Consider the following 288,358-nt stretch of genomic DNA (forward strand, 5'->3'; position numbering starts at 1 on the left):
CAGCCTTGCAACTGCTAAATAAGCCACCTGATTGTCGCAATCAACTTGTCTGCGATATGAACGAAATATTTTCAAGTGCGGTGCGCGAAGGACATGAAATTTTCCTTCAGTGGATACCAGGGCATTCTGGTATAACGGGCAACAAGATCTCCGATGCGGTCGCCAGAGAAGCCCACGACCTCAACTTCACCGTTGGAATCCCGTTTTCAAACGACGATAGCAAAGCAGCTGCAATCGACCTAGGATGGCAACTCCAGCTGCCGGCTTGGCAGGATCCTCTGAGCAGTTATGCGCCTCTTCATGCTATAGACCCTCAGTGCAATTTTCCGTATCCACGGGGTCTGCCAAAGCGCACTGAAGGCGTGTTACACCGGCTGCGACTCAATGTTGCATACACCCGAAGCTTCTTGTTTAAGCTGGGCTGGGTAGAGTCGCCATTGTGCACAGTATGCTCTACTACCGACAACAACAGGCACATTTTAAGCCACTGCTCGCGATATGCCAATCAGCGGGCAACAGCGTCGAAAGCGCTTGTGCGACTACGACGCGGATGTCCTCTGAAACTCTCACACTTTCTTGGACCCTGGCGAAATCGTGAGGAAGCAGTGCTGGCTACAAAAACACTGCTTACTTTTCTTGCGGAAACAGGGCTAGAAGAGGTTCTGTGAACTCTCTGAGCGTGTACATTCTGTATATGTGTGCATTTGCCCTCTTACTCCCCTTTCTTTCTTTCCTTTTCTTTTTCTCTCTATTTTTCGCTGTCACCTCACTCTATTCACCCCATCTGGAGTAGCAAGCCCTATCGTTAGTGGGGCTGACGTCTTCAGCTTTCATTAAAGGCGTTCTCTCTCTCTCTCTGAATGATCGATTGATTGATCGTTGGATTAAACACGCTCAAGCTACACAGGCTAGAAGTCGTGCCGTAGTGCAGAGCTCAGGATTCATTTTGACCCCCTGGGGATCTTTACTGTGCGCCGATATCTCGACCCACGGGTATTTTTGTTTTTTGCCTCCGTCAGAAATGTGGCCGCCGCGGCCGGCAATCGAACCCGCGTCATTTTCATTTCTGCCAAATGATGAGGCCCTTTTTTTCGCTTTTTCGCAAGAAGCAATAATGTGATACTCTCCGAGAGAAAATATGTGTGCACCTGCGCTTGTTTTTTCCTCGAATCGTCGCCATTCTTTATTATTCATTATGCAGAACAGATAAACTAACCGCCGTAGAGATTGAGTGGGTTGCGCCTAATCGTCGCTCGGGCTGTCTAATGCAGTTCAGAAAATATAAAACCCCAAAGATAAAAAATAAAAATAAAATATTCTACGCAATTAAACACCGTTTATATAAAAAAAGTACACACACACACACACCTATATATATATATATATATATATATGTGAATCTTGCCGGTTTCTTTCGATCGCTCTTTTTAGTGCCTAGTGTGGAAGTCGCATTTTTCATCGTTAAGCTACTTACGCTAAGCTCTCGAATGGGTGGTTACCGCAATTACGCGCAATTTACGGAGTAATCGCAGGTCTCAGCGAATTTACACTGTTTTCTTCGCCACGGTAGTAGTATGTATACTTCTTTTCTTACCGTTTGGCGTAGCTGCGAATTCGCATTTTGTTGCTGTCCCGCGCGTCGGAGTGAAGTCGGCTGTGAAACAATAGCCCACGCCCTCTCCCAAGAAAATGCTGGTCAGAGTGTGTGCCCTCCAACACTTTCGAATTTTGCGACAGTTTTTGGCCGGACGGAATTCCCAGCAATATGCTGGAAAATTAGATTCTGACCTGCTCGAAAAAGGAAAGTTTTATTTGCGCGAAGACATAACAAAAGACGCCACGCCACATGCGGCATACACGGCTTTTATTACTCAAGTCGATGACGACGGCGATCATAGCACATTGCAATGAAGCTCCCGAGCGAAAACACGGAAATTCATTTGGTCACCCATCTTTGTTAGATGAGCTTGGAGAAAAGCAGGATGTATACGTCTCTCCCAGTGTGTACGCATTCAAGGCGCCGCTATGCGCCAAGAAGCTCACTGTTGCTGACGTCGTAATGTAGGCGCCTCAATAAGTTTCACGAGTGGGCCGCTTGTTCTTGTACAAGCGCACGTAAAGAGAGTATAGGATTGGTCAGCATATTGCAAATCTCCTTGCCGAAAAATCTGCCCTGGATAAGAAAAGCCAGCTTTTCTGCTAACGCAAACGCAAGATTGTATGTTCGCTGCTCAAGCTTTAGCGGGTTTGCTCTGCCTATAGTCATGAGCAGTGAACCACCCCTATATCATCCTCAAACACGGGAAGCCCGTGCTGTTGCGCGCCAGTTTGAAAACGCGGACATTTGTCTGGCGAGAATGTGCGCTACGGTATTTTTGTCCACAACTCAATTCTGGCGTTTTGCTATGACACCCCCTCTTCCCCCAATCAGTAATTAATAGAAATTTCACCCGATTTCAGCTATCGTTGTTTAATTTACGAGTGTGAAGGACAACCTACGCAAAGAGCGTTCCTCTTGATATGCGAACGCATGGATATTGCTGGTGGGAGGCAAATACGCCTGAAAAAGAAAAAAAAAACTGTAGGGGCATCTCGCACGTACGCATGGCTACACGCGCCAAAACGTCCACGGGATATCTATGAAAAGTAGTTGCTCAGAGTTGGCTTATTGGAGACCCTTTGTAAACCAACACACGTTTCATGTGCAGGCCCAAGAAAACGTTCATCATGTGAAACATTACTCCACACGCACCTGGACATTGCGCAGGGCCCTGAATAGTGCATCAAAACACAGACATATATATATATATATATATATATATATATATATATATATATATATATATATATATATATATATATATATATATATATATATATATATATATATATATATATATATATATATATATATATATATATATATATATGACCCTGCCTTTATGCAGCCATGGGTACCGTGGTACTCAGCGGAGATGGTCGTAGTCACACGTTGAGACCCCGTTGTCTTGTATTCTAACAGAACGGCATGCTGTTTGGATAACTCGGCTTTTATTCCCGAATAAAGGAAAAAAAAAAGCCATTCGAAAAGGCAATGAAGATAGAAAACCATAGCAGTGCCATTGTCGCTTGTCTTGTGCCTGTTAGTCTGCGCCGCTTTTGCCCGCCCTGCATCTCTTTTCAGTTCCGTACACGCTTGTGCCATCTTTTTTTAGCGCCTTGTCATCTTTTAGCGCAGTTTTTCTCCAACGATTTATTTACAGAGGTAGTGTCCTGCGAACTTCACTCATGCACCACCACGATCAAAAATAGCACAAGTAAATTGCAAACAAAGACAAATCACTTTATTTCACATCGTGATCTCTGACAAATCATGTATTTCAGTTTCCTATCATCGATTCCATAATTATGACTCTTCAACTTCTGAACACTGTTTATTCGTAGAATCTGTCGTGCGATGTTTGATTATTTTTAGGACGAATGCCAACAACTGGAACCAACCGAGTCTAACACCTCTGACTGACAATTGTGAAAATAAAGCCTACCTAATAATTTCATTGGTTTAAATTTTCACAGCTAGTGACTGCACTGAATGGGAGCGGCGACTGAAATGTTTGGTCCCCACTCGCTGATTTTTGTTCACTTTCTTTTTGTGTGCCACTTGTTAGGGGAAGCTTCAGCTTGCACCTGCAGGGTGCACCATGGGCCATGGTTTACTTCGAAACACACAGCGTCAGAACATTGTTCTCCAGAGCTCAGAGAAAAGCAGTAATCTTTAAAAAGAGAAATACCCTCGAGACAAGATATAGTTACTGTGCTACAACAGACCCTGTGTTGCGAGAAAGAGAAGCGCCACGGAGAAACGGAGCGGCACGAGTGGCCTCATCGCTCTGTAGGCACCATGTACAAAAGTACCAGCTGTACAGCTGTCGAGCGACGCATTCGCATTGTGCAGAACAACACAAGCAAGGTCTGTAGGCGCGTTTAATTTCGACAAGACAAGCAACACTCAACCATCAGCATCCCTTTCAAGCTTGTGTACATTGCACGACTATACATCTATATCTCTGTACATTAGAATGAAAGCTGCGGACCCAAGATATATGCAACGCAATCCATGTGCGCTTCAACGATAAAGCGTCAAAATAGTAGTACCTTCATTGTCATTGTCTGCTGCCCACTATCGGTAACCCACCGCTTGTCATGCCCACATGTATGTACGCCTGGTCGCGTCTGTACTGAAACGCCCTGATTTCATGTGCTCTTATCGGACAACGACGCCCTTTTGTTGTGCCTTGGCTCACAGAACGCAACAATGCACCCGTGGAGCTCAACAGACAAACTTAAGGTGGCCAGAAGGAGCATTTTTTTCTGTGGTACCAATTAGTTGCTGACCGTTGTTTCAGTTTAATTAGTCTACTTGAAACCATAGCGTTGATACTATAACAAACTTCGCACAGGACGACAGATACAATACGCCCCAGAGACATTTGTCGGTTCGTCGCTGGACTGGTTATCACACTCGTTTTCCTCTTGGGCGGGCACTCCCTTTTTTCTTGCAGGGAAAGACGAAAGAACGCCGATCGTAGCAGGCTTTAGGGAGCTAAGGCGCGGCAATATGGTGGCTGTCTCTTTTTGTACGTCTGCGGAAGTGATTATCGTGCACAGCCTAACGTGTTGCGCCACAGTTCCGCATATCCTTTTTTTTTTTTTTGAAGGCCTGAAATATTAACGCTGAGGCCTATCACCATAGCCAGTTAAATGAGAAAGCACCATTTTTGTTGTTGCGGTGGTAATTTTGATACGCACACGTTCTCCAAAGCTGAGGCAAGTTTATACGTCAGTGGCGTCATCTTTTTCGGGAATGCACTGTTTTTTTTTTCCCCGCTCTGAGATTACTTCACATGCATGAGCTCGCACTTCACGAGCCATTCAAAAATCAGGATGTTCAGCATTGGGGTCAATTAATAACAGGGCTGCGTTCGGCGAGCTGTACCCACTAGAGCTCCCTAATCTTTTGTATACAGCGACATCTTTGCCTGTCGGTTTAGGTTTACTCGCCGTTTCACTGGTAGCTTCAGTGATAGATTCACTGGTAGATTCGCTGGAAAGTTCAGGAATACGTTTGCTGACAGCTTCACTGGTAGCCCTTATTGGCAGATTCACTGACAGGATCACCGGTAGCTTTATTGACAGCTTCACTGTCAGCTTCACTGAAAGCTTCGCAGGCAGTTTCACAGGCAGCTTCACTGCAAGCGTCATCAGCAGCTGGGTGCTTCAATTTCATACTTCTAAGAAATTGCAACTTTGAGCCCCAGCATCGCATTTTCTACTTTCGTTGATGTACTCTCGTAATGTTTTCGGTGTTTGTTTTTTAAACAGAAGCCGGCCTTCGGTTCACATTACTCTTTTTTATTTAAAAATAAAAGCGCAACCAATATTTTGGTCGCAGCCAGTGTTGCCAAAAGTGGTGAAGTTGGAGTTTCGAAACCCTTGTTCGTACACATCTGGGAAGGCGGCAAAGCTTCACTTAACGGCCGGTTCAGAAGATCGGGCAGGTATTCTAAACGTAAATAGGAGACCTCTGCTCGGAGATCATTTATGCCACATCCTTCTGCACACGCGCACTCATCGAACTCCTCAGTATTAAGCTGCTTCCCGACGGCACTAGGCCATGCCTGCCGAACGCCCCACATCCACTCAGAGAATGAAGGGGACGCGGGCTTTCCGATTCTGCGGTTGTTGGCGCCACGAGCGAAATGATTGATGAGGAGGAGGGTTTGCTCGCATCGGCAGGCAGCGGGGGGCGGCCACCTCGCAGGGCTCACGATGACAAGAAACATTAACGTTGTTCTTCCCCCAAGCTCCCGCCCTCCTACCCTAATCCCTTTGTTCCTGTTGATGGCGTCCTACGGGTGGCACGCGTGCAGAAACTTTTCTCATTAGACGGGCGAAAGCTAGGCTCGAAGGGAAAGCAAAAGTTTTCGCCCCCGAAGCGAGTTCTCCTCGTGTTGTTCTCGTTTTTGTTCCTCACATGTTACCTCGGCTCAACGAGGTCGCGGTGCTCTGTTTAGTATCAAATATAGAGAACGGCGCGGCCTCGAAAGAGTCGCGCGGCGCTTAACAAATGTATGTACATGCGAGGCCTGCAGTCGCCACGACACCAGATGAAGGGGGAGGGCCTAGTCTACTGCGTGACTTACATACACGCGTTCGTACAGTAATGCAGTACATCCCGTCGTGTTTCGCTTTTTTTTCCCTCGCACCTCGTATGCGTGTGTAGCACCCCTTAGCAGCAGCATGCAGGCACTTGCAAAAATCAGCTTTGCACTCTTTGCCGACGGCCAACGACGCTAAATAGCTGCGGCGTCGGTCGGTCGGCCATGTGCGCGTACGTCAAAATAGAGAACTTTTCTGGAAGCAACACTCCAACGGGAAATTCTGTGTCGCCGGTGTTATGTATACGCGAGGGAAGGAGGTAGCAGAGACGCCACGGAAAGCGATAACGTGCTAGCTTATGCAGACACTGGCTGCAGCGCACATTCATCTGGAAACGCGACGGTATATAGAGCAATCAAGAGGAAGCGTGCAACAACGCGAGCCGAAAGCGTATAAGCCTGAATACACGGCAGGGACGTAACATGATGAAAGGCGGCAGCTCTATATATGCGGCTGCAGGGACAGGCGTTGCGTGCTTTGATATATGTTCTTAGCTGGGGACTGAGAACTCCACACCCGGGCGAGTACACGGATGCGCTTCTCTTCGACGGTAGTACTTTACCCAAACTTCGTAAGGCTCGCGGCGAATAGGAAACAAGGCAAGTCGAAGCCTGTGAAGAGGCCAATGAAAGAAAAAAAGCCCAGAATGGACTGGGTGCGTGCGCGTGCTTCAGGTGCAAGTCTGCCGAGTCAATGCGCGCCTCGTCGGCGCGTCGAACATACAGAGTAGTGAAAGCCAAAAACGTCACATACACTGTTACAGGTAAGAGCATTCTTTTGATCGCGAAGTGTGTCTGCACGATATTGGGACACTAAAATAAGCTCCCCGATCTATAGCTACGCGTACATCGCTGCCTGCTCACGTTCTTTGACACTCCCAAGTTACAACTTTGTTCAAGATGTGCCCCTAGTTCAATATTGCCACAGCTGTGATCGACAAGCAAGCACACATCGTAGCAGTCGTCTTCCGTTTTGGCACTAGGCAACGAATTCTCCTCTTTGTGTTTGTGTCCTACTCTACGACTGTATGGTCCCCATAAGCTCGAGTTAGTCTGATACAGATAACAAATCATGGCACCAGTACGATACACGAAGATACAAAAGTATTCACAGCGAGCGTCCCCGAACTGGATCGGCCCGAATCCATTGTTCCGTGCGCCCGTGTCAACCAAAAACTCTTGGGACTTGCGCACGTGGGTTACTCAGAGGTTGCTCGAAGCTTCTTCTGACATCACGGTGTAGTCGCTCATTAGTGACATCGACTGTGTAACAGTCCATTGAACCGAACAACAGCGAATAACACAACACAGTAGCACATAAGGTCTAAAGTACAAGCACCGTTGGCAAGGCTCCAACAATGAACAACGAACCGGCGAGGGCGAGCACTTGCCGGTAAAATGTTTTCTCACTTTTCACGCAGAACAGGGGCGTGGCTGGACTCGAAGCACAGTAAGCACGTATCATTTCACGAGCGAGGTTTCAAATGTTCAGCAACAGCGCATAAACAACGGCAGGTTCGACCAAGCAGCGCTTAGAGGAAAAACTAAGCCGTCGTTTAGCGGTGAACGATGCATGCGAGCTCCTTGTCATACTTCCATACTGTTAGCGAGCTCAATATTTCGGCGCCTGCTTGGTGTACAGACACAAGATTCCCTCCGCGCCACCAGAGCGGTGAAGATTTTGGGGCTGCAGTAAAACCGGAAGCATTGCGTCAAGCAGGCTTCCGGAATCATGCCTGCGCCGCAAGCAAGGTATACCTGATCTGAGGCTGCTGCCTCTGGCGAACAATGGATTGGCTAGGCGAGAAGCTATTTTCTTTTGGCAAGCAAGAAGTGTTTGTTTGATTCTTCAGGAATGTCGAATGTGGTTCGGTTTCTTTCTTTTGTTTGTTTTCTTCTGGGAACGTCAGCCCGAACACGATACACCCGTAAGTGCGTGACAATCAATGACGGCATGCCGAGTGCAGTCAACAATGACCGATGCAAATGCAACCCAGTCGTCGCGGCTTTCGCGTTGTGAACTCAGCCAGCGCTTTGCTTAAACCGAAGTGGCAAGACCAGCAGAATCATTAGATGTCGCTCGAAGGAAAAAGAAAAGCGTGTCTCGAAGTCGACACGTAACAAAAAGGTGACAAGTGGGACCAGCTTTCGTGCAACGCACGACCGGGGGGTCTCACAGAAAATGCACTTCTGGACAAGTCACTGCGGACGCGTGGCAGCCGCTCTTCAAGGAGGGCGGCTGCGCTGATTGGCCTGGTCGCGTAGGTGGTGGCCAGCTCGTCTCATTCGCTGTTCGCGCTGACCGCGGCGATTCTGCGGACGAGGTCGGGCTCGTACGGCGAGCTGCCGCTGCTCGGAGAGAAGCTCTCCGGCGGGCTGTCACCGCCCAGGACGTCCACGGACCCGCCGGGGCTACACTCCAGCGGACCTTGCAGGATGGCGGCCGCCGCGGTGGTGTGTGCCGACGACTCGGCGATGACCTTCTCGAGGTCGGTCGCGGACACGAGCTTGGCGGCGGCGCTGGACGACGTCGTCGCCGCCTCGTCGGGAGGGTACGGATCCACTGGTGACTCGGCCGGCCGCGGATGCATCAGAAGGAACGGCACGAAGCACGCCATCTCGCCCCGCCTGCGACAATTGATAACACATAAAGCATTCATAACTTGCTTCTTTTGCAATGACACAGAGCTAACGCCTCTCGGTGGCTTATGAAACTGATTCTATTATCGGCGGTTTACGTTATAACATCACAAAAAAGACAAGTGGCCTGGTTGTGCCCTTTACGGACTGTGCCCTTGTGCCCTTTGTGCCCTTTACAGATTCTGCCCTTTACGGACTTCTGGGGCAGCTGTCCTGATTGAAAACTGGTGCGCATGGCACATTATGTACCCGCGTGATGTTTGAAGGATTGTTAGGTGGACGGTTTTGATTCCCACAGAGGCTTATAAAACATCACTCTGGGGCACAATAAATACTTTACTTAAATGGGCCATGAAGACCAAATGCAAGTTTGGTTCATTCAAAAGATTGCCTCGTTAGAATCATGCTTACACCCCTTTTAACGTAAATTTCTCTGAAATAAGCTGTATATTTAGGAAAAAAGGGAATGGCCATGTGACCCACTAGCTCATTTCCCACAACAGAAGCTACGATGTCATATCAGCCAGCTCTGCGATTGGCGGAAGCCGGAAAAAGTAAACGCAAATTAGGCAGAACTTATGAGCTTGCCGAACGAGCTATTTGCGCTTAAACTTAAGGCCCATTCTTTTTATATCAGTAAGAATGGTGGGACAAACAGTGGTAGTTACGAAAGCACACGTAAACAAAGAAGTACCGATGCGTACTGCTGTTGGCACTGCGCGCACTATGCTTCGTTTAGATGCACAGCACTGCGGGGCTTTGGGGTTGTCTCAGACGACACTGTCCGATTGACGCAAGCGAAGGTGTCTTACGTGACCATATTTGTCGAGCGAGCCCCATGTTCCACGGAACGATTATTTTTTCTATGACAAAATAAGCCAGGTTTAAATACGGTCACAAACAAACCATAGAGTTAATACTACTGACGAAACAAACCAAAGGTAGAAAACGGCTTGCCGCGGTGTGGTGGCGCCATCTACGTTGGCTAACAGTAAGAAAGTCTCCGCTCCACACCAAGTTTAGCAAAGATCTGTTCTTATGATGTCATTGCAAACATCGTTCAAACACACGTTTTGGCGCGAGAATCAAAATTTTAGCTTAAATTGATTAATTTCGCAGTGAATAACGCATTGTTTGCTTCCGGACAAGCGCTGGGGGCACTATAGAACATGAAATCTCTCGAATAAAACAAACTTGTATTTTGTCTTCATGGCCCCTGTAAGTCATTCTTCGTTCTCCAATCGGATGCCACGAAGAAGTAAATCACAGGCGCATTTTTTAGTGCCTGCCTGCCTTAACACATAAAAATTCGTTCTCAATCCGCCAATTGTTCATTTATCTTACTTTTCTTTTCAGGGCTATAAATGCTAGAGCTGAAACATTATTTATAAAAGCCGTGCAATTCTCTTTCCAATTACCATCATCATCATCGTCGTCGCCACACTTCTCAACTACCACAAGTACTAGTACTGCAATCGATCCGGCATTTCAACATGGTAGTTAATAAAGACGCCTGAGCAAGTTAGAGCTGTCAGATAATTCTCTTACTAACTTAACCTGACACTTGAAGCACTTCCATCGGCTAACTGGTAGCCGGTATTGTAAACGTTATGATCCAGCAGTTGCAACGCTGCAACCATTCCTTTTCTTTAATTCACTGAAGCCAGCCAAGGCTTCTCGTGATCTTTTCCCTTACCGCCACCTGATGAGTGCTCCCGTAGATATAAGTGGGCCTTGTCTCGTCCAAAGAATGAAATCTTTGTTTTTACACCTTCGTTAGGCCCTGCCTGTTCACTCGCGCGTACAAACTTCCGCATCTAATTTTCTTTTCTTTTAACGCCTCGCATGCCTGAACCTCATCAGACGACCGAGAGGCGGTCTTGGCTGTTAAAGTCCCTGTGGCTTAATTAGCCACGCACTGTTGAATGTCGTAACGATGGCAGGGGTGACGCCGCAACCATTAATTAGTCGCAGTGCTTTGCCAATTGCACGTATTTCTCTGCTGTGTCTGGTGCGGAATGGAACAGCGCGACAGCGAGAACGGGGCCGACGACTTGAGGAAAAACAAAGAACAAGTAAACAGATCCAAGTTGTTCGCGCGGTTCGGGAATGGTTGTTGCCCAAAGTAAAAAATAACTATGGCAAATTTATCTTACTTTTCTTTGCTATTTCTTTCCAGATCTAACGATCCCCAACTGGAAATAGAAGAAGCTAGTTCCTATCAGCCATTCAAAAGGGAATTAAAAACGTTCTTAGCAGCTAACCAACAACTTCCAGAAATATGAATGTATTACTTGTGTGACATTTTCTTTTTTTATAATTTTTTTCTGTCGTAAAAAGAATCACATTTTTTTACATGTCCCACGCTATATTGTATTGTCTATTGCGTCCTTTTGTTCAATGATTTTTCATAACGCCTATAATGCACGTACTGGTTCTTTAGTGCACTCGCTACTTGTTAGCTGCGAAAAACTAGCTTAGGAGGTCCGGCAGGCGGCTTGGAACATTGGGACCTTCTTCTGTACACTCTAGCCAGTTTATGCATAAATTTGAATTGAAATTTGAATTTGAATTTGAATTTGAACTTCACTCACCCGGAGAGCGAGCTGAGCGTCCCGAGGTACACCTTCACTTTGGCCTCGTACGAAACGACGATGCCGAAGAGGTTCTTCCTGGCCTGCTCCGAGATGCTGCGAAGAAAGGAGGGCGAACCATCAGTTAGAGAAGAAAATGTAACCGCCGCTCGCCTCGCATCTCTGCTGGCACGCGATGTAATCCACGCACGAGATTGATGGGGAGCTTGTGATGCGTTCGCGTGCGTGGGCTTCGTGAAGCGGGAAAACGTTGCAGGCGAGGCCTTCGCGCCTCGGAAACGAAACAAGTGCCTAGAGTATTTGTTGCGTTTCCCGAGACGTGCTCAAATGAGGCGGCACAACTTGAACCGCGGCAGAAGCAACCGAGACTAGGGCGAAAGAAACAAGAACGAACAAACCGCTGGCTTACAACTTATTTTCTTCAGAAGCGCACATATATAAGCAGCACCAGTGTTGTACACGTTCCTATAAAATAGGAACAAAAGCTCGTTCCTCGTTCCTTCCCAATTTTGAAACGAGTGTCCGTTACAAGTTCCTTAATTGCGAAAGGAACGCGTTCCAGTTCCTCTTCGAAAATTGAAACGTGTCGTTACATTAACGTTACAATTAGGTTTTTAAATTAAAATATAGCGTCGGACAATACTGGGGCGAAATTAAGTGAGAAATGTAAAACTCGCACCGAAATACGTATATTATACGAATATTAACACCGCCGGCACCAGATTATCTGGAGATAAAAATAATCAAAAGAAAGTCTCCTAGGCGAATTTTTTCAGGCAGCACCGGACAAACTCCAGACGGCTCTAGGACATTTCGGTGCAGGATGTTTCGGGGCGGAAATTTCGGTGTACGGGCATATCGGTGTACGGGCGTTTCGGTGCATGGACATTTCGGTGTACGGACATTTCGGCGCGCAAACTTTTCGGCGACCAAATTATCCGGTGCTTGCCTGTTTGCGACAGCTGTTATATTGTTATTTCAGGTTAACGTGGGTTATGGACAACAATCTGAAGCAGTGAAGTGAGTTTTTGATTTTTTCTAGAAATTCTACATTTATATATTTTTGTTTAATACCCATTCCTGGGGACAGTTGTTATGCAGCCGATTAAATTCTTTAGCACATGTTTTTTTTTATTTACGACAGGTTGTTAATTTATATTCGCTCTTTTTTAGCTAAGACAATTATTTAACCGGTGTTTACGATAGTGCGACGACTTTTTTGTAATTTTTTAATTACACAACATCAAATTACATAAATTACATGCACACTCTCAATATCCAAAACGTAACAAACATTAGCTAGCCCCCCAGAATGTAGAAAACCTTATGAAGGGTAGCACGTAGGCTGGGCTGCCTTGCTAAAATGAATTTGCGAACACTGGTCTAGGATATTTTCGTGGAGGAAGAACGGGCCTTTTTCAAAACAGCCGCATCTTCTAATGTCCTAAATGTTGATTAAGCGCTTACGGGTTCTGCATACAAATTGCACCCATCCTGTTCGGGAAAACCAACCTTCGTTTTCTGTTTACATACCTACATTCACCACATTTTAATTCTTTGTCCTAGCCCCCCCCCCCCTCCCCCCCCCCGCCTGCACGCTCGAATCTCGACCAGATTTCTTTTTCAGTCATATTATTTTCGGTTTACCCTGAAAATTCTACAGGCGTGGCGGAGTTCACGGTCTCCGAAGCCTCACCGCAGTGATACAGGAAAAGGCTTTACATTCACCAGGAGCTCACGAAACCTCTATAGTGTGCAACGAAAAGCCACCGAAAAAGCCGCTGGGAACACAATGGCCACTGTCGTTTGCTGGCTACGCCTTTCCGCGCGTCGCGGTCATACCGATGGCGCCCCACTCCAGGAATCGCTCTTCCTTCGCCTTCAGTCTCCCCATTGGGAATTAACTCTTCAAGTCGCGCATATCATGGACACCCCAGGCATACATTGCTTTCTCCCATTATAAGGAGCAAAAAAACTGAATAGGCTAGTGTGAAGAGAGCGGCAACAGTCGTCTGCAAGTTTTCGAAGTCCAGTTGACGCAATGGTGAACCACAAGTGACACCCCTCTCTCTCTACCAAGGGGGCTGGTATAGCCGGCGGGCTCAGCCTTCCCCTCCCCTAAGTGACGCCACCGTAAGTGTGCGACCGTAGGTTGGTTAGTTTTAAGTGGAACCGACACCGAATGCAACGAATACGAGATTGATTGAGAAAATAATTAACATGGAATGCAAACGCTCTTAATCTACCTCGTTTTTCTGTTTTTTTCGCAGATGTTTTGCTGGGGGAGGGGGGGGGGGGGGGGTAGGATGGACTAAAAGCAGCAGCGTCGCGCACCGTTGGGTGAAGTGAAAGCAAAGCGCTTTGGTAACACTTACAGTAGTAGAGTTGTTCACATGAATGTTAAAAAAAAAAGGTTGAACGGATGAGAATTAACAATGTTAATTTTTACCATCTACTACGGAAATTAGGTTTTACGTGGCAATGCTCTGTCAGGGTTTAGCGTCCGTTTCCACACACGGCGGTGCAAGCACAAGTCTCAAACGTAAAATCATATCAAGTCACAAAATTACAATATTAAAGCTAAAAAGTTCCAATAATGCCTGGGACCTCCCGTGACTCAAAATGTCTGGGCCAAGACGTGGTGCACCAAAATGTCCGTGCATAGAAATGTCCGCACCGAAACGTCCTGCACCTAAATGTCCTACACCGAAATCCAAGGATCCCGTATTAGACAATCTTTCCCCGCCAGGGACTAATTCTATCGGCCAGACGCGCGTCCTGGCCTCCCCAGGCAAACGATGAAAGGTGAAAAGCATTCTCGCGGCTCGGCCAGACGCGCGTCCTGGCCTCCCCAGGCAAACGATGAAAGGTGAAAAGCATTCTCGCGGCTACGCTGTTCACCTGTCGAATTCCGCGTAAGTTCAACCAGCATGAAAGCAAGCACAAGCTGCGGCCTGCTGTGTGGTTATTCTTCCGCCTTTGACCTTCGAGGAAGCACTTACGGCTGAAGGGCGGGCAAACTGACCAGCTTATAGGAAGAGAAACGAAGTAGCGACTTGTGGATTTTGTACTCGAGCCTTGGCATCAAAAACAGCCAAATCCTAGCGATGTAACGGCAGGAACGCCGTTCCTGCCGTTCTTTCAAAAACGTAACGAGTTACCGTTACAGTTCCACCGACCCTTAATGGAACGGTGGCGTTCCTCCGTTCCTCCAAATAGGAACTAGTTCCAGGAACGCCGTTCCTTGTAAAGCCGTTCTGTACAACACTGAGCAGCACCAAAGATGAGAATACAAAAAAAAAAAGGGGGCATAAACAAGACATGAAAGGGAAGCCTCACCACTACCCCTTATCGGCAGTTTTTTCGTTGTGAGAACAATCAATATCGCCGTGTTCCCTCAAACGGTCATTAAGACGTCTCCCAGTTTGCCAGATATTCCGCTTACCGCAAGGTTAACTGCACGTCGTACAGCACGTCTTCGATGCAATCAACGAAGGCGTGGTGTACGACCCCTCCTTAACTTGCGGGGCATTAGATATATCGAGCGACTAAGGGACAAGTCTTAATGACCGTTTGACGGAACACGGTGATAATGTAAGACAGGAGATGGGCATGTTGCAATCCACTGCGGCGAATAAACTTGCGAAACTCAGTTTGATTGTCGCCGTGTTCCCTATGTGCGGCAGATGTTCGGACACGCTCGCTCGTGAAATAATCGAGGCTATCGCGATTTGCTTGTTTTTTTTTTTTAAATTTCCGTCCTCAGTGCCGCCTGTATATGTGCGTTTCTGGAGGAAATGAATCAGTGGTACGTCAGCGCTCTGTTCGCCCGTCTTTCTTTCATCTTCGTCTCGGTTGTTTGCGCTTTGGTTCAGTATGAATCACTAAATTCCCCAAATTTCCGCATTGCGAGGGAGAAGCCAGGCTAGGGCACTGTCGTGTCGTTTGGGAAGAGCGAATAGATGAACCGAGTGGTGGCAGCAACATTAGGAATCGCGAGTGCCACGTGCTGGCCAAGTGAGGTTTTTAAGTTTTCTTTATATAACGTGAGAGATTTGATCTAGCATGCATTGTCGGCACCAACAGCCTACGAGATATGCCAGGCGCCGACCTCCACGCACCATCGCGCCACCTGCCGGTGCCAATCAGATGTCGAGGGACCAGTTTAGTGCGCTGTTCGTGCTTCTATAGTGTCTGGAGCAGGGAGCTCCGTGATATACGTAGGGTGAACGTGAGTGGAGAGAAACTGAAGGTAATTAATCTCTCTAAGAATTGGATGCAGCAGTATCGCACTAAGCCTAGATGATGCATCAGTTCCCATACGTAGCTGAGCAAAGGAGCAGTGCTCACATCGTAGAAGACGCGAGGCAGTGCACATCGTCGCCCCTGTAGCTCTCGACGAACACGCCGTACTTCTGCCGGTTTTCCTCCAGAGAGGGCACCACCGACACCCGACGCTCCACCGTCGAACCCGGAAGCACGGGACAGTCGTCCTTACTGCGGACGAAATTCGGACGAGAGCGCAGCAGTATTAGCGGAATAATGAAGAAATACAACGGCGAAGCCCAATTACAAGTGCATTTATGCGTGGTAATTTCGGCAGTTCACTTGCCCGATACGTGTTTAGTAACGTAAGCACTAAAGACGCCAAAGTGCGACAGCCAGCTTAAAACTGCTGTTTACCTCACGCAGACAAGTGAAATCGGGCACTCCAAGTGCTGCACTATTTTACGTGCACAGATATATTCTGCCGTGCGAACATTGTAGCGTAGTATCCTATGGTTTTACTCTTGCCATCTTTTTTAGCCTTAGCAGGAGCCGTTAGATTTGTAGAACGTAGAAGTAATTCGCTAGAGCAAGTCATCTAGATAGACTCCTCGGAATCGAACAATCGACAAATAAGAACTACACTTCTAAATTCTTGGGAATTTGAATTGTTATTGTTCCCGCTAAGGTGGTATTACCAATTATCAATATGGTTTTGCTTTGCGCCACCAATACTGAGGGAAACCGAAAAGTTTGTATCGATGGCCTTGTCATTGTACGTGCACGACATACAATACGACATCCTCAAGATTAACGATTTGTTGTTCTCAACGCTGTGCCGAATGAAAATACAGAAATAGCGTTGACGTTTCCTTACCTGCCGTTAGCCGTGGCAATGCAAACCTTCCACCTGCCCGTGGAAAACATGCAGATGTCCACGACTTGGAGAACTGCGCAAAAGGACACGCGGTTTTACAATGACATCGGTGTTGCGCCTCTTGTGTTTTCAAGACGATGGCACAACGTCGGAAAACCGGCGCTTTCTTTCAAGCAACAATTTCCGGCGTGCCTTAGAGCTGTGTTTTTTCGTTTCGTTAGGAACAAACGCGCTGACAAAAGCAACCAACCACAACAACGACAAAAAAAAAAAAAGAACAGGGGCGAGAAAAAACACCGATACACATGAATTAACTAAAAAGAGTGGGATTTTAGCAGAAGCTGTAGAGATAGAAGTGCCCCTTCACATTATAGGTTTCAGTATACGCGAGATATAATTTGCTGCACTGCATCCGGTGACCGCGGGTCTTGCCATCCGTTGTCCATGGACATTTTCCAGCAGCAATTGCCTGAATTAAACTAAAATAATGCTGTTTGGGTTTTTTGAAGTTTTCGAACACGCTGTCCAAAGTGTTCCGCGGAACCGCTTAACCGATAACCCAGGAGATCTATGCAGGAGGTTCAGATAAAGTACGTGCTAGAGCTCTTGTAGCTACTTCGTATGTAACTAAGATTGATTTTGAGGTTTAGCGCTCCGGTGCTACACAGGCGATGAGGTGCGCCGTAGTGGAGGCCTCCGGAATAGTTCTGCCCACCCGGGGATCTTTAACATGCCCCAAAATCTGGAACACACGGGCGTTTTCGCTTTTCGCTTTTCGCTTTCAGAAAAGCGGCCGCCGCGGCCGGGAATCGAACCCGCGTCCTTCGGCTCAGCAGCCTAACCCCTTAACCACTTAGCTACCGCGGCGGGCCGTATATAACTAAGGCGCATACATTAGCACACTCACTCACTTGAAACTTTGATGTGCTTGACCGTCTTTTGGGAGAGGTTCTGGACATTCACTTTGACCACGATCTCTTCGCCGTGCAGGTACAACTGAAAAATAATTATAAAAAAAACCAACAGAATTAAATTTGAGGAGTGCGTAGAAGAGGAAGCATACGCTCGCGCATGCCCGCATCATCACATGGTTTTTCTCGTTGGGCTTTCGCAATAATTTCGTCTTAGTGTTTGTTTTCAAGAAAAGAAAATACGCAGTTTCGATCGTGCGGTTGCACAATCGTACTTTTGGTATTATTTGTCCTAATATTCAGTTAAAAAAAAAAAAATAACGAGGTCACGCTTCAAGGATTTCGAAACAGAAGTAGTGTTCAATCGACAATGGTGAGCCACTGTAACTCGAAAGTGAGCGCATTTGAAACAAGGCTTGTGCTGTCTCAGGGATGACGTATTTCCTGCAGTTATGGTTTATGCGTGCGTTGAGCACGTTCAAAACCGGCATGCGCTGCGACGGCGTGTGTTTGACAGCTGTTGGAGCTGGTATGGCACCCTCTAAAAGCTATGGACACAAAAGGTTATGCTGCTGCTTGGATGGGAAGGACGTTGCTATTGGAGGCTTAATTCTTAGTCATAAGAACTAGTTTCTTTTTTCAGGGTAGTCCCACGAAATAAGCCACCTGAGTACTCTGGTCGCCGTCCCATAAGCTCCGGTGTAGGGCCAAGCAGGCCCCATCGACGTGGGACTACCCACCGGTGATACACCAAAACACCAGAAGCTATGCGTTGGAACCTCCAACAACCCATGGGGCAGTGGGGTGACGGGGCGAAGTTTCATTTCAGTCCTCCCGTAGCCTTCACACGTATACGAACGCACACAATATCTGAACCTTGTAGTGACCAGCCCTACAAGTTTCCATCGTCCGCATCATGCACGTTCGCGTGCATCTGTCGCGTGCATGTGTTTTCACGCATTACGTATAATAATTCGCTGCGCCGCGTACCTCTGATCTTAGCTGGTACTGCCAAGCCACTCAACGGCGCAGTACAGAGCTTTGCTTACTAGTTCGTGCCGGTTCTCAGGGATTTTTTCAGGCACACCTGATAAGGAGCGGAGTGGCTACCACTTGTGCTGAACAAGAGCCACGGACGGGCCCCGCCGCTTGCGATTCTTCTGGGGCGGTATTCTCGTGTTTGTCCGTGTTATTGTGACGTACTTCCAGTTGTAGGCGGGCTTTGGGTTGACGTTTGCGAAACTGTTCTTGTAAACACATTTTTAACGACTAAACCTGTTTTAAACTATCTTTTATGAGTTTATTGTTCCTCCAGCGAACCAACTACAAGGCGACGAAAAATTGTCTGCTCCAAAGCGTCTGCTCCGAGAAGCCGCGGCTCAACGCAGTAGCTCGGCCGCGCTTGCATGGCGTCCCAACTGGTTGTTCGCTTTTAGCCAATCAAAGCTTGCTTAAAACGGACACTGTGTTGAAACGGACACAAAATGGACAAAACACGAGATTACCGCCCCTGCAAGGACCCCCAGGTCTTAGAGGAACGCCTGTGGCACTGGTCTTCAGTCACAATGCCTGAGCTGTCGTGAGCAGTGAGTGAAATGTTTCGTAGAACCCATGGTTCCAGCGTACCCTTGTTTCGGCGTGTGCTCACGGACGGTAGCAGCAAGGCAACCTGCTACAACCTGCATCACTCAGCATTTGATGTAGCTTTCAAGCTTATGAAAATGCATGACCAGTGTGAAAGCCAAAATTGAACAGTAGGCGTTCGCTGGTCTTGTTCTTTAGGTGTCTACTGCACAGTTCCCTCAAATCGCCGCCATTTTCTTTTTATTATTGCGTGAGCAAACGGGAAAATGTTCTCCGGCGCTGTGTTCATTTCCGCGTCACTTTGTGGCCGTAGGGATTGGTAAAGGAGCAGAGAACGAACATGTGAACATGACGCGCGAATAGCCCTCGAAACGCTGGCAACGTTGCCATGGGGACAAGTAGAAGCTCGGAGCGCCAACTACCGCTGCCTCGACGGGTCTCGCGACTCTCGCGACCGCTCGTACGCGTTCAAAGCCGGGTCTGCAGCCAGTGCGGGCGGCAAAGGGGGAGTAATGGCATTGACGGTGACTAAAGGCAGATATTGGTAGGCAACAAAAGGAACGGCGGGAAGCCCATGCCGCTGTGAAAGCGACAAAACGTGACATTTAGGTGGTTAGTGGACTAAGCAGGGTTCGCACGGTGTACGATCGATGGGAGAGAAACGTCGCGTTGGGGTCTTCTGAAGTCGGGCAAGATGAGTGCATTGAGCGTAACCTCAAGTTCGTGAGGGTTGATTGATTGATTGTAGGGTTTAACGCGCCGACGCAACGCAGGCGATGAGGCGCGCCGTAGTGGCGGGCTCCGGATTAATTTTGACCACCTGGGGATCTTTAACGTGCGCCGAAATCTCGTACACACGGGCGTTTTTGATTTCCGCCTCCATCAGAAAAGCGGCCGCCGCGGCCGGGAATCGAACCCGCGACCTCGTGCTCAGCAAAGTTCGTGAGGGTGACGGACGAGATGTTCGCACATTCTTAAAGGTCCATCAATGGATGTACAAACAATTTTTATTACTCGTCTACGGGGAGAAATGTGGGAAGGCCACAAACGTTACAGTCAAAACTCGATCTAACAAAACCCAATCTTGCGAATTTCCCGATATAGCGAACAAATTCGTCTCATAACGGGAAGCAAGTGGGCTGGTTGGTGCATGTTAAAAACAGGGAAAACTGCGCGAATTAACGGGACGCTGTCTTCTTCTCTGTGTCCGCTTAATTCGCGCTGTTTTTCACGTTTTTGAGCAAATTCGGATTGTCCCGCAGGTGCCTATACGGCTCAATGCTTTTATAAACCTGAACTAACCAAATAAATTCGGTGCCATTCTCCATTTAGCGAAAAATTTAAAGAAACAGACACGGAAAAGAAGAAGAAATTCCGCCCAGTTACTGGAACAGCTTCGTAGGCTTAACGAGGTGCAAGCAGATTTGAGCTTCCACGACTACCTGAGCGCCAACGCAGGCGCACACGCCGGTACGACGGAACTTTTGAACGATGAAGAAATCGTACAGTTAGTTTAAGAGGTGCCAGAGGATGATGACGACCCAGAAACTGCTGAATCTCCTGTGCACGCTCCAGGCCAGGTGATGGGCACTTCTGACTTGCTCGGGCGCTTCGCTGGGGCTCACGATGGGACCGAGGGCGCTTTCAACGTCCTTGCGTGCTACGAAAAGTGTCGGCCCAATGCTAACGAAGCGCACGCAGGCAAAAATCACGGCCTTTTTTTTTTCGGGAAATAAATCCGTTTCCCCCAGTACTCCTAGCGTTTTATTGTTATTGTTTTCACCACAGAATTTTGGCGTATTGCTAAACTATTCTAGGATTGCTTGCTAACATGTCAGCTTTGCGCCGTGTGAGATGGGCAAGTCACTTTTCCTGCTTTCCGAGCAAGTGCAGTGGCATGGGTCCTACAGATGCCCTTCACCTCTGAAGCAGACTTCATCGCAAAGACGCCGCTAATTACCACGCTTTCACTGCTGATCAGTCACTAGGAGCTGTCTCGCGGCAACAAACTATCAGCCTCCCTTTCGCAAGAGGGCGTCCGAATAGCGCGAACGAACAGCCACGTTTTTATCAGGCTTTTGCGAAGATAAAGGAAGGTTAATGACGCCAACGGGTCTGGTTAGGCGACGCTTTGATGTGCAAATGAGGGATGACTAGGCGTCGAGTGGGCGTTGCAAACGCGAGTTCGGGAACGAAGAATTCCCGAAATAAAAAAGATATCACAGCGGGAAGTCAATGACCGGACTAAGCAAGCGAAAGAAGGAAACGGCAGAGTGTCCTCCCATTCGTTTTCTCTCGGCCGATGTCTGGCGAAAAAAGAGTCACCGGACAGTTTCTGAAACAGCCGCTATAAATAAGGACGGTCCATTTGGGCGCCTACAGGTGCAGGGACGGCTGAACGTATTCATTTCAATCTGCTAGCATCCGCGGCCAATAGCCGCGGCTCCTGGGCACGCACCGTTATTCCTCCCAGGTGCCGATAATCGAGTCAGAAGCGCCGGCGTCCACGTCCCCCGCAATCAAGGCAGTCTTTCTTTCCCTAAACGAGACGACGCACGCGGGAGACCCTGCACCGCGTAGCAACGCCATTTCCATTCCACTCCTGCTTCTCCTTTTTTCCCCGTCTCTGCAAGCTAAGCCATGCGTGTAGGCGCGTGCGCGTGGGCGTGTGTAATTTGTGCTTAAGCCACGACAATCAGGGCGCATTCTTAGACGTTTGTAGCATGCTTCAGGGTCCACGTCTGTGTACCTGCCTTGACGACAAAGTACGGACTCGTCACGGATTACGCGGACACGACATAAGCGGCCACGACTTCACGTCCTCACGCCGTGTTTACTTTGTTTCTCCGAAGCTAAAGTGAGGACACCACTTTTCGGGACGAACTAGGCAGGTGGAAGCAACCCCGGGGGACTATGTAGCTGCTTTCGTGAAGCAAAATCCACTTAGGTGGGAAACGCGCTGTCCTGCGTTAAAGGTCAAGGTTTCCTTGGGATTGCCATATAAGTCACTGGAAGAGCATAGGGCAGCGAGCAGTTGATGGACACTGGGTATTACCGTATTTCCACGATTCTAACCGCACCATTTCGTGTTAAAAATATCCTTCAGACTTGTGTGCGTGTGACAATCTGGCTCAAAAGCGAAATCCTCTTGAAAGCAACCAGCAGCATTTCAATGGACATTAACTGCTACCAAAATCCAACTCAATCCAATCCGAAAGAATTCATCAATATTATGTATGTAAACTTTGATGCACCCATTCCTGACTGGGCATAGTAAGGTTTTGCACATATTTCTGCTGCTGCAATGAGCCCCTTGTTTCAGTCGTCATGGCTTCGAAAAGGTACCTCTCTAACGCGCCCATGAAGCGCCAGCTTATTTTACTTGCTGACAGCGAGGGGAAAAGAGCAGCATCATGCAAGCTGGGCGTCCCAGAAAGATGAGTGCGCAATTGACGCAAACAAAGTAGAGCCATATTTTTATGCAACCCTCAACCAGCACGGGCCACGGACATTTTCTAGAACATGAAGACTCCCACATGGAATTCGTGAACTGACGGCTCCTCACGTGTAAAATTATGAAGCTGAAGGCACTTGAAATCGCAAAAACTTTCAATGTTCGCCGATCCAGTTTTAATGTCATGTAGATATAGATCAGCAAGTTCATAAAGCACAAGGAATATTTGCTGACACACATGCGTGAATAAAAAAAAAACATTCTCCTTCCCGGTACGGGATTCCATGTCTTTTACACGTGCGAGGTCGAATCGGCGTCAAATTATTCTTTTCAATTTTTCTACGTAAACTTACCTGCGCGTTAAAATCGGAGGCGCGTTAGAATCGTGCGCTAACCCTGGGCTAGATAAAGGCCTACCTTCCAAAGACAGCCGCTAATTACAGCTACCTCAAAGTTGTCGTTTTTCGAACTATACCAACCTCAACGCGGATACGTTATTTCAAAAAAGAAACGAGGAAATGTTTCAGATCAATTGACCACTTCGAGGCTTTTCCGTACAAACTACTGAGAATTTGAGCAGCTGAACATTTATGCTGGAAATGAGTCTTTTATGGGCGACACAGCTAATGCAGATCTTTCCCAACAGATCTTATGTAAAAACCGGAAGTGACAGGATTTTAGTTATTGAGAATTATGCCTTCCTTGGTTATTATGTCACAAGACTCACAACATACTACCCGTGTCGACAGTGTAGTGCAGTAAATAGGATATCCCGGGGCGAAGAAGGAAGAACAGAAACAAATGGGAAACGAGTGGAGAAAATTGATGACTAAGCCAACACAGCAAGCACATTCGTTAGTATTTGAGTTTGCACGAAGTAGGGACGTCTCAAAACTATTTTTTTTTGCCTGGCGCACTTTAACTACGGCTGCACGTTTCGAGGCGGGATGCCCAGCACCCTGGACCACAGAGGTCGGTCGTGGCGCCGATATCGGAGCGGTGGGAGGTTCTGCTGACCAGCAAGGTCTTGGAAAACCAGCGCGGCCTGGTGACCCGCGCCGTTCGAGCTGGACATGGCATCCCGGACTAGGGACTCCACCCACCATGGATGACCGGCAACAATCCCTCCGCCCTCCTTTCTTCCTATCATGGGAACAATAAACGTTTCTTTTCCTACTCCATGTTAGTGTTGTAACGAGGGCGGAAAAAGTGATGTGAGCTCAGCCCTTCGAAGTCTTTAGCTGTCCCAGTATACCTGCCTGTCATTCCCGGTGCCCGTTTCTGCTCTCCGCTCACCTCTTTATCGAGGCTTGCCTCGACCACCAGTTTGCCCGCGTTGAGCGGGAAGTCTTTGGTCAGCGACGCCGTCCGGGGACCGACGCTGATGGGGCGCGGCGTGGTGGCAAACTGCACCTTGCGGATGCTGATGTTCACGCAGCTTCTGCGATGCAAAAAGGTGGCAAGGGGAAAGGGAGGAAGAGATTATTCAGACACACCTTTTGTGGCGTTCGCGTAAATGGAAGAAAACGGAACGACAAGGCGGGCGCAGAGTAAAGAAAAAGAAGAAAAGGAGCTGAATGGTTCCGATTTATGATTGGCTTTACACATTTTCTTCTGCCTCGGCGGAAAGCCACGCGTGGCTTTTCTAAACGCGTGTCTTGACCGTTTCGCCAATAATAATTTTTTGCAATGTGCGGGGGATAATAATAATAATATACGGTGATTTAGACGTGTCCTAATTAACTAACTGTCCAACAAACTCCCTCCCTCCCTCCCTCCCTTCCTCACTCACTCACTCACTCACTCACTCACTCACTCACTCACTCACTCACTCACTCACTCACTCACTCACTCACTCACTCACTCACTCACTCACTCACTCACTCACTCACTCACTCACTCACTCACTCACTCACTCACTCACTCACTCACTCACTCACTCACTCACTCACTCACTCACTCACTCACTCACTCACTCACTCACTCACTCATTGTGTTTACATCGAAGCTGTTAGTGGCATGTTTGTTGAAGTCCTGCATGACGCCGGCGCCGTATAGTCGCTGTACATCAAACAGAAAAAAAAAAAATCACCCAACCCTACAGCCCGTGAGGAGCGGGGAACACGGCCCTTTCCAAATGGACTGGAAAATGCTCGACAGCGCACACATAACAAAAACAAAGAAAAGAAAATCAAGCAGGCTTGGGATTCGAAACGGGATCCTACAGAACGCATGTCTAACGCGTATTTCCTGCACCATGCAGAGCTTCGGTTTTAGCAATCAAAAGGGGGGACCTAGCGAAGGTCCTTGAATCGACGAAGAATAAGGAGGAGGAATAAAAAATGAAGAAGGAAACAGTCCCCCTCCGAGGGAACGCGCCATTACGCTAAATGAGAAGGGAAAATAGAACAAAACAGAAATAGAAATCGACGCAAAGGGAAGAGGACTCTTATCTGCGCATTCAGGAACTGATTATTCCTCTCCAGGATCTTCAAGTGAAAATCCCCTACGGACAACCTCTCCCTTCTGCTGTTCCCCAATCTACCCCTTGCGGCCCCTGGGTCATCCTTGCATGTGTTAATAAAAGACTTTCACTCACTCACCCCGAAGATGGTAATAAGGAAGGGCACAATGGCACCGCTGCACACCTACAAGGAGTCTTTTGAGCTTGCTAATTACGGAAGTGCCAAAGCGTGTTTATGCCAAGCTTTTCAGTCATATTAAGGGAGAATAAAATGATGACGCAACGGGAAAAGGATGATGAGCATGATAATAGGAGGAAACAATCACAGCACTGGAGTCCTACATGAGTAATTTGAGCATGCTAATTACGATAGTAGCAAAGAACGTGTACCATAATAGCACATATGTGTCGCTAAAAATGGCGATTGTCCGAGCCTTTTCGTCATAGCATAAACACAGAGAATAAAATGACGCAGTCGGATGACGGTAATGAAGATGGTAATGAAAAGACAATCGCAACACTGCACACGTTTCGGTATGGCTGTGCGCTCTCTACTGCGACGAACTCCTGAAGCGTCGTCCTCATCGGCAGCTGTGAAACGCGGTCGCGTACAGAAGTAGGCCTCAGGAGAAGATGCAAGGGAACACGAAAATGCCGCACGGCGAGCAAACAGGCACGCGCCCCCTGCAGCTACGGCCGCGTGCACCAGCCTGCACACCCTCAGCCGTTCTTGGGGAAGATCACACGCCAGGCATACGTCCCACTCGTTACGTACATAATCACGAGAGACCCACGATTAGAACATCTTGAAATAAAATTCAATTCTTTCGCAGTCTCACACGTACGCAGTTTTAACTGACTTTTTAACACGAAATTGTATTATGCCGGGATGCAGCAAGATTTCACTGACGGAAATGACGCTAGTACAATGAACACAGCAGAAACCGCAAGTTTTTTTTGGTACGGCTGGTGCCGCAGAAGAGGTGAAGCGGAGTAGTGCGTCATGACGCTAACGAGCGCCGACAGTTGGCGCCTCGATCGGACAGCATAAGCTGTGCCGTTTCTGATAGCGATGACCCCGTAAACGCGCCGCAAAAAGGCAACGACGCCGACGGGCGAATGCCGCGAACGTGCCTTAGAGGGAAGCGGAACGCATTTGCGCGTTCACGGTTCAAACTATAGAACTCTGTCTCTCGCGTTCCACAAGCTGAGCTCGTCGCAACGCAACCATCTGCCGTGCACGCGACGGAGCAGGACCGAAGTGGTCGCATCTTTGCCGAAACGACCCGCCAGCAGGACGCTGCTCGCCAAGCACACCCACAAGACAGCCGCCGACCTGCAAATCATGCTCTTTCACTGCAGATTTCGCTGCACATTCCCCTTTTGTGTTTTACCGATTCATACGAGAGAGGAATCAACCACAATTTTTTATATTTGTTTCTAGAATTTGTACATTGAAAACCTAAAAAAAAACAAATAAGCCACAGATGCTCCTAAAGAATGTTATTTGTGTGCCCTAGTTATTCGTGTTTCCCTAGTTAACAGTGACAGCGACACCGATGCTCCGATGTTCAAGGCAACACTTCTTTTCACTAGTGAATGCGGGGGTCTGCAAAAATACACGTGTTTCTAGGCTCTCCGGCACTACTGCAGGTGTGTTTAAAAGGCAGTCGAACGAAAAACAAAATGACAGCTTAAGAACGGGCTTATTTACACAAATGAAGCGCAGGTGCAGCCAATTCCCGAGGGCCGCTAATCTCTAAATGAGCTTTAGGGGCTCAGACAAAGTAAAAAAATAAGTGTTCGTGTGCGCACGTGGGGGGAAATGAACGCAGAGGAGTAAAGAAGATTCAGTTTGCATGCCTGCCTAGTATGCTGACAAAAAGGCTGCTAACTAGAACCTACAGAACTGTTGCTTGTTTTTATCACTTTGCGTTCAGCCTAATTTGAATAACGAGATTCCGGCGGAGAATAAGACGCGCTCATCGACTGTCAAAGCGTTTTTTTTTTCGTTTTTAGAATTTTCTTCTTATTTCTGAGCCTCTCTTTCAGTTCTTCGTTTCGAGAGCCTCGTTTCAGGCTTATGGCAGCTGTCACTGTTCCTGACAGAAAAACTGACGTGTTAGACAAGAGTAGAGCTGAGTCCATTTTTTCCTTTACTTTAAAATAACGGCATGTGTATCCTCGCTAGAACGTGCAGAAACAAATTCAGCGTCTTCGACAATAACCTGCCGGTGGCACTTAACCCAAGAACGCTTAAGTTCAGAGAAAGCCTGAAAGCAAAATCCGAGGGTTACCCCAACCGGATTCTTACTCTAGGTAGCGCGGGGCTAGCTTAAAAATTATGGTTGATTCCCCTGTCATAGGAATCGGTAAAATACAAAAACGAAATGTGCAGTGAAATCTGCAGCTGAGCATGATTTGCGGGTCGGGGGCTGTCTTGTGGGTGTCTTGGGCGAGCGACGTCCTACTGGCGGGTCACTTCGGCAAGGGTGTACTGGCGTCATTTCCGTGACGGACATGACGTCAGTAAAATCTGGGTGTATCCCGGCATAAAACCCTTTCGTGCTAAAATATAAAACCCGAAAACGAACAACCCACAGTATAACGTACTATTTGGTTCTAAAGGTTGCTTCCCCGCAAGAAGACCCTGCGTGCAGGGGTACACCCTTTACAGGCCGCTCGCTTTGTTCTACTGGCATCAATTCCATCACGGATGTGACGTAAATGAAATCGTTGTGAATCCTGGAATAAAACACTTTCCTGTTAAAAAAACACATGACGTAGAGGTGACACAAAGTTCGGGGGAAAGGTATAAGCAGTTTTATTTCTCGCGAAATTTGCTGGCGCTCATCACAAGAAAGACATATACATTAACGCAAATACCTTCATTGACTTCAGTGATCTTGAAAATGATACCTATCGATAGTTAACCTACTCAAGACGAATATGAAAATGATGAGATGTATAAGATTCAGGTCCAAATCATCTTCTGAACGGCGTGCGACTTCGGTGGTGGCCGCATGCTAAAAGCACACACACCGAGAAGTTCTTTTTGCAACGTTTCGCGCTTCAAAGGCACGTGGCGCTTCGGGAGTTTTGTTCTAGAACAGAGCAAAAACACGAAACCCTAGCCAGATAAGCTTCTCTTTAGAGAAAATGCATAGCGGTGGAGCCGCGCTGCTTGCATTCTGCCTTTTTTTTTTTGTGGGGTTAACAGAGCGTCAGGAAATAACTCTCGTGTCCCGTTTGAAATGCTCTTTCTGCCAGAATGAGACAAGGAGAGCGTGAGTTTACACCCTCTCAAACAACTTGCAGTTGCCTTTAAAACTGCGCACCCTGAAGCTACGCACTGGCAGACTTCGGTTTGACAAGCACTTTCCCCAACCCAGTTACCCCGGTCCTAATTTTCACGCCCTTAAAAACAGGAAAAAAAAAGAGAGAGGTATATAGAAACGTCAGCTTGATTCATTTTAGGGTGAGGTGTAGAGGACGTTCTTACTTGCTCTGCGCCGGCGCCTCTTCTTCGTCGAGCAGCGTGTAGCAGCGCACCAGGTAGCGCACTCCACACGTGTCCCCGGACTCCGGGGTCAACCGCTGCATCACCGTCGACACCGGGGCATCGCGGGGAAACTGCGCGACAGGCAGAAGAGCGAAAGAAAACTCAACTCGCCATTCCGACCCTGCGAAAGTGGATGAGCAGCGAAGCACCTGAAACAAAGCCTTTCTCAGTGGGACTGAGGGCGTCCTGACAAAAGACTAATCCATTTGCCCATTGACCGGTTGGTCGACCGAAAAGCTCAGGGGCGGTATTCTCGAGTTTTGTCCCTTTTGCGTCCCTTTCAAAAGTGTCCCTTTTGGCGAATCCTGATTGGCTAAAAGCCAACCACCGGAAGTGACGTAACGCAAGCGTGGCAAACCTACTGCCAACCTTCCTCCATGCTGCCAACGTTCACGTCTTAACCGGAAGTTACGTCACGATGAAAGGGACGCAAAAGGGACGTTTTCAAAAGGGACAGTTACGAGAATACCGCCCCTGATAAGCTCTATGGACACACGGCGCGTGCGTGACACAGGGCTTTCATTGCGTCAAAACGTTTACTTGAAAATCGCGAAAAAATAACGTTTCTATATAAGACAATACACGCATCAATCATGAAGGAGAGTGCAATAGTACACCTTCATCTCATAAACCACGCATCGGTATACATTTAGATCGTTCGGAGATGTGTTTACTTACTTCGAAAGAAATCGTCGCATGAGTTCCTTCTTCGTTTGCGATTTCGGTCTGTGAAGGTTTGACGGTCGATTGAACGAACTTCTAGCGAACGTTACGACGCACTTTTGTCGCGGTTTTGATGCTAGAAACTAGCCTTAGCGCTTTTCTCGACTGTCTTTAGAATGGGGTGGCAATGTTTTTACCAGACGACGCAGAATGTAAGTGAAAAGTACGAGGAAATGTAATTTCTCTCGAGCGTTGACGGCGGTCGTCCCCGAGAAGTACACACACATACACACACAGATGCAAACACTTTTATTTTGACCCTACTGATCATGGAAATAGTGCCTATTTAGGATATCTGGACCTCTCCCAATGCGTATACAAGTGATAAGACGTATAAGCTCGAGGTCGATATCATGTTTTGAATGGTGTGCTATTCTTGGTCAACGCAAACTCCTCATTAACGTACGTGACGTCAACTACAAAGCCATGGCAAAAAAAAATGCTGGAAATAATTTTCTTCAGCGCAGCGTCTCAGCGGAAAAAGAGCAGCACATTCGGCGGTGTTGAGTCAGGTGCGCGGGAAAATTCTGTCCAGCAGACTACGGGGATGGCAGTTTCTCGCCACCAGCGATGAGGCGCCCCTGTGGTGAAATCGCGAGCACAACGTCGCCGCTAAGTGGGAGGTGCGGGTGCTTTAACCGGGTGCCGATTGGAGGAGTTAACTGAGACTTCTGTGTGGGAAGAATTCCAGCATTGTAACCTTATTCCACTTCGGCAACCAAAGCTTCGTAAGCTTGCAATAACCGGCTTATCTCGCAGGTGCAACCAACGTCTCGTCAATAAACCTTTCTCTCTCGCGCTGCTTTTACGAACGTCATGTGATTAGTTCCACCCAATGGCGAAACGGAAAGAAGAGTCATCGTTTCGCGAAAACCTTGATAGAGAAACAATATACATATTGTCACAATGCAGGCTGGTGGATAAGACTCGTAACCAACTTTTCGCTTGCGAAAGATGGTGTAATTTGTGCGAACAGACATTTTGTCGCTACTAGCACTCAGCCGCGGTTTGCTTGCAACAAGTGTTGTCTTCAATGTCACCTTCAACCCAAAAATACTCTAAGCATCTACGTCCCCTCTTTCCCACGCATATGATCACACCTGCGACTACTGAAATAGTTGTGACAATAAAAGAGCTTTCTATTTGATTTAAGGCCACCTCAGAATGCCAGCATTAATGAAACGATGCCGACCCGTACATGGCGGGCTATTTCTGGGCTCGACGAGGAGAACGTAAATCTGGTAGTTGCAGGAAAGCAAACCAACGGAAAGGAATACTGTGCATTCACCAGCTTCTTAAAACCAGTACGGCCTATTGCGAGATGCCAGTTTATGTGACTGCTCGGAATAACGTCATATAATATTACGAGTTTCTAGCAGACGCGCCCTGGGCGTTGAGAAAGTCCCCAACCGAGATATTTCGTTGCGTTCTCCCTTTACAATTTATTCTGTTTTTAGCGCGCAGGCCCTATTAGTTTGCCTAAGCCAATTTCGCGGATGTTGAAACCAGTCCGCCCTGTGAAGCCTCCCATCTTTAACGGCTTATAACCCGCCTTCGAAACGCTAATGCGCATGAGGGAGTGATGTCGGCATACGATGTCGAAGTTGGCTATAATGTCGCGCTTTCAGGCGTAGCGCTGTCAACCAGTACCTGAGGGTCGACGTATAAATAGTATGACCTTGCTTGGCACGTCTTGAGGATCAGCTTTAAGGTTGCCGAAGGTTAAGCCTGAACGTAGTACGTTAGGCCTGACGTCCCGCTTTAAAGGCCACCGTCCTTTTTCAGTGGACACCGGTTGACGACGTTGGCCTGTAAAAAGTGACCTCAGGCCAAACGTCGTCAACCGGTACCCACCGAAAAAAGGTCCTCATTTCCCATCAGACTGAGGGGCCGATTGACGCTGTAAGGTCTCTCTGAGCTGTGGGAGAACCTGACAACCAGCATTGAACTGGAGAGTCAGGTTCTTTTGGCGTCCAGAGCGGCAACCACCTGGTTGTCTCATGGATCCTTGGACTGAGGTGGGTGCACTCTCACAAAAAACAGCCCCATAAATGTTCCCTTCACCACCTCAAAGCGAAAAGTTATGCCTAAGCTATGGCGCATACCCGACATTTGCTGCTGTTATCCTCAGTGATGTTCCGTATCGGAAAGAAAAATTCCAATTTCTATGTTCAGAAATTCCCTTTTTCTAGCCCTTTTCCCCGCAGGTGTCTCAAGAATTCCCTGAAAACTTCCTTGCATTCTCTTTTTGCAGCTGATAGATATTTACGTGGATTCCTGTTCGGTTTTGGGCGTTACCCAGCGCCAGCTATTTCTACTTTACGTCGCCTTCCGGACGCAGACACTGTCCAGAGAATCCGAGTTTCAGCGTGAACCAAATCCCACTACATCTGCCGCTCAGCAGCGTTTGGCTATAAACAGCACGATTACTTTAAAGTCTATAGCACTAAGTTAAAACTACTCGCATGAAAAAGAACAATACATTGTTGGGTAATTGAGCATTTTTATTTACTTTTTTTCCCGTACTACGCAGGCGTAGTACCAAAATGAATCAGCTGTGCATTTAGCCCACTCGGGTGTTCTCTTTTGTGTGAAGAGCGATGTGCTTCGGCGTAACTTTGAAGCTCTTGCAGCAAATCCCTTTGGAGTTGAACCTGGCACGTACTACCATGGTGGAGCTGGAGTATCGCTAGCCAGCCTATTACGTTTACGCGTCTTCACGTCGCCAACCCACGATAAAATCTGCTCTGCATCTGCGTTTTATGCGAGGTCCGGTTTATTGACATTATTATTCTCTTTACTCCACCACTCCTAAAATTCCCTGCATTTATTAAAGATTCCCTTTTTCCCTTTGGGCCGAAATTACAGCCGAAAATTCCCACAAAAAAGGAAAATTCCCTGCAAGGGACATCACTGGTTATCCTAAAAAAGCAATACATAGACACATAGATATGTAAATTTCCACGGTGGTGTATCGAATTGTGTTTTAAAAGTAGGCGTATACGTTGCGGCAGCGCGTGTTGCTTGGAGCGCAAACACTGCAAGGCCTAATTGCCTATGCAAACAGTACGTGCCTGCACCCTGAATCACGCACGCGTGCTCTGAAGACTAGCAAAATCCTGCATGCCCACAGAGTATCTGTGGGGTAGGGGCGAAGACGGCAGGCCGCACCAACGAAGTCCTAGACTGAGGATTCCGCCCACTTACGAGCTCGAACTCACTGTCAAATAAAGTTTTCTCCTCCTCCTAGACAAAGCTTTGTAACATCGTAAGTAGCACTTGAAACGGGACGACAGAAGAGAAGACACGCACATACCGTCTTTCGTCCCGTTTCAAGCGCTACTTACGATGCATCAACACCAACTAGCCCAACTGTCACTTTTACTGGAAGCTTTGTAAGCAGGATTTTATGCTGATTTCGCGCAATATTCTTTGATTGCCGCAGCACAACCACTTGTAAGTTTTTTTCTTCCATTGTGCTATGAGGGTGTAGAGGGAATTCAAGCAGGAATGACGACTCCGTACGGGGCTGCGGCTAACCGAGGACTAAGCTCGACGTCAACCACTCTGAAGGCGCAGCTCCGACAAATCGTTTTGTGATGAGTGCTAGTTTGTAAGGTGACGTTGTGCCCATCTTTCTTGTGACGCCGACTTCACACTAAAGGCGATGTCGGCGGCTACTTATTCGGGTGGCTATTTTACGCAAAACGAGGAAAGATGTGTCTATTTATTTGCTGTGTAGCACGCTATAGCACAAGGATGGACATCATCATCACCACCACCACCACCACCACCACCACCACCGCCGCCGCCATCACCACGACCATCATCATTATCACTATTATTATTATTATTATTCGTCACAGCAATGTAACTTCATTAGGCATTTGCGTGGAAACGTTTTGGACTTGTCTTTCACTAACATAGAACACGTTGAGGTGTCGCGTAGTTATATTGACCTCGTAAAACCTGACAGGTTTCACTCCCCCCATGCTCATTTCAATTTCTAACGTATCCCTTGCCCACCAGTCCTCCCGTCAACACACCAGGTGTCTGTGGTTACAACTTCGCTCATGGGGACTATTGTGGCTTGTTTCACTTCCTTGCTGAGACGGATTGGTCACCCTTGGACACCCTCAATGACGCTGACGAAATGACTGATTTTTTCACCGTAGTTCTTCACGATGGCTTAAGCAGATTTGTACTTAAAAAAATAAAAAAGTAGCAATTATCCGTACTGGTTTTCATCTGAACTAAGAAAGGCCCTTGGTAGGAAGAATAGAGCTCACAAACAAGCAAAAGAAAAAAAAACTGGCTAAGAGAGGTGGCAGAGCGAGTTCGGTTAACTCAGGTCGCATTGTAAAAATCTGCTTAAGCGCGATAGGTCCAGTTAGATTGCCGCGGTTGAAGCTGATGCGCCACGCAATGCTAAAGCCTTCTGGGGCCATGTCCGTGCATAAACTTCCATAAACAACCCAGGAGATATTAACCTCATTGACAAGAGGGGTGACAGCATTCCTGACGTTCCTAATGCTTTTGCTCAACAATTCAGTTCAGTATTCGGCAAGGAAAGTGCAGCCTGCCCCCCTCAAGTGTTTCCGGGGTACGATAAAAGCTCATAATGTTTTATTTCGGAAAGTCTTGTATCAAGAACTCTAAAGTGAGTAAAGCTGTCATTTTCGTGTGGCACTGATGGCATTCCTTCGGTAGTACTGAAGGCGTTTGGGGATCTTCTTGTTCCGGCCTTGGCGCGTATATTTCGAACGTCACTCAATACCGGTAAGTTCCCCACTCGTTGGAAGATTGCGCGGGTTGTTCCTATATTTAAGTCAGGGTCAAAGTTGGGCCCCCCCAAACTACTGCCCGATTTCAATTCTCTGCGCTGCTTCAAAACTCTTCGAGACTGCACTACATACACTACTCACTTTCAGCGTAAAAACTATATTATTACCTCAGCAACACAGCTTTCTCGCTGGGAGATCGACCACCACTAATCTTGTAAATTTTATGCTGCATGCTTCCGAAGCTGTGCAGGGAAGAGGACAACTCGATGTCGTCTAATTCGATTTGAGCAAGGCTTTTGATGTCGTCTGCCATGATATATTATTTAGAAAGCTGTGTCAACTCAATTTACAACCATCCATCACGTCCCTTTTACGTAATTATTTATCGGACAGGTCATGATTCATGCATGCAAACGGGCAGTTTTCCCTTTCCTACGAGGCCACAAGTGGTGTCCCTCAGGGATCTGTTCTGGGGCCACTTCTTTTTTCAGTTTTCATAAATGATGTTTCCTGAGTAATTCATGATTGTCACTTTCTCTTATATGTTGCTGATGTCAAAATATTTAAGGCTGTTTCAAACACCGTGAGCTGTTCCGCTCTCCAGCGAGCGATCACGTCTTTTTCAGATTGGTGCTCGCGCAACAAACTCCTTATTAATACACCGAAAACTAAGGTAATGACCTACACTAGAAAAACTGACAGCACATTGTTCTCATATAACATTAGCGGTGAAGCACTACCACGTGTTGGGGAGGTTAAGGATCTTGGTGTTAATTTCGACAGTAAATTGAGCTTCTCCCCGCACATCCGGGAGGTCACTCGGCGGGCCCTCCGATCTCTTGGCGTTATATATCGCCTATCAAAGGAGTTCAAGGAGCCGGGCTCTTTTCTCAAGCTGTACACGACTATTTGTCGTCCGCAGCTCGAGTATGCTTCTGTGGTATGGAATAGCGAATGCAAAATACTTTGTATGCATATTGAAAGTGTCCAGAAAAAAGTTTATCATCGCTTTGCTAGCCATAACAATTTTGGGCCATTCTCTGTACCGAAGCTAGAGTGCTTAAACTCCAGACGTAATAAGGATGATCTTCTTTTCCTGTTCAAAACCATTCCCGGCACAGTGTCTTGTGGTGAAATGCTGCAACATGTTACACTCGATGTGCCGCAAAAAAACCACCAAAAGACACGACCCATTTTTTAATCCGAGCTGTCTGCGTGGCTTGTGCCCCATGTTTCGCCTCCAGTGTACGTACAATCATTACAACGAATATTTAGACATATTTAATAATTCCTCGACACAGTTCCGCAAACATGTCTGTGAGCTTGTCATGTAAGTGACCTTTTTTATTCTCTGTTCACATGCGGACACTTGAGCATGAAGTGATTACAACACAAGACTTTCTTTTTTACATATTCCCCTTATTCCATGTCTGATTTTCTTTACATGTACATTCCTTCCATGCTCCTTTTCCTACATTTAAGCTATCTTGATTCACTCCGTTTCCATGCAGCTAAACTTTGTTAACATTTATGTATATTTTTGAAATTATCTGTATATGACGACCACTGGCGTGATGTCACATGCCTTACTGCAAGGCACTGTACTTGTTTTTGTGTGTATGTGTGTGTTTGTGTCTTCTGTGGGTGCATGTATATTCTGGTGTACGACAGCGTGTAATTTTTGTGTGCGTCTGTCAGTATCGCTGTCCTTCAATTGCATTACTTTTGAGGTGTGGGCATCTTACATTGCCTGTTTTTTTTTTCTTCGTGCGCCAGCACAAAGGCCCTCCGGCTGTTCCTGGGCACGTTAATAAACGATTGATTATTATTATTATTATTATTATTATTATTATTATTATTATTATTATTATTATTATTATTATTATTATTATTTTTTTTTTTATTGCTGAAATTTGGTTTCTCTGTGGTTCTGTTTAACCACTATAGTTGCCTGTTTTTGAAACTGTTTACTTATCATGGTTGTCTTATCATTTGTATCTATACTTTGTCATTGTTCTTGTCGTCTTACTGTTAAACTTTGTTCTCTGCTTGTTGTGTATTCATTACAATAAGCTGAGCCACAAAGGCATCTTCTTTTTCTTTTTTACCTGTACCCAGGCTCCGCCTGTGCTTTATTTCTGTAATTTTCGCTACTTCAATTTGTGTGTGTGTTGTCGCTTGTTTGCTTCTTTCAATATGTTTCTTGTATTTTGTTTTCATGTAACTATCCGTGCGCCAGCACCCAGGCCTCTGGCTGTTCCTGGGCACGTAAATAAACATGATTGATTGATTGATTGATTGATTGATTGATTATCTACTGTTTTCCTACAGTATAGAGGGAGCTCCTTTGCAAAGGGTTGAGGAGATTAGGGACCTCGGGGTTCTTTTCGACAGTACCTTCTCTTTTTCTTCTCATATTAAGCTCATCACCCGCCGAGCGCTCCGAAGTCTAGGAAATGTGTGTCGGATTACAAAGGAATTCTCTTCTCCAGATCCATTTCTAATGCTATACAATGCAATATGTATCCCCCAGTTAGAATATGCTTCTGTTGCCTGGAACGGCATCCCCAAATCTAGTAGTGAATTAATAGAACGTGTGCAGAAGAAGTTTTTATCCATATTTAAGCACCGTCATCACAATCACAGTTTTCATCCTGATTCTGACTTACCCATAGTTACTTCCATCCCTTCGTTGACCTGCAGACGTAGGCGTGCATACTATACATTTCTTCACAAAATTGTTCATGGTGACCTTTCTTGCGCGGACCTGCTTAACTGTTTAGAGTTTAGTGCTCCACAGAGGCCCACCAGGTCGCATCGCCCTTTCTTGACCGCTGCGCGCAACTCCAATCATTCTCCTGTGCGCAGAATACAGAATTGCTACAACCGCTTATCTGAACGCCTTGACATCTTTCAAAGCTCCTTTACAATTTACCGTACTGCGCTGTTGAACACAGTATGTTAAACATCTATGATATCTCTGTCGTTCGTTTTTCTTTTTTTTATATTGCTGAAATTTGGTTTCTCTGGGGTTGTGTTTAACCAATATAGTTGCCTGTTTTTGAAACTGTTTACTTATCATGCTTGTCTTATCATTTGTCTCTATACTCTTGTCATTGTCTTTGTCGTCTTACTGTCAGACTTTGTTCTCTACTTGTTGTGTATTCATTACAATAAGCTGAGCCACAAAGGCATCTTATTTTTTCTTTTTTACCTGTACCCAGGCTCCGCCTGTGCTTTATTTCTGTAATTTTCGCTACTTCAATTTGTGTGTGTCTTGTCGCTTGTTTGTTTCTTGCAATATGTTTCTTGCATTTTGTTTTCATGTAACTATCCGTGCCCCAGCACTCAGGCCTCTGGCTGTTCCTGGGCACGTAAATAAACATGATTGATTGATTGATTGATTGATTGATTGATTGATTATTATTATTTCACTGCGTGTGATTAAACGGCGGCAGTTTCGCCTTGTTTTTGCTGTAGTGACATTGAATACCTTCAATTCAGCCTTCGGCAACTTATATTCTAGTCCGATGGCTAGGTGGTAACATTGTGCTAGTGCAGTGAAATCGATCCGTCGGGTTGTGGTGTAAGACTGCAACGCACATTAAAACGGGCCAACTGGCTTCGCTAAAAAAAATTCAAATCAAGATTAACAACCCCTATTAAACAGACCTTTGTAAAAGCCTACGAACTAATTTAAATCCCCCGGGGATTGTTTATGTGCACCCAGATCCACACACACGAGAGATTTTGCTTTTCGCATCCACCAGGAAGGCAGTCAACAGGCCTTGGGCCTGTTATCTGGAATTAATTCATAACATGATGGCCGGGAGGACTATTGAAGGAGTGAATGAAAAAAAAAAATCAGCGGTGTAATGAGTTTGTCCTGATTGATATCACTTGCTGCAATTACGAGCCTGGAATGGTAGAATGAACTGCAATAGGGCGGATGCTGCGCAAGCTAATTCTCTCTCTCACACACAAAAAAGCAAGAACTATAGTTCCGGATTGCGTCTTTGGCAATACTCGTAAGGGCGAATGGTGGAGAAGTAGCAACGCGAACGCCCCGGGTTTTACGACACCGCAACATTACCGCTGTTGGCTTTTCTCTTCGGGAGGGAGTGGGCGGACCAAGGAAGGTGCTCATCTGCGCGGGGAGGAGTAGTCTGAGGAAAAGTGAGCCCTGAGGCTTTCCCCACACAGCTGGCACGAGGAAACTATAGACTCATTTTGTTTAGTGGCACTAGGGGAAACGACTTGCTTGAAACAACTCACTTTCTTAACCGCAAATTAAATGGACTTGCCGGGTATAAGCTTACTTATTTTCGAACAAATTTAGCCGTTAGTCTGGAGAAAAGCGATTGCGGAGAACTGAGTACACTCAGTATGTCGTAGCCAGCCGTTTATCTATACACCAGGAATCAGAAAACGCGGTTTTAGAATACGATTACTACGAATGTGTCGACACTGGGAAAAAACAGAGAACAAAATCAGACACCGCTTAGTCTAACGAGAACGATGGTTGTCGTAAGGGATTCTGTTCACAGAGTTTTGGTGACGGGATGGAATGAGACCACGAAAGCTTCGCTTTAAATCCAAACTGCTTCGACCCAAACAAATATACATATTGCTCGTTCCGTCTTGGAGTGCGCGTCTGATTCGGTGGACCCGGTGACCCCAACGCAAATCCGCCTCTTTCATTGCGGTGTGCTGCCACCTAGCGTGCCTAGCGGAAGTTGAAGCTGTAGGGTTTGCCGGCGTTTCCTCCAGCTGCGTTCTCGTTGTATGCACGGCAGTCCCGCATTACGGCGAGGAGCAGCCGAAGTTTTTCTTCTGTGTTGCTGTTATAACGCCTTAAGATGACAGCCCCTGGTCATCACATAATACCAGGCGGCTTCTTATCACTGAATGAGGGCTGGCAGAGAAATCTCTGTCAGATCCGTGTGCCGTCAGAGTAGCAGAGCGAGCAGTACTTGGAGTCGTCTGACATGAAGTGCGATCGCCAGCTCAACAAAGGCCGGCAGTTCGCAAAATGCCTTTAAGCGCTGGACACATGTACAGTGGGGTCCACTGTTAAAGGGAAACGACGAGCGCGTGGCCACTGAGCTCCGCGAAGCGCCGGCGCCGAGAAGTGGCGAGAATCGGAGACAACCGGCACATGCGCACTGACCGCACGAGGCGGCAGAAGCCGCTCTGTCGTCTGCTACGGCGCTCCGCTGCGTCGCTCAAGCTGAGGGATTAGACGTTGGTGGCCCTCGAGCGACAGAGGCCGAAAGCGCAGCCCTGCGAAGGGGCGGTGCGAGTAGGCAGCTGAAGCCGAGCGGCCCGCCAACGTGACGTTTAGGCCGCGTCACAACTTGCCGGAAATAAAGATGTTGTTTCTCTCTCTCTCTCGCACTCGAAGGATGTGAACGGCCGGGCGAAGCGCCGTAGCAGACGACACAGCGGCTTCTCCCGCCTCATGCGGCCAGTGCGCATGTGCCGGCTGTCTCCGATTCTCGCCACTTCTCGGCGCCGGCGCTTCGCGTAGCGCAGTGGCCACGCGCTCGCCGTTTCCCTTTAACAGTGGACCCCACTGTACGATTGGTACACGCGATTCGCATGCGACTGATCGTTACGACTGTCGCCACGACTAGTCGTACGCGTGAATTTGAGACGGCCCGATGCGCGCATGAGATGCGTCGTCGGCGTCGCTGCGCCCACTGTTTTTGCTCCATGGTCAACTACGATGATCGCTGAGCAGAATTTGTAGATTCTGCGCGTTTGTTCGCAAAAAAAATGGATAAAGCAAGCAATCGTGAAGCGTTTTCTGCCCTCGGAAACAGTCCGCGCACACGCCGGCCGCGCCTGCAGCTCGGCACACTCAGCGGCTCGAGCCGGCGCAGACCACGGTAGCAACCGCGCTTGTCGCTGCTCTTCTGAATCAATCTGATCGCTAAAAAGTTCCACATGCGAGAAAGTAGGTGTTCGTGTGGTGAAAAATTGTGCTAGGGATTGTTGTCAGGGCTTATTTTAAAAGCGGCGATCAGATATATCTGCCGCGATGCAAGCCTACGCTGACCGGTCGCCGCGGCGCGCGGTGCGCCGAACGGCCGAGAGATGGCGATACCTGCGCGGAAGCATCGAAACAGGCTGCGCAGATGTCTTGGTCACCGATCGCTCAAACGGAAGTTATAACTTCAATAGAGTTCCACATGCGAGAAAGGGGATGATAGTGTAGTGAAAAGTTGCGTTGCGGATAGTCATTCGCAGTTGCACAGATAGCAGCTATCAAATATCCGCCAGGATGCTAAGCCTAAAGTTCCCATCACCCGAGCCGACGCGAGAGACGCAAGCCGCCGTAGTCGATCGCGTGCGGCCGACGGGAAGCGATAGAAGCCGACACCGTTCCCTTTTCGGCACTCCGAGTTACAGCGGAACGCAGCACAAGTTATGGGCATTGTTCCGCGCACAACGGGCACACACAAAAAATAAAACGATGTAAATACAACCAGGACCCCTTCCCGCTTGTGCGGGAGCTGTGGTGAATGTCGTCTGCTGCCCCTACTGGACTGCTTAGGGACTTGGCCGCTAGGGGATTGCGCATGCGCAGTGGGGTTGTGAAAGAGGCGGATTGACCCCGCGAAAGCGTTTGATCGGGTCTCACGATTTCTTATTCGTATTTCTGGCAGCAGTCAACTTAGGCGATGTGTTGTATAATGGCATTAGGCTTTGCTATAACGAGTGAAGTACACAGCTTATCGTGAATCGTATTCTGCCTTAGCCGGTTGCGATCAAGTCGTCTGTCAGACAAGGTTGCCCCCTGTCACCTTTGCTGTTCGCATTGTACAACCTTTGTATCAGCATTAAGGAGAGTCAAGGAGTGAAATGTTTTTGCTTACACTCGTGCGAAGTTGAGGTGCTTGCTTATGCAGATGATATAGCGTATTTTTGCGCTGACAAAATGAGTGTCCAGGTAGCCCTTACAGTGACTAAGCAGTTCTGTGATGTGTCTGGAGCGGATGTTAATATGAAAAAAAAAACTAAGGGATTTCGGATCGGACAATGGGGGACGAAACCACCCAGATTCGCAGGTATTATTTGGGATAGCGCCCCACTTCAGTACCTCGGCATGCCTTTACACCGAATACGGATCACAGGGCCTCATTGGTCGTCAGCAATCACGCAAGTTAAGCGCGCATCACAGGCATGGAAAGGGCGAGACCTCTCTGTGTTTGCACGTGCCCAAGTATGTAATGTCTTTCTTGCTACAAAGCTGCTTTATGGGCTTCAAGGGCTTTACTATGCGCGATCAAAAGTTCAGGCTCTACATAGAGTTTTTGCTACATTTGTGTGGGGTTTTCAACGGGAGCCTATGCGCAGGGACAACTTGTTTTTCCTTTAAACGCTGGGGGTGCTTGGCTCAGGCATTTGTTTGTGCATCAACTTGTGTCTCGTTTTTCTTCTACAAATTGGTTGACCTCCCCCCCTCCCCTTTTACTAACTATTCTTCAGCAGTACACAAGTTTCAATTTGCCTTTTATGATTATATGTGCAAGTGAAGTTAACACGAAGCAGCCATGGGGATTCCTCAAGGAGGTTATGAAAACTGCTAACCTTCTTACCGCGAGGCATTCCTTAGAATATCTTAGAAAACTATGGCGAGAACTCTAATTGAAAGTCAATTTCGTGTGCCTATTTATCGCCAGCCTTAATTAGGCCACCACAAAAGTAATGTTTTAAAATGCGTAATAAGTATGTGTGTCCCACCAAATGCAAAAACGTTCTTCTTTAAGTTTCATTGTTCTACATTTCCAGCTAAGACATGGCTGCGATAAAAGGGAATGTCTATTCCTTGGTAAGACAATTGCCGCCCATGCAATCAACAAGAGACGACAGATCATGGTTTTGTGTTTTGCCGTGGCGCAGTGTTCTTCTTGGACGTTTTGCAGCGGACTTTCAAGAAATTCAAACTATTCCGTACACCATTTGGTTTCTGTCTTTTCTTGATGCTAATGGGTAGCTTATGACGTTTTTGTGGTGCTGGGTTTGTACAGCTTGTGGCAGTGCCGCATGACTGATCGGCAGGCACAACAACCCGGGGCAATTAAGTTCATTTTTCGTGAACGGGCCGCGTTGGTGGGGAGTGTTTATGCGGCACAGAATTTTTTATTGGTCTGGTTGGATCTTTTGGGGATGCGTGTCTTGATCGCCTGACTTTTGAAGGACGCAAACTGCAGCTTGATTCATGTGCCAGCTGCACATAAGTGCAGCTGCATCGATCAGTCAGGGAAAAAAAAGTTTCGCTTTAAAAGTACATTCTTGCACTACACTTTTTTTTTTTACCCCAGTTAACAGGTGTTTGCACGACGTGATCCACGACCGACTACAGCAACCCGCCGGGATCGAGGGGGCGCCGCACGCTATCTGAACATGCACTGGGACAAGGAGCATGCACAGGTTGGCACCAGGTTACCACGATAACAAGCGGCACTATGCTAAAGCGACTTCTCGTACCTTTTACCTGTGCTTCATATATACATGGCTTATCACTGGCTTATCACTGGCGGTTTTCTCAAGCCCTCTTTCGAGAAACTAGTTTTGAAAAGCCGCATCCATCTCTCTTTCAAGTAATCGTGCAGCGTCAAACACGTGAATTCGGATATCATGACTGAGAACACCAAAAATGCATCTCTGCAGTGACCCCGTTCCGGTCTACCCCTGTAGAATATGAGAATGACGGCGAAACGTTTCCCGCATGACCATGACTTTACATAGCGGGTTATTGCGTGACCGAATTCCTGTACGTTCCGTTAGATGGTGCCAGCTGCTTTATCATGCGCTCTCAGTAGCGCTACCAGCGCCAATTTGGCCTCATTCACGACCACCACCACGACGGTTCCTGCGCTCAATGCTCCGCGCAGCTCTGCTCTCCGCTTCGCGGCGGCCCAGCCGCAGCTTCAATCCCGCGTAGTGGTGGCGGTTGCGGCCAGCACCAATTACTGTCCCCAGAATGGCGTGGCTAAGGGTCGGCAATTACGTTAAGTCCCCCCGTGGGGATCGTCCGAATTAGCCTGTCCAAACTAACGAGCGTTTGGCGACATTAGGTAACACACGCGTTCACCTAGGACCGATCTACGAGTCCGGATAATCCGAATTTTTTTATTTATCGGGGGTCGAATCAACAAGCAAGCCCTTGCACCATATTCGAGCTCCGCGAACGCTAAAAAAAGTCGCATTTGAGGATCAGGGCACTCTCAGCGAGTAACCAGGAACGCAGTACTGTAAATTATAGCTTTGGTAAGGCGAAAGTATGGAACCACGACGAAGAAAAGCTGCCTCCCAAGTAGATTTTACGAGACAGCGCCTGCATTTTATGTCGCCAGACGCTTGCGAGGCTGTAGGATGCGAGGTGCAAGCTGAAGCTTTCTCCAAGGTAATAAAAAAGCCCGTATGAAAAAAAAGAACGATATCAGTTACTGTAGTCACTCACATCGCTTTTTTTGCATTCTCGCAAGGAGAAGCAGGGTCCGCGGCGCCAAGCTGCGTAATGGCTGTCTCGTATTTGGAGTAGAATCAAGCGAAACGTTGAACTACTTTTTCACGAACTTCCGCAGCATTTAACGACCGTCCCGTAGCGGGCGCAATAATAAGGACGACCTTACGAGTTTAATTAACGAGCTCTCGGGGAGTTTCGAAGCGGCACTTTCTTGGCAGCGCTGGCGTGAGCATTTATCACGCGTTTTTCCAAGCAAGCGTCTCGCGTACAGGAAACGTTCCTTCGCTTTGACGAAGGAAAGAGTTGGTGCGTGCGGAAACAGAGCGAGGATGCTAATATATGTGCGCAGCCCTCTTTGCCGCTGCTTTCTGCGCCCGGTCAGGATTTATAGACCGTTACATACATGCACGGCGTAATACAATTCTTGGAGCACTAAAATCAAGGGGAGCTGACCAGACAATAATATGTGTACGAAAACATTGTAGTAGGGCAGAAGCGAAATAAAAGAAAAAAAATTCGCCGATGAAGTATTTTAAAAGAAGTGCGGGTATACGAGAAGGCTGTTAATTTTTCTACCAACGCCGACATAGAAATGCTAACATTTTTTGTTTTTGTTAACGCATCCAGCCCAGCCGCACTGTAAAGCAAAACCCTGCTGCCTATCAAACGGGATTAAGCAAACCGTTATGAAACACGCCACACTTTGCGCCATGAGATGCCGGTAGACTACAACGCGGAAACGACAAAATGGGCGATCGATGGGGTACACGTGCGAATAAAGTTCATCAGCGAACTTTGCACGCTCACGTAATGTCGCTGCTCATACTCAGCAACTGCGGAAACTTGGGCTCTTTTCCGGAATCTGGCGGACCCATTTTATATAACCAACGTTTCACACACGGCCAGCTGTTGCCGTGCCTATCTAATTAGTCAAAGAACTTTGTTGCAATCTCTACAACTTTCGCGTAATTATTCATTGAAAGTTGGGGCTCATAAAGTGAGGCTGAGTAACGTCTATTTTCCCAGAACCTATTGCGGCCATCTCTGCTAAACGACATTTAAAAGCACAAAGCAACGTTTTTGCGTTCAATGCTAACTGCGTAATAAAACGTAGCAGGACGTTAAAGGGCTTCCCTGTAATCAATCGGAAATTAATGTCGTGTTCCTGAATGCCGGACGACCAATCGATGGACCGCGACCATATCTTCCCAGTCATGCGCTTCGATTTCTTTTTTCCGATATAGTGCCTTCCTTTCCGTGTTGGTCAATATAACTTCTGCGTCGCCCTCCCTGTTCGCAATATAGCAATCGCGTCGTCTCGCATCGCCTTTACTTCCTCCTTACGCAACTATAATTACGTTTCGTGGTGTGCGACAGGTGCATTCCACCCCGCGGGTAATAAATGCCCCATTACAAGCTGTTAGGAAGCTTCCTCTGTCGAAGTCCCAGCGGAATTCGGTGGAACAAGTTTCCCTGATGCCGGGTTCCATCAGTCTCCATTCTTTGTTTCTGGTTTCTTTTGAATTAATATATCGCGCCAATATCGACACTGGAGCTGCCTTCAGCTCCAGTGCCGATGTTAGCTGCGATGTTAGCTGCGGTTATGCTGCTGGCAGCACCGGGTCTGCTGCCAGCAGCATAATCGCAGCTAACATCTTTTGCAGATTCGTTGTCGTGTGAGTGGTACTTCCCCCGGCACCATAGCAAAAAAAGAAAAAAAAGAAAAAAAAAGAGAAAGACGCATTGCTGGCTGTCTTTCCTCAAAAGTTTGAACAGCGAGGTGGACGGGCACAACCAAGACAGGGCAGGAGGCCGAAAGACTGGACAAGCGCCTTTTCCAGTCTGTCCTGGGGATCCCCGCCTACATGTGCAGTTTAACCTTTCTAGGTGCCTTACCAACTGGACTCCCAAACCATCCTCCTGGTCTTACTGTTATGCATAAACACAAGACTTACACCATGCGGCCACAGCTGGGCAGTGAAGCACACCGTAGTGGATTCCTGTGAACCGTTTTAGACCACTTGGGTCCTACCGTTGGAATCCCGTGTGAATATAATTTTTCATAAGCGAAGCGTATCTTTGCATCCCCGGCAGATTTTCTGACGTGGAATTTTTTTTTGGAATCGCTTTATTGACGCTTATTTCTTGACTTTGATTGCTTGGCGTAGCTTTTCTGAACGCGACATCAGCTCGCAAGGACCGCACATTTTCAAAAAGCTGCTTAGTAACAGCAGTACCTATGAAGGAGAAAGGTTTATATATAGCAAACTAACTAGATGATCACCGGAGATCAAAATTAGCACCCTACGTGTGTATGGTGCTTTAACTTTCCCAACATGGGAGAACTTGTCTGTATACTTTGCTGTCCTCTATTGCTATAGATGGTATTCGTTCAAAAGTTTAGCGGTCAATTTCTTCGCTTGGCAACACTGGAAACGGCCAGACATGGCCGATGCGCCACGGACATGGACAAGTGTCGCCAACCCGCGGAGCCCGACGTAACGAGTGACGGCGCACTCACATGGTTGCATGGAGGAGAACATAGAGGAGGAGAGGGGTGCCTGATCTGGGGGCCGTGCGCGCAACGTCGCCTAGCAACAGACGCTTGGCCACAGATATGGCGGCGCACTCGCATGATTGCCTGCATACATTCCACGCCATTGAATACCGGCCATATATATAAAAAACACCCACCTCTCCGGCGCTCACATATGATAACCATATATTTTTTAAAGCACTGTTGTAAACACGTGCAAAAAACCACGAATTTTGAAAAAGCAATCGTAAACTGGTTTAAAAATACTCCCATTAAATTCTTCGTACTCAGAAGCACTCGTATTGCAGTCTCCAGTTTTCGCGCGCTACTAGCAAAGCACATGATCAGTAGCTCAAACTTAATCAAGAGTCTACTCTGCAAAAGAGAAAGTGAACAAAAAAAAAATCTACCGCATGAGTACATCACGTCTTCTCTTAGCATTTTTTTTTGCTTGATTTTACTGTGCGCGCACACCAGACTGTCGCTGGTCGTTTGTAGCCCGCGCAGCTGCGCTTTAAAACGCGCGCTGTTTGCAGCCGGCCAGATAAAAGCCTTCGCGATCCTCAGAGCGGCGCGAAGAGGAAACAAAGAGGACAGCGCGATTAAGCGATAAAAGCCCGCTTTTGTCTCCTCGAGCGAAAACGAGCAAGCAGCGAAAGTAATTAGCCCGCTCATGACACAGGCGGTGGCGCCTGCGAGAGTACAACGGAGTCCGATATGCCTCGGCGCTTTCTGTTTACGCCCGGCCGAACGGGAGGGCTCGCCAAGGCCGTACGCCGCCCGTACTCGCCGTACCCTGGATGGTCTATGCAACAGCTGAAGGTTAAATAATAATAATAATAATAACAACAACGAAGCTGTACTGTTATTTTGCGAGCCTGATTCTAAATGCCTATGTCCTAGAACCTCAGCGCCCTGCCGACTCGGAAACCCGTCACAGAGCAAGGACGCGCTAGGCCAAACTCTTCGCGCTAGGCCAAACTGACTCGCTTCGCCGACACGGCTGGCTGACGGAGGGAGTTTATTCCTACTGATTAAGCTGGTTTGGACGAGTTACGCCGTCTGACGGGACTTTTTTGGAGGGCTGCTGTTGTCGGTTGGTGCACTTCTCCCACGGAGATATGTACTTTTTTTCTGTGACGCGTTCTTTGGACTTTCAGAGAGCGGTGTTTTTGGGGCGGAGGCATTTAAAAGTGAGCGCGGAACCCAACAGAAAAGTTACGACATTGCGTGTAATTTTTTTTTTATACAGCGTGAATGGATAACTAAACAGCCAGTTGTACTAAACTAAATGAACTGAATGATTTGTACGGCAGGGCTTAGCGATCCGCTAAGCTGCATGCATAACCAGAGTTAAAAGTTATAGTTAATCTCGGGTAATTTTGATAACATTATGGACTTCCTGTAGGTGGAGTAAGCTTGTTGATTGATTGGACAATATCGACTGGTTTACTGACCCAAAACGGCCGGACTGATCATCTTAGTTACCCAGAACCTTACCTGACTGATTCCCACCGAGCAGAACGGTTTATTGAACACAGACCCAATTGGAGGCAATGCCAGAACACCCTGAGCACGATGCTGCTGCCTCGTCAAAATTTTCGAGGCTGTGAGCAGGGAATAAAGATCATGCGCTAGGAATACATCTTCAGCAGTCATCTATGAAGCTCGTTTCACTCCCAATTTTTCGTTTTCAAACTAGTGGTCAGTCTGAAGACCTGCGCTGTGGTTAGAGCGAATAATTAGATCCATGCGCTCATACGATTACCTTAATTCACTCGAATAATCTTGCAAGAGCACGCGCGTGGTTACTTGCTACAAGCTCCTACTGGGGCGGCTGGTAAACCGGGAGTGCGTTAACATCAAGGTAGCCTACAATGACAGAGCCTTCAAATACACGCCATTAAAACTGAACAGACGCTCCCACACTGCAAGTGGCTATCGGTCATTAATCTGTTCAATCAAGAGGTGCGCAACAACGTTTGCGTGTACAACACAACCGTGTGCGTCCGCTTTCTCACTTTTATCAATTCGCTACCAACCCCCCCCCCCCCCCCCCTATTGTTTTCAACCGCATTCCAGGGAGGTTAAAGGTACGTTTGAGGCGGGTTTTACATCTTATGTTTACATTGGTAGTGAAGTCTATAAATATGCGCAAGGTTGCGACACGTGACTGTATGTATGTAGCTTTGGCGTGGTATGAAAACTTTTCTTTCAATCCGAGAGCCAGATTGATTGATGTCAACTGGTTCAGAGGCTGTCCAAGAACTGGGTTCGCAGAGTGATCGGAAGATAAAAAACGCTTGTTTAAAAAAAAAATGTTTTTTTTTGGTTTAAGATCCATCATGTCCTTGCTTAAAGGGCAGGCATAACTGCTTAGAGCGGTGCAGAAAGTTGCCGGAGGGTGGCCTTGTGACCACCTCTTCATAGAAAAAATTGGACAGCGGCAAATGAAGCTCTCGGAGGCTTACTTTACCCCGAAGTAAAGGCATCAGGGGCTCAAAAAGGAAAACTCAGCTACTAAACTATGTATCGCTGATGGCGGGTGAGGAACATTTTGTCGCTGAAACTAAGCGGTTACGCAGTGGATTTATCATTGCGAAAAGAAAAAAAATTAACAGCTTTTAGATGCTAAAATGCGCGGAAGCTGGGGACATCGCTTAAGCTTTGGGAAAATGAGGAATATTGCGAGCGAGCTAGGAGAGCTATTCCACAATACCGCAAAGAGTGGAGGTAAAACAAGGGCTCCGAAAACAGGCACTTAAAATAAGCAGTGTTCCGTATTGTTTATTAAAGTTACAGATAGCGCTACAAAGCATGTCTTCGAAGAAAGTGCGCTACTCGTGCACGCAAAAGCGTAACTTTTTCTGATCGTTTGCCTTATTTGATGTCGTCGTTAGAGACAGCATTCTTTTTCTTGCACGGGTGAGCGCTCAGTGAAAATTATCGGTCGTTGCAGAACTTCTCGCGACAAGTTGTGACAAGTTGGCGAAAAAAAGACCATCACAGTAGAAGGTGGCAGCGCACCTACCTATACGCGCGTGTGAGTCTCTTCATTCGTGATCGCCTTTTTTTTCTTCTGCGCTAAGCAACGTGACGTCAAAGTGGCAGAGACTTGTCCGTATCATAGGGCTGACTGAGGAGGGTGGCTTAGTCACCGATACGTGCACCGAAAATGGCACGTGCGTTGAGAGCATTCCAGGTGAAAGGGTAGCGGAAGCTTCAGAGAACGGAGCTCAGAAGGGGCTTTGCCTTTACGGAAGAACTGCCAATAACCGCTGCTCGAGTTTCGCAACCAGCTCCCCGGGGAATTCTTTCGACGATGAAAATGTCAATAAGACCGCTGCGACGCAACACCGAGATGTACCCTATTGATCTGCTCGCAACGAAAGGAGTTTACGCTCGTTAGGCCAGCGCCAAAGGGCGTGCATGCACAGGCGTGGTGTGTGACGAAAACCCAATTTCCTTATAAAACTTCCAACGTGAAGTTTGCGCTCACATGACTGGAGCGCATCGTTAAAGAGAGTTTCGTAACGTGCGCAGAGGAGGAGATGTTCCGCTCCACTTTACGCAACGGCCTCAGCAAACACCGCGCTGGATACAGGAGTCTCGAGCGTTACACAAGTTGTCGGGCAAGAAGGGCCGCTGCACGTTGCATACGTTACCATGAGCCACATAATAAAGCGCTGAGGCTTGTGGATTAGCGGTGAATAACGAATGCATGTTCCCTAGCGCGCATACATTCAGTTCCACCGGATAGAATTATTACGCTGATAGAATTATGTTACGCGGCACAAAACATCTTCTTCCGCTAGCTTGTCGATGCAGAATGTGGGTGACATCGCTGCTCAGTATAAGTCCGGTTGTTCATTATGGCGGTATTACAGTTGCGAAAAGACGTTTCCTACGAAGCCGTGACTGTGAGAATCTTTCTGACTTGTTTCGAAAGAGGACAAGCTCAAGTATACCCCTTTCAGTCACGAATTACTATATTCACTGCACCATAATTCCGTACTTGGAGGTTTAGCAGTGTGAAGTGTCTAGAGGTATAAGAAAAAAAGTTAAGTCTCTCTATAATACTTATTACGCAAGTGGCATCGCGTCCTCATACGGAGACACCATTACTCAAACTTTCCCTATAAAAAATAATAAACATCCTGAGGCAGTTTCAAACAAGGAGGTGAAATAATAATCTCTGCACACGAAAGAGGTGTTTTTAGCCTTTATAACTGATTTACGCCGCAGTAAAAGAGAACTTAGGACGGCAGCACACCGGAGCTCCCACAAAACTTGGTGGCGTCCATTTTGAAACAATGTTTATGAGCGCGGTTCCGCCATTCCACATCACATGGCGCTACCTTTCACTTCCGTAGGTTTCGAACATCAGCCGCACCGCTCTGCAGCATGAACTCTTTTCTTTTTCACGAGGAAAACGACGAAGAAAGTCGCGTCTCCATATACAGACACGGTGGCTGAAAGGAATACACTCCGAAAAACTGGTTTCTATAACGCTCAAGCGGGGTGCTCCGGACTGCCCGGGAGACATCTAGTAATAACGCCTGGTTTGAGACCGGTAGAATGTAAGCATGCGTGACCCGGATCATTGCCCCTTCTGGCTTTGCTCGTCGCCTTGGCTTCCGCGCCTTCTTTGACCGTGATAAGCGCTGCATGCCTGCGCTGCCGGGCGGGAAACAAAATCGGAGATTGCCCGCCTTATATAGCGCCCGTTGTGCGAGCTTTCCGTCTGCATTAGCTTTTGGCGCACAGCTGTTCATTGCGTCATTGTTCGGCCAATACGCTGCCCGAGCACAGCGTGCCCCACTATCCGATTTCTGCGCTTGGCTTTGCAGGTCACTGCCGACGGGCTAACGCCACAATACACAATGCACTGTGCAAGCGGTCATGGACCGATATCTAGGCACTCTAAAACACTGGCAGTGATGCGTTTTCGACGATTGCTGTTTGTTTTTCTCGCATACAGAAAAAACTCCTGGCTAAATTGCGTAGGGGGCCGCGAAAATTAAATTAAGCGCTGCGCGTTATTAAACGCTGCCAACGCTGTGCTAACACCAAGGAAATTTTTTTAACCTCCTTGGCTAACACTCGCTAATCTCCACTCTTGTTTCCCGGCGCAGCAGCGCAGGCAGCGCTGCTAAAGAAGGTACGGAAACGAAGGCGACGGGCACAGCGACAAGGGAAACAGCCTTCGCGTTGATGCGGGTCGCGCATGCTCACATTCTACCGGTCTCAAACTAGGCGTTATCACTGTGTCTCCCGCGCAGTCCGGAGCACTCCGCTCGAGCGTTATAGACAAGCGTTTTGGAGACTGTACTCTACATAATTGTGTGCGAGAAGATGGATAGGTGTCTACAAGTACAATGTTCCGAAAAATTTACAAACGAGCGCCGGAAAGAGTAAATAAAGTACATAATCTATCACGGTACGTCTTGTAACGCAAGAATCATCAGTAGTCACCTGATGTCACTGCAAATTGTTGTGAAGTGATGTAAATTTGGCCAGCGCTTAATACCCGCCGGGCGATTAAAATAACGGCAAGCAAAAAAAATGAGGTGGAAAAAAGAAAGCCGGGAATGTGCGGTTGAGAGAAGAAAGCGCGTGCTCGGTTCAGTGGCTGACGCGTGTCGCTATATCAAGCACATGGCTGTTAATTCTACTACCTGCTGCGGCAGTCCCTTTTCTGTCAGAGGTTGGAAAACCAAAACTTCTGAGTGTACGAGTTTTTTGTGCAAGTGAAGTAATCCGAGGAGATTTAAATTCTTGTATAGCCGTTCACCACTGCGCGCTGAAATGTTTGTGTGGTCCGTGGAATCATGCCCAGTGGTAGTTCGTTATTCCTTTCAAGGCTGGCTCATTAAAGGCTGCCATTTATTTCGCTACGGCCCATTTTCTCGCGCTTCGCCAAAACACTGGTGACGCTAAGCGGGTTTTGCGTATCGCAAGTGTTGTGGGCGGACATAACACGCTGTACAAATTAATCTACACTCTGCTTCATTAGTTTGGTGGAGCGCTGCCCAAGCTGCGAGACGTGAAGACGCGCAGCCAACAATCCGCGCAATAAAGGGTTGCCAAGCTGCGTCATATTTGCTTTCTCCTAACGGCAGCAGAAGCAGCACCGTCTAGAAACAGGAAAGACCCGTGTGCTTCCTTCTCTCCGAACGACAGGCATCGCGCAGCAGGCAGGTTCCGCGCCGGCTGTAAATCATTGTCTCTAACAGCTGGTTTTATTTCGCAGGGTGACCAACAGTCGCATGTGCTTTCTCACTCTGCCCGATGGGGTTTTCATCATGTCGGTTCTGGCAGCAGCCTTGAGCATGTTTTTTAAAGGGGGGAGGGGGGGGGGGCAGGACACCGCAGAAGACCATCCCTGATGGTGAACTGAGTCTGCGGCACTCATCGGTTGGTGTCGCTGCGCACTCTCCCTACACGCTGGTTCCCTTTGTACCATCCGAACGCTGCCCAAAGTCCCTGAAATGGAGAAAGCTAGCTTAGTCCCTTTAGTGTCACGTACGACTGCAACCCTCCCTTCTCCCACGTAAAAAATCATACTACAAACAACCCACAAAAACAGCATCGATTAAACCAGGTGGTGCCTCGAACCGGCGTGGTGACGTTTTAACAGATGGGCTTCCTAATTAAGCTTGAGCTTGGTCCGGTCGCGTTAGCAAAAGAAAAACCAAGAAAACTGCGCCGCCTGTAAAGGGTGCACCACCGCAGATGGAGTAGTATAGCAGTGAAGCCGGATTTTGCGCCTGCTCGAGTGTGAGCACAAGGGGCATATGCGTGTGCGCACTTTCTTTCTTTCTTTCTTTCTTTCTTTCTTTCTTTCTTTCTTTCTTTCTTTCTTTCTTTCTTTCTTTCTTTCTTTCTTCTTTCTTTCTTTCTTTCTTTCTTTCTTTCTTTCTTTCTTTCTTTCTTTCTTTCTTTCTTTCTTTCTTTTAAGCAAAACTTTGCAAAACCGGATGATGCTAGGTCGACCACGGCTCCGCTGTTTCTCCTGCCTTGCACCAATAGTGCAAGCTGCGCCATTTTTTTTAAGTAACAAGACCTACCTAAAGGCGATACAGAAACCTTTCCAGACCAGACGCACGCAGTCTGTGCGAGCATACGGTAGGAATATGTGTAGTGGCGACGTGGTATAGGAGGAGCGCGTTGCTCACCTCGAAGCGGAAAGGCACAGCGGCTTCGCCGAGGGCGTCCATCAGCCTCCGGTGCACCGGCCCTAGCTGCATCGCGTACAGGGCGCGGCCGGGAGACCTGCAACCGAATGGGGCGGCAAATGTACACGAATGGGCAAGCGACAGCGGCTACCTTGAGGACGGCATAATCAATATGAAATGCTTTGTGCCAAGTGCACAGAACTCGGACTAAAATTAAAAGATTTGAACCACGTGTTTCACATAAATCAACAAGGCCAGGGGCTGAGGCACTGTTTCGCTAAGTTTTTGGTCAAGTAATAAGCGATAAGAGAAGTATACGCGGTTTCGTAGAGCCCCCTAAAGAAAATGGAACAAGTTATAGGAAAAATGGGTGTACCGGCAATGGGGCCTATAGCTGAGTCTTCAAGTCTGGCCCTGTACATCTACTTTGAATTCCTTCATACTGCTGCAAATAGTTGGTGCGAAACAGCAGCATTGTCTTTTAATAGGACAGTCGATACACGTCGAGTAATTTGCCGAGCATTATTCAAGACAGGCAACATCCTCTCCACGAACAACCACATGCCATAGGCCGAAAGCCAGCCCCCATCGCCGGCACTACAGAAATATTCGCTATTTATTGTCCTAGCCTAAAAGTACTTTTAGTAAGCGGTAAGAAATGAGGAAGTTTACATACAGTGTTCACGTATACCATCCCCTACCTAATAACGATTACGGGAGGCTCCAAGGTGGTGTAAACGTAAAGCCATCGATTATGCGAAGGTGCACAGCTTTATTGGACAGAATAATTAATTGATGCATTCAGGGTAGACAACGTCATTATCCTGCAAACCGGGAGCGCGAGAAACGAACAACTAGCTGATAAAAAGCAGGTCCACGTGACATCCCAAATCAATATATGGTGAAAAAGGTGAGCACGCCGAAGAAAGAGCGCTCCTCGCCGGAGGAGGAGGAGGAGGGCGACAGCAGTAGAGTAATTAGTATACCTCGGCGGTTCGGACGACGTGCTTCCGCCTGCGGCGGCGGCGGCGGGGTTCGGCGAGCTGGGCAGCGGCTCGTGGCAGAGCTGCGTGTGTCCCAGGTAGACCTCTCGGCAGAGCGTCATGCCCAGGATCTCGTCCTCCTCGCGGCCGTACCGAAAACGGCCCACCAGGGCCACCAGCAGCCGCTCGTTCGGCTGCAGCTGCTCGCCGTCCAGCACCACCACGCCCTCTGCAAGCGAGAGAAACAGAATTATTGCCGCCTATTATACGTACAGTAAAACCTAAGATTGACATCATCTAAGGGAAAATTCTGATCCCTCCCAGGTGTTGTCCCTGGGCTTCGATCGCGAAACAAATGGTGGAACAAACATTGTAAGGGCACTTAACGTGTTCTAATGATGTGTTAATGCGAAAGCATTAGCGTCCAACAGCCAAACAGGAATAGGCACCGCCGTAGCGCCTGGATCATCTTTAGTGAGTGCTGCGCCACAGGGTGAGGCAGCGGCGTGAGTTTGAAGTTCAGCAAGGCGCGTGCTGAAATCCCGTTTGTTCTCATATTCCTTGCAATCATTTCACCTTCGCATCTTTTTCCTTCTTCTGTTACTATGACTGAAAGACTTATCCAATCGCCAAAGTAGGTACGGTACGCCTTTGTGGAGGCTTCAAGTTGGGTAGCTGTAAACCACGTGTTAAGCACTCATTGTGCGTAAAGCAATGGGTGCCGTCTGACGACGTTAGAGCTCAAAGCGCAACGTCAATGGGGCCGCGAAGACAAAATAAAAGTTTGAAGACTGCTTTGTCCAGAAAGAAACGATGGCAGCCTTTCCGCAAACTTCACAGCAATAATTGAGATGTTAGGGAAAACAGATGCAGCAGTGGCGACTCACCTGCCACTCTCCGGCGATGTCTCTACGACATTACAGATTTACCTTCGTGCACGTGCGGCCGTAGACCTAAGCTACCGCTAAGAATGGACGGCGCTTCTAAGAGTGAGCCTCTAAAGGCCTCTAAGAGGGGTAGGCACTAAGAGTTCCGTTTGATCGTATACCTCGATTACAAACGTGCGGTTAAACCGCTAAGAACTATGTTTTAGTGTTCGCCCATATTACGTCACCCCTGCCCATAACATGTCACTGTAGAGCGAAATTTGAAAGTATTTCGATATTTCATGCGTTTTCTCATTATACAAACGCCTTTCGTGTCTGGGGTGGAGCTGAGTGAGTTACCTAAGGCTAGTTCTTTTAAATTGAACAAACTTCGTATTCTGTCTTCATAGCTCCTTTAAGCCTAACCCCAGGCCGGCACTTAATCCGTGTTCGTATCACCAAGCAAGGAAGACATTTAGCGTAAATGCACTTTCGCACTCGTCTAATTCGTTACTTTTGTAATCGGCGTGCTCAAATTACCCATGTGGCCCTTAGTCCATGTCCCTAACACCCGTTTAAGACGAAGGCCACAATGAATTCACCAGCTCCAACTTTCGTCGGCTAGAGTCATGGAGCCGTCGGAACGTTGGGGGTGAGTTCTCCTCTCGCATTCCACAGTTCCTCCCCAATCCCGATTACCATCCTAACACAAGCTTACCCAATTCTCTTTCGCACTTAATTGCTTTGCTTTTATTAACAGCGGAGTTGTTGCACAAGCCGTAAGTTCGCCGTTGCAGGAAAAAAAAATACAGGGAAAATGGCGAGCGCGTGCCTCGCGGCGACCACCGATAGTCGTCGGCATGCGCAGTTGTTTTAGCAAAAAAAAAAAAAAAAAAACCTTTGCGCTAAAGCTAAAGGCTAAAAGACACCCTGCTTGGGAGAGGTCACCGCGGCCGCCGCATTCTCTAGAAGCCATTATGGATAATTGGAGACATGGCTACGAGTGTGTACTCGTTCCCGAGACGACTTGCAGGTCTCGCCACCGCTGCCTCGAGTCGATGAAGAAGACCTGCTGGAAGTCTACAATGCTGGGGATGACCTTGCAGTCACCCCTTGCCGCGAAGAAGACGACGATCTTTTCGATGCATATGACGACGACTACTAGCATCGCAACTATGCAAATAAACAACGATATTGAAACCTAATTATGCTCACCTACAACAGCTCTGTCATTCAAGTCTTGCACGTGAGTGCAAGCATCCCTGAATTTTTCTCTTTGCGCCGCCACCATTTTGCTTTATATCTCTCTGTCGAGGCGCCGAATTTTCGATACGTGTGGAGCCAAGAAATGTCTGTACTGCGTTAAAGAACGAAACAGCACGAAAGAGATTTTGAACTGTGTGTTCGCAGTGGGCATGTCGTCAAGCGGCTCTCGGCGCTGCAGCCGTGCCGCATCACAGGGGGCCATTTGTTCCTGCCAGTGGCAGTGCTCATCTGGCCGCACTGACATTGAAAGAAACAAGGAAAACGAAACTGTGCGCCGGAGCCACCGTCGGCGCGTGCGGAATTCAATTCGAGAAAATCCCTACCGACGCCTCTTTCCCTGTGAAAAATATAGCCAGAGGCAGAGTTTTGAGAACTATCGTCTGCTGCTGCTGTCTTAGAGGTGGGATAGGAAGTGATGCTGGCCTCAGGGAAGTAGAAAAAAAAATGCCCCGTCGCAAGTGCCCGCGCGAGGGACACGAGTAAATGCAGAGCGTTGGGGGTGGTCACGTGGCGTAGGTTGTGGTAGTTGGCGGTGGTAGTTGTAGTTGTTGTTGTCGTACGGGTGCGTCGACGGCGCTTGAAGGCCAAGTACGACGAAATGCACGAGGCGTTGGAGCACGGGGAGTTTGCGAGCTTGGACGAGTTCCTGCGCGCCTTCAACGTGCGGTCCGGGGAGGAGTACTCGGAGATTCTGCGGGCTGGCGCATCGCGTCCGTGCGTGCTTCACGCGAGGACCCCCGCCGAGAAGCGCGTGAACGCGCTGAACCCGTGGATCGGAAGGGTTCTCGACTCCAACATGGACCTGCAGATCATCCTCGACCACTACGCGTGCGCGGCGTACGTCGTGGACTACGTCAACAAGGCCGACCGCGGCATCTCGTTCTCGTAACGCGGGGTCCGCCGCTCGGCGCTGACGTTTCGAAGCCGTGTCTCGCTCTCGATTCGATGGATCCGTAGCTCGACGCTGACGACTGGCGCCGGCCTCTCGTTCTCGACGCTCTGGATCGGCCGCTCGACGCTGACGCTTCGCCGCTGCCGTAGCGCGCGCAGTAGAGGGAGAGGAGGTAGCAGCTGCAGCTGCAGCTCTTCTTTCAGCGCCGGGGCACGCGCATGCGCGCCCGCACCTGTTGTTCAGAGCGGACAACGCCGAGGGACGACGGGTGACAGTGCGAGTTAAAGAAATGCTCTGCATTTAAAATAGCGTGAGGCTTGGAGGCGACAGAAACTTATGCCACGGTTCTTCCTCGGTGGTGACGGGATTTAGACCCCGCTCAATTCCGCAGTGCGTACCCGGCAGCATGCAAGACGCAGTACTTGCAACTTGTCAGCAAGGTGTTCGAGTAACCGAAGTGCAGTATGTCCGCCTGCTGGGCGCGCGGCGATAACGATATGCGCAGTGCCGCGAGGAAGTTAGAAACTGGGGTGCCAGTCGCCAAGGCCCTCACATTCGCAGATCCCAAAATGCTCACAAGAACTAATTATTAGAACGCCCGTGGAAGGTACTAAAGAGAGCCAAATTCTTCAATCGCTGCTATGCTGTAGGTTGCTACCTTGGTTGTTGTTATCGGACCAACAGTTGCTTCAAGCCACGGCCGGCTTCGCTCGCATTCAATGCATAAGATCCCTGATCAGGGATACCCCAGGAAAGACCTCATTACCGACGCTTGCTTGCTTATAGTATGCCGTGGTTGACTGGCTTCTGCTTCCCGTTGCTGTACAGGTGGGAGGTCACTTTTTCCCAAAACTCCGCGTTCGATGGGGTGTGCAGGGACTGCGATCCGAACCCTCGCCTCCAGAATCTTATTGCGCCTGTACGGGCCATTCCGGACTTCGTGGATCAATGTGAGATAAAACAGAATCCAAGATCGTGAGGGATGACGAAGTAACGCGCCTGATATACAGGCTATAACAGAGGGAGGAACACACGATGGCGCTCCTTAATTTTTAGAGTAGTGTACATCCTTCCCTGGTTTAGGTGTTCAGCTGTGGCTTCCGAATTCGTAGTGCTAAACAGCTACCTGAGGTTTTTGATAACATTGTATACGCTCAACGACTTTATAAACAGAGCTAAGCAGATTTCTCCTCTTGTTGTACCGGTTTCGGGAAGGTAGTGCTTACCCACGGGTTCCGTGCACGTTCCCAGGTCACAGAACTCCCTCTTTTCCATGTACAGCGTAACCTGCAAGAAGACCACAATGATGGTTAGCGGTATCACGTACGTGTTGGTAAAAAAGTCTTTTTTTGTCTTTTGGTGGATGATTGAATCTGAAGGTGGAATGAAGCGCACAAAGGTGAGTTTAAAAAAACAATGCTCTGTACGTAAAAACGAACTTTCAGCAGTTCTTCCATTGGGAAGAATTGGGCTTGCGACCTAAGTTTTTTGTCGGCATCGTATATCCGGCCGGACCGCGTCCACTGGCAGAAAAACAAACTTGTACGAGTTGACAACCCTTTCAAAACCCTTTGAACATCGGTGTCGCCTCACTACAAAGCTTGCGTCACACATTTAACAAATATAAGACACACCCCCTTCCCCCTATTTTTGTTTTTTTATGAAATACCAAACGACGAGAAAAAAATCTTCGCATCATTCGGTGTGATGAGTGCGAAAGGTCGTTATTTACTTCATAGCAAGACGTGCACCAAACCGTTCAAGCACAGGCGATGTAGTGTGAGAACATATAGACCCCACGCAGCACGCATTAAAACTGGTCCTCATTGCACTATACACTTGACAAAGCTGCCCCCGGAATGCTCAACGAAGTTTGCATTGTTCGCCCCGTGCCAAAGGGAAAAGACCCATTCCGGTTGAGTTGAGCGCAGATCGAAATCGATTTTGAACGCCTTTCGTAGATTCTGTGACAGAAAGAAAATAATAACAAAAAAAACAGCAAGAAAGACGTGGTAGCCTCGCATGCATATCTTCGACGACAGGTCCCCACCCACGGCAGGCGCGCTTGGAGTGAGTCACGACACGCGGGTGCTTCCGAGGGACACGAAAAACGTGTGCCGGAGTGTCGAGCGCAGACACGGGCTCGGCGTCTGCCACGTTTGCGTACGGCAGCTGCGAAGCCTGAATTCTGTTCTGGCCACCTTCCAATCTCCCATGTCTCTTAAAATCACTTCGCCACGCGCAGCTGCACGTGGCCTACGTTTTTTTTTTTTTTTTGGAATATCACCTTTAAAAAAAGTGGTGGCATTCACTAACAGAACACTAACCAGTTACTAGTCACAGCATGCCGTAAGCACTTAGTAACAGGAGGTAGTAAATGCGGCACTAGTAAGTTTACTAACTGAAGCAGGTAGCAAGCCCCATTGCCTTCAGCAGGAATGTCCTAGTGAATAACGCTCCCCTTACCTACGTGCTTTTACTAGCTAGCCGTGCATAACCTAGTAAAAAGCGCGACCTTAATCTAGTGTGTAAACACTGAACTTTTTTACACACGTTTTGCCCAAAAAGGGTGTACAAAACCTGCAGAGACATCCTAAGATGTAAGGCGCGATAGCGATACTTCGACTCCCACGGAGCGTTTCCGTACGCAGCTGCTGCATTTACGATCTATGCTTCACGAGCACGAAAGGTTACCGAAAACAGAAAGACTAGCAACCAGGGTTTTTAATCGCCCTGTCCCAGGAGAGACAGAGGCTCTCTGCGCTTCTTTGGCTTATAATGTGAGCGTGAAAGGTTGTACTTATGTATTAAGCGAGCTCGTGTCGTGCGCCGTTTGTTGAAAACCGGGTGCATATTTCGGGGTAGCGGGGCTACGCGGATGTGTTGCCGAATGTCTGCTGGGATTCAGAGCTTCTCATCTTGTCGTGGTGGGTTAGTGTAGACGGAGAAGTGTTGCTCTTCCCATGGGCGTGATCGGTAGTCGGCATATATGAGATGCGCGGTGGGTCTCTTGTATTTCTTCCCAGCTGTTGTGGACGCCTAGCTGGAAAGTTTCTTGCTTGCCGTACTGATTGGCAGCCCAATAGCGGTCTTGAAGGCCTGGCGTATAGTGGCGTCGAGTTTCCGTATTTCTTGTGGTCTGAGGGCCAAGTATGGCGTGCCATACGTTATCCTGCTGACGAGAATAGCTTGGACCATGCGTAGGGTGTCGTGTTCACGAGGTCCGAAGTGACTATTGGAGGCGCGGCGGATGATGTGCATGAGCTGGTTGAGTGTGCGCTGTAAGTGTGGTATGGCTTGTAAGCCAGATCCGTCTCTAGGTATTATGAGGCCCAATATCCGAAGGGGGGGGGGGGACATTAGGGACAGGGTGATTATTTATATATAATTCTGGTTCTGGTATTCCGTGAGCGGTATTGCGGGTAGTTCTCTTGCTGAGCGTAAATAAACCGGACTTTTCGGGGGCCCACTCCAGTCCTCTGGATTGAAGATATCGTTGGGCGGTGTCAATTGCCATTTGAAGTGCCTCTTCCTGATCTCCGATTGATTCAGTGAGTGTCCATAGCGAGGGGCCGTCCGCATAGTAAGCGTGTCGGAGATGCGGGATATCTTGGAGCAGGGGTGGGAGGTCTTTCATGGCAAGGTTAAAGAGTAGGGGTGAAATAACCGAGCCTTGAGGTGCTCCTTCGGGAATTGCTGAAACAGTGTCAGATCGCAGATGGCCGATGCACACAGTGGCGGTTTGGTTGTTAAGAAATGCCACGACGTAGTTGTGAAGTCCTTGCCCGCAGTTTGTAGTAGCTAGCCCTTGTAGGATGGCTTGGTGGGTGACATTGAGAATTATCTACTAATGCGCAGCATCCTTCATCCGCCTGTCTTGAGTGTGAGTTTTTTCCTGCCAATTTTTTTTTGTTTTTTCTAAATCCCGCCCGACCAATTATTTCGAATTACGCTATTATAACGATAAGTGAAACTTTCGCGAAATCTTCATTATTGTGGAAATGCAGGGCGTTGCACGGTTCGCCATTTTCCGCAATTATTTTTATTTTTCTGATTTTTTTTTGTTTCTCATAATTTCGTTCGGCTGATTATCTCCATTTACGCTATTATAACGATTATAGGTGAAACTTTCACGAAATTTGCATCATTGTGGAAACGCCATGCGCTATACGTTTTGATATTTTCCGTAGTTATTAATACTTTTCTTATTTTTTAGTTTTTCAAAATTTCGTCCGACCAATTATCTCTATTTACGTTATTACAATGATTGCATTTGGAACTTTCGCGAAATCTGCATTATTGCGGAAATGCAGGGCGTTATACTGTCCTGGCTGTGGGGGTACGCGGCAAAGAATGCTACGCATTAAAACTTCACCGCGCAAGCGCGGCACCTGCTGAAAACGCGTATCCTTTCGTTCGCATCCGACGTTGTATCATTGCCCTCTATCCCAAACTTCTGTTGCCGCAGCGCCACATTACAGGTTCATCGGAGCCTTCGAATCTTGCTGCCTTAGTCGTAGCTTCCGGGTGGCAGCGGTGACGTATTTGCGTGGACGCCTGATCAGCACGGCTGATAGCCGACGGCTAGGAGACACGGGGGAATCGAAAAGTGAGCCTAATAATGCTATCACGTTAATATCTTGTCCCATGGCACACACCTTTAAAAGGTGTTTTAACTAAAAAAAAGTGTGTAAGGCTGAAAAAAAGGGTGTGCCTGTGGACACTCTAAACTAAGGGCGTGGGCACCGCAGCTACGCGTCTACGCGTGACAATTTGGATCGGCTGAGCGCACAGCACGACATAGAGACACATTAAACGCGCATATATCACTCTTAGACCATAAATTTTAATTCACCAAGAAAACCAACGGGATGGACGGGGAAAGCGAGTAGAACGTAATTACCTTAGGAGTACATCTGCTCTTCTTGATTTAATAGCCAGCAGCGGAAATTCGTCTGATAGAGTCGGCGGGCTTGTCGCAAAAATCACATATTTTGAGATAATTTTGGAATTATGCGTTTTAATGTAACCGTATAAAAGTGAGCATGTGGATTTGCAAAAAAATTTTAACCGTGAGGTGGAGTGGTAAATTGCTGTAGTTATGTTCAGTTAGTCATTGATTTTTTGTTATTGTCAATGAATCTTAGCATGAAACAAACATCAGCTACTAAGTAACTAGTAACGAGAGCATTTAGGATCCATACTTCGCGGCAGAACCTATGTACCGTTCTGTGGGGTAGTAAAGTGTGTGAGGAGTTAGTAAATACAGCCTGGACTACCCTTCTACTAGCGTGTTTGTTAAGAGTGATCAGGGGTAGCCTGCGGGCGCGCATGTGTTAGATGCGACGCTGAGAGGAGCATCTCTTGCCGGCGGCCCTGTCCTGCGTGCGTCGGCGTCCGCGTCCGCACAGCTGCGCCTCTCCTCCGCTCACCTCCTCTGCCCTCTCCGATAACGAATACTCGCTCTCTCAACATCTGCGGGCGCATGGCGCAGCGCACTCTCACTCCGCCGTTGGGCGGTGCTGCGCGCTGTGCGCATGTGCAGTACTCTCTCTCCCGCGATCTCCTCTCCTTCGGGTGCGCTGCGCATATACGCGGAGTGCCGCGCTCTGGCCGGTCTCTCAGTCGACGGTCGTCCGCGTTTGCGCTTGCGCTTGCTCTCTTGACGTTCGCGACGATTGCTTGATGCGACGCCAATGGAACCCCCTTCAGCGTCGCATCACACCAGGGTTCCCGCGAGGGGAGGTGGGCGTAATTTTTTTCATTTCATTTCGTCAAGCGGCTGAGTTTGTGTGCTATAGCACGGCCCCTCGATCAAGCGCCCGCAAGGTGCGCTTGATCGAGGGGCCATGGATATAGTGTCAATTGTATGATACAGGTTGCCGCTACTACCACAAGTGTGATTACAACTGCTAGTAGACATAATATCTTCTTCATGCATATAGTGCCACATGAGCGAGATGCACCAAAAACCTACCCTCAGCGTGTTTCCGCCGTAGCTGCTTCTAAGAATGCTTTGGCAAGTTACAATGTACCCTGTACCTTTAAATTAGGCATTACATGCGATTTGTAACACCCAACCAATCATTGCACTTTTACCCACATAGTACGAGGCTGTGAAAAATCTACCTTAGACCCCAAAACTCTACCTTTCCAAAGAGCTTTGTGAGAGAGCCTTGTCCAGCATAGGCCTCGAAGAACAGCTGCGCTTAATCGGAAGGGCTGTCGGCACGAGCTCAAGGATTCCTGGAATAAGGACGCCTCTCTGAAGCCTTTCCTCAGTTTAGTTAAAGGCTTTTTAAAGACGATATTAAAGACGATAGTCTTCCTTGGGCTACTTAAACCCAGAAATTTTGGTCTGTCTGTCTGTCTGTCCATCTGTCTGTCCGTGACTCGATTCAGCCACCCGGCCAAAGCAAAACAATGCCTGCGCAATAGTCTTATATAGTCACAGCTAAATCTACCCATCTATGTCCGGTGTAATGTTCATACTTGTCAACATTGTTGAAGAAGAACACGACATTACGCAAATATGAGACAACAAATCAATACAGAAGTGATATTTGCAGTGTTTCTTTTAAAAAAATCAAACATGCTTGACTTTTGTGAAATTAAATACTTCATCAACTGCAGAAAAAGAATTCACTCCGCCGTCGCCTGCTGTCGCCCGCGCCACTATAGCTTCTGGCGCCATTTTAAGAAATCAACCGGCAACAGTTACGCAAGGTTCCACTAGATAGGTTCCACGTTCTGCTTGCAACGCACGTGGAATAGGGAAACGCGGTTCTATAAACGTTGAAGTAGGGCGCCTCGATTAACGCGCGTCTTCGCCGTACGGCAGCGTTCGCATCGAGACACCCGGTTTGGAGCAGTGGAACGCGGGAAATTTAAAATGATTTAAACAAACCTTTGGCGTCTTTACATTGGGAGGAGCGCGACGCAAGAGGAACAACATGAGAGGTGAGCGGGAAAACGAAGGGAGGCATTTACTTCGCAAAAGCGGATAGAGACTATCGTCTTTTGACGGCATTTGCAACGAAAGGAGCAGATACGCGGCCAATTTTTTTCTCCATCCATCCATCCATCCATCCATCCATCCATCCATCCATCCATCCATCCATCCATCCATCCATCCATCCATCCATCCATCCATCCATCCATCCATCCATCCATCCATCCATCCATCCCTCTATCTATCCATCCCTCTCTCTCGCTCGCGCTCTCATGCGTGCGTGCGTGCGTGCGTGCGTGCGTGCGTGCGTGAGTGTGCACGTTCGCGCTTCGAGCCCGTATATTGAAAATAAAATGTCGTTGCCAGTATACTGGCGATATACTTCTTTCGAAGCGGGCAGGATTAGCCGCGAGCATACTTGTTTTTATGGAAATACAGCTACCGGGTCTTACGTAGCTGTTTTATGGACTGTTTTGAGGTCCAGGTGCAGAAAATATAGCTCCGAGTGGTATTTAGATTCCGTATGAACTAGAAGCAATAGTCGAACAAAACAGACAGAATTGTGAGGGCCCATAAATTATATATATATACATAACGTCTCTCTAATGGTGGCAGAATGCGTCGTGCACATATCACTTCTCGATGAGTTGTTAAGTCGCCGTGTGACGTGGCTGAAATTAGTGTTACTAAATGTACGGTATTGTAAAACACATAATACGACAAACCGATCATATGCCGATCTTTTTATCATCACATCTTCTTGCTTGTGCGTCTTTTCCTAGTTATCCCCTTTACTTGCGCCAAGAGCCTGACTCAATCGCTTTACTTAGGCGTAATATGGAGGCTTAACATTGGGTAACCTTAATATTTAGTGGGGCCAAACAGACGGCCTTTACCCACTCAGGCGCCAGGAAAAGACCTGAGAGAAACTATACTGAGTGCTTAGGAAAAAGTAAAATATGTATTTATATATAAGAATGCGTTAAAAGTGGGCGCCTATGGAAACACTGGTGAGGAAGGTATAAACACCCTCCACCCTTTCTTCTTTGCATCTTTTGCTTGTTCTCTCCGCTGCTGCGACTAAAAGCCTTGGGTATGCTACGTAGTACTTTATCCAGGCTCAATGTTAGCCGAGCCTGTCGTTACGCAAGCCTTAACGACAAGCCAAACGACCTGCCTAATGACGCGCCGAACAACGTGAAACTCACTGTACGTGAGGCTGCGGGTACTAGTTGACGACCTTAGACCACTTAGCGTGACGTTAGGCGTAACGTCGGATATCTAGCGCACACCTGCGTTCACATTAAAAAGAACGTAGACCATTGCTGTGGGCGATCATTAGTTCGTCTGAAAAAAAAAAAAAGAACATTCTCCCTGGCCAAACCTTGCATTCGTCACTGCACAATCCCATTCCAGCTTAGCGGGTATGTGAAAACCTTTGTTGGTTGCGCTGACGTCGCGGCCAAATTGGAGTGGGTAAATCGGCTCACGAAAGCTCTCACGACAGCTATCTGTTACACATGGAGTATATGGAGCGAAACACATGAGCGGAGGACGCGCCTTCGCCCACACGTCTCTCGCTCCGAGAACCCTTTTGGCTCCTGCAAGATCCCCGGGTCGGCCGCTGCTGCTATTTTGCCGCACAACGTCGGAAACCGGATTTCTCATACGCACATGTGTCTGCCGCTTAAGGGGAGCAAAAAACAAAATGATATTGGTACGTTTCTGGACATAGACTCTGCAGAACAAAAAAACAACAACATTGAAGTTCCACTTTGAAGGCCGTCTTGTATAGCAACAATGTGTTGTTTTCTTCAGAGGATGCTTGAAATACATGCTGTTTCAGATCAAGTGCACCAGCAAGTTATCTGTGAATTCCAGAAGCTTTGTGCACGCCGGTCTTGTAAAGCGAATTCTGGCCGCCACCCTTACCCCTCTCCCTCCCCTCCATTTCGTTCACCATGGAAACATCCTGTGCTAATGTTGCGGAGCACGCAACATTCCCGACCCTTCGCAACAGGTCTACCAGTGTGACACATCATTTTTGTTATATTGGTAATACTGAAAAAAAAAAAAAGGTTACGGACTCTGCTAGTGTTCCACAAGTATACGGCTCCTCTACAGCGTCCCGATAGCCTATTGATCTTAATTTAAAGCCGTCTCGCTGTCCACCGCCGGTACTGACGACGTCCGCCGCTACATCGTCCATCACCCCACCGCCTTCCGCTCTACGGAAAACGATTAGACCTAGAGGAGATGGATGTTCCGTTTCGCTTTGCTACCATCCATGAAGTTGCTGCCTTTTGTCGAGTTAACGCTGCGACTAAGCCGCCCTTGAAGTTTTAATACATGAAATGTATTTGACACAACCATGACAGAACCAAGCCTTAATGTTTTTTTCCTGTATTAATTATGTCTACCCATCCGCAAAAATTGCACTGTATAGGCAGGCCTTGAAGAAGAAAGACCAGAACGCCGACAACAAGTTATTTCGAGTTTAAAAAGAAATTAACGTTTCGGCTTACACACGGAAGCCTTGGAGGATTGTGACCAAGGCTTTCGGGTGGAAGCCGAAGCGTTAATTTCTTTTAAACTCGAAATAACTTGTGGTCGGCGTCCTGGTCTTTCTTCTTCGAACTGCATCCCGACCAGACGGGCTTCCGTCATACCCTCGACTTCATAGATAGATCTTCGATCAAACTCTGCAGGCATGCTCATCCAAAGTTCACCTGTATACCTCTCCATTCAAAAAACGGTTATAATATTGGGATACGTTTTAAGCTCTTGCGAATGCGTAGTTAGGGCGGCCTGCCGTGTGCGCCAATTGTAGCACATCTTGAACGCTTCAATGACAAAGGGTGTGGGCTCACGACGGAGAGCCTAAAATGTTTTCGGTCCTGTCCAGGACGTCTGCAGTCTCAAATTCACTTCTTAAACTGGCCTTACAAGAAGCTTGTAATTAAAGAAAACATCGGCACCTTTTTTGCTTTTATTTGTTCCTACGATCTTTTCCGCCATCATTCATCCCTGCGTCATATCCTTACAGCGACTCTTCCGATTGCCTCTCATCCCAGCGCGCATCGCGCCAAACTGGCAGTCGCACCTCGTGTGACCTGGCCGCAGCCAGCCAGAATTGCCAGGCTTATATACTCTTTCGCGCGGGGTCATCGCACGTAGAGTAAAACTGGATGGCAAGACGGATCGAACGGGTCGCTGACCATCAAGGGGACGTCTTGCTTCAAAAAGCCATCAGTGTTTCGCCACGCGCGCCTATAGAGAAGAGCGGAAGCAACAGCTGAAGGCGGTTCCGGCGTCTCTTCCGAGCGGGTCGATCGTCGCGCGTAGTGTGCGAGCTTGGCCGTCTTTCTTTCGCGTCCCACCCGTCATGTCCCGATAGAGGAGGCCGGGGCGAAAGAGGAGGGCCGCGGACGGGCGTCAAAGGAAGCCGAGCTCCTCTTTTCCGCCGCCGCCGACACGTCAATACGCGGCCAGCCGATGAAGTGGCCACAGCACGTTCCGGGTCATGGAAGACGGATGACGCGCCGTCCCTTTCAATGCTGCATCCCCTCGCCGGGGACCCTTCTGCAATGGCTTTATTGCGTTTAGTTTTATTGCTCAGTTTAAACTTCCCGCCTGATTACTAAGTCTTCCCTGATTTTCTTCTCTTTTCTTGTTTTTTTTTTACGATGGCCTCGCCGATGCGCGGGCTTGACTCCTCGAGAGGAGCCAATCTAATGGCATTGCGAGCAGTTCCAATTTGGAATTCGGTAAACTACAAGTTTTTCCAGGCTCTCTGCTTCCTGCGCGTAAAAGCTGCAGAAAAGCTTGCACTGGTTATTTTAAGCAAGCGATGTCTTGACACTATATATATATATATATATATATATATATATATATATATATATATATATATATATATATATATATATATATATATATATATATATATATATATATATATATATATATATATATAGATATACTATTTTGCTAAGTGATTATGTCCATGTGGTTGGGTCATTGTGCCGACTAAAACATATCTGCAAATATTCGCACAAGTTGGTCTGCCACTCTAATTAAACTTGTTAATTGTATCTTCCGGGCAGACTACTAGATCCGGCTGTCTCGGCCTCGCAAAAATCCGGAAATAACTGAGCACCACTACAATGTAGAAGTTAAGATTTATTCAAGGCAAAGCTAATGAATGCGTCCATTCAGGCTTATGACCAATCCGTTTCGACTTGCGACGAATTCTCTTTGCCGCTTCAAGGCTAGCAGTTCCCAGGCGTATAAGAATGTTGCACACACGACGAATCCCTGGATACAACCTTTGATACGCGACAGCAATCATCGACGCCAAGCGGCGAATTTGCTTCGTAGGACCACGTCGCGCGAAAGGAGAACTGCTATTGCTTCACGAATGCGACGTACTGTTCAAAACAAGGTCACACACAAAATTCACATCGTTGACAGGCTTCAACGCGAAGAATTTAGCCGAACCTAAAGCGCCACTAAGAAATTTCGCATACGTGCAGAAGTCCATTTTGCCGCTTCATACCACGTTGAAACCGTCCAATCCCATCAACTGTTGGTCACGTCCCTTTGTTTGGAGAATCGCCTTCCATAATTTAAAGGTCCCGCCTCCATCCACCGCGGGCGGCCTTCTGCATCCACATGGCGTCCACCTCCGAGAGAAGAGAACGACGGTCTTTACTTGAAGAACAAGTAGTAGACGATGAGAATCAGGATGAGTCCAATGGCACCGACCACCACACAGGAGCGGGTGGTTTCCGGAAACTCGCTGAGGATGCAACCCCCTTGGGGAGGCCCAGCATGGTAGTGGGCATGGTGGAGATGGGAGTCATCATCGGAGTACGACGCCATCTCCGAGACGGCGGAGTCACTCTCACTCCGTGGAGGCTGGCCTGCAGGTCACATCAGGCGGAGCCCAAGCCCAGCAGCGTGGCTGCAAAGCTAATGCTGTTAAGATGACAACGATGACGGTGATGATAGTGAGGATGACTATGATGATGGTGATGACGATGTCGTCAGGTGATGATGTCGTTGTTGCTGCTGCTGTTTTTTGTTGTTGTTGTTGTCTTCAGGAAACCCGAAAGCCCACTGGCTGCACAGCTACGTCCTGCTGCTGACGACGACGGCGATGATGATGATGTCGTCAGTAGAAGTAGCGCGTATGAACGCAGGAAAATTGGTCAGAGCTTGGAATGGTTTCCGAGCTCTTCTGACTACCGGGATAAAAAGAGATAAAAATGTCGGGCTGGGGAAAAAAGCTGAGGCACGATCACCCTTGATGGCGGCATGTTTTAGTGCCCCACTTTCACGGAACCTCCGACTGCGCAAGCCCACAAGCCAGGAAGAAATGGTGATGATGATGATAGGAACATTTTATTTTGCCCAAAATGAGGGAGGAAAGGGGATAAAGGGGAGTGTTCGACGGTCCTTCCTTATCAGAAGGCGGCCAGGAACCCGTCAGCCTAGCGGCATCTTCGGCCAGTTGGACGAGGCTGCGTTGAATCTCTTGGTCGGAGCTGAACAGCACGGCCTCCCGTTGCTCTGACTCCATTATCACTATTGTCTGTGATGTGTCTTGGGGTTTCTGGGGACAGGCAGATACGATGTGCTGCAGGTTAGCTCGTTCAGAGCACCATCTACATTGCTTTTTGTAAAGGTTTGGGTGTAAGCGGCTATAGGCTACGAGGTTAGGAAAGTCGTTGGACCGCAAGAGTCGCCACGCCACAGATTGCCGCCTACTGAGGGAGGGATGCGCAAGGTATTTCAGGCGGCCTAAGCGATAGTGAGCGTTTATGTCAGGGCTATATGTTACAGGCCTGTCCCTGCCCCACGTATGTAGCCATTGCTCATCACGATCGAGGTGGTCCCGGTAGCTGAAACCTCGAGCCACTTCGTGAACATGGCAAGAGCGAATGTGCTGGCGTCCGTATAAGGAGGCCCTCGCAGAGTTCTAACCCAGTAAAGGGTTAAGAAGGCGCTGCGCTTGGGGTCAAATTCTATCCTTTTAAAAGTTTCTAATGGCTTTTTTCGAGTCAGTCACAATTATTTTTGCGGATGTGGAAGATATGGCAAGCGAGCGGGCAAACAAACAAGCCAACAAGCCGGCATTCTTTGCTTGTCGTGTGCAGGTCAAATGTGTGCAGGTGCAGGTCAAATACACCCCGTGCGGGTGCGTGTGTACATCGTAATTGGCCTGGGCAGAAGATAAAGTTTTCGGCGCCGCATCTAATGCGATTGAGCTCCACCAGTGGCGGCTGACGCACCAAAAATGACCTTAGTGCTTGTGCTGATTCCTAATTTTCTTATACGGCTTGCGATTCTGATGATAGTGATGATTATGATCCGTCAAACAATTGCCCATCCTCATTCAGTGGGGTTGCCCAATAAGGATTATTCAAGCGTGTACGTAGATACATCAAGCGGATACCGAAGGAAGGTGATAAAAATGTTCACAGTAAATAAATTAAAGCCGCAAAAAGGAAGTCCTTCGCACCTACGTTTGCTTTTGTTTCGGGTACTTGTAAATAGGACACGTGTGCACGTAGGGTACTTTCTGGCCGAGGCTTAGGGCGGGTGACTGCATCTAAGTGCGACCGAGCGCGCACTTTTAAAGTATACAATATATAATAAAACCAACTCAACAGTGAAATCGAGGGACAATGACAACCGTCCAAAAACGCTGTAAATGAACTTTTGCGTAAGCACATTGGAGCATTATCTGAAACGTGTGCAGTGGTTTATCCCGTTGAAAGAGAAAAACAATCGCACCCTTTTAGATTGCTTATTTCGGTTTATCTCACTGATACCGTTACCGCAGCAGGGCATTGGCCATGAGCGAAGCTAACGCGGAGTCTAGTTGAGCGCATTGTTAATTTTCTTGCTTAGTTGCTGCAAAAAGGCCAGATTGTCGGCGATGATGCGCTTTAAGAACATGATGACCCAGATTAAAAGTAGTAGCCTCCCATTTATGAATGCCAGGAACAGGACCCATTTATGAATGCCAGGAACAGGAACAACATACGAGCGTTCGAACGAGACAAACTTCCTTCGTACTGTTTCGTGCACTCGTCGAAAAATATTTTTACACATCGTTAAACTCTCAACCGAGTACAAATGAAAGAAGGAGGTGGATATGGGTGCTCGGAGGCAACGGCTGATCTCAGAGCGTGGCATGCTCAAGTTCTCCTTTGCATGCATGGAGAGAAGGCTGCCGCAGTTGACAATAACATGATTAACGATGTGTGGAGTGACGAGTAGGCCAACGGAAAAGCTATAGGCTTTCAACAAAGCGCCATTTCGATTGTAGGCGCCGAGTCAGTGCTGCAGACATAGAAAACCATAAACAAGGCGGCAACGGCACACTGCTAACCCGAGCTCGCTGTTGAAATCCGAATGCGGGTTTTTAAACCCCCCACGGCGGGGGCCCATAACGCGCGGTAGGCTGAGTCTAACAGGTTGGCGTGTCAAAGCACAGCAGCGGAATAAGCCGCATGCGTTCACCGCGTGTACGGAAACGAAAAGAATCGCAAACGTTGGCGATCGATGAGCGTAGCTCAACATCGACCCTACTCCCGTGCCGCCTGTTTTGCACATTGGCCCCTTTTAAAACTGTTTTCTCCCCCGATCAGGAATCGCATGCATATATGTATAGCTGGATGGAGTCCTGTCTCTCATTGCCTCTCGCCGCACCTAAACTGCGTTTTAAGAACGCGCCCGAACCCCGGAGCTGGGGGAGAAATATTTCACGACGACCCAGGGAAAGCGAGAAGCGGGAACGAAGGCTCCGGCTAAAATATTAAGACCTGCGGGGCGGGCTCGGAAAAGCGGCGATTATTTCCTCGCTTCTTACGCCTTCTTTATTAATCCGACACCGAGCTTCCGCGTTCGAGAACGGCCAATCTTCGTGCAATTTTTCTTTCTAAAATCATATAGCGCGCGAATATTCCCTCCCACTTCATACGCGTCTGCGAGCGAGCCCCGAGTTTCGGGCCACGCCTGATGAGCGTCGAGCGGCGGGAGAAATCGGCGGAGGCCGTTATCCCGCAAAGAGAGATGGTTCCCAGGAAAGACGGAAAATCGAGCCCCGCTCTACCGCTGTACTAACGCGAATTTCGAAATTCTTGGTAGTTTTTGCTCGGGGCTGGGTCAGCGAGTAAATTTTTTTTCGCAGGAAGAGGCCACATTTATTCTTGCACTATTTTTGACCCGCTCATTCCCGTTGCCACCGGGCTCATAGAGCAAGAAAACGCAATAAGAATAGAGCCGGTTCGGGAGCTTGAACCGGTTCGCGAACCGGTTCGATGAGTTGAATTATCACTGAAATTAGAAAAACCAATTTAGTAGTTTAAAACGACAGCCAAATCAAAATACAAACGAAAATTCAAAATGCTGCTGTTCCCCAAGGGCAGTGGCGCAATTGAAAGCAAATTTTAAACAATTACGAGGTATTAGAAAAACAGATGAAGTGGCGACGATTTACCACCTACTTTCTCGCCCAGACTTTATGTTGTCCTGGCGACTATTCATAAAGCCACCGCCAAGAGATATGACAGTGGGATATATTTTCTGCCCTTTCCTTTTTTGTTGAAATCGCAACCGTCGCTATGGAATCACCCATCACGCTAACCTTGAGGACTTAAATTTCGGCCTGCAAGCAAAAACGCCCGTGTGTACGAGATTTCGGCGCACGATAAAGATCCCCAGGTGGTCAAAATTAATCCGGAGCCCTCCACTACGGCGCGCCTCATCGCCTGCGTTGCGTCGGCGCGTTAAACCCCCCACAATCAATCAATCAATTAAATTTCGGCCTGCGTACTGGCGCGTTCAAATACCAGCGCTTAATACCAATGGCGCACATTTTTTTTTATATTTGTAACAAAACGGAAAAATCCTACAACAGGCACATAAATACTACCAATGAATTAGATTTTTGGGTCACCCTGAATAATTTGTTAGCTGTCACCTTATCGAATGTGTTAGCCACACTTTTCTTAAAAGTAAGCTTTAGTTAACGCTCAGCCACTGCATTATTGCTCTGACCACTGCAATTTCTTTTGCGATAGCTATGCCGGATGTGTGCATTACAATCAGTATATCATCGTACCGCCGGACCCCCGGCTATCGCACCGTGTGCTGCATTGCGGAATCTTATAACAGATTATGCTGTTACAAAATGAAAGGGAAATTTGACGCGCGGAGCATGAGATGGGGTTTTTTTGGATAGAAGCTCTTTAATTCGTCCACAGAAGTACTCCCCTCCGGAACGAGCAGCAGTAGAAGTAATGTAGCGAGTTGGGCAGTCAGTACAAGCGCACCTTCGAAAAAAAGCAGATCTGAAAGAGACAAAACTGCAGAACAAGCAGAAAAGATGATTGCTAGGCGAATGGGGCAGTGTGAGGTACCGGCCTGCTTTTCTGCACGTGTCATCTGCTTCATTACGGTTTCTGCTTCCAAGACAAGGTCGAGGGCTGCAGTTTCTTGCCAAGGGATTAAACGTGCACCTTAACAGTTTTCCCTGACATATCTTCTGTTATTTGTATCTGTAAAAAAACAGAACTTGTCCACTGTACTGTCCTCAAAAACTGACCACGGAACTCGCTTCCTTCGCATTGATGACACGTTTGGTTGTGAAAGGCAGGGAAAAGAAGTGTATACAGCATTATCCACGTTTTGGTGCTTTTTTAACTTATTCGGTTTTACTTACTTTTTGCGTAATATTTAAAACAACGTGATTCACCTTTTCTTTTTTTGTCGTTTTCCGTGTAAACATATTTCTTTATAAATCTGGCGCATTTGATGCCCCGTGCTATATCTCTGCTCCGAGGCGCAGCTTATGTTGCAGGCCGGCAGACTTATTTTAACCAGCTGGGGATATTAAATGTGGATCAAAATCACGATACACAGACGTTCTCAATTTCCATCTACTTCAGAAAAACGGTCGTGGGGAAGGGAGATCTAGGCCACTTGTGGTCAGCAGCAAACGGCTTAGCCACTGAGCAGCTCCTGCGGTCACACTTGTCAGGTATTAACAATTTGCAGGTGTCGGACCTTTTAAACAAATTATGAAATGCAAAAAGTTTGCACACATCGGGTGTGGGCTTTCGCTGTTGCGCAGTGGAGCACTCCTGCAGCCTGATTGCTCCAATAAAGTCGCAGCTAGGGAAGAGCAAAGTCGTTTTATGTCCCCTGCAAGCTGCCGAGAATGACATTTCGTTTGTTCAGCTTGCACTACGCTCGCGCGTCCAGCAGCAACATACCGTTGCTACGTTGGTGCTCATTCATTTCCCCTGTTGTTACATGTGGTCTGGCGGAGGTGATGGCGATGGCCTCGGCGTTGTAACCAAGTGAGCAGAGAAAGAAAGAAAACAGTGGAGGAAAGTGTGGCGAAAGGGTGAGGTGGAGGCCAGTATGCTGAGCATAGAGTTTCTCATCATGTACTCTAGAGAGGAATCTGGCGCTAGCGTCTATGCGGCTCACATGAAGGCCGTCTGTGTCGTCATTGGCCGCCATTATATCGTGCGCCCGTCTTAGTTTCATCATTGGCTTGGATTGAAACGTTTCATTGGTCATAAATCCAGACACAATGCCACAAAAACGCAAATAAGAATGTTCAACTACACAATTATAAAGTAAACACGCTGTTTTAATTCTGCCAGAACGGCTATATACTTTTCAGCAGACCAAGCTTGTAATTAACAATGATGTAAAATTTCGGGAGAAACTCATTAAAGACAGATTTTGCAAATATTTGAAAACACAAATTGCTTGAATAGCTCAGAAAGATTTTATGCGCGTGCCTATGAAAACGAGCACCTTGCCTTCGCCTGTGTTTTCGTTCGTAATTTCGTAATAGACTGTCTTCTACAACTTTCGCCGTGGCAAAGTACATATGGCCGAGTGCTATTAACATATGTACTGCTGCTGCAAAAAAGAACTGGGAAACGTACTCTCCATACAACAAACTAACGTGTCTACATTGTGGGCTTTTACTTATGTAAATATGCACTGATTGTCGCTTGCCGACACTAGTACTCTTACTTGCTTATAATGAAGCACAGCTGTCTTATTAAAAAGTAATGGAGGGAATTTCGAGTTTCCAAGCGAAGCGAGGGAAATGACTTGCATAGTGAAGAAAGAAAACCCATGAACACGCTTAGGAATCCGATAGACATGCCAAGCCATCAGCTGTGGCCTTCCCATAAGGCCAAAACCCCCCACGACGACATGTATTCCAAGGCGCAGTTTCCTCTCCGGTATACTAACTAAGAAACTCTCTGAAGCTGAGCCCGCACGAGACTCTCGTCGGAGCGTCTGGCGAAAGTGGGAAAAAAAGGGCGGTATGTGCTGCTATGGCACCATCTCTCTCACTGAATCCCCCTAACACTCTTTTAAATTTTAGCCGAACGGCTAAATCTGAAGCGTAGACAGACGGGCATACAGACCAACATTTTCGCGTTTAAGTAGACGAAGATAGACTATCGTCTATAAAACAACCAGGCGCAACGGTGCTTGCTGCCTTCTCCGTGATGACACGTTGGGGTAGGTGAAACGTTGGTCAAAGGAAGGGCTGTCTCGTAAAAAATCTATCTTTTGGTGTTTTGCTTATTCGATGACTGTAGGCAGCTAACAAGGGGAAAAATTACTCTTGTGGGCCCTCGGTGCGGAGTGATTTAAAACCACGTACTGAGTGTTTTCTTTTTTCTTTTCCACTGGCAACACACTTCTACAAAAATATTGGCGCATTTATGCCCCGAAGCCACTCCTGTGCTGAGAGGCACACCGTATATTGCAGGACGGCAGAGCAGTTAGACCAACTGGGAATCTTTATCGTGCGTCAAAATCCCGGCGCATGATTGTTTTCGTTTTTTGCATACGTCAGAAAAACGGCAGCTGAGTGCGGTTGTCAAACCCACATCGTTGGGGTCACCAGCCAACGGCTCAGGAGTCAGCCACCGAACAGTTCTTGAGGGACGCACTTGTCAAGCATTTACACTTTCCAGGAGTGCTACCTTTTTTTAAATCGAATTAAGATCTGCTACAAGCATGCACATTTCGGGTGCTGGCCTTCGCTGTTGCGCAGTGCAGCAGTCCTGCAGTCCGATTATCCCTAAACCGTCGCAGCAAGGAAAGGGCAAAGTCAATGCTTCACATCGCCTGCGGGCTGCCGAGAGGGTGACATTTTGTTTGCTCAGCCTTGCACTCTGCTCGGGCTACCAGCAGCATAGCATATAATGGTGCACACACGTTTCCTGTAACGACGAATATAGCGTTCATAGTGTTGTGACTGATATGAAAAGGAATATGCGTGGGAAGTTACGAAGTTGACGGTACCTGAAAGAGTAAAGCCCCGAATAGGGTTGACCGCACATCATACACAGCGTATGATCGAATCGTTTCGTCGTGAACCGGTAACAGGTATTTCTTTATTCGGTTCAGTTCCGGTACGGGTTCAGCGGGCTCAAAAAATAGCGGTTCGGGTTCAGTTCCAGAAAAAAAATACCGGTTCGGTTCCGGTTTTCGGTTCTGCTCGGTTCTGGTGCGACACCCTGACATATATATATATATATATATATATATATATATATATATATATATATATATATATATATATATATATATATATATATATATATATATATATATATATATATATATATATATGTATATAAAGTCAACATCCGACAGTTATATCCAACAGAAGCTCCCACTGCCTTTACAGGGGCTATGCTACTACTGGATAATTAGGGCTCTGGCCTACTTTTGTCATCGAGCGCCATCAGCGAGCAGGGGCTCATTTCAGTAGCGACTTCTTGCAGTATAGTCCCGTGCAGGGCTCTCTAACGGGTAGCGTGCAACAATGTACAAGGGACAGGATAGTGACCCCCCTTTCCTTCTCCCCCTCCATTCCCCATGGCGCATGTTTCGCGGACCCGAGGACACGCACGCAAAGGCACACTACGCCCCGCACGTCATTACTGGTAGTCATCAAAAGTGGGAGCAGAAAGAGAAAAAAAGAAACACTTAGTATTCGTGCCCACATCGGGCTAGGGAAAGCTCCAACATTTCGAGGGTGGGCAGCTAGCATTCTCCATCCACGGGATCGCCTTTGAGTGGCTTTTTTCCCTCCTTTTCCTTCTTTGCGGCTCCAAAGACGGAATTATGTTGACGGCATGAGGCAGCGAATCGATTACTTTGTATTGTTGCTCAATGGCGAAACTACATCCGCAAGAAGCATGACCTCTCACGCCGCCCTGGCTGTATCGAGCGAGTGTCCACATGAAAGATAAAATGAACAAAAGAAATCCTAATACCAAGCCTCCGTTATATATATATATATATATATATATATATATATATATATATATATATATATATATATATATATATATATATATGAGAGAGAGAGAGAGAGAGAGAGAGAGAGAGAGAGAGAGAGAGAGAGAGAGAGAGAGAGAGAGAGAGAGAGAGAGAAAGAAATAAGCTCCTCCTGGTGAATCAAGTCACGCACGCGCTTTTATTATTAGGGTAGGCTACACTCAGGCCCCCGCTGAGCCGTGGCCTTGGAAGGCCCGTACAAGCTACATTGATCTCGAAAGCGAAGGATGTTAGTGTGGGTGCCGCGGAGAAGTAAGCGCTTCACTTGCAGTTGATTGCGGGTTACAATCTGCCACCTTACACTCGTTCACTCTCTTAAACGTATAGCATGCAGGCGATAGGACAAAACCAATTTAGCTACCAAAACATATTCGCTTGGATGTGGTATATAGCTTGTATTCACTGGCGAGGCACGCATGCAGGCAATCATGTGACTGCGCCGTTACTGGTTACGTCGTTCTCCGCGGGAACGCGGTACTTGTCCGTTCTAAGCACATGATTTGTGTTGGACGTTCCAAACTCTACCCCACCGAACGCAAAGTAATGCCTTGAGTCCAATGTGAGTGCGTTTAATAACATCTCTGTTGACACCACCGTTGAGAATGGGGTTGAAACGGAGCAGACGACGCACGCCGGTGTTTTTTTTTTCTTATGCGCAGGGGCACAAGCCGCGCCATGTCCGTGGCCGTTTCCACTGTTGCTAAGCGAACAAATTACCAGTTAAACTTTTCAATGAATACCACCTACACTTCCCTCAAGGAAGAGTGGAGTATATATATTACGGATATTTTGGAACTGACAGTTTTCGTTTTCCTTTCGTCGAGGTCGGCAGCCATGTATACGTCCATCACGGTGGATAAAAATAAAAACGCCTGGGTGTCGAAATTTCAGAGCGCGTCAGTGATACCTCATGGCTCTAAATTAATCTGCATACCACCCCTATGGTGCGTCTCATAGCGCCGGTGTAGCTACAGCGCGTAGGGTCTACAGCGTAAGCTAATAGTGACCTTGCCAATGGAGAAGAAACGAGCAATTCATTCACTTGCGCGTTGTTAGGTGTGCCACAGGGAAGCGCCAACATTCCGTGTAAGACAGCGTTTTTTTTTTTCATTTTATTGCATTAATATTTATGAGTACTGCGATTATTGTGCGTAACTGGGTTAGAAAGAAGCCCGCAGAAGTCGCCCTAGCAGGCGAACACACAAACACACATGCACACGAAAAAGAAGAAAAATATACATAATGTCTGCAGTTGTTATTCAAAAGCCGCAAAACGGGATTTGGTTTGCCGCCTTTTTGGGCAAATTTTTCCAGTTAACAAGGGTTCTCGAGAAATAGGAGTACTTCAAACGGTTGTTGGGTGGATTAGGCAGTGTTAGATAAGTAATTTAAATAGTAGATGTGTCAGTATCAACTTGTGTAGCAAATCCTCACTGGAAATTATAATATTGTAATGTCCAGTTACAATTTGGTAGGAATACTGAAGGTGCTAGGTTCGGTTTCTTTCCGCTATGGCTGGAAAGTCGCTCATTCTGAAGAAGCGCGGTTATAGATGCAGGGAACCTGACCGCTCCCCTCTGAACTTTTTTCTTGTTCTTATATGTTACTTTCAGCGTATTGTATCTGCGCGAGGACGCCAATAGAAATGGGAGAGAACTTTAAAAGACCTGTTATAACTAAGAACTTCCAAAGTGCATTTGCGGAGGCTGTATTGACGTGCTTTGTCCAGTTGAGGTGATTAGAAATCCACAACCCCATATACTTGTAACGCTTCACTTCGGGTAGATAAATGTTTAAAGAAGTATAAGCGTATGAAGATGGCTTTATAGCTTGTTATTCTCGTGAAATCTGTTTTTTTTAATTAATTCTCGTTTTTCAGTGCTTATACAAGTGCTTACGAAATCACTATAAGGTGACGTAAAGTTTGAAGGCTTTGTGCGGGATAGGGAAAGAATAAGATTCTGTTGCAGACTTTTGAAGTACACCCTTTCGTAAATAAATTAGGCGTTCGACAGATATCATTTCAATACAACCAACTGGGGAGGGAGCAACCTCGCGCCAGCGGAGAAACTTAATTTCGCTCGCAAGAGTCCGCTCCTTTCCGCGCGTGTGTGCATGCAGCTTACCCTGACACGTTGCACGTGTCCTCGCATGAAGATGTACGATAGACAAACCTCCTTCCTATGAGGTAATGTGTTGCTGCCAAAATAGCCATGTTGCCTCCGCTGTCCTTTCCGTTTACGCATACTCTTAGCTCCAAGTGAACACCGCCGATTATTAGGCGCGGCCGTTTTATGAAGTCAATGCTAACAGTAGGATACGGCTGGCATCGCTACTTTCGCGCCTCCGAGGAGAACTGCCGTAGCACGAGTAACTTGCGTTGAGTGCTTAAATAGCGTTGGTTTGAACCCACCCGCAGCATTAGAGCATATCAAGATTTTTCGTTACCCTACGCCGGTGGTTCTCAAATGGGGGTCCGCGGACCCTAGGGGGTCCGCGAAGCCATTTCTAGGATCCGCAAAACCCTCACCCGCTTTTTTTTTTTCCAGACTTGCATACTTGAAAAGCAAATACCGAAACAGGTTGAATGTGGCTGCAGATATGCAACTCTGTTTAAGCGCGACTGTGCCACGTATTGATGAACTGTCCAAAATGAAGTGATGTGGCACGTTTGTTTGATGTTTTTGGTAGCAATAAAAGGCACCTGTTTCACGCTCCAGTTGTGTTAATTTACCTACGTACCCCCCCCCCCCCTCCCTCTCCTCCGCTGCAAGGGGTCCCCCATCACTTCCACCAGTCCACAAGGGGTCCCCGACACATCCATGGCTGAGAACCACTGCCCTACGCGATGGTCCAGGAGCCAAGACGGTGCCTTGACGAGCGTGAGCTCGCGGCGCCTGTTTTCCCGATATGAGCGAAAAATGAAAACAGCCGTGTAGCGAAACCTCGGTGCACGTGGAAATTTTGGCGCACCTATGGGTGGTATAAATTAATCCGCAGCCCTCCACCACCCGGCGAGCCTCATAGTGCAGGTGTAGCTTCGGCGCGGGAAACCCAGCTTTGAAGATATTTAATGAAAAAGCCGTACTTTTCTACGGTTTAAGTGGTGTGTCGAACCGAGAAAATATCATTTCGGCTACGGATCGGGTTCGAATAAGATCATTTTGTTCCGGTTCTTTTCCAGTTCGACTAAATCACAACCCGAACTGGTTCGCGAACCGGTTCGTTGAGTTATATTAGCGGTGAAGTCTCCCCCCCCCCCCCTTCCAAAAAAAAAAAAGTTTTACAGTTCAAAGCGACCACGAAAACTAAACACAATTTTGGTGCACTCAATATACTGCTTTTTCCCAACAAATGTGCACAATTTTAAGAGCAACAGTGGGCAATTAGGCCAGATTAAAAAAAAAAGACACATGAAGAACAGAAGATTTACCAGCCACTTTTCCGCCCAGCCCTTATGTTATCTTAGGGACTAGGTACTTAAAACCAACAATAAGATATCTGTGGGATACACTTTCTCCCAATTTCTTTTTTTTATTTGTCGAGATCACAATCTCCTTTCTGGAATAATTAATCGCCTAGAACTTTAAACCCTTATAGTTAGTCCCGGGTACCACCGAGTCCCCTCTGTAGATTAGCAGACGGCGTCTTTAAATCTCAGCGGTGTACCTTTTCATCACTTGTAGCGTAAGAAAAATAATCCTACAGCAGCCAGTAAAAGCTACCAATTAACTCGTCTGTTTGGCCACCTAGGATAATATGTTAGCAGTCCCTTCTCGAGGGTGCGAGACAGAATTTTGTTAAAAGTGAGCTGTAGTTAACGCTTAGTCACTCATTATTACTCTGATCACTGGGATACATTTTGAGATAGCTATTACGGATGTGGACGAGATGGGCCCGTGGAAACACACTTGTAAAATTATATTGGCGCGTTCGATTCCCCGAATAGAACACCCTGGTTCCGGTTCGACGCCCTGGTTTTAAGCACACGCGTTGTGAGGTACAGAAAATAGTTCGTCCAAAAAAAATTGAAGTTGCGCGCGCGCGCGCGCGCAAGAGAGAGAGAGAGAGAGAGAGAGAGAGAGAGAGAGAGAGAGAGAGAGAGAGAGAGAGAGAGAGAGAGAGAGAGAGAGAGAGAGAGAGAGAGAGAGAAACACGTTTTATTTCTGGCCAGGCATAGTACGGACGGTGGAGCCGCGGAAGCGCAGCTTTATAGGCCCGAGCCCTGTCGACCAGGGCGCACTGGGACTGGGCGTCCGAGCGCGCGAGGGCAGACAGCCAGGAGTCAGTGGGGGGGGGGGGGGGGGGGGGGGGGGGGGGGGGGGGGGGGGTTTGGCTAGTTGCGCGAGCTGTGAAGCGTTAGTCGGGGATCGCGAGCCAGGAAAGGGAAACAGCCGTGTAGGACGAAGGCAGGGGCGCTGTCCGCTCGAGACGCTCGAACACTTACTGTGCTCTTGCCGCAAGCACGACACCGCGAGGGCGGAACTCCGGGCCGCACTCCAGTGACTCGGTGTACCAAGCCACAAGCTGGAAGACTTCCTGTTCCCCACGGGATCAGACGCTTTACGACGGGAGGTCTTCCAGCACCTCCTCAACTTCCTAGTTGTGACCGGACTAGTGCAGCGTTTGTAGCCGTCGCGCCTTGGACGAAACGAACGCTACATAGACTGTGCCCCACTCTCCTCCTTCCTTCCTTTTTCACTCTTCCTAACCTTTGAAACCCCCCTTCCCTTCCTAGACTGGGTTGTATAAGGGTGAACTTCCCGACTGAGTTCAACAATATCCCCAGCTCTTTTCTTTTTTCCTTCTTTCTTAATAAATTACCACCACCCACCTGCAGGGCGCTGCCGCACGTGCAAAAGGAGCCGCATTGAGAGGTGGAGTTACCGACAGGGGCGGACAGGAGGCTACTGGCTATACTGTTGCGTTGATAGTGTAGTTAGAGTTGATGGAGACTACCGGTTATGTCTATAGCGAGCAGAACGAGCTACGGAGAGTGCTGTCCAGGCAGCTGGTGATGGGCGCGGCCGCAAAGTTCAACTAAATGTTCAAGAGTAGATTGGCAGAAGCTCAAATTAGGCTTTCACCTTCCCATTCGTAGAACGTCCTAAGCATCCACGGTAATTTTCTCGTTAAATAGCAAAACACCGGAATACTGAAACCACTTTCGATGAATCAACATGTGAAAAATATTTGCGTATGAAAGTGCTTCACGGGTGCCTGTCTAAAAAGCGTATTGTATTTCCTCTTTTTTATTAGTGCGCAATGTATTTAGGTGATTTCCCCTCCCTGCCTTCTTTGCGTTTTCTTTTCTTCTGTTTATTCTGTACGTGCCAATGCTAATGTAAACAGAGCGGCCGACGTGCGCAACGGCTCAATTTCTACGCACAACTGTAAACGACGTGTGTGGCGCCTTTCTCGTGCGGATGTTCGCCTGGCGAATTCCCTAGAGCAATCCAAACGTAACCCTCGTAAACTGCGCGAGCGAGCAGGGTGCACGAAGCGTTTTACGAAGAGCTATAAAAGACCGCTTTGATGCCCGACTAATGGCTGCTGAAAGCCGCCGCAAACGCGCGAGCTACATATATTTTTAAACAAGCAAGAGTAACGGCTACGTGCTTTTATCCCGTTTTGTGATTTACACTCGAACGGGCGTGTCGACAGCTGTCGCTTAAACGTGTTATTTTAACAACACGTTATATCTAACGCTGTTGAGTTTACGGCTTGAAAAGCGAACTTCGAAATACAGAGCTATTAAAGAGGTAATGCCTTGGCCATAACGCATAATCTTCCATTCGCATAAAAGCGTCGCCGAACGTTTTTATCGCTGAAGGTATATCGATGCCTTCAAGATGTTTAATGCATTGTTTGGGTCACTATCCTTCTTAGTGCTACAAGAAGTTAAACTCGTGACATAGGCGCATGTATATCAAGCGTTTGTAATAGCGTTACTACGAATGTGCTCCGAAGAGGGCAGATACTGGTCACCCTCACATGATTCTTAAGTCCCGGGCCTCCCCCATCCTGGTTCCGCCAACGCACGCTTAAGGTGCACTGTAATTTCTCAGCTAATTTCTCAGTTAAGACGCAATAATACGCCCCTAAATCTCAGTGTTCTTAAAAAGAACCTAAACGAAATCTCAGGAACGGCACGTGAATTTACTTGTTGTAATTAGTGTGCTGCGGGTACATCAGTTACACAGATACAATTAAGCGATCATGTTTTAAGAATAAGCGTTCACGGGCCAGTGCGAACCTTTTCACTGTATTCGTTTATGTAAAAAAATACATCACTTATTTGCTACAAGATATCTAATGTTGAAGAGTGCTGCGAAAATGAAGGTATGTTCATTTCAAAACTTTATCTCGCCTCCTCTTCTTCGAGCAATGCTGCTAATCTGTGAATAAGCAATAAAAAAACCGGAGTTCCTTTAGGCGCAAATACATGTTGCATTTCTCCTCACTAAGCACACCACAAAATATTTTTTTAGACAGCATGGAATTTCCGTTTCGCTGCTCAGGCCTGAATACAATGCTCCGTGCACACAGACACGCCCGTGGAGCCTAAAGTGGCCAACTGCTTAGCCAATAAGGTGCGGCCCTGAAAAATATTTCAATCCGTTTCGGCCCGCACCCGAGCCCTGGGGCATTACCGCGGAAATGACGCAGCCAGTGGAGAGCATCGGACACCCTTATCCCATCCCACATTCCAATACCACCGCCCTACCGGAACGCATCTGGCTCGTCTAATCGCCAACCCTTGCGCTTACAGGAACAGCCGGGCGCCGCAGAGAACCGATAGCCCGGTGGGGTAATCCTTTCAGGTGACTTAAACACACCTGCAAATGCCATTGCATGCAAAGCTGCACGACCCGAGTGCAGTGCGCCGCATACCCATTAGAGTGTGCGCGATTTGTGGCTGGCTCATTTTGTGACCGAGTACCAGGAGTCCCATGGTCCATTTCCTGCTTCGCAACGAACGGGATGGCCGCGGTTTGAATGTGATCAGGACCCTCCGCGTAGCGGTACGCTAAGTCCCGAGGAAAAATAGGCTCAATTAGTGTCGGGCCGACGCTGCCTGGCTCCACCCGCCCGACAAGAAGTGACCACAGCCTTCGGTGGGCACTTTATTGATGTGGCTACCAGGATTCTGTTCCCCCAGTGAGGGCTCGCTTATTGGAGTAGAGCGGGTAGTACCCACTCATGGCTGCTCTGCACGCGGTCTCGTTAATCGAACCCGCCTTACGTGCGCTTTCCGAGGTCCCCAACGAGCGCGCACCGTTCGGTTGCGGCAAATCGGGAAGACGTAAGGGGACGGAAGATCGTGGATTACAAGTAGGTTTCATCTACGCAAACGCGCAGGGAACAAACTGAGAGGAACGAGAGAGAAAGCGCTTTATTAGAGAAGAAAGCCGAGAGGTTTGCGAGAATCTCAACACCGATATGCTACTCGGCGGAGGAATGGGTAGGGGAGGATAAAAAAAGGCCCTACAGGTAACCGGGCAGAAGAAAGAGGAAAAAAGAAGTAAAAAAAGAACAGACATTATGGAGTTTTTTGGGAACAGTTCGATGAACATCACGATCTCCGTAGTCTGTCAATTGAATCAGTTCAGTGACACCGATCTCATCCAGGTATTCGAATAATGCCACTAGAGCTTTGCGTTGAGCTGAAGGGGAGGGCCATGGACCGAGGAGTACCTTGTCCTGGGCGTAGGTGCTCGATCTCCTGCACCAAACGGCACCTTGCGAGCATATAATCGGGGTGCCCTAGCAGTACGTGTTCCACGGTTTCCGGCGATCCGCAGTTATCACAGTAAGGATTAGAGGTTGCACCAAGTCGAAACAGGTATGTTTTCGTAAGTGCTGCGTTGAAGCGTAATCGGCGGTATAACGTTTCCAGTCGGCGCGGAAGTCGCTCTGGCAGCTTCATTCTGAGCTTGGGGTCTATGAAGCGCAAGAAGCCATAATGGTGCTCTGGAAGAGACCAGAGACGGTTCTGCTCCATTAAAACAATTGAAGCGCCTTCGTCATAGCTGAGGCATCATGCTTGATGAAGAAGACCTTCCTCATATTATGCATTTGAAGGCCCCTGTGAGCTGCTTCATCTGCTTTCTCGTTCCCTAGAACACCACCGTGGCCTGGAAGCCACTGAAATGTCACTTAGTGCCCAATATATTTGGCTAGGTGGTGCACGTATGCTATTTCCCGAGAGGATTGCCCGTGAAATAAGAAAAGTGTTTGTGGCTGACGCCTGCCTTTTTTACTCGAAAGTTCCAGGTGATGTAACAACGCAGCGTAATAAAGCAAGGAAGTGCTTTCAAAGTTTAAAAGTCAGTGTGCTGTATTATTGTCCTTCTATGTATTTACTGACGGGTGCTATATTAAGCACTGATACTAAAATGACCGCCATGCAACGTGCTTCTCGTATTTTTTTTTTTCAGAGAGGGAGTGGGTACGTACTGAATTCCCCCCCCCTCCCCCACACACACACTTTCCCGCTCACGTATTATTTGTCGCGAGAGCTGGGTAATTGCGCAGTCTCACGCACATGTGGTCGTACATCGAAGAGCTTGTCAGGCTGGTAAAAAAATACGACTCCATTTTTGCTACAAGTCTGCTCCGATGGTAACAAAGGTGGCTTCTTTTTCACAATGCAGCATTCGAAAAGGAAGCTTATGGTAGATATTTAACTTCGATGATGTGCACGAGCGAGCATTATGCCTAATGAGTGCCCATCAGAGGAAGATTATCAGAGATGGAAATTGGTAAGCATACTGAGTGCTGATCGTTTATTGTACGCCCGCTTGCACGCTAACAACATCCACTCTTTTCTCTGGATGCTGGCGGGACCAAACCATGCGAGCTCTGGGCGACGTCACCCCGTTAGGAAGATCGCGTACATAGCTTGGGCCCAGCGTTCTAGTACCCAGAATCAATCGGCTTTCGCCTCCCCTGCACCCAATTCCGTCTGCGATGCCCGACGTTTCTTCAAAGCGAACTTGCGCATTCGCATAAACTGAAGTAGCTGCTTCCTACTAATGGCAAAGGTCTGTCTCACTCGGCATCCACGGCGCGGCCCATAATTCTCCCTACCAGAGCGCGGGCCCACTCCGTTAGGCCCAGGTCGCCTGCAGGACGGGCGAGGAAATTTGATTTGCCCCGGAGGTAACTCGCCTCCCTCGGACTCGTCGGGTGATTTGAGGGCCGCAGCTGGGGAGCTATGAATATCAGGGCCCGATATACGACGGGGTCGATTGCAGAAGGCCGCCTGACAGGCCTGTCGAGGAAACGTCCAGCCGCCTTTATGGAGGCTGCAAGTCGCCTGCGTAGCGGGAGACTCTCAATGTCATATCGGACCGTGCCGTGCCGATGACGCACGTGTCAGAGCCCTTCCTCCCTCCCCCTCCCCCTCCCCCTCCTCTCTCTCTCTCTCTCTCTCTCTCTCTCTCTCTCTCTCTCTCTCTCTCTCTCTCTCCCCTCTCTCTCTCTCTCTCTCTCTCTCTCTCTCTGAGGGCTTCACATCAGACAGTCAATTTCGCAAGTTGGCCGTCCCAATGAGGAGGCACCCTTAAAGTGAGTAACACGTGATGCGCTCGGTAAGGTGGTGATCCTAGCGAATGCCCCAGCGCTCATGAGCTTTTTTTGCTCGTTGGAGAGAACTTTCATGATACCGTTCCTCATACGCCTGTTGTGTCTACTTCTAGCTGGGTCTCTTCACACTTCCGTTCTTAAATGTGGAAAACTTGCCAAATAATGTGCTTTGCTCAGAACCTGCGGGTAATGTAGTGCGAGAGTGCTACAAAGAAGAGCGAGAGTGGCAAACAAGAATTAATCGAAACTACTTTGGACACACACACACACACACACACACACACACACACACACACACACACACACACACACACACACACACACACACACACACACACACACACACACACACACACACACACACACACACACACACACACACACACACACACACACACACACACACACACGCACGCACGCACACACACACACACACACACACACACACACACACACACACGCGCGCGCGCGCGTCACGAGGTTTATGTTGAGCCGCAGAACTATTCGGCACAAGGTCGATGTAGCCGACAGTGATGCTGACTGTTACTGCATCGGACAGAGATGGAGTAAGCGAAAATAGAAATGAAGCAGACTGAAATCACAACTAGACAAAGACATTCGTTCTGGTTCTGCATTTTTTCTAGCTTTTTTAGGAGAATAAATGCTAGACCTGATCTGCAAGGACTACGACGCACATAGAAAACGGCTATAAATTGTCAATGGAATTCCCGTAGTTTTTCTAGCAATAGATGAAGACTGGACTACACCTTTTGGTTATATAGTCATGGACGCCAGCAACCTGAACACGCTGAGCCCTCCCATCCCGACGTCACCTGTCGAACGTGCGACCTGGGGGTCCGCCCGACTATCCAGCATCTTGTGTGGGTGTGTCCCGGACTTGAGACTATTCGCGCGCGCCATCGCCGCCAAGTTCCGACGTACGAGTACTGGATCTCGCCACCACAGCACACGCATGCAGCCCGAGTCATGCGTTCCCTCTGGGACTTCGCACGCGAGGCTGAAATTCTGAGCCGGACTTAATTTTACCCCACCCTTTCCCGCCCTACTATCCTTATAGGCCTCTGAGCCAGCTCTTTCCCTAATAAAGTTACATCGATCTATCTAGTTATATACGATGTGGCAATTGACATGGTAACTTCTGATGTATCTGTGCAAGAGCAGCCTGTGAGGCCAAGCAATCAAAGGAGCCCCGAATGCACGGTTTAGTTTCTTCAAACAAGAGAAATCTTTTGATGTACGAGCTTAGTACGAAAAATCACTAAAACGGTGCTTTTGAGGTTTCTTTTCGTCTGCCTTATAAAAGAGACAAAGCATTCTCATATGTGACCTACACATCAAAAAGGTAGCTCTAATGAGCAGAAAAACGGCGCTCTTTTGATGCGAATAAAGATGAAGTAACAGAGAGAATAAGGCAACGACGAGGAAAAAAAAGAGTACGTAGTGTGATCCGTATCCCTGCTGCCTTACAAAATGAATTTTTTTTCTTTGTAACAGAAGCAACACAAGTGAATCTCAAATGGGGGTCAGCGGACCGCAGGGAGTCCGCGAGAGCATTTGAGGGGCCCGCGAAGCCTCCCTCAAAACTACCCCCCCCCCCTGCCATTCTTTTCTCGATTTTTGCCAGCCCTTGCTTGCAATTCGAAAAAAGGTGGCTTCACACATGCGTTTACTTTCTCCGCGTAGCACATACTTTAAAATCTGCTTTTTGCACAACACGCCAGCTCTAAGAAAAAAGAACAGGCACAGAAAAGGCCGCATATAGGTGTTTAGAATACTTTTACATTAAAGAGCAAATTGTTTAACATTATGACGCGCTTTGTCATTAAAGGGACAGACAACCGATTTTTGTCGAGTATATATTCTCTATCCCGAATGAAAGGGCATCACTTAAAGCACCTTGACGAGAAACGGTTCGGCTGATAACGCCCTAGAACTTTTTAAATCAAAATTTTTAGATCTACGAGCCGTATTTGTCCCTCCCAAAAATAATGCTGGTGACCACGACATAGAGTAGCTCGGCAACATACTTTTGCCTGAATGCGAAATGAAAAACGATATTTAAAAACTTGTCCCCAGCTAAAAAAGTTTGAATCGCAGGCTTTTCTGTTCATTTATGTGTTTTTTTAATGCAACGGTTTATTTTGCACGAATGCGCCATCTGCTGGGATAGACGATAGGTAGAATCTGGCTTCACGTTGTGGAGGTGGGAAGTTCGATTCTCCCCGGGCGCGATTTTTTTTTTTTTTAAGCTGCCGTTGGCGTGTTTCGAAACCGAAATCAAATATTTTGGCAGAACAAACGCCCCTAAATCAGGCAGAATCGTCAAAGCTCCTTCACGGGGTCTGTTTACTGAACACTGCTGTTGATTCTGGGCATGGAGGCTCAGTTAGCCACACCGAGAGCAACCGTGCTGCGGCGGGCGGCGTGTGTTTAACCTCGCCCTCTAATTTCCTTAAAACATCGAGGTATTAAAAACGAATAAAGACGTAAACAGAGTTCTCAAGCATGCGCCAGGGGATAAAACACCATGGTAAAGATCCCTAAACATAAATAGCACAACTGAACATAAACCATGTCAAAGGGCCTTTCTGCCATGGGACAAGTCCGCGCCTGCTTCCACGCGGCATCCTTGCGCACCATGGGTAGCTCTATACGTGAGAAGCTCATCTAATGGGGTATTAATAACAATTGTTTAGGGCTTCCGTATTCCGATATGATCGTATTACGTTTCCTTTGAGAGAAAAATGTTACGGAGGCAGCTGATAAAATTTCCTGAAGTCTTCAATATATTGATAAGACTTCTTTGTTGCCCACCAAAATAGCCTTCCAAGCAATGCAGTTGTGTAGAGTAGTGAAGCCGGCCTTGAGGTGACCTTGCGTATAGCGGTGAAGCCCACTATATAGTGACTTGGTCTTTGTAAAGTTGACTTCTTGCAGATTGACCTTGTTTATCACGGTGAAACCTCCCTGCACTAGATTACCAACCTACAAAAGCCTAGCAGAACGCTGCGTAAGTGCGATGGTCGTGGCCAGCATTCTTCACAGGCCCCTCGCCGGCCTTGCGCCGCAACATAAGCGCTTGCTCTGCTCCAAACAAAAGCTTATACTCTCTCTCTCTCTCTCTCTCTCTCTCTCTCTCTCTCTCTCTCTCTCTCTCTCTCTCTCTCTCTCTCTCTCTCTCTCTCTCTCTCTCTCTCTCTCTCTCTCTCTCTCTCTCTCTCTCTCTCTCTCCTCTCTCTCTCTCTCTCTCTCTCTCTCTCTCGAGACGCCAAAACTGCAACAGAAACACTACGGCGAGCGCAACCTTTCTCTTGCGATGTAGGAATACCTAAGTATCACGTTTCGTTAGGTTGTGAAGGCCTAACGATAGGACTCAGTGAATCGGCCACGATCCTCGGGCGGCAGATGCCATCGCCATCGATAAACCCCATTGAATAGGTATGTAACAGTGGTGGGTGGGTATGTTGACGTCCTTGCCAAATGGGAATTGGCGAGTATCTGAAGAGCTTCTCACGTCTGCTGTCACCGTTACTGTTCAATTTACCTGAGTGGCCTGATCTATGTTCATCGTTTACGTTAGGTAACCTTAACGCTGACCCTAACGACGTGCAAAGAAACGCCAAAGCCACTCTAGGCCAAGCAGCGGGTACCGGTTGACGACGTTAGACCTCAAACGCTAATGTTTGAGTTTGCTACGGCTTACGTCGGGTCATTGCAAACCAAAGTTCGGAGCCACATACCCCATTCGCAGCCATATCTCGCGTCACCGTCAGTGTGTACTTTCGGCTGCCTCGTATCGGTTTTCGCTGCCACTGTTAATTTTGATTGCAGGTGTCTGGCTGCACGCAGCCAGTGTAAAGGTTGGTGACAGTTACACGCAGCCAATGGAAATTGCGGGGGTGAAGTTCATAAATGGCTAGGGCTGTCGGTGTGTCCTGTCGTCTCATGTAGTCACGGTACTAAAACACCGGTACACTCGTTTTCCAACGCCGCGCGCTAGAACGTAAATCGTACTAAAAGAACACACTGGAGCACTCATTTTCCAACGCCCCGAGCTACTTCTTAGCATACTTCTTAGCAAGCTGCGGCGTGTGATACGAAGGCAACTTACGGTGAGTCTGTCTCTCATTTAATTGCTTTAATCCGGTTCAACGCAAAAGACGGCGCCACTGCCTCAGCAAGCGCGCGATTGCTATTCCCACCGGCGCTTCTCCGGCGCCCAATCATCGCGCGCCGCGTGGCAAGAGAGAGACTTACAATATCTGAATGCACTTATACACTTGATACTTTACCCCTCCCCAGGTTTCACGTTAGTGGAGATCGCCAGGGGTTGTTTATGACAAGCTCCGCCCACGGTGAGCTGAAGACACCCCCTTTTTCGCCAGCTGCGGTGAGTAATCCGTGAGTGATGCTCACGCATTGAAACAGACACAGACAGTGAGACAGTGAACCTTGAGAGGCCAAGGTTCACTCGAGAGGTCGATGTTCGGGGCGAACTTTTATTGGGATGTTCGAGCGAAGAACCAGCGAACCCAAACGATGATGAGTACCTACAGAGATAAGGACGAAGTGCTGAAGCGTCAGCTAATGATGATGGCATTATACAGATAGAGAGGAAGCACCGCAAGCAGTCCAGGTTCATCACACGTGAATGAGAGAGAGAGAGAGAGAGAGAGAGAGAGAGAGAGAGAGAGAGAGAGAGAGAGAGAGAGAGAGAGAGAGAGAGAGAGAGAGAGAGAGAGAGAGAGAGAGAGAGAGTTTATTGAGCCCAATACACGCATTGGTTAGTGCACGCAGGCGACGGACGGAGTGGAACCCTCTTCTCGGGTCCAATATGCGTCTAGCAGCTCCTGGTACTTGGCTGCCAGCGCGAGCTGGGGCTACACAACAAGGTCGGGGCTAGACCACAAGGTCTCCCATCGCTCGGGGTTCGGGTTTGGGAATAGTTGTTGGGGGCGGGCGGAACTCAAGAGACTCGCACTCGGCCAGGGCGTGTGCCAGAGTGCCTTCTCTGTCCTCGCAGAACGGGCAAGTACTCTCGCACCTGTCCGGGTACATCTTGTTTAGGCATGTGGGATGCGCTAGCGACTCCACCTGTATCCTTCGGATAACGGTCTGGTGTTTGCGGCTCAACTGCGAGTGAGACCCGGGGAACCTGCGCCTGCGCTCTCTGTACATTTAGGGTATTTCTCTGTAGCTCGTGATGTGGACCGGAACCGGTGAAGGACCAGGTGCGCTAACACTTTCATGCGCCGGAGTTGCATGGCTGGAAATAACGCTTGCGCACTATGCGAGTATTCCGACTTGGTAGTTTCTGCCTTTTGGTGGGAGTTTCTTACAGGCATTTTTATAGCACACGGCCGGCAGCAAACGCTTCTTTAAATGAAGCTCGCCGAGAAAGGCATTGAAATACCAAAAAGAGAAAGCGAGATTCCCTCCCGAAACAACGCTCTCCATTGGTCGCGCCCGAGCCGATTTTAGTCAGTAAAGACTCAGCGCATCCACCTTCAGAACTTAAGTATTCCTTCCAAGTTATATGAGACTAGGCTCACGCGTAAGATGGGCGCGCATAATGCCGGCATCACGTACGGCACCGCTAACAGCGTGGTACGACTTCCAAAGTTTTGGGTTGTCGGTCATTTTAACGCGGTGCAGCCACGGTGTACTGTTCCCAGCAGAAAAACTTCTGGAGAGCAGAAATTCGAAACAAACACAGCCAAGCGAAAGCTTTCGCTCTTCACCACACTTGGGCGGGGTGCTGGAATAAAGAAGCGCTCAGTGAGAAGGCGGAGCCGTAAAAGAGAAGCCGCGAATCTACATGCATAAATGTATATATATACCCGAAAGAACACTCTTGTTTACCGAGGACCGCATGCCATAAAACTGGCCATGCGGGCCTGTATTATGCGAGAGAGCTTTGAGCGCCCTGACGTCTTTTTCTTTTGTAGCGCTGCGGTACGTTCATAGGTTCTTTGCGCAAGTGCACGCATGCTGAGGATGAAGGAAAATCGTGCGTCTTTACGCTCAAGGACTGTTCAGGGCAGGTTTCACTAATAATGCTAAATGAAGTGATCTGAGCTGGCAGCGTTCCCTATGTTCGCACTCGAAGAACTCAAATAAGGGTGTGGAATTGAGTTACGAGCGTGAGAGGATAACTAATCAGGCAAACGTTGCAAGATAAAAGTGTGGAGAGCCGACGGTGTTAGGCGACCAGGGAGCTTCTCTAGCGCACTTCGAATTTAACAATGTGTACTGTTGGGCGAGTTGGTAGTTCATTTTAAAAAGCAGCTACAGCGCGAACAAAAACAAGGACGCAGAAAGACGACGGAACGAGCGCTGCCATCGGATTGCCATCGCGTCGTATACGCGAAGATAAACATCAGCGGCAGTAGGAATGATTTCTAGGACATATAAATAGAATATCTTAGCTGCAACATGTAAATTCAAAGAAACTGCGACCTTAAGGGCGATGCGTCCAACGTTGTCCACTGCACACATGCTCGGTCATATCTATCCTCCAATCATTACTCATCCATCTGTAGCCTAAACCTAAATAATAAAGCAGACACGCCCTTCCCTATAGGTAGAGCGCGCTGTTCCTGTCTTTTAATAAACCGTCGGATTCTGCTTTTCGTTTCTGTCCCGGAGTTCGCCGGTCACGCGGGTTGAGTCATGGATGCCTGGTCCCACTGTCTAGGAGAACGAAATACCTTTCGAAACAGTGCACGAAATAAGTCGACATGCAAAGCACCCGCCTCCAGTAGAAATACGTAGTACGTAAAAGGGAATGTTGCAGAAGGAGGAATACACCAGTAACGCAACCCATCAGCCACATCTTATTAAAATGTTTCTTTCTTATTAGAAATGGTGTTGCAGCAGGCGGTGAGAGAAATTGTTCGGCGCTGTTTCAGTATCCGCAAAACATTGCGTCAGCTGATATTAAGGCTTCACAACCAAACAGATGGGTCTGGCATTACGGACGTATAAAATGGTCCGAAATTAAAGTTTTTTCGTTTGCTCTGTGCACGGTAGAAACACTGTAGGGCTTAGCGAACTGGTCGTAAGCCGAACATATAAAGTAAAAAAAAAAGCTGCGCCTGGAATCGCATTACATTGAGCTCTGTCTTGTATTTTCTACGTGCATTCACCTTGAAACTTCAAGAGCATGGGACACTTTCGTTTTCTCTCTTTTTTGAAGAGGTATATAGGCTGCAGCTTTCTTTTCCGCTTTTTTGATGCTTAATTTTTCATTTCTTAATCTGCTTTTTCATCTACGTGGTTGTCAAAGGTATTCCAAGCATAGGGGTTGCCGTTGTCTCAAGACCAGCTTAAGGAAGCTCGCAGGATAATGACTTATCGCAGGGCACGATGCACGTGCACATTTTGACATGAGAAACGAGCTCTGCTGAGATAATGAGCTAGCCTTTCTACGAGATAAGACGGCTTTGCCCCGAGACATGTTTCGTAACGAACAATATATTCGCGGCAGAAATAGCGCGGCTCGCTGTATGAAATCGCGCGGTGCTCGGTAATTAACTTCTAGTTCAGACTAATGCAATGCATTTGAACACAGCGCAGAAAAATCTCGTGTGTCGCAATAATTATACTATGATATGAACGAACGCACGATACGAACGGAAAGGTTACCGTCTAGCAAGCCAGCAACAGAGCAGGGAGATTTAGAGAAAAAAAAAAGGGGGGGGGGAAGAGGGGTTAGAAGGAAAACGAGAATACGCCGAGGAAGTATAGTACTGCCTATGCCCCACCGCGGTGGCTCAGTGGCTAAGGCGTTGCGCTGCTGAGCACGAGGACGCGAGTTCAATTCCCGGCCGCGGCGGCCGCTTTTCTGATGGAGGCGAAAAGCAAAAAAACGCCTGTGTATACGAGATATCAGCGCATGTTAAAGATTTCAGGTCGTCAAAATCAATCCGGAGACCTCCACTAAAGCGCGCCTCATCGCCTGCGTTTCGTCGATGCGTTAAACCTTACAATCAATCAATCAATCAATCAATCAATCAATCAATCAATCAATCAATCAATCAATCAATCAATCAATCAATCAATCAATCAATCAATCAATCAATCAATCAATCAATCAGCATTGCCTATGGCAGCTGTGACCATTTATAAGCGACGTGTACTGCACCGACACGAAAGGAAAAAAAACGGAAGAAAAATATAAAAGCAGAGGTCACGTCCGACACATGCCAGTATGTGCAGGAGGGGAGCCGACATCCGCGTCGAAAATCTGTCGTGTCTAAAAATGCATCATTTTCAGCACGACCGGCCCTTACGAACTTAACGGAAGTAAAGGGGCACATTGGGCATGTGGCGTGCTGTTAGCTTTAAGACGAATCGCTCGCCGCAGGGGACAGGAGCGTGCAAGTTGTAACTGCCGGTCGGTGCCCTGTAGACAAATAAAAGTAACTAATTTCTTCGGCACGTGGGGTTTCATCACGCTTCGTCGGGCACGCCAGTTCACGACACAAAACTTGGAAGGCAATAGCGTGCAGAGATGGGAAAGCTGTTTCGCAAACACCCCACGAATCAATTGCGTCTGCTGCTGCTACAGTCCTCAGGCGACACTCACCTTTGCCCAAAGCGGACTGGCAGTGGGGGAGAGGCGCATAACGTCACAGTCAATGGGACACGTGATTGAATTGACGGACGCAAGGCCCGAATTGTGAAGTTGTAGATATTTATACGGTCATTAGAGGAAGAAAATGCGTCTGTCCAAGGCCTGATACGAAACTCGGAGGGTGAAATTGAATGATCGATCAAGAATTGCGCCTCCCCTCTCGAAGAGCTCAACGACAGCAGACGGTGAATTATAAGATGACAAAATCTCCGCCTGTGTCTGTTCGTTGTCCCTATGTAGCATGTTACCGTACAATAAAGGGAAGGGCCAATAAATCTCGGAATTATGTCATGGAAAGTTTTGACAACGTTATGGCGTAATTACTTAAACCGAATTCGCACAAAGCCATCACCCGTCGAGTACGACACTCTTGTTCTTTCTCAACGACGCACAGAAGTGTTGAATGATTGCGTAAGAGTTCGTGTCCATGTGTCTGCGTGTCATTGCGGCTCACTGGACTGCCCTCGCAGCAGGTGAAACGCGAAGCGATAGAAATACGCTGAAACACGCACATTTCACGGTTCCACGATTTTCGTTACACTGCTTGTGTCGATAATCAAAAGTACACAGACGCGGACACCGTAGTAGCTTTGCAACGTAAAATCAACGGCAACTCCGTCGACGTTGGATGACCCGAGACTCACCGGCCGTGTGCTATTATGCACAGGCCTGAGAGAGCAGATGAGGTGCGAAAAAAAATCAAAAAGTTTGTGAAGACTAGCCCTCGTTGCCATGGTGCGATGAACACTCGTTATAACGAAGTCATTAGGACAGATGGCTCGCTTCGGTATAAGCAATAGTTCGTTAAAGGGGGGGATGATTTCCTTTCAATGAACGGCAATGGCGGGACCATGAAGCTTTTACTCTTAGAGTGAACCGAGATTTCCTATAAAGCGACTTCGTTATGACGAGAGCTTACTGTATATCGAACAACTTAACCAGCAGTGTGGTTTGGTTGCTCCATAAATAAAGATACTCGCGAGCTCTAGCTTCATGCTTTCCATTTCTCGCTACTGCTGGGTTCTTACCCGTTCTTCTGCTTTCGTTGCAAATTGTGTACGTGGCTGGGAAAATGCGCGGGAGGATTTTCTTGGCAAACTGTTTCCTGCATCCCTGTCGAGCCTCCCCACACAAGTTGAACTTCTTAGAAACGCGTACGCGGCGCACCGTCTGCTTTCGCGCGAACGCTGTGCTGTCTAAGCAGATGAAAATGAAACAAAATGAAACAAAGCACTTCGGAGCAAATAGCTGCTGCGGCAGGGTATGCAATCTTCTAAGCAGCGCGGCTATGCAACGTCCTTTTTCCAGTAAACCAGGCACGGCCAAAAAAACAAGAATGTTTTCTTCATCGGGCATCTCGCCCACACCCGGGAGCGAGCATAAAAACCGTTACATAAGCTCGTGCATACCCAACGCGCATTATCTAAACCAACTCCGGCTGTTCACTGCATAGTAGGAGCGCATGCGCAAACACACACCACCCGAGTGCGCCGTGAAACTGCGGAAAGCTACCAAACCAGTAACTCTTTCCTCCCTGCCTGAATATTACACGAAGCCATCTCTGGAAATCCTCAATTTCGGTGTGGCGTAAGCTTCCAGCGCAAGCAAGCACACCAGGTCCCCGGACCCCGCTCTACGTAGCCCGATGCCCCGATACCCGTTCTAAATGCAAGGAGAAAAAAACGCCGGATCCCTCGCTCACATGTTCTTCGAGGCGCAGCAAGCGACTCCGGGATTAAATCCCGAATGGCCACGGTGGTGCTGCAGCCGAAACAAGGGCACTGCCCAAAGTCTCGGGATCTCGAGCGGACACTAAAGCTGCTGGCGCTGCTGCTGCACACGCGCAGTGCTTACCGCTGCGCAGACCAGTTCTGTACTCGGAACGGAGCAACTTTTATAGCCTCCGGAAGACGCCGTTGCCTCTTCTCTCGGACTTTATACTGTAGCCGCGCGAAGGTCTTTGTGCTCTGGGAAGAAAGAGCTGGAGCTCAGACGAAGGAAAGGCGGACTGAAGGCAGAATTCTTAATGCGACGCCGGTTGTTGGCATCTTCCGCAGGACACGCGGGATGAGCTCTGACGAGCTTGGAAAACAAAACAGGGGGGAGGGAACCCTGGCTGGGGAAGCAAGCAGCCTGCTGCAGCAAGGCAGTCTAAATTCTGGATATGGTCATCGGGGGTATACGCGGGATGCAAGCAAGAAGTAGACGCGCTCCTTGTTTGTGTTCGTGGATGGAATCAACACGCTCGGCTAGCCTTTATGCTAACCGATGTTTGTTTACGGAACTCGAACAAGGCAGGACGTGGCGGGGGCTGTGACTGAGCTTTGGTGTAATCTAATATAGTTGCTGTCTGGTCGCGGCGCTACGGGGGAATCTGTCCAGACGGCGGAATTTATGTCGATGGCAGCGTCTATACACTAAATAGAAGATGCGCTGGCGTGCGCGGAATAACATATTCTGTCTCTCCTCACGCTCGGTGGAAGCCGTGCTGTGGGCATTGCTGTTGTTGCTTATCCGTTGGCGGAGTTTAAAAACAACCTCAACGTACGCCGCTCCATACTGTGCTCACACAATTCCAGAAAATTGTCCATACAAGCTTCATAAACTGGCATGCTGGCTCGCTTCCTTTACAAACTGTGATTAGATTTGCAAGTTTTTGCGAGCGCGAGACGGAAAACAAGAACACGGTATAAACTTTTCTTGTTGTGTTTGGTAGCGGTATAAAAACAGGCATTTTCAGCGATAGCCTTACTTTCCTTATGATTTCATTGTACGTTATATTTTCTCCGTGCAACGGCCCGTGCCCCTATTGCTGATTTTTGCATAGATGGGCATTGGCGATCAACATGTTTGCTGGCAGCTTCTATTGGATTACAGTTTTCAATAGAAGAAAGAAACACGACGAGTCAACGGAAAACCAGTTCGAGCAAAGTAGTGACTGGCAAAGTAGCCGCGTATTGAATGGCCCTCGTGAAGACAACAGGAGCGTACGCACATTTTTAATTGAAGTGGGAGGAGTGAGTGAATTAATAAACTTATGTTATAACGACGTTCAGGCGCTCATGCACGGCCGCTGGCTGATGGTTCGGTGCCCGCCCGGTAGGGGACCTATTCTAGACTGGGCCCTCTCCATCGGGCTAGCTACGTTGGGCTGGTAGCTGGCTAGCTGGCCCGAGTACTGCTCGTAGGTTGGGTGAAGACTAGGAATAAGGGATGGCGGAAAGGGACCGTGATATGTGTCATAGCCATATCAATGTCATGGCAGTGTCTGTTCAATGCAATTGGAGCTATTGTGAACGGGCCTCTGATCACGCTATTCGGAAAATTTGACAGACAGACAGACAGACTGAACTTTATTTGGCCACAGCTGGGGCGATTAGGCCGGCGACGTATTCTCCGTCGTCCGTCGGGCAGCAGGGCCCCTTTTCGGCAGGGGTCCGGTGCCTTCGGCCAAGCGGGCCAGGTCTTCTTGAATTTGGGGGTTTGGGTCACGCAGGGCGGCCTCCCAGCGCGCCTCGCTGGTGATAGTAAGGAGAATGGGATGGGATCGGTGCCTAGATAGTGAGATGCTATCACAGGCCCATATGATATGGGATAACGATGCGTGATGGACCGAACAATATGGACATTCGTCTATGTAGGTGTCGGGAAAGATCGCTGACATGATGGCAGGGGTGGGGAAGGAGCGGGTCTGGAGCTGCCGATATATGACCGCCAAGGATCGGGATAGAGATGGGTGAGGAGGTGGAAAAATGGCACGCTCCAAGCGGTAATGGGCGAGGATGTCCCCGTATGTGTGCAGCCTGTCCCGTAGAGTGAATATCTCACTATCATTGGCGGCGCCATCGAGCCCTCGGTAGACCAAAGCTCGAGCAGCTTCGTGGGCCGCTGAGTTTCCAGGTAGCGCGGTATGGGCGGGAGCCCAGACGAGAGTGAAAGAACGCGATCGAATGTTCTGTGCCTTCAGCAGGACTGATAAAGTTGCTGGGGAAACTCTTGCGTAAAGGAAATTTAGGATGGCTGATTTAGAGTCACTGATTATAGTTGTTTGAAGGTGGGGACTGTGGGTCATAGCCAACGCGATGGCGATCTCTTCTCCCGCCGTGGGGGATGTCGTAGATAAGGAGGCGGAAGCGAGCTGGACTTGTTTCGAGTCAACCACTGTGGCTACAGCAGCCGCTCTGGTAGGATAGGTTGCTGCATCTGTGCATAGCGTGGGGGAGCCTGGAGGGTACGCTTTTTCAAGGGCTCTCGCGCGAGCCAGTCTGCGATCCTCATTGTGTACGGGATGCATATTTCGCGGAAGAGGTTTGATTCGGAGCCTCTGGCGGATGGAAGGGGGAATGTCTACCAATTGCTGATGGTTGGAGGTGGGTGGTGAAAGGCCTAAGGAAGCTAGCAAGTGCCGACCGGTGTGACTCTTAGTGAGTCTTTCTAATTGGGCGGTGCGTTGCGCCTCGACAATCTCGTCAAGGGAGTTGTGGACACCCAGTGCAAGGAGGCGGTCGTTGGAGGTTTTTGGAGGGAGTCCGAGGGCTACCCTAAAACATTTGCGTATCAAGCCGTCAATTTTTATTCGTTCAGTTAGCTTCATGGTTAGGAAGGGGGTCGAGTACGCTATTCGGGACAGGACAAAGGCTTGTATGAGTCGAATGAGGTTGCCCTCCTTGACACCCTTGTGCTTTGAAGCTATTCGAGATATTAGTCTCGTAGTTTGGTATACCCCACGTTCAAGTTCTCGGATAGTGTCTAGGTTGTGTCCCTTGCTATGGAGGCGCAAACCAAGGACCCTGATGGCGTCGACGGTAGGTATGATGTTGCCAGATTGGGTGGTAATCGAGATGTTGGGGGGGTCATGTGAGTTGGGCCGAAAGAGGAAAAACTCGGACTTTTGTGGAGAACAGGAGAGGCCGCGGCTAGATGTGTATGTTTCGATCATTTGGGTAGCTGTTTGAAGGGTGTCCTGAATGTGTCCGTCCGAACCCTTGGAGATCCAAAGAGTGATGTCATCTGCATAAAGAGAATGGTGGAGGTCCGGTAGGGTCGATAGTAAAGGAGGAAGGTCTTTCATAGCGATATTGAAAAGAAAGGGTGACAGGACCGAGCCCTGGGGAGTGCCAGTGCTTCCCAAACTGATTGAGGACGTTTTAATGGGACCCAGGTGCAGAGTGAGCGTTCTGTCCGATAGAAAAGAACGAATATAGTTGTACGTCCGCTCTCCCAAATGTGAGCTCATTATACCCGCGAGAATCGCCGAATGGGAGATGGTGTCGAATGCTCGTGTAAGGTCCAAGCCGAGGATAGCCTTGGTTGTCCGCACAGGGGCAAAAGCCGGGTCAATAATATGGTGCTGGAGTTGGAGCATAACATCCTGGGTGGACAAGTTAGGGCGAAAGCCAAACATGGAGGGCGGAAAGAGATGTGTTCGTTCGGCAAAACTAGTTAATCTGGAAAGGATAACATGTTCGAAGAGTTTACCCAAACACGATGTCAATGATATGGGGCGAAGGTGATCTACGTGTGGTGGTTTGCCGGGTTTAGGAATTAGGATCGTTTTGGCAGTACGCCACCGTTCCGGGATAGAACCAGACTCCCAGCATTCGTTGAAGAGTCGTGTGACATCCTCCACTGATAAATCGTCTAGGTTACGCAACATTTTATTTGTTATCAGATCTGGTCCGGGGGCCGATCTGGAGTTTAGCCGCTGTATGGCCGCATTTACCTCGGCCTCAGTTATGGGGATATCCAATTCGTCGTTCGAGTTGCCTCTGTATGAGGGGTGTTGAATGGGTGGACTCTGTTGGACATATTTCTTAGTGATGTAGTTCAGAAGGTCCTGCTCTGATCCTTCAAAATTGTGAATTAGGTATTGTATGGATTGGGATTGAGCTGTTTTAGTGGTACTGGGATCAATTAGATGACGGAGGATGTTCCAAGTTTTTTTCGAATTGAAATTGGCGTCAATAAACTTGCATGTGGCCTCCCAGTTTTGAGCCACAAGTTTAAAAGAGTAATTTTCTATTTCTTGATTGAGTCGAGCGATCCTTCTTCGGAGGTTCCGGTTGTGTTTCTGTTGGGAGAGGCGTTTTTGCATGCTAGTTTTAGCTTGCCACATATGAGCGAGGCGTGAATCTGGCTGGGGAAGGTCCGCATCGATTTCTAATTCACGTGTGGCCGATTTAACGCGATTGAGCAGACCGTCCTCCCACTCGGAAATAGTGTCCTTAGTGAGACGAGGAGATTGTTCGGCATGTCTAAAGGCGTCCCAATCAACGATGGTGGCAGATTTCACCTGCCGGGACATGGGCTTAAGGGGGACTTTGATGTGCAGTATTTTGTGGTCACTGCCTAGATCCTGTTGCGTGTTTACCCACTGGGCTTGGGGGTTGACATATCTGCTGAAGGTTAGGTCTGGGGTAGTGTCTACGCTAACACTGTTGCCCAGCCTGGTTGGGTATGCGGGATCTGTGAGGAGGGTAAGTTGTTCTTGTTGTGCTGCTTCCCATAATGATCGGCCTTTCATAGTGCTCTTTCTGTAGCCCCACGCTGGATGGTGTGCATTAAAGTCACCTGTTATGACGATTGGGTTTTTCCGTGAAACAAGAGCAGCCTTTTTGAAGAGAGAATGAAAACGATGCCTATGAAAGCGAGGGCTGCTGTAAACGTTGAGAATAAAGAGACTGAGGGCGTCTTTTCTGGGGGGTATGATTTCCACAAAAACGTGGTCTATCTCGCTTTCGAGAGTGTGTTGTACAGCAGGGATATTGCGATGAACCAAAATAGTTATTTCTGTAGGAATGGGATGTGAGTCGGGGAAGGATTTATATCCCGATAGTTTGGCCACGACACCTGTCTCCTGAAGGCACAATACATCTAGGGGTGGACCTAGAATTCGATTATCAATGGTTTGTTGCAAGTTGCCGCGCTTACGTCGGTACCCACGACAATTCCACTGCCAAATGGTATAACTAGCAGTTGCCATGATCAATTATTTGGGAGGTGGACGGCCTGTCGTAAGGCTTGGAAGCTTTTTTGGTGCTAGGGCGTGACTCTACTGTCAATAACCGCTCTTCCAATGCAGTTACCTGGGAGGTCAGTTTCGTCACAAGGTTGAAGAACGATTCATATTCTGTAGCGAGCTTGGAGGTGATAGTTTCTGTGATTTTTTTAATAGAATTCTCTAAATCTTCCTTGGTGATGTAGGGTGTAGAAGAACCAATTTGGGGAGGGTTAGGAGGGAATGAGTGAAAAGAAGGCGGGTTATCACTGTCCATGACTGCCGAGTCATCGGATTCGCTGGATGGTGGGGGAGATGTTTTGAGCTGTTTGATCTCGGCTTTGAGTTTCTCATTTTCTTCGAGAACCTGATTAAGTAACTGCTTTAACTCAACTAATTCATTCGATGGGGAAGATGAGTTGGAGGCCGCCGCTGCTGCCCAGTTTACCCACTTGGAAGGTCGGGACGATGCCTTTTTCTTCTCTTGTGTGGTGTCTCGTGGTGTGGCTGCTGCAGAAGCTGAAGAGGCACGTCGCTCTTGAGAGGCAGTTGGGTGCTGTTCATGGGAAGTAGGTGGATACTTGGTAGTGACTTCTGGCGGTGATGACAGTGCAGCGCTATCTTCTCGCCATTGTTTGTGGAGGCTGGTGGTCTTTCCACGGGGAGGTGTCGCCTTGAAGCGTTGCTTGCACGAACGATCTCCCAGAGGATGTGCGCCGCCGCACAGGGCGCATTTTGGTTCACACGTGTGGGAGGAGTCGACGAGATGGTCCCCACACCTCCTGCAGCGCGTGGGGTTGGGACGTGGGCAAACGTCGGCGCGGTGTCCCTTGTCACCACAGGCGAGGCATGCCTCCATCTTCTGACGATGGATGTAGCACCTGTATTCGGCACCACGGTAATAAATGTATGGAGGTACCTTGTAGCCGTCGAAGACGATTATGGCGGTGCTGGTTGTGCCCATGCGGCGCGCCTGGAGGGCTTTGGGGTTGGCTGGTGTGACGATACTGGCTGTGATTGCTTCCGGCGTATCGTAGGCGGGTATGCCGTGTATAACTCCTTTAGAGGTACCTTCGGGGGTGGCGACATAAGGAGACAGCTGGAAGTCCTGCGAGTCGATGTGAATTGCCGTGATAGCATTGTACTGGCCTGCCCTGGTTATACTGGGCGTACTCAGCACGAGAATGTTCTTTTCGGAGTTGAGGCGGAAGATGTCTGTCGATGCTTCGGCCGCAGAGATATTAGCAGCGGTAAGAATGGCGTCTCGAAGGTTGGCGGAGCCCGTTCGGGCAACGTTCATGCCACCGTGGGGCCGAAAAATAATCTTGATGTGCTCTCGGGGGAGAGGAGGCAGGCGTGGGAGCGTGCGTGAGAGAGCGCGACCAGCAGGCGTGTTGACCTGGTTGTTAGAAGGGGTAGATTCACGAAAGGATTCCAGGGCCCGATTGCCGCGGCGCCGGTAGCATTCCAACCAGCCCTTTTCGGGAGTAATGTCCGTAGGCGAGATGTCCTCACCTTGCACTGTGACGGCGTCCATAGTCATCGGGAGGAACCGGGCCTTGGCTGTCCCGACAAGCCGACAGCGTCGCAGGGGGGGAGTCGATGAAATCGAACAGGCGTTAGGCTTAGCCCAGGCGCCGCGTCGATGTAGACATTGCAGCGTTCCCACGGTGCAACCGCTGGGGTGAGGCAGTTGAGGCTTGATAGGTCTTCGGCGGGGTGTGCTAGGAGATTTCACACACACCGAAATTCGAGGGTAAGAGCAAACTACGCCACCAAGAAAGGATTTGGTGCGGAGCCCATGCGAGGCACGTCTTACTCCGAATGGCCCCCTGGTGGCCGTCCTCGGAAAATTTGAAGAAACTTTTTTGAGACGGCAACCGTTTTACAAAATGTTTACGAGTGCTTCAAATATTTTCGGCTATACCATGCTCACCCCCCGAAAGAAAAATGTAATAGACACGCGTCCAACCCGAAGCGTTTGATTTGGAGCCTATGTTATTGTACGCAGACAATAGTCGCGACGCACCAAAGGGTGTTTCAATGCGGGTTTGGAGATTTAACGTTCCTACGGGTGGGCGCCATTCCTGCGGACGTAAGGCGAGGATTGTGCAGTGCGCTTTCACAAACAACAGGAAAGCGGGTGACAACAGCCTGAACAACCGGCGGCGAAAACATTTCGTGAATCGCTCGCGAGCCTGGCGCGCTGCCGGAACTAACTTTAGAGTGTTTCGCTGCCGCGGGGCAGCCCCTCGCCCGATAGCGAAAAGTAAACTCGGCGTGCCCCAGGATCGTTCCGAAGCTGCAGCGGGGTTATCGACTTGGTCCACAATGGGAGCAACGCCTATGGCAGCCATCATCGCACAGACTCGCAGTTGGAGCGGAGTGTAAAGGCGCTACTTTCAGAAAGGGGAGCGGTGTTATGGCGTTGCCTAGGCGACGAATCACTGAGGAGCACCTTCCGTTGCGAGCTCGAAGAATTTTCAGCCCTGCCGGCATTGAAGCAGCGGGGATTGCGTACCGGCTTTAGCGCTTGCAAAACATACACACTGGGTTCGTAGTTTTCCGAAGAAGTACCTAGTCTAGAGGCCGTTGGGTGCCAGGTAAGACTTCTACACCTAAGTACTTGACCTCATCCCTCTCCTGCTGCGTGAAAAACAGCGCGAAAAACAAAAAAAGACCTGTCCCTATTTGCTCTCCAAGTGTGAATGACAATTTTCACTTATTGGTACTTCTAGAGCTTTTGCTACGGTCTTGGCCGCTCGCGTCCATGCGGAGCTTGGCCAACGTACTCGCTAGTAGTGCCTGTGCAAGGTTAGGAAGTCAATTTGAGCTACTTATCATGCCATTCACATGTCTGTGAGCAAGAGGTCAGTTCCATCAGTGTTTGTGCAGCACGTTAGTCTTCTGATAGCCTCGCGGCACCTGAATGTGTACGGATGGAACGTTCAGATACTGCGTCAAGGCTGAAGTTTCATGCTGACAGGCCGTGCAATTAGAACTTCGAAGTGGTGAGAAGCTATAAGCCGTGAAATGGTTTCTGCAGGCAATTTGTGTCTCGTATGCTGCGCTGTCGCATAGCCGCACCGTTCGCCTCGCTTTGACAACGTGCCTACTCCCCGCTCGTTTTGTTTCACGCTTTGGTGAGTCAATTTCGGTGATGAACGTAATTTTGCATTATAACTCGGCGGTCTGTTCTCATAGCCCAGTTATGTCCTCTCAAGCACTGAACAGTATCGGCACATTTAGAGGCGTTATGATGGATTTTGTCCTCTTTTGTGCTCATTACTTACGCAAAGATACATTCCCAGGAATTACGTATAGCAAAAACCTCCACAGCTTTCTTATCACTTACAAAAACGGGCAGACCTTCGGCCATAAACAAGAGATAAGCATTAATTTTGCATTATAACTCGGCGGTCTGTTCTCATAGCCCAGTTATGTCCTCTCAAGCACTGAACAGTATCGGCACATTTAGAGGCGTTATGATGGATTTTGTCCTCTTTTGTGCTCATTACTTACGCAAAGATACATTCCTAGGAATTACGTATAGCAAAAACCTCCACAGCTTTCTATCACTTACAAAAACGGGCAGACCTTCGGCCATAAACAAGAGATAAGCATTAATTTTGCATTATAACTCGGCGGTCTGTTCTCATAGCCCAGTTATTTCCTCTTAAGCACTGAACAGTATCGGCACATTTAGAGGCGTTATGATGGATTTTGTCCTCTTTTGTGCTCATTACTTACGCAAAGATACATTCCTAGGAATTACGTATAGCAAAAACCTCCACAGCTTTCTATCACTTACAAAAACGGGCAGACCTTCGGCCATAAACAAGAGATAAGCATTAATTTTGCATTATAACTCGGCGGTCTGTTCTCATAGCCCAGTTATTTCCTCTTAAGCACTGAACAGTATCGGCACATTTAGAGGCGTTATGATGGATTTTGTCCTCTTTTGTGCTCATTACTTACGCAAAGATACATTCCCAGGAATTACGTATAGCAAAAACCTCCACAGCTTTCTTATCACTTACAAAAACGGGCAGACCTTCGGCCATAAACAAGAGATAAGCATTAATTTTGCATTATAACTCGGCGGTCTGTTCTCATAGCCCAGTTATGTCCTCTCAAGCACTGAACAGTATCGGCACATTTAGAGGCGTTATGATGGATTTTGTCCTCTTTTGTGCTCATTACTTACGCAAAGATACATTCCCAGGAATTACGTATAGCAAAAACCTCCACAGCTTTCTTATCACTTACAAAAACGGGCAGACCTTCGGCCATAAACAAGAGATAAGCATTAATTTTGCATTATAACTCGGCGGTCTGTTCTCATAGCCCAGTTATTTCCTCTTAAGCACTGAACAGTATCGGCACATTTAGAGGCGTTATGATGGATTTTGTCCTCTTTTGTGTACATTACTTACGCAAAGATACATTCCTAGGAATTACGTATAGCAAAAACCTCCACAGCTTTCTATCACTTACAAAAACGGGCAGACCTTCGGCCATAAACAAGAGATAAGCATTAATTTTGCATTATAACTCGGCGGTCTGTTCTCATAGCCCAGTTATTTCCTCTTAAGCACTGAACAGTATCGGCACATTTAGAGGCGTTATGATGGATTTTGTCCTCTTTTGTGCTCATTACTTACGCAAAGATACATTCCCAGGAATTACGTATAGCAAAAACCTCCACAGCTTTCTTATCACTTACAAAAACGGGCAGACCTTCGGCCATAAACAAGAGATAAGCATTAATTTTGCATTATAACTCGGCGGTCTGTTCTCATAGCCCAGTTATTTCCTCTTAAGCACTGAACAGTATCGGCACATTTAGAGGCGTTATGATGGATTTTGTCCTCTTTTGTGCTCATTACTTACGCAAAGATACATTCCTAGGAATTACGTATAGCAAAAACCTCCACAGCTTTCTATCACTTACAAAAACGGGCAGACCTTCGGCCATAAACAAGAGATAAGCATTAATTTTGCATTATAACTCGGCGGTCTGTTCTCATAGCCCAGTTATGTCCTCTTAAGCACTGAACAGTATCGGCACATTTAGAGGCGTTATGATGGATTTTGTCCTCTTTTGTGCTCATTACTTACGCAAAGATACATTCCCAGGAATTACGTATAGCAAAAACCTCCACAGCTTTCTTATCACTTACAAAAACGGGCAGACCTTCGGCCATAAACAAGAGATAAGCATTAATTTTGCATTATAACTCGGCGGTCTGTTCTCATAGCCCAGTTATGTCCTCTTAAGCACTGAACAGTATCGGCACATTTAGAGGCGTTATGATGGATTTTGTCCTCTTTTGTGCTCATTACTTACGCAAAGATACATTCCTAGGAATTACGTATAGCAAAAACCTCCACAGCTTTCTATCACTTACAAAAACGGGCAGACCTTCGGCCATAAACAAGAGATAAGCATTAATTTTGCATTATAACTCGGCGGTCTGTTCTCATAGCCCAGTTATGTCCTCTTAAGCACTGAACAGTATCGGCACATTTAGAGGCGTTATGATGGATTTTGTCCTCTTTTGTGCTCATTACTTACGCAAAGATACATTCCCAGGAATTACGTATAGCAAAAACCTCCACAGCTTTCTTATCACTTACAAAAACGGGCAGACCTTCGGCCATAAACAAGAGATAAGCATTAATTTTGCATTATAACTCGGCGGTCTGTTCTCATAGCCCAGTTATGTCCTCTTAAGCACTGAACAGTATCGGCACATTTAGAGGCGTTATGATGGATTTTGTCCTCTTTTGTGCTCATTACTTACGCAAAGATACATTCCTAGGAATTACGTATAGCAAAAACCTCCACAGCTTTCTATCACTTACAAAAACGGGCAGACCTTCGGCCATAAACAAGAGATAAGCATTAATTTTGCATTATAACTCGGCGGTCTGTTCTCATAGCCCAGTTATTTCCTCTTAAGCACTGAACAGTATCGGCACATTTAGAGGCGTTATGATGGATTTTGTCCTCTTTTGTGCTCATTACTTACGCAAAGATACATTCCCAGGAATTACGTATAGCAAAAACCTCCACAGCTTTCTTATCACTTACAAAAACGGGCAGACCTTCGGCCATAAACAAGAGATAAGCATTAATTTTGCATTATAACTCGGCGGTCTGTTCTCATAGCCCAGTTATGTCCTCTTAAGCACTGAACAGTATCGGCACATTTAGAGGCGTTATGATGGATTTTGTCCTCTTTTGTGCTCATTACTTACGCAAAGATACATTCCTAGGAATTACGTATAGCAAAAACCTCCACAGCTTTCTATCACTTACAAAAACGGGCAGACCTTCGGCCATAAACAAGAGATAAGCATTAATTTTGCATTATAACTCGGCGGTCTGTTCTCATAGCCCAGTTATGTCCTCTTAAGCACTGAACAGTATCGGCACATTTAGAGGCGTTATGATGGATTTTGTCCTCTTTTGTGCTCATTACTTACGCAAAGATACATTCCTAGGAATTACGTATAGCAAAAACCTCCACAGCTTTCTATCACTTACAAAAACGGGCAGACCTTCGGCCATAAACAAGAGATAAGCATTAATTTTGCATTATAACTCGGCGGTCTGTTCTCATAGCCCAGTTATTTCCTCTTAAGCACTGAACAGTATCGGCACATTTAGAGGCGTTATGATGGATTTTGTCCTCTTTTGTGCTCATTACTTACGCAAAGATACATTCCCAGGAATTACGTATAGCAAAAACCTCCACAGCTTTCTTATCACTTACAAAAACGGGCAGACATTCGGCCATAAACAAGAGATAAGCATTAATTTTGCATTATAACTCGGCGGTCTGTTCTCATAGCCCAGTTATTTCCTCTTAAGCACTGAACAGTATCGGCACATTTAGAGGCGTTATGATGGATTTTGTCCTCTTTTGTGCTCATTACTTACGCAAAGATACATTCCTAGGAATTACGTATAGCAAAAACCTCCACAGCTTTCTATCACTTACAAAAACGGGCAGACCTTCGGCCATAAACAAGAGATAAGCATTAATTTTGCATTATAACTCGGCGGTCTGTTCTCATAGCCCAGTTATGTCCTCTTAAGCACTGAACAGTATCGGCACATTTAGAGGCGTTATGATGGATTTTGTCCTCTTTTGTGCTCATTACTTACGCAAAGATACATTCCCAGGAATTACGTATAGCAAAAACCTCCACAGCTTTCTTATCACTTACAAAAACGGGCAGACCTTCGGCCATAAACAAGAGATAAGCATTAATTTTGCATTATAACTCGGCGGTCTGTTCTCATAGCCCAGTTATTTCCTCTTAAGCACTGAACAGTATCGGCACATTTAGAGGCGTTATGATGGATTTTGTCCTCTTTTGTGCTCATTACTTACGCAAAGATACATTCCTAGGAATTACGTATAGCAAAAACCTCCACAGCTTTCTATCACTTACAAAAACGGGCAGACCTTCGGCCATAAACAAGAGATAAGCATTAATTTTGCATTATAACTCGGCGGTCTGTTCTCATAGCCCAGTTATGTCCTCTTAAGCACTGAACAGTATCGGCACATTTAGAGGCGTTATGATGGATTTTGTCCTCTTTTGTGCTCATTACTTACGCAAAGATACATTCCTAGGAATTACGTATAGCAAAAACCTCCACAGCTTTCTTATCACTTACAAAAACGGGCAGACCTTCGGCCATAGACAAGAGATAAGCATTAATTTATGACTTATGTACAGCCATTACTCACTACACAGCAAACAGTAGCCCCACTCATCCCAGCATCGAAGGCCGTATTGCCTACGCCCCTGCCACATGCACCCCAATCCTGCTGGAATTGCAGGCTATACACGACGCCCTACTGTGTGCAGCCGCTTCTAATGAAGACTTGACAACCATCAATCTTCGTACCGACTCTACGCAAGTGATCCACTACCTGAAACAGGTTGCGCAGACCCCCATCATCTGCCAACGAATCCACCAGCTCCACAGCAAAATGCCACCAAAGGTGATTGTGTCGCGGGTTCCTGGTGGCACCAGTATTGTAGGAAATTAAGGGGCTGACTTCCTCCATCATCCCACGCTCAGATCCCAAGTGACCCATGGACCACACGAATTGGCTGCAAAGGAGGATCTTCTACGCCGAACGCGTGCTCTTCTCCTACCCGTCAACCTTATTAGGATGGAGGAGGTTGTACAACGAAGTATCCGGCTGGGGGTGGCTCTTACTCGTGCACGCATTTGTGGATGGAAAGGGAACTACCGAGGACATGTGAATTGTCCAACCTGCTGTGAGGAAACTGTTGCGGCAGACCTTCACCACCTATTATGGACATACCCTGGAACTAAGGACATTCGAAGGAAATGTCTGATGGCAGCTGGCCTACATTTGCGGCAAGACGCCCATTACCATCGGTGGCTCCATGGCCCTGCCTACCGTTCTTTGTTGGGTTTTATCCGGGAGGCTAACCTAGTTTCTTGGATATAGAGTGGACTCGCTTAATGTGTACTAAGCCTTGAGGGTATTAAAAAAACGCAAACACAACAACAACAAAACAGTGAACAAGGTTGTCTCGGCTGACAAACTAATTGTCTCGGCTGACAATACTATTGACCACTTGTCTGCATCAGTTCATCTCGTCTTTGCAATGTTGCACAAATGAAACTTGTTTCCCCGAAGGGTGATAAAATTGTAACATTCAGTAACTGGCGTTACTGTTGATCTAGTTGTTTTGTTGGTGTTTTCTTCCCAGCGCCTGTTTTTCAAATCAAAACTGTTTAGGTGGCTTCAGAGACGAATGGGTGATGCTAAACACCCAGGTCAAATGCTATTCATATCAATCGCGGCTCAGAAACAGTGCGAAGTTCAAATTGAAGAACACAGCAATCTGTTGATTGCAATGATGGGCGCACACGCACGATTATAGCTGGACTTTAATACAGCCAAGTGCCCCTCCACAGAGTTTCTCGTGAAATTGAGACCTTGAGCAAGATTGCGAGAAAAACGTAAAGAAAATTACATTGGGTCATTTGCTTTTTTTCCCCTCTGGAGCTCACTTCAAAAGGAAATGAGTGCCCTGTTTACCAGTGCGTAAAGGCCGGGTCCAGCGTCGCTTGGCCGATGTAGATGGCAGCAAGGAAAACACGGGCGACGGAAATCAAATGGCTTTGGAAGACAGCCAGAAAAGGGCTACACAAACCGCATTCGGAACATTCCTTGCCGCAGCAAGCTTGAGTCACTTACTCTACAAGTCAGTTTCAACAGAATCTCTCGTTTCCGACCCTCCACTCACCTCCCCCCCCCCCCCCCCCCCCAACCATTTCTTCTCCTTTCCTCTTCTTGCCTGGGCTGGTATAGTTATCGTTTGGAAAATGTGCCCACCCGCGAATTCTCCTCCCCTGTCCATCTCCTTGCTTCATTCGCGAGCTAGCATAGTTTCTTTCATCTGTGCGTACAAACGAATATTATCCTCAGGGTATTCCTCGCCTTTTTTTCTACAACTGGAAAGCGAGCGACCACCGAGGAGAATTACAATGCAGGCTTTGACAATTTTGACAGGCTTTGACAGGCTTTGCGTTACCTGGATTCGGATCAGCTGCGAGCGTTGGGCAGGACGAGATCCAGTGTTCGTGTGTGTCGTATGTGCTGGTTGCGAGTTTTGCACGTGGTGTCCTTCGGCCCTTGCTGTCCTTCGGAATGTTCGGATTTCGTTGTAAGATCGCTGACCCATCCCCGTCACCTGCCGCGTGGGCTCTGACATTCTTCAAACGCTCCACCAGTTATGTCTGTGGTATACACAAATAAAGTTAAGCATACCTTAAGGTCTGCGTGTGTATGCTGATGCGACCCTAAAAAGAATAAACTAAGGCTTTACCGAAGTTGTAGTTCTTTTCTTATCGCGTTCCACTACAGGGGCAGTGCTCAATGAAGCCTCATCTACACTTTCGAGCCTCATGTTCAGTGGAAAAACAGCACTTTCGGAAAGCAAGAAAAATGCCTTCTACAGCCAGGAACGTACATACGTATAAATCATCTCTTAATGTTGTCGGTGCCAAAACTATTTATTTTATTGCAGTTTATTTAAGGCTTGACTTTGGCTAGTTGGGTGCCGCAGTTTTTTGCGCTGCTTTTCTCTAGCAATTATTGTGGTTTATTTTTTTTCCCTGCGCATTTTATGCAGATGAGGAAGCAGCGAAGAAGTAGCTTGAAGAATCAGCCCCCATTTCACGACACCGATTTGTAGCATTCTTCTACTTGTCTAAGTGCGTTCCCCTTATTTCTCTCTCACTACGCTATAAACGCCAGGTATTTCATCATATTTTACACAGCAAATGCACGCCATCTGGCTTCGAGGCGCTCTGAAACCAGCTTGGCAGCGATGACTTGATGGATCACGACTAGGCTGCAGCCTAACTCAAGGTCCCCATGAGTAGAGTTGAGTTTTCAGCGGCCTCTTATGCGGGTCTCAACGCCCTTGGGAGGACACCTACGCTCTTTTGAGGGTATTAAACTGCCCAGAGCCTCTTGCTCTACTGGGACGTCGGCTGACGAGCCGACGTTCCCTCTTCTGGCCCGATGAGTTTCCTGCGGCCCACACCGCTAATTGCAGAAACGAGACTCAGGAAATTAAGGTATGTCGTGCGTGCAGGCAGCCAAACCCGTCCTGAGGCCGCCGCTGCGGGGCGACCGACTCACTACGTTAAAATCCGGGCTTGAAAAGAAAGGGTCAATGCATATTTTAAAAGATATGCATCCCTGGCTTCCAGGGTCGCCAGATTTCGCTATAGTTGGGAGAGGTGGTACGTTTGATTTGTCTTTAAAGTTTTTCGCCTGGCTGTCAGGCAATTGCTTGCTTTGGTTTGCCGTTGTTCTTGCCTACTCTACACTTTCATCCGCTTTTCTAGCTCGATGTTTAATCATCTCGCTCGCCGAGTCCCTGACCGCGACATCTGGTGTAAACAATGCATCTCGCGACGTTGTAGGCGCTCTACGCATTTGCTGCCAGAGACGGCTCTAGGTTTTCTAAACAAACAACATCGAAAATTTTTAAGCTGCGACCTAGCGCTTCGAGCATACATAAGGCAGCATTTACGCCCTATTTATGAATATACCGACAGCAGTTGATATAAACTACATAGAAATTATTGCTTCAAACTAGTGTGAATGTTCTTAGCGCTTATTTCCCTGTGGCTTAGAAATTATTGCGTCGATGCACAATTCAGGCATTTATTCCACAACAATGAGTCACGGTTTACACTTAAAATGCATAACAGTTGTCAAGAATCAGCAGTTATTTTCTTGCAAACTACTTCCCACGAAATAAAGGGGGTAATAAAATACATATTAGAGTCTTCAGCGGGCTGGGGAGGAGTCAGTGCCTATCCCTAAGACCAACGACAGCATCCCGAAAAGCGTGCAGATGATACAACTTTCAGTCAGCATTACATTTTTCGGGACCCACTTTGATGACGACCGCATCTTAGATATGTTTATATAGGTGTCGCATTTGTCGTTTTTGTTGTTATACTTAATTTGTATAATCATTTTCTTAATGTTCATCTGAAGTTTCCGGCCTGTCACTGCTGTGTAGGCGGACGCTGCTCCATCAAGCTGCGTAAGTGCAGCCTTTTCACCTCCACCTTTTTTGACCTCTTTAACAACATCGGTGAAAAAAACAACTGAATAATTGATTCCTTCTACACCCCCTCCAGTGAAATGCGCCCCCTACATTTCCTACATTTTTAGGCCCTACATTTCCCGGTGAAATGAGCATATCTCGAGTCACAACCTGTAATTTACATCCCTGGTTTATTGGGAAGAGCGCCTGCCGGCGCAAACAGTCACGACAGCTTTGTGTTCCGGGGTTCCGAAGCTAAGTACTTCCCTACCCAATACCCAGCCACGTGTCACTTTTGTCCAAACATGGGAACTCTCTACCACATTACCGTAGAATGCCCCAACACCCCTACCCAACCGCCACTCCCTAACATCACCATACAGCAGTGGGTGGAGTTGCTGGCCAGCTCCGACCCCTCTACCCAGCGCATGCTGGTAGAGAGGGCAACGCGAGCAGGTCACCTCCAAGGCATCCTGGACTGAGGACGCCTCGCACCGGGCGGGCGCCCTAACATCGCGCTTGCTGTCTTGAATAAAGTTTATTCAATCATTCAGTCAATCAATCAACTCTGCGACTCACGTGGTTGGAACTTCGCGCGTCGAACGAGGAAAGAAGCCGGAAAGTCATGACTTATCAGCACTTTCACTTGAGTTTCGCATGCAGTAATTGATTGATTGTAGGGTTTAACGCTCCGACGCAACGTAGGCGATGAGGCGCGCCGTAGCGGAGGGCTCCGGTTTAATTTTGACCACATGGGTATCTTTAAGGTGCGCCGAAATCTCGTACACACGGGCGTTTTCGCATTCGTTTCGTATGCAGTAAAAAGACGACAGAGTGAAGCAGGTCACCCTAATTGCTCACCGTATTGCAAATAACGCGGTGCATACCGGCAAACCTTGCGCTTAAATGTAAAGACTGAATGAACACACTAAGAAGAAACGACACGAAAGGACGAAACGCAGACTGTAAACTAACCTTCGCTGCCCAGTGACTGCCGTATACAGTAAAACCTTGTTATAACGAAACCCTCAGGACGGGAAACTGAATTCGTTGTAAACGGAACTTCGTTAACAGCGGGGATGACTTGATCTTTCTGCACCGAAGGTAGGACCGTGCAAAATTTCGAATAAAGCAGGGATTCCAATAAATCGATTCATTAAAAGGGGTTACCGCATGTGCATTCAGCGAAAAATCAACAACTAACAGGAAGATATGAACCTCTAAACTCGGCTTTGAAGGCTCTGACAAAGAGGAAATGAGCGGCGTGGCGGGCGCGGCACGAAATGAAATCACTATTATGAATGAGCTGTGGCACAATTTGGTTGGAGGAAAAACTTCCTTTGTCATTTGCCGCCTAACCATTTCAGGTTTATCCACTGCGCACAAAAGTAGCGTAGCCAGGCACAACCTTGAAAATTTAAACAATCATACACGCTAAAAGGATGTATGAGGGTAAAGTTGGCACAAAGAAGAGCGCGGCATCGGGAGAGCATAGATGAAATCGCAGTATACCGTGACGCCGAGTGGTTCCCTGAAAGCTGTTTCGTTATGCTGTTGACTGGCCGGCTGGAATTCCATTCGGCGTTTGGTAGATTCTGGATGCAAGAAGATTACAATTTTAATTGACGTACATTCATCCAACGAAAGTTGTCGTAGCTTTAGGCACGTCCCAAAACGTGTAAACCTGGGTGCGGTAGGGCACTAAAGTTACTTAGAAAAAACAGCGCCAAAAAACGATACGACAGGGAGTAAAGACAAACACTGCGCTGTTTGTCTTTACTTTCTGTCGTATCGTTTTTTGGCGCTGTTTTTTCTAAGTGGCATCATGCACCAACTAGCCCGTCTCAGTTCACTTGTGCAGCACTAAAGTTGGCGACACCGTGACGCGAACGGTGCTCCGGCGGTTTTCCTCCTTCCCAGTTTAAGGGTGAGCTCAAACTTTCGTCAAATTGTGATATTAGAAATACATGAGTTGAACTACACTATAGAGTCAAGGTCGACAACTTGACTTCAGTGTCTTGTTAATTCCGTTGCAGCGAAAGCGGCAGGGCGAGGGCAGGTATAGGCCATACCTGGGTACAACTTAAGAACGGCAACGGAAATTGCTCCTGCGCCTCATCACCGTAGCCGGCTGTTCCTCCGCGTGGCGGAAAAAGGGCGCGCTGGTGCGAGTATTTTGGACATGACACGAGTCGTTTCCATGATTTTTCGGACTTAATATGCTCACAAATCACTGCAGAGACGTCAAGTAAACTGCGCGAGAAAAAGCAGACAATCCGCAATCTCCTGTCAAAACGCGGGCGCGCTGGCGTCACGAGTTCGTCGGTTCAGCGGAGTGATACGCTGCACGAGGTATTGCCGTTCTGAGCTTGTACCAGGGTAAGAAGGGGAGTAGTCACTACAGTTGAGAAAAAGTTGACAGACCACAAGATGTTTTACAGCGAAGACGTTAGCGTCTGGTTTGACGGAAAATTTTGTGTCCTAACAAAAAACCCAGGCAGGAACCAGCAGTTCCTGCCCAATACTCCGAGCGCATGCGTCAGGCTAATCAGGCATACAACACAGACCACAGTGGTCGTGTAAAAAAGCAAATCAAGCATCAAAACCCTATGATGGATAAGGCACCGCTGAACAATGGAACCACCCTCCCTCCTCCCATATGTTCCTAGTAAAGATTACGTTTGCAGCTGCTCTTCTGGAAATAGGAGGGGGGTGGACGTCATTAAAAGGCGAGTGCACGTGTCAGGCTAGGCAGGGCCCCGCATTTGCAGACCAGAGAAGCCTAGCGCAAGAGACAAGCCATTTCATACCCTTCCCTATCAACATGTGTAATGGTTTACAACATCTTCGCTGCACCCCCGCGTTCTAACGGTGGAATGGCGGCCATTTCCTTATGATTCTGCGCTCACCGTTTCAAGCTTAGGTTTAGAAAAAAAAACAAAAAAACTCACGCATCTCCACGAAGTGAATCATGACGAGTGGGCGAAGCACTGGGGATTGTTCTTACCGTAAATCACTAGTGAGAGTGCTTACTGCTGCTAAAACGATTTCGAATCCAATCGAATACAATACAATTCAATTTAATCCAATCCAATCCATTTCAATCCACTTCAATCTAGTCCAATTCCATGCTCCTCGCGCATGCGCAGCACGGCTCTCCAGGAGCACACACTCTCTCTCTAACCTTAAATTTGTGAACCTTTATTTCGTTCTTGTTGACCTTTTGTGAACCTTTTGTTCACGGATGTTTCGATTTACACGGGGCTGTGCATCTCTCTCTCTCTCTCTCTCTCTCTCTCTCTCTCTCTCTCTCTCTCTCTCTCTCCTCTCTCTCTCTCTCTCTCTCTCTCTCTCTCTCTCTCTCTCTCTCTCTCTCTCTCTCTCTCTCAAACCTCTTGTGAACCTTTTATCTTGTTCTTGTGAACCTTTTGTGAACCTTTTGTTCACAGATGTTTTGATTTACACGGCGCTGTGCCGTGGTACGGACACCGGACGCACAAGCCTGGGCCTTAAGGTGCTTCGCCCCTAAAAGCTTTTTTGTTTACTGGGCTGTGGACCGAATCAAAAACTTGAGGGCCACACTAAGTGAGGGTGACACGTTTCATGCAAGCGTACGTTCGCGGTAGAGCAATGCACCCTGTCCGATCTTGTTGATTTCCTGAAAGCGATATAACCGTTCCCCCGCACCCCAGCTCTATGACAGTCCGTATACCGGTTGTTGTCGAAATGTTTGCACATGTGCCTAAGCGTGACAAACGAGGCGTAAACTGGTAGCAGCCCACGGGGAGTAATCACTGGCAAAAAACAAAAGCACAATGCGTTACGAACTCCCTCTCGGAACTACATGTGGCGCCGTTGTTGACCGCTCTAATCTCTCTTTTCTCCGTCGTAGATCACCCGTACGTTCCCGACGACGAACCTGTCGCAATCGATCCTCGTACATACCTACGAAGCGGTTATTTATTCAACGGGCGCTGCCCAACGAGCTCTGCCTAGTGGCCTCGAGCGAACAAAGCCGAGAAAATGCGCGCCCTGGGACTACTCACCGCGAACAAGAAACAAAAACAAAACAAATCCGAGGGAACAAAGATTATACAGCCGAAAATGGTTTCCGTTTCGTTCGTGTATGCGCGGCGGCCGGCCTGAAAGCACCCCGAGTTGTTTGTTCAATGGCGCTCTTTTGTTTCCGCCTTTTGACCGGGCCCGGGACCCGCTCTATTCTGCATTAAAGTGTCAAAACAAAGGCCTCGGTCTTCCGTCCCCGTTTCAACGCCCTTGCCGTTTCGCCGATGGCTGTATTCGGCGCTGAAAGCAAGCCGAGGCGCGTTCTATAAACGCAGGCGCCGTGTTGATCTGACAGCTATTTCGAACGGGTCCGTTGGGCGGAGAAACTCCCGAGGGTGCGGCGCGCCAACGCCTCGCCTTTTCTGCGAGGGGCTTTACTTTCGCTTACCGTCAGATAGGGGAACTGGATCTGCAATGAATAATAAAGAAGGCTCAGCATTGCGGGCCCCGTCGTGTTTGTATAAGGCGTCCCTCAAGGCGCACTAGGGGTGAGAGAATAGAAGGAAACGTCCACAAACAACGGCACGCATCAAAGAGCGCAGACGGAAACGTAACAAGATAATATCCCTCCCGACATCGCGGTGAAAAAACACAGCTTGTATACGTAAAGCATTGCGAATTCGGGCCTGGGGCCTGAAGGACAGTTATTCTTGGAGTCGAAACGAGGTGAATCTCTGGATATATGAACTGTACGCGACCTAGCGGCTATAGCCGCATAGCAAGCAGTTCTGTTTGCAATTGTGGGTTTCTTGCTTCGGCAGTGGTGTGTGCACGTTTAAGCGCCCTGAAATTCTCATGATTGTTAAGTATCGTCGGCTGGAGCAACATGCCCACAAAGACTACGTCTATGGCTTACGCGTTGACTCGAGGCAACAAATTGTACCGTATAGTATTTTAATGCGCGATGGCGTTGGATGGGGTCACCGATCTTAGAGAAACGCTACCCAAAAAAAAAAAATGTTTGAGACAAAGTCTGTGTAGAAAGATTTACTTCTAACGTTTGCCACTACCTTTGCGCTTGAATCCTCTCGTCATTTTCACTTGCACCGCAGTAAAGTCGCAAAAAGGCATTGAAGGTAGTTTCACTGAAATCGATGCGAATGGTAGCGCTCGAGTGGCGCGACGCCTCACAAACACAATGAGACAAGGCTATGGAAGCTGGAACCTGCTATACTAGGCTCTTCTCCTTACTGTATTCTTTTGTTCATCCTCAGAGCTCCAGTTGGAACATACGGCATTCGCTTGGCCTAGCATGGTCACTGATCTGGCCGTGTTTAGTTCCGAAGTAGTGCACTAGCAATGATGGGTTTAAGGCTAAGGTATAAACTCTCAACGCACTTGCGCTTAACCTGCGTTTACGGAGTGACACGTCACAAGAATATTTTTTCTTTGTTTGTGCAAAAGCACATTTCAGGGAAAGCACTAAGAGCTTACTTTGATTGGCTGCTTTCGCTCTTAATTAAAAAAGAAACGCAACGCATTATGCACCTGAGCGTTCACGACACCAGTTAGAATGACAAAATCACGACGCTCCATCTGGTTGGCGCTTTGCCAGACTCCCAACGTCACACGCCAGGGTTCCTATTTAAAATTTTCCGCGTAGCACGAAGCGCCCGAAGATGTCCCACGTGGCGACCAATCGGCCAGTACGCAAAAGCTGCGCATATGTCATGCGGCATGCCAATTACACCCAACGCGTGGCGCAATCACCGCGTCATTACGCCGACCGCTAGTCGCCGAATCTCCGATTATCTTTTCTCTTTTTCCTTTTTAGAGTTCTTCCACCGCCTACGGGTGGGAATAAAATGTCCTCGCTCGGAGCGGTGGGGGCTCCGAATTGTCAGTTATGCACGGCGTGAGGAGGAGGCAGCGAGTCGGCCGGAGCTCCGCCAGACGAAAGTGTTTACTCCGACATTTCGCCCACCTGCCGCTCAGAGCAGCGTGTGACATTCACTGTCCCTGTTGACGACGGAGTCACCTCGGCGATTAGTCGTCCTTACCGCGCAGCTGGAGGCACAAAAGAAAGCCAAGTTCGTCATTTCTACGGCAATCTTCTCGGTACGCTATTGACTTCCTGAGCATTCCTTCGGTAAAGGCTGTTTGATCTACCTCAGCTTAAAAAAATGTACCCGGATCACTAGATTATCTGTCCTGCCAGCAATGATGCCGCCTTAATGTCTGCTCTTACCTCGAATGTCCCATTACGGACAGAGACGGGATTCAGTTTTTGTCGGGGACGACGAGAGAGAGAGGGCCGGAAGCCCCTGTCTGTTTTCATTGGCCTTCGATGAGCACTCGACCCAGGAGCTACCGGGAAGACGGCAGCCGGCTTACGTATGCCTAGCGAGAGCGGCTTACGCGGGCGCTCCGCCCATTTGCTGGCGAGTTCGTCGTTATTGATCTGTGACTGCCGCCTACCGCTGCGGGGAAGGCATGCGCGCCCTTCACCTGGCCTGGCGTCGCAAGCCAGCGGAGCTGCCGTGGAACTTTTGGACTTGCAGCCTGCCCTTTCTGTTCATGCAGATTTGAAGATTACGTCGCACAGCCGGCGTCCAGCGCGTCGGTCCAGCTGCAGCACTTAGCTAAGCCCGCACTTTTGCGCGATCCGCACGCTTACCTTATATTCACAATGACTCTTACAGATTCACTTAGACACTTACGTAGCTAGGCTGACCTTTTAACTAACGCTACGTATTCCGTGTTTGATTTACGCCAGTCGGATGGTGAATTAGCCCCACGCCGGATTTTGTAGAAGGCGCCCTTCTGAGAGTGCCTTGTTTAATTTCAGTGTGTGAGCATTACGTGGCGCTTTATGAGAAACAGCCGCCGTACGGCGTTTGTAGCAGAGAAACTTCTTCTAAACCCACGTGATTATGGCTGACGGGGAAGAGGGAATAAACGTAAAATGATTGATTCTGAAGTAATCGAACACGGCGCCTCAGAAATGCGAGTTGGGCCCTCAACGGCTTCATGGCTCATAGCTGAATGAAAAAGCACCTCGTGACTGCGTTACGGTCTTTGACTTATGAACGTGTGTTAGAAACGTGTACTAAGTCTTCCGGGCGTAATTGAAGCAAGCCGATTAGAGAAGTAGTAACTAAGTGCCCAGCAAAATACCCTCCCGCTATATCTCTTGTTTGCTTGGCGATGCGAACACGGGTATTGCCGGCCTTACGTTAGTAGTGCCATCATACTGCATCCACTGAAACTTCCGTCGCAGCGGGCTGCGTAAGGTAGTTTGACGTTGCTGGGCACGCCGTAAAACTAGAGTTACAGCTGCGTAACGTTAATACTACCGGTCTCCCCGCTCAATTTAATCCAGTCCCCGTACAATTTATTCCAAGCGTCATCTCATTTAATCCAAGTGCAATCAAAGTCAATCCAGGTGCCAGGAAATTTAATCTAAATGCCAACCAATTTAATCCGGCCGCCAACCAAATTAATTCAGCTGTCAGAAGGTTGTTCAGAAGTGTTCTGTGCGAAATTAGGCGCGCTTTGCGGACTTTATTGAGCATGGTGTGGTGAAAACGTGGTGTTTGTTGATCCACGATGTCCAAAATATGTTATGTGCGCAGCTTAATGGACATTCACTAACGCGCGCTGACCAGGAGAGCGGTCTTGTTTGATGCGTTGGTGCCGTACGTGTTCTGATCGTCTGCGAGATCGGCAGAAGTATCGTCTGACCCGCCGCGGTGGCTCAGTGGCTAAAGCGTTGCGCTGCTGTGCACGAGTTCGCGGGTTCGTTTCCCGGCCGCCGCGGCCGCTTTTCTAATGGAGGCGAAAACCAAAAACACCCGCGTGTACGAGCTTTCGGCGCACGTTAAAGATCTCCAGGTGGTCAAAATTGATCCGGAGCCCTCCACTACGGCGCGCCTCATCGCATGTGTTGCGTCGGCGCGTCAAACCCTACAATCAATCAATCAATCAATCAATCAATCAATCAATCAATCAATCAATCAATCAATCAATCAATCAATCAATCAATCAATCAATCAATCAATCAATCAATCAATCAATCAATCAGGAGAATCGTCTGCTAGTGTATTGTTACGCCAGCAGACTTGCCAGCGTATTGTTACGCGAGCAGACGATACTTCTTACGTGAATATACGATACTTCCGATACGAGCAGGCGATATTTCTGACTCAAGCAGACAATAATACAATTTGGAAATAATACTTAACACTACAGGAAAACATTCATTAATTGAAAATCAGAATGCAAAGGACATTTAAGTAATGTATTTTGTCAAAGGAACTTCTGAAGTATCTCTGACGTGAATTATCGACGGCCCTTTCGCAGACGATCAGGTCACAGCACGCGGCACCAACGGATCAAAACGGTCCGCTCTCTTGGTCTGCGCGTGTTTGTAAATGTCCATTAGGCTGTGCGCACAACATACTTTGCGCATCGTAGATCAAGGAACACCCCGTTTTCACGACACCACTCTCAACAAAGTCGGCAAAGCTGGGCCTAATTTTGACAACCTTCGGACAGCTGGATTATTTTGGTTGGCGACCGGATTAAATTGGTTGGCACTTGGATTAAATTCACGGTCACCTGGAATAAATTAGATGGCAGTTGGATTAAATTAGATGGCGCTTGGAATAAATTTGCTGGCGTCTGGATTAAATTGCATGGCAATCGGTTTAATTCAGCGGGAAAACCTTTAGTTATATGGGGTTAGACAAGGGGCCTTGGCTAACCATTACAAGGATGGTTAGCCAAGGCTCTCGGTCATATGAATGGTGAAAAAAAAAGATGACGGTGGTAAGGAAAAGTGATTAATAGAGTGGTTGCAAAGAGCTCGTCACAAAATGTGACAACGAAACCGAGAGAGTGGACGTCACGTAGTCACACAGCAAGTTCAACGGGGACCTGCTCTGACTACTATTTTTTCCGGAAAGTATAAGGGTGCTTTCTCATATGCCTAAATAATTTCGCTTCCAGGGTTAACAAAAAAATGAATAAAAGATTTTTGCGAGACATTTTATTTCAAAGCTCATTAAAGGAGCCATGAAGAGAAAACACAAGTTTGGTTCATTCAAAAGATTGTCTCGTTAGAATCATACTGACACCACTTTTAACGTAAACTTCGCTCAAATAAGCTACATAATTAGGAAAAACGGGGATGGTCATGCGACCCACCAGCTCATTTCCCGCAACAGAACCTGTGATGTCACATGGGCTAAGCTCTGCGATTGGCGGAGGCTGGCAGAAGCAGACGCAAATTAGGTAGAGCTTACAAACTAGACGAACGAGCGATTTGCGCTTAAATTTAGGGCACATTCTTTACAAAGCAATAGGAATGATGGGACAAACAGTGGAAGTTACGAAAGCACATGTAAACATAGAAGTACTGATGCGTTCTGCTGTTCGTACTGCGCACAGCATGCTTTGGTTTAGCTGCACAGCACTATGGGGCTTGGGGTTGTCTCAGACGACACTGGCCGATTGACGCAAGCAACGGTGTCTTACGTGACCCCATTTGTCGAGCGAACACTGTTTCAGGGAACGAATATTTTCTCCCAGAACAAAAACAAGCCAGGTTTAAATGCGGGCAAAAACAAACCAAACGCTTGCCACGGTATGGTGGCGCCATCTAGGTTACGGAACGTAAAGAAACGTGGGAACAAACCAACACCGCTACAGGGTGGAGACAACCTTTGAACGGTCCCGTGCCGCCGCAATTGGGCCAACGGGCTCAATGCGTTATTCTTTTCGTTTCCCACGAGACCTAGCAACGCGAAACAGACAATATGATTCAAACTTCTTCAGTAAACCGCGTTGCGGCGATAATTTTAGCGCGGTTTTGACACAATGACTTGCTTCGGCGGCGAGCGAGCAACCGAACATGGCGGCGCCAGCGTTACGTGTCTCTACCCTGTACGGCGGATGCGTGAATGAAGGTACTCTAGGCTCCAGAGCGGTCGGTTCCCGTGATGTCACTTGGGACCACGAAAACGCACGATTGAGCGGGAAAATCAAAATTTTAACCTAAATTGTTTAATTTCTCAGTGAATAAAGCACCGTTTGTATCCGGGCAAGCGCTGGGGGCACTATAAAACACGAAATCTTTCGAATAAAACCAACTTGCATTTTCTCTTCATGGCTCCTTTAACGCTGCTTTCCACGTAAATAAGCAAAATTTATCGGAACTACAATAAATTATCTTCCAATTCCCGCGTTGCACAACCAGCTATAAAACGCTCACTATAATAAGAAAACCTGAGATTTATCCCCGACTTGGACAAATGCGTCTTTTTTAATAAATGAGGAGCAGGTCTTGGTCGCACCAAACCAACAACTAGGAACAACATCTCTCCCGCAAAATGGTCCAGCTATAAAACGCTCACTATAATAAGAAAACGTGAGATTTATCCCCGACTTGGACAAATGCGTCTTTTTTAATAAGTGAGGAGCAGGTCTTGGTCGCGCCAAACCCACAACTAGGAACAACATCTCTCCCGCAAAATGGTCCTTCATGCAGATCTTGCAGCAGGTGTTTTTTATGTTATAACTAGCGGTAGTACCCGGTGGTGCCCGGGTGGGCCATTATATTAAGATATTAAGGACAGAAATGGGTATAACACAAGTTCATTTATTTGTTAGTCGCCATATTCGGCTACTTCATTGGGAAGGGGTACACACTCGGGAGCGCCTGTCTGCTGTTAGTACATGGGCTCCAACTGCAGGCGCGTCGTGGTAATGTGAAACGACTGGCACTCGTGTTTTACTCCAACTCTCGCTAAACAAATTGAACCAAGATGGTGCGCTCGAGCGAGTGAGTCAGTGAGGGAAAAACGTTTTATTGAGCCGGTGAAGTGGGAGTGGCTACCAATTTCACAAAGCCATATGATGAGTGTGGAGCCTTCGCTCTGGAGGAAGTATTGTCTGGACATCCAGATTGCTGTTAGTCACCAGGTTCTCCCACAGCTCAAGGTTGGGAAAAATGGATGGAAGAAGCAGGAGCTTGGTTTGCTTGCACCCTTAATATGATATGAGGAAGAGGGCCACGTTGCAAACACAACTTGAATTCGGCAGGAGATTGCGCTGGCAACCCATGATGGAGGCCGGCTGGGTGAGGGGTATTCTTCGTCGTAGGAAGTGCTATCTCAGAAGATATGAACGATGCTCATTACAGTTTTATCATAAGTAACATGGGGTCCCTACGGGAGGCGCGGGGTTGTGGGAAATCCCAACAGATGCCGATGGCTAACCATTGCGCTTTTTATCGGTACATCTTCTCTTTTACATTTATGATATATGACACCTGCTCCTACGAAAGACGCGTAGTTGCCGAAGGTGTCACCAGATGGCGACCGCTAAGCGAACGCGGGAAAACTCAACTGAATTTTACGTCCAAAAGGATGCAGATTAAAAAATATCGCTGGCCTTCTGAAAATGGTTTTTGGGCAATTAAATGGGCAGCATTTTCAAGAAAAAACGAATGGGATATATCAACTGGCTGTGTGGTTATTTATGAATGTGTAAAAACACAGTGTCTTCCCGAAATCCTGCTTGCCTCTAATGGGAGGGTGTCATTGAAAAATGCTATAAAACAGTGTTTTGATACGTTAGTAAGTGGCCTATTTCAACAAAAACCAGTTCGATATCTCAAATGGCGGGCGGTAAAAAAATTAATATCTGAAAAACTATTTTACCGCTTTTCACTCTCTCCATGGTGGAATTTTTAAAATTTTAAGAAATATTGACCTCCAACACCGTAATCAGAATGTGCCCTTGCAATCTGTAGCCGTTTGAAAGAGCAGTTTGGCTAGACGTGTACATAACCTGTAAGGCCTTTTTGGCTCATCAGTCGTGTTATTTGTAAAAAACAATTTGACATTTTTAGCAGCATCGCAGAGCGAAATCCTCAAAAACGTTTCTGTGCATTTGTATGAGTAACATATTCTAGCGAAAATCAGTTGGATTACTGAATCGGTGAAAGATTTATTTGAGAATCTTTAGGAACACCGTTTTAGTTCCGGAATGCGGAATCACCTCGCTGGTGTAGGTTAGGGCGAAACCCAAAAACTACTTTTTAGGTATTCTTAAGGGCTACTTATATCAGCAAAAAGTGCTTCGATATGTGAATGGGTGACCGAGAAAATCACGAATTCGCGAAACCACAATTTCGCCCTTTTCTTCGGTTAGGAGAGCAATTTCTGAAAAACCCGCCTTAGTGAGCACCTACTCAATGACGCAAATCAACTCGTGAAATTTCAAGTCTCTAAGTCTAACAGTTTTTGCTGGGCGTTGATGAGTCAGTCAGTCAGTCAGTCAGTCAGTCAGTTAGTCAGTCAGTCAGTCAGTCAGTCAGTCAGTCAGTCAGTCAGTCAGTCAGTGAGTCAGTGAGTCAGTCAGTCAGTCAGTCAGTCAGTCAGTCAGTCAGTCAGTCAGTCAGTCAGTCAGTCGGGCACTTCTTTTTATAGGTATAGATTACTGCAATGTCAATCTGTGATGGCAATGTCTGTGATGGTAATGTCACTCTGTCACAAAAATGCTGTGGAGGTGGCATCGTAGGGACCGCAGTTAAACAACAGAAACGCCGTAAGTACGCATATAAGGAACTGACACAATATTGACAAAAAGTGACGCTGTGCACCGCGAGACAGCAGACACTCTAATTGCGACACATACACGATATACCTATACCTACTCTGTATTTGTAAAGAAAGAAAGGCAGGAAGGAGGTGGGGGAGGAGAGTGAAGGGATTTACCACCCTACTTTGCGAAGGCATTGCTGTCGTTCGCTACCGTCTGCTATGACGCAGTGCTCAGAGTCCAATTTTTGTGCTGCTCTGTTACTGTAGTTATGTTACGGTTTACCTCTACTGCGCATGCGTTTAATCATTTACTTTCACTTTTGCCATTTTAGGAGCAGTCCCTACAGACGTTACCACCACAGCATTTCTGTGACTCCGCGCTGAGAAGTGGCGCCTGAGGAAAACAGATTCAGGTATCCCCTCCCCACCAAAAAATGATGTAAAAAAGAATGCGCATTTTGCGCGAGGAAGCTCGTATAGTGATCCACCGCAATTTTCACTCAGATGCGGCCCCAATTCGTTATTCACGTTCCCTTCTGTTTCACATCCTCGCACTTTCCCCCCGAGGACACGGCGTAGGATATCGCGGCCCGAGCAGAGCGCATCACTTTCCGAAACAAATACGAAGTACGGCCTTCCTCGTCTGCAGCACAAGGCGGAAGTAGGAAGTAAGTGTCAGAACACCTGGCAGCTTTCAACGTCGCCTCTCCCGAGACAGAATTTGAAATTCAAATGAAACCCCCCACCAGCGTGGAATGATGAGCCACGGCGGCGCATGGCTCGCGAAAAACGAGTTCTCGTTCCCCACGTCCTAACAATTCTGCGACCGGCGTTTTCGCGTCAGAATGAAATCAACCTGTATCGCACTTCCGCCGCTCGACCTTTCGGCGCGCCCGCGCGGTCCAAACTGTTTGGCAGAGTGAGAGCCGGCAGCGAAAGGCACTCGTAGCATGCATGCGGTGGTTTCGCGTGAATGTCACGTGGCAGTGAACACTTCGTCGACTGAAATGTATCCCGACACTTGCACTTCCCATCCATTTTTTTAAAGTGGGAAAGTATTAAACGGCCTATTGAACACAAAATTTGACTTCGGCGTTTTCAGACGTCCGAAACGGCTTTTAAATACTCACCAGAAAAAAAAAACATAAAAGAAAGGGAGGGCGTCTATTGGTTGAGCACGCGGGTATGTGCCGGCTTGACGTCCCAATCGGCTTCGGCGCGTTATGTGTCGGCGAACGCAACACAAAGAAAAGGACTTCGGGGCCAAATTGGACATTCAGCAGCTAGGATGCGCGTCACGGCGGTGTCTGCACACGCCTGTTGCCTCACCCGGCGCCGCAGCACTCACGAGGAGCCGCGGGGCTCTGCGCGGCGGCGCACAGCTGCGTCCACAATAGCGGCATATCTATTCGGCAAATGGACATTAACGCTTCCGTAGTTCCCACCAAGAAGAAATGCTCACGTGTCCGTGGGTTTTTCTCGTTTTTCTTTTAGTTGTCACCATCTTGTAAGTCGGTTGTGCTCATTCTTTCGTCGAAATGTAAACAGCAAACTGGTTAAATATAGCACTGAAAAGAATAGGTGAAAGCACATAACATGAAGGAAGATCTGCCTTCTATCCTTTGAGGTAACCTGGTCAGATCCTGAGGTCGCTATATTTGTAGCCACATTAGAAAGCGTAAGAGGGATCGAAGGTTCTGTGTCTGAACAAGGATTTCGGGTTACGAACTTCTGGTTAGCTGCTTTTAGGAAGACAGTTGTGGCCTTCTTTTTCTTCCTGACCCTGCTCTGTTCGAACCCGACCGGCCCCCTCAGAATTGTGGACGGCCGAAAAAGTGAAGCATGAATACACACAACCACACATGCATACGCATGCGGACACACAAACGCAAGCGGACGTGCTTGTAGTTTCACCCAAATATTTGTAAAAACAAATGAAATACGAACGAGAAAGTAAAATAAACCCGTGATATTGCCGATAAGATGCTAGCAGCTGTAAAATACAGTAAATAAGCAGCCGAATAAAGCTATAAAGATAGCAACACTAGGCTGTATACGGGTGTGGAAGTAAGAATAAATATCAAAAAGAAAATGCGGATTTATCGGAATCGTTTGGCAGTGTTGCTTGGTAATAGATGTCGCGGCTGCCTTTCTTTCACAATAACTCTCTCTCTATCGCTCGCTCATCATACGCCAAAAAATCACCGTAACAGTGTCGAACACAAAACATATGCAGCATAGAAATCCACCCAACGTTCAGCGCGGATCAAAGTAAGTAAGTTCGCTTGAAATCTGGTCCATGTTCCCGTCGCACTGAAATCAGGCTCCTCCCAGCCTGAGCTTTTCTCGGTGCTTCCGTGGGGCAGAAATACGCGAGGGAAATAATGAGCAGCGGTCGAAGGTCCCGGCGTCAGTTAGCGAAAACACTGGAATTTAAACAAAGACAGCAACGAAACTCCAGTACTCTGTCTTCCTTAAACAGCGCGTTTGCTTATATCCCCGTGAACTCATGTCTGACATCATCAGAAATCACCTTAAACCTTTTCCCTCTTCTTTTTCTTTGAGAAATAATAAGCAGGCAGAGCGCGGCTATCGTCTTTCCATTTTGCGGACCCAGCAAGTTAAAGGGCACACGTCTTTAAGTCGTACTTTGTGGGAGAGACGAAGGAGGGCAAGGATTCATCGGGCGCCTCCGGTGCGGGAGCAGAGTCAGCGGCACCTTCGGAACGGGGATCAATACCCACCGTGCCTCTCATTAAGGACTAACGCCCCGGGGTCCCTGAGACTCCAGTGGCCAGATAAAAAAAAAACTGCTAAAATTCATTCGAAGGGGCGATAGAAAGGAGCGCCTTGAGGCATGCATGTTTATTTTGCTTCTCGCACAGAGCGTTTAAAACTGGTCTCTGACGTTTAATTGCAAATCTGTACGTGAAAAAACCTTAAAACAATGATTACTCCAGGCCGATTAAGCGTACTACAGAACTAGAAGTAAGAACTAGTTCCTTCTGAAGGTACATATACCGTGGTTAGTGCACTCTTGCGGAACCCAACGTGACGGCAAATTATGTGAAAAATAATCGTAACGACATTGCATGAATAGCTTCTATATTTGAAAGAGCACTGTGCGGACATTTATTGGGTTTAATGGAGAACGCGCTCAGTTCTGCAAGCTGCGCGCGCTTATCACTCGCCTGTTAACTTGCTGAATAATAAGCTTCCTCGAGTCTGCGCTGCTACCGTAGTACATTGATTTCATTCGAGAGCTTGAGACTGCGTATACAACTTGAATTATTAAGGAAACTTCTGCTATGCCCAAGACAGAACATGGCAGAAACAAAAAATGCCGGTGCTACTGCGCAGACAGCCAAAATGAATGTAAGTATACAACTCAAAGCGTGACTGCGAACATTTAGAGTGTAATTGCGAATCGAAGAAGTGTCTTGTTCAGCGAATAGTTTCCTTTGTAATGAGACTTGCGTCCCCTGGGGGTATAGATAAGCAAAAGACAGGCGGGTGAAAGTGACGAGGAAAAAGCGCCGTTTTCGCTGTAATGAGTAAAAGATGGAATGTTAAAAATTGGACTATGCTGCAGAAGCATTTCTTGCTGCCGGTATACTTGTATACTGATGCGAAGCATGTCTTCATCCGATGAGAATAAATACTCATTTGATGTCCGATCACGCCTGTATTTATTATTAGAATATGTATGTATTTTCTCACTAACTGATATATATATATATATATATATATATATATATATATATATATATATATATATATATATATATATATATATATAAATATATATATATATATATATAAAAAGAAGGTCCCCTTCACCCCGTGTAGTCCGAGTGGCGCTGGCTACCACCCCCAAGTACAGGAAACAAAAAATACCTTACCATAAATACCCGAGAAACTGGTGGGGAAACAGCCCCGCCGGTAGCGTAGTGGTTATCCCACCAGACCGGTATTCTGGAGGTCGTGGGTTCGGATCCCACCCGGCATTTTTTCACCAATTTCTTTCTGACTCAAAAAATTCTTCATCTGTTTCTATGACCCACCACAACCTCCCCTTTGCTTTCCGAGGTTTACTTGACTGCCAACCCTTATTAACGGTCTTATTTCACCGAGCCCCTCCTTTTCCATATATATATATATATATATATATACCCATGGTTTACCTGTGCCAGGCAGTATTCATTACAAAAAAGGTAAATACTTTGATTACTGCCGATTAGGTTTTTTGTTTATAGTTTGTTTATATTTCTTCCCTACCCCCGTTATTCACTCAAACTCTACGTCTACTTCTGGAAGTGGACGTTACACTTCGTATCCCGCTCGTCAAAGCTGGATGTGTAGGATCCAGGTGATGCACTGTTTTTCTTTTAGTTGCCGAACATTGGTAGATCACTCAGGGTCGCATATATGCTTGGATATTTCGCAGCGTCCACAATTCAGATAGCCAATTCCTGTTCAGTTTGGCTGTCATAAACCGCATTGCTACGTCTAACGGTCTCCATCAGTCTGTGAGGCGACATTTTTCTCGAACACCCTGCTGGCCTCAGTGCTGTGGGATAATTTATTTTCGTTCTTGTTTATTATGTTCTGGACTTTATTTCCGGTTTCGCATTCTTACTTTTCTTTTTCGTACTCTTTATATCATTTTTTGCTTGTTACAAGAAACAAATGCTCTAGGGGGCGCTGCCAAGCGTGTGAAACTCAGCGACTATCTCCGCCACCAGGCCTAACTTGCCTGTTTCAACAGAAGGACCAAACAGCACCCCTTTCCGGATTCCCAATACTGCTACGCAAACATCGAATGTGCCTCTTCGAGGTCACCGTCACTGCGATTATATAATTACGTTTCTTTTTAACTTTTAGAGCGAACGCTCCACTACGCCCCGTATCGCAGGTCATTCGTCGCACCGCAATGATCTTGAGCCGCCGGGAGCACAGGTGTGGCAGGTGTGATGTCACGCCACGTGATCCTCTGCGGAGAGGCGTTGTACCGGCGTTCGCTCGGAACCTCGCCGCTGCGGTACCACGTCACTAAACGAAGGTTTAATGGCTGCTTTGCCGGCGCTTTGGCGCTCAGTCTCACCAAGGGTGGCGCGTCTGCTGGACTGACTGCGCGTTCGTTTCAGCGCAAGCGACAGGGTGAATCCAATCATCGGGTAACCTAACTCTCATGAAGCTGTGCATGAACCGTCTTCGCAAAAACCAAGCCAAGCAGACCCTTCGCTCGTGATAACTAGGTGAACGAGTGTTCAACCTGGACCGTTTTTTCCTCTCCCCGTGTATCCTTCAAGGTTCGGCATTTTCCGCTATGTCGCAGCGCGAATCTTATGCGTGAGCCTCGTGACCATACTTGACAATTGTGAATCGCCTTCACCACGCTTTATTATCAAGATGCCCTTGTGTGTGGCGCATTAAGGTTCTAGGTGAACATGCAACAAGAAGAAAATACGCAGTCGATATTTTGCGCGCACGACACGTGTGAAGTTGCTAGTATTCAGTGGCATGGAACGCTAGGCTGGGCGCACTGCAGCAGCGCTGCTCATGTGGGTAGCAGACACGGCAGCGATCTGGTACCACTCAAGCCAACGGCGTTAGAAAGCGTCCTTTTATTTTCTGTTTATCCCAGCTAGCATCAGTGCGATCCAGAATCTTTTAGTACGCATCACTTTGGCGCCCGGGTGGCGGCGAAGGCGAATGCGGCGGGGTCCGCGTAACAGAGCGAGCAAACGAGGCTCCCTAGGAAGGAAGAAAACAGAGGAGCAGCAACTGGCGAAAGTGTGAGAGGAAGGGCGACGCGCGCTTCTAAGGCGTCATCTCCCAGCGCGTCGCCACAAACCAGTATGGCTCAGTGCCTCCCCCTTACACTTTCGCCACACGCTGCTACTCCGTTTGTGGCTCATCTGAAGCACGTGAAATTTGCGCGGGAGGTTCAAACACGATTTGCAACAACATGCTCGGCGGCAGCGAAGCACTGCGAGATAACGGCCGAGTATCGCGTGTCACCGTGCGTTCGCTGACCACGTGATCACTTCCTGAGACGCAGCAGATGTGCGCCGTGGCCGAGATTGCAGTTCGTGCTGCCCGCATATTTCGCATTAGGGAGTATAGCAATCGTCATGTGAATTTTTTTTTGGCTTTTGCCTTTGTTCTGCCTTTATCTCGCCTCTCTTGGACGTCGTTTTTCAACCGTGGTTTCTTATGTATATTCGCACAAGTAAATCTACGGGAATAAATAAATCCTCGGGAAAGAACGCTGTAGTTTTTGTCTATGCACTTGCGTTTTGTTTTAAACATGATCGAGGTTGAGTGTGCGCTAAGCAGTGTTGACATGCCTGAACTATGCCAGAAACCACCGGGTAGCAGTTTGGAATGATTCTCTCTGTGTATACTGCGCACCAGGAAAAATCACTTCAGTACGAAAGAAGCGGGTGACGGAAACACCCAAACAACAGGTTACTAGCGAAAGAATGCTATGTATTAAATCCTCCTAATGTCTGAAAGACGAAATCGCACCCCATTTGTGTAACAGACGTTCTTTGCGACAGTTTTCAATGATACCTATCTGATATGATTCAACCCCGTTATTCAGCGCAATCAAACTTCGGCCCATCAGCGAACTAATTAACACTCCGACTGGAAGTAAGAGTAAGTCATCGAGACAGGCAGGCCGCAGAGGAGGAAGTTTCAAGTACGGTGCAGCCTTGGACATGGGGTGTCCACACTAGCAGCACTTCAGTCACACGGAGCTTGCGTCAAATACGACCTGTTGCAGCTACAGACGCCGCGTGTTTGCGGACCTGGAACGAATAGGGAAGGAATAGGGAAAGTGCTGGCCGTGCGCCTACTGGGAGCGAAAACGGCAGCCTCGTCTCGGCTCCCAGAGAGGTTCCAACGAGCCGCCACTGCTGCGGCCCGGATCCAATTTCCATTACAACCACGCCGCTTCCTTCTTCTGTCCACGCTTATTTTCTTTCTCCCTCGTTTATTTATTTATTTTTTGGCTGAATGGTCACGCCGTCGCCTGACGGCTTTCGGGTTTACCTAGCCCGAGGGGAAAACTCGCGCAGCTAAAGTCGCGTACTCCACTGGCTCGGCGCGGCGCGCTGTTTCGCCCGATTCCGGGCTCGGAGCTGGCCGCCCCACCAGACGCATAAACAGCGGAAGTAATTTATAAGCCCCCCTAGCTCTTCTCTTCTTCCTCTTCCTCCGTTTCTTTCTGCCAGCGACTGGATATTCAAACTTCCCGCACCGCGCGTCTAACGCTCCTCGCTTTCCCCACGGAGAACCGCATCCTTTTTCCTCTTCCCCGGCCGTTTCGACGCGCGCTCGGGAATTCTCGAGTGTGTATGCGTATACGCATTCATGCACGGGTGACTTGCCCGGCGGGTTATCGTTGTAGCGCGTTCCGGTGGGCCGGGCATCGCCCCGTGCGAGCGTCAGTGTATGAGCGCAGCGGTGCAAGGAGCTTCACTGCAATGCACCCTGCCCTGCTGACAGCTCCTGCAGCGTGCTTGGTTACACGTGAGAAGAGATGATTTGCGGGCGTTTCGTTTCGCGCGGCTGGTGTTGGGCGCAAGCGAGGGTCTCGTTGTTCGCGGTTCGCGTGTTAGTTAGTATGCGGGCTTGGAAACAAAGTTCCCGGCTTTTGATCGCTCAGCCGGAGGGCTTTCAGGGCGGCGGTGCGCTTGTGTTAGATGACCCGTTCTTGCGAAGTTCAGTACTTTCTGCCGAGTAGGCTAAATCAGCCGCGTGCAGAGATCTGACGTCGCAGAAATTTGCAAGTAAAAAGAGTGGGGAAAAAATAAATGCAGTAATTAAGAAGAAAGTTAAACTTCATGATACGCTTACATGCGCACGCTTAACATTGATTTCCCGGGAATTTATAGGTACTGGTATGGCCGCATTAGTTTTTTTTCTTTTCCCCTTGCCTTTTTTTACTTAATGTCCAATGTGGATTGATTGATTTTGGGTGTTTTACGCGCCAAAGCTATCAGGTGGGCCGTAGTAGAGTGCGCTCCGGATTAATTTAGAACATCTGGGGATATTTGAGTCGACGTGCGCTGAAATTTCGAACGCACGGAAATTCTTGCTTTTTGCCTCCACCAGAAAAGCGGCCGCCGCGGCCGAGAATCGCACCCGCGTCCTTTGGCTCAGCAGCGCAACGCCTTAGCAACGGAGACACCATGGCGAAGCTATGTTTAATGTTGACTTCAAGCCCTACGTGGATTTTGTAGGCCAGACTTTTTTTCTATTTAAATTACGAATAAAACGATGCCATCATCATAATCATAACCTCTCCATCAGTACACTAGGGCTATGATTCACTTCGTAGTAGAGCGCCGGGAATCACTTCCACTTCGGGTGTCTAACGTGCGCCCAAATTCCGTATACGTCGTGTGCCTGTGTATGTGTGTGCGTGCGTGCGTGCGTGTGTGTTCGTTCGCTCGTTCGGCTGATACACTCGAAAAACACATTGATTGGTAGATAGCAGAATATATAACTGGCTTTATTACTGCTTTCTTCTTGGAGGCGGGGGGTTTGTTGACAGCCACGCTTCGCACCAACTTTCTCCCCATTTGTGTCCCTCTCAGCTAAAGGGAAAAATTCCGTCATACAGTCTGGATCGGAGCCAAAAAGGCGATTTTTTCTCTTGTCGCGCGGGGAGTCTCTAATCCAGATTGACGGCCCACCGAAAGCGTTGATGTTTACTTATCGCAGACAGGCAGGCGACAGAGACAAATCGAGGGGCCGAAACAATCACAGAAGTGCGGAACGAATAAAAGCGTAAAAAGAACAAGAGGACAAAAAGCGAGTTTTCGTAAAGCAGGAACGAAAAGCAGGGGCAACGAGAACCAACAGCGCACTGCGTTTCAAGCTGTCTCGGGAAAGGCCGTGGAACGGGACAGCTATTAGACAACGTTATGGGCGAAAGGTGCGGCGGGAGTAATGAGAGGGTGAGCGGCGACAACCCATCTTGGAAATAGGCTGTCGGGGCGGCTTTTCCGGCGGCGTCGGGTCCTGGCCGGAAGCAGCGCGTACATGGTGCGCGGCAGGGCTTTCTTTCCGTTCCCGCTTCCGGCCGAACAGCCTCGTTGATGCTCGGACTACGCCAACGGGGCACGGCCGCTGCCGTACGCCGCTAAGCAAGACTACAGTAGACTGCTAATGCGTTTTATGGCCACTACGAAGCCATTCTGCCTCCGTGCGGTGGTGGAGGCACGACTTGTTTGGAAGCGCCTCTTTTTCGAGCGTGGTCATCATAGCGGTAGCGTAAGCCATAGAATGAACAACACCGTGTTCTTATTTCCCTTTTCCGCCACCTCGCGCGCCCTTCAATATCTTCCCGGTCTCGTGTGTCCTGGCTCTACAGAGCTCCCTCCACATGTCGGTGTCGATGGGATGGTAACAATGGCGCGTAAAAGCTAATCACGTGCTCTTGGAGCACGCAGCATACAAACAGGATGGTCGCTATTCTGAGGACGCCTCCCCTCACTCATATGTGTTGGAAGGGAGGCCTCTCCTACCGTCTTGAAGTGAGCTATAATGGTCGATTACCGGTGCACTAGCCTACGAGAAAATAGAGGATGCGACGCGCTGGGAAATAATTTCGAAGCTGGCAAGTCGACAGCCTGCGATGCGCACCACGGACTTCCCTAGCAGAAGTCACATGACCTAGCGTGGTTTTGTTACCTCTGTGAGCCGCACACTGCTGCAAATGCGGACAAGAAGACGCCGTGGCGGCAATGCCAGAGTACTTCACGAAATTACGGGGGATGCTTAGAACTTTCTAATAAACCGCCGCGGTGGCTCAATGGCTAAGGCGTTGCGCTGTTGTGAGCACGAGGTCGCGGCGGCCGCCTTTCTGATGGAGGCGAAAAGCAAAAAGCGCCCGTGTGTACGAGATTTCAGCACGCATTAAAAATCCCCAGGTGTTCAAAATTAATCCGGAGCCTTCCACTACGACGCGACTCATCGCCTGCGTTGCGTCGGCGCGTAAAACCCTACAATCAATCAACCGAGAGCTTCCCAATATTTTCAAAGCGAAAGCGTAGTTGGACCTTCTTTAATCTGCTCTGGAATTATCTATTAAATTTTGACCAGCACCGTGGCCCTGCTTTTTCCTCCCGGACAGTGGCTAATTTTCTGTGCCATTCTGTGTAGTTCACAACGAATTTTCGTGCCCCACATCTTCCACGAAACATAGTCCGGTGGTGACGTTACGGGCACACCGGGCTGAATATTGCATGAGGAAACCTCACGCAGGCGAAGCCCTCCACAGGGACTAACCTAATGAGTGGTCTGAATAGAACTCCTTTAAACCAGCCTCGGCTTTATACTGCCCACGCGACTCAAGCCGTGCGTACAGGGTGCTCAAGCTACAGTCGCCAGGAGAGGACTTGCGCCACATTCGCTATACAGATGCAACGCAATCAGCGAGCTTATTGTGGTTTGTATGCTCGAAGGAATCTTGAATAGACGCACTCAGACAAGAAAGGAAGAAATAAATTACATCGATCGAATTCGCGCGCTTGGGGGGGGGGGGGGGGGGGGGTAGTGTTGCACCAAAAAGCGTGTCGCGCGTTGCTTAGCGCTGGTAGAGCAAACACAAACTCTATTTGCATTAACAGAACGTGCTGTTGGGCTAGTTGGTACATCCTGATTGTGCGTTGGTACATACTGAATTGCTACCGTCCTCGTCTTTTTCGCGCTAAGCCTCCCATTCTCTACTTGCGTTTTCCGCCCCGACGACGTGGACCGCCTAAGTAGTAATGAGTGCGCTGTGTATGCGCACAGCGGTGGTTCCAGCGAAATGAGGATATATCAGAGTGCCGTAGTAATGAAAAATTTAGCAGTGGCTTAGCTCGGCTATGCCAGTATATACGTAGCGTGAGCTAAGGTTCAGCTGGCTATTCTTAGCTTTCCTGGTTGTCTAGGATTCTCTTGATTATCATGCTTACGGCTGCATGAATGACGCACACACACACGGTGTACGCGTTATGTGACACAGGTATATTTATCAAGCGGCTCCGGCGCAGCGTCACCAATGGCCCCAGAGCTAAGCTGGTTCAACAGGCACACGCCGGTGTTGCCGCGACGCACGAGCCATTTGTTCCACACTCGGCCACCCCTCGCATGATCATCAAGTGGACCGTGCCGCCACGTGCGGAACGGAGGTCGGTGAAGACGCTGGGCGCGGGAGGTGTGTAAGAGACGCCGGGCAGCGGGAAACGTTCTGTGCGCCGTGTGACGTCACTGTTCCTCGCGCATGCGCAGCACGGCTCTCCAGGAGCCGCGCGAAACTGCTCAACCTCGGCCAGTGTAGCTCACGCTACAAAACGGCAAGTAGAGGGCTTTATTGCAAACAACGCTGGAAGCGCACACCGTCATGGTGGACGGAAATTATCATTTTTAGAGCGGGTTACACGGAGGTCGCGTCGCTAAGAGTAACTGGCTACAGGCGCGATTGCAGAGCGAACAAATAAAATTCGTCGGGGCGCTTAAGTCTGCTTACGTACTTTGAGGGCGAAAACCTGGCAATAGTTACCGAAGACTTCTAACTGCTACGTTGTACTTGCGTGTCTTTCTTTAGTTTCGTTTCTTCGCTTTGTTCAGCGCATTACTTCAACAAGCTCCTTTACTGCTACTTCGTGTTTGCCCTTGTTTCGTCGCTTTCGTTTTTTTCCTCTTTTGGCGCGGACCACTTCAAAAGGCCGACTGGTAACTCGCGCCACAGATTCGCCATAATCGGAGTTCCGTATGGCTGGGATGCACCTGTGCTACTCACGTGCCATTACGTTCTCGTGTCACGCGGCACGCACTATTGTAACTTCTGTTCGACCGCGGCAGAGTGCGGTGGTAGTGCGGTGATAAAGCACTGGGCTCTACAGCGGCGACATTCCGCTTTCAAGGCCCTGCAGTTTGGGGGCTTCCTGTTACACCTAGCGCCACCTGGTGGGCAGCGTTGAAGACTGCCGCGATCTTCTTTATTAACTACTATAACGGGCTGGCCGTTCAGCGTTTCCGTTCTAGCGGGTAGCGCCGCAGTTCCTAACGGTTCCAACACGGGGTCGAACCCCAGCAATTTTACATTTCTTTTCGTTACTGATATTCTTTATTTAAAAAAAATGCCCTCTTAGATCAGTTGTACGCATTATTTTAGTAAATAAGGGTGGTTTAGTACCACTTAGGTCAGTGGAACCGATCGCCACGTTTTATTAAATCTCTGCATCGCCCTGGAAGTGCCCGGTCTGCAATGACTGGAAACGGAACGTCGCCCTACGGTGGATGCCCCAGTTCAAATTTCATATGAACTCGAATGTTTTTGTTGGTATACTCATTACAACTGGAGCAGTTTTGTGCGCCAGACAACAACGACAGTTTTTCGCTAGGCCATGAAAGGCTTTCTTCTTAAAAATCACTTGCTGCATGCAGAACAAAGGAGATAAGTGGTAATGGTTTGGGTGTGACCATCGTTGTCCGGCGTCCTTAACATTAAACTTAACCTTAACCTTAGCCTTAACCTGAACCTTAACATTAAAAAATTCGCAGTGGCTTAGCTCGGCTATGCCAGGATATACGTAGCGTGAGCTGAGGTTCAGCTGGTTATTCTTAGCTCTCATGGTTGTCTAGGAATAGCTTGATTATCATGCTTACTGCTGCTTCAATGACACACACACACACACGGTATACGCATTATGTGACACACGTATATTTATCAAGCGGCTCCGGCGCAGCGTCACCAATCGCCCCAGAGCTAAGCTGGTTCCACAGGCGCACGCCGGTGTTGCTGCGATGCACGAGTCATCGGTTCTACACCCGGCCACCCCTCGCATGATCATTAATTGGTGTACCGGGCCGCCACGTGAGGAACCGAGGTCGGCGACGACACTGGGCACGTCGGGTGTGTGAGAGACGCCGGGAAGCGAGCAAAGTTCTGTGCGCCGTGTGACGTCACTGCTCCTCCCGCATGCACAGCACGGCTCTCCAGGAGCCACGCGAAACTACTTAACCTCAGCCAGTGTAGCTCACGCTACAAAAATTGAATCTAAACGTTTGTACGTGGCATTTAGACCTGGTACACGCGCCCCACAGCACTGAGCAGAGAGACGAACGAACCCGCCACGGTGGCTCAGTGGTTAATGCGTTGCGCTGCTGAGCACGAGGTCGCGGGTTCGATTCCCGGCCGCGGCGGCCGCTTTTCTGATGGAGGCAAAAAGCAAAAACGCGCGTGTGTACAAGATTTCGGCGCACGTTAAAGCTCCCCAGGTGGTCAAAATTAATCCGGAGCCCTCCACTACGACGCGCCTCATCGCCTGCGTTGCTTCGGCGAGTTAAACCCTACAATCAATCAGAGACGAATGAGGCGGTAAAGTGCCTTGGTTCTGCTTAGCAACGCCGACGCCACCTCCTTTTTCTTGTTGGCGCTAACAACTACGCGCCACAGCGCGCTTCACCGTTTCAAAAGGTGGGTGCACATAGGTTTGTGTAGCACTCTTCCCTTCCCAATCACGTTACACAGCTCCCTGTACGAGAATGACCATCCCGTCGAAACAAAGGCACAGGGACGAGTGCGGCGGGGCATGTCACGAAGCGATCATGCTGTGGTTTAATGAGCGGCCATGCCAGCAGAAACGGTGCGTAAATGCGTCTTTTCTCGGGCATTCTTTCACTCAGGTGGTCCACAGGCTGGAAACGTTTTTACCTCGTTGTGCATATCCCACTCTTGTTTTTTTAAAAAGAAGGAAACCGAAAACATTCGCGTCGGAAGGGTACGTATTTGCATTTACAAAATCCGAAGGCTTAAAGTGCCTGAAGCAGCTTATTGTGTTGTACAAACGCCCGCAAATGAAGAGATGTGGCGAATAAAAAGAAGCAGAGACCGTGCCAAAACCAGAAACTTCTGAAAGCGCGCGTCTTCACATTTTTTTTTTTTTTTTCCCAGCGGGAGACAAGACTGCGCGACAGGAACGCTGCCTTTATATTCGAGCGTGGCTAAATGGGCAATAAATTTTGCTTCCGCAACCTTCGAGCGCCCACGCTGTTCTCGTTTGTGCGACCCTCGTCGCGTGCAAGCCAACATCTTTCTTATTTACTTTTGTTCTCTAGAAGCCCATGCGCGACTTTCCCTTAGCGGTCTCCTTAAAATTTGCACTTCGCTGTCGCACGAAAACGCCCGATGTAGCAATGTGATAAGACGCAAATGTAAATTTACCGCGGTTATGTGACCTTGCAAGCGAACTTGAAAGCGATTTTCCTCTGGAGCTCATTAAAAACAGTTGACTCCCACTTCAACAGAAACATAAAAAAACAAAGAAAGTTCAATTAGAGTATTTTCAAGGACGTAATAGATTACAGAAAACGCGGAGACAAAAAAAGAATAAAAAGCGCAAACGAAAGGCAAGGTTGCATCATGCAGCTTTTTCTTGTCTTTAGGAGTTCGTCAAGACTTTCGTGCATCCTCGATGCGATTGCACAACTCCGCGTAACGTGCTTAGTCCTCACGTCTACGTCTAACCAAGAGAACTTGACCGAAACAGCGCCGAATATCGTGTCCTTCGCTAAACATAGGCTGCGTCCGGCGTAGTAGCCGTTAGGTGGCGATGACGGTGACGTCGTTTGATTGAGCTGCGTCGGCTGAGTGCAGGGAGTTGATATAGGATATCTTGCCTATATCATGATATCACCATCTTCATAATGGTGGCTTGCCTTTAAAGCGTGCGCCACAGCAAGTACACTTGCGTTAGTGGAAGGTAGCACAGCAGAGCTACTTGCGAGGGAAACTGTCACAGCGCTAGCTGATGGTCACATTTCTAATTTATGGTAATTATAAAAAGTTTAGGATACTTTACGGCACTTTAGGCGTGAACAATTCTTTTCTTCCTCAGTGATTGTCAAAAAGCTGCTGTGGTTTTTAATTCACATTATGATGAGTCAGAGGGTGATCACCAGTATTCCACGCAAGAGGAACAATAAAGTGACCTAACAAAGAGCTTAAAAAAGCCAAGGCAAGAAAAGCTAAGTGGCATTAAAAAAAGCCAAGCGCTATATTAAATTGTTGCCATACTGTGAGAAGAATATCTGACTAAAATAGTAAGCTCCTCATAGATGAAAAGAAAGTCTGTGTTTTTTCGCGCCGAATATTAAGAAGGGAAACGCCAGAGAAAAAGGTTATGAAAGGGAGATGCACGTACAAGGACATAGGAATAGCGATATTAAGCAAGGATAGTCAATAGCCACAGGGTAAATTAAGCTCTCTTTTTGGTTGGCGCGGACTTTTCTGCAAGTATACTTTTGTGAAAACTAAAACTATGCCACACTCTCCATAGATTAAACTGGGTAAAGTTTCCCAGTCTGAAACTCTGGAACACTATATAAACAAAACATTGGCACCTCCAAAATTCTACACTTAGGGCCGTATTCTGAGTCCCTCCTCTACTCTATTTGCTTCCTCCACTCGGCTGAGGAGAGGATTCCGCAATGCTAATGCATGGGCAAATCGATTTCAAGCATCCCCTCCACTGGAGGGTCGGGTAAAGGAAGGACTCAGAATACCAGTGTTAAGTTTGGACAATATAGTTTCATACGGTGAGCTCCCGCCATCGCTTGTAAAAACCCTGACGTTATATATAAGTTTTTTTCTGGGCATTTAGGGATACAAGAAAATGTCAAAATTCCTTTCATATGGAGAATACAGAACGTATTCCGAAATAATGCTACAGAGGGGCAACGGTCCAACGTCGACAAAATGGTCACATGGAATAAAGACCGACTTCACCGTTCTTACAAAACACTGCGGTAAAAAAAGCGGTGCAGCGAAAACGAAATATTTAGCTATGGTCGTCGTGTTATGGGGCTTTCCCCCAGCGTAAAACCATTTTCAGACCAGAAAAAATAAATGGAGTGCGATGAAGAAAATGTAACCACGACGCGCTAAAGGAACTAAGAGATAGACCGTTCCGTATTCAGTCGGTGCGGTCGGCCCGAAAGAGCTCAGCTTCCCCCGTGATGTGAAAGCAGTGTTGAAACGCGGAGGCGTCGTAGGGCGGGAATTTCAACCCGTGTGGATTGGAACCATCGCGTGCACGGAGTAATGACGCCCACGAAACAATTCTACTCCAAGTCTACGAACTAAATTATTTCGGAAAAAGAAGACGGAACAAATTACAAAAGAGCTAACTCAATCTAAGGGGAAGGGACGGGTAGAAAACACCTTCTGTGCTGCCTCATCACGAGTTCACAGACCGAGTGGGCCACAGCACTGCGAAAACAACTGTGAAAACGCGCTCTAGGAAACACTGCCCGCCATTGTTCATCTTCCTCTTGGGATTTTAATTTAGTTTAAGTCGTTTCTTGCACCATGTTGCCATCAATAGCTCCACCAGTTCCCCGATCTTGGTATTTGAGCGGCCGTTTGAGAAATTAAATATCCGGCGATGACTCCCGCCTTGGGCATGTCCAGTACTACTCCCACCTGAGCAGTACCTGTTTATTCTTACTCCAAGCTAAGTTGACAAATATACGCATAAACAGATTCACACACGCACACACGCACACACACACACACGCACACATACGCGCGCGCACGCACGCACGCATGCACGCGCGCGCACACCCACACACACACCCACACACACACACACACACACACACACACACACACACACACACACACACACACACACACACACACACACACACACACACACACACACACACACACACACACACACGATGATGTAACCCACGAGCTATGCGCATGCTTACTCCTGGTGACTGCGTTTTTTTTTTTATTCGCACCGTCAAACCGTTCGCAGTCTAAGCCTTCCTCTACGGCGTTTCGTAGCGTCAGGCATCAAGCAAAAGGCAAATCCGCGGTCAGCTCTTGAGCCCGGCATCCCTTCGACCTGCTTCGATTGCGAGGTGATGTGGTCAGTCAACGAATACCTCCGTCCTAAAGACCGCACACCGGTCTTTTCGCCCCGCGGCAACCCGCACTGTGGCGGCTGCTCCGTCCGGACCCCGTCCTCGAACACTCGGTGCGAGGATGCTCTGCTTCCACATTTCCCTTTTACTTGTCCTTTGTCGCTTGGAACCTTGAGGACTCGCTTCGCCCTTTTCTCCCGGTGCAGCGTTATAAAAAAAAAAAAAAAAAAACACGAAAGATAACGGGAAGGAGGGCGTGAAATGAAACCGCGAAGCTGAGAAGTGTAAAAAAACAGCAGGGAACTCGACGAAAATAACACCCTTACTCTGCTGCTGGCACTGGACTCTCCGCTATCACACACACACACACACACACACACACACACACACACACACACACACACACACACACACACACACACACACACACACACACACACACACACACACACACACACACACACACACACACAGAAAAAAATATTTGAAATACAAAGAACGAAAAAAGGCTCTCTTCTCTTCTGCCGTCATTCGTTTTAGTGTTCTGAGACTTTTTGTTAGCCTGCTGTGGTGTCACGTTTGCTTTCGGACAGCGCTGCACGCACAGGGTGACACACAGCAAACATAAGAGCATGTACAGCGACGACATGCCAACCAAAGCAATGTAAACGGCGAAAACACACTTTAGAGTTTTTTTTTTTTTCACGCCGTTCCGGGTCGTGTTTGGCATTCAGAGCGGCGTCGAATTTCAACGCATGCTTTTGTCCCCAGACGCCTGGTACCCCGTGCTGCGTCATTTCTGCTTCTGCCAGCTCCGTTCATTCTGTTGAGCATCCGAAATGCGCGATGCCCGTCGTCGCGTTTCGGTTTTTTTTTTGTTTTTGTTTTTGACGATCATGGCATTCGTTGGCGCTGAGAGCTCACGATCGTGCTCATTGAAACGCCCGGCACTTCAGCTTCTATAAAACTCGGGATCTCTAAACAGACAGACAAGGCACGCACGATCAAAATGTAGTCTAAATCAAACAAACAAAAAAATGTTATGCTTGTTTATCTAAACACGTAAAAAGAAACGGAACAGAAATCGGAGGGAGGAATGCCACCTATTTCGACGCACATCTGGAGTAAAGGCTGAGCAGAGGGAAAGGGAAATAGAATAGACGTGGTTCTTGTTGGTTGGCGCTTTATTTCTCTTGCGGCCACGGGGAGGCAGCACGTGCGCGGAGTTTACACGATGGAGTGATATTCACGTAGGGCCCGTTATGTGCCTTCGCAGGACTTGGGGTGTGGGTGGGTGGGTCGTTCCAGCGGCGATATCTGCCGAGCACGTCGCCACGGGCGGCAGAACGCGTCATCGTAAAGGAGAAGGGGGCGGTGCCTCCCAGGGATGCCTCCCAGATGCTTCAACCGTAAAATGGGGATGTGGAGTTGGGAGCCATAAACACGGGATTGAACTTGTGGAGAGGCGAGGCTCGATAACGAAGCGAGGAAAAGTTGGGGAAAAAAAACACGCCGGTACGAAGCATAACTGGCAAACGAGAAAAGAGTAAACTGTCACCGGACTACTAACGTCAGTGGAAAAAAAAATGAATAAAAGAAAGCGGCAACGTGTAGGACAAAAACAAAACTAAGCATGGTTATAAGAAGGATGCTCCCAAATTGGAGTCGCACGAGGAGAAGAGGAAGAAACGAGGAGCGAATTGTCGACGGGGGATCGCGGACGGCAAAGCAAACGAGCCAGCGAGGAGTCGTCCAAAGTTCGAGGGCACTTTTCCGAGAGGTGCTAACTAGTGAGGAGATAAGGAACGCAGGAGCGGATTGCTGGAGCGTGAGCTAATGTTGGCGGGAGGGCGTAGTGCGAAAATGGGAGGAAAAGCAGTGCAGGCGAAGGAGTGAAGGGAGGGAAGCGCGTGGATTGCGCTTTTAGTCGCCTGCTGGGGCCCTCCTATGGCACTGCGCGAACGTGCCTGCGGAAAGCAAAGCAGAGTGGCTCGACGCCTCTCAACGATGAGTGGCTCGGCTGGAGCGCTCGGCGTGCGGAATATATATATTGACGACGCGAGGCCGGAAAGTGGGCCCTATCTTTATCCGGCCAGCCGCGCAGGGAAGAAAAAAGGACGTGAGGGAAAGGGCCCCCTCGGGAAGCGTCAAAAACGCTTCCGGCCTGAACAACAGAGCGGCGATGGGTTGCGCTTTTTCTTCCACAAGTATGGGAGAAAGCATAGTAGTACGCGCGCGCCTATGCGCACACGTGAGCGTGGTCGCTGGGACTGCAAGAACTGAATACCGCGCCACGGCGCATATCTGTTGCAGAGAAGTTATCCGTTTGGAGGACATTTACTAGTAAAGGTCTGTTCCGACTACCACTGAAGCCTGCTATGTGGAGGGAAAGTACGAAAAAAAATGGCCCCAATCCACGCGGTGAAGGTGGTTTCACTGCGAAGCTGTAGACGACACTCACAACGATTACGCATGCGGCGTCATTTGAGTTCACACACGCGGCTCTACAAAGAGTGAAGCCAGAGACGCTGCCAGCAGTTACCTAGGATTCGTGGGGCGGCGTCCCGAAGGCAGCAACGTCGGTAGATAGAAAACGGTCAGGAGCGTCTTTCGGAAGGTGAGGAGGTGGGCGGCACGTGCGGCTATGCCGTCATCTCTCTCACTGCATACGTCACCTCCAAAAATCGCCCTCCTCCCCCCCACACGCTGAATCCAAACCACCGTCTGCCTCCTTGTCTCCCCGTGTTGGCGTACCTCAGTCGGCAAGACGACGGGCTCGCGCTCCACTTCTCTACGGGCATCGGTTCGATACCGGGCGGTGCCAGTAGTTTGTTAGTGTAGCCTGGGTGTAGCCAGTAGCCAGTAGTAGCCTGGGATGTTTCTTTGCGTAGCCATTAGTAGACTGGGATGTTTCTTTGTGTAGCCAGCAGTAGCCTGGAAGTTTTCTGCTGACGCAGACACGAAAATCTCCTTGGCTGGTTGGAGGTGTACTGCTTCGCAGCAAAAAGCATCCAGAGCAACAATGACCCGCTAGGGACACGTTACGGGGCCAGAGCACAACATGTTGTGGTTTTGGCTTGCGGAATGTTTTATAGCAGTTGGTGTAAGGCGCTCATTTTTCTTTCGTTCCTCGCAGCTCCTACTTTCCGCAACAGCGCCAGTTCTTGTGCCCATTCGGATTGATCGGTGGGACGTGGGACATAAATGCGAGGAACGAGAGGCAACTGTTGCCGACGCCTCGGCGGAAGCAGGAAATTACCCTGGCTGGTTTATAGCTGTCGCTGGCGTACCGGACTGCCAAGAGGCAATACGAAAAGTCAGTGAGTGAGAGCAAAACAGCGAACACTTCAAACAATAAATAAGCAGTTCGCCTAATTTTTTTGTGCGTTTGACTTACTCCTCGTATTTTTTATTCTAAAAAAGTCCTCTCTATACAAACAATTGACAAGAACTGTCTTCATGGCTCGCATAAGAACTTCTTCGATAAACCATTGTTATGATTCCCGCAAGAACGTCTTATACAAACGCACGGTGGTTTCTGGAGCGCTTACCCCATCGGCCTTCCGAGATAACAAGGAAGGTAGAATATAAAGGCAGCAAAATTTATCCAGTTAAAGGGTGGACCCTCTCGCAGCCGATTTTGATTAGAGGCTATTCAGCCATGGAATTAAGTTCCCTCTCCAGGACTGCTACGTAAAAGGAGGTCTACCGCTACTCTAGGTAAGTATGCAGGCTCGCACGGTGGCGTCGTAGTTACGGCATTTGTGCAGCTAACGCCCGAGGTCGCTGGTTTGATTTCTGCCCACGAAGGTCGTATTTCCGAGCGCTACGAAGTATGAACCGTCATGTCTTCGAACGTTAAAAATCCTCAATGGTTCCAAATCAATCCGCAGAGCTCCGCTAGGTTGAGCTCGGAGCTTAGAACTCAGGCTTAGGCGCCATTTGAAGCCCGAGGAAGTGATTTACACAGTCAAGCTCGTTGGCGTGCCGCAGCCTTTTCGCTGGATGAAAGAGCAAATTGACTAGTGCGAAGCGTTTTTCCACTGATTTTAATGCATTTATTTAAATTTATTTCAAAGTCGTAGGGTGATCAGTAAATTTACGTTTTTAAGAACGAAGGAACTGAATGTAAACACAGAGCTGGTTTAATGGGTGATCGCGTCAACGCCCGAGTTTTACATTGTGTTTCCCGAATTTAACGAGCAAAAATATTGGACTACTAGAAAAATTTATGTAAAAGTCTTGCTATTCCTATTATCCTGCTTCAAATCATTCTGGAAAATAATGTTGTTGAACGTTGGAATCTGGCCCAATAACGATAAACATAGCTTGGAGATTGCAGTCAAAATACACTGTCGAAATACGAACAGTACAGTTCCTTCAAGGGAAAGCGGTTTTTTTTTCTGTGTGCGGTGGTATAGTATATACAGAATGAGGCCTATCACCAGCTTTTTAGTCAATTTTGTGCGTGTTACAATGCGGCGTTTCCCTAACAGAAAAATTCTATCAAAAAAGGTTGCGAAAGCCTCGGATGACTAGAGAACTGCTCCAGAGAATCAAACACAAAAACAGGCTGTTTCATGACTTCATTAAAACCCGTGATGCTAACATGTTTGCAGATTTCGAGAAATACAGGAATAGGCTAAGCAAACACCTGGAGAAAGAAATAATTTCTGTGCTCAGGTACTGTCAAACGTTGAGTAATCGGAGAAATGTATAAATGGAAATTAGTAAATTAACTGGCAAAACGAATTCCTGTAATCCAATTGAAATAGCAATTCCTAGTGGTTACACTAACTGGCTCTGTGTTGTCTGATGCTTTGATGGAGTATTTTATATCTGCAGGTAGTGTGGAAAATTCTATGCCCCATTCAGATATTGATCCTTGTAATCGTATTGACCCCTTGGTAAATTCCATAAAATTTGCATCAACCACTCCCCAGGAAGTTGCTCTGATGATACACAATATAAGAAATATAGTGTCCACGGGGCATGATGAGATACAAACTACACCATTGAAATATGTTTGTGCATCCACATGTGAAGTATTGTGCTATATGATCAATCTTATGTTCGAAACAGGGACATTTACAGATGAGCTGAAAATAGCTCGGGTAACACCAATATACAAGGGAGGAGATAAAACTGAGTTTACCAACTATAGGCCAATTTCTGCACTTCTGATCCTATCAGCATTGTTTGAATGTGCAATCAAGGTCAGGCTCCAAGATCTTTAAATGAAATTCACAGTTATATATAATTCGCAGTACGGATTCCTTAACGGCACAAGTACAATGCAAGCATTACTTACCATGAAAAGCAAAATAATAGAAACCACTGAAGGCCGCAGATACAATCTCGGCCTATTTTTGGACTTCCGCAAAGCCTTTGATTACGTGCAGCACAATATTAAAAAAAAATCTTGAGAAGTGCGGCGTCCGAGGTGTATCTTTGAAATTAATGTGTAGCTATTTAAACAACCGAGCGCCGTACGAACGTGTTAACGATGCCCTTTCAGGTAATTTAATTATCAACCAATGTGTTCCGCAAGGTTCACTTCTGGGGCCACTTTTATAATTCTTATATATAAATGAATTTTCTAAGATACCTGTATAATCGAACCTTATCATGTATGCAGACGATGCCAATGCATTTTTTACTGCCACGTCTGCTACAGAACTCGAAATAAAGACCAAATCCTGCTTAAACAAGCTAGCTACTTAATGTTTAAGTAGCGACAAGCTACTTAAACAGAACGAGTTTAAACTTGTCAAAAACTTACTTTATTATCTTTATTCCGATTAACGCCATTATTCAGGAAAGTATAAATGTAAAGTTCCGAAACACAAAATTACAGCAGGTTCTACAGATCAAATTTCTTGGTATTTGGTTCAATAAAAGCCTCTCCTGAAATGCTTATGTATCGAAGCTCATTAATGGATTAAGGAAGACAATTGGGTGTTCATAAAATCGCAAACCTAGTGCCTCCTTGGTTGCAACTGGTAATGTATTATGCTCTCTTCTATTCCAAATTCTCGTACTGTTCATTGGTCAGGGGCACTAAAACTGGTTCAAACTATCATAAGCTCTTACTGCTTTAGAAAAAAAAAAAAGCTTTGCGTGCAATATAAGGCTATCACGGCAAGCTGATTGATCTGCCTACACACTCTCTATTAAAAAAAAACATAGAATCCTAAAATCCAAACATATGATATTTTCGTCTGCTGCGGTACATACACCGAAACCGTTTATAACCCTCCCTTCACGAAACACAGGAAACTAAATGCTACCTCCGTACTCAAAAAAAAAAAAAAGATAGACCGTACCCAAATTTTGCACAAACTATGGCAAATAAAGTGGGTACAGGGCTACACCCGCATATACTCACAACCGCTCCTCTGTGCGTTGCAGTGTTTGTTAATAGGTATTTCTTTGCGTATAGAATACGTGTAAAGATGTACTACCCGTTTTTTAATGGTGTGTCTCCGCGCCTATTCTGTGTATTTTTTGTACTTGTTCAATAACAGCTTCCAAAGCGCTTCCAGACTATAAAGGGAGCCGAGAATTTGTCAAGCCTCGTGGAGTTTTGTCTCGTCTTCCTCTTTAGCTTCACAAAGATACAAATAACCTTCAAACTAAACTTCAAACATTATCTCATTTCCGTGTTTGGTGAAATGCGGCATCGGGATTTAATACCTCCCACCCCACAATTTTGTCAGCACAGGAATTCGTTGATATAGAGTCTGGCCGCTCTGCAATACCGCAGCGGAACGCAGCAACTAGGCAGGCCATTTCTTCTACTATAAAGAACGTAAGATTGCACTTTTTAGAGAGAAGATGAACGCTCTCCTTTCTGTTCTTGTACGTTCAGTGCAAACAGCGGAGCGCACGTATTTAGCGGTTGACCCGCATTGCTAACTAGGCATTCTGAGGCTTTGCTGCTTCCCCTGCGTCTGAACGTGTACAGTCTTCATGGCGTGTTCTTCTACCACATTCACAGAGGCTCAGCTCGCCCTCCCGCTCCTCATGCTACTCTTATCCCTCGATATACCAGGCTCCTAATACAGACGCATTCCTCCTCCGTCCTTTCTTTTTCCTCCTTCTTTTACGGCTTTCTAGGAGGTCTGGCAGCCGCCCTCTGCTGCCGTGGACCTTCTGGTTGCCCGAGAGACCTTCTGCCACCACGCCACTTGGGTTCGCAAAGTCACCCGGGCCATCGAGGACTGAGGACCGAGGGCCTCAGGGTCATCGGTACTCTGAAACTGCATGTGAAACTGCATCGCCTCTCCCTCCCTCTCGCAACGCAGCATGCACTCGCAGATTTGCGCTCAGGGTGAAAGGCACAAACTCTACAGAATACGAAAATGTAAAAAAAAAAAATACTGCTCCATTAGCAGGGAGACGATGACAACTAAATAAATGAGTAGAAGAAGGAGAAAGATGGGCGAGTTTCGCTCATTAAACGTGCGGAGCAAAATGCTGCAGAGCGGCGTATAAGTTGCTCGAACACTCGTTACAGAGCCAATGTTCATTCAGTGCCATCGCCAAAGCATTAAGGCGAAAGTACGCGCCGTACTAGCAGTAATTTATGTGAAAGCCGCTCGAGCGTTGAACGGTGCTTGCCTTCCTGTCATCCATGAAAGACGAGGGTCTACGCTAGGTAACGAGTCGACGAAACTCTCCGCCAAAGCCCTACGTGGCCGTACCAAGCACCTTCTTGACATGAGCCATCAGGAAGGAACTTTGCCTTTCCGAGCGTAAGACACTAAGCGGCTCGCTCCAGGGAAGGTTGACTACTCCAATAAGACGCGACAGAAAATGAAAATGTAGAAAAGCTCCTACAGAAAGCAAGTATGAGAGGAGGCCGGGACGATGGAGAGGATACGGATTAAGGAGCGTCCCCGTCGACGGCTAGTCATTACATAGCGGAGTGGCGGTCGTAACCGCTTCGTGGCAGTCTCGGGAACGATGGAGAATTTGCGTGGAATTTCGATCTTTCTCGACTCGCGCAGCCCGCGCTTTCTGCAAACGAGCGAGGACGGGCGCGAGTGGGCGCTGAGATCGACTGCTCGGCAATCGCATTATCGCTGGACGGAGCCCCGAGCCCTGACGTGTTTTCCCCTAATTTTCGACGCACGCAAGCAAGCAGACTGACGAGCTGAGACCACCGCTGCAGATGGCGGGCCGCTACGCTTGATGATGATCGCTCGGCTCCTCTGGAGCGGCTTGTTTGGTTCACTCGCAATTAGGCGATTTGCAGCGGTCATCCGAACCCCGTGAGACCTTATTAGGGCCCGCCTTGGGTCCGTTATACTCTCGTCCCCATTAACATCCGTTAACTTCGATGAGGTTACGAGCGCAAAAAAAAGAAAAAAAAGAAAGAGCAGACCGGACGAATCGGTCTCCTCTTTCTTGTCCTCTGCTTTTCTTTCAGCGCTAGTAACCATGTCTAGGTTCAGCAAACACCAACTAGCCAAACTATCACCCATACATGTACGTCTCTTATTTGCGATGACTTGTTTGCAGTACTGTTCTTGGTATTAAGTTTTTTGCTGGCGTATGTTGTGTAGTTTTCTCAGCTAGAAGCGATAACGCACGTGAATATACGGCTGCATACCTCATACCTGTCTGCCACCGCGTTAATATCTCAAGGTGATTGATGCATATATAAGGGATGAAGCGGGGACGTCCTGAGCTTTTCTGACACACGTGTGGACGTGGTTAAAAGTGGCCCTGTCTTCTTTCGTGTGTGTGTGTGTGTGTGTGTGTGTGTGTGTGTGTGTGTGTGTGTGTGTGTGTGTGTGTGTGTGTGTGTGTGTGTGTGTGTGTGTGTGTGTGCTTGTGTGTGTGTGTGTGTGTGTGCGCGTGCGCGTGCGTGTGTGTGTATGTGTGTGCGCGTGCGTGCGTGTGTGGGCGCGTGCGCTTTTTATCCACGTATAAAGGTAATAGATCTCCTGCATCGCAATCCCAGCCGACTTCTCGTCTTCTGCAAAGAAAGCACAAATCTTGAAAGTTACAGTATTTAGACTAATTGTATGGTTCACAGTCGCGACTGACATGCTCTATTTGTACTACCTTATGTCGTAACAAGATTAATCCACAGGCTACGCCATTTCCAGTGATCCAGCGAGGCTACCCGTAGCTTCTACATTAATTCCACCACCACCGCCACACTTTATGTCTATTTTCGGGAGATTCTCTCACTTTTGGAGAGTGTGGGCTAAGTATCCGACGTGCGGAGACCGCGTACATTGAAGTGGGCGAATGGCTGCTTAACAGGATTTACTTTTAAAATTATTGACGCAGGTGTGCTAGCTTGATGGAGGCATTTTAAGAACGAGTGGGAAATGGTAGGGGGGGATGTGTGGAAAATGTGCTAAAAAGTTTGGTTGCTGTATTCATTAGATATTATTCGAGTTTTCAAACGATTTAGGTAATCTATCTGGCGGTCGGCAGCTCGAAATAGATGAGTCGGTTGTCTGTTACCATATTTTTACCGTGTTCGCGCACTTTGTTTAATTTCCATGCATCCCTGTCTTATTGGGAACTTAATCGTAGAAATTTCAATTTACCCACGCTAGTGAGTTGCCCCTATAGATGCGTAAAGCAAGACAGCGTCATCTCCTGTTTTTTGCTCTCGTTCTTGTTATTTTTATTGTGATTGTTGTTACTATTATTATTATTATTATTGTTGTTGTTGTTGTTGTTGTTGTTATTATTAGTAAACTATTTGTTAAACTATTATGTTAAACTATTTGTTTCTGTGATGTAAACACCTGGTCCATTTTTTGTTCAACATTACTGGGCGCATTTCGTCCTGAATGTCCCCGTTATGGTGCGTATGCATCACCCACCTATTGCCTGTGGAAATTCCCTTAAGATCCTGTCCTTTTAAACACCAGCAGCGAGTGGTGGCAGGAGGCGCAGGGCAGTTCTGATCTGGCCACCCAAGCAAGAGCTCTTGGTCGAACGAGCTGCTTTAGTCACCACCAGGCTGGTAGCCACGCTGTCGCTCTCTCTCTCTCTCTCTCTCTCTCTCTCTCTCTCTCTCTCTCTCTCTCTCTCTCTCTCTCTCTCTCTCTCTCTCTCTCTCTCTCTCTGATCAGGAGAAATCATACCTACCGCGCTCTCCTAATAATGCAGCGATAAAGTTTTCATCCCGTACCTGCTAGGACCTAAAAACAGGTCGGTATAACACCGTAGAAATTTAAGTTCTTCGTTCCTTTCCAGTACAAGCGAACTTGCAAGGGTTCCCAGCGAAGTATCCTATCGCTTCCCTGGAAATCAGCAGCAAAGTCTTGAACTGGGCGGAGAAGGTGGCAACGGCGTACCATGTATGGGCTGTTTCCACTTCTCTCCCGCCGCCTTTTGTCTACCTGGCAATAAAAATGATCTGACCACCAGCTCACAACTCACCACTTCCCTGGTCTTGCGCTCTCGCTGATGCTGAAAGCGGCTTTCGGTGCATCATTCTCGACCCCGGGACAGAAGCAAGAAAAAAAAAAAACCACAACGTTTTTTTTTTTTTTTTTTTTTTTTGGCCCTAGTGTAGCGTGAATAAATATTACGAATCGCGCATTTGGCCTGGTTGCATGTTTGAAAACTCTCCTATAGAATTTCACGCGCGGCTGCTCGCCTTACCGTTTCTTTACAACAGCCGGCGGCTCTTGAACGCTGTTCATTTGTATGGTGCAGTAGGTAACTTCCGATTAAGCGAATTGGATTTCCTGTATAGCGCTAAGCGACTTGGAAGCTTTTTTTATATATACAGTATATAACGCAGTGAAGCGCTTCCGGAAAGCAAGAATTTAGGCACTGCCGATTCAAAAACGTAAACACCACAGCGACGGCAATTCAGTGCGTGGCATCTATTAGGGAGTACATTGAAGGTCCCCGTCCTTCTGTTGCTCGGTTGGCCCAGGTAGGCGGTGCCATCTTGGCGATGCTGAGCTGGCCACCTTTATTTAGAGCCATGCAATAGGAACACAGCTATTGACAATCACCTATGCAGATGTGAGTTGCCAACGTGAAACGATCGCTATGGCAACGCATTCACATAGCTCCGGAAACGCTTACATGAGACATCACAAACAATGAGTGCCGAGGAAGATCAACGTCAGCACATCTATGTTCTCCTGCCCTGCGAGCTGGACCTGGGATATTTCCGACGAACGCTCGTATCAGTCTGTGGAGTGCGCACCAAGTTGTACACAGTAATCACCATAAATCGTAAGAAAGGGGAAATTAGCCGAGCATAAGACACTATCGGTCTAGCCCTAAGCCTCTGTCTCTCATGAACAGCCCATGTCTTCCTCTAGGCTAAGCGGAGCACTCTCCTGTGCTACATGAATAGTTCTAATCTCAAAACCACGTACCCCTTGGTTAATGCGGACAGAAGTCGTTTTTTACTTCTTTTCACTCAGTTGCATCGCGTGGCGAAGAGATAACGTGGACGGGATGTTTGTGGCCCGCGCATAGACAATCATCAGGTGGTCAGTTCAGAGTTGACAGCGGGCTTTGTAATCTCTGAAATATTAAACACGGCACACCGCGGTGTGCGGCGAGGGGTGGTTGATTGATTCATTGTAGGATTTAACGCACCGACGCAACGCAGGCGATGAGGCGTGCCGTAGTGGAGGGCTCCGGATTAATTTTTGACCACCTGGGGATCTTTAACGTGTGCCGAAATCTCGCACACACGGGCGTTTTTGCTTTTCGCCTCCATCAGAAAAGCGGCCGCCGCGCGGCGAGGGATTATGTGCGGGCAGTAACGGCTACAGTGTCAGCGCTACAACTATATAAAGCTGTTCCAGAAAGCCAAAATTTTTTCACACAAGCCGACAACCAGACGTGTATACGGGGCCATCAGTATCACGCCACACACAATCAACAATATTCGTATTGTTGCTAGCGTACGAATCGTAGCAAGTTTCCATCGGTAGTCTCGGTATCGCATGGTACCACTGACTTGATCAGCTAAGGAGTTTTGCGCCACAAATTTAGCACGAGATCAAGTTGCACATTTTCAGGAAACTAGAGTTTGGCTAAAGTTGTTATCTAGTGCAGACTTCCCGCAACCACAAACCGCTATGAAAAGTTGATTTCAGCAAGATGCTGCAAAGTACGAAACCGCCTTTTCCTGTTTTTCAATCGGGGGGAAAAGGAGATGGTTTCAAACCTCCCTCCGTTCAGCTTCAAACGTCAAAGACGTTATTTGTTCGTTGCTAGTATAGACCTGGCACGTGGAATCCTACGTACGACATGTTTTTCGACCGAATGTTTATGCGTGTCAGACGTTTGAAGGAGCACAGCAAACGCGCAGGGGAAAGGGCTCGAAGGGGCCGCGGGCTATTAATATCGACCATTCTGGCAGCGTTATAAGGAAATGGCCCGCAAAGCGCTGTTCGGTCCGGTGTCAAGGTGTATAAATTTATGATATTCTTATTTCGCGAAATGATATGATGGGAGTCGTTGTCCATCTGCGCGGCCTTGATGAAAACTTGCTTTGATAACGATTAAGGATTTTTATTTTATCTTCATCCGTCACCTTAAACGTTCCTTCAGGACAGATTGAGCATTTGTAATGGTCCATAGAAACGTGCTTATGCGTATACGGAATGACTTGGCCGCGCGACAGAATAGGCAAACCGTTCGACGAAGCGAAATTCCCTGAATGCTCGGCGCGACAGCTATTTACGCGGGGAGTAACCACAGTACTCATTCAGTTCTTGAAGTCCACTGGCCTGTGTAACCTTCGGTAGACCCGTCATAATGCTCATCCCCATAACCGTCATAATCGTTTTCGTTACCATCTTCATCATAAGCTTGTTGGTGTGAGTTGTTGCACGAATGCCTTTCGCATTGACTTCCATACATGTATCATCTTACTCCGTTCTTCACACCCCACCCACCTGATTTTCTTTTCTCAGTTTTCGACCGCATTTCCCCACTTCTTGGTAGCATTTACTCGCATGGTCATCTAAACACCGGTCTTTGGAATCACATTATTAGGCCAACATTTTTTTCTTTTAATTCTAGCTATGGTAACTCATACGCAGGTTTGTTACCTAAGCAATAACACTTGCTTTCTATCACTTATGTCCCACATATCTTTGCTCTAACCATTGCTTTTTGAGCTGGCATATGTATTGTTTCAATGTAGCAAGATTCAAAATGTAGCAAAATTCAATGGTTCCGCGGAGTATAAGTTAGCACAAAAAGTATGAACTGGGTTTATACTGTTATTTATAGGGGCAGAGGGAACACGCTATCTTTTGATGAAAAATGCTTCCCTAATCCTCTTAATCCTAAATTAGCGCTCCAATTTTTCTCGTAGCTTGCATCAGCTCTGACGACTTGTACTGGATCGTGACAATATGCCCGTATTAAAACGGTACATTTTACGGTGCTATTGTCATCAACAAAATAATTTCCAGAACTTGCCTCCTAGCAACCGCGTGCACCTGGGTCGAGTTCCTTTTCCAGAATCAGGCTTACCTGCAAAAAGTGAAAGGTGAGAACATAGATACCTTTAATAAAAATTGAAAAAGTCAGCGCCTGGAAAAACACGCGAAACATATAAAACAAAAACGGCATTTCGATGGGTTACGAAGGCATAAAGAACACCCACACATGCACGCAAAAGCACAGGCTTGGCAAAAAACTAACCAACCAACAAACTAAGTGACTAGGGTAAAATTCTGTATATAAACCAGATGCACAAAGAAAGCGTGAGAAATTTACCTTGATTATACTAAGGCCTAAGGGGGGGGGGGGGGGTATTAGTATTGCAAGAAATGCGGGATGCATTGCTTGGCGTGTATACGGCCACATTGAACACGGTATGCAAGACCTGTTATGGGCATGTCAGGTTTCGTGCAATAGCCAAAAAACTGCTCCGAATACCATATTTCCATGTAATTTAGAGCTCAAAGGAAGCGTTCGACGCTAAAAGATTCAATTGAAGGTTTATTTCAGCGTTTATATGCCAATAATGCCTGCATAACGGTTTTTTGCCACTGATTTGCAGTAGACTGGTAATTCCGCCTTGCCTTTATGCAACCGAAAGCTCGTGTTGGAAAGGCTCACGATTTCTTTTCCCACGGAGCAAATAATGTTCGTTAGTTCCTGAAAGTTCCTGCGCACACATACATCGCCGGATAACGAACCTGATCCTGATTCAAAAAAAAAAAAAAAAGAGATGGGGTGAGGGTATACTTGGATATTTCCGTTTTTTTTTTTTGTAAGTACCGGGGGCAAATTAAAGAGAACCAAGAAAAAATAACAAGAAAAAAAAAACAGAAATTGTGAGCCCTTCCACTGTGTGAAGACGGGTGACTGGTGATGCTGAGTGGACACAAAATTTTGAACAAAGGTAGGAACTCACTTATTATCTGGTCACCGCTGGTGACCAGATTGGTGCTCATCGCGGTCATCGATTATTATTATGTTGGTCGTCGGGGTCATCGAGTAGTATTGGTGGTCATCGTGACAAAGCGTACACGCACACATTTATTGTTTTGACGTTATTGCTTTATATAACGTCGCGTGGACGACTACGGCTGCCGCTAGGAGCCGCACGAAACTAGAAACGCGTGAGGTTTCGACGCGCCCGCCACCTCGGGAGAGCGGAAGGGAGGGACGCTAGGCACGGTGGCGCTTGAAACGCGACAAAGACAGACAGGGTGGTGCGAGCGCGAACATAGCCGACGCCGGTCGCACAGCGGCAGATCTTTGAGTAGCATTTCATATTAAAGCATTTCGAGTAACATCTCGAGCAACATTTAGAGTACGAACGCACGCACGCACACCGACCGACCGACCGACCGACCGACGGACCAACAGACAGACAAACAAACGAAAGAACGGACGAACGAACTAACGAACACACAGACACAGACAGTAATGCTTCCTGCGATAGAACACCTCGCGCTTCAAAGACAAGTGGAGCTTGGGGAGTTTTTGTTCACGCACACGAAGAATCTACGGACCCCTATCCATAAACATCTTCGCTGTAAAACCCTACAGGAACGGCGGGCCCGAACACCCGTAAGAGATAACACTCCAGGCTAGCGAAAAATCGGGTATCGTCGCTAGAACATCCTCATTATTTGTGTACCGCAGCGAGAGCTCTACGCAGCGCCGGGGACCCGGACCGTAAACTTGAAGGAGGATGCGCCTTTGTGTACACGCGCCTCTTCATGCATGTGTGCTTACGTGCATTCGCGCGTGTTCGCGAGCTTGTTTGTGCGCGGATCTAACGCGGCCCCGCATCCGGGAGGAGGGAAGAGCAAAAGCGAAGACTCGCCGGCGCCTCGCTGCTGCTGAGCGAGACGGACGTCAGCGCCAGGCGCACGGCGCACTGCCCTCCGTAGTACAGTGAACTGCAGCCGTCGGCCAAGAAAAAGCGCCTACGAGATTGGAAGACGCCAAGGCAAGCCGCTCCTTCCACCTTCCCATCAAAGGGAGCGCTCTGGGATGCGGTGACGCACGCAGGCGTGCTGCGGACGCCTATGCACAAATGATTTTGACAAACACGGGCCGAAGCAGCAACTTCGAGGGCTGCTTCAAAGGTCTCCTGCACGCGTACTTGTGTATGCGTTGCTTGTGCGAGCTTACGCGAGTGTGTGTGCTCGGAGAAAGGACGACGTCGAACGGGCCTCACGCTTAATCGTGGGCACAAGTGGGGACAGTATAGCACTCCAAAAGAAAAGGTGGAGAGTGCTTCGAATTGAGAGCTGCTGCACTTAGTTCCAGAGCTTCGAATAATGTTAAGAAAAATCCCGGAAGGATACTAAGGAACAGTTCTCCTTGCTACCAAGGCGCGAACCTTTTTGTCGGTTTCTGTCGGTCTGTCACTCGATTCAGCCGCCAGGCCAAAGTGAAAGGATGCTTGAGCACGACGTATACATAGGCAGAACTGTTCTAAATCGATAAAACTGCTGGACTGGATCATACATGTCGACACCACTCAATGTGAAGGAAACCTCACTCATATCTGTGGCATAATGTAGGCACATATCCGAGACAATCAAGAACACAAGTTGGATTGGTTTTTACGATAGCAAACGGAGAAAAAAACTGCGAGTTGACAATGGTGTACAATAGAGGCGAGATAAAGTGAAACGAAGTAAACAAGTATTTTGGTTCACGATGTTTTATGCAGAATAAAAAACGCAATAAAAATGGCAGCATCTCCACTCCGTGGGTGATGGCGAGGGTGCGGAGTACGGGGACTCGAAATGACATCCAAGTTGCGCCCCGAGTGACATCCGATTTGCAGCCCGACCGTCATTCGATTTGAGATGTGAGTTGCACCTTGATTATTCCTTACATTAAACTGCAACTCACGGCTCAAATCGAATTTCGCTTGTTTTTCGCTCGATGGTGGTGTGCGCAGGGATGGACGCGGACGGACATTGGGAGGTCCTAAGGTACTCCGCAACGTTACAGGCGAGGGAGTAAGCCGTTTGACTCTCGCGTACTAACTAACGGTCGTAGCCCAATGGGTAAGACTACCGACACTAACTTTGGTCAGCCAGGCACAGGCTCGAATCCTGTCGGTGCCTGTGGGATTTTTTTTGCGATTGTAAATGCTATGCGCACGGACGCGGACGGACTTTTGTGCGGTCCTAAGGTACCCCGCGCCAAAACGAAAGATGCGCGCGCTGCCCGACAGATGTTGCAAGAACAGTGCAAACCCATGAAAATGGCATCGAATTGATAAACATTTCATTGCACTCATCATGGTTGGAGCGACAGGGAAGGGATAGAGCATGAGGGGTGGGAAGGCGAGAGAGAAGTTACGTGGCAGGGGCAGCAGGGGACTTTCGTCTTTCGATGACATTTGCAGCGGAGCAAGCATATACGCGGCAATTTTTTTGTGATGGCGCCAGTTAACATTGCCTCAAATTTCCAATCGTGAATTCCAGAAAAAACGCCAAACGGATACGAAATATTAAGGAGCAGCGACGATAAATTACTCCGACGCACTTACAAAATATCAGCGCGTCGGTGTTTGAAGATCCCGAAAAACGTTAATGATTATCACCATGTATGAACGGATGTGGGCTTTCTGAAAGTCACGTGCTTCACTAGTGAGTCTTGTCCCCACTGCGATTGTATTAGCCGGAAGGGAAGAAGCGTTGCTGTCAGATGTGTCCAGACTTTTCAGGATCTCGCGCAACAAGTGCAGATGAACCTCCTCTCTTTCCGGGTGTGATCGATACTTCCAAGAAGAATCCCTGATGAAACACGGATAACGGTGTCCGAAACTTTTGGACGCAAACGTTTTTAACCGGGTATACAATATAGCCTCATTAAGGTGGATACAATTGATCACGCCTTGGATTGTCCTAATGAGAACAGCAAGAGCCCGGAGGCATGAAAATTGTCCGAGGACACAGAAGAAAAAAACACTGACGGAAAAAAATAGCACGAACTAGACTTTCGAATTCTGGAAATCACTTAACAGAAGCTACGTGGTAGTTCCACTACAATAGGACAAGTAGCGGCGCCACTTGTGAGGAATCTCTAATGATCCTTCACGCTGGCATGACAAACCGGAATTGTCTGAATGGCAGTTTTGGTTCGTCACGTACGTCAGCGTAGAACTGATACGAATGTCAGCGTAGAACCGAAACGAAAGACATAGACAGGGGCGTTAGCGTTTTCTTGTTTCTTGTCGCCTTCTGCTTTCATGATTTCCTGTTTTTAGGTTTAAAATACCACGCCCTAAAAACCAGCACACTAGACCCACCAGTTGTTACGAAAGTGTTGTTGACCTGTATCCGGCGCAACATACGTTATACCAGAGTCTTTCAAAAGCATTGAAGGACTCTGGTTATACATAAGGTAAAAAAAATAAAAATAAAAATAAATCACGACTGGCCAGCAGCGACGAGCTACTCTCTAAGCAAAAGTGAATGCGTTTGCAACAACCTCTGCTAAACCAAAGCGGCATTTATGAGAGCTTTTCGCTCTCCAGCTGATATTGCAGAAACGGAGGGGGAGGGGGGGGGGTGTAGAAACGAAACGGGCATTTCGTTTCCCGTTCCACGCAGGATTATTTCTCCCGCTAACAGGATCTGCTTATTTCCGCGGACGTCTGAGTAAACGTCAAACGCGAATGCTCTCGGTCTGTTCTCATAGAACAAATGAAAGAATGGGCGGCAGGAACGCAAGGGTTCAGCCGAGCCTGCATGCAAACAGGCCGCCAGGAGATTGACTTGAAATCAATCCTGCAGCTACGGCGTGGGAGTGAGTCGGAGCACTCTTCATCAGGAAACCTATCGAGCCACGAGTACGACTCCTGCCTGCGGGCTCACGTGACCCCGGGCCGCTATTTTCCGTCTCCGAGCATTTTTTTTTTCTTGTACGGACAAAACCTTGTAGCTGGCAGGCCCTTGTGAGCAGATAACTATCTGGGGGCACAACGGGAGACCACGACGTACGAAGACGTTGGCGATGTATTGCTGACGGACAATAGTGCCAAAAACGAATGTTCTCTCATCGGAGATTGTTCTCGAACGTCTGCGCGTGTTTGACCGGGACAGGCGCGGCGGTCGGTGCCTACATGTGACGGGGGCCCAAGCTGGCGGTTAACCATCATACGACCGCTTTTATTGTCATTTTTCTTGTGCCACTCAATCAACCTCCACGTCTCATCTTGCCCTGCGACGGCTTTGTGCACTGTACGGAAGGAAATCCCACGCTGTGCGAGCCATCAAGCGTCGCCGTTGTCATTACCAATCCGATGACTAGTGAGTTACCAGACCACGTTAATGGACTCGGATTCTGGAGTCGACAGCAAAGACGAGAAGAGTGAATGCAACTACGGCGTGGAAATAGCCTACCGCCAAAAGATGTAAATAAGGCTGGGTGGACGTGATTAAGGAACCCAATGATTAGTTTCTCTGAGGCTGTTTTCAGCAGAACCATTTTATACAATCAAGGCAACAAAGAAAATGCGCGAACGCTGGTGTGCGCGAACACATTTAAGAAGTTTCGAAGAGAAAGTAAACCAAAGTCAAGAAAGACATTGCGACCAAACCGGCGCTGCTGGTCAAGTTAAAATTCGGTAAACCCGCTGCTGGGGCCGAGCTTTCTGAAGCTCTTAGGCACGCAAAATGACGCTGCACTATCATCCTGGAAACTGAGTGCGGGCTGTGGTGAACGTCACGTTAGTCATAGCGATCGTGGATCCCGTATTTAACAAAGTGAAGGCAAAAGCTCTTATTTTTTAACTCCGGGAAAAATTTTACCATAACAGCATTCTTCATCAGTTGCGTTTGATCACTGGCAGAGAGAGTGAATTTTGCGTGGTTTTATTTGCGGAACATCGCATTTGTTTGCACTCGGCGAAATACAACGCTGGCCACGCCCGCACTGTCCTGCCAATTTACTTAAAACAGAAAAATCACCTTTAGATGTTTTCTTCGCTTTTTTATTGAACATTGCTATATATATATATATATGTATATATATATATAACACAGAAATAAGGGTTGGCAGTCGAGAAAACCTCGGAAAGCAAAGGGGAGGATGTGGTAGATCATTGAAACAGATTAAGAATTTGGAAAGAAAGAAAGAAAGTGAAGAAAAAATGCCCGCCAGGTGGGATCCGAACCCACGACCTCCAGAATACCGGTCTGGTGCGATAACCACTACGCTACCGGCGGAACGATTTTCCCATTCACTTTCTGGGGTATTTATGTTAGGTATGTTTGTTTCCTGTGCTTGGGGGTGGTAGCCAGCGCCATTCGGACTAATCGGGGTGAAGGGGACCTTCTTTTTAACCCCCGGGTCGTGACTCGAGTGTCTACGACATGTCCAGAGTGGTCGACCAGCTTTGAACCCTCTTAAGCTCCCTTTGGCAACAAGACTGCCAGAACAGAGGCCCTCGCTATGCATGTAGCGAATCAGAATAGGAAATGAGGGGCTCGTTGAAAATAACACAGAAATAAGGGTTGGCAGTCGAGAAAACCTCGGAAAGCAAAGGGGAGGATGTGGTAGATCATTGAAACAGATTAAGAATTTGGAAAGAAAGAAAGAAAGTGAAGAAAAAATGCCCGCCAGGTGGGATCCGAACCCACGACCTCCAGAATACCGGTCTGGTGCGATAACCACTACGCTACCGGCGGGGCGATTTTCCCATTCACTTTCTGGGGTATTTATGTTAGGTATGTTTGTTTCCTGTGCTTGGGGGTGGTAGCCAGCGCCATTCGGACTAATCGGGGTGAAGGGGACCTTCTTTTTAACCCCCGGGTCGTGACTCGAGTGTCTACGACATGTCCAGAGTGGTCGACCAGCTTTGAACCCTCTTAAGCTCCCTTTGGCAACAAGACTGCCAGAACAGAGGCCCTCGCTATGCATGTAGCGAATCAGAATAGGAAATGAGGGGCTCGTTGAAAATAACACAGAAATAAGGGTTGGCAGTCGAGAAAACCTCGGAAAGCAAAGGGGAGGATGTGGTAGATCATTGAAACAGATTAAGAATTTGGAAAGAAAGAAAGAAAGTGAAGAAAAAATGCCCGCCAGGTGGGATCCGAACCCACGACCTCCAGAATACCGGTCTGGTGCGATAACCACTACGCTACCGGCGGGGCGATTTTCCCATTCACTTTCTGGGGTATTTATGTTAGGTATGTTTGTTTCCTGTGCTTGGGGGTGGTAGCCAGCGCCATTCGGACTAATCGGGGTGAAGGGGACCTTCTTTTTAACCCCCGGGTCGTGACTCGAGTGTCTACGACATGTCCAGAGTGGTCGACCAGCTTTGAACCCTCTTAAGCTCCCTTTGGCAACAAGACTGCCAGAACAGAGGCCCTCGCTATGCATGTAGCGAATCAGAATAGGAAATGAGGGGCTCGTTGAAAATAACACAGAAATAAGGGTTGGCAGTCGAGAAAACCTCGGAAAGCAAAGGGGAGGATGTGGTAGATCATTGAAACAGATTAAGAATTTGGAAAGAAAGAAAGAAAGTGAAGAAAAAATGCCCGCCAGGTGGGATCCGAACCCACGACCTCCAGAATACCGGTCTGGTGCGATAACCACTACGCTACCGGCTGTTGGGAAATGACGATCCCACCGCTGGTACCGCTGTTGGGAATGACTATCCCAGGGCGGTCGCCACCGTTGTGACTCGCATCCAGCTCGTCACCGATGGTGGGAACCAGCCATCCCGCCGCTGTCACCGCTGTTGGGACTGGCCATCCGAGCGCAGTCAGAGGTGTAGCGACGTTGCCTTGCTCCGTCCGCTATCGACGCGGCGCAGAGCAGAGCGAAGAAGTTGTCGAGCCGTCGAAAACTTAAAGTAACATTTATATACAGTATGTACAGGGTAAGCAAACGTTACATAACTCGCACAAAGGCGACAGCACCCTTTTCACTCGGTGCTTCCGAAGAGACTGGTGCCGGAGAGAAGCCGCCGAGGAATGCCGACGATGAGAGCCTCCGAGCTTCTTTTATAGCCCGGGAAGTTCGTTGTGGCCCCGAGAAGTTTGAAAAGCTCCAATCAGGGCTCTCGCTGCCTGAAGTTTGAATTCCGACGAATGGTAGCGAAGCGGTGAGTCAGCTGCGCCGCCGATGGGGAAAGGGAGAGCGATGCCGCCGCCGTCTCCGTGACCTCGCCTCCGGGCGTAGCGACATGCCCTTGTTTGGGTCGTTCTCCGCTGAGGGATTCGGCCGCGCCGCAGAGTTTCGAGATGCAGGAGTCGGCCGCGCCGCAGCGTTTCGAGATGCAGGATTCGGCCGCGCCGCAGCGACAAAGGGAGAGGCGTGACTCAGCCTCGCTGTCGGCGCGTCGCCTCGTGCAACGCCTTTGGGCCAGGCGCTCTGGCACAACAGCACCCCCGCCGCCAGACAATGCGCCGTGAAGACGAGCTGCCTCCACGTGGCTCGGATGCTGGGCGCGCTCGTTCGCCAGGCTCATCCAGGTACACCTCCAGTGCCCCAGGAAAAGGGCGACTCCACCAGGTCCCTCTCCTTGAACAGGTACCGCCTGCCAGGTCCGGATCGCAGGTACCTCGCCGTGCTGCCCAGGTGTCTCGACCAGCTTCGTCCGGCTCTTCCGGTCTGTCCTCAGCACCGGTTGCTCATCGTTCTGGAGCTTGCAAAGAACCGACCGACAACAGGCAACACCCAGCGCAAGCAAGCACCCTTTGTCCTCCGTCAGAACACCAGACTCTAAAGCGTGACAAACTCTCCTAGCTAGGTATCTATCCCCAAATTTTGACCCTCTACACCAAGAGGCCCATGCGGGACGTAAAACTCTTAAAAGAAGAACTCACACTAAGTGTCAACGTAACACACGACATTAAATGATAACTAAGGTTGATTACTTGAAATCACGCAGTGCGGAAATAATCAACTGAGGCAGCAAATGAGGGCAATAATTTTGCTCCCATCTACCTGCTAAGATAAAAGCTGCTCACGAAGAGGCGAAATGAAAGACACGGGGAGGATGAACGCAGCCTTACTTAGAACGCACGGCTTAGTGCGTCTGAGTTACCGGCTACAGAGCATGCAAACTTCTGCACTGCTCACACGACGCAGCCACATTCCTTTCCAGAATTACTGTAAGCCTCTTCCCGGCAAGTGAACTTGCGACTTAAGTACAAACTGGCGGTTCCCGGCCGTTCGCATCCTCTTGGCATAGTACAACTTCCATGCCACGATCGCTCGATCACACTGAATAACGAACCTTTCGAAAAGTCGGGGACCGTTACAACTGGCTCCTCGCTCAAAGCTCGTTTCAGCGCTTAAAACGCGTCCTCCTACTCTGTGCCCCATTCTACCCTCACTGGCTCAGTCTTTCTGAAGGCGTCAGTCAAAGGACTAGCCAGTGCTGAGTAATCTCTCACATACGCTTAGCCATATCCAGTCAAACCCGAAAAAGGCCTTATCTCTGACCTAGTCGTTTGGCGGCGATAGTTAACGAATGTGGCAACTTTGAATTACGACGATCTGCGTCGGCCGCGCTACCACCGCCACATGCGCTACATACGTTACTTCGGCGTATCCTATGTGACACTTTTGAATGTTTGACTGATAGGCCTGCTTTGAGCCTGCTCAGCACGACTCGTAAGTGATCTACATGCTCCTTACCATGTGCTAGAAAAGCTGGCGCCATCGTCGAGGTAATGGAGCGCGCACTACGACAGGCCACAAAACACCGATCCATTAGTTTCGACTCAAAAGGCCACACGGCGCGCGTTTGAGGCCGAAGCTGAACATGACGGGACGGACTGTCCGAACGGGGAAACGAAGAACGCAGCGTTACAACTAGCTCTTCCCCACAGGCTAGTTTCGTCATTCGAAACGCGTTCTCTTTCCCCGGTCATGTACAAGCCTCGCAAAGCTGACGCCCGTTATCGCGCGCGGAGCTGACTTCAAGGCCAACATAGCGGCCGGCACGCACGCCTCGCAACCGCGTTTCCGCTCATAGCAGAAAGCTCTCAACTCCCGCTTTCGCCCTGAGCGCCTTCGTTCCACTGGCTTGGAATGCGGGTGAAAGTGCCCCACCTTGCTTTCAAGCAAGCCCTCGAGAACTGGGGACAACGGAGAGTTCGCCTCGCAACGCGCGGTCACCTGGGTTTCCCCGCCGATGGGGATGGCGCAACCCGCTTCGGCCGACGGCGGCTCGATTAAGCTACTGCCAGAACTTTCGGTCCGCTTGCCGCTTGGCCTTTGTTGCTCGCTCGTCTCTCGTGTCCCGTTCGCAGGCTTTGCCACCACATCGCCCGCGTTAGAGCTCACACCCGAAGGAACACCTTCTGTTTCCGGGGGCTCTAGCGGCTTCGTCTGGCTAGCCTCGCCGTCCAAGGTTTCCCGAGAAACCTCGCTATCTCGCGCACTGTGCGCGATCCTGTTGGAAGCCGTCTCTGAGGCCTCCTCTGATTCTGAGCGTTCTGCCGAGATCGTTGAACCTGAGACCGACACATGAACGCGATCAGCGGACCCGTACGGCCCTCTGTCGGTCGTCTCAGCAAGTGCTTTATCTCGCTTAGGCACCCCTTTGCTCTCCGTGACGGCGGTACGGTCTCTGTCAACGTCACTCGCGACGAGCTCACCGGATTTCTCTGTCGGCAGCGCTTCGACCTTGAGCTCGTCTTCGCGTAACGGCTGATCGGAAAACGGTGACAACGTACTCTCCGTGTCGCCCGGCTCCGTTTCTCCACCGAAGGGTTTCACGCAAACCGCCTCAGCCGCTGGCGGTTCGACTAACCTACCGCGACAGTTTTCCGTCGGCTCGCAGTTCGGGCTAAGCTGCTCGGCGTCCTTTCGCGTCTCGCTCGCTAGGGAAGAGTCAACATTCTCCGAGAGCTTCCCCGCTTGCGAACTCGTAAGTGCCTTGCACTGGCCACTGCTCGCGGACTCTGCGCGCGTTTCGAAATCTTTATTTCGAAGCGGCTTCTCTGCCTCCGCGCCGTTCTCGCTTTCCTGGCTCGCTTCTCTGTCCAAGAATACGAGTGCGGTCGCTTCGCGTTTGCCATGCGACGCTCCGTCTTTCGGCTCTGACCTCTCAACAACGAACGGCGGCCGTTGGTCCTGACTTCTCGGACCGCTCGCCTGCACCGTTGGACAAGTCACGCTAGGCGCCGGCGAACCCTGCCGGAACTCCGACTCTAGCCTCATCAACTCGAGCTCCATTTCGGCTAGCCGTTCCTGCCTTTCGGCTTCTTCCCTGCGTTCCTGCCTTTCGGCTTCTTCCCTGCGTTCCTGTCTTTCGGCTTCCTCCCTGCGTTCCCGTCTTTCGGCTTCCTCCCTGCGTTCCCGACTTTCCGCCTCCTCGCGCTCACGGCGCTCCTTCTTTTCGGCTTCCTCGCGTTCGCGGAGCTCTTTCTTTTCGGCTTCCTCGCGCTCACGGCGCTCTTTGATTTCAACCCTGGCCTCATTGACTTCCTCAGCCGTTACTTTCTCCTTCCGCATGATCTCAAGGATCGCATGCTTCCGTTTCGCACGGCCTAAGTCAAGGCTCAGCTCCTCGCAAATTTCGATGAGTTCCTTCACTTTAAGGTCCTCCATCGTTTGCACTGGCCTCTTGCTGCTTACCCGCGTTAGAATTCCCTTGCCGCTCCTATACTATCGAGCTACTAGTAAGGCACGCGCAAGTAATTCTCTACGCTCCTTTGTTTACCTCTCGGCACTAGCTCTGGTTTCAACACACTCTCTAGGCATGAAACAATCAAAGCTATACACAGTGCTTTACGCAGCCCTTCTCTAAACTACTATAACCTGTGCTAGAGAAGTCTGGTGAACTGAGAGAAAACGTCGAGCGCTTACCACACCAGGTAGTAGCCGTTGCCGGTCGATCCCGCAGCTGCCATCCACTGTTGGGAAATGACTATCCCACCGCTGCCACCACTGTTGGGAATGACTATCCCAGGGCGGTCGCCGAGGTTGTGACTCGCATCCAGCTCGTCACCGATGGTGGGAACCAGCCATCCCACCGCTGCCACCAATGTTGGGAAATGACGATCCCACCGCTGGTACCGCTGTTGGGAATGACTATCCCAGGGCGGTCGCCACCGTTGTGACTCGCATCCAGCTCGTCACCGATGGTGGGAACCAGCCATCCCGCCGCTGTCACCGCTGTTGGGACTGGCCATCCGAGCGCAGTCAGAGGTGTAGCGACGTTGCCTTGCTCCGTCCGCTATCGACGCGGCGCAGAGCAGAGCGAAGAAGTTGTCGAGCCGTCGAAAACTTAAAGTAACATTTATATACAGTATGTACAGGGTAAGCAAACGTTACATAACTCGCACAAAGGCGACAGCACCCTTTTCACTCGGTGCTTCCGAAGAGACTGGTGCCGGAGAGAAGCCGCCGAGGAATGCCGACGATGAGAGCCTCCGAGCTTCTTTTATAGCCCGGGAAGTTCGTTGTGGCCCCGAGAAGTTTGAAAAGCTCCAATCAGGGCTCTCGCTGCCTGAAGTTTGAATTCCGACGAATGGTAGCGAAGCGGTGAGTCAGCTGCGCCGCCGATGGGGAAAGGGAGAGCGATGCCGCCGCCGTCTCCGTGACCTCGCCTCCGGGCGTAGCGACATGCCCTTGTTTGGGTCGTTCTCCGCTGAGGGATTCGGCCGCGCCGCAGAGTTTCGAGATGCAGGAGTCGGCCGCGCCGCAGCGTTTCGAGATGCAGGATTCGGCCGCGCCGCAGCGACAAAGGGAGAGGCGTGACTCAGCCTCGCTGTCGGCGCGTCGCCTCGTGCAACGCCTTTGGGCCAGGCGCTCTGGCACAACAGGGCGGGGCGATTTTCCCATTCACTTTCTGGGGTATTTATGTTAGGTATGTTTGTTTCCTGTTCTTGGGGGTGGTAGCCAGCGCCATTCGGACTAATCGGGGTGAAGGGGACCTTCTTTTTAACCCCCGGGTCGTGACTCGAGTGTCTACGACATGTCCAGAGTGGTCGACCAGCTTTCGAACCCTCTTAAGCTCCCTTTGGCAACAAGACTGCCAGAACAGAGGCCCTCGCTATGCATGTTGCGAATCAGAATAGGAAATGAGGGGCTCGTTGAAAATAACACAGAAATAAGGGTTGGCAGTCGAGAAAACCTCGGAAAGCAAAGGGGAGGATGTGGTAGATCATTGAAACAGATTAAGAATTTGGAAAGAAAGAAAGAAAGTGAAGAAAAAATGCCCGCCAGGTGGGATCCGAACCCACGACCTCCAGAATACCGGTCTGGTGCGATAACCAGACCGGTATTCTGGAGGTCGTGGGTTCGGATCCCACCTGGCGGGCATTTTTTCTTCACTTTCTTTCTTTCTTTCCAAATTCTTAATCTGTTTCAATGATCTACCACATCCTCCCCTTTGCTTTCCGAGGTTTTCTCGACTGCCAACCCTTATTTCTGTGTTATTTTCAACGAGCCCCTCATTTCCTATTCTGATTCGCTACATGCATAGCGAGGGCCTCTGTTCTGGCAGTCTTGTTGCCAAAGGGAGCTTAAGAGGGTTCAAAGCTGGTCGACCACTCTGGACATGTCGTAGACACTCGAGTCACGACCCGGGGGTTAAAAAGAAGGTCCCCTTCACCCCGATTAGTCCGAATGGCGCTGGCTACCACCCCCAAGCACAGGAAACAAACATACCTAACATAAATACCCCACCCCCAAGCACAGGAAACAAACATACCTAACATAAATACCCCAGAAAGTGAATGGGAAAATCGCCCCGCCGGTAGCGTAGTGGTTATCGCACCAGACCGGTATTCTGGAGGTCGTGGGTTCGGATCCCACCTGGCGGGCATTTTTTCTTCACTTTCTTTCTTTCTTTCCAAATTCTTAATCTGTTTCAATGATCTACCACATCCTCCCCTTTGCTTTCCGAGGTTTTCTCGACTGCCAACCCTTATTTCTGTGTTATTTTCAACGAGCCCCTCATTTCCTATTCTGATTCGCTACATGTATATATATATATATATATATATATATATATATATATATATATATATATATATATATATATATATATACATATATTCATATATCTTTATAGGTCGGATAGAAAGATAGGTCGGCAGTCTACAACGCGAAAGGAGGCATAGGGGTATTGTTAGGCTCTATTTTTACTACGGTTAGTGAAGTCACCATACGTTTTAACAGTTTACAGTTTTAAATATACGAAAGAAAGAAAGAAAGAAAGAAAGAAAGAAAGAAAGAATGAATGAAAAACACGCACCCAGAGTGGGGACCGAACCCACGCCTTTCAATTTGATCTCGAATGCCTTACCAATTCGAATGCCTTACCGAATTGGTAGGCATTCGAGATCAAATCGAAAGGCGTGGGTTCGGTCTCCACTCTGGGCGCGTGTTCTTCTTTCTTTCCTTCTTTCTTACGTATATTTAAAAAAGGTTAACTTCACTAACCGTAGTAAAAAAAGAGCCTAAAAACACCCCTATGCCTCTTTAGGCGTTGTACACTGCTGACCTATCTTTCTGTATTTCCTCAACGAGGCCCTCATTTCCCAGTTTTGGTCAGTGACACGAAATACAACCACACAATACAACGCAGCGACCAACACCACATACTAACTCTGAAGTATGCCGAAAGGAATCTGAGTAAGCTAAGAAAATGCAGGGTACGCACGACCGCGGTTCCACTCAACGTAACGTTATCATCCCCAAACACGACCGCCAACCATCGCGCTGAAAGGTAAAATCTTTTGTTAGCTACGGCAATGTCATATGTATGTATTCTTTATGCCTGAGTAACTGTGTTCACGGGTAGCATGTTAAAACTTTCGTTTATTTTTGACATGCTCTCGTGACCAAAGAACTCTTAGGGAAGCATAAAATCCAACTACGGAATCGGTTGCACCCTACGGTCTTTCATTCCTACCCCACCTCGTTCGCTCGTTGACGCCAAGAGGAGAAAATACTACTTAGAGTGTGCGCCGCTATGTACTCCATTTTTCCATTTTCGACTCATGTTGCCCATGCCAACTCTTTTCTACCTATAGGTTGTTGTGGAAGCCCCACAGGGTCGAAAAATATCCTGGGGGAATATCTCTTTCCACCGTTTTCACAACAGCCGCATGAATAGAATATGCTGACAACTCGGTACAAAAGCATTGGAGACCGGAATGAGAAGGAGACTTCGGGCGGAAGGTTCCAACCCTGAGGCAGCCTTTTGGGAAAAGCAAGTGAAGCATGCGGGGAGTTTCGCGGAATAGAGTTGCGCGTGAGGCGAACAATGACTAGGACTTCGATGGCGGGAAAAACAGACATTTTTGCACCTACTTCCGCGAAAAACCTTTTGAAGACAGCTTAGCTCTCATTCTTACGAGCACGGTACACAGTTATTCATACTCTTCCCTTCTGCTGCGAGGTACAGGTATCGCAACGATAACAGCAGAAAAGGCGGACGCGTTGTATCGGCAAGCTGTTAGAAAGAAAACAGACTACTGGGAGAAAAGACGTAAGACCTACTTTGTCCGCGTATAAACGCCCCATTTTAGGCTAGCATGTTGCCTGAGTCAGGCTTCTATTTCTTCCCTATTTTATTGCGTCTGAGGGAAGCTTCCCGGTTTCGCTTGCTTGGTCACGCTCAAAGTAAGGCTTTCAGCCAACAAGACGTAAGCACTCTCGTTCAGAATCTTCAAGGTCTCTAGGGCAGCTCACATGAGCACTCTGAGAGTATCACAAAACGCGTTCACAGTTTTGCGTTGCTTTTCTCAAATTATCCAAAGGTCACGGCAGAGATCAGACGCCATGCTGACTTACCTTATTCTGCGCATAAGAACGGGATGCCACATTTCTTGGCAGGCAGCTTTCAACACCGACTTATTTTCCAAGCATACAGAGACGGTCCAGTTTCCAGCGAAGACCATTCAAGTAAGGCGTCAAACCAGAGTCGGAAAACATGAGTGCGTCAACCACTCAAAGCTAAGTAAAAGAGCAAGCGTCGGGCTATAATAACGTCATACTCCGCGTGTACACCTACACCGCCACCGGTGAAAAAACTCACTTCTGCGTCACAGTATGGCGTGTTTTAAAATGGCGACCCGTCATGGTCGTGTCCTATATGCTCGGAGGCTTTCACTCCAATCACGCAGCGAAGCTTGACATGCGTACACGAGATTGGCAGGAGAGTTGCACGTGGCAGAAAGGAGGAAGAGGAGGAGGAATCACTTTATTGAGCCTTAGGTTGGTTTACGGAAGCGGTGTGGCCGCCGGTTTGAGGCCGGCAGCGACGTTGGCAGCACGGGTGACCAGAAGTATCTGGACCTCTGGGCCCGAGCTGCCCGGCGCTCCCTCCCACTGCTCTTAATTAACTATGGGGGGAAAGGGGTCTTGAGGGCAGGCCCACATGGAGTGGACTAGCGTGGCTGGGTCCCCGCAGAGTGGACAATTTGGCGAGGGGAATTGCGAGGGGTGAATTCGGTGCAGAAGTGCTCTGCAGGCCAAGGAGTGCGTCTGCAGGACTCGCCATAAGCGCTCCTGATCGTTGGTCTCATGGTGGGCAGGAGGGTATTGACGGCGAGCGAGGCGGTAATGCGCTGTGATCTCGTGGTACGTGGTTAAGTGATCTCTGGCTGACCTGGCGCCGTGGTAGGGAACGAGGCTGGCACCTGCACGGATAGTAAGTCCTCGTGCTGTGTTGTGTGCTGCCTCATTTCCCCCCAAGTCGGTGTGCGCCGGGGTCCCGACGTCTACCAGGTCTACCAGGGAGGTCGGGAGATTTCGAAAGAGAATTTCGGACGCTATGGGCGATATGTACCCACGGGCGAAGTTTTGAATGGCCGCTTTCGAATCCGTGATTATAATTGTGGGTGACGGCCGAGTCGTTAGTGCGAGCGCTATTGCCGCCTCCTTCGCCGCTGCCGGGATGGTGGTGCGGAAAATTAGGGAGTTAACAGGGGTGTCTGTTAACAACTGCGAGGGCAAAGGCGACGAGGTGGCGGTATTCTGCCGCATCTACACATAGGATGGCGAGTTTGATGGGTAGTTTCTTGGTGAGCGCCCGCGCCCGTTGCTCCCTTCTACCTCTGTGGTAGGTGGGGTGCATGTTCCTCGGAATAGGATGCACATGGAGGCAGTCGCGGATAGACCGGGAAATGGGGATAGCTAATTTAGAACAGACTGGGCCCCCGATACCAAGGTGCATCAGTATATGTTGGCTAGTGGGAGTAGTTGAGAGACAACGGAGCTGATTGATATGATGCACCTCGACTATTTCTTGGGCAGTATTATGAACACCGAGGCGCTCAAATCTGGCAGTGGATGTACTCAGAGGAATTAGTAGCGCAGCTTTGTAGGCTTTTCCCATAAGACAGTTAATTTTTGCTGTCTCTGCGTTCGAAAGATGAAGGTATGGGAGAGAATACGTTACACTTCTAATGATGAAGGCCTGGATAAGCCTGATTCTCTCCTTTTCCTTAATACCATGGTGGCTTCCGGTAATTCGTCGGATGAGTCCGATTGTTTGATTAACGTCAAGCTTAACTGCGAGATATATTTAGTGTTCCTACGATTATGCTGAATGACGAGACTTAGGACCTTGAGGGCATGCGCACCTCTGTGACCAAATGTTCCTTCAGGTAAATTTTGATGTCAGGAGAATTTTGAGAGGTCGATTTGGCTGGTGAGAGAAGGAGCTCCGATTTTGTGGGACAGCACTCGAGGCCCGCCAAATGTGCTTCCTCATTCCCGACACGTACACCTTGCTGTAACATGTCTTCAATGAGTACATCGCTACCACCAGTGACCCAGAGCGTAATATCATCCGCGTATAAGCTAAAGTGAAGGTGCGGAATGGTCTCACGTTTTTTTGGGATATTGAGGGGGCCCAAATTGAATAATAGAGGCGATAAAACGGCCCCTTGTGGAGTCCCTATGGAAGGAAGAGTTAGTGTATCGGATTGAAGGTCCCCTATCCGAACGAACGCTGTACGAGATGTTAGGAAGTTACGCACGTAGGTGTACGTACGCTCTCCAGGAAATATTAATTCTACGCCACGCAGGATGGCGGAGTGGGTAACCCGGTCGAATGCTTAGTAAGGTCCAGCGCCAGAATAGCAGCAGTGTCGAGTCGGGATGGAGGGGTAATAATCTCGCGGGAAAGTTGCAGTAGGACGTCCTGAGTGGAGAGTCCGGTGCGGAAACCAATCATAGAGTGTGGACGAGCGTTGGTGGGATTGAGGTGGAGCGTGAGGCGGGCGAGAATTATGTGCTCCAGGACCTTACCAATGCATGATGTGAGAGAGATGGGTCGGAGATGATCAATGGTAAGGGGCTTTCCAGGTTTCGGGATGAGTGTGACCTTAGCGTGTTTCCATTCGGAGGGGAGTGTACCGCGTTCCCAAAAATAATTGAAGTATTCCGTGAGAGCCGAGATTGAATGGTCATCAAGGTTGCGGAGCATTTTGTTGGTCACTCCATCCGGCCCCGCTGCTGATCCTGGGCGGATAGCCAGAAGAGCGCTGCGCACTTCCGCCTCCGTGATGGCGGCTTTTAAATCATTATTGGCTGCTCCTTGATATGATGGAAGCTGCTGAGGGTCTCCTGGAGGAAGAAGTTGCTGATTAGTACCCGGGAACATTTGTAGGATAACTGTAAGCCGGTGACCCTGTTCTGTTTCTGCGCGAGCGGGGTCTAAGAGGTGTCTCAAGAGGGACCACGTTCTCCTCATGCCAAGGTTGCCTTTCATGTTATTGCAAATTTCGTTCTATTGACTCTCAGAAATTTGGATAGAATAGTTCTCTGTTTCAGTATTTAGCTGAGCCATTTTAAGTCTTAATTTTCTGTTGCGCAGGTGGCGGGAAAATATTGGCCGAAAGGAAAAAGAGCCACGTGAACAACTGCGTACCATAGTGAGGCCGCAACGAGACGACTAAACTGTTCTAGTTTCTGAACGCAGCCGGACGGCAATGGCAAGTGACGGCCACCCCAGGGATAGCGTTTTGCTCCAGAGCCATATCAGAACGAAATCCATACAGCGTTAACTGCACTTGCATGCGTTCATGATGGCTTATCTCGATTCAGGGGTGAGCATTCATGCGTAGAGCTTTGTTGAGAAAAGTTTCGTCCATTTGGAAATCCTTCCAGAGCTAGCAAAAGTATTACAGTTGCCTGGGTGCGAATATCTATAGTCGTCGCAAGGCGGCCGGCCTGCTCATGCCCTGAGCACTGTACTTTACAAAAAGTGCCCGTTCTCGCGCTTGATGGTCTCAACGCAATAATTAACGAGCGCGCAGGGTATGCTGGCGCTCGCTGTACGGTGCGTAGCGCGCTCCATTATACACGCAGCTGCATGAGCACACTCCTCTCACGGATGCCTTGCCACGGACAAGCAGCTCGCGCGAAGCGAGTTCCCATCTTAATCTCGCACCCCGGGACAAAGCTAGTTGAACTCGGGCGGGTGCTTCCTTCGTGGCTCACCGACAAAGTACAAGCGCCGCAGCAAATGACGAGGCCTGGTGGTTCGGAGCGGATGAAAATCAGCGTCCTCAAGATGAAGCAGTGGGGGCATTCTTCGGCCGTGGTAATTGCGCCGGACAACGCCGTCTGTGTTCGTTGCAGTGCAAACGAGCAAACAGGAGAGGGGAGGAGTGCGCGAGAAGGCGCTGGAAATATTTATTTAGAGAGGAAGCTTGCGGTACTGAAGGAATGGCTTGATTGTCCAATGACTGTGCGGTGCAGGGGATGGGAGTTTCTGTGGGCTTTCTGAGCGCCTCGGGGGAAATTTGTAGGCAAAGAATGGACTTGGGAAACTCACAATACAAGGGGCTAGACATCTTTGCAGGGGTGGAGGAAGGGGGACACGTTGGTGGTGATGACGACGACGGTGGTGGCGGCGGCAGTGGTGGTCGTGGTAATCTCACTTATTCCTTTTATTTATTTTTGCGTTCCTCTAAATGGGCGCGTTTGTGCAATATTTATCTTTGTTATTTGTGCTATTCTTCACACTATCTTCAATTACCATGCCATCACGCCCTACAATGTGCAGGGCTGAACAACACCAACAAAGCGGGCTAGTCGGCGAATGAAGGTATTGGGACAAACAGCGCTAAAAACTAGACGAACGGAAGGGTCTTTTTTTTTTTCGTTTGCCTTCATTGTCGCACGATTTTTTACAAGTAGCAGTTATGAGCACTTCCGTCTCATGAATCCTTTTTCAAGTATTCAGTAACAAGGTCGTGTAACTTTCGCAAGAGGTAATTTATCTCCGCCTACGGTATTACTGATTGGTGCTCCCCGCAATGAAGTTCAAATGGTGATTGATGTCAGCCTAGCCGCGCCTGAACGGTGATCTCATGGACTAGAAAATTCTTTGTGTCGCGTCGGTGCTGGGCGGATGCGGTATGCGAGGGCGAGGCACTCTGATTCGGGACTGTCAATCAGCGCGCTGCCACGGCGGAGGGCAGCCAGCGAGGAGTGGCAATCGAAAGGGAGCAGTTGCGACACGGCGCAAGGCTCAATACTCGACGGGCTACGTTGGGCGGACCCGTCTCGAGAACATCTCGTCTAGTGGCAGCGCCGGGTACTGGCCGTGGCATCTTGGCGCTGGGATTCTGTTGCCGGGGAACCATTACGAACTGGGCTAAGTGCCTCCGGCCTCCTTTTCCATCTTTTTTTTCGTCGTTGTTTCGAGCAACCTAGAAGCGTTGGCTGCTCGCACATATACGCGGTAAATTTGCGTGTACGTGTGTAGACGCACACACGCACCCATTCACCCACGCCCACACACCCATATATATATATATATATATATATATATATATATATATATATATATATATATATATATATATATATATATGTAAGTATATACAGAAAGATAGGTCAGGGAGGCATAGGGGTGTGGTTAGGCTCTTTTCTTTTTCACTACGGTTAATGAAGCAAACATTTTTTTTAAATATACAGAAGAAAGAAAGAAAGAAAAACACGCGCCCAGAGTGGGGACCGAACCCACGCCTTTCGATTACATGTCGAATGCCTTACCAATTCGGCTATCTGGGCGACTGTGTACTCCTTCACTCTCTGGGCTATTTATATTTACTAGAATTGTATCTGACGCTTGAGGGTGGTAGCCAGCGCCACTCTGACTACACGGGGAGAAGGGGACCTTCTTTTTCAACCCCTGGGGCGTGAATCGAACGTCTACAGCCTGTCATGAGCGGATAACTGGCGGGAAGCCCTCTTATGCTACCTAGGCATCAAGGCTGCCAGAACCGAGACCCTCGCTAGGCTTTCGCAGAATAATATAGTAAGGAAATGAGGGGCTCGTTGAGGAAATACAGAAAGATAGGTCAGCAGTCTACAACGCCAATGGAGGCATAGGGGTGTGGTTAGGCTCTTTTCTTTTTCACTACGGTTAATGAAGCAAACATTTTTTTTAATATACAGAAGAAAGAAAGAAAGAAAAACACGCGCCCAGAGTGGGGACCGAACCCACGCCTTTCGATTACATGTCGAATGCCTTACCAATTCGGCTATCTGGGCGACTGTGTACTCCTTCACTTTCTGGGCTATTTATATTTACTAGAATTGTATCTGACGCTTGAGGGTGGTAGCCAGCGCCACTCTGACTACACGGGGAGAAGGGGACCTTCTTTTTCAACCCCTGGGGCGTGACTCGAACGTCTACAGCCTGTCATGAGCGGATAACTGGCGGGAAGCCCTCTTATGCTACCTAGGCATCAAGGCTGCCAGAACCGAGACCCTCGCTAGGCTTTCGCAGAATAATATAGTAAGGAGATGAGGGGCTCGTTGAGGAAATACAGAAAGATAGGTCAGCAGTCTACAACGCCAATGGAGGCATAGGGGTGTGGTTAGGCTCTTTTCTTTTTCACTACGGTTAATGAAGCAAACATTTTTTTTAAATATACAGAAGAAAGAAAGAAAAACACGCGCCCAGAGTGGGGACCGAACCCACGCCTTTCGATTACATGTCGAATGCCTTACCAATTCGGCTATCTGGGCGACTGTGTACTCCTTCACTTTCTGGGCTATTTATATTTACTAGAATTGTATCTGTGTCGCGAAATTCATGTCCCTCCTTGACGGGTTTTTTTTTGCCGCTCGTCATTTCTTGCCGTTCGCCGAGAGGAGCCGTACCGCGAAGCGAAGGAATGTTCTCGCCGCCCTTGTCGCACCCGGGTCGGCTGGCCATGTGTTTCGGGGAGAGAGGTGGGCGAGAGTGCCGCGGCCTACTGAAGGCTGCACCCCGGGAATTCTCGGAAGACGCGCGGCCCGGTGGACGGTGTGCGTGGTGCAGCGCGGGGTTTCCGGGGAGAATGGGCTGAGAACTGGTGGTGGCCGTACGTACGGCCGGGACGCGGCGTCGGCCTTGAGGGCTGTGCTGGGGAGGCCGAGCGACGACGGCGGTGAACTTCGGGCCCCCGAAGATTCCTCAAGGAGGCGACAGTGCGCGGCCGGAGTTCACCCAAATTGCGTCGCTGATCAGCGGCGCCCCACCACAGACGGCCGACAGCCTCCGTCACCCCGGCGAGACCATCAGCCGGACCGCAGCTAAGATGTTCTCCCCTTCTCCACCTTTCCTCGGACTCTTCCTATTCATCCTCTGTGTCGTATTTCTCTAAGCGGACTGCACGGGCTTATCCGCCTCCTTCAGTGCACCACGCGGTATGTGTTTATAGCGGGCCTATTGTTAGTAGTTGGGGGAAGCCTCCAACCCCGCCTATTGTACACTCTACTGTCCCCTTCATTTACTGTCGTCTTCTCCTCGGGCTCGTAACGGCGTGTACCTTTTCTTTCATTGTGATTAATGTAATTCGTGTCGGTGTCTTGGCAGCTCTGACCCCAACGGGGTGTCAACTGCAGTGTGTATTAACTCGTCAACCCTCCTGTCTGTCTGTTTCGAATTTCCTGTGAATGTGAAGTAAATGCCCGTTGTTTTGAAACTGTTTTCCCGTGCCCCGCCTCGTGCCTCACGCCAGCGGCCAATCAGGCGTGGACCTATCGCCGGTTAGCAGGTCCGAACCACATTCTCGAATTCGCACGTAAGGGGGAGTTGTTTGTCGCTCCTCCCGTCCGAGACATCGGCCACTAAATTATTACATCGCTCAATTCTGTGACAATCTGACGCTTGAGGGTGGTAGCCGGCGCCACTCTGACTACACGGGGAGAAGGGGACCTTCTTTTTCAACCCCTGGGGCGTGACTCGAACGTCTACAGCCTGTCATGAGCGGATAACTGGCGGGAAGCCCTCTTATGCTACCTAGGCATCAAGGCTGCCAGAACCGAGACCCTCGCTAGGCTTTCGCAGAATAATATAGTAAGGAAATGAGGGGCTCGTTGAGGAAATACAGAAAGATAGGTCAGCAGTCTAAAACGCCAATGGAGGCATAGGGGTGTGGTTAGGCTCTTTTCTTTTTCACTACGGTTAATGAAGCAAACATTTTTTTAATATACAGAAGAAAGAAAGAAAGAAAAACACGCGCCCAGAGTGGGGACCGAACCCACGCCTTTCGATTACATGTCGAATGCCTTACCAATTCGGCTATCTGGGCGACTGTGTACTCCTTCACTTTCTGGGCTATTTATATTTACTAGAATTGTATCTGACGCTTGAGGGTGGTAGCCAGCGCCACTCTGACTACACGGGGAGAAGGGGACCTTCTTTTTCAACCCCTGGGGCGTGACTCGAACGTCTACAGCCTGTCATGAGCGGATAACTGGCGGGAAGCCCTCTTATGCTACCTAGGCATCAAGGCTGCCAGAACCGAGACCCTCGCTAGGCTTTCGCAGAATAATATAGTAAGGAAATGAGGGGCTCGTTGAGGAAATACAGAAAGATAGGTCAGCAGTCTACAACGCCAATGGAGGCATAGGGGTGTGGTTAGGCTATTTTCTTTTTCACTACGGTTAATGAAGCAAACATTTTTTTAAATACACAGAAGAAAGAAAGAAAGAAAAACACGCGCCCAGAGTGGGGACCGAACCCACGCCTTTCGATTACATGTCGAATGCCTTACCAATTCGGCTATCTGGGCGACTGTGTACTCCTTCACTTTCTGGGCTATTTATATTTACTAGAATTGTATCTGACGCTTGAGGGTGGTAGCCAGCGCCACTCTGACTACACGGGGAGAAGGGGACCTTCTTTTTCAACCCCTGGGGCGTGACTCGAACGTCTACATTCGACATGTAATCGAAAGGCGTGGGTTCGGTCCCCACTCTGGGCGCGTGTTTTTCTTTCTTTCTTTCTTCTGTATATTTAAAAAAAAATGTTTGCTTCATTAACCGTAGTGAAAAAGAAAAGAGCCTAACCACACCCCTATGCCTCCATTGGCGTTGTAGACTGCTGACCTATCTTTCTGTATTTCCTCAACGAGCCCCTCATTTCCTTACTATATTATTCTGCGAAAGCCTAGCGAGGGTCTCGATTCTGGCAGCCTTGATGCCTAGGTAGCATAAGAGGGCTTCCCGCCAGTTATCCGCTCATGACAGGCTGTAGACGTTCGAGTCACGCCCCAGGGGTTGAAAAAGAAGGTCCCCTTCTCCCCGTGTAGTCAGAGTGGCGCTGGCTGCCACCCTCAAGCGTCAGATACAATTCTAGTAAATATAAATAGCCCAGAAAGTGAAGGAGTACACAGCCGCCCAGATAGCCGAATTGGTAAGGCATTCGACATGTAATCGAAAGGCGTGGGTTCGGTCCCCACTCTGGGCGCGTGTTTTTCTTTCTTTCTTTCTTCTGTATATTTAAAAAAAAATGTTTGCTTCATTAACCGTAGTGAAAAAGAAAAGAGCCTAACCACACCCCTATGCCTCCATTGGCGTTGTAGACTGCTGACCTATCTTTCTGTATTTCCTCAACGAGCCCCTCATTTCCTTACTATATGTATATATATATATATGTATATATATATATATATATATATATATATATATATATATATATATATATCACCATCGACAGGTGGCGTCGAAGAAACTAACGACGTGGTCCGATGAAGCGTAGTAGAAACAAAAAGACTGGATATGGGTAAAAGACACAAGGGCAAGAAGATTCCATGAACATATCGGCAGGAATGTTTCAACGCTGCGCGCCCCGCTTCAACTGACTCGTTTATGGCTATAGGCACCAGTTCCGTTTTTGTTGATTTATTTTTAGCGTCGTGGGCTCGGCAAAAAAAAAAAACATGTAGTTCAGTGTTTACTGTATATCGACATTGGGCCTTTCGGGAACTCGGCATCGAGAAAAGCAGCCTCTTCGATTATTTAAACAAGTGCTCGAAATGGCTCACGCATCTACGTGCGTGTTGGAGTCATCGCGTTTCTACCAGTTGTTTCTTTTTTTTTTCAGTCAGAGTGGGTTCGCTAAGGTCGAGTGGTTACTCTTGCATTCTTTTCTATTTTTTTCTAGATCCTTTCTCAAGTCTTTTGGTTATTTACTATACTAGATGGCAAAAAAAAAGAAGTTATGTATAGGACCCGTCTCGGCGAATGTCCTCTTCATGGCTCAGCAAATATCAGGCCTCAGATTGCGCAAACACACTCTGCTAATTTGATCATAAGGCGCAGGGAAAAAATGCAGTCTTTTACGAACTACTCTTGCTCAACTCAGAGGTCCGAAGTCTGTCCCGTGGTTATTTCTTATTCTCTTCGTGGGTCGCCTGGATCCACTCAAGTGGTTACGTATAACAAGTCCTATCAAATAAAATATTTGTTCTCCTTTTGCGACAAGATCTGACGCAATGATCGCATCTGGGTGAAAAAAAATCAAGTTGGACAACCATCGCGCAATTTGTGAAATTTCGGTCAACCAGCATTGGAGGAATTTTGTACGTTGCTCTGGTTAGGTTTTCCATGCTGTTTGTGAATAGTGTAAGCGCTGGCAGAGCACACGTTTTGGCCTACATGCTAAATATTTTCCTTCGGTCTGCCCCACCCAAATGTTTTATATTATTTATTTATTTCTTTATTTATTTATTTATTTATTTATTTATCTATTTATTTACACGATAGTGTAGATTCAGCGAAGAGCCCACGAAGGAGGGACGTAATTAAAAACCATGTAATATGGACAACAGAAGTACAAGAACATGAAAAGCGCAAAGATTAAGGACATAACTCAAACAACCAACAAAGAAATTTAACATATTCACAATGCAGGTCAAGATACAATATGGTCAATTGAGTCTATGCTACTTACGAATGATGCTGGTAATGGATTTTATTATGTTACAGTCCGCGGGAAAAAGGAGAATTTGAAAATGTTAGTTCTAGCATTGAACGGCGTTAGTGAGTCGGCGTGCCGGTGTCGTGTTCTGCGAGCGGTGAGTGGTTGGATGTATTGTTCTGCACTCATTGAAAATTTATTATTCTTGAGAAGATAAAAAAATCTTAATCTTTGGATTTTCCGTCAGAATTCCAAGGTTGGGATGTTATGGTCTCTCATGAGTTGGGTTGGTGAATCGCTCGAACGGTATTTCGAGTAAATGAACCGAACAGCTTTACGCTGAATCATTTCAAGTGCATGGTTAGGTTAGTGCATGCTCCAGACCAACTAATCCTTCCGTATTATACGCCTATTTCGAAGAGTTCACATGACCTCGACAAATGATTTAACTCGAAAAACCTGCTCTCAGGGAGGCATTGCTAAACACCGTGCTTGCATTGCGTAACCCCACCGCGCCGACCGCGCTGTTCGAGTCTTTCGCGTTCCGGGTTTCGTCAGTTGTCTTCTTTGCTCGTATGATCCCAATAATTGGTTATCCGAGTGCATTGTGGTGGAGCGAAACCACGGAAAATCTTAAAAATGTATTTTTCTTCAAAAGAAACTGACTACTTGTGTGAACTTTCTTCAAAAAGTGACTTTAAAAACAGTAAAACCGACGCGGTAACTCAAATGACACATGGGGAAATTCGGGACCCGTCATTGTGTCTGCATCAAGGTCTGCAGAGGTACCGAAAGAATGCAAGGAAGGCAGGAAGGAAGGAACAGTACAGGAAAGGCAGGGAGGTTAACCACGATACTGTCCGGTTGGCTACTCTACTCAGGGGGGAGGGGATACGGGAAATTAAAGGGAAAGAAAGGACCGCGGTACATATTAAAGAAGAAGATGAGAGGAAGAAGATTAGGAAAACCACGGCAACTACAAAGGCAGTACAAAGGATGCGCACAAAACCAGACAGTGCCCAAAACTAAGCCGGTACACTGACAAAATTGGCCAACTAGGGGCATTGCACTGTAAAAATGTCCCTACAATCGTTCAGACAAATTCGCTTAGATGTTGGTGCAACCCAAACCGCGAAACTGCTCGGAGGAAGAAGAGGAGGTAGTGGCTGCAGTGGTGTCGCTACACCGTTTTCTTGGGGACGCCGAGCTCTTCAAGCTTTTTAGCCGACACGGTGGCAGCAGGCCTCAAGTAGCCGCGCCGTTCGGACTATAGAGTCATTGGAACAAAGCGTTAGCTCTCTCTTCCTCTCTAAGCCTGTAAGGACGTCAGATTCGCTCCAGAAGCGACGAAGTTTTTACATTTATTTTAGAAACACGGTTGCTAATTATCTGTGGGGTGGAATGATTTCAGCCGTTCGTGTAGACGAGTTGATAAGGCATCATGAATGAACGAGACGCAACTCAGCAACATTGTAGGGTCGCCATACCGGTCAGGTGGCGTATAATTCGCTCTACGATACGTGCATTATACTATGAGTTTCTGCTGTATGTATGACTTCACTCGCCCCGCGAAGGCCCGTGTACTCGAAGATTAAGAGCGGAGGCGACTTCTCAAAAGTATGACCTATCAACTACGCAGCTATTGCTGAGAAGCGGGCGAAACTTAGCATGACGTCATGTGCATGACGCTATCTGTCTAATAGTGTAAACTAACGGGTCGGGGTTAATAGACATCGTCATTAGCTCGATTGTGTAATGAAAAAACACATCCACTTGCCCGCCACCAATGCACTTTTCCAATCATCACACGTAACCAGACACAAAAAATTCTGCATGCTTTCATAGTTACCCGGCCATGGTTTCTATACACAAAATTATCGCCTAATGTACATGCACAATAGAAAGACGTCAGAAAAGCCCCCCCCCCCCCCCCCCCCAAAAAAAAAAAAAAAAAAACTCTTGGGTGGTTCACAAAGATTGACTTTACTCATTGTAAACCAAAACAAGGTTCGTTTTAAGCAGCGTCTTCTCCACCTGCAGCCATACTTTCTGCTGCCTGGCAGACATCCCGATCACGCAGATGCACGTTCGTCGATGTCTCCAAGTGACGAGGCCCCGCGTACGGTGTGTTGCGTAATCAGTGCTTCCGCACACGCGTCTATCTTTGGTTCTTGCGAAACGTGCCACCATGCAGGAGTAGCGGAGAGGTCGTCCCGTACACGTCCTGTAGCAAAGTGTGCGTCTGCGAGAGCCAGACGTGCGGACGTAAGCGTTGCTCGTGGTGACTGATGCGTACAAACGCTCACTCCGGGCTTGGCTGGCAGGCTGCCATACGGGCGGTAGACAGCGTCATGCTGGTGTTCCAACTGTGCGACGATTTGAAGGGGCGCCGTTTTCATCAACACCGAACATCGCTTGCGTGCGTGGATCGTCCGGTGCGATATGCGGTGAAACAGCGCGCACGACAGTGAATGCTAGCGGAGTGTATACGCTTCTCAAGGGACTCCCGTCAAGCCGCAGGTGTAATTAAGGCGGCTCGTATCCCCGGTGAAAAATGGACCACGTTCTAATGCACCTATCCATGCGTGGAACATTAAGCTCCCCGCCGTAATAAGGCACCGCAAAAAAAAAAAAAAAAAAAATGTATACACATACTTTCCGAACGCCGGGCTCTTCCAGCTGCTGCTGCATGCAAACGTTGGCTGCTGTTGCTGCTTCTGTGTAATCGATCCACTCCTCAATAGAGCAGGGCTTCAAATTTTTTGTACATTCGAGCTTGCTGGATTACTAACGTCAACGAAATGGCGTTTTGCGCGTCGACGCTTTAACGAACGCACCAAGGGAATTTTTAACGGGCCGATAGCACACACGCCACATTAACCAAGCTGCTGAACCTACTCCGAGCATAGATCTATATTTGTACACGGTTACGCGTAAGCTATAAACATGGCAAGAGCTACTGGAGTTTGAGGCTCGGGGGGGGGGGGGGGGGGGGGGGAGGGCAACTGCATTAATCCCCATAGCTTGCGCTTTACAAACGGCGTAGTAATAGGGAGCGGCTTCAGCTCTGGTACATGCGATTTGTTTTCTTTCAGAAATGTCGCATATCTACCAATAACTAATCTTACGTGGACATTAGTCAACAGGCAGAAAGAAGGGCGGTGAACTAAACGTGTCAGTCTCGTGGCAGGGACCAAGCAAGCAAACTTGAGGGGAAAATACAAAGGGGGCTGCAAATCACGTGCGCCGCTGAAATCAAGAATTCAATTGTCCAATAATCTCAGGAATTAGGCGACCCCCGGAAACCTTATGCTTTATCCGTTTATTTACCCACTTTCTTCCTTTAGCGTTCAAGGCGCACTGTTAATATATAGTAAATAACCTATTACGTCTACCATTCTAATAAATCGCGAGGACGGAACGCAAGAAAGAAAAAGATACAAGCCTTCTCTGCTTCGGTAAATGGCTGTTGAAGGCTTCTTTGCAAGAATTACACGCTTTCCGGCTCAGGTCAATTCGCTTGCAAGGACACCTACTCCTTCAGACGCATTGTTGTGTACTTCTTAGGGGTTGTAGTGCTTTTATCGACTGAAATCCGCTTAGTATAGCGATCGACCACGAGTGGGAGACTGACTGAAGTGATGGCAGACCGGCGGCGGAAACGAGAGGTCTATATATACCACTGAATCCAAGTGCTCCAACGACCAGGGGTCACGGCTCAAAAATAAACTTCGGAACAAAATACACTGTAGATGAGAGATAGCCGCGCGTTTCTGAGTTTATTATTGTCGTCTTTCGAAGCGTTATATGCTTATCTTAGTGGACAAATACGGCGTAATTTTGGTAGGCAAATTGCCCTAGAAGTCGTTTTGTAGACCTTCCCCGAACCTCATGATGACCCGAAAAGGTGACGTCATACTGACAGCTTTAATACTGCTATTTTGCTCATGATGACCAGGGCAAACTTGCCGCTATTACAATGGTTTTATAGGGGAAAATTCGATGCAGCTTGTTAAAAAGGTTTATAGGTACATTCCTGAAGGCGTGACTTGCAGACATTTTACAGGATCCGACAGGAGCCTGTGTACTTGGGAGTTTCGAGCGCCCGACAAATGCAAAACGCTCTTTCGACATAGCTGCAAACAAACCACAAGCAGAAAGGCGTGAGACTCAGTACGAATAATGAGCTGTTTCATCCATTAAACTTCATTTAATTTGCTTCATGGCCGAAATACAGTGGCCGAAATATCAGAAACAATTGTTGTTACCGTTTGTTGCGACCCCATTCGTCCATTAGAACGGAATGCATTCGATCTCAATGTATTTGCTTTCTTCAGATTTCGTTACTCTAAAATTCAGTACTGTATAGAAATATACCGCAGTCAGGACACTACACGCCACTGAAAACACTACTTGCACGCCAACGGCGACAACGCTATAGATCGACTCGCTCTCGTCGGTGCGGCGAGTGGTTTCCGGCGTGTTGCGTCTGTCCAGGCCTGGTCAAGCAAAGATCCACTTTACATCTGGTTAGTCGATTTAGTCCTGTACTCGCTCGAATAATCCATTATTCGCAAGTACTGGATCCCCGCAGCCATCTAGTCACCCACGCAGACCAAGTTAGGCAACGACAAGGGCCGTAGCATTTGTAGTGTCATGATAGTCGGGTGACATCGCAGGGGGATATTGATGCCTTCATGCGATGAGGCTACATAGCGTCTGTGATGCGTGTTGTGGTTGCAAGGCTAAGGAATAACTTATGGGCCATGAAATGTGCAAGGTGTGCCGAAATCTCGTACACGAGGGCTTTCTATATTTTCTTGTTGGGCCTCCATCTCACGGAAAGTTGTCGAAGTCGCTGTGAGTTGAAACCGCTACCTCGTTTTTAGTAAAGCAACGTCTTCGCTACGCACTTACCGTGGTGGGTAACAGCGTACTGTGAATGTGCCGCGGGGTGCAGCAAAACTCGGTGCGCTCATTAGTTTCGCATTTAAGCTCTTTTGAAAACTCACAAACGGGTTTCCATGTTGAATATTGCTGACTGACGCCCTCCTTACGGGAATGAGAACTTGAATACGCCCTATAATGCTACAAGGAATATTTCTCACTACTGTAAATAACAAAGGGATATTTTGTTTTTGTCTGGCGGGGGGGAGGGGCTCTGTAATGCTATGTCTTTCTCGCGCTGATTAATTATGGTGTAACAATGTCAAATGTCAAACCACAATCTTGAAGGAACAATGAAGCAGAAGAAAAGAAGATGAATCGAAGGTCCCTTGGTTGGTTCTGAAAAGTGTGTTAGCGTCGCAGTCCTTACAACCGCGTCTGCCTAGTGAATTTGAGGGTCAGCCCAGCGCTCCCGCCTTGCTCTCGATTTAGAAACCGGCAATACGGCTTTTGTCGGACGCCACTAGCGTGCTGAATCGGCGTGCTTTGCCAAGTGCGTTTTATGTTGATCCGCAGTCTCGGTGGTCACCTTTTCGCGTTGAGCGGCTGCATTGGCTGCCTGCCGCTCCTTCCGTTGTGAAGCCGCTTTGGCAATCCGTCACCGTCGAGCAGATTCCGTCGTCTTTTGCCGCCTACTCGGCCCCGCAGTTGCTCCATGCTCCATTCCACAGAAAACACGAACGTTGACGAACGGGGCTGAAACGCGCAAACACGGGCCCGGGCGACGCCGCCCCCACGCCGACTAACTTTACCCCGAGTCCGTCCCATTAGGCATGATGCGAATTACCGTGCGAATTCGCTGCTGCAGCGGCGCTCGTGCGGCAGAAAGATATATTTTCGTTGCGGCAAATTGCCAAATGCCAAGCGGCGTTCATATGGGAATTGCGGCCATTCCAAACATTCGGCAGTTTGCCGCAGCAACAAAACTAAATATTTTTGCCGTATGAGCGGCGCAGCAGCCGTGAATTCGCACGGAAATTTGCCCAATGTAGAACGGGCTTCATTAGTCCTCCAGGGGCACCGACGCAGCACCACCACAGCCAACGTCCCCACAGGCAGTGGATGCTTAAAATCGGAAGTGCTTGTTACATTCGCCATCAGCAGAATCACGAACTTTAAAGAGACCCTGCAACACGTTTTATTAACCAGCTTATAAATCTTAAATTCTTCCAGAACGTAGCCAAAAAACACGTCCAGTACTTAAAATAGGAGATCACCTCAGCCAAAAATTACTTTTCTATGCCCATCAGATAACACGGAAACCTGTTCAAAAGAGTTTCTCTCTTTCTCGAGTCTTGGCGTTCGTTCAGCGCTCGAGTTACGTCATTACAACAATTTAGCGGCTATTGGCCGCTTCCTTTCTGTTGCAGCAATAAAAGCATTCAATAGCCACTTTAGAAAAAAAAGCCACAAAGCAAAGCGTGAAACGGAAGGCGGAAAGGCTGCCGGACGAGCAAATCACGCAGTGCCGCTGCGTGGTGTTGATAACTATAGCTTTGACAATGCTTCCAGATGCGAAGGAAAGAGTGAAAGCGTTTTTCGGAAGTGTTGCAGGGTCCCTTTAAGAAGACCGTGTGAAACGTACTCAAGCGGTTTCAACCAGCTATTTCCCTGGCGAAGCATACCACAGTACGCTTATTTAAATCAGTTTAGTTCTTCTAGACACTGCACGGAGGAGGCAACACAGGACCATAGAAAATGATATACAATTCAAGCTGGTTATATTAAACCCTAGTGTTTGGAATGATGTCTAATAGCAAATGGTGCAACATTTCGCCGTTTTTAAATAAATGTGCTATTCGTATTGTGCTAATTGTAATTGCGCCATTAAAAAAAAGAACAAAAAAAAAAAACAGCACATACCGGAGAGTACTGCAACCTATAGATAATAACCTCTTTACTGAGAATGGCAAAAACACCTTCGTATTTTACAGTAAATACGCAATGCTTCGAAATTTATTAGATATATAGCCCACGTGTGTGTTTCAAGACAAGTTACCGTCAATGAACACAGCGAGTTATTTTACCGAAAGCACCCGCGTTACAGGGCGGCAAGAGAAAGTTGGACATTTTGACGTCTGCAAATAAACAGAATCCACATTTGGTACTATTTTATGGGCGTTTCGAATACAAATCATCTCACTGTTCTGAGCTTTAACTTTAAATAAATTTTCTTCGACCCAGTCACTCAGCTTATAAGCGTCTTTCTGAAGGTCTGCAATCGCAGTGTAGTAATTGGTGTTTCTAGACACAACCAAAGTATAGTCTGCGTGCTGAAGTACTTGAGAGCGCGTGACCACGTCAAGAATTTCATTGAAATAAATGTTAAATAAAAGTGGAGATAAAATAGAGCCCTGCGGGACAACATTCTGCGCTCATAAAGCTCTGGCCCTGGCTCAGGTCCAAGAATTACAATCTGACAACGTGTAGACATGTGGTCGCATAGGAGAGATAGAAATGGTTCCCGAAAATCGTAATTATGAAACTTATTATACAAGATTTCATGATTCATAGTATTGAAAGCCTTTTCTACAGAAAGGATTAGACCAAAGGCTACTGCACTTTTTTTCAAATGTACCCTGCAGTATACAAGTTTTCAAAAAGTGTTTGCGTACCCAAACGACCCCCCCAAAACCTAACTGATCCCTATTTAATAAATCGTGTTTCACTAAGAGCGAATTGATGACAGCATGTAGATATTTTTGTAATACATGTCCGCCAAGGGCGTTGGCAGGGGGTGCGTTTTGGCTCAGAACACACCTCGAAACTTATGCATACAGAAAAATCACATATATTGTTTGCATGTTCGGCGAAGTCTATGCCTTTCTTATTTTCCCCCGGTGGCGTATAACACCCTCGAAATAGATTCCTGGCTACGTCACCGATAACTACGATATGCAGGAAATTAAGGAAATGGGACGGTAATTATAGGTGTTATTTGTAGTTCCTCCTTTATTGAGCGGAACGATTCACGACAGTTTTAAAGCATGTGGTAGCACACCAGCGTCAAAAATGCCATTTAGCGTAAACAATGGTACATTTTTCTACACGGAAAGGTTCCCAGAGATACTCACAATGTAAATGTTATCTAATCCTGCACTTTTGTTACGTTAACTATCCTGTTTGAGTTTACCGTGCACGGACCGGTCGTCTATAATTATGGGGTCGTTGGGCAGTCTCTCGCTCAGGCAATTTATCCCGTCCCATCGCGGCGCGGCCACGCCGCAGACATCCTATTGGGGCACCTGGCGCAATTCGATGTCTCCTCGGTGTTTCCTTCGATTTCATCTCGCCACTGCCCATCACGCCGACAGTTCCGAGTGTTAGATCAATTTGCCAAGCCGCAAGCGAAGACAAAGAAATGCTCATATCGCCGGCACAAGCTGCCCGGAAGAGCAAATCGGTCGAGGATGCCACCTGGGACTCTTTCTCCTCTGGGTAAAGCTGAAGTGCGTTGGCCTGTGCTTTTTCTTGCTTTTCTGAGCCCTGAGTAGCGCCAATCTTCTTTCGTTCTGGGCCACGGCATTTCTCTTGTAATAATAATAAAAAAAAACGATATAGCATCACCAGCCACGTAATTCCCGTGGCCCTGCGCGCTACTGCAGGGTCGCTTACCGATTTCCGCGCGTATGACAAGTTACTGCTACCATCACAAGGTTTTTTTTGGCGGACAGTGGTACATCTGTGGCCGATAAAATACGGAATTAAAAATACGAAAGCAAATAAAATACGGAATTGGCCACTTCTTTTCATATCGCTACATGGCGGCAAGACAAAGATGAGACGAACGATAAGTGAAGCGATCTAGTTACACTGTGAAAAAGGCAGTCATTAGACAGATTGGCCCAGGCCATGCGCCACCCACAGTGATTGATTGATTGATTGATTGATTGATTGATTGATTGATTGATTGATTGATTGATTGATTGATTGATTGATTGATTGATTGATTGATTGATTGATTGATTGATTGATTGATTGTAGTGTTTAACGCGCCGACGCAACGCAGGCGATGATACGCGCCGTAGTGGACGGCTTCGGATTAATTTTGACTACCTGGGGATCTTTAACGCGCGCCGAAATCTCGTACACACAGGCGTTTTTGCTTTTCGCCTACATCAGAAAAACGGCCGCAGCCCCCTGGAATCGAACCCACGTCCTTGTGCTCAGCAGCGCCACGCCTTAGCCACTAAGCCACCGCGGCGGGTACGCCACCCACAATGAATATATCGTATTCACCTACAAAAGGCATAGCAAGTCGGGCAGCTGTTCTTATCCTCCAGGCTCTTTTATTCATGCAGCGTCCCCCCCCCCCCCCCTAACCAAAAAAAAAAAAAACACCTCCACTACGAAGTGACTATTGCCTCAAGTTGAAAAAGAAAAGATATTTCCCTCATTTACCAAGAGCGTATTGTTTCGCAAAACAAAATAGCTGTGCGTCGTTTATAGTCCACCATCGCAGTCTACACTGAAAAAGAAAAAAAAAACAAGACGTGAGGCAGACTCCAAGACCCAAAGTCCAATGGTAAGCAACGGCGCTTCTTCAAGACCAAGGCACGACAAACGAGGCGTAGTTTTTCGACTCCACGCAGGCCATTACCCGTCACAGACGTAGGACGTGCACGCCCGGCTGGCATTCCCGCACAAGGCATCCAGTCGGGCACGCCCACTGATTACTTCGTCGTCGGCGCAACGCGCATTTTTATTCACCGAAGCCGAGGCAACTGAAAATATTCACACGAACCACAGGAAATCCTCTACACTGCCTCATTACGGCCTACCTGGAGCTTCTTGATTCGTTGACTTTGCGCACTGTCACGTCTGGGGGCATCTCGAAACTCGCGAGTCTCATGCCGCCCGTCCTTGACGCGTGCGCACACGTATGCCATGGTTAAACAACCTGATCCTGTCGTTTTTGAGTAAATCCTTAGGAACGTACTACTGTGGCGCTTTCGACTTCTGCAATTGTTGCCCCATTTCAGGAGTGAGATATTTTTCCAGGGTAAGAGCGGCCGCACCCGGTTCATTATGGTGTTGTGGGGTAGTAATGTATGCCTTTCCTTCAAATTTAGGGCTAGTATACGTTTTGCGCCTTTCAGTTTTCCCAGATAGTATTTGGTGCTAAGAAGAAATGAAAGTGCAGAGAGCGTCGTTTTTTGTATACGCTTTATGTGTATACTGGAATGGGTGTTTCCAAAACTTTGTGGTTCGTAGTTACCATCTATTCGTTAGAAGCAAGAAATACACTGCAGCAAAGCGAACTTTACGGCTAAAGATAACTAAAAGATACGCCAACCATGTTCACTGATGGAAACCATGATGTCATCTCCGTCTCCCTGATTTTGCAACAGACCCGGACCTGTCAATCACACAGGTGAATAACGTTGCGCGAAAGGTAATGTCAATGCCACTGCAAGGACACCGCAAGGTTACTGGTTCGAGAGAATATGACCAAATTGTCCGGTGAGGCGAAACACAACGGCGATTGATGCCACGGGAGGCGATGACGTCACTTCAGGTGGCGTCATTACGGAACTTACCGAGCGCATAACGTGCTTGGCGCAGTTTGGTAGTATTTCCTCTCCCTGTTTCTGAACGGAGCGGCGCAGTAGGGTTTAGGAAATAGCGGCAGCGTAGTCGTATTTCGTTGGTTTCACCTATATGTGAAACGTTGCGAACAAACGTGCACCTTGTAATGGTGGACGAATATTGATTACGACCTCCAAATATTTCATGAGCGTAGACGCGGATCTGGTTGCGTGGCCTTGAATCGGCGATAAATTAGGAGAGAGCTAATGGGGCTGCCACCAGCCTAAAAAAACAACTTCACGTGGCCCGGTTTGCAAGGCACGTAGGCACGACAGAATATAAATTGACACGGTGCTTCTAAGTACTCGACGTGCAGGGCCGCAACTTTTTTCCTTTCGTAAAGCACGTCGAATTAGCACTTCGCTTGGTGAGTCGTTCGTACACCGGGCAGCTTAGAAGTTCGCTGTTCGCAGTCGCTCGTAGTGTCCAGTCGCCCCTACGTAACTGTGGACGAAATTGCACGCTCAAATCGAGATGCGATCATAGCCCACGCTGGACGGTATTATTCTCACTGCCTAGCCACATGCTTACGATGAATGCACGGCGAAATGCAACAGAATACAACAAGCATCGCAGGAGGCAGGGTACGTACTACAAAACGGTGTAAAGAACGCATAAGAGCAGCCTATTCTGTTCAACGCTATACTAATGTTCTTCACCATGGATGAATATATGAATATATAAATATATGAATAAACGAATGAATGAATGACTATATGAATGAAAGAATATATGAATGTCAACATTGGCCAATGCCGCTTGCCGCCTGTTGCACCGGGGGGCTGGGACTAGTCAATCTGTTTTACGGCTTTTATCCCGGCTCCCTTCGAGCGAACGTGTTTGTTGTTTTTTCGCGCCAGAATCAAATCAAATCAAATCAAATCAAACTCTCATAGGAACACGGGTAGCCACCGTGCATTTGCCTTCCTAGCATTCAGAACCAAACCCAGAGGGCGCGTGTTGAGAAGACAGCCTATCACTGATTTGGTCAAAAGAGACCCGAGACACGTAAGTACTTTTTTTTTTTTATTGAGGTGGGAAAACGAAAGCATGGAAGTCCAAATGCATGGAGCAGAGCATTCCTTCGGGTGGGTTTCCGCTGACACGGCAGAAAAATTGGTGATTGGCGAACCAGCCGTGGGCTTCGGAAGGCACCTGTCATCATATCTTGACTGTTTTCCTGAATGCCTATGTTGTACCTGTATTCAGTCATAACGTGGGGTTACCATATACTGTTGAGCCTTACGACGTGGTGAGTTACGTCACACTTATTGGACGCCGAGCGGCGTGTACCGGTTGTCGACGTTTTATTAATCGAAGGCCGCAACGCATTCAGGAGGTTCGCCTTCAGCCAGATATAATTACGAAGCCGTCATGGCATCGGGGATGCGGGTAGTGCTCGCATTCGAGAAAAGGCCCTGGGTTCAATTCCCATCCAGCTTTACTATTCCAGAACGTTCTATGCCGTTACTTTGCTTCTGATCGCTCTGCGCCATCGGAGATTTTAGGTGCAGTCTCGCTGCTGCCTCCGCCTGACGGCGGCTGTTCTGCTTTAAGGGGAATTGATTGCTGCCGTATGTCGTATTAAAAAACTGGCTCCAATCCACGCTGTGAAGGTGGTTGGAAAGCAAAGCTTTAAACTACACCCATAACAATAGCCCATGCGGCGCCACTTGAATTCACACACGTGGCTCTTCAAAGCGGGAAACCAGGGATTCTGCCAGCCGTTACTTGGAATTCACGGGGGCAGCGTCCCGAACGCAGCAGCAGCAGCGTCGGCCACGGCCGGGCTAGAGCGGCGGACGACGCCGCCGCTGCAGACCGGCCGTGCGTTGGAATAAAGAAAACAGAGGAAGCGTCTTTCGAAGGGTGAGACGGTATTTATACCGATTTAAACTAGTTACTTTAGTAAGTTTGAGAATTGCGAGAAAGCTGAGAGAACTATTATAATCGCTATTTATCAAATCCAGTTACCCCTTTCGCCTTTTGTAACACTTGTTAAAACACAACCGAATTGGCATTCACCAATTTACAAAACGGAGTCCCATTCGTGGCAAGCAGTGCGCAAAAGGTAGCGTTTCTTTAGCGGCCAGATGTCAGTATGTGGTCTCTACATTTTCTTTTCCCGCCCTGCAAACCAATTCTTAACGTATCTTTGCCGTACGACCACTTACTTCCGTCGGGTTCATCTTACCGAGGAGGTGCTGTCGAACAACTTATTGAAGCCGTGCGAAGGAAGCGCGCAATGAACGTGAAGCATGCCAGAACAGGCCAAAAACAGCCGTCGCTAAAGCAGATGACAAAGCCGTCCCTCCAACTCGCCCGCCAGTGCGAGCAGGCAGCTGCGCGAGGGGAATGCTGGGTAATAGCGCCCTATCGTCGCAGCCTCTACACTGTGCTCCGGGAGTGAAAACCACCCTCCCCCTCCCCTACCCACGTTCGGAGTTTCTTGTCCCGCACGCCAAGAAGGAATCGTTGGCTTGTAGAGGTAGGAAGCTTTGCTTTAAAGGGGCACTGACACAAACATTTTGCATCTTGTTTTTTTTTTTTTTTGTTGCGATAAGTAGCTAGTGACCTACTTATAACCTGTAGAAACCTCATTTGCTTCAGCGTGCGACGGTTGTTTAATTAGAGGCATTTTCAATGCGGCCAGTAGCAGTTTCGGTTTCAGCGAGTGCCGCGAAACGATGGATTTTGTGGATTTTGTGTGAACAAAGCTGACCACGTGACCGTCGGAGGGATATCACAGAGCAGAGCCGCCGTAGCACTGTCGAATCCGCATCGACGGCAGCTTCTGCGAATGCCCCCACGTACTGATCTCGTGAGGCGCTTAATTAAAAAGCGACCGTGGATGTGACGCAGGCGCTGCGAGTGCAAATGCTACCGCGGCTAAAGAACGACGTACGCGCGACGCTCGAGACGGTGGGTGGCAAGACGCGCGCTGGGAGCAGCCGGCCGGTCTGCCTACAGGTCCGCCTACAGATGTGTTCGGCTTAGCACTGCGGCGGATATTCGAGTGCCGCTCTCGTAAGCGGTGCAGATGACAATTTTTAATGCAACCCGCCATCGCATCATTAACTCCTTTCTCATGTAAGCCACCATGGTAGGGACATGGGGACAATTTCGTGCAGCGGTAACAAGCTATCACTCGAGCTACCTGCGCCGGCCTGGGCCACTTCGCGGCCGTGGCCGTGGCCTGCACAGCGACCGTGCGGCTAGCTAGTTGGGCTTTTCGTGCCTCCGGCGCGTTTTCGCATCCAATGGTAATAAACAGTAATAGAAACAGAGTGCCTGGAATCGCTGTAGAACTTTGGTCGCGGCCAGCTGCCCCATGAGCTGACGAAATCACGGCGCCTCCGCCGCCAACGATCGTGTCGTTCGTTCTCGAGAGCAGAAGCTCCGCCCTCCGGCCCTCCGATTGGAGCGGCGAGCCGGGCGAGCCGGCGAAAAACGCCGGCAGTGCGGAAGCGGCAAACACAAACTCGTGACGTGTTTAGATGTTGTTTATTTACGCAATATCCTCGGGATGTCGATTGCGCGGGGTCCTCTGCTGGCTGCTCGGTTGCGTTTCGCACACTTTAAAATTGATTTTAAATATGTTCTAGGCTGTATTCGCCACTGATATTTTGCAGATGATGTATATGTGTTCCCACCAATCTATCTCCGAAGTTATCTCGCCTTCAAAATTTTGTGTCAGTGCCCCTTTAATATCGAAGTGATAGGACAGAAGAGCCCCCCCCCCCCCTTTATTCCCTTTCCAATATACCGACCGGGGGACTCGTGGAATATTCCTTACCAAATGAACGTGCACAAACTCCGTTAACAACGCAGAAGACGAAGTACGTATAGATATGCACTTACCGCCGTGTTGGCAAAACAGTGGAAACTGTGAAAAGCAAAGAAGTTTGGACCTCGATTCGGCAAGCTCAATGAGCACATTACGCATCACGCAAACCAACTTGGGCTAGTGTAATAAGCACTGACCGCCACGAGAGTCCCCAAAACGACGACGCACACCACAATTCAAGCATTAATTATTGCACACGAGAATCATTCTTATCAGGAAACATAATCTTGAAGCCCTATGCAAAAGCATGTGAATAACAGGCGACACTGCACAAGAACGTTACCAGAGCAGAACAAACCGTAACACGCCAGCCGCAAACGAGCGCCCTAATCTAACAAGCAAGAATACATCAATTGAAGACACCGGAACGAGCCGCACCTGGCCATACAATAGTGTCAGCAAACTTGTCGAAAGCAATATATCAAGAAAACCATCTATGGGAGTGCAAGCAGTGTAAATCGGCAGCAGAGCACACGCAGGCAGTGGCTGACGTAGCCGACAACTCTGCAAGATTAGGCCCTGGCTGTGTAGTATATTCTCTGTCATCAAGCACAGCCATCTGGGTTGTCGCTTCCGTATGTTATCAAACATCCCGGCGTGGCATTATCCTGCTTAGAAATACGGCATGGTAACGTATGCATCGTTTGGCGTTTGTGCATACTTTTTGAACACGAAAGTTGTACAAATGAGTGCTATCAACCACAACAACGACAAGTATCATTCACAAGGAAACACGGCGAAAAGAGCATGGCAGAGGCGGCCGATCCAACCGGAAGTACAGGTATGACGTTTTTCAGCCGGTTTTCGCCCGCGCTTTTCGGTCTTCCGGCATCGCGCGGCGAGATGGGGGCGGGGCATCGGGCCACTTTTGTTTGTGCGCCGCTTCTATCGCATGTATTGCGAAAATATTTCGTACACGGGAACTATTCAACGTGTAATTGCTGCTAGTCAACTTTTCTTTTAATTATAAAACCGCTTCACCTTCCCTTTAAGAAGACGACCATAAGCGTCCTGAAATGACGGTGTCCACAAATTCAGTAGGAATAAATTTTTTGTCTGCTTGCCTGCCTGCCTGTCTACCTGTGCGCTTGTTTCCAAGGGACTCATCCTTGTGGCTATTTGAATGCCAAGGGAGCGCGTATAGAACGTGCGGCGGCGGGGTCAAAGGCGGCTCTCTCTATGACGCACATTCTCTATTGAGCTTTAGCCCACGCGATCGCCAGAAACGACGTTCGTTCATCTTCGCTTTCTGGCGTGCGCGTCGCGAAGCGAAATTTACAACAGTCGGCACGTATGAGCGCGCTGCGGGCTTTACAAACGCCATTAAATCACTCAAATGAACGGTAACGCCAGAAGCGAGCTTGCTAGACCGGGGGGGGGGGGGGGGGGGAGTATTTATGGCCCCTTTTTCTATCTGCGGTAGCCTTTTACTTTCTCTTTTCCTTGTATGTGCCCACCCACGTCCACACTCAGCTGTAGTTCCGTATTCTTCTGCATCCGAAAATAGATCGGGTGGCGCACGCGGTCCGGTCGTTTGTATACGCTCGCCAAAGCTTGGCGGCGGCCGCCGAGGTGGCCAACCGGTTACAGGCCAGTCCAGAATGGCGTGTATATAGACGCAACGCGCCTACGTGAGCAACAGGCTGGCTGCGCTGAGCGGCCAGCAGCCACGCTCCCTAATGAAAGCTATCTGTCTCCGGCCTGGCAGTCAGAAGCCACGCTGGCTGAAGTGGCAGGCGCGAGGCGATGGCGGGGAAGCCTGCCTGCCGGTCGTGCCGGCCGCCGACAGTGCGTGCTGTGGAGGCAAACACATCGCCAACGTTTTTTGCCACGCCGAAAAAAAAAAAAAACGAATAGAGAGGAGGTGAAAAAGAGAAACTAGAACATATCGCGCAAGCAAGACAATTTATGTATAAAAACTTCTTAATGTTCGCACACAACTTCTTTTTTTTTTGCCTCGTAGAGTGATAACCTACCTTCGTCGTTTGTCCGTGAAGTTTTCTTTTTTTTTTCTCTTGAATTTTCCGCCTTCTAAGTGCACTTACCGAAACAGTGTGATGATGGAGGATTATTGCTGAGGCTATGCAGCGCTGACCACGCCACCAGAAGGGGGCGGAGAGACGTTGACGTCGGAAAAGGGCAGCGCATGGCAACACAAAACGCGAACCAAAAATGACGTTTAGGTCAGCGTCAGTTTAGGACAACCAGCGCGGTGCAAACTGTAGGAGTTATAGCTCGAATTCAGAGAGGCACCCAACGGTGCCAAGAGGGAGGCTCGTAAGTCAAGCGCTGACAGAGGGGGTGAGCGGAAGCAATAGGAAAGCGCATGTTTGGGAAAGCGCCAGTGAGATTGCGCAGCACAAATCAGAATGAAATGGGGCCGTGACGAAGACCAAAGAAAATTCGTCAACGCAGAAACTGTGAGAAAATTGAGACAAGAGCAAAATCCACCAAACTTCTAAAGAATTTAGATTCCTGACCAGTCTCAATCAGCACCGTATTCGTACGCCGCCATGCGTTGGCGGGGTAGAAAAGGCTAGCTGCCGGTAAGCTGGCCCTTATAGCCAGACGTACGTGTCTCGAATCAAGTCGGCAGTCTTATTCCATGACCTTCCTCTCATGTGACTGCCGTCTGGGTGGGAAGATAAGAAAATGAAGATGGAGTATAATAACTATCAGAATACGTAACCCGGAGAGCGAGGGTCGCAAGCCCACTTGTTCAATGGGGATTATATTTTTATTTTATCATTGTTTTATTTGCGTTGTTTAACCATTTCCTTTCCATTTTATCTTTCGCCTAACTATATTCACCCCACCTGAAGTAGCAAGCCCCGCCGTTCGTGGGGCTAACCTGCTCAGCATAATGAGAACCCTCTCTCTCTCTTCTTCAGGGCGGTGATGATAGCGACTAAAGTTAACAATAACAAACACCTGCACAAAAATTGCACATAGTCGATACAGGGAAAGTAAAACATACGAAAATAAAGGTAACATAACCACAAAAACGTCTGTACCCGCAGAATTCTTACCGCCAGGACCGTAGTTCGCATTTTATAAAACCAATATAAACGAACATTTTTTTTATCTTCGCCGCATTACGGGGGAGCGTCCTTCTAGCTGGGAAGCATGGGTCAGACGCCACAAGGAGCTTGAAGAGCTTGTTTGGACTCCATTGCTAGCCCACATCAGAACCACATCTGCACTCCCTAACAGTCCGTTGGACACTGCACCTGAAATCTCTCTCTCTCTCTCTCTCTCTCTCTCTCTCTCTATATATATATATATATATATATATATATATATATATATATATATATATATATATATATATATATATATATATATATATATATATATATCAGGCTGTGGGGCGTACCGCAATGATGCCCTCTTATTGGAGACAGTAGGTTTTACGAGCTGAGTTCACCCTTTGATATTGTACCCGGTGCCTGCCCATTGCATCTCAGCTTCGGCTTCTACAGCTCGCATTTCAGTGGCCGCAAGTGCAGAGCGCAGAGGCCAGTGCCCTGCTTCGTAGACGCCAAATGCAGGCGCCAGGGGTCTGCAGGCTGGAAATAGGAACATGCAGTTTGACGAGCAAACTCTCCCAGAAACACGGTTACGTCGGCCCGGAATACTCTTCAAAAGCCCTAAACTCTCGGGTCCACGCTGAGCCCGGCGGCGTAGTCTATAAATACTCTCCAGATATGATGTTTTGCAGAACGCCGGCTGTCACATAAAAATAAATCTCTTGCCATAGGTAAAACGAAGCAATATACCTCAAGAAATATGTCAATCGTAGCAGAGAGATGAGGTTGAAATTATCCCATGACGTGACAGTCGAAATGAACACCATGTAAATGCTATTGAGCAAAGATTCTGAATGAAAACAACAGCGGGAAAATTATCTTCCCAGTGAGTGCAGTCTTTTAGATCATCAGTGAGGGCATATATCTCCCATTCGTTCAATGGTGAAAAAAAAAAAATTAAGCACGCAGCAAAAAAAAAAAAAAGAACATTTGAGCGTTTGGAGCATCATCGCAACCAGCACGCACGAACTGCTCGAAGTGGACTTTTCATCCATGGGAACACAGTGACACTCGAAAGTTGTCTTCTGAATTTGAAATAATTGTAGCTCTGACAATATACGATCATAACGGCTGGTAGTCCAGAAACATAGGCACACCGAGAACGCCAAATGGTGTTTTCCAGACATCGCGTTATTTCTCGGACCTGCGACAGGGGCTTGAGAAAAGAGGGAAGGGGGAGAAGGAGAGGAAGGTCACGCAGTGCCTTCGAAACTTGGCACTTTAGTTTGCGCGCTGCCAGCTGACGACGCTCCTCTAGAGCGCTCAAAGGCGCGTGCCGCTTCCTCTAAAACGTCACTCCTTGGACGCCCGTTCTCCGCACGGGATTCTGCCTACGCTGCCTCTCGGAGTAGATTTATCCAGCTCTGAGCCCACAACGCAAGCAGAGTGGTGCCACATTTTGGGGACGCAAGTTGCATTAGGCGTGGCCCGCGGCAACACTGTTCAACCTTAATTAGATTCCCGCGAGGAGCGGGCGATCGCCGAGGTTTTCTCGCGGCTCCTGCAGGGCAAACTTGTGGTGCACCGTGGGTAAACGGCGACGTTGTACGCGCGCTGCGCCCCTGTCTTCCCTACAAAGGAGAACGCGCACAAAGCAAAGGGAGCGTTTAAATGGAACTATTCTCAGGAAGTGCGAGTTAAGCTGCGGAAGCAGTATATGGGGCTCTAAAACAACCCCACGCGCATTCGCCCTCATTTAATTTGCGGTGGCATGCGGAGCGTCGTCTCAAGATTGCGCATCCCTGTACTTGTGTTTAGAGTACGTACCCCGCAGTGTAGCGCGTCTCATTTCCACTAACCGCGCCACCGTTTCACTGTGGCAGGAACTCTAAGAAAAAAGGGTAGAAAAAAGGAGGAAATCGAGGGTTTTCTCCCCCGGACCAGCGAGATTCTCCCTTTAGCTAATTACACATAGCGCCCTCTGTACGACCTCTACGAAACACCGAAACGGGGAGAAAATATTCTCCGCTGTCGTCTGCAATCTGCTGTCGGCGCCGACGCCGAAAACGAAACCGTTCATCGTTGCACTGTGGCTTTCGCCGATCGGGCGCATACGACGACTATGAGCAACACCTCCCCTGTGGTGTGCTGCTTGCTTGTTTTCTCGCTGTCTTTCTTTTAATATTACCATGTGCGCGCCACGCTAACGCACGGCTCGCCAGCCGTGTGTTTGAAGCACATTCTGCGGGCACCGCTGCATGCTTGCTGTGGGCGACTCGCCTGCGCCCTGTTCAACGTTACCACTGCATTTGTGGACGTTTTATACTGACGCCCAAGGGTAAAAGAGGTCAGCGATGATAGCAAACTGCCCCTTTTTTCGCCAACGAGCACGGACCGCAGCATATTGACGCATCAGTTACCAACAACAAGAGGCCCCCATTCAGCAACATCTTGGCTGAATGGTTGCCAGACCAGCGGTGCGCTCTACGGTAAAATAGCGAAGGCGAGGAAATAACTATCATTACCCAAACATACCAGCCACACTGTTTCGTGAAACGTTTTTTCTTCTTTGAGCTATTTTACTGCTTCTTACAAAACCTCAAATTAATAAAAGTTTGCAATTGCACAGGTTACATTTGATGAAATAACAAAACCCACCTAAGGCTTACGCACTACCGTGGGGTATCGAAACAAGCAACGATCTCACTGTTCCTACCTGCATTCTCGGCGACCAGGATTATAAACACTTTGTCGCCGTTGCAATGTTTGGTCGTTTGGTTGTGGCTTGTGATCATGCGGACATGTGTAAAGTGTTGTGGTATCGTGGTTGTGGTGTAGTATGCTTGCGATGTTGTGTGTTGCGTGTATTGTGCGTTGGCAGTGCCTTTAATGAAGTGTATGTCGCTGTGTTGTGCTATGTTTCTTCCCAATATGTGCCCGCCCACATGCGGCCTCTGTGATGTTGGCTATAATAATATACGTTATCCATAAAGGAAACAAAGCAAAGCCTTGATGTAAGTGCCCACTGATGGTGATACTTAGTAGCTGCCCCTCCACACCCCTACTTTTTTTTTTTGCGTCATCTATCGGTCATTTTAAAACGTTTATGGTTGCTTTACTTCGAGCACGCCAGGGGGCGAGCATTGTCATTGTTGTCATCTCTTCGCTCGGACGGTTGCGATGGTTGCGACAGCGACGGATACGTTATTCGTGTCGCCTGCATCGCCTTTGCGCTGAGATTGCAGACGATCCGCGTTTTGATGCATCGGTTGTAGCAAGGTAAGACGACTAACAACAACTGGTTGTTCTCAAACAGCCGCACTGGATGCTTGTGATCTCGAGTGCGGTGAACGGCGGGGTTACGAGCCTTTCGGAAATGAAGGCGGCATTTTAAAAGCAATCGGTATGACTTCTACATTGTTTACGGCGGCGCGTTCGCTCTGAACGCGTAGGCGGGGTGCGCAGTGAGACGAATGCAAGAAGTCGCGCATATACGATTGGCGACATCGCTTGCTAACCGCAGTTCTGGTGCTCGGTAAGTAATTTCTTGGTTATTTTAGCGCATTTTAAGCGCACACAACCACGGTAACCTACGTATTTGTACTTCCTCGATCCTCAAACCGATCAGCTCGCTAGGCCTTTCTCGCATGACAAGCCTTGCTTGGGTGACGCTGCCGGGGGAGGAACACTCCTCCATTAGCTCACGAAAGGGAGAAATCTTCCTCCACTCCTAGAAGTAGAAACGCGCTCCTCCCTCTTAAAGGGAGAATCTTTCTACCTCTTAGGGAGAAATATATGATACATTACTGTTCCACCCTTAAGGGAGAAACTACCACACCCTTTTTTCTTAGAGTGGGGAATCCCGTTTTCAGTGCTGTACACAAGGCCCCTTTTCAGTTGTGCGCAGTTGAGCGGCGGCGCATGAACGCCGTAGAGTTTTACACTAATAACGTTTATTAGTATGGAACTACATTATGAACCCAGGCATCAACGCGAAGACACCGCTCGGCCGCTGCCACCAGCGCCGCGGCTAAGTGAGTGACGGGTGGCTTTGCCGCACGAATTTGGAGCTCAAGATTGTGGATGGGCGTCCATCGCTGTTCCGCTAGGGGAGACACAGGAACTCTAGTTACGTTCTAGGCATCGCGCGATTGGAGCAACATTTCGTCTAGGGACGGGTGCGCTGTGGGCACCCGTTTCGAGCCATAGCGTGTTGGAGGCCCTCCGGACGTGCCCGCAGGAGCCGGTGCGCTGAAAATTGTAATGTGTATTGGAATAGCAATATCCTCCGCCGCATTTTCCAGGTACAACATGCGCTTCAAAATGAACTTTTTTTCTTTCGAATACAAACTCAGATAGTGCTATAAATCAATCTGCACTCAAGCACAGGATGATTCAAGTGCACGAAATGTAGATTGATTGATTGTATGGTTTAACGCGCCGACGCAACGCAGGCGATTAGGCGCGCCGTAGTGGAGGGCTCCGGATTAATTTTGACCACCTGGGTATCTTTAACGTGCGACGAAATCTCTCACAGACGGGCGTTTTCGCTTTTCGCCTCCATCAGAAAAGCGGTGGCGGCGGCGGGAATTGAAATCGCGTCCTCGTGCTCAGCAGTGCTCGAAATGCACATGTAAAGTAAAGAAACTTAGTCCTATTCGTTTTGTACGACGGTACCTATCGGACACCGCTGTTACCATGCGATGAGGTGGTCAACTTTGGCTGCTGGCGTCGCAGACGCCAAGGTTCAGATTGTCGTTGCCGCAGAAAGGCCTTGCCCTGCAGGCCATCCTCAATCTAAAAAATGTCAGCATCATAATCATCATCATTTATTATTATTATTATTGTTATTATTATTGTTGTTGTTATTATTATTATTTTACTCTCCCAAAAGAGAAAGAAAAAGAGGATGCGAACGGCGGATTTATTTCCACACCCATTGACGGAATCGTGGTTGTGGTAGGAAAACATGTATGTGACAAGTAAACTCGCTTGGCGCAATGATAGAGTCGTTCTAGCGGATAATTTGAATATACGTTTTTCCGAGATCCATTAGATTGAGAACTAGAGAGCATTCAACAAAAACTTTTGCCGTCTAAGTTGTCAACGCGACTTCCGTAGACGCACGCAGTCTTCGTTAGAACATAGCCTATGAAAGCTCCTCTGTAAAACACCTGCACAAATGCAGAGAATTGTCTACTAGTGCGGATCATTCTGATGCCGCTAGTCTAGAGTGTGAGTTCTTTACAGCCAAATTCGTTGGTTTTTCTGCATTCCGTCGACCCATGGTCTCCATTAACGCTATTATAATTGTTACTTCCGGCAAATTACCGCGAAATACGCATTTTTGTGGAAATGCAGGGCGTTACAGGGTTCGCCGTTGTCGCTATTTTTTATTTTTGTTATTTGTTGGTTTTCCGGAATTCTGTCCAACTAATTATCTCCATTTACGCTGTTAAAACGATTAAAGGTGGAACTTCCGCGAAATCCGCACTATTGTGGACATGCAGGGCGTTACACAATTCACCATTTTCGCTATTTTTGATATTTTTTTCATTTTCTGCTTTTTCAATATTCCGCTCGACCAGTTATCTCCATTTAGGCTATTATAACAATTACAGGTGTTACTTGCGCCAAATCTGCATTATTGCGGAAATGCAGGCTGTAACACGGTCCCGGCTGTGGGTGTACTCAATGAGGAATGCCACGGATTACAAGCGTATCGCACGCTTGCGGGACTCTTTTTGGCCCCTACCTCACTGGAAAGTTTCTCTTGCGACTATGCTTCCCCTTGCAGGTATTTATCTCTGTATATAAAGCTTGCACTGATGTAAGCGTAGATGCCACTTAGGTGAACCGCGTGCACAGTGAAAAGGCCCCGAACCTCGCATCTCCTGCAGCGCCGAGAAAGCTTACAACACTGCTGCACTAAGCGCGGCCGTGATGTCAGTGGCAACCAGTGCATACGCAGCCCACCCACCCCTCGCCTAATCACTCGCCTCAACGGGAGCGTACCCGTCGACTCGGCAGCGCGAGGAGTTACCGTGATGGGTCGCTTCCTGCACCGCAGGAAGCCGGGCGAGCGTGACCGTGCGACGACTACGCTGGCGTCGACGGGGGCGCGTATGTTGCCACCCGGGCATTCGAGCGGCCGCTTCGTCGCACTTCGCGCCAGAGATGCTGTAGCATCCAAGGGCGCTGCGTCGCGGCCAAGGACAAACTGCGCCCGTGATGTCACTCGCACCGAGCGTGGCGGGGGCATCTACCACCATCAAGATAAGCATGTCCCATGCGCCGTATCAGCATTGCGCGAGTGATGACAGTTGTCCTCGTCTTCAGTTTTAGCAGCCACAAAAGAAGCCGATGCAGTACGCTTTATCTTCTAAATTAGAATCTGAGAGAAATAAGGTAAAATGCGGGAGTTAAGGCGACCGCCAAGCGTTCTAATAATCTGAGGTGTTGGTGCGTCACTTCGTCGTCAAACGGGCCGTGCTCGGCACATCTCGCTTGAGGGGCACGGCACGCTGTCACCATCCTTGATGCGCGCGGATCAAGGCACTCAGCCTCCCTTTGCTCTCCCGGATCAAAAAAGCGGGGAAGGAGGGGCGGTGTACGGAAGCTCTGCGTTCATTAAAAGTTGTGGATCGAGTGACTATGTGCTAGTGGTTTCTGCTGCTTGAAAACATCTCCCCGTGGCACTCGTCTGGTGCGCAGAGGACAGGCTGGTGGCCTCTCTGGGTCGGAGGTGCTTCAAGGCCTCACACTCGTTCGCAGCTGCTCCCGCGTGTACAGGAGGCACGAGGTGCGCGCTGCATAATGAGCGCATATTTTAGGCGGCGACGGCAGTGTGACGTAGGAAGGCGGCATGACAACATGCTCAAGGCTGATGAACGCAAAATTAAAAAAAAAAACTGCGGCAAGAAAACAAAACAAAACAACAAAGGAGAAAGAAATTAGTTGTTGGGGGTTAGGGGATGAAGAGATAAAGGCACGTAATCGTCTGACGCGAAGCTGACACCATCGAGAAGAAAAACAAAACAGGCGCAGAGGCGGCAACACCGAATCAAAGTACGTTTCTTGATGTCAGAAAAATAAAGTCAACATTATTGAAACTGAGAACTCGCGCAATTGATTGACTGATTATGAGGTTTAACGCGCCGACGCTACACAGGCGATGAGGGGCGCCTCCGGATTTATTTTCGCCACCTGGGGATCTTTAAGTGCTCCGAAATCTCGAACACACGGGCGTTTTCGCTATTCGCCTCCATCAGAAAAGCGGCCGCTATTCATTCTTCCGAAGGAGTGGATGGACTCGTAACAGAGGCGGTGAGAGCTCACAGCATTTAGTCCTTGTAACCAGTTGAGCAGAAAAGTTCGAATGTGGGCTTTGCTTGCCTGAACGTATACGGCGTGTGTTAATGTTCAGAGAAACGTGCTATGCAACGAATTCACGCAGTTCAGCGGTGGCTCTGCGAAAGCGTTCAGTTCACGACAGTGGTTCCCACACCAAAAAAAAAAAGAAAGCCAACATTTTGGTCGTTTGTTTTAGATGTGACATGATTCGTAACTGCGATAACGGGGATATTGTTTTGGAAAGCGAGGATGCAATATTAGCTATCCACTGGTGGTATGAATTTGCCTAGTTCACATAGCGCCACCGCTACATCCAGAACACAATTCTGTTGCTGACTGCAGCCAATGCCATGCTACACCTTTCTTTTAAAAGCGACATCAGATGGCCGTGGTTGACTAAATTATTCGGACTTTCCAACGTCGACCAGGATAGTCGCTATATTGCGTTAGAGAGATCGCACTCGGGCGACGACTCCCCGAGGGTTCTAGACGAACAACATGGTGCCTAAAGCCCGTGGCCGGATGTTGAGCGATAAATTTTCATCGAGGAGCCGTTAACTCCATCTCTTTATGGGACGTAACGTCCCCCGCGGCTGTATAACCCAGCTGCAGAGGTAATGGAGACATCCCGAAACTGTCATATTTTTTATGAAAGGCAGGTTGTTATTAAAACTGATCACTTGATTAAGCTATAAAAGTAGCTGACGATTTCCACTCACCGAGTCCAATGCTTCCCAGTCGGCGCTTTTTCCCCAAAATCTTCGCCTTGTTCTGTTTCCTGTTTACCTGAGCTTAAAGTTTATCGCTGGCTAGGTCGCGATAGTCCGGTTTTCATCCTTCAGAAAAGCCGTAAAGCGGCGATATGTGCTCAGTCCACCTAATAAGGCCCATGACTTTAACTTCACATAATCTGTTGTGAAGGCCAGTGTGGAAGCGAATGAAACGGCTAAAAGAAATTAATGAACTCCGTGCAGAGAATTAACGTAAGCAGCCGAAGATAAACGGGTCGCAATGAAACAGCCGAAGTAATTAGATCTTATCATTAAGCGTTCTTCAAACTTTATTTCTTGTTTTGCCTGCTTTTTCAGCTGCCCTCTCATAGGCTATGGTGCTCTGAAGAGGGAGTCACCATATTTAAAAAGAGGTAACCTTGCTTGTGCTAACAACTGAGACGAGGAAGCGTACAAGGTATTAATCAGTAAGTACTGCGCAGTGTTAAACTGTGTGGCGTAGTTAAGGGGTAGTCACCTGATCATATTCCAATGGAACTTGCAAATTCATGACCCCGCGGGCTTGAAAAGCATTGTGTACCGATACAAAAGGTTTTACAAATTAATAGGAATGTTCCTAACGGCGTAGCTTGCTTTTTTAGAAATATATCACTTCTTAACCGAGCTAAAAAAACAAACAAGAAACGCATTTTGGTTTATCCAGTTTTCACTAGATGGAGCTAGCTGTCTAGCAAGCTAGAGTTTATGTTTTTATTTCAGTACAGAAGTGACGTATCTCTGTAACAAGCAAACTAGGCCATTGTGAACAGTTGTATGTATTTGTAGATTGATTGATTGTAAGGTTTAACGCCCCGACGGAACGCAGGCGATAAGGCGCGCCGTAGTGGAGGGCTGCGGATTAATTTTGACCACCTGGGGATCTTTAACGTGCGCCGAAATCTCGTACACACGGACGTTTTTGCTTTTCGCCTCCATCAGAAGAGAGGCCACCACGGCCGGGAATCGAACCCGTGACCTCGTGCTCAGCAGCGCAACGCCTTAGCCACTGGGCCACCGCGGCGGGTATGTATTTGTAGAGCTTTTGGTATTGGTGCGCGATGGTTTAGGAATGTTAACAGGTGAGTCTCCCTTAATCGCAAAAGGGCCGTACGCCGCTTCGCTTGGTCGCCAGCTTCACGGCTCAGCGACGCCCGGCGCAAGAGACTCGTTTCCCTTTCTTTTTCTGGTCATGTGGGAGGACAACTGAGCTGCAAAATAGGCTAGGTTCTCGACGGTGCAAAATAGGCTAAATATTGGCGCGAGAAAAAAAACAGAAAAACTTCCCGCAGTCTTCAATAAGCTGGAAACTTTCACCTATATTTTCTTTCGAGTAAAACAATTTCGCAAAGTACTTTACTGTTTTTTTTTAAATTTGTCCGGGACAGCATTTTGAAAACACGACAATGTGAGAAAAACTGAAGATTTTCTGAGCCAAGTAGATTGAGAGAGGCGGCTTTCGAAGTCCTACGCCCCTCGCACTACGTAAATTCAATTACGCCGAGAATGCACCTTCGCGCCCGAAAAAAAGGAGGATCATTTGACGGGGTGGCTTTCAGCGAAACTAGCCGACCCGCTCACTCATCGCTCAGCGCTGCTATGCGGAGGGGAAACAAAAAGAAATCTCCCGCCTAAAATGTCTGGCGCAATTTCCGGAAGCTTTTCGTAGCCGTTGTCGCTTCGATTTTTTTTTTTCGTGGTGCATCACTTTGTGTGTTTCGCTTCGTTTTTTAGAAGTGTTCAAGGTGAAGCGCCATTTCCGGGCGTTTTGTAACCTTGTTCCGCGGCCCACTGGTGGCACGCTGCCGAACTGGGTTACCACTAAAAAAAACGAAGGGATATCGATATGGTGCTAACCTTGACCGTGGCAGTGAAATTGTTCCGATGCCACATAGGCTGCAAAATCTTGATTGGCTCGCCGAAGGGAGAATATGGCCGAGCTCAGAAGCAAGATCGGCAGCGTCTCCACTCCGTGGATGATGGCGAGGGTGCGGAGTACGAGGACTCGAAATGACATCCAAGTTGCGCCCCGACCGTCATTCGATTTTTAGCCGTGAGTTGCACCTTGACTATTCCCTAAATGAGACTGCAATTCATGGCTCAAATCGAATTTCGCTTGATTTTCGATTGATGGTGGTGTGCGCACGGATGAACGCGGACGGACATTGTGCGGTCCTAAGGGATTCCGCACTTAAAACCCGTTGCACTTAATCGGCCCCGCACCGGATTTCGCGTTACTAATCGTATGTTTCGCCGACTCAGCTTTCCTTGCACGGTATTCGGTGAGAAGGCAGATTTGGACTCGCAATTTTCCTCGCTGTCGAGGCAAAACGCTACGTGGCTATTAGCCACCATGGGAGATACCCGTAAACTACCTTGCCCTGCATCTTAATGGAGTACGCCGAGGTGCTAATTTTAGAGCGAGAGCACTAGCTACGCCGTTCCTGAGAAAAGTCCGGAATCGCAAGCCTCTCGAACAAAATAATGATGAATGGGCCAGCTGTTGCTAGGTAACGTCCACTTCTGTTGGGTGTGCGCAAGGCGGCTTGCCTGGTGCCAGCGAAGGCGCATCCCTTTCTTACAGCCTTTTATAAACCGAAATGAATCAAACCGAACAAATTTAATTAATGTTTTACTATTGATTGATAGTAAGGACTATAAAGGTGGGGTTAAGCTGGCTAAGATGAATAAGGATGAATTAGGGTGGATTAAAATGAATTAGGATGGAATAAGGATTTATTAGTGATTGATAGTACTGACTAGTAAGCTAGATGAAAATTAATTATGGTAGATTTAAGTGGATAAGATGAGTTAAGGTAGATTACTGTAGATCAAAGTCGGATTAAGGTGAATTACGGTGGTACAAAGGTGGATTAAGATCCATTGTGGTGGATTAAGATGGATTAATATTGAATAAGGTGGATTAAGACTAAGATGCATTATGGCGATTAGAAATGATTATGGGGAATTAGGATGTATTAACGACGGTAAAATAGCGTGGCTGCTGTGTCGACATGTGGACGCGTGTATAAAGGTAACTGTCACAATCGTATGCCAGGCTTCGAAGCAGCTAAGAGGACTTAAGTGTCCCGGGAAATTTTTCTCTCTCTTGTTAAGGCGAAAGCCTTAAGTACCCCATTCTGCGAAAAAACGCCGTTGTTGTTTTCGATGTCTGGTAAAAAAAATGGCCGCTGCAGTAAATAGTAATATAATAAATAGCACATATGTGATCCCATGGGACTTGAAGCAGGGTATGTATAGTAGCTTCCTAGTGCTCTACCAACTGCGCTACCTCCGCACTTATATTATCTTTATAATGTGCTATCCCGGCGCGTTGCCAATTCATAACAAAAGTAGTTGTTGTTTCTTGCTTCGTAGAACATACACACTTGGGGGATTGGCCAGGAATCGGGAGATTTGAGGGGCACTGTACTCGCTTCAAAACATTCTCTAAATCTGAATCGGAAATGTACAAGTTGCAGAATAATGCTTGGCCCGTGGCAACTGCTATCCGCGCAGAAAACTGGTTTTAAGGAAGCAGCGGCGTGTGCCCGTCTGCTTGCTCGCGTAATTCGCGCCGTAAGACGAAGAAACGACAGTGAAGAAAGAGTAGAACGCGCGGTGTAGCAGAAAAGAAGGCGGTTGAAGGGATTCATGCCAAAAGACAATAAAAATGAAAGCAAAGGGAGCGATGCAAATGCGATGTTGCAGCGATAAAGTTGTTAGTAAGTATCGCCAGGCTTTCCCCTTCATGAAGAGCAGGTAAGCAGACTTGAGTGCCTAGAGGAATTTTCTGTTCTTCCCCCGTTCTTTCGCCTTGTTCGGCTGTCTCGCCTCGCTGCTTTTGGACGCACCACCACGTTCACCGCTAGAACAGCTCGCAATTTTTCTTTGTTTTCGGTAAGTTTCTTACGTGACGCCTGTACGCTGTACGTTGTTATTCCCTTCTCCTCTTCAACCATCCTCACACTCCGTCTTTCGTGGAGGAAATACACGAACATTAGAAAACCATCAAGCTCTCAGATCAAGTTTCTACAGTGGAAAAAGCCAATATATCAGTATCCGAGTCCTTGCCGTCTGCCTATCAAGTTTCCAATTTCCAACGCCGCTTCAAGTTTCAAGTCCAACCAGAATATCTCTCTCACCAGCGCATGTTGCCATACGTTTCGGATTGTGCTCTTAAAAAAGTTCAATATCCGCCTCGCGAGGCCGGCCCCTTGGCAGTCAAGAAATCCTACAGCCGGGCGGAGGGCGGAGACGCTGTGTGTCTCTCTCTTCAAAGCTCCTTCCTTCCCTTCTCCCTAAGAGGACAGAAAGGAAAGGCAGAAACTTCGCACCTTATGGGAAGGACTCGCCGACTATCAATCAAGAGAGTTCGCTGCTTTCACGCAGTTGGAACCGGGCCGCATTTATATATATATATATATATATATATATATATATATATATATATATATATATATATATATATATATATACACACACACAGGCACTCAGCGCTCTGAAAGCTTGAGGGCACTGTCTTATTGACTCGCGTCTCTCTCGTGCTGCGCTCCACTCATCTCGCGATGCTACTCTGTGTGTGTGTTTAAGGGAGCCCAGGGAATGTAATCAAATAAACTGCGCACAAAGCAACCAAACTCGCCTGCGTGCGCAATAAACGAGCGTTGTTTACGAGTTGTTTACGTTTCAGCGAAGTCTGAGCGTTTTTCCGCCGCTTGAGAACCTGGGTGTTTGTCTGGAATCGGAGGAACTGGACTTTCTCGGCGTATTGTTTTTTTATCTGCTCTCTCTCTCTCTCTCGCTGTTCGTTTGACGTCGGCGGAAAGGAACATCTACCCCTCCCTTTCCTGACTGATTGCCGCATAATGTGGGGGCGTTGCTGTTTCTTCCTTGTCTGCTGACAGGGCACAAATCTCGGACCGGAAGGGGGGGACCAGGAACTGGGCTCCTTTTAGCGAAGGCGTTACGAAGAAGTCAAAAGGTGAGAGAGGAAAAATAAAAGGGGCGGGGGTCCCACGAAAAGCAATACGTACAGTTGTTTAAGGTTTCATTCCTTCTGTGACTTACACGTTTCATTTATTTGCATTAGGAATCGGCTGCGTTGTTCTTTCTTCAGTTTGCTTATTTGTAGCCATCGAATTATTCCCGTCTAAGTTTCATGAAGTGGGCATCGTGGTCGTAAAGCGTACCAGTGAGACCAAAAAGCGCGATGATGATTGTAGCCCCTAGGGTTTCATTGCGTAAATTCCAATAAATTTCTTTTTTTACTGCAACGAAGAATAGCGGGAAACTCGATCATGTGGCCTGTATTCCAAAACGTTTCGATTTGGTACAATCCTCGTTGCAAGGAGAGACCCTGTTGCGAATTCATCTCGGAATGCGGCTAATTACGCATGTCGGACTGGGAATATTGGCCAAAAGCTCCTTCCAGCGAAAGCCGAAGCTGAGCGCCAGCGAGAGAAAAATATAAAGCTCCGCCCAGCCGTCCGCCAGCAGAGAGCTATCAAGCTACTGTCTAATCGGGATCAGCGGCGTCGTGAAACGGAAACCTTTGCATCACACGAGAGGAAAGTATATTTACCGCAATACACAGGTAACTGATAAGTGTTGGCTAATTAAAACATTCCCTTATCATATTACGCTCGCGATTTTGGCGTATGCTCGGAAGCGCAATAATGTGCGAAAATGGATTCCATGCAGCTCACATAATTCCTTTGAACATCTCTAAAGCTTTATTATGAATAGAATGTTAAGCGCCCACGTATTCCCTTATTATATCGTTAGTTAAAGGACGAAACCTTCCTCATTAGTAGGCGGTAAAAAATATACACAGCATTCCGTTACCTAACGTTTGAGTAGCGACGCACTACGTACTATATTCTTTTCTTTTCTAAATTCGTTCTCTTAGTGGCCACGAAGAGATACAATGCCAATGATCAGGTGCTTTATACAATTATTTCGTTTCGATGTGGTCGAACTGGAGCTAAACGTGTTTGCTGACAAAAAAGACATTAAAATTTTTACCCTATAGAGAGCGTTCTAACTCGAAAGACAATACTTCCAAAGCTTTTGGTTCGGCCAAAATTTAAAAAACGGGAGCAATAATTAGAGAGCTATAACGTAAGACAAGTACAAACCCTGTAAAATAATGTAATTCGATAACTTTTCTGTCATTATTTAGTGAAGTCTCAAGGGACAATATTCGTTCCTAAAATGTTTTTATACGAATTGACAACGCCATTTGGTTGCCCGTTTGGTTTCATAGCTTTGGATAAACTGGATGGGCGACACAGTACAATCAGCAACTTGAATTAAATCACTCATTGGGGGTAATTGTTTCTAATATTGAACAAACAAGCGAACAAACACAAATGAGGGGCGACACTATACGGTACTGTTTATAATATCAACTAATGGTACAAATATTTTTCCGATCAAGTAGAACCAGTTGCTAAAAACCCTCATCCGTGCGCTTCTTGTCTGTGTCCTTGTTTGGGTAGCGCAACCGTCGCGACAGATTTGCCCTTTTCCTTTGTTTACCGCCATTTCTACAGCGGCTATGACCGTGCCTGGCGGGCCACAACAAAAAATAAGCCGAGGCTTCGTTCGCTGCCATTGACGGTGCACCGCGGAATGCGGTACCGATTAAGAAATGATTCCATTATACGCGCGCTGAGGCTTGCTTGCCGCATTCTCGCCGTGGAGCAATCGCCATCTGCGATAAAGGGTTCTGGTGTGCCAGTTGAAAGGCAGGCGCAGCCAAGCCAAGCCTGCACAATGCCAGCAGCCTCCGCGGCTTCTGAAAGGCAGTCTTCGGCGGCAGCACAGAGGCCGCGCCAGATATCGAGCTACGCGCACCAAGTCCACTCCTCCCCGCACCAACCCGCAGCGACTTGTTCTCCCGCCTTTACTAGCAATTTTCTTTTTTTTCAGAGCTCGCTACAAAATTCAATAGCAAATTCCGGCGAAAAAGGCCAAAATAAAAGATCACATAGGAGAGAGGTGCTTTCTTCCCCTCCGCTACAGTTCGCGAACGCGATAGAAATCGCAGCTAGCATTCCACACCGCTGGCTGGTGGTGGGTGCCCGCATGCGTGATGAATGCTCGGGAAACGGCGCAGTGGGCGCGCTATGTCGCCGGCCTGTCCTCAATCTCAGTTGTATGTCTTGTAATTTTCCTTTTGTAATTGTGCAGAGTATAAGCAGCATGCGGTTATATACTCTGTTTCCGCCGGGTGCGAGCTGCGAGGAAAAGGCCCCTGCGAGTATTTGGGCGCCCTCTCGTCTCTTCCTTGCAACGTAGGAGAGATCGATTAAATTGACGTTTCACGGGCAGGAGCGCCTGCAGCAGCGATTGCCGGCGCCAGTCGTAAACGGCGCGAGAATTTCCGCTTCGTGGTACCGTGTTACCGCGACCGTGACCAGATAGATTCATTGGCATGACTGCGCGCCTGCGACGGCATTCGGTTCAGCGCTAATTAGCCTATGCGCTGCTACGTCGATGTAGATATGGTCAGCGTTGCAGTAACACGGTTCATTGAACCAGAAATCACCAATGTTGGGTTGTTTCACCTTCTCAATGCCACGTAGATTTTGTACAGAGGGGTCTACGTGGTAAAATTCTCTTCCCCCTGAAGGAAGCAAAAAATAAATAGAGGAAAAAAACGCGCGCGTTAAAGTCAGGTTTTACGGCGGTATTCGAGCAGACAGCTTCTAAGCAGATGCTCGTAGATTTGAAAGGCCGGCTTGCGTTTGCGTGCTGCTTTTAACTTAGCCCGCGTCAGCCAGCACCTTATGCTGGCGGTCTTTGTTATTTACATAGGACGGATACTCCCTTGCGCACAGTGTGTGAAGAGAAACAAGGTTGTCTAAATGAAAAAAAAAAAATAATTCACACAGACGCCGCTTACAGCCCAGTCGGTTCAGGTTCTTTGTTCATCATGGAGGCAATGACAAGAAACGTGAAGGAGAGTGTCGGCGGCAGCGCCGCCTCAAAAAAATGTTTTCTCGCCCCTATTTGTGCCGTCCCAGATCGTGAAAGAGGATGGTTGGGATTCGCACGGAACGCATAAAAAATCCGCGACGCTAAATGCAGAAAACATTTCAAATAAGGTGCGGGCGAAGCGTAAGAACATACCTCTCACTTCTGCTTCAGTGCTGGGGCTGGACATGTGCGTGTGTTCATGTGTGCGGCCTACCGCGTTTGGGCAGATCGGTATACGCCGCCCGGCCATGACAACCACAGTTTCCGTGTACATCCGTGCACAAATCCATGACATGGACAAGCCTTCCCCATTCTGATAACATTTCTCGAAAACCCAGGTCTGCCTCCTCGTTTGTCGACTTCGTAATGCCAGCTATGGGCCTCTGCGGCATTCGACATTGTCTGCTCACTCGGCTTGTTTTGGCTTCTGCTGACTTTTTTGCTTTCTCTTCTATTGTCGTCACCTTCCTTCTGTCCCTCACGAGGTACGTTACCTCACCCGAATCAGAAAAGTTCTCAGGACTACCTACTCTCTTCCGCGTTCGAAACCACTGTATATAGCATGTGCGTGCATGTATTGCATATCACTAGCTCCGTCGTGAGAGTGTTCAAAATCTAATGGAATCGAATAGAATATTATAGAATGGAATAGAATAGAATCGTTTATTTCGCATCACAGCGGGCATGATGCTGGAGGCCTGCGGAATAATCTGAGGAAAAACAGCTTGACGGAGCCGCAGGCTCCAACCCTGGCAGGTGTGCAGCGCATTGAAAACATGTTCAAGCAACTGTTATACTATACCGTACACTCACAGCGTGACGGATCCGTAGGCCCCCACGTTAGCAGGTATACAGCGCATTGAAAACATGTGGAAGCAACTCTTACGCTATAACATACGCTCATATACACTACAGGTAAACAACCAATATAGTAATGACATGCAACAAACTGTGCTAGCAAGATCTCCATAACAACACAGAAATAGGACTCAGGGTTTACAAAAAGGGTTATAAGAAGCAGGGATTGTATTGTACAAGCTGTCACAAGCATACGAAAGGATCCAGGTAGCAACTTACTTACATAGCTTGTGCAGAGAAGTGACTGCTCAGTTGTTTTATTTACAGAATTCTAGTTTTGGTATTCTTAAAAAAAGAAGAAAGAATGAAAGAAAGGAAAAAAAACTGTGGCTGATTCCTCTGTTCTAGGAATCGGTAAAACACGAAAGTGAAATGTGGAGCGAAATCTCCCACTGAGCATGATTTGCGGGTCGGCGGCTGTCTTGTGGGTGTGCTTTGCGAGCGACGTCCTGCTGGCGGATCGCTTCGGCAAAGGTGTACTGTCGCATTTCCGTGACGGATATGACGTTAGTGAAACCTTGGTGTACCAGACATAAAACACTTTCGTGTTAAAAAAAATTACACCATCTCCCCGAACTATGTGGTGATGCAAAGCAGAATTGTTGGCGTCCATTTAGCTCATTGGACGGTGCAGCGTGTCTCAACCGAAGCAGCAACTGAGGAAGCGGTGTGCGGCCTGGGTTTATTATATAGAGCAGATGGAGTGGAGAGGAGGAGATGAGAAAGAAGACACGCATGCGCGCTTATCGCGCAGCTGGCGTGTTGCCGTTATGTTGAGTGATCTGGTGTTTAGTAGCGCCAGAGGGAATTCCACGTCCGGGTCCACACCGGTGGCAAAGGCACGCTAGTAGTGTTGTGTTACGGGGAGTAGGTGGTGATGCTTGAGGCGCCGAAACTCACCCATCGTGTTCTTGTCGATGTTGTCGTCTCTGTGGTAGAATCGGTAGTCTCCGTCAGCGTTAGTGAGGTAAAGGTTGTTGACGTTGGTGCACCGGCTGAGAGCAACGTACATGCCCTCCTGTTCGCAGCTTTGTCTTCTTCACCTTCTTCTTCAGTGGTTCCCCTACGGGAAGATGACGACCGTAGTTGAACGCGAAGCTATCTCGTGACGGATTCTTTGGTTGGCCAATCCCTAGGGGCATCCTGCCAAAATCATCATCAGAAGCGCTGCGGACTGGGCGAGAGCAACGTATACGCCCTCCTCTTCGCAGCTTTGTCTTCTTCTCCTTCTTCGTCTTCAGCGGTTCCCCTACGGGAAGATGAAGACGGTGGTTGAACGCGAAGCTATCTCGTGATGAATTCTTTGGTTGGCCAGTCCCTAGGGGCATCCTGCCACTATCATCATCAGAGGCGCTGCGGATGGGGCACGGACGCGGGACATCCCCCCGAGCAAGAGACGCTAACATCCTCCTCTAAAGTTTTCAGTTCGTCGTTTCTATTGACGTTCAGCTTCACGTGCCTTCGTTGTTTGAGTGGCTTCTTGACGTAGTTTGAATGAGTCAAGGACATAAGGCGCGTTCGTAGCACTTGCTCCTGTATCGGTTTTGTAGCGCAGTGGGAAGAGCGCCGCGTACCTCCCGTTGCAGCCAGATAGTCGTGGGATCGAAACCGGGCGCAGCTATTTCTTTTTTTTATAGTGTAGGGGGAGAGGTGCGGACAACGGACGGACGCCGGACATAGCCCCGAGAAAGAGATGCTTTGCATCTAATATAAAACTAAAAAACGAACAACCCTAAGTATAACGCACTCTTTAGTACTAAACCTTGCTTCCCCGCAAGAAGACACTGTGTGCAGGGGTGCACCCTTTACAGGCATCTTGCTTCGTTGTACTGGCGTCACTTCCGTGACAGATATGACGTCAGGGAAATAGGGGTGCATCGCGGAATAAAACAGTTTCGTGTTTAAAAAAACGTCATACATGTGAACGGTAATTTGGATTCAAGAAAGGCGGTTTTTCTTTTTTAGGACTAGATCTCTTATTTGACTGGGACTTTTTTTAATTGAGACGTTCAAGTCGATCTGATTAGATAGTTTGTTTGGGACTGTAATGATTTAAGGGGATAACACTAGTTTTTTTATAATTAGTTCTGGGAGTTTGCCGATCTGATTGTCTAAAAAAGGATTAGGACGTGCCGTCGGGTTTGTTGTGTACGAGGTGTGACTTATTTTTATGGATAATTTGCAGCAGTCCACGTAAAATGTCTGGTCCGCTCGAAGCATGCAGTATTTACCGAATAGTGAAGCCTTTCGCTGGTCACTAATGTAGCCTTTGTAATTAACGCAGACCCTTAGCATTTTTTCTGCATGGTAATATTTTTTTTAAATTTTGACCAGCTGTAGTTTCCCATACAAGTGCACCATAGCATACCTTGGAGTAAAATTGGTGTTATACAGCTGTTTCTTCTACCACGGTGGAGTGAGGTGCGTGATTTGTTACAACATTGCAACAGTTCGGGTCAGTTCATTGCCTAATTATGTAATGTGAGTGCTCCAAGTTAAATTTTCGTTAAACCATACTCCTAGAATTTTTTGCTCCCTTGTCCTGTGGGTCGTGTTTTATTCAAACAAAACTGTTGGCTCCGTTATCATTGGTTCGTTTATTGATTAAAATATTACGTATTTTGTCTTTGCAGAAATTAGTTGCAGGTCATTTTTCCCAAGCCACAAGAAAAGAGATGAAAGATACTAGTTAACGTTTTTTGATAGGTCAATTACATTTTTTATGTGAAAAGGCATTGGCGTCATCTACATACATTATTAGATCGGGGGATTGTGGAACAAAAGTGATCTCTTTAATATAGGCCAAAAAGAGTAGGGGCCGCACTTTTGACCCCTGAGGGACACCGCGCTGAATAGATAGAAACCCTGACATAGCCTCTCCAAGGAGTACAAGCTGTTATCGGCGGGTTATGTAACTTTCTTTAAATTTTTTGGCTACGCCTCTAATTCCGTATTTGCCTAATTCGGCGGGTACTAACATAGAATTTGGAACATGACCCTATTCCAAATTGTTGAGGTCATGAAAGATATTAAATACGTCGGGTCGAGACAGGCCGATGCAAGCGAAGACGCAGACGAGTACAATGGATTGTTCAATCTCTCCGCTCACTGCCGCCGACCACGAAGACGACAGGGGAGAAGGGAAAAACGAGGGCTCACGCATCGGGCAGAGCGCTATTCGGAAGACGGCCGCGACGCCAATAGTTTTCTGGCTCCTTGAGTTTCGCTTTTTCGGTACCCGCTGCTCGATAAAAAAACTGTGGTTGATTCCTCTGTCATAGGATTCGGTAAAACACGAAAGTGAAATGTCAGCGAAATCTGCAGCTGAGCATGATTTGCGGGTCTGCGGATGTCTCGTGGGTGTGCTTGGCGAGCGGCGTCCTGCTGGCTGGTCGCTGCGGAAAAGGTGTACCGGCGTCATTTCCGTGACGGGTATGACGTTAGTGAAATCTTGTTGTATGCCGGCATAAAACACTTTCATGTTAAAATACAAAACCCGAGAACGAACAACCCTAAGTATAACGTACGCTTTGGTACTAAAGGTTGCTTCCCCGCAGGAAGACCCTGTGTGCAGGGGTGCACCCTTCACAGGCCGCTTGTTTCACTGTACGGGCGTCCCTTCCGTGACGGATATGACGTATTTGAAATCTTCGTGTATCCGGAAAATAAAACACTTTCGTGTAAAATAATTATTCATAAGTGGCGCAGCAATGCTTCTGGAGTTACAAGAGATGATTTATCGAATAAATACAAATGAAGGGCCGCAGTTAACTTTAAGGCATAAATTGATGTGTTTTATAGGAGAATGGAGAATTTAAATCCACGCAGAATAACAGCATTTTGAAATCGCTGGCTGTTCACTGCCCCGATGTGGGTATACTTTTTTGAATTGAGCAGTTCGCAATAATTTCGCAAGGCTCATGGAAAATGAACATGATTCCTGAAAGCTTCTTTTTTGTGGGTAGGTGCAAAGGGGAAGAAAATTCGCGCGCAGCGGTAGCGCATTCCCATATAGGGGAGCATCTGTCGGGGCCGGACATGTTTCGCGGAGCCGGCAGAAAGCACCGCGCCGTGCGGACGTCTCGCATGTATAGCCCCGTGAGGTCCCGAGACGCTGCCGTGGGCGGAAGAGCCGCGCGGGGCTCTGATCGATGCCCCGTGTAAACCTTTCAGGCGACATCTCCAGACCACCGAGCAGCTAAGGAGACGAAAGCGAAGAAGAAGAAAAAAAGAAGGTAATCTTTCGCCTGCAGCCGAGCTTCTTGTGGACTTGGTCACATTGATTGGCAGCAGCGCGGAGGGAGGGTGGAGGCGAGGAGTAGGAGGGGAGACAGTGCAGGGGAGGCGAAGGCGGACACTCTTCTGGCTCTAGCGGGTCGCCAATCGATGAAGAGCTGAAGTGACAACCGGGGAGAGCGCAGCAGTCCAGCAGCGCGAACCACGGGCGCACGCAATGCGAACTGCGCCGCAGCCGGACACGGATCCGTTGCCATCGTTCCCCCGCGCCCCCAGTGCTGTTCATCGTCCTGTCTCACTCTCTGCAGATGTCCCTTACGCTCAGCTCGGACCGCCCCCTTCCAGTAAAACCGACGTCTTGGTAAAATCAGCGGCATTCAGGCGACGGCGTCAGCGTACAGGAACCTTAAAAGCCACTGGCCGCTGAAGGAAATAAGCGGAAAGGCGTAGGAACCAACGCCTCATCTTGCATAGACATTCCCTCCCCTTACCCGGCGCAAAACGGCGCCTTTCTTGCCCTCCCCGGCCGGCGCTGAGATGAATGGGAGGTCCCTGCCCTTCTGAACGCAACTTGGCCGCCACGTGGCCCCGCGGATGTGTGCGCCGGCGGGCTCCTCGCGCTTTATTGGGGATTTATTGCTCGGGCGCAGGACTGTCGTTGTGGGCGCGTCCAGTGCCCCTAGCGGATCGTTTTCTCTCGTTCTCCTCGTAGGAAGCAGCGGCGGAACTGCCTATTGTGCAGGGGCTTGTGGGAAATAGAGCGGCCGCAGGCGCAGGGGCTCATTTATTCCGTGCGCCACTCGCGCTTCCGAAACGATTCATTGGGGGGCCTTAGAACCACCAGTTAAAACCGCGGGCAGCGTCCTTTTAATTGCAGATCGGAGGAACTCCACGCAGGCGTAGACACAAACCTTGCGGTGGGCAATCACCAAGTGAAAGCGAGTTCTGGGTATACTCTCCACAGCAGAAGAATTGCTATAACTTCGCCCTCTTCCTCTTCATCCCCCTCGCGTACTCGTTTCCTTCTGCAAGTGCCCATTTCTTTGCTGGCTGCAGCCGTTCCGCCCCGATTCGTGGCCATTTGCAGACGGCACTACTACGCGCCAGCTGCTTCAGCTTTCCCAAGCATGTATCCTGCGACGTCACCTACGTGAACCATCTAGCCTACGTCATCGGTTTAGAAGAAGAAGAACCCGCGTAATTAACTGTGCTCAAAACACGCGAAATCTACCGGCACAACGGATCGATCTCCCGTCCGAACGAAAAAAAACTCATCTGTCTAGACAAGACATTCCGGCTGGGTATTGACCAATGGAAATAAAGCTTTTATCCTTCCTTGTGGTGGAAAATCTTGTTCTTTGTACTATGGTAGCAGCGAATCATGGAAGGAGGCCATGACTTTTCATTAGCGTGTGAAGAAGCAGCAGCAACGCGGGAAAGGTGGGGGAGGATGTATAGAAGCAAACTTTGAGCAACTTGGCCGGCTGAACGCGATCGTCAAATAGTCCTGGATGTGAATGTATAAAAAAGATACTACTAAACTCAATAAAACATGAACATGCTCATGGATGCACATAAACACGATTGGTTGCACCGGAAGGCCTTCCGGGCGACACCTGTATGCAGGTACAGATACAGGAACAGATACAGACAGATATATCTGTATAGATACAGATACACATGTGCTGCTTCGCGTCGAACAGAGTGCATGGTGAAGTACGGGGACGGCGACTGGGAGACGCGTGAGCCCGTCGTTGAGTCGGCGCCGAAAAGAACGATTGCTTCTTGATCAGCACGCGCCAAAAGACGCGCGCTACGCCAAGTGTTGCCGCCGCTGGGCGCAAAAGGGACGCGATTTGACAGCGCGGGTGCAGTGATCCCCGGCGCCTGTCGGGGTGAGTTCTGCTGATGTGTGTGCGGTGGCATATTGCGTCGGCTGTGTATGGAACGGAAGCGAGGGCATTCAGTTGTGGGCTCCACCACGCTGTCCTCCGGAGCGGGGTAGCGGTGTTTTCACCGCACGACGGTCGGGCTACACAGCATAGCACAGCTGATCACGGATGAAAAAGTTGCTTAGGGCCTTGCGATTCGGAGGCCGATGGAACTGCGTGTCCCTGGAGCTACAGAAGTACCAATGCAGGACAGGGAATCGCGCAGAGAGAAACAAGAATACAAAACCGGGGGAAAAGAGAAATGCAGCAAGATAGAAAGTTGGTCGAGTTGGTATTGCGACATGGTTTAGAAACAGCGCTTTCAGCTCAAACTCATGGGAGAAATAATAGGGGATTAAGCATAACATAGAAATGATCAGCTCCAGCGAGAAATAATAGGGGCTTTCAACATTCGCCGGCTTGGAGACAAGTGCGTTAGTCAGGCCTCCGTTTGTTTTCACGATAGAGAAGTGGCCTTTCTTGATTGTTGTTTAATGTAGGAGCAAGTGTATCCCTTCATTTCATCTCTATCAGTGTTTGGTGTGATACTGATGATAGGGCATGCGCAGTTTCGATGTTAATTTGCGTGTGAATGCTTTCTCGTTTTCAATAAATATCAGTTGATAGTCAGCTCTCGTACTGTCTGGTTCTTTTCTTTGTGTTCTTGTAATACCGCGCTGTTTCTAAACCATGAATGAAAGGATACAGTCCGGGAGTGCGTGCAAAGACGAGAAGGACCAGGCGCATTGTCGCCCGGACGTTAACAGTTCAATGACTCCGATGGCTCAGTATCGGGGCATTTCTCATCTCCTTCGCACATCAGCAAAAACTGTTACGTGCGCTGTAGTGGCGGTTGTAATCTCACCGGGTAATCCTGAATGCGCATTATTATACACCGGGATACCACAGGGTGAAGGTATTCCCTGATCGAAATCTGGCACTCAACCAACTTCTGCTGCCGGCTGTAACTTGACACGTTCGTCCATTTTGGCAACGTTCTGCGACGACCGTCAAAAGTTACCAAAAACAAAACTCACTACATCAGAACTTTCTTATTTGTTCTCACTCGACTGGTTCAGAATAGCTGCTAGTCCACATGACACCGCACGCCATAGTGGCACGTATATAGCGACAGACACATGTGGCATGTGCACCCGAGCAAACCGTTATTCGATCCGGCGCGGCAAATATCTAGCCGTTCGGACGCGCGGGAGAGCTGCCGATCCGGGATCTTCCGGAGGCCAGTTCCGTTCTCGGAGCTGGAGACACGTGCGCGGGCGCGTCCTTTTCCGCTTATGTGTTTCACCCTTATCTCACACATTAGGATCTCTGGATATCTGTAGGATCTCTGTAGGATCACTGTAGGATTTCTGTAGGATCTAGGATCTCTGAAGCTCTCTACGAGACGACAGGATTTTGTTTCACTGTCTGTGTCTTCTTCACAAAGGACAGCTGCTAAACACGACGAAATGAGAGAGAGAGAGAGAGAGAGAGAGAGAGAGAGAGAGAGAGAGAGAGAGAGAGAGAGAGAGAGAGAGAGAGAGAGAAAGAGAGAAAGAAAGAGAAAGAAAGAGAGAGACTACGTGAAGGCATCCCGCGCGAGGAGTGTACTAAAAGCTAGACGGAGAGTTAGATGGCCTTCTCTGACCCTTTCTCCTTCGCTCAGCATTTTCAGAAAATCCATCGAAGAGGAAGGAAGCGGGGTCCGCCCTCCTCCTTGTGTTAGAATTCTCGCTTTCTAGTCGACGGTACACAAGCAAAAAGCTTATCGTAGTTCGCGACGTCGCAGGTCAAACATGCCGGGGCTGCTTTCAAGCGCGAAAGAGAAGCCGATGGCGGCGTGAAAGCGTTGCCCGGAGTTCAGGCTTAAAAGAAAAACAGAAGGGACAGGGACAAGAAAAAGCTGCAGAGGGTGCGATGGAGGCACTTCCGCGATCGCCTGCCAAGTTGAGAACGTTTCCCAAGCCCTCTTCACTGAGTTGTGTGTCCTACAAGCATTTTCAACTACGGTGTCTCTTAAAATATACACGTGTTTTAGGATGATTACCTACTCTCAATTGTTATTTCCAGTAAAAAAAAAAACAAGAACGCTTCTTCGGCATAGGAAGCTCCTCGTATAAAGGAAAAGGAAAGAATGCAGAATGCACCTAAAAAAAAACATGCTAGTGTAAAGAGGCAAGAGTTACCGCCCTGTGGGAAAAAAAAAAGCTTGTGGGCATGCCATCAGCCTGCGAACGATTAATATCCTCCCAGAGCTATTTTAGCATCTGCAACTAGAAGGCTGGGAAAAGTGCAGGTGCTAGACATATTAAAATTCATCAGCTCGCCGCCGTAAAACACGTCCGCAAACACAATTCCAGGTGGTCGGGGCATATCCAGCGACTCTTAAGTGGTCGATCGCGGGCTTGGCGGCCACCTAACCATGTGTGAAACGAATGAAAACAGCTCCGAACTATATAAGGTTGAACACAACACTTCAGGTGGACCCACAGATATCACACAGTACACACGTTTATATTTTTGCGGACTCAAACACATGGTAAAATAAGGGCCCGCATGCAAGTAAAGAAAATTCCGTTTTATTGGGCAAGCCCACGTTTAGGTGGTCTGCTGGGAAATCAGTGGCGGTTGGCTGCCGTTGCGTCGATCGTCGTCCCTTAAGCGGACATTTGCTCCATGTGGCCCGTCTCTCCGTTTCGCAATAGTCGGGGGAAAACAAAACGGGTAACATAACAAAGAGGTACCCCACAACACGCGTGGCGTGATTGGGCGCGTCCCCTGTAGCTTTGTGTTTTGAATTTGCGCGCGAACGGTGGCCGTCACGTGACTAAACCGCACAAGACCGCTTGCTGTTGTTGTTAAATCTTTTATTCAAAAAGGGAAGGCCGGAGGCCTTGACGGGAGTTGGGAGGGGAGGATTCTTGGTCGAAGGGGGCTCATATGAGTTCGTGGTCTTCGGGAGGCGGCGCACAAGACCGCTTAGCCGATAAACAGGTGCCACGTGCAAGGCAACACGCAAGAAACAAGCCGTCGACGCGCGCTGCGTAGCCGGATCAATTTGAACCACCTGGGAATACTTGACATGCGCGGAAATATCGTGCACACACGAGCACTTTCGTATGCTGCCGAAGAAGGCTCGGAAGTCGTTCTGTATAACAGAGCAGTGCTTCAGCCACTAACCCCAGTGGATGGTCTTTATTCGCAAGTTAGCGTTTCATCAACATCATTGTCGTCGTCATATTAATCATTACGACCATCACCAGCCGCAGCGACGTTATCGACATCGTCAGCACTGTCACCAACAACGTCATTACAGTATTTATACCCACTACGGAAGAAGCCATCTACCCCAGATTTACAACCTCACCTATTCTGCATCTTATTTAACCATTCATCTAACCGAGTTTTTTCCTCTCATCTACCCTACAATTTCATCTACGTACCGTTTAGGGGCTCTTACTAAATGTGGTGACCGGGGTACGTTCAGCTCCTGAAACAAGTACAGACGGAGATGCGTTTAAGTAATTGAAAATCCAATTGAAATCGGTTATTGCTTTCACGGGTTTGAGAAAAAAAGAAACCTACTTTCGTATATCGTGACAAAATCCAGAAAAACCGTTGTCGTTGGTTTCACCAAAGTCGACCACCATAGCCGCGCGTGACGCCACCAATTCGAGTTACGTTGAACAGTTCCCCGCCATTTCAATGAGATATGCAGAGCATCATGTACACATGATGCTGTACACATCAGAGCATCATGTAGAGCATCATGTACACATGCGCAGTTTAATGAGAAGTGGCAAACTCAATGCCATAATTCAACAAAAAAAATACTCAGACGGGCACTCATCGATCTAGGGGATTGGACAATTAAAATGAATGCCGTTCCACTCCATGTGAAAGCTGTCGGAAGTGCAGAGCAGTGATTTGCCATAATGGGCTGCAGCGCCGTTATCCGCTCACTGCTGCCCCCCAATGCGTTTCAAATTTCCCGCCTTCGCAGTGCTCGCCCGCTCCCTGTCTGAAACTGGGAAGCGGAAGTTCTGTTCTTTTTGCGCTTGCTTTAATTTTGTATGCTGGAGCTGTTTTGCGTCATTTCGAACGCGCCATTTTTTCTTGCGCGGCTGGAGCCTTTGTGCGTCAATTCGAACGCGCCATTTCTTTTTTGCACGGCCGCTTTTTTCGCTTGCGATCGTAAAAACAACCCCAACAAGCGTTCCTAACTAAATAAACGCGGGGGCTGCAAGTTACATACACAGATTTTGCCTGAAATGTACCTGCAGTTTTCTTTGCGCTAAATAACGGGGAGATGTATGGCAAGTGCCAGCGGTTCCCGAGGTTTGAACGGTTATGACTATTTAAACTGCGTGCTCCCTGACCCCGGTACAGAAGGCTCTACTTGGGTCCGTTATCTCGCTGCGCCGCCTGATTTCGGCAGTCACATCGACCGTTAGCAAGCTAAGACGACAAGGCGAGCCCATAAAGTGCTCTGCACTTCAAATGGAGTAGGATGACCCACTCCGTTATCCGAACCAAACCATTTATGAGACTTCCAAAATAATTAATAAGTTCTCCGTTAAAGGTCTGTGGAGCACATTTGGAAATTTGAAATATCCGCTGATCCAGACCCGAAAGCCTTCAAACCCTGTGGCGTTTACCTGCTGCACGCAGCGACACGAATGCTGAACTGTCGACAAATCGAAACAGTAAATGGCACGAAGCGGGCAGATTTGAAGGAAGAAAACAGAGGCAGAGAGAAATGAGGATCCGTTTCGAACCAGAAGCCGGTGACCCGCACTCGCCGAAGTGCGTCGGCATGGTACATTACCAGAAGTTGAGCGAGTCGAGCGAACAGTTTTATGAAAACGAGGCGCATGCGCACACACGCGTAGGAAGGGTGGAGAGATGCGGATGCTGCACTCCGCGAACAAGGAGGAGGAGCTCGGAGGAAGGCAGTCAATCACTCGCGTCTGCCCAGCGAAAGAGGTTGCCCGAGACCGCGCACTGCTTCCGCTAGCTGTCATCTTCCCCGGCGCTGCTCCGCGTTTCCATCTACTTCTTCTCGAAGCAGGAGGCATCTGCGGATTACGATCCGGCGTAAACGACGGTACTTGCTGAGGGGGAAACGAACGTCGGAGCTGTTGAGTGATCGGTCGTACGTACGAAGCGGCAGTGCCGAGTTGTACTGTATCTCCTTCTGCTGCCTCGCTTCTCTTCTCACTCTGTCGCTTTTATTTGCCCCAAGTCCTGTTCTGTGTTGTTATATTAATGATAGGCTAAGAGCTTCATTTGTTTTGGTGGTCCTCTAACAAGTGACACAAACCGGAGTTGATCATAGCTTCGACATATGGATACGCACTTAGCGGCCAAGCTTTTGCGCAAGTGTCAGGTGCCGTTCAGTGGCCGAAAGTTCCGTAATTGTATCAGTAATGTCAGGAAGCCCCCGAGGGACTTCCTGTTAATCCTGTTAATACGCAAGCGTTCTTTGCTGAGTACCCCGGAGAACCAACCATGCAACGCACTGCATCTGAACAAAAAATGCATAATTGGCGACATTAACATATTAAATCGTTATACTAGTGTCATAATCATCATAATTATAATAATAATCATCATTATCAGCCTGTATACGCCCACTGCAGGGCAAATGCTTCTCCCATAGATATCCAATTGTCCAGGTCCTGTGCTAACTGCCGCAAAATTAATCCCCGCAAACTTCTTGATACCCCCTGCTTAGCTAACTTTCTGCTACCCCCTGCCGCGCTTGCCTTCTCAGAGATCCACTCTGTTACCCTTAATGACCAACGGTTATCTTGTCTTCGCATTACATGCCCTGCCACGCTCATTTCTTCTTCTTAATGTCTACTAATACGTCCTTAACACGCGTATTACAGTAGTGTAATTTGGGATAAGTGGTCAAATAGAATTAAATAAGCCAAACAATTCAAGAACAACTTATCAAGAATAATTAGAATGAACTAATATATATATATATATATATATATATATATATATATATATATATATATATATATATATATATATATATATATATATATATATATAAATGCTTGCAGCAATCCTAGCACTTCAGTCGGGAGGAAGATGATAATGGTAATAACGAGGGGTGGTACTGTCTAGGGAGAATGCGATGCGCCCATACGTAGGCTGATTACGTTCGGAGCCCCTAAGGAGAAACGTAATGCCAGGAGCGGCTTTTCCGCTTCTACGAAAAGACGCATGCTCTCGTGTTCCAGCGAGTCGACTTGAAAGAAAAAAAAATGCCTGTCGTGACTGTAAAGGAAAAAAATGCACGTCGTGAGACGCATAACGGGAAAGCCACTACGGAAGAGTTTACATTCGTATTCATTCAGAAAAAAAAAGATTTATTTGAAGTCTTTTAAAAGAGGAAGTGAAAGAGAACGGAAAAGCGCGCTCCGGAACAGCCGTGAGGGAAGTCACGAAGCAAAAACAATTGCGTTTGAAGCAGAGCCAGCAGGAAATTGTCAGATACGCAACGTATGCAATATTTGCCGGTCGCTGGATTCATTTAATAAAAGAGACGCGCGCTATCTGAAGTCGATATTTAATCTGAATGAAAAAGGCACGAAAATGAAATGCAGTAAGTAGGTTGCCGCTTTTTGCTCACTCCAGGGTTCGTTCGGTACTAAGTAAACGCGGTCAGAGGGAAAGAAAAATTGTCTTTAGCAATTTTGATGTTGCGCTCTTCAAGAACATTACGCTTATTACGTGCACGGAGGTTATCTAGAAATCCAGCACCTGCATTTTCAGGGATATGTACGAAAAAATCACAACCCAAAGCTAACTTACCAATACATACACACAGGTGCACGTAGTAATTTAAGAAAGATAGCACAATAGCACAGCAAAGTAATTTATCATTGACCGTGCGTCAGCGCTTGATGCGGAGCAGCCTTTTAATAGCCAACTTGCCTGGTGCGTGACACAACATAAAAGACTTTCGAGATATCCGCAGAAGCGAAGTCACGAAACTACAGGTCACTTGCTGGTTGACTATTCCGTGTAAAAACCGCGGTGCAAGAAAGACCTCGCATTGGCATAGCAGGCGGTCCCTTTTTATTCTTGTTAGGCACTCGGTCACAACAAAAGAAACAGAGAAATGAAAAAAAATATCGTCCTATCTCTTCAAAATTCCTAAATAGCTCTCTGGGCGACAACACCCACGTAGGTGGCGCGTGTACCCACAGCTACTGCGTAGAGAGAGGCGGAAGACGTCGCGGGGCTGCTCTAGTTATTCCACGATAACAAAAGAGACCCATCTTTTTCAGAATGAGAGTTACAGTATAGATAATGTTCAAATAAAAACGTCTCATGTGTTCGGGAAATGGAGTGCAATGCAACAGAAATAATAATAATAAAAAACACGCGCGTCATTTACTTAGGCACGAGTCGGCCACGCCTCGCTCTGTATTTAGGACCAGCAGATAGCGCCGCCATTCGTTTCCGAGCCCGAATGTTATCGCGCATTCGCGAGCCCACCATCAATCTTCCCCGCGCCCCCCAGAGACCGGGGCCCGAAGCGGCTATGCAACCCACTCACTTGGCTGCGTTCGCCATGTGGGGAGGGTGGAACTTCCTGCACCAACTTCCGCACTGGCACAGCTTTGTGATCTACTGACTTTAGTCATTTCCTACGCTCTGACCCAGTAAACTTCGGTGCACTGCAGTGAAAACTCCAGTTGTGGGAGGATGACGTCCCACTGGCGATGACGTCAGAGTATAGCCCCTGTTGCCTCCACGGTTCCGACTGTATACGCCCTCGGCGCACGGCTTATTGAACGAAATTTGCACTCACCGCTGGGAAGCTCGACCATCTATACTACATATTGATTCTGCTCGAACAGGCGAGAGCCACCAATAACGATATTCTGCTAAAACACTGTACCTGGAGTGTCAGTTTTTTTCCTCAGTGAAGTCCGGCGGCATGGATTCCCTTCAAACAGCAAGAAGACCCACAGCTATAGCTATGCTAAATTGGTTGATTTTTGGTATTTGATGCGCTGAGGCTGCACCTGGGCGGGCTATGAGACGTGCCGTAGCGGAGGGCTAAGGATTAATTTCCGCCTCCTGGGGACCTTTAACGTGCGCCGAAATCTCGACACACGGTCGTTTCATTTTTCGCCTACATCTCAATCGCAGCCAACGCGACCGGGATCAAACCCGCATGGTTGATGGTTGGGCTCAGCAGAACAACGCCATAGCCACTGCGAGCTATGAAAAAATCACTGATCTCCTTTAGGAAAGTAGACTGCACTTTGAGTATTCATCTATTGAAATAATGAATAAAAATACGGACGGTACGTTATTGTATAATTCAACGAGCCTGCAGGACTCTAATATTCTCGCATTGCGCGCGGATAAGCGAGCGTATAGGGAGAACGCACCGATCATAAACGAAGTCGAAAAGCTAAAGTGTCCTACGTCCTGCCTCAAGAAGCTGTAGAAAGCACCGTAGACCCGAACAGCTTCTTAAGAACGAACCGTCACACCGTAGACCCGGACAGCTTCGTAAGAACGAAAACAGTGTAAACTTATTCGACATGAAATAAATACGTTCAGAGATGTTGCGATTGAAGCCTTTCCAAACGACTCGCACTTTTCTTTTTATCAGTGTACATTTGGACGGAATGACAAGCACAGTGTCTTCTACCGCTGAAATGTGCCAGGAAAGGTGTACACATGAACGCACGAACTTCTCGGAATTCAACCCGAAAATAAAGGCACACGGATGTTTTGCCCCCCCTCCCCCCCTCCCCCCCATTTTTATTCAATTACAACAAAGAAGGGTAAGGGCAAACTGTTTTCTTTTTATGCATAAATTCCCTACATTTCTACATCATAACCCGATCATTCACGGACGCAAGATCAATCCCACAGGTAATGTTCACAGATTCGTCTTTGGCACTTATCACTGTCAGCCCCACTGCCCTCGTCACCGCCATCCTGACTTAGTGCATTCTTATTCTTGAGGTCTGACCGACATCAGAAAGCCTGTTGGTTATTTCCAGTTTGCGAGCACGGCATATGCCCTTTTAATTATTCCGAGCGATCCAGCGTGCGCTTAGGAGCTATTGAGCCACCGCCATGCGTTTAGGTCCCTTCATTGGACATCCTCCACTTAAAAGTCCTTGATAAGTGGGCAGTGTGAGGACTGCCTGGGACCGAGGGTATTTTAAGAATACGCGGGAAATTTGAGCGCCGGATTGCGTCACGAGTAGTCTTCAGGCAGTCCGCGAGTGAAAATCTAGGAGCCCCATTGCTTTCGTACATTTCCCAATTGACCATGGCAGCGCACTTCAATCGTATGCTGAGAAGACGGAGGTTTGATTCCGGTGGGATAAATTTTCTTTAGGAGAAAATGTGTCTGGGTTGCTCTTTCCGTAAAGTGGAGCGTTCACTTTCGTAGAGAGTTCCGGTATAAAATGTGACTGGTAAAACGCATCCTGCGTTCACAGAAGAAGAAATAAGCTGCACGAGCGCGATGCTTCAACCTGCGTCTATAGCTTAATTGGCTTCACAGCCCAGCGGAAGTGACAGCGTTTCTGATAGTCTCTATGGTTACGTGTGTGTACAGCGCGTGGCCAGAAGATAGAGACGAAGAAGCGACGAAAAGGAGTGCCAGGAGGTCACTCCTATGCGGAGCTTTATGCTTGAGGGCGGACATCAGGGCATCTTGTTCCGAGCGACCTTGCCACGCATAAACGTAACGGCAACCTAATAGAAACAGCAGTAACTATTCGAAACTGCAAGGAGCTATAAGACGGATGTTTGCGCAGGTTCACGCGCTCACCCCTTTGCTCCCACCCCGCCGTGGCATTTCATTAGGGCATTAGGATTTCAATGGGCAAAATGAGTTCACGCTTGACGGCTGTCGTGACAAGAGGCACGAAGCACGTTTTGGCGACGTTGGGTGTGCGTTCGCTCTCAAGGCGGTAAACAACCCGTGGTATCCGGTGTACGAGGGCTCTGAGCCATCAGAGAGAGAGAGAGAGAGGAATAGTCGACGCGTCGCCTAAGCGTCCCTTTTTTACATACTCCCTCCCCCCTCCCATATCTCCTTTTCTATCTTTGCATTTTGGCGAGCGAAAGTCATGAAGAGTACCATTCTGTTTTGCGACTCGCGCCATAATGGCCGCGGTGTGTCGAGGAGAGATGTTTATGTCAGGCGTGGAATTCCTCGTGTACGCTTTTTGCGGAGCTCCGCGCAGCACGAACGATCGAAACAAGAAGCAGTAATGGTGGCGTTGCCAGTGTCTCACCTGCTACCCTTTAACGCGGCATTTACTAAGTTTTGTTGTGTGGAGGCATGTAATATAGCACAGGTGATAAACCCAAGTCAAGGTCTTTCAAAGAAAGCAACGAACCGTGGTGCGTTCTAAGCGTGACAATCTAGGTCGTTAACAAAGTGATGAAAACAAACATGAATTCAGCCATCCAGGAAGCCAGCTATGTTTCAGGACCTACTATCCTCTTTTGTTGTTGTTGACAGCTTTAATATCAGGCTGGGCGTCGATTAAAAATTTTAATCTGGTTAATAGGCAGGCTTTACTCGATTTACTGATCGGCGTCGGAGGTTTATAGAGAAAAAAAGAGAAGAATAGTGCACGTTTCACGGTTGCTTTTTCTGCCAGGTGATCTACATACTCAAATTGGGATAATTTCAGGCCTTGATAGATAATTATTTCTTCTTCACGTGAAAGCTCTGAGAAACGCTTTTTGGCATTAGTATGTTTCTAGGCCTGCTGACAGATATTTCAGATGGGGTAAACAGAACATCGCCATGGCGCTGATGCGTCCGTGACGCTTCTAAACGCGTTCGGCATTCGCATTATTTCTGGAATGAGAAACGCAGGCGCTCGACGTCATTGGATGAGACGATTAATCGTTGTTTACGTATGGCCGCGTTAGACTATACAGCGCCAAAACGGTGTAAATGCCCGCTTTCCCATTTTCTCTACATAGACAACGCTGTGTTTGTATAAAGAAGTGTTCCTTTTTACGTCTCTCCTGGACATAAGGGAAACAATAGTGGCGCTATTCATCAAAATATAACCTCTGAGCATACTCACACCATTTGCTGTTGTTACGTGAGGCGAATTATTTATACGCAAGTTTACATTCTGGCATCGAATTTCAACCCGTGCACTCTTGGTTTATTTTCATCGCATGACTTGAATCGATTAACCGGCTAAAATGTGATATCTAGTAAAGCATTAATCGGTTAATCGGAAGGTTAATCGATCAATCGCCCGCCCCTAGTTATTATATATATATACGTTATCCCGTTACACCTATACGTAATACAACGCACTATTGGGGGTTCCTACACCCGCGTTGCCGGATCATTGGTTGCCCTTTTCAAGTGCGAAATGCTTATGTTGTTCCGTTAATAGACCGAGTATAGCACCACACCGTAGTGTTTCACTTTTGCTTTGATCCTTTTCGCGAAATGTTGCTGAGGGAAGTCACCTGGGAATGGAAGCGACATCTCTGCCTACTTTTGGAGTTGCTGTGTGTATCGTGGATTCAAATAAAAGCAGTCCATTTCTCATTAGATTCGCGGCGACGCCCGCGCCGTCGCGTCTACGCTGATAAGGCCCCCGCGTTTCCTCTCTACGTGACGGGAATAAAAGCGCTAGTGTGTACTGCGAAGTGCGCGCATTATTCCCGCCGAGGTTTCGGCGACAGCCAAGTTCTTCTCCAAAACTTTTCGTTTTATCGCCTCTGCATTTACCGAAATGGAAGCTGGCAGCGGACGCCATGATACGCGGGGAACATTGGACCGTGAAACCAAAGCTGTTGTCTCGATATCACGCTCGGAATCTTGCCCGAGAAGATTCAACGAATAAAACGCTTCCTATAATACAGCCCCGGTATGTTAAATTTCTCAAAACGCGAAATGGGTTTTCAAAGGAGTCGCTAATACCGGAGAGTAGTCTCTAATACCAGGAACGGTGGATAATAGAGCCCCGTTATCGGCATATATAAACAAGAAAAGAGCTTATTAAATAACGAATTTCTCAAACAAAATTTATCGTTAGTGCAAATGCCCGGTAGTTAGGATAAACCGGTGCAGTGCTTGAAATACTAACTCCGGCTGTATGAGACGATTTAGTTTGCGTATTTAGTTGAACAATATTGTCACGCACAACAACGCCATCAAAACAAAAGCGAAGCAGACTGTTTATTCTTAGCAAGTTGTAAGTGGAGAGAAGGCGAAAAACCGGACGGTTGAATTTGCTAGAACACGATGCGAACCTCCTGTTCACTCTATTTTTAACCACCGAAGCGTTCATTAAAACCTTGCCTCGCAGTTCTCGCACGTGTCAATCATAAAGCAGCCATTGCAAGTACTAAAACTGGTCCAACTTTCTTTTTCATATGTAAAGAGCAGACAGGCGATACACAAGAAGAGGACAACAAGATAGCCTGAGAGGCGCGCTTTTAATATGAATCACGTCCAACTACCTCAACTTTCTGTCCTACCAAATTTCTTTTCTTACGGATGCAGATGCGCACCTATATTACCCTGCCTCAGCATGAACCACTGTTTCCGTTTTAACGATAAAAATGTGGGGAGACCGGATGGTGACATTGTAAGAGCGCGGATTGTGACATTGTAACTTAGGCACGACAAGCTCGTCTGTGTTAGGCGCGGCTCGTCTGTGTGAGCAGTCCTCCCCTGACACCTGCCAAGGCATAAAGCGCGCGCTCTCGACCGATAATAATCTCCCAACTTCGAAGCACCTAGATGAAGCTATCTATGACAGCTTTCCTCTCTCCGAGCCGTAGGAACAGCCCTCAACTTATTTTCAAGAAAAAAAGGACATCAGGACTGCGGCTTGGGCTTTATTTATTACGAAGTCACTCTGGAAGCTCGAACTCAATCTCTCTAGAACACCGCGCTTATGAGCACTGAATTGCTTAATAAGCGTGCCGTCTTTTTAGAAAACCCTGGTGACAGCTGGTAAAAGAAAAGAAGAACGCCTCCTCGATGGCGTTCATTAGCACAGGGGCAAGTTAAAAGCAGGACAGCCGGTCGCTATTGCTAATTTTCGTACTTATAGAAAATTTTGTTTAAATGGACCTCGCAGGCTTTCTGTTTTCTTAAAGCCCCGAACCGACCTAATGGTGTAGAAAGTTTGTTTTTAATTATTCACATGAGGGGTGGAAGCGAGGTTGCAGCTGAAGTTGTGCTTTTACAAGCCCCGTTTCAAGCACGGGTCAAGTACAGATCAAGGGATAACAACGGGCAGGCCGATAGGCAGCGCGGGTAAAGCAGTGTCAACGTGGCAATGGCAAACGGCGGCCACCCGTTACTTCGAAATGGGTTGGCCTCACGTTATACGTACTCCCGAGGAGCAGGCAGCTTACAACTACAACCAGCGACGCCACGAGCAAAAACGGCAACTAAAAAAAATACCACAAAAACGCAAAGTATAATAAAAAAAAAGCAGCTGACAGTTACCATACTCCCTAATACGAAATTTGTGCGCAACGCGATGCAGTCTTCTCGGTCACAGCGCATAGCTGCTGCGTCTCAGGAAGTATTCTTACTCCGTGGTCTCAGGAAGGGATCGCGTGATCAGCGAACGCACGGCGACGCGAGCTACCCTGCCGCTATCTCGCAGCGCGTCGCCGTCACCGAGCATATTGTTGCAAATCGTGTTTGAATCTCCCGCGCAAATGTCACGTGGTTCGTATGGGCCAGAAACGGGGTAGGGGTGTGTGGCGAAAGTGTGAGGGGGATGGCGCACATCGACAGTGACGCATAGCGAAAGTGTGAGGGTGAGGCAGTGAGAGCTGACGCCATAGCAGCGCGTGCCGCCTTCCCCCTCACACTTCTGCCACGCGCTCGCTCTTCCTCCGTTTTCTTTCGGCTTTCAATGTCCGGTTCAATCGCTCGTTTCCGGGGAAATCACCGTCACCGCCAAACCACTGCACCGGGCGCCAAATTGCGGCGCACTAAAATACTTTAATGAACCATAAATAGTATATCACACGAGTAAGCACTGGCCGCACGTTACAGATTCGCTGGTTAACCACCAGTACGGAGTGCATAGACGATTTTTTTGCCAACTTTTTTCCAGGTAAAGGGTGGACTTATATAGCGGACCTATTATATACTGGTCAGCCTAAATTTAACTCGGGACACACACAAACGAAATACGAAAAACAACGCTTCGTTTTTGTGAGGTAAATGGACAAAGAAAAACTTTTTCTACCCGCTGTTGCACTATGATAACATTCTTAGGGAGTGTAAGGTACAACGCGAGGCGAAATAAAATTCAGTTGGTAGTGTAAGAGCTGTGCTTTGTTTTTAGTTTGTGTGTGTCCCGAGTTAAATTTAGGCTGACCAGTACATAAGTCATGATGATCCAACTAGCGCACATTCAGCCGTTTCTGCATAACAGGACGACTTATGATCCGGTTTTTATGGCACCATTCCTCAGGGATCTTTGCCAGCGGGAAGTAACCAATACTACTATCTATGGTGGAGTTGAAAAGTTTTCGCTTCTCATGCCTCGGGCGCGTGCCCTAATACCGGCACTTCCACTCCAACCAGTAATGTTTATCCCTTCATTTCGTCTTTTTCTGAGAAACATCCGCCAAGGCCTGCTTCCGATTCAGCAAGCTCAGGCGTGGAATGAAGGCGTGTTAGTCTCTGCATCACTACGGCCCCGTGCGAACGCCGCTAAAGAGATCTAGGGCTTCCTGTGGGGCTTCATTTGAGAGGCTTAAATGCTTAAGCCTACCCCCTTCCCCCCTCCTCGACAAGGTCTCACATTATCCGAAAGCAATCTTCTTGGATAAAACACGCTGTTCGGAAAGTTGGTGCATAATGGAGATAAAATTAGAGCGGGACTGAGACCACGACAAGACAGTGCTTGTCCCGTCGTCCTTTTCTCGTCCTTGTCTCAGTCACGCTCTAATTTTATCATCAAATCTGCTTGAGCTGCTTTGACACCGTCGTCGCTACGGCATAAATAAGAGTAATAGATCTTGCAAGGGTTAGGGCTTGGGCGAGTTGGTTCATGATTATAAAAGGGAAAACAGCGCAAACTCAGACAAGACACAAGAAGAAGGAGGTGACAAACACGAGCAGAGCGCTCGTGTTTGTCACCTCCTTCTTCTTGTGTCTTGTCTGAGTTTGCGCTGTTTTCCCTTTTATAATCTTGAGTAATAGATACAACACTTCATTCGGTCACCAAACGCTAGCCCGCCTGTTATTTATAAGCGCTCATGTCCTCATGTTTATGTCAGTACAGCTGTAGCTGTAAATGTGTGACGTCCCTCTGCTTCACGCAAACAGAGTACAAGGCGGTATTTTTGTAAAGGATGCTTCACTGCGATTCTGGGCCTAGTGATAGAAATCCAGCTTTAAGAAAGCGTACCTTGAGGAGGTGAATGTTATTTCAGAACACAGCACACAGCACAAGACCATTTAAAAACACAGCCCGCCGGCGCTGTTTTGGGTAAAAATAAAACTCCGACAGCGCGTACGCACCCAAGAGATTGCGAAAAGCTTTGAATGCAAACCCAACACCTTGTTCTGTGAACGTGTTCCAATGTGAAAAGTCGTGTTACTGTCACAAAATTTGGCACCGCGACGTGATGTCTGCCGCCGTGTACGTCAGCTTTCCATGGACGTGAAAGCCCAGCGACAACCAATGTATAAACACTTAAAAAAGCTTTTTGCGAAACGTTCAATTTCGGTCCTTGTCAAAGCGGAGGGAAATCACCGGTCCACGAGGAGCTTGTACTTGACGACCGTCAGGTAGGTCGTCGAATTCTTTTCAGGGGCTTTACCGCGTACATATACCTTTCCGTATATTTTCCTTGATGGCCTTGGTCGTAGGGCGTAGAAAGACATCTGCCCATATATACAACAGCCTTTTATTAGATAAAGGACTTTTATTCTTAAAAGGCGTTATGGCATTGTATTTAATCACGTGTCCCACGTTACGGACGGACGGACCGAAGCCGCCGAGGTGTGCCTGCGCAGAACAAAAAGGGGGTGGGTATTGCGATTCTGTGCAGTGGCTTGTTCATTTTATATTCAGATCGCCGACCGCGCAGTTGGTATAGTAGCTGCCGACTCGACGCAATAAAAAAAGGATGCTAGCGCTATTGTCCAGCCAGCTCGTTTTCAACAAATGATATACCGGGTGTGATTCGTAACGACGACAGCAGCACTGGTTTTTTTTTTTTTTTCGATTTTTGAGAATGAGGCAGTAAGCCGTACGCTGGAACTGAAAATGCCGTTGCAGTCTATTGGGTTTAAAAAGAATTTTTAATCTTCATAATGGTACTGTGTGCACGTGAACGTGTGCGTTTAGACCAAATGTTGAAGCAACGCAGAGAACCGCGGTGGGGCTAGCGAGTAGGATTATGCATAACAATGAAGATGCTAAATTCGTCCGGCAGGCCACGAAATAGACGTAGTGTGTGGTGGCGTTGTTTGGTGTACGCGGTGAATTGTTGTCGGAAGCGTGGTGGATTATTTTTTGCGTTTCCGGGCGTTATGTCGCTTCCGTTAAACTTATTTATTTGATACCGGAATGCAGGCCGCAAATACGCTTTCTTGTATTCGCATTCAAAGCGGGAAACGAAGACAGAAATTGCGATAATGTCACCAGGCCCAACCCCACACGGAATCACTGCCATTTTCTGGCTTTCCAGGAAATGTTCGAAAGTAAAGCTCGGAACTTCTTAATTCGGTGTCATAATAAACTGTTCAGGTGAGGTTGGGTAACGTACTGTCTCCGTACTGTACGCGCACTCCCTGTTTACGTCAGCACTGCCAGGCCGCGGAGAGGATCGTCGAATTCGCCAATATAGACTAGCTGGTCCGCTTCTCTTCTCACAAATCCCGTTTTGGATAACCGTATGAAAGTGAGCGGTGCTAAAACATTTAGTTACACTGCTATGTTTCATGGGACGCCAGATGTCTCAGAAGGAGAGTTTGCAAAACAGAATTCGAACGCGTTTAAACATAATTCGTCCGAGAAACTGCCAGTTTGATATCATTAGCCTCATAATTATATCTTCTGGGCAATGATTGCAATCTCTTCATCGTGATTTTCTTTTCTGTTTTGTTTCATTCGTGCTATCGTTCACTCGCTCATGACGCGAACTTTTACAATACTTTTGCTTTCTGTGCGAAGTAGGACTACGAAACGGAAGTCATACATGCATCAAATAGCTATAATTTCGTGCGAAGTGTACTGGAGAAATTCAAATGTTGTAGAACAGTTGGGAAGCGGTCCAGTGGGTACATAATTTCGAAACGTGAAAACTGCATGGACGGGCCATGACAGTGCGCAATTCGTCTTCTCAGTCAGTTTACCCGTTCAGGCACTGTGTTTACATTTTTAAAAAATAATTTCACCCACGCAGTCCCCAATAAGGTGTCAAAAGATGATATTATATTATGGCAGAGACACGGCGTATCCATGTCACAGCACGCACTGAATGCCCAGAGTGCGCTGTTTCCCGTGTAGGTTCTCCCAAAATCGGCAGTGTCTAGCATCCTACACTCGAGCCGGTTGGAGCTTAAACACTGCTTTCTTTTCTGTCCTCGAATCAAGTTAAAAGGAAGCGTTGAGTATTTGGCCAACTTGGCGGCAAAACTATTTGAATTTACAAACACTCGTGCCCTCCTTACCTTATTGTCGAGCGACGTCTTCTTGACGACTTTTCTTCCGCGCAACTCCACATGGCATAGCGGAGGCGAAGCCTCTCGTTTTCGCTGCTCCGGCGAGGCCTTGGCCGAGGCCGAGGCCTGGCGCCGAAGCTCGTGGAAGCGCGCCACCTTGCCCGTCGACGTGGGCCGGAACACGGGCCGGCCACCGGTGTCACAGTCTTCGTCGTCTGTGGCCCCTTCGTGCATGCAGCACAGGCCGCCCCGAGACAGCTTGGGGGACGAGCCCGCAGCTACGGCGGTGGAGGCCACGCGTACTGCCTGTTTGTGCACGCACGGTGGCGCCGATGGAGAGCCACAGGGGCTGCCCGCACTGCCACTGCTACTCGTGCTGCCACTACTCCGATTCAAAACCCCCGCCGTGGCTGTCGTCTGGTGCGATGCGCGCCCGCCCGGTATGTCTCCGTCAGCGGACGTCACCGCGCAGCACTTGTAAGCACGCGGCTAGGACGCGACCGGCGATCTAATTTCTGATCACCTACACACACATCAACATCCTAGGGGCAGGTGCAATCCTCTGTTCGCGCGTTCACTGCAGTTGCCGAATCAGGCCTGTTGGAGATCGTGCCATCAACGGAGAATCCGGGGCGCTCGGGTCAGAGACAGGGTGACGAGAAACCCTAGTCCATTCGCCGTGCTGGTGTCTTCGAGGGTGCGAGTCGTTGGCTGTTATTCACGACCCGGAGAACACACTCGCAGTTTCTGTTGACGTCCAGGGAGAGCGACCATCGATGCAGCTGTCAGGAATCACGGAAAAGAATCTGCACTAACTGAGGCAAATCACACCTTGAGGAAATGCACTCTTGCGCGCACAGACAGCACTTTCCTGCGAAGATTCTTCCTCACTCAGGCCTACTCCGCGTTGAATCTGCCTCCAGACTTGAAGAGTAACTGTCCGGGCGAGCAGTTGCCAAATGGCGCGCACAGTGAATGGCAGCTACTTCCTGGCGCTCCAAGTTCCGAGTGCAGCAAGCGCGTCAGGAGTTCCCAGCAAACGTTCCGTGATAGCCACCTCTGCACTCTTAGCAACGCACCCGTGTTGACATGGGATCCTCACGTGGAAGGCGACACGGATCGAGAAAAAGAAAATGGCACGAGAATTAATCCGAACGACAGCGAAAGGGCAGGCGCGGGTGCACCGCCCAGTCGCCCTTTGACCTCTGCGGAGCTCGAGAGAGGGGAAGGCAGTTGATTGCCTGCGCCGGCAAGAGCAGCGGCTCGGTGCTACCACACGCCTTCGCGCATCGCGCGGCGCAGAGAGACAAGCTCGCTTTCGGGTGGTGCGCCCTCGCCGAGCGGTCGACACGGCTCCCGCTGCTGGCTGAAGCACGCGTGCTCGCTTTTAGAGGGCGCCGGAACACTCCCGGGAGCGCGCGCGTCACTTCCGCCTCTGGCGCTATCGCCCAATGGGACGAGGTTCGCGCGATGGTGGCGCCCGTCGCCCTCGCCTTCGTCCACGTCTCTCAGCTGTTTCCCGCCGTCGCTGCCGTCGCTTGGCTCGCTGGGCAACCAGAGAGGTCGGAGCAGTCAGACGCGCTGGTGCGTGCGCTGGAGCGACACGGTGTCTGCGAAGTGCTCCCAGCTCCCGCTATGACAATTCATCTGGATACCTTACGGCTTCAACGTGCACTCTATTAGCGCTATGACAGTTCCACTCGATACGTTAGGGTTTCGGAGCTGGCAGGGTATGTAACGAACCGGGAGTGTTTTGTGAAGTAGTTCAAGAGTGTAAGCAAAAAGTGTTTATTGAAAGGCCACTCAACCATCGTTACAGCCGCTGTGGACGTGGGTCACCACTGAAGAGGTTTTTCGCAGAAGAGATCCTACCATTCACATGTTCAGCTAATAAAGGTGTTTTTTAACGGCAGAGCTGTTTAAGCTTATAGCTCCTCCAGGGCGATGGCAGAAAAAAAAAAACCAACAAAATACCGAGCGCCGGTGAACGTGCGCCTCGTGAGAAGCAGCCGGCGTCAGCTAGCTCGACCTTCGAGAACACTCTGCGCAGCGTTCATGGCGTGACCTTATCGCGTGTAAGGTCCCTGAAATTTTTAGGGACCTTAATCGCGTGATGCTCTCGTCGCCACCTAACGTGCATTCCCACCCAAAGTGGGGAGAACAGACGCCGAGTTCGCGAAGCTGGTTGCCGCGGGTTCTATCGCATGCTAACTGTGAAAGCCTGCGTACAAAACGATCCGGGCCTGACAGGCGTACAGAACTTTCAGCGGGAAGTCCAGAAATCCTTGTGCAGCAGCCGGGTCCCCGACGAATGGAGAGAGGCCGCCAGCTCTGCCGTTTCGCCAGCCTTGCACCACTAGTGCGACCTGCGCCAATTGATTCTGGTAGTGAAGCAATGCGATGAAACGCATGACCCATTGAGCTTTATTGCAAAATTCGCAGTAGCCAGGGGATCGTTAACTCTTCACGATGAGAAGACATTGTGAGGAAAGTGATAGTTTATTGATCTTTCCTTGATGGACTTAGTGAACACATATATAGGAGTTAGTATTAATGGGTAACGTACCAGCACAAGAGCTCACGAAGATGAGTGCTGTCGGTGCATTTCGCGAGAAAAAATTATAGCTTGCATTCCTGACGCGAACATGCGCAATTAGGTGTGAAAGGCACCGGAAGGAACAATGACATATCTGCTGGACATTTGTACTTGAAAGACGACCTGACGTGAATTTTTAAAAGATTGGGGTAAAGAAATAACTGAATATTTAGGTGCCCGAGATACGGAAGTGCACAAAAATGAATAATCACAAAACAAAACCACAAAAACGAGTAGCCGCACATAGGCCAACAAAAACAGGCAGACTTTGGTAATCCTACATTTTCATTCGAACGGAGTCATTAATAAAGCGATGTAATTATACGTTCATAGTTTTATTTACTTTTTTTTACTGAAGGAGTTTAGCAAGACGCGTTATGTGCCTGTTTTTCCCTGCTTTGTAATCACGTGTGAATCCTTTCGTCGGCTTATTTGTACCCATAACTGATAGTCTGCTTCCTACTGGAAAAATTCTTTCAAACCTGTCTGTAATTATGCACTTTTTTGAATTACTGGCGGCTGTTCCCGGCCTTGACGTATCCCGCGTACGGTGGGATAAAAGCACTGGAGTACCAGGACGAACATGCGCTTTTTGTTGGAGAATTATTTCGAATGGTGCTATAATAACCATTGGTAATGACTAAGGTATTCGTGCTATGCAGCACGCTATCCCTGCAATTTGAGCAGGGAATCCGTTTGCAGTCAGTTCCTCCTACCTGACGTGGCTTACGCTCCCTCTCTTCACTCTCCTTCATTCTCTCTCCCCCCTCCCACTCATTAAGCTCCCGCCGCTCCTTCCCATCGCGCGTGTGTCAACCCTCTCATTCCATTGTAGGAGCAGGCTCTGCCCCCGGCATTCTCGACATCTCTCTGTTCCTCACACCGCCAGAAAGCTACTCAAAGCACCCTGAAAGCTTGTTTGCCTGCAGTGGCGATATGATTGCAGCAAAGCCCACTGTCTTGTTACGGAGGCCGAAGAGCATGACGGTACATTCGTTTGGGATGATAATCATAAAGATAACGATTATTATGTGATAGTGGATGTAGTAGTTGTTGTTGTTCTTTGTGATGGTGATAATGATGATGATGATGATGATGATGACTACTACAAGGAAGATGACGACGACGACGACGAGGACTCGGAGTGGGATGAGCAGGATGAGGAGGAAAAAGTAGACGAGGGCACGGCCATCGAGAAGATAAAACACCGAGTGGAGGGGTTCGTAAGAGAAAAAGGGGGCAATGCAGAGAAACCACCAGTTCGGTTCATTCGATAAATTGCCTCGTTAGAATCGTATCTACACTTCTATTAACGTAAACTTCGCTCAAATAAGCTTGTCATTAGGAGAAAATGGAATGGTTGTGCGACTCACTAGCTCATTCGCCGCACTTGAACCTATGACGTCATATGCACAGCTGTGCGATTGACTGAGGCCGGCAAAAGCAAAAGCAAGTTCGGCAGGGCTTATAAGCTTGCAGAACGAGCTATTTTCGCTTATATGTAATGCATGTTCATTTTATTTAACCCTGTTTGTTGAACATACCCCATGTATCACGGAGCGATTACTACCTAACATAAAAAAAACAAGCTAGGTGCAAATACGGTCAGAAACCAAGCGAAGGCGGACAGCGGTCCCGCACAGTGTGGTGGTGCCATCTAGGAGGACTGATGGTAAACAAGGCGCTTCTGCAGTACGCTGCCCACTAAACAGCGCACTAACGTTCGTTTGAAGACCTGTACTAGTTACGTGATCGCAGACGTCAAGAAACAAAATATGGCGGAAGAATTAATATTTTAACTTAAATTGGTTAGTTTCTCAAGGAATTAACCATCGTTTGCTGGCGGACAAGCGCTGGCAGCGCTATGAAACACCAAATCTTTCGATTAAAACACACGTGTATTTGTCTGCATGGCCCTTTAAGGAAATAGATCTACGCATCGACAATAAGATACAGAGACTCCTGCAGCACAGCTAGCACACCTTTCGGCACACCAGTCGGCACACCTTTCTTTGATAAGGCACGCAGATCTTGACCATTCTAGAAGAGAAAACGAGACTGTGATAGAAGAACACGGTAATCACTGCAATAAAGGTGCCCAAAAAATCAGGTGAAGACGTTTTTGAGCCCCAACGATACACGGGCGCTTACCACTATGGTACTAAAAAAGGCATAGTCCAAATACTTAAGTGATTTGTTGCGCATCCTGTACAGCACAAGTGCACGCGTATAATTGTCATTATAAAAAAAATATTTATATAAGAAAAAGGCATACAGAACCGCGTTTTTAGCAGGCTTTACCAACAGCCGCTGCCCTCATAATACGACTTCAATGTGGCACGTGACCTCCCAATTTCAGCTTTGGGATATAACGCTTCGACTCTAGGACAACATGCGCTGCTGTTGACAGCGGCTGAGGAATAATTTAAACGACGGGCGGTATATTAGAACAGATAAGTATATATTGCCGATAATTTGTTGGTTGTCTCATGTATAAAATAACAACAATAGAACAAGTGAATCCGAATAGTTGCCTGAGGGACACGAAGCATGTTTTGGTACAATCCTATAAGTAGTGCCGCCTCAACAGATCGTCGATTGTTCTCGTATCGTGTTTCCAGTGTTAAATTTTGCTGCAATATATAGCCCAGAGAAATGCAGATAATACCGGCGCATGTTTTCGGAATATTTCTGTTTACAAGTCGTTATACAACAAGTTTCAGACCAGCCACATTCAAACACAGCGGACGCACAGTTACAGTCATTTTCATAACTGTAAGGCCAGCGACGAGTGCTGCTTTCCGCATGAGCAGGCACCCATATGCTACAGCACTGCACCCGGTTCACAATTATTTTTAAGTAGGAAGGGTTGTGGGCTTTGTTTTGTGCACCTCGCTTTTGAAGAGCTTCTCAACTTAGGTGCGGGAGCAGTTGAAGTTTTAAATTGGTGCCAACAAACTGTCCACAGCTCCACGTGATAAGCTGTTGTTGCTTGAAAAGCATCTCAATAGAGTCGATTTGGTACGGCGACCGGGAAAAAGTGGTCGGCAGCAAGTGGCTTTTGTGAAATCAACGTGGCAATTGATTACTAAAACTTCCATTTCCAATTAACAGATATCTACTAACTGCTATTGTCCACTCATCTGTTGCCTCAAATACGCCCAAGATTTTCTTTTCGTCGAAAAAGATCGGCATCTCCAAACTCCCCCCTGATGCTAGTGGTAAAAAAAAAACGAATTAGGTGTACACATACCTTTCGTGCGTGGGCAATGTTGTTTCTGGGGCGTAGTTTTGCGGCTATGCAGCTATAAAGAAAGTGCCAGAAGACCAGACGATATTCACCAATTTAACACTCCAGCTGGTTAGTTTGTGTTGATTTTACAAACTATTTCTGGGCCTGAATCTTGTAAAATATTGGTTGACTTAGAACGGAAAATAATGAAGCCGTTCAGGTGAAGAGTTCTGCGCTGAATACCTGACCCACCATTAGGTAGGGAGCGAAATATCTCAATACCGGCACTGGAACTGCTACCATTGATGTATCTTCATGAGTCATTCACTGACCTCTCCTATATTTACACTGATGGCTCGGTTACAACATTTGATTCCGCTGGCGTTATTATATAACAGATCCCATGCCTGCTGAAAACAAGATTGCCCATAGCACCACTTCCACGACCACAGAACTACGGTCCCATGTTGCACCGTTCACAAAATCGAACAAGGAAGGAAGAAATGATGTAGAAGGAAGGCAGGAAAGTTAACCTGGCTAGAGCCTAGTTAGATATCCTGCACCTGGGAAAGGGAAAATGGGCAAAAAAGAGAAAGAAAAAAAAAAGAAGAAAAGTTGGAGCAAACACATATGCCCAGCGCTGAAGTTTATGCCAAAGATGACCGCCCATTTTCTATTCAAATCTTGAGCATCAGACGCTTCAGTCAGTCCTGTGGCGGGGACCTTATGAACAGAAATGGACCGAAATAAAAATACTGTATGTCCATGGTGTTCAGTTGCGTCACAAGATTGCTACACAATTACTTCAAGCTACACAAGATTCAAGCTCCAGTCACTGCGGATTGTCGGCTGCAACAGTACGGACGCTGCACCCGGTTCTGTAGATCAAAATGCGGCGACCATACAGATTCCGCGATCCAGAATGGCCGCAGTTTGAGTACTCCGCGTGCTAGCGCGGCAGACACTACTGTCCAAATCGACTATTCAGGAATTCACCAGGGCACGTATCGGCGCCCTTGACCTCACTTTAAATGCCCCCTTCCATTAGGTCGACCTTGATCTGACGCAACCCTTCCTCGCCGTCTCTGGCTGGGGGTCGAATTCAGAAATTCTTACTGCTACTTGATCGCAATGCCAGCAAGTGAAGAGTGTGATGTTTGAGGCACGCCGGGCACCATACGATACCTTTCATGCGAGTGCTAACGTCTTTCGTCTGAATAAAAAGTTTTCTTCAACTATTTGCATCTTAATGTCTCCGCAGGCGTTCCCTGAGGCGCTCTTACGCCACTGGCCTTCTCCGTCATCAACCTAAATGGTGAGAAAGCGCACAGCGCCTCCTCCGAACGAAGGGACTGTACAAACGACTATACTCGAAAAATTCTGGTGGCATTAACTAAACTTGAATGCCAAGTGCCATAATGATGGGCGTACATGTCTATACTCTGTTCCTACCTTCCACCTTCCAATTTCTGCGTTATCAATTTTGCCCATTTTCATTTCCCTACGTCCACGATAGCAAACCTGGCTATGGCCTTTCTTTCTTTCTTTCTTTCTTTCTTTCTTTCTTTCTTTCTTTCTTTCTTTCTTTCTTTCTTTCTTTCTTTCCTTCCTTCCTTCCTTCCTTCCTTCCTTCCTTCCTTCCTTCCTTCTTTCTTTCTTTCTTTCTTTCTTTCTTTCTTTCTTTCTTTGTACCTCATTCCCTCCCTCCCTCCATTCACGGTGGCTCTGTGCTGTTACCTTCAACCTTCTCCGCAGTATGACTGTGCTTGCTGTGGAGTACCCTTTATAGGTTCTCTTCATGTTTCAGAAACGATAGTCTGTCTCGGGCTACTTAAACCCGAAAATTTATTCTGTCTCTCCCTCCATGCATCCATACAGCCAAAATATGGACAAATTGTGAGACCACAAGACTATACAGACAAAATATTTCCAAACCACTAAATCTGGTACCAGAACTCACCCTTGTCAACGTTGTTAAGCAAAACGAAAATGTTGAGCATATTTGAGGCAGAACATCAATACATAACTGGTTGTACGCAGTGTTCTCTTACTTGAAAATAGGTGTATGCTTAATATTGGCGGTGGCAAATAAGAACATACACGTTCAAAATAATATTCCGGCCTAGAAATACAAAACAGAGCTCTCGCCTAGACGAAACCTTGTCGGGGCTTTCCAAGTCTGAAAGAAACAAAAGGTTCCACTAGAAGGCGGGAGACCATAGTGCACGAAAAAAATTGAATTGACTTGAGCAAATTGCCGCCGTGTGTATTGTCGAAGGAGTGAGATGGAATGGGAAAAGCGCGCGAGGTGGACAGGAGAGACGAGACAGGAATGTACACCCTTTGTCAAAATTTTCTAGGCCAAGCCTAAGCCTTCTGCACCCCAAAGAATTCAAACTTAAGAAAAAAAATAACACAAACAATTCAAATAAAAAAATTCAGAGAATTTACACTGAAATATTACAAAATTATTTTGCGACAGTAAGAAAGACAGGTGTTTTCTGTAGCTTTCTGGCATAAAATGTTTCAGCACCGCTCTCTGGACGTAAGCTTGTACATTGAATGTTTGGCGACCTATGCACTTTCGGCTTGGGCTACAAAATTTTGACAAAGGTTGTACGGGGCGCGGGCAGCAGAAGATTAACGTCTTTCGAAGTGAGCGCACACGCGGCCCATTTATTTTTCTGTTACCGTATCGGCGCAACTTTGCCCTCTTAACATATGTGAACGACACTGGGAACGCCTCTGATGCAAAGCACGCTCCTTGCAGGGCCTTTGCCAGACTGAATGCCGTGACGCAGGGACCTGGAAGAATGCAAAGCAGTAATGTCTAAGGAGAGCGATGCCTTATGTACAGGGAGTCAATGCTGACTACTGGAGCCGTATGGCTTCAGAATGCTAATGCAAACAAAGGGAAAGTAAGGATAAGTGTAAAAAAGAACCCATATGGACACAAATATTTAATGGTATGCACCCCAGGTAGCTAGATAGCAGAATCACCGAGTGAACCAGAAATTCGTGATTTAGCGTACAAATTTGATAGGATGTCTTCGTTAAATAACCCTTACAATATAATTATCTCTAAAGCATTTTACCCCGGAATATTATGTATACCCGGCTACAATTAAAAAATATATCGGTGCATATGCCCCGACACACTGACTAGCAGTAAGTCACTATACTCCTCCGAATAACCAACAGTGCCGTGTAATCCCACCCATTGTTCCGTGTCGGAAAATTAGGAACGGTATATCAGGAACGCTCCTCATGTGAGACAATAGGGAATGACGACTTTCCCGCACGTGTTGTGGCGTTCGATTCGATTCGATTCGATGGTGCTTTATTCATCTCAAAGAAACAACATACAATGGGTATATACAGGAGGAGGTCCCAAAGTTAGCGCACAGTTGGCGCACTAGTGGCTCCTTATTACGACAGAGCTCTTGGTGGGACTAGAAGTGCTCGAAAGCATTACAAGCACGGTTTCGGGCTCCCGCGGAGAGCAAAACGCCGCAGTAAGTTTAAGTCAGGAAGAAACAGGTGGGATGTATGGGAGAGTCTTAAGGTTTGTGGTTTGATAGGAAGCTTTGGCGAAAATTAGTAATACATGCAATATCTGGTGTGTTGGCGTCGAATATTAGCCACGGGATGAAGGCGTTGCAGGTTCTAGACTTTGTCACAAGAGTTTCGGACGCGCAGGGAACAATCTGCCCCGCAGGGTTGGATGGTAATGCTTGCACGAATGCTTCCACATGCCAAATTGGCCAGTTAGATGTGCTTGGAGATATCAGGGCCATTTGCCGGAGATTCCAAGAAGCTAATTGCAGTAACAGCTTCGCCGGGAGCTTGGTTGGAATTCTGCAGTCACACAAAACTGTTGTGATTGCTTTTCCCGGTGAGTCTCGCTTTTCTAGACCGCTTAGATTTCCTTTGGTTTTTTGAGGTTAGAAAGGGCTGTGTTTAGGGTCGTGTTTATAGTGTTGTTTTGGAGTTCTGTACTTATCATTGGCGTACGTTCTGAGCATAGTGTACACGTAGTGCAATAATTATTGCCATTTTTTTTTGTTTGCCGACATGTCAAATGCTGTTGCTATTTTATCTGTGAGCCGTCAGCAAATGTTCATTCCTGGCAGTAATCTTGAATCTGCACTATTGGCCTGTGTACAAGTAAGCGTGGTTTTCATGAAGGAACAGTTTGAAATTGGCGCCTGTATGTGGTGTGTGTTTCTACTTCGTATTGGTCTGCTTAGCGCCCCTTTAATCTTTACAATAAGCATGAGCCAACTAGCTCAACAAGTTTTGTTAACTCGTACAGGAGCGCCTTCGTGAAATCTCACACTTTTTTATATTTATTTCTAACCAGATTCCCACGTATGTTGCCGCCCCGTACGTGTCCTTATTAAAAGAGGAAATCTCTTATACTCAACAATATATCGTTTGGAGTGCGATAAAGGGTGTGGCATGTGTCAATGATCTCCCACTTAAAAAGAAACAGACTAGTGGAAGTCATGCGCAATTGTGTGCGTAAACCATGTTTTGTAGATGTATTTATTGGGGTTTCTAGCATGCTCAGAGCTTGTGTTTCGTGTTAAAATTGCAATAGAATAAGCGGTTAGGAAGCGCTTACCCTCCCTTCGTTTCACATAGCCTGTCTCGTGTTGTTGCTGCGAAACTAGAAATCGTGGTCCTCTTGGCATAAATATATGCGTGAATTGCAATAGTTTCACAGCTGCAGGAGTTTCTTGGCTATAACGGGCAGAAGATCAGCCTGAACTGGTGCCTTATCAGGTGGTGTCACAAAACGAAAATAATTCAATGTTACGTACTCTTCAGCCACCATCTACACTTGTCGAAACCCTGCTCCCACTGCAGCTAGGTAATGTGTCTGGTGCAGTACAGTGTCACATTGAAAACGAAAACATCGAAATTCGTTTCTAATTGAGGACGAACTGGCTTGTATAGAATCGCGAATGAAGCCTAACGTTGGCATGCGTTTGCTGATAAGTGCAGAGCCTTGCGAACGGTCGAACCGAACTGTTTGTCCCAGATTTAGATGTGGGGTTTTACAAACAAAAAACTCGGCATTCCTCTATGCGTTGCGCGTGGCGGTTCAAACACGATCGGTCTGCCAGACAGCCTGAAAGCCTTGCAGCCTTGCCAAAACTGCTTGTTCGGCACGCGAAGTTTAGACGAGGCGCCTGGCGCTGGAGGTACGAGCCAAGCAGGAAACAGCTGTGTTCCTGCACATCGACGTTCACGGCGAGTTGGAAAAGAAGAGAACGCGCCCGCATGAGACAACAGGAGCGCCGCGTCAGCGATGGGAGGGAAAAATAGCTGAGGTTGGGCGGCCAGGCTCCAAAGCCCGATTTCAGAAGGGCGGGTGTAGCACTCCTGACTAGTATAGCAGCTCTGACGCAAACAAGACAGTTGTTGAAGTAGCCATGTAGCGTAAATCAACCGGTAGAATGCAGAATGATGCTTACACCATGGCTGAGAAAACATTACGAAACCTAAAAACAGGCAAACGAAGAAACGAGTTTAAGGTAATGACGAAGAAAAAACAAAGAGGTGGAAACAACCAGCCTCTACACGCAAGGACGTTGTGAACACGGCGTGAGGCCGTGTTGACCACGTCACTGCATATACGTAGCTCCTGTAAAATCAGTGCCCCATGAAAGCTCCTGCAGAGTTGCGATGCTGTTGAATTATTACGCTCTTTAAAAAACTCCAGTTCGCTCAACATGTTCGGCACGTGCATACTTGCGCGCCAGTACGCGCAGACACATCTTTTCTTTTAAGCGTGGGCAGTAGCAGCACAAGACCCTTATGACGACGACTAAGCCGCCAATTTCGAGTTTTGTTGTATTGAAATGGGTGCCAGTTTTTCACCCTTTCGGGAAAACTTTGGCTTCTTAGGGAGAGGTATTCCAATGCCGTAACTGACGGCGTACCTGCTTGGTTGGCTGCAAGTGACGTCAAAAGACGATAGCAGTTCCGCCACCCCTCGTCCCACGTAACGAGCCCCTAGTTTCGCCCTCTCCCGTGCTTTAGGCTCTCCCTGTCCCGATTTTCTCCTTACATTTCTCTCTCCCCTTCTCTTTCTTTAGTACCCCGGCTTTCTCGTTTCTGCTCCGCTCCAACCCCCCTCCTGCACTCCCCCTACCCCTCTCCACTCCCCATCCAGTTGCCCTCGCGCTCCACAGATTTCATCTCTCTCTGCGTTCTCCTCTTCTCCGGATCCTCCTTTTTTCCCTACTGTGTATCCCTCCTACCTTGTATCACCCCACCACTCTCCTTCTTCCCTCCAATCCTCGATCTCCTTCACCGTTCCTTCCCTTATGTCTTTACCCTGATTTTTGGTTCCCCCTGCACTGTTCTCTTGTTCCCGCTGCCTCGTAATGTCCCCACACTCATCTGTTCTCACTCCTTATTGTGATCTCTAGCTCCGCTTCTTCCTCGCTCTTTTTCCTTTCTCCTCCAACACTTACCCTTCCCTTAGATCCTCCCCTTTCTCCGATACCCGTCCTCACCTTGCACCCTCCCTTGGCTCCTTCCTCCACCTATATATTGCATTTACACACCCAAATCATCCCATTCCACCCCACCATCCCCATCCTCGACCCCACCCTTTCCTTTTTGCTTCTTTGACCCTCTCCTTCATTGTCATTCCTTTCTCTCTTTGTTCCCTTCTCATCCTAACACCATCCCCAATTCCCCTCCCACTGCCCTTATATTCTCCCACCACAATCGCATTCTTGGCGCCCCCATAGGGCTGGTGCCTCGGCCATCTTGCACCAAATGCTCATTTTAAAAATGTCCTCCTTCCCTCCACGTCTTTCCATCTGAGTCCCTCTCCACATTTCCTTGCCTCTACACTTTTTTTCGATCGTAGTTTCTAAGTCTCCGGCGCCTTCATTTGTTGCTGCCCTTTTTTCTTACTCCTCTCCTTTATCCCTTCCCTTTTTTTCTTTCCATCCCACTTTCCCCTACCTCATTAATCTTCCTCTACAATAGTATATCCTCCTTCTCTTTCTCCTGTATTATCGTCATCATCGCGAATTGTTCACCTCCCCCTCCCGTCTCCCTCCTATTCCCCTACTCTAGTCACACTGGGTCTTTTACCTTTCACCTTCAGAGTCATACCCTCCTATTCCCCTACAGGCCACACTCTCCTTCTCATCCTCTCCTTAATACATCCTCTATAATACTCACTGCGTGTATCCTACTTTTCTTCCTCACCAATTCCCAGCGGTTTAGTAACACCCAAGTGATCAGGCTCATTCAGCATCATTTCGGGCTGATTCGAGTTACAGGCAGGCAGACAGACCAGGTAGCCCCATAAAAACTATCGTCTTTAAAAGTTTCGCGGAGTGCAGTGCGGAAGACACTCGCAACGGTACGTGAGAAGGATACGTGCTCCTGACGACACACGAGAACAGGTCCACCTCAGCCAGGGAGAACACGGATTCTGGGGGAGATATAGTGACGTGAAGTGACGGTGCCCGTTATACTAATATAAGGTAACATCAGCTATAAGGAACATCAAGTAAAATACCAGAACAAAATAATACAATGAATAACTGTAATAAGTAAAAACCTTCTGGTCGAGTAGCGGCTGAATTCAGCGAGAAGGGAATAACCCTTGCCATTGTTGTTGGTGACCTTAATGTGAATATGTCCAAACCGATGAGCCTGTATAAATTTGGTATTTCTTAAAACTCTCGGGCCCATAGGAGTGTACCACAGTGACCATAAGGCCATTGTTGTTACAGTTCCGGCCGCATAATAAGCCACCTGGAATAGGTGCGTGTGAACCAATTTATATTATTGCGCATTTGCCTTTGACAAACGTGCGCAGTGGACGCTGGGCGGTCGTCACGAGGCACGCACACACGACCGCTCACCATTTTCTTGGTTTGCTTAACTGCCGGGTGGTCGCCGCGAGGCACGCGCTCAGCATTTTCTTGGTATTTTTAACGGTGGACAGAAAAAATTAAGACTTGCTAAACAGCTTCGCTGTCAAAAATGCGGGTAGAAAGGAAAGAAGGGCTCCCCTGTGGAGTTTTTCTCTGTCTTAATTTTCCAGTACCTTTGGTGGACCATTTTGTCGCCTTCGATGTGGCTTTCCCTGTTATAAAGGCATCTCCTGGCCCCGGGCGCTGGAATAAAGCTTCCGAACTTCTTCCTTCGTGTTTCTTTATTCACCTTTTCCGCCCCTTGCGCCGCGGATCCTGGCTTCGTTCTTGCACGGGCATGGAAGGATACTACATTCGCGCTCTACACTATGGACATCAATACAGCGAAGCGCCAGGGCGTTTCCGCCATAGAGACCGGTGATCGTGAAATGCGGATTTTGAAACGGACAGGAGAAAGGCCATCTATTCGCCGCTTCTTGAAACCCTGCCATGAAAAATGCAGATGGCCAAAGTAACCCGCGCCTGAAGGTGTGCGCAGCGTTGAATACGTAACGGCGTTTCTGCCTTTCGTTATTGCTGGCCCGCACTCGAGGCATGATGAACGATGCCGGCATTTCAAAGCTCCACCGGTGCTCCAGGCTATAGGTGGCCTCTTCAAGACGTGCGCGGGATCCGTTGAGGGAGAATTTTTGAGACTCGCAAAAATAAGCTGACAGTTTGCAGCGCACTGTCCCGATGATGGGTGTTAAGACGGCGAGGTGAGGAAGCGTTGTACTTTATTAAACGCTTCTTTGCGGAGTTGGCCCGTAGAGGGGCGAAGTGGCCGCAAGGTGAATGTGTATGGCTGATCCTCCGTAAATTCGAAAGTTGGGGGGAAAGACATCAAGGAAAAAAAAAACAGATACCCGCGAGGGAAAATGGTTCGCTACGCATTCCGATCCCTGCATCTTCGCTGCCCGCATCCTCAAAAACGACGAGGATAAAAAACTTTCTCCAGTAAGTAGCTTGCTACAAAAATCAAAGTCACTTAACTCAACACATTCAAAATAATTTTGAGTTCCAAGGGCGGCCTATAATTTTTAAAAAGTACAGTAAAAAATGTGCGTCAAAAATGATGCTACAGCTATAGTTAAAGGAGCCATGAAGAGAAAATACAACTTCATTTATTTTGAAAGAACTAGGATTCAGTATCTCGCTCAGCTCCATTTAAGCCACAAAAGATGTTTTTTAACGGAAAAAAAGCAAGAAGTATTTAAAATCTTTCAAATTTTGCGCCACAGTGACGTGTTATGAGCAAGAATGACGTCATATGGACCAACAATAAAACATAATTTTCAGAGCGTTAACTGCACGTTAGCATTCAAGTGATGCAGTCAAATGGAACTAGAGGCCCCATTACAGACGTCCAGTCATGTGTCGTCGCGACAGGTCAGTTAGGCGGCCGCCAATCGCACAAACAAGGTTCCGTGACGTCATAGAAAAGTTGCGGGAAATTGGCTAGGGGGTCGCCTTGGCTTCACACGTTTTCTTTAATATCTCCGTTATTTGTTCAAAGATTGCGATGATATTGGCATCATTGTTATCGAGCCTCAGCAGTCTTTCTAATAAACCCAACTTGTATTTTGTCTTCATGGCTCCTTTAAAGCAGTGTCACTAAATGAAGGCGCTACTTTTTCGTGGCTCAAGTAAGTTCTTTAACGTAGAAAATATGCATACGGAATTAATTATTTATTTTATTTAGCCAACAATTATCTAATGCGTACTTTTAAATAACCAAAGCTAAGCCGTGCATGGCCAATCGCACGAGCTAAGCCCCCGGCGGGGATTGTAGATAACCTTTGAGACACGCTTAAGAAACTCCCATGACTTGTTCCTACAAGTTAACGACCATGCCTAATACAGGAGAGAAGTGCCTTGAAATCCAAGGATTAAACCTCACGTAACTTGAGCCCTTGTTTTAACTGAGTGAAGGACCGTGTATGAGCTTAGTCGGTATTACAGGTGTGACTTGGCATTTTCAAGGTTGGCGCTTGCAACCCCGGGGCTTAGATATTATGGAGGAATCAGCCCTTGTAAAGTACCTGTCTCAACGGGTAGTTTCAGACGGTGCCTAAGTTGTTGAGAGGTTTACTTGGCACTTGCAGGCTAGTTATCTCTTTAAGGCCAGCTACTTAAGTTATTTAGCGTGCTCAACCCACACGAGCGAACGTACTTTGGTCTATAGAGTGCGCTGCAGTGGATAGATTTGGATTAATGGGGACCACTTTGAGGTTAATTGACATGCAGCAAACGTGCCAGTGTGAGTGCGTGACATTTAGATGTAATGAAATTGCAGGAGCTGTGACATGAAATTGAACCAGAAGCCTCCGGTATAGAACCAAGTACCCGTGATCTTTAAGTGCACAAAGTTTAGAGAACTTGCATTCCTACTGGAGCCCCTTGTTTTGATACTCGCTAATTCTAGTGGTTACTGACTGCCAGCTAGTGCGGTTGATTTGCGGGGAGAGCTGTAAAAATTATGCTTCCTTCGCCTTCTGGTGGAACAACGTTCGGCCTTAACCGTTCGCTCCACCATTGCACATTCACACAACGATTTTGTCCACTGGAGTTGGCACCTTATCTAATATATGAAAGCTTTGCAGTTTTGTGCACTTCTTCTGTCAGACCTGCGGTTAGAGTGAGATATATAGTCTTTAGGAATGCAACTAATTTACCACCCCTACGAGGCAGGGGGCGGGCCTATTATCTTTTAGGGTATTGTCCGTCATGAAAACACAAGTACCAATTCATAAGTAAACCTCACTTCACGAGGTGCTTCGGCGTGTGTCATCACAGTTGCAGTAGGAGTTCCTAATCAAAACCATCAAAATATGGAAGAAATCAAGACAGCTTTCGAACATTTTTTGTCTGTTTTGTTACATACGCTTCTGCTACCATATGTCGTTTTCCAAAGAAATGCTTAAGCTTACCGCTTGCTCTATCTTTTTGAGCACAATAGCTTTACTTGAGTCGCGAAAAACTTTTGGGTTCCGCGTTCGACTGTACCTTCCAACGACGGTGACAGCGCTTAACCAAGTACGGGGACATTGAATTGCCGGTCACCACAAAAATCCCGACCCCTTAGTGCTCAGAAGTAGACGGGTAAGAATAAAAAGTTAATTGAAGATTGATCGAATGATTTTCTAGGCCGCGTGAGCATCTCGTATCTCCCACTCATGAACTCGAGGCTCGGACCGATGGAACGCCTTACTCGGGGTTCCTGTTTGGCTGCCCTGACCTGGCTGAGCATTCCTATCAAAGCGCGTGCAAGCGGTGGGGGGTGTCATATAGGACTTGTCTGGACTGCGTAGCAACAGGCGGCGTGCCACGCTTCAACTTGACGTCGGCGTGGCAAGGTCGACACCACTACGAAGTCAGCTCTCTTCTTTCTCGAAAACAGCTTTCTCCACGCTCTCTCCACTTGTCGTTTCTTCATCTTCTATCGCTCGCTATGGTGACAGACCGACGCGGCTTTGCGGAATGACGCGGAAATTTTGCATACATTGTTGCTCACGCAATAAAAATTTTACAGACACTTAGGACTGCTTACTCGTCCTGTCGGTGAAGTGTTTTCATTTATTCAATGTTTTCTACATGTATTAAGGCTGCTCATGCCGGTATTGTAGGTGCCGCCATGTTTCTCTAAGCTTTGAGAGGCAGAAGAGGCCGCAGCTCCGGCAGGGAGTAAGGTGAATCTCCGTGCAAAGCACCTGGCTTGCTGATGATTGCTGCACCACTGGGTGAAGTGGTGACGGTGTATGAAGCTACGAGGTAAGGCGCCAGAGCCCCGTCGTTCTCAATCGCTGCTCTTCTGTCGTCCACGGCCTTCGCGCGAAGATTTTTTTTACTGTTTTTCGTAGGAGCGTTATGCCTATATGATATTCACAAAATAAGTTTGGCTGGCAGACAGCGTTTCATCAATGCTTCCTCCTTGTTTCGCTCATCCTTTGCGTAACTTTGCTTTGCTTAAGCCAGTCTGAAATGTCTTTTATTCAAAAAATGTTTGCGGTGTAGTGGGACTGTAGTTCTCTTATCAGTGGTATAATTTCGCTCTACATTCAAAGTTACGTAGATTTGACAGTTGGGTTGGTTGGTGTTCGCACATCGTCAAGTAGCGCTTCAGACAGGTCGAAAGATGAGGCGACACACGCCGGCGCTATCGGGCCGTCGTGTGTCTCCTCATCTTTCGTCCTGTCTCATGCGCTACTAAATAGTAATCAAATTTCACACTGTCGCCAGTTCGATAATTTAATATTGTTATTATATTCGGTCCAATTACGTTGTTCTCGGGTTTATTTTATCTTGTTAAAATTGTTATCAAAGTCGTATTTTAGTAGAGCTAACACATTATTTATAATAGTGTAGGGCTGCCATCATTATGGTCATCAGTAAAAGCAGAGTCCGTCAACGCCTCGGCGCGGCCTCCCTGAGCAGCGTGCGAAGCTCTCCCATAGCGTGACGGCGAAGTTTCACGACCAGAAAAGCATTGAAGCATTGACGGACTCTGGTAAAAGTAAATTTCCGGTCTGAAACACCAGCACTTATGAAGATTGAAATAAAAAGAAGCTTGCGTTCGGCTGCATCAAAATGTTGGTTAGCTTCAGTCCCGAAGCCGGAGGATTGACGAACGCTTGCCTGATGGGAGGGTACGTCGTGCAAGCTTGAAGGAACCAACCAAGGCGTACAACATAACAACAAAAAAAAGTTTAGGCTGCCGCACAGGAGCATGGTTCACAAATCTGTGAACAAGACTCCCGTTCCGGAGACCAAACGAGTTTTGTTTTTGTTTTCTGTCATGTGTCAAGTTTTACTCCCGCTAGCCTCACGTACGTTCGCAGTTTCAACGAGACGGGCAAGGCTGCCGTGCTACAAAAAGCTGAAATAGAATTTGAAGGGCCGGTCGGGCAGAGGAACAGGGTCTCAACCACAGCGGTGGCAACACACTCAGCAGTTGCAACCCTGCTCCAAATGAGTGGAGAAATGTGACTTCCCTTTCTGCGCATTTGCAACTTTCTTTGCGTTGCTCGTTCCTTACAGGATTGCTGAGATTGGAAGCACGCCGACGCAGCAGGGGCGCGCTCCTTTATTTCGCGTCGCCAGTGCAAGCATCCGCTTGCTTACTCCCGCACTTTGCAGGGAGCGCAGTCTTACGTGATGCGAGATTCCGACGCCCCGCGAGTTTGGGCAAGCGGGGCTCTGAAGCGAACGGCGGGGTACAAGGCGAAGACTGCCTGTAAGCCTACGCAGCATACACATCCTAGATGAGAGAAAGCAGGGGCTTTATTTTTCTCGTCATCTTTTCTTTAAACTTGGGTTTGCAATTCAGAAGCCCTGTAGCTGCTTCAGCGCTTTTGTTCTTGCAGATAAGAACGGAAGGTCAAGAGTGAGTCGTTATTTAACAACACTTTATAGAGGCTTCCTTAATCTCAACGTGTTTAAATAACTCCAGGGCACTTAGCCTAAGTGCGCATTGCCGTCTATCGCCACGGGTGTTAAAGAGAGGCGCCGGCGCTCTGCTGGGTGGTAATGTACTTGGTGCGGCCAGTTGCCCCCCATCACTCTCGGCGACCCCAGCGGGTTGCAATTGGGCGCAAAAGAGTCTGGCAATGTGCGAGACTTGAGTTGGACAAAGATCTCGTGCTGACATCCAGTGTGCCTGAGGATATGACACTTCGCTTTTGAGGTTGCAGGACGTAATCTTATCTCCAACCAGTCGTCCCACACGTTTTATTGAGCCAAGGTTTGCTATCGATAAAGCGTCGCCTGTAACCCATCGATCCTCAGCGCACTGGATCAAAAATTCAAGGGTCGACATCGCTGCCCCTATAGGCTCGGAGATGGCGAAACCAGTGTTGGAGAAACGACGCCGATTTCCACTTGCAAAAAGCGGCTTTCACGTGTTGGTGCAATCTTAAGACAACCGAAGTTGCAATCCAGGTTGTTAACCTCCTGCTCAATTACCGAACAAGAGAGAATATTTCCAGCATTGTGGGCGAAGCCTAAGCTACGAATTATTAGATTATATTTTCAGAAGAAATGGTTTCTTGTTTTTTTTCTCTCTCTTTCCGAAGAGCAATTGTAATACGTTTTGGCACAGACATGGAGAAGCCCATCTATCTTCTCTCTTTCTTTCTCTTTCTGTCTCCTCCTCTGTATCTTTTTCTGTCTCCTTTTTTCACATTTCATTTTTTTCTCTTCCCCGCGTTACTTTGTTTTTCTCACACAAACTGCAGCTGAGGAGAAGTTCACGGCTATGGAAAGAATTGTGTTTGTCACGCATAGCTTAGGTTCCAAGAAGATTGGTTACGCAGTAATTCGATATATTCGTCGAAGTGCAGAACAAGGAAAAAGTTCATCGCCATTCTATTCTGTGAAGGTGGGGGACCAGCGAAGCGGTTTGTGGGTTATTGGTTGGCCCCAAACTGTCGCGCAAACTGCGACGTCACACTGGGAAAGGAATGAGCGGGATTGTAGTCACGCCAACGTCTTGCGTTCTCTGCCCCGAAGTATTCGGGCTATCGACGGGCATTGCGCGGACGCTTCGTAGCCGCGGCCTGATCGTCGTCGGTGGTTTCCTTCGGCCGCGTTCGCGCCCATTACCGCATGTTTTTTATACGTTGGCTTCACTGGGAACACCAAATGTGGGAAAGCCATATCCCAAGGATCGAGCTTATTAAAGCCGGCGTACATTTAATACAAAGTCGTCTTCAGTCAGCCACATTACAAATGTGTAAAAAAAAATCAATAACACAATTTGACCAGATAATCATTACAAAAACACCATGGCATATGTAACGAACAGTAAATTAAACACAATGGACAAAACAACACAAAACTGGCTGTTTGGCACCGACTGTTGTAAAGCGAGCTTCGGGGTGAGAGCGCGTATACGCTAGCTCGATCGATTTGATGAATTACTTTGCTACACTCCTTTCGCATGTTTCGGCATACCTGTACCATTGGGATACGATCAGAAGTAAGTATAACAGCAAAAAGTACAGTGCCTCTGGGTCTAATGACCGTGCCTTGCAGAAAATGTCAATGAGGGAGAGCAGGTCCCCATAGCATTCTTGATTTTACCCTGGCCGCGCTTCCTAAGCCAGGGTGGTAGGCATCAGCCGCTGAAGTCAGTAACGGATATTAAAGGAGCCATGAAGAGAAAACACAAGTTTTGTTCATTCAAAAGATCGCCGCGTTAGAATCATACTGACACCACTTTTAACGTAAATTTAGCTCAAATAAGCTACATAATCAGGAAAAAAGGGAATGGCCATGCGACCCACCAGCTCATTTCCCGCAACAGAACATATGATGTCATTCGAGCCAGCTCTGCGATTGGCGGAGGCCGGCACGAGCAGACGCATATTTGGTAGAGCTTAGAAACTAGCCGAACGAGCGATTTGCGCTTAAATTAGGGGCACATGTTTTACAAAGCAATAAGAATGGTGGGACAAACAGCGGAAGTTACGAAAGCACATGTAAACATAGAAGTATTGATGCGTACTGCTGTTGGTACTGCGCGCACTATGCTTGGTTTAGCTGCACAGCACTGCGGGGCTTGGGGTTGTCTCAGACGACACTGGCCGATTGACACTAGCCGATTGAAACAAGCAACGGCGTCTTACGTGACCATATTTGTCGAGCGAGCACTGTTTCAGGGAACGATTATTTTCTCCCAGAACAAAAACAAGCCAGGTGTAAATACGGTCAAAAACAAACCAAAGGCTTGCCATGGTATATGGTGGCGCCATCTAGGTTCAGTTAACGTAAAGAAACGCGGGAACGACACCGCTACGACAGCGCAGGGTACCTGGAAGCTAGCACCGCCGTACAGGGTGGAGACACCCTTTGAACGGTCCCGTGCCGCCGCAATTGGGCCAACGTGCTCAACGCAGTGTTCCACGACACCTAGCGACGCGAAACAGATAAGATGATTCAAACTTCGCCAGTAAACCGCGTTGCGGCGATAATTTCCGCGCGGTTTTGACACAATGACTTGCTTCGGCGGCGAGCGAGCGACCTAAAATGGCGGCGCCAACGTATACGTGTCTCTACCCAGCACGGCGGACGCGTGAATCAAGGCACTTTAGGCTGCAGAGCGGTCGGTTCCTGTGATGTCATTGCAGACACCAAAAACAAACGATTTAGCGGGAAAATCAAAATTTTAACTTAAATTGATTAATTTCTCAGTGAATAAAGCATCGTTTGTATCCGGACAAGCGCTGGGGGCACTATAAAACACGAAAGCTTTCGAATAAAACAAACTTCTTGCATTTTCTCTGCATCTCTCCTTTAAAGGAGCCATGAAGGAGCCACACACACACACACACACACACACACACACACACACACACACACACACACACACACACACACACACACACACACACACACACACACACACACACACACACACACACACACACACACACACACACACACACACACACACACACACACACACACACACACACACACACACACACACACACACACACACACACACACACACACACACACACACACACACACACACACACACACACACACACACACACACACACACACACACACACACACACACACACACACACACACACACACACACACACACACACACACACACACACACACACACACACACACACACACACACACACACACACACACACACACACACACACACACACACACACACACACACACACACACACACACACACACACACACACACACACACACACACACACACACACACACACACACACACACACACACACACACACACACACACACACACACACACACACACACACACACACACACACACACACACACACACACACACACACACACACACACACACACACACACACACACACACACACACACACACACACACACACACACACACACACACACACACACACACACACACACACACACACACACACACACACACACACACACACACACACACACACACACACACACACACACACACACACACACGCACGCACGCACGCACGCACGCACGCACGCACGCACGCACGCGCACACGCACACGCACGCACAAACGCACACACACAAAGCGGGAGCTATATAGTGGTTGAAGTAGCCCCCAAAAAGGAATGGCACAATAGCACATGAAGAACAAGTGAAAGGCGAGTAATGGGGCGCCTGTATGGGGATACGCTGAAGGAGGGACACGTCGCAGTACCCTATAGGCACCACTTACCCCATCCGCCCCGCATGTTTTACCGTAACTTACTTACCTAGTCAGTGTCACATAATGAAAGCGTGCGCATCATTCACAAATTATTCGGCTCAGTTGGCAAAAAAAAAAAAAAAGCTGCGTCAAAACATCTCCGTGTCCAGAACTTGTCACTAAAACTCCCATTGCTGCATGTAGCCAGAAAGCTGCCCGGAAAATTCCCATTGGCTTAGTCAAAAACATCTCGTCAAAATTTCCCTTTGTTTGCGAACAGGCGTATGTTTCGGCCTGAGATCCCTGTTGGCGGGGAACGTGGGGATGTCCTGACCTTACGTGCCCATAGGGTATCCATGACCCGACCTAAGTTCTAACGTCACGCTTCAGTCTAGCATCGTCAACCGGTACGCATTAAAAATATATATACGTATTTTATACATCAAGCTGCGGCCACTGGCTGATCTCGTAAGACTTCCAATGCTTACCATACACTTTTTTCCTGCTATTCTAGCTGCGTAATACATCCACATAGTAGAAAATACCCGCGGAGGTGTTACGGAAAATGCGCTATAATCGGGAATGCATGTTGGTTCTGCGCGCATTGCTGCACGAGCTTCTCCGCGCGCTGGTGCATGCATCTCACAATGAATACGGCAACCAATGTATCCACCATTCAATTACTTTTTAGCACTAGCACTAAAAGCGTCGAGTAGAAATCTATGCTTGTACTTTCAAGCATACGTGCGTACTCTAAAGCCTGACAAAGTGTTACATACCTCCGCAGAGTGTGCAGTAGCCGACCGTTTTTTGGGACTCCAAAAATTCGGACTTGCTGGATATTCCGGTCTTTCCCGAGGAACCGTCAGTTGTCGTATAGCAGTACTTTATTATAACAAAAAATATTTCGAACAATATCAAGCCAAAAGTTTGATTTTCCGGACAAAAGTTTCTTTGACAAAGCCACGGTGCGGCTTCAGGATAGCGCCATGTTGAATCCTCAGCTCCTTGGCTGGCTTCGGATTGGATGGAGATTGGCTTGAGTCTCGCCAGGGTAACAAACGCTGATTTTGGAGACCACAATATGGTGTAATATGGTGGCTAGCCATAATTTTGCATGTAGTCTGCAGCGGAAGCAATCTCGAAAGCTGGAAGCTGGTCTCACTAGGCCATATCCAGTTTTTTTTTTGTTTTTTTTGAAACAACACTTTTTGCGCGGAGCTAACGGAAGACGACATCGTGTGCAAAGTAACCGCGCTGCCGTAAAGCGACTTTGAGTACGACGAAGACACTCCCGTCTGCCCGCAACCGTCAACGCAAGACATTGCCAATACTTTGGCGTTGTTGTCCAGTATTTACGAAGAAAACGTGACGCTTGCAAAGAGGCAAGCAGACGTTCTCAGACGAAGGAGGAATTTAAGGCAAGGAACCCTTCGCGAATTCTTCAGTGCAACATATATGAATTCAAATTCATTTTTGCGAGTCGCGGATTTTTCGGACTGCTCTTCAATTCGGACTATTTTTCGTTCCCCTCCAAATCTGAAAAATCGGTGTGCTAATGTATAGCACATACGCACGAATTTGCAACTGCCCATAGTGGGTTGTTTGCACAACGCTGTGTGAACCGGGATGTATGTTGCTTTCGCACTATATACCAATCTTTTTTTTTTAGTGAGAACGAATTGTTGTGTGTACTTATAATTGTGTACCACACCTGTTCTATCATCTAAGGAAAACACATTTTTTCTTAGCGCTGCTTTACACAACTCTACAAAGGACATTTTTGTAGAGTTGACCCGTTGATACACGTAAAATCTCTGATCCATTCGGGGATGAGCCTTTGTAGCGCGTGCCGAAAAGGTTGTTATTGTGAAAGGCGATAGCGACCGTCGAAACCCACTTACGGCTCTTCATTGTGATCTTTATTTCACTATTCTAAGCTTTTTATCGGGTCTGTTTTTTTTTTTCGTTTGTCCTTGCGAATCCAGAGAGCTAGAGAGGAGGAGCCTTGGAAAATAATTATCTCAAAAGTAACAAGGCACGCAAAAGCGTCTTGCTCTGCGTAACTCGGACACGCACTGGTCGCCAACACACACACACACACACAAAAAACACGTGTCGGTGTGTTGGCGGAACGTTACTCTAGTATCATGGACTCAAAAATTCTGAATACTTCAACTGATTTTTCAGCGTTAAACTAGAAAATGACAAGTGTGCTCAGTACACTCGGCTACGGTTATTAATTTACGATACACTCACCACTTTTGTACGGTTGCTCATAATTGTAAATTGAAATATTAGCGGTACGTACCATGTTACCTCCGCATTCCTGCACATGATTATTGTGCTTCTTTAACTGTTTTGATGAAGGCACTGCCGGAAGGCATTGCCGGTTAGTATTATTATAGTACGGTAGTAAAATTAGTGCGTACCCTCTGAAATTTTAAATACAGAACACTATCAAGTTGTCGTCTTAATGAAAAAAAAAAAAAAGAAGGAAGCTCACACTAACACACAAGACTTGAAAGTAGCGAAGCCGTACGCCGCCTTCACGACCATCACGAAGGATTAAGTCCCTGATTGCAGCCGATTTGCTTCTTTTTCGCCGCCGCAACAACCTTTACTCCATCATTGTTGGTATAAGTGTGAGCATCTTTCATTTTTCGGAGGTGATCGTCATTGGACATTACTTTGGCGGGGCGGACGCTATAACGTGTCTTCCTCGTTCCGAGCAAGTGCTGCCGCTACCACGGTGAACGCTGTTTTTTTTTTTTTGCCAGTTGTGGTTGTACAAATGTGCATCGAGGACGCTAGGCGGCCGCCGCAGGCGCGCACACATGAGCGCTCGAAATTTTCTTGTTTTTTTTTTTAACTGCCGGGCGGTCCCCCCAATCTTGGCCAACCTCCGTACGTGGATATGATTGGGTTGACAAATGTGCGCAGGGGACGCTGGGCGGGCGTGGCGATGCACGCACATACAAGCGCTAAGCACTTTCATGGTTTTGTTAACTGCCGGGTGGACGCTGAGAGGCGTGCGCTCTCATTTGCGCAATCGGCAATTTTTTGGAATTTTTAACTGCAGACACAAAAAATATGATTTGCTAAACAGCTTCGCTGTTAAAACAATGTTGCGTTTTACGAAACTGTGGAAATCGAAGTAAAGCCAAGCTTCGAATGATAGTTACATGGGACAATGGAGTTCAATTGGACAATGGAATTGGACAATTGGACTGGACAAAGGAGTTCAATTAGGACCAAGTGAAAGGGTGGGGGGGGGGGGGGGTCATTTCTGTTCTGTTGTCGCTTCGGGGAGTCGGGTTCACGACGTCCATCGTTTTTATTGCCGCCCCGCGTTTTTGCCTTGGCTCGCGTTTTCGAGGCAGCATACCCAGCCTACATCCGCTGTCTACACCACGTTTCGCTGTTAGCAAAGACGTTCCTGTTCTGCTTGGCGCTTCATTGGGTCTGGATGTCGCACCCAAAACGGGACTAGAGAGTGCGCCGTCCCACTCCTATTCCTTCCTCTTCTCCCGCCCTCGCTGTTATCCCCTGAACCCCATTCCCCCAGTGCAGGGTGGCAAACCGGGCTCAGCACCTGGTTAACCTCCCGGCCTTTCCGTCCTTCCTTTCTCTCTCTCTCTCTGGATGTCGCGTACGCTGAAAGAACACTTTCGAGCCATTTTGCTGGTGTGTGCTTACGTGCACTTTCTGCATACCGTATTTACCCGATTCTAACGCGCACTTTTTTTTTCCGAAAAAATAGGCCGGGAAATCGCATGCGCGTTAGAATCGGATACAAAACCGAAACTGCCGAAACAGCGGAAATTTCGTCCCACCCATCGCCATCGCCATCTCAAGATGGCGCCAAAGCTTTTAGCAACGATTTTTCGGACGCAGCAAGCCTAGGCGCCTAGGCTTTTCTGTCGGCGTTCACACAAATCGTCAAATCGTTTCACTTTCGCGCTTGATAACAGTAATGGCAGCAGCAGCTCACACGCGTTCAAAACGAGCAGCCGGCTGAAGCGTGCACCTCTGGAGAAGCTCTCGGGATGGGCGTGAAAGGCGTGGGCCACGATCCCATCGACCATGGCTGAACGTTCGTTCAGAAGTGGGGCATCGTGAACGCGCTTGAAGGTACCAAGGCCGAGATGTTGTGGTCAGCGGAGAGTGTCAAGTAGCGAGATGAGTGAGATTACTTCGGGAAATAAATCGCCGTTTCTCTGGGTCACAAAGTCCCATGCGCGTTACAACTGCAGGTGCAAGTTTTTTCGTTTTTTTTTTTTGCCAGGAAAATCGGGTGCGCGTTAGAATCGGGTAAATACGGTACGTGGCCAGAAGCTCTTTGGCCGCAAGCTCCAAGCGCACAGCAGCGCATAAGGCTGTGACGGCAGCGGGGGAGACGGGCGCGCGTGGTTGCGTATGAAGCCAAGTGGTGTGCCCGGATGATTCTCCTCGCCCCTTTCTTGTGGCAAGGAAGAGGCACTGGGCATTTACTATTTAGCTTGCGCCATCTATTAAATCTCCCGCGATGCATGCAGCGCTCAGGAGCGCAGCCTCGCGGGTGGGTAATTAGATGGAGATGGCAGAATTTTGCCGTCAGCTTCCATCGAAGCTGATTGGATATGTGAAGGGACACCGCCATTTTCCCGAGTTGAGTAAAGCGACGCCTCAGTGACGCGAACGCATTAAAAAGTCTTTGACCTTTTTGCGACAACTTGGAAGTGAAACACAGGTCCCACTGGTCACGAGGCAGAAATCATGACCTGTCTGCCACAATTTCTTGCTAATGCTGGGATGCGTAAATATTTATAGGGCAAACGGGTGTCCAGTGGCCTAAAAAAGGAGGGGGATGTTTGAGATGAAGTGCAGGGCTCCTCTAGGCCTTACATGCTTCGGGATACTCCTGATTCTTTCGCTTCCACAGCGAGCGTAACGTCCCCTTGGCATGAATGGGATTCGTGGGCGTCATCTTATCTTGATATGATGGCACTTGTCGGGCGCGTCGGTCCCGGAGTAGGCGGAATCGATAGTCCCACAGGAGGTGTCGAATGTCGTGCTTGACTGTGGAGTCCTTGAAATACGGGCAGGATCCGGCCGGTCGGTGGGAGCGGCGGAGCCGTCGCGTCCTGCTGGGTCATTGGGTGCCGCCACTATCACGTATTAGCGCCACTTATGCAGCACGTACTCGTTCAGGGAGGCTCCTGTTAGGGCCTTGTAGGTTAGAATTCAGCACCTCTGGGTTAGAAATTCAGCCCCTCTGGATAAGCCTTTTAAAGGAGGGTAATAAAAATTGCAAATGCGTGGTTATCGATACAGATTACTTACGCTATTTAATATGACTGGGTTTTATGACAAAAACGATTCCTCACCTTATACTGACATCTTGCTCCGCTTCAAAGTTCATCATCGCCCGTACTGTTCTCAGCTTATTTCAGCGTCCAATTATAGTATGACAGTCTAGGGCGACCTCCGCCCGTAGTTACCAAAAATGTATCGCGTTGCAATGTTGCCATCATAGGAAAACATTTTTCAGGCATACGCGATTGAAAAAAAAAATCATCGTGGAGGTGCCGGAGTTCGAACCCGGGGCCTTTCACATGCGAAGCGAACGCTCTACCACTGAGCTACACCCCCAGACAATTTAGTCTGTGTAAATATTGGATATATTCCACAATAGACCGTTATTGTGTGTGTAATGGTACAAAGATAGTCCTGTGCCTAGTATCACAGACCAAATAGACTCATACGCGTGCTGAATTATTACTTAAAATTTTGTAATACAATGGTCTTGGCTGTAATGATCACGACTGGGTGGAAATATCGTCTTTCGGTTAGCATACACTAACTTAACATAGAATTCTGCTGTGGCTTGTCACTCAAAGAAAGGTAAAATTTTCTAAGCAGTAAAAAGTAGCAGCCTACGTAATCAAAGAGTGGGCGCCGCGGTTGACCTTCGAGCAGGCCGCGTAACCTTGAAGTTGAAATTTCAGTACAGGTGTGCAGCAGTTTTATGCAAATGATTTATATTTTAAACTCCCATTTGGCTATCTTAGCAAATTTTGACAGTGTAGTGCGACCCAGTAACATGCACTGACGCGTAAATTAAGCAACTTTATACCCTTAAAACCGGTGTGAGGTCGTATTACTAAAAATTACTTCTTCTGTTCTCGAGAAAGGAATATCTTATAATATTCAGTGCATTATATCACCTTACTTCTCTCAGCTAGCAGGCTAAAAAGGATCTTCACGTACACTTTAACTCTAACGCAATAAATGAATTCATTCCACGCACTGTTTCCGGAAATAAAGGTAGTTAATGGAATGTTTCACGTTGGCTTAGGTGCTGGGAGCAAGATATCAACACAATTAATTCAACGTTCTGCACCTGGCTCGAAGTGGAGGGCTAGTACCTACCTATAAACGGAATTTCACGACTCAAGTTCATATACTGAAACAAAATACGTACCCTTGCGACAGGGGTGCAAAAAAACAAACAAAAGTCGCAGAAGAACCCTTAGCAAATTCTATTAGGTGAGAACGCAGAAGCGTTTATTTTTTGGTTAAGCTCGTCGAAGAGCCTTCTGTCGATATCGACGCTAAGCTTACAACCTTAACATCGTTTTCTCACTGCAACTACTTATCGCAAAGTCAGCACCCGTGCTTCTGCGACACTGCCTTCCCAGAGGCTGAAGGCCAACTGAAAATTTCGGAAAGAATTTTGATGCTCGCGTTAGTTATATTATATTTTTCTGATGCATGTGCTATGGAGAGCAACGCACCCTATAGAAACTTCTATTGAGTTTCTGCAGCAGGTGTTGGCGACGGCGTAAGTTCCGGCGGGAGAGGTCACACACTTTACGGGCACGGCTTTTGTGGACGCCTCCTGCAGACGCCATGGCTGGGTTCGGGCATTCGCCAACTTAGCTACGCTCCTGCGCTAAACTGGTACGGCCAATCCAAGGGCAGTCATGTCTGTGAGGTTATCGACCGACCCCAGCCCGTACGCGAATATGCACTAATCTCATATTTGCGCCGTTGAGGCTGACGAAGATTGTCACGTGGCTATTACATCCATTTGGTCGCTTCTTATATAGCGTCCATTCTTGCTTACCGGGGTGATCGATTGCAGCATTTGGCGCCTTCGGCAACTTTATCAAGACAAGTCCACCCTTTCTTTTTCGTATCTGGGTGGCGACTGCAATAACTATTTCCTTTCCTACGGTTAACAAGATGAATACTTGCCTAAGCTATTCATTCCTTCGCTCTGGTTCCTTCAGTCATGCGTCAGGAGCTTCAGGAACTACCGTCACTTAATTATGCTCCCAGCGTTTATACTCGATGAAGGCATCCGACAAAGGAAACAAGTTAATTTCTACAGGTTTCTAGCAGCATCAGTCTAAAAATGGTCAGTCTATCCAAGCCACGGCCACTGAAAAACAAGTGAAGCCAAATGATGGCTCAATATGAGCTGAACAGAGAATTGGGGGCAATACGTAAAGAAACTCGACAAGGACGGAATTGCTGCAGCAACCCAGCTGGGAGAAATTACCTGCATCGAGGAAATTGAGACCTCGTACGGGGAAGGTTGCCCTGTACCCTGTAACGCTCGCAAACATGTTCACCTGTTATTTTCCGCAACACTAGCTGGTGCCCGGTTCTCAACAAACACGTTCGTTTAGACACACATCGCGGAGCATTTATTAGCACCGAGTTCTAAAACAACGACGAATCTGCACAAGAAGGTACAAATTTTAAACCCCGACACGCTCTGCGTTTTAGTTAAGTTGAAAAAAAAAAGACGAAGACGATGAATGATGCCATCGAGGTGTACTTCTTGCAGTTTCTGAGGCGATACGACGGCAAGAAGTATATAAGGGTCAGAAAAACAATTTAAATGCTTGCTGTCTGTTAGCGTCTTAGTGAGGACAGTAGGCTTGTTTCCAATCCACTCTAAGTGGCAAATGCGGGCGCTTTGCCATCAGTATGTTTCAGCGCAACGCTGCAACTCGCATTATCTTGCAAATTTCTTCGCAAGCCTGTTTGATTAATTTTCTTTTTTACCCTTCAAGTGCACACCCAATCACACAGTCCTAAGAGCGCACCTTATCGCAATGAAATGATCGCAAAAATTGACCTCCACCTGTACTCTGCGCTGTTTCTTCACGTTTCACGCCTGCTCTGCTCCGGCAGGAGGCTCCGTTCTCGGCAGGAGGGTACGTCGGATTTCCCGACGGGTCACAACGAACGAGCAAACAGTATGGGGATGATATCAGCAGGATGGGAGCAGGTGAAGGGAAGTTCCAGCAGTGGTTTTATCTTCCTAAGTGGAGTAGGCAATTTCAGGTGATAGCAACAGTAGACTGCCATGTCCTTAAATTAGAGCACCGAAAGGTCCAATTTCATCCAAAGAAGGTGCAAAGAAGATGCATATGTCCTCTGCAGCATTTTTTTTTTTTCGCTAAAGAAATCACGAAAGGCGAACGTAAATGGGTTTAATTCATACCTGCCGTTTCTGCGTTGCGGCACGCTACATCCCTTAGCTAGAGAAACATATTGCATCACGCGCTACGCTGGTTTTATATACGGAGTACTAAGCATCCTGTACGAACTCTCAAGGTGTCACCTACAAAAACAGTCCGGATTATGTATGCGCCGCTGCTTTTGATCGTCCAATTCGTTGCGAATCGGCAACGCTCGGCGGCTGCACGACGCCATTAGCTTTTCAGGAGTTGCTCCTCTCTGAGTGGCAGCTGAAAGCACTGCCCTCCGATAATACCTGACATGAGGAGTAGCTGAAGATAGGGTTTTGTGAACCGTTCAAAGTGCAATTACGGCGCCATCAGGTCGACCTCAGCGCGCCTCCTCGTAATCGTTTTTGAGTGAGTGCTTCATAGCCACGGTCCGAATGTGAAAGAATGTGTACTGCCGATTCTGCCTGCACAGCTGGCGCAGGTTTAGCTCCTTATGCCGCGAGCAAAGTGGTGCGAGCAGAGCGCGCAGATGTGAAGGATCAGATACTGCCGCTCCTGTGCGCACGCGTGTATACTGTGTTTAGGCCTCTCTTGTGTTACGAGGCCAGATACGCCAGCAGGCGTATCGAGATGGAGGTAGTTAAAGAATGCTCGGCGTTAATAGTTTTGATAGAATGTGGCGAAAAGTTACTTGCCACCAGAGCGGGCGTAGTTGGATTTGGAGGGAAATACGAAAAAAGAAAACAAGCAGACACAGTGAGCAAGAAAAGGCATAGAATGCTCAAGGCGCCGGCGGCTTTGGAGCAAATGGGATAAAAGAAAAGTGATGTTTCGTTCGCTCTAAATTTCCACGGCGGTTCTCGTGGAAGTGTTCCTTTAATATCGCCGCTGCGTGCAGATGAATGAGCATAACAAAGTTTCTCAGTGGCCCACGACTGGGTTTTAGGAACATTGAGAATTCTCCCCTCTGCCCTTTGGCAGGATTGATGAGGCGAAGTTTATCTTTGTTGTTTGTTCGTCGGGGGGGGGGTTAGCAATTTCGATTGGGAACAAGAGGGCGCCACAAATTCGCGAAAACTTTTCGCATTCCGCCAGTAAGGAAGCTGTCTGCAGAAAATAATTCGCTACATCAACGCTATGCCTCCCCCTTTTAATTACTTTCTGATGGACAAAATTGCAATGTAACATGAAGCCAGCCTGCAAATTGAGGTCTTCATTGGCCTGAACTCTAGACGAGGTATTAAAAAAGTAAACCTGGAGGAAAATTTTTGTTTTCAGCCCCATAATTTTTTTCCAGCAAGGATTGCGGCTGGCGCAATGAATTTAGCCAGCGCGGAGTAATTTACCCGTCTCGAAATGAAGTTCTTTTGTTGCATGTTTTGAACAGGAATAAATCGGTTCCCGCGACTCGCAGGAAATGGACAAACGTGCGTTATTTTTTTTTATTATTACCCGTGAGAACATGATAAACCGAAATTTTTTAACTTAGCGAAAACACGGAAATCATAATGTTTCTGACAGAATGCATTCACATTTGTTTTTATAAACTCCGGAACCTATCGAGACACGTGTGCTGCTTAAATCGTATCTCCGTGGCTTATCGGTCACGTGCCAGCGTCTGAAAATATCACTTTCGGAAATTTCCCGATCACACAGCTACAGAGCGATAGAAAGAAGCTGGGGTGATGGCCAGGTCAATAAAGTATTTTGTTTCACACTGTAAATCACAGGTTTTCATATGCCAGCGTGCCGGGAGCTTGTAACGATTATGCAAGTATTCGCTAATTATTGGCGAAATCATTGGCGAAAAGAAACAAGAAAAAAACTTAAAAAGAATAAATAGTCTAACGTGTTTCGCTACTCACAGCCATATTTGGCTGTAACCCTTCACTTCATGCCACAGCATCGGACAGTGCAGAAATCCTGGGCTCAGCTGTCCCCCAGAATGCGCGGCATTAATAAATGCCGGAAAACAATGAGCGCAGCTTCACTGACCTAACATCGTGAAAGTTGATGTTAACAGCAAAACTGCCTGGCATTCGCTAATTGTAAGGCTAAGCTTTATAGAACTGCTCAAAGCCAGTAAATATGTTTTCACAACCCATGGGCATTCCAGAAAGGAACACTAAGTGCATTAGTCTATACTACGTTTAACATATTGCGTGCAACGCAGCCAAGGCAAGAGAGTGCGATTGGGCGCTTCCGACGACGAGGAAAATAGGGTGCAAGGCTGCTCTAAGCAATAAACTTCCTAATACTGTGAACTTAATTATTATAAGAAGGATTTTTCACGTGTTATATGGACGGACAACGTTTACGTGTGTTTACTGCTGCTTCACGTGTTTGTTACAAGAGGAACTTAGCGATAGCGCTAGGTGTCCAAGCAGAATGCTGTGAGACGAGCAGATATGAACTTTAAGCAGACGACATGAACGGTTTGGTCACTTCTGCCTTCCCTTTAAGCAGAGTCCCTCAATACTCAAAGGACTCTGCTTTCAGCTATGTAGAGCTACTCTCCGGCACGCGCATCTGAGCCACGAGGCGAGGCGGAGGGATACCATTTGTTTGTTCTTTGCTGCGGACTACTTGCGTAGCTTCCACTGCGTTGCGGCGCTCAGCACTTTCTCTCCCCCTGACTAGGCCATGCCCTCTCCTCATCGCAGCACCCGCGTTACCAAGCCTCTTTCCATGCAAGTCTCGATTAGTGTCACTAGATAAGGTTGCATAGTATCGGCACTCTTTTCTCCTATTGTTCCATGCCGCCGCCGTGATCACTGGTCACTTCGCATCGCGTGACATTCGTTTACACCGCGATGGTTCATGGGTACCGCCATTTTGTTGTTTATGCGTTTTCTGTCGGTCAACTGTGGTAGTCTCAGCTTGTCCTCCTTGCTCTGCGGCTGCATGCGACTGCCGTCGTTCCGAACGCGAATCGAAGATAACGCGCTTCGCAACATTTCAGCTGCAGAAGTGTGTCTGAATATGCCGTGTTTCTGCGTCTTCGGGCAGTGTTGTTTACAAATGACCTCGTCAAAGTTAACGGTGAGGTCATAGAAGCGGCTATCTGGCAACACTGATAAAGAAGGCCGCCGTTGCTCACTTGTGTGCCTCAGTGACGGTACGCTGCACCTTATCTAGGGACACTATACTCGGTGACAACTTAAGAACGGCACCGGAACTTGCCGCCGTGCCTTATCACCGTAGCCGGATGTTTCTCCGCGCGGCGCAAGTAGGGCGTTACTGGGAATGTTTTGAACCTGGCGTGAGCCGTTCGCGTTATTTTTTTTGGGCTTAATATGCTTATAAACGACTCCAGTGACGACAAACAAACTGCGTGAGACAAGGCAGACGATATCACGCATTCATAGCAAACCCCTTTCAAAACGCGCGCGCACTGACGTCACGGGTCCGGCGCTTTGGCGGAGTGATACACTACATGAGGTGGTGCCGTTCTTGAGTTGTAACTGAGTATAGCCTCAACCACGAACAGCCTCGCTGTTAATAAAGCAAACGCGCTGGTCACATGCTGATGTTAATACTTTCAAGGCAAACTTAGTGAACCTCTCTTCCTGAGAGAGGGCGCAACGCTAAGGTACATGGTGCGTCAGCTGATCTTAGAAATAGCCAGATTGAGTAGTGTTTCGGTGCAGTGCCTTAACGAGCAAAAGGTGTTGCGTAGAGTTCAGACAGCGAAACCACTTGTTTCCCTATCCCGGAGACCAGTCGCGTTAATTGTACGGAAGAACATCCCCCACGCTGTCCCGAACGGGTTACAGCATCACCGTTTCATTACTTATGCGTCTTATGACTGCATCATGGTCATTAACTTCTCATTACGTCCTCATGAAAGTAACTCATCGGTGTTGCAGCGCCACGCGCACGCCGTTGCTGCATATTTGTTACAGTCTCGCGCTATATCATTTCCGTCTACTTTCTGCGTGTTTTGTGAGTTGTTTCCAAACCCAAGGCTGGCTGAATTGGGGTGGAGGGGTGAGTGAATAATGTCGTCTCGACGAGGTCCCTCATAGCGCCGTACTTAATGCCACGTACTGCTCAGCTGACCGCATTGATGTACAGCCTTGGGCAAAGCTTTCTAAACATGCCAAGGGACAAAAGGCTAGAAGTTATTGAATATACATGCTCAGTACCTCTTGAGTTTGATTGAAATGATTTATGCTAGAGCGCGGGCAAAAATATCTTGCCTTCTTACGCTTCTAAAGTATCCCGGTTTGACTTGAACTTTAAAATTATGCTATGAATTGTTTGTGGCGCAGAAAACGGAGGCGCGAATTTGAAGATTTTGACAGAGGCGCAGACAGGAAGACGCCATTCGAGAAAAGACGGTGAGATGAAAGAGATTCCTTGTCTGTGCGTGTGTATGCGTCATTTACACGCCTCAGGGCTCTCCTTCGGCCCTTTGTAAATGGTCGACTACCGGAGCGATATCCTGAAGGAATATTGTGGAGTTACCGTAAACAAGCTTGGCGGTGGAAGGATGACGGGTTGTCAAAGACACCTGTAAATTATATAACATTCAGGAGCTGTTTGAAGAAGGTTGACTACCTGCGTTGCACCCTGGGCGGAATATGGAAGTTCTGGTAAACAAGCTTGAAGCTTGTAGGGTAAGGCAGCTCCAACGGTATCAGTGATGCATAGAATTGAGAGAGAAATGCGGGAGATTGCTGGAGCTTAGAAGTTTTTTAACTTCTTTGGAAATGATGCTCGACAGCCTTGAGCCCGTAAAGCAAGCTGCCGCCTGAGTCGTAAACAAGGTTTTCCATTGAAACTTTAAACAATACGTTTTCTGCCTTTCTGTGGGTCTTCGCTCGAACGCAAATAGTGCATTATTGGCAAAGCCAACGTCACCGCGAAAGCTGGGAAAAGTGAAAAATTTGCGCTGATGCAAATCTCGAGGCAACATTTCTTGCGTCTCCCGTGTATCCGTAACTGGAATGATATGTATGTTCGATGCATCTGCTACGACATAAGAGGGTAATCGCGAGGACGTTGTGGCGTCATGTAATGCCATTAACATTGCCGTTATCAAAGCGGTTTTGTTTTCGTTCATGATTTCAATTCAGCTTCTGCTGATGTCACCACCCTTGACGTTAGTGCTGTGAGGTACGGTGAAGTAGCAGTGAAGCGCTTACATTAAAAAGATTCCCCTTGCGGCGGCCATGCTAATCAGTTGAGTCTGAGTAGGGATAAGATACGTACGCGCAAGGCGCAGAAATTTCCTACCAATCTCAACAATGCACACTTCAAAAATACACTTATCTCACGGCAAATAGATTACACATAGCAGCGAAAGTCTAGTAGCAATTGTTACTATGCTCAGTTCAAATGACACACTCGTCATGACCTAGCGCCAGGAGTCCAGCCAATTATGTTTTTTCATAACTTCTTTCATTGTGTATGATAATAGTTACATTATCTTCAAGTTCACTGCGCAGTCACATAACACGCAGTTATGGATTAAAAACTGTCGTCTCCAGCACAATTTGTAAAGCGAACTTACAGCGCTGGTTTGAGTTTAGAACGCTGTCCATTGCGAAGCTATTGAATGTAAGGCTGTTGCAAAATAATTTTGGCTTCTGATTATGCGCTATAAATTGTTATCTACAGCAGACAGAATGCAAACCTCGCCTTAGTCGCTATTAGCGAAGCTTGGGGTGTTAGTAGAGAGTCACAGGTTGCAGCAAGAGAATGAGTTTGCTCCAATCGCCACAGATGAACTTGTTTGGCGGTGTTAAATCGAAATTAAACTGACCGCAAGCAAGGGTTGGGGACCGCGGTAGCTACATTAGCATCTGGGGCATTATTTTAACGCTATTGTGTACGCGGAATGGAGCTATGATTTACTTGAAAAATTATGCACAACTAAAATCTTGTTGAATGAGAAAGGGTGATGGAAATTTTCGTTCTACAGGAGGATTTATATTTATTTATTTCTTAACCATAATAAAAAATGACTGGCTTAACCACAATATTTCTCCTGTGTTATACAGGAACGACGCTGGAAGCCCAGACATGGCATGAAACTGGGTCTTGGGCAGGAGGGTTTTTAGGTGGGGTGGTTGGTTCATTACATGAATTGAACTGCGCTAAGACGCGACGAAGCGAAGAGTAACAAAGAGTCCGTGCTTGTTACTCTTCACTGTGTCTCGTTTTAGCGCTGTTGAATTTATTCATGGATCGTGACCTGCCACTGAGTAAACGTAGCAAGTGCGTCAGTGATCCTCTCCCGTACAACGTGGAGATTATGAACTTCGTGAAAATAAAACTGCGGCTCCAGACGTATCTGGGCGACCTTGAAGAGGATGAGGGAGTTTTAGCCAGGTTTTATCCAGAACAGTTTAGTTGTTGAGGTTCATTCTGGCGTCTCAACGTGTTTGTTTTAAGGCGGCAGCATAACTCATGCATTGCGTTTCTCACTCCGTGAAAAACGCGCCCTCCTAGGATCCCCGTACCCGGAACCTGTCAGAAAAATCCAAATTGGCTGCCAATTTTTTGTCGGCCCTGTGTACCACAACTGCTTATAAAAATTCCCATCGATCGGCTGCGATGGCCTTACAGCCCACCGAGTCAGGTTGTTTGGTCAGTGATGATTACAGGAGCCGCCAGAAGCTAACGGCCAATTCAACAGAGCCTATGTGTCCACGAAGGCGAAGTCACTGTTGGAGCAGACAACCCGGCGTTGGTTAGCCTTCATTCGCTTCCTCTTCGTTGTCGTTTGCAGCAAGCGTTTGGATAATTGGTAAAATTATCTTGGAACCTACATCTTCAGGGTATTCCTGGTGATCAGCTTAAATGTTCATTGCTTCTTCATCACTTGTGAGCCCCTAAGGTGAGCCCCTAAGATGAATGAACCAGTTACTACAAGGGAGCCGTCAGAAGGTCACGTCCGTCCGGTTCACAAAGTGGCATTTGGCTCCGACATCGATAACCCCGCCCCCCTTCCATCAATTAGCTCCTGCCCACTGGAGTGTATCGGCCTACGACGACATCTGCCGCAGTGAAAAGCTCACGGCCAATTCTTGTAAGGTTTCTATAAATGTACGTTACGGTTTGACCACATGTATTTGGTATGGGACAGGCAATTGACACCCTTATTTCACTATTCGGGATCCCAAAAATGTAAGCCATGCGCTCTTTCCTTGTCGGATCGAACATCGCAAGGACTGGGCTGTCGTTCGCAAAGCTCATACATCTTTACACTAGCATTTTTAAAACATGCAAGGCTTTGTTATGAGCTGTGTAGAAGTTACACAATTCTGAAACATGGGTGAAACCTCGTCGAAACCTTGTCGAAACCGTTTTGATACCGGCGTCGTCGCAAAGCGATTCTGCTGGCAGGACACCTCAGTCACGGGCTGTCGTCATGACGGGGAAAAAGCGGGCTTCTGCTAACATTACAGAAATCGCAGCCGTACCTCACCGCCGGACAAGTGGGAGGGACCACTCATTAGCAATACCACGGGGACTGCAAAAGAAACAAGTGTGGAGCAGCGCCGACTTGCGTCATAAAGCGAAACCAGAACACGAGGAAATTCGAGTGGAAATTAGGATGTCATCTCAGAATCTGCACCTGGGCAATGAAGCACGCCGTAGTGGAGGGCAACGAATTAACTTAGACCACCTGGACACTTACTTAGCTTGCTCCGAAATTTTGACAGATGGGTCTTCTGCCGAGATTTTAGGGAACAAGAATATGTGCTAGGGCGAAAATACTCGTTATAATATTGTCTACTACAACTGTATGCAATTTCGTTAGTTGTAAAGCACTGCAAGATACAGGCCTCTTTCAAAGACCGAAGAATGGATTTTTTTTAAGTGTTGCTTGCTGCCCAATCTCTTGTAATGCGGCATTTCATGTCGTCAATATCTGCAAGGTGCAGCAGAACAATTTTTTACTACGTGTTTCATCATTTCCATAGTGCCAGTGTAATTCTGGGTTGAGATTGGCAGGTTTTTCTCACCGAAAAACTCGCTGTTTCAAAGTTGTCCTTTCGTCCGTCTTCACTGGCAAGCCCAAGGACGTGCTCTCTCACATTTCTCGTTTCGTCGTAAGAAACGTGAAATGAAGCGGAAGGGTGCAGGTCGGAAGGAGCCGCGAAGCTAGGAAAGAGAAAAACAACAAGCAAAGAGAAGCGTTCCAAAAATATAATGTTAGCCAGCCCCAACAACAGGTGATAGAAATGTATAAAGAAATAAACAAATTCAGAACGTTGCCTTATTTCGCTCCTCGTTCGTCTTTTTGGGCTCTTCTCGAAACTTCGCTTTCTTTCACCATTATCTAGATTGGTTTTCTCCGGTTTAAAACGCAATGCCATGCTGTACAAATACATCCGTATAAAGCCACCAAATTGAAGCGAAATATAAGTACAAATGACCACTTGCCGAGCGCGTGGATCGGGGGCTGAAATCACAGCATCGTTGCTTCCCCGCTTCCTTTTCTTATAGGTGCTCAGCCGCTGTCGCTTTCGGCCATGCTGCTCTCTCGTACGATGCAGCTACTGCCCGTGCGTTACGCCCAGGTTTCGAGTAGATTTTGGCTTAAGCTCCTTTTGCTGATATTAAGGGGTACGCGCATACACCAGGGCTGATATGGCGCGAACATGCAGACTGACGCGCTCAACACAACTTTTAAATCTCGCGAAAAGCGACCAACAACTGGAAGCGACAGGCTCCCTGTCATGACGTAAAGAAATAGGGGGAGTCAGAGATGTGAAACCGTCTCTACTTTCATAAAGCACCACAGCGTGAGCACACCTAGAAAGTCATAATAAGACCCAATTTTAGGTTGAGACGCAAGTTGCTTTTGTTGTCCTGATGTGCGTGTGAAGTCTAAACCATCCACGCGATTGAGCGATATTGCACGCTGTATGTAAGCGGCGATAAATATCAGAAAGAAAGCGCCGCTTGCTCGCACACTCGTGGCACGGGTGCGATATATAGCTCGCAGACGTCACGCGGCACGTCGGCGGGCGAAAAAGCGTTGTCGTAAAGGGAAAAGCGGGCGGGGCGCACTTCTCCTCCAGCAGCTCATCATAGAGCGCTCGCAAACCGTAAAGGGCGGACGCAAAGTTTGGAGTCGTAAACGCGGAAGGGAACTTTGATTAGGCGGACGGCAGAGAAGCGAAAGTGATGAGAGTGCGAGTCGCTCGATTAAAGTAGACGCAAAGCAAGATCGCAGCAGCCATCGATAGAAGCGAAGAAGTAGGGAAAATAGGACACTCGCCTCTCATGTTGGGTGACGAGAAAAAAAAAACTGATAAGGTGAAGGTTTGAGTGTGAATTAAGAAAGAGGACACACACCCGATCTCGTGGAGCGAGAAAAACGATGGAGGGAAAAAGAGTTGAGTTGAAGCAAATTGTCGGGGGCACGAAGCCAAACAGCGAGAACAAGCAAACTACGAGCCGTCCAGAGTCTCCTTTCCCGACAAGGTGGTAACTGGCGAAGAGATAGGGGATAGAAGAGTGGACGGCTGTAGCTTGAGGTATTGTTGGAGGGAGAGGTACGAAAAGAGCCTAAGGGGGAAACAATGAAGCGGTAGAGAAGACAAGGATGGGGGGACATTACGGCAGCGTGCTTTTCTTCAGCGACCGCACTTCAAAGGATGTTCGGGTACGTGCTCATGGGCGGCAGCGTGGCTCGACGCCGGCTAAGGATTGCAGGGCCCACTCCTTGCACGGCACGGAGTATATATACACTGACATGGGAATACCGGTGCAGTGGCACCGCGCTCAAAGAGAAATTTTACAGGTAGTTAGTTAGCGGTAAAGAAAAAGCAACCGCTATCTTTATCCCCCCAGTCCCTCGAAGTGGAGGGGATAAGAAAAATGGGAAGGGGGGGGGGGGATGGGGAGCGAGAGACGTGCAACTCGCAAATTTCGTTTGTGCCTAAAGGCGGAAGTTGGACGTTATTCGCCTCGCCGGCTGGGCACGTAAACTGTGTCGCTCACATAACGCAAAGATACTGGACGAGTTAGAGCGAGTCTTGCGGCCGAGTGAGAACGTGCGGCAGAGAAGCCGACATAGCGAGGGTCCTTAAAAAAAGGTGCAACGTGATCCTCTCTGGCTGCTTTCTCGAGTGTGAAGTAGGAAAGCCGGAAAAAGCTCCACTTCAGCGAAAAACAATCAGCGCCCTGCTGGAGCTCGGAAGTTTCATCGCTTGGCTTTTTGGTGATTGTCCTCGGCTCGGCTTGTCCGGAAGCACGGCTTTTTGTGCTCGAACAAGAAATGCGAAGTCATAGGGGCACCACGTTGGGGGCACTTTATACAATGTGAGTGATTTACCTTTTACTGGTACTACTCAAGAGCTGTGAAACTAAATGTTTTAAAAGAACTGTTCTTAAAAACACAGCAAATAACACGCCCGCATTCATGCTGCGGGTAAACAAGTGCTTAAAAGGGCAATTTCTGACTGGTTATGTCGAATAGACGACCCCTTGGCGCAATCCCTAATAATTACGCAGCCTTACAGGCATGCCTCAATCTTTTAACAAGCATTCACAGCGACAAGGATCAGTTATTAAATACCGAGACGTGTTCACGCGTTTCAACATTTATTAAGTTAGGTCGATCAAAACTCTGAACACTGTAGGACATAGCGGGAACCTAATTTAGCAGAAATATCCCTCGTTCTCCTCCTCCTCATTTAGCAGCAACCAACTAAATACCAGAAGTGATTGGGGCAATTTATATTTTCTTGATTCCCCGTTGGCAATGTTGTGCTTTTTTTTTTAACTTGAGAAGTGAGCCATGCGGCACTAATGTTTAGAGGACGAGAGTTCGCCGTAGTTTCTTATGTAAATGTCGACGATTCCCAGAGGCTTGCTTGCGGTGCCAGTAATTTGCGGAATAGAGGTCATCAGCGAAAGTCGAGAAGATAATCCGTTCATGGAATTCGCTACAACGCTAATTGGTCCGCCGCGAGCATCACCAACGCTGTAATTGCGGGTCCGCGGATCATGTGACCGGTAATTTGTGTGTAATCGTATCGAGAGCGGGGAGGTAGGAGCTGTCCCCGTGTATAAAAAATAGCAACATCATTTTATTGCATGCTGATGAACTTATACTAGCGCCTTGACACACTCATTCTACCCACCTGAGCGCAATGCCTCTGGGATTTCTCAATAAAACTTCGTTGTTTATGTGAGCGTAGGGAAAATGTCCGGAATTTTTTTTCTTGGGGGGGGGGGGGGGGATACTTTTTTTAAACAATTGTCGTATATATCTCGCAGCAAACATATGTAGATCGCACCTTCCTTGCACTTTTTCTTTGTTCACGTGACCAGTCGGAGTCGACCTGATCTGTGGGGTAGAAACCAGCCGAACACAGGTTGTTTGTTTCGTTTTTGCTGTGTTTAAAGTTACTTTTGACAGCGTGAGACAGCATATTTCTCTTTATCCTTGGTGTTCTTAAGGTGAAATGCTTGAGTACATTATTTTGCGAAAAACCATCGTCGTCCAGTCAAGTAAATATCAGACGCTATAAAACGTAAATAATAAACAGGTTGGAGTTCGCATGGGATTGAACCTTCGTCTCCACAGAGGGAGCGCAAAGCGCTATTACTCCGCTATTTCGGGAATTGGCCAGGAATCGGAAGCTTTGATGAGTCAATGTGCCCCCCCCCCCCCCCCCCCGCAAGATTTCCAATACTATGAATTGGAAAAGTAAAAGTTGCAAAATAGTGCGCGCAGCGTGAGACCTGAACGTTACGCCACACAGAAGAAAAGAACCTGGTCGAATTAATTTTCTCCAAACGATAAAAAAATGAAGGCAAACGTACAGTCGTACATATAATGTAGTAGTAATGAAATCGTTGATAGGAATCAACAGATTTTCTGCAAAGCACGCAAACAGACTTAAGTGCCCCGAGAAATGTTTTCTGCTTCTATATCGGTGGTCTTTAAAGCCTTTTTCAAACCAAAACAGCGTCTTCCTCCAATTATTTGTTTGGTCGAGATTATACCCCAGTCGACACATAACGGGGTCGAGGTTTACTTTATATTTTCTTCTTGCTCTGTTTTCAACTTACCTCCCTCCGACAGCTTTTCTCGGCCAGAATTAATTCATTATTTTCGTAAAAACCGAAGCTCAAATTTGTATTATTTTAAGATAACGCTGTCATTTTCATGAATGTGGTTGTGTTTTAGCTTAAATCTGCCTAAGGCTACCTGTGAGCTAAGTAATGTTGACAGGTGTGAACTACCTGTCGCGGTAGCTCGGTGGCTGAGGCGTTGCTCTGCTGATCCTAAGCATGCAGGTTTGATCCCGGCCACGGCGGCCACATTACTGGTATGGGCGACAAACGAAAACGCCCGTGTGTCGAGATTTCGGCGCGCGTTAAAGATGCACAGGTGGTTTACACTAACCTTAGCCCTTCTGTATCGTGCTCCTCATAACTCATGCGTAGCTTCGGTGCGTCAAAAACCCCACATATGTGTTCACACCTATCTGCCATGCCGCGGCCTGTAAGATTTCTGAAAGATTTTATACTTCGTCGTAATGTCGCAATTATGGAATTCCTATAGATTGCGCTAGTGGTATTTCGGGCCGCGGAAAATGACGAAGCTCGACAAGAGCCAACGAAGTATTGGTCTCAACCTCTCAAAACCTCAGGTTCGGACCCAAAGAACTCTACGTAGTAAAATCGGCTGTGAAAGATAGTGGGAGCTAACGAGGGATATATTTCCATGGGGTGTAGGGTCTTAGCGACTCAGCTGCTGATATATGACCCTTAAGTTGACAGCTCTGACGTGATCAAAACTTCATGCATAGTTTTCGTTTCCTTCTATTCGCCCTTTAACTTTCCGCGAACTAGTGCGAGTGGGAAGCTCGCTTGCTTGCGAATCGCATTATTCCCGGCCGGCCGCGTGTCTTACTGTTAGACCCCTTATTCTGACATGTGTATGCGAATAATCTGCTGAGCTTCGGCCCCTTGGCTCCGCTGGGAGTGCCGTCCTTCCATCTTTGCGTACGCTTTATGATAAGCTCGCGCTTCTATTTTTGATGGGCTATTAGTTGCTACGAAGACCATTGAAAACTCCAAGGACCTTATTAGACTGGACCAGAGTCCAGTCTCTCGCCTATATCACAATGATTGATTTTGCTCGTATTTATGCGGTTGTTGTTCCTGTGGTTGCTGTTTTAAACCTTTAAATAAATAAATAAAAACCTTTCGGGTAGTTTGTCATGGCGAGCACCATCTCAGTTAAGGATCCTGGAAAATCGTTGCTTCTGCGTTATGCTACTACTCTGTAAGGCAAGCTAGCACTGCTGTAGCTAACGCGTATTATCGGCAATGGAGTTTACCCTTCTCTCAAAAGGACACTGAGGAGAACTGTGAACCCTGGCCTGATTACGTAATAATGTCAAAGGAAACATGAAGACAACATACATGTTTGGTTCATTAGAGAGATTGCGACGGCACAAAAGCAGTTAGGCCAGTTCAAATGCAAAAACGAAGCCATTAAACTAAATAGTAAGAAAAACAGATACTTTCCTGCTACTGACTTTCAAGCTATACAATACTGCCTCATCGCGCGTGTGTCATGTTTATTTTACACGCAACAATAACATATCCGTAGCTTTTATTGTCAATATTCTTTCAATTTAGGTTCCATTACCATTTTGCCTACATAGCTTCTGCGTACGCAATTGCGAATGGTCTTCCGCCTGGTCCCATACCAACTGGAGGAATTTGTCAATGACGGTGACGGCTGCCGGCAGCGGAAAGGATTTAAATCAAACCCAGGAGCGTGCGGTGACAGGCAAGTGACAGCCACCAGTCTACGTCTATGTCACATGGAACACGGCTTGCGAGGTACGCTTAAGTGTGACCTAATAGGACTTGGTTGCTGGATAGTTGTTTTCATGACAGACAAAAAAATAAATACTACGCGAAATAAGAGGACGAAGACGAAAAGACGCAGGGCGAGTGCGACTCCCAACTTTATTTTTGCGTGAAACGACAACACACATATGTACTTCCTTCCAGTATCTCTCGCAAGCCAATCAACAGCCGCACCACCCCTTTCGGCGTTATCAAAATCACATGTTAAACACAATGAACAAAACAAGTTGATAAAACTGGGTAAACAAAGCAGTAGGCAATGTGCTTGGGTGTGTGCTCAAGTGTAATTAAGTGCTTGAGCTAGTGTACTTAAGTGTGTGTGTGTGTGTACACTTAAGTACACAATTAAATCTCTGCTTACGGACTTCGAATTCAAATACGTTATGGATTCCTGTGCTGATGTTTTACTGCGACGTCTTGTGTTTTTTGTGCCGGGCCATGAAACTACCGTAGTAGATTTTCGCAGCCTCTCAGCGTGCAGTTCCGAACGCGGAACGGTTTGGTAACATACCACTTGCGAGAATCGGTCAGTAAATAAAAGAGCTGCCAACAGACTCACGGCGTATTGACTAGTTCCCGTTACCATACTGCTTTTGCATTCAGAACATGGTGTAAGCACTAAGCATTCTTAAGTGGTAGCAGTACATTCTTGGCGTAAAGGCAAAACTCCTCGTACGCAGACCCTCGAAGCTGCTCGTGGGGTTGATAAAAAAACATTGGGTGCAGGCATAAGTACGCTGCGTGTCATGGCGGGGGGCCAAAATAAGCTTAAAAGAGAAGTTTCAAACTTGCCTTGCACACACACCGCGCTCCGCTTGGTTAACTTCATGCCCAGAGGTAGCTCTTCGAGTGCGCTGTTTACGAAGTTTAGCAGGTTTTATTATGTCGGTGAATAACATCCGATAACTTCGCGCTTCTTCAGCGATCCCTGAATGCCTACCAGCATCAAGTTCGCATTGGGCTCGGCGTCCGTACGGCATCCGTCACAAGCCGTATTCACAATAAAAGCGAGCCACCAAAAGTAATGGTGGCGCGTGCTAGCGCATGCGCAGATGTAGGTAGTGGAAACAGTCCATTGTGGTCTGCGTTGATGGAACCCACATACTCGCCGAAGATGATGTGGCCGTCA

General features: G+C 47.9%; 1 protein-coding gene and 1 non-coding gene across 2 annotated transcripts; both read right to left on the reverse strand.

Annotated features, from left to right (window-relative positions):
- Nucleotides 1-3,318: 3,318 nt before the first annotated feature.
- On the reverse strand, nt 3,319-243,281 carry LOC144169797 (phosrestin-2-like). The gene is made up of 11 exons (XM_077699156.1): nt 241,914-243,281; nt 58,503-58,563; nt 54,256-54,481; nt 53,270-53,366; nt 28,511-28,641; nt 23,841-23,985; nt 17,507-17,591; nt 16,596-16,668; nt 15,803-15,949; nt 11,453-11,548; nt 3,319-8,846 (listed from the first exon to the last, which is right to left on the reverse strand). Exons 1-11 carry the CDS (start codon nt 242,136-242,138, stop codon nt 8,501-8,503), a joined length of 1,632 nt encoding a protein of 543 aa, XP_077555282.1. The 5' UTR covers nt 242,139-243,281; the 3' UTR covers nt 3,319-8,500.
- A 27,176-nt stretch (nt 243,282-270,457) lies between these two features.
- Trnaa-cgc (transfer RNA alanine (anticodon CGC)) lies at nt 270,458-270,529 on the reverse strand. Its single transcript has one exon. It is a non-coding gene; the product is annotated as a tRNA-Ala (tRNA).
- Nucleotides 270,530-288,358: the final 17,829 nt, after the last annotated feature.

This window comes from Haemaphysalis longicornis, unplaced genomic scaffold (assembly GCF_048455015.1).
Source record: "Haemaphysalis longicornis isolate Haplotype H1 unplaced genomic scaffold, Haemaphysalis longicornis Haplotype H1 scaffold_2, whole genome shotgun sequence".
In the NCBI taxonomy this organism is placed as follows: Eukaryota; Metazoa; Arthropoda; class Arachnida; order Ixodida; family Ixodidae; genus Haemaphysalis; species Haemaphysalis longicornis.

Excerpts from the sequence above, each read along its gene's own strand:
- LOC144169797 (XM_077699156.1), bottom strand. The coding sequence starts at position 242,138 with ATGCACGAAGGGGCCACAGACGACGAAGACTGTGACACCGGTGGCCGG. Across the intron at positions 17,592-23,840 it reads AGGCAAGCCTCGATAAAGAG|TTGTACCTGCACGGCGAAGA; the intron begins GTGAGCGGAGAG and ends ATTATTTTTCAG. Across the intron at positions 16,669-17,506 it reads CAAGCACATCAAAGTTTCAA|TTCTCCAAGTCGTGGACATC; the intron begins GTGAGTGAGTGT and ends CCTTTTGCGCAG.